Genomic DNA, 288,358 nt, shown 5'->3' on the forward strand with positions numbered 1-288,358 from the left:
TGTATTTGTGTCTGAAAAATCAGGGAGACACTATTTTTTTTTTTTTTTACAGCAAAAAATGCAAAAAGCAAGATAATAGAGATTTTTTACCGTGGAACAGCAAAAGCACACTTCTGTCTCTCTGGCCTACACCAGACTATTTTCAACAGATATATTTGTGTCTGAAAAATCAGGGAGACACTATTATTTTTATACAGCAAAAAATGCTAAAAACAGGATAATAGAGATGTTTTACCGTGGAACATCAAAACCACAGTAATAATTTACTGGTGTATACCAGGCTTTTTAAAATATATATATATTTGCGGCTGAGCACACTCAAACTGTTTTTTTTTAGATACAAATGGCCCATAGAACTGCAAAACCACACTTCTATTTCTCTGGCCTACACCAGACTATTTTCAACAGATATATTTGTGTCTGAAAAATCAGAGGCACACTTTTTTTTTTAGGGGGGGGGGGGCACCAAAAGGTTAATAAGATGGGTATTTGTACATTGTGAAGGAGGAAAAAAAAAAGAGGATTTAGATTAAAAAAAAAGGATTTTTCCTGGCCCCCGGGACCTGGAGCTAAGTCCAGCAATTTCAGCAACAGGAGCAGCACACAGGACTGTAATGCAGCGTTTGCTGGTATAACCACTACGTCTCCTATACAGCCTGCCTGCCTGCCTGCCTGATATACCTGGGATGGATATTAGTCCTGAGAAGGACTGTTTGTTTGATCTGGCAGCCTTTACAGACCCTACACTAACTATTTTGCAGGACATATCTCTCCCTAAATCAGCAGCGCTGTCCCTACACTGTCTGATCCGGAGCGACTGTGTCCAAGATGGCGGCGCCCGGTTTTAAATACTCGAGGTCACGCTGTGCGGCCAGCCAATCACTGTAATGTCCACAAACAACATGGCTGCGGCATTACAGTGACTGGCTGGCAATCCCTGCATGTTCATTGGCTCTATAAAGAGCGCCAAACATGCAGGGCGGAGACCCGAGCTCCCGCCCGAGTAACCCGGAAATGCTCGGTGCTCACAGAACATCCCGAGTAGCGTGATGCTCGGGCGAGTACCGAACAGTGTCGAGCATGTTCGCTCAACACTACTTGGGACGTTTTTCTTTCAGACACCCACACTCCCTGGTCACGTACTTCTCAATATCTCTCTACATGTATGGCCAGAAGAAACGTTCATGGATAAAATTTGTTGTCCTTTCCACTTCCAGGTGTCCCATGTTTTCATGGAGCTCTTTGAAGACCAACCTACGGAATACTCTGGGTAGTACGAACTGCTGGTTTTGTCCTCCTTTACGATACAGGATACCGTCTTCACTGAGGTAGAGCTTCGTCCATTTTTAAATTAAAACAGATACTGCTGGTGACTCATTGTCTCTCTTCCGTTCAGAGGTTTTGGTTGATTCCTGCAGGGCTGTTGTTAGGGCTTTGAATTGTTCTTTCAATTCCTGTAGTTCAGTCTGTGGACGGAGATTCCCGCTTTTGGTAATTGATGCTGCCCCTCCTCCTCCAACTTCAACCTGGTTAGAAACTGTTAATTCCTGGAGGAATGTCCCTATGACGTCTTCAGCTTCTTTCTCCCCCAGCTCATCCATTTTTGCATTAATGGCAGCTAACAGTTGCCTGCGGTTGTGTGCTTTGGAAATCTGTTCTACTGACATCTTTATATGTTCTGCTACTGTTCTCAATTCTTCACAGGTTAACTGAAGAAGCAGCTCACTAATTCTGTCCATTTGTATTTCCGCATCCATTGCTGCTAGTGAGTTTTTCTTTAGGGCTGTTCCCTTCTAATTGGTGTAGCAGAGTTGAGTTGAGGTGCTGTGCTGCTGTGTTTTTCCAGACACTTCTCTCTCCTCTTCTCTCTCTACACTCTAATTTCCGCTCAGTATTCCCCGTACGGGCCACCAATGTTACATGCACGCCGCCTAAGTTCAGATAGGGGCGAGACCAGTTACATGAATTCATTGGCATCCTGGGAGAACCGTTACTCAGGGTGACCATAGGCTGCTGCTTCTCTCAGGCACACAATAGATTCAGTTGCTGACCAGACACATCTGACAAGAGTCTTCATAAATGGTAGAACAGTAACATTTAATAAGGCATGGCCAGTGCACTGCAAGTGTCTCTTTGAGCAACAGGCTCCAGTAATAACAGTACAGTCTTCTTTTCAGCACAGCAGTACACAGTCTATTATGCGGTAGCACAGTACAGCACAGTTGTAATGCATATGTGTCACCCTGGCCTGGATGCCACAAGTATATTAAAGCTGTGTCTGAGAGCAAGGGGGAGGTTCTCTAGTCAGGGGAACATTAGCATGCAATGCCTCCTGTCTCAGGCCAGTAGGGGGAGCAGGCTGCCCCTATAAAAGCTGGTACTGGGGGCAGGGTTAGAGAGAGCTGGACGACCTGTCTCAGGATTCAGGTCCCAGAGCAGAGAGGGACAGTTGCATTGCACCTAAGAGGAAGTGTGGCAGGAGGAGAGCCACAAGCCAGAGACAAGAGGCGAAGAGAGCCTGTCTTGGCAGATAACGGACTTAATTTACCAGACTTTGGTCTCTGAGGCTGGGAGGATTCCACATCCCCCAGCAGATAACCAGTCCGCAGGGGACTATATATTCCTTGGCCTAAGAAGCCTGGAGGCCCTGCCACAACAGAAGGGACCAGCAAAGCCGTACAAGGCTGGGAGCAGAAAGGAACCCACGTCGCAGGCCATACAGGCGAGAATACACGGAAAGCTCAGAAACGTGGGCTGTTACCCTATAACGAGGAGATAGCCAGAAGGAGCACAGAAAGCACGGTAGGCCTACACCCTCACCCTGACCAGGGCCAATTTCCCCGTTGCTCTCAGACATCCAGGTCCCCTCCTAGCTGGGACTGTTTGTGGGTCAGTTTACCTGTTCTAGTAAAGACCCTGGACTGCAACCTGTTGTCTGCGTGCTCCTTGCTCCTCCAGCACTATCAGCACTGGGACTCTCACTACCATCACTCCCAACATCCATTATACTGCCCTGGGGCCGCACTCTTCCCGTGGGGAGTCAAACTACCCTAGCTGCACACCTCATCAGCCCCAGCGGTCTGCATACAGCGGCGGTTCCTAATAACCGCAATCCACGGGTGGCGTAGTCGGACATAATCATCAGCACATAACGGACTACCACTGGCCTGACCACCCTGAGCCACGGAACCGGGTTGCCACTGCTACTCCCATCGTTCCCCTACTGCCCGGATCCGAGTGCCCCACGGCCTAGGGGGCGAGTCAGCTTTGGCGTAGTCGGCAGGATTGAAACCAACTCGCCACAAACGGGTATTGCGTGCCTGAAAGAGACTGTACATGTACCTGAAAAGAGGTTTCCCGCCATCCGGAGCCGTTTCCCGCCATTTCCAGCCGTCTCCCGCCATCTTCCATCGGTTCCCGCCATCTTCAGCCGTTTTCCCGCCATCGGACGCCATCTTCAGGACGCCTCGAGGGAAGAAGAGGGGCGTGGACATCCAAACTGCGCGAGATCCGAAGCTCCGCCCCACGCACCGACGCTGCGCAAGGTCCTGGAAGGGAGAGAGAGCGACGCTGACGTCATCAGGACGCGACGCAACGTCCTCGTCCAGAGCAGCAGCAGCGGAGCCGCGGCCTACAGAAGAGGATCGTCGGAAGGTAGGCCACGCTTAACTAGGGGGGAGGAAGATGTCAGATACAGAGGCGCCCACTACCACCAACGCAGCTGCAGCAGCGGTGATGCCATTTTCCCTGCCCTACATCCCTGGAGCGGCCTGGCTGCCCAAGTACTCAGGGGAGCCCCATGCCCTAACTGACTTTAAGGAAAGGCTGTACAGTTTGTTCCAAGTCTACCCCCTGACAGAGGAACAGCAGGTCAGCATATTAACAGGGCAGTTAACTGGCGCAGCCCAAAGGGAGGTAAAATCATGGCCCACTGAGGAGAAAAGGACCGTGAAGGGTATTCTGGCCCGGCTGCGGGGTACCTTTGACACACGTACCTCCGCTGAAATTAAAATGAGGTTCTATGGATGTAAGCAGCTGGCACAGGACAGCATCAGAGACTATGCCCTGAATCTGCAGGAAGCCCTAAGGGCCATCCAACAAACTGACCCTGGCAGCGTGCAGGAAATGGATAAGTTACTAACAGAACAATTCATAGAAGGACTGCTGTCCAGCGCCCACAGGGCCCAGCTGCGCCTCATGTTCTTTCAGAACCCTGATCTGACCTTTGCCCAATTTAAGGACAGGGCCATAAGGGTGCTCCGTGAATCCACAACCAGTGGCGCTATAAACCCCCGGCGCCCTGCTATCACCTACCATCAGGAGGCGGCGCCCTCCTCTATGGACCCCGTGGGGGCTGATGCACAGGCCCTGAACCAAGCCCCGTCGAAAGACCTGCACCACCAAGTCTAGGAGCTGACCAAGAGCGTCGCGGCGTTGACCAGGACCGTCCAGGCGTTGCAACTGGACCCGTCAAGACCCATCGAGCTGGCTTCAAGTCCGGAGGATGTCTCGTGGCGTCGACAGAGGAGGATCCCGTCGTTCTGAGGGAGGCCCACAGACCGCTACGCAGAGGATGGACAGCCCATTTGCAGTCAATGCAACCAGCCCGGACACATTTCCAGGTACTGTAATTTAAACGGGTCCAACCTGGGGCAGAGGGCCAACCCCCAGGCATAAGATCACCAGGCCCTTATAATTGGCGTGATAAGTATGTTGGGGGGCGCCCGGTTTTACCCGTGGTGCTGGACGGTATCCCCATGAGCGCCTTGCTGGATACTGGGTCACAAGTAACCACTATCCCTTATGTACTTTTTAAGCAGTATTGGACTGATGCTGATATCACACGGTATCCAGACAGTAACTTGAGCATCATCGCCAGTAATGGCTTACCCGTGCCGCAAATGGGGTTCAAGGAGATGACCATTAAAATTGGTAAAGTTGAACTGCCGGCACAGGGAGTGATTATTGTGGACATTGACCGTCGTGAAAGTCACCCTAAAATAACTGTGGGTACTAACGTGATTGAAAATTGTCTTTCAGAGGTAATTGTAATCTTACAACAGGTGGCGGTGAATGCTAGTTCCAGCCAACAGAGAGTCCTCAACAAGGAGATAAAAGCCCTGATGAGACGGCAGCAGGTAGAACTGTCTGGTGGTGAGATCGGCAGCGTAAGACTGAGTGACCCATTCCCCATTTCCATGCCTCCCAAAAGTGAAATGATGATCTGGTGTCGGACTGCAATCGGGTTGAGAGGTAGAGACTACCAAGCCATGGTAGAACCCGTGTACTCAGACAGCAGGCCCACCATTTTGACAGCCCGGGGGGTGGTTGATGTCCGTCATGGGAGGGTGCCCGTCCGCATCCTCAACATTGGGGAGAGGGAGGTACACTTACCCAGGTACGCTACACTCGCCAAGCTGTTTGTGGTCGAACACAAAGCTATCAGGGCCGTGGAACCCTTGCCTCCATCTCCTCAGGCGGAGGGTAATGGCTCCCAGAAACAAAAGGAGGACTGGTGCCAGAAACTCCATGTGGGTGCTGACTCCACTCCCCTGCACCAAAAACAAGGAGTCTACCGGGTGGTACAGGAGTATGAGAGAGTCTTTAGCAAGCAACCGCTAGACTTCAGCAGAGTAAAGGGGATAGAACACCACATCCCTACAGGGAGCCACCCACCAATAAAAGAGAGACACAGGCCTGTACCCCCTGCACATTATCAGAATGCCAAGGGCATGCTAAGAGAAATTAAAGAAGCTGGGGTCATTAGAGACAGCTGTAGCCCCTGGGCAGCCCCCTTGGTTCTGGTGAAAAAGAAAGATGGCACCATGAGAATGTGCGTCGACTATAGACAAATCAACCGTATCACCCACAAAGACGCATATCCGCTGCCTAGAATAGAGGAGTCTTTAGTCGCACTAAAATCAGCTAACTTCTTTTCTACTTTGGACCTTACTAGCGGGTACTGGCAGGTTCCTGTGGCAGAGGCTGACAAGGAGAAGACAGCCTTCACCACCCCGATGGGACTGAGCGAATTCAACTGTATGACTTTCGGGCTCTGCAACGCACCAGGGACCTTCCAGCGGCTGATGGAATGCTGTCTAGGGCACCGAAACTTCGAGACGGTCTTCCTTTACCTGGACGTGATCGTCTATTCAAAGACCTACGAGGACCATCTAAAGCACCTGGCCGAGGTGTTCGAAGCCCTGGCAGGCTATGGCCTGAAGGTGAAACCATTGAAGTGTCACCTGCTGAAACCAAAGGTCCAGTACCTAGGGCACGTGGTAAGCGCGGAAGGAGTGGCCCCCGACCCTGACAAGGTCACGGCAATCAAGAGCTGACCAAGCCCCACGAACATCAAGGAAGTGAGGCAATTCCTCGGGTTGGTAGGCTACTACCGAAGGTTCATCCCCGGGTTCACTAAGATGGCAGCTCCTATGCAGGACCTCCTGATTGGACAGTCTAAGTCCAGAAGTCAAAAGCCACCCTTCAAGTGGGATAAACCGGAAGAGGAGTCCTTCCGCCAGTTGAAGATGGCCCTCACGGGGGATGAGATCCTGGCCTACCCTGATCATGGTCAGCCGTTTATTCTCCACACGGACACCAGTAATGTGGGACTGGGAGCAGTACTGTCCCAAAACCAACAGGGCAGAGAAAGGGTGATCGCGTACGCCAGCCGGAAGCTGAGGCCCACCGAGAGGAACCCGGAGAATTACAGCTCCTTCAAGCTAGAATTGTTGGCGGTGGTGTGGGCCGTGACAGAACGCTTCAAGCATTACCTGGCCTCCGCAAAGTTCACCGTGTACACGGACAACAACCCGTTGACACACCTGGACAATGCAAGACTGGGTGCCCTGGAACAGCGGTGGATGGCCCGTCTCTCCAACTATGACTTCGTGATCAAGTACCGGGCAGGCAAAACCAATGCCAACGCGGACGCCCCATCAAGAATGCCTCACTTACCTGAAGGTGACGAAGACCCAGAAGAGCTGGAGGAGGTAGAACTCCCCGCGTATCACCGGTATGGAGCCGCTCAATACTCCCACCGCGTGAAGGAGGAGGATCTAACAACCGTGATGATCAATCCCCTACCTCACCACAGCTGGGCTGAGACCCAAGATAGTGACCCTGCAATCCGCCTGGTGAAAGATCTGCTGACCCGGGAAGACGCCCGCTTAGATCCAGATGCCCCAGAGGAAGCCAAGCTGCTATGGAAAGAGAAGAGCAAGCTGTTCCTCTACGAAGGCAAGTTGTGCAGAAGGATTGTCAACCACCGGACGCACGAGCTGACCTGGCAAGTCGTGGTTCCAAGGCGGGATGCAGCTATGGTCCTGGGGGTTTACCATGACACAGCGGGGCACTTCGGTTGGAAGAAACTGAAGTTCCTGCTAAGAGGAAGGTTCTTTTGGGTCGGCATGAGAGGAGCTGTAGAAAAGTGGTGCAGAGACTGTGGTCCTTGTCACCTGAGGAGGAAGGACCGCACCAGCCAGAAGACACCCTTGAGGCCCATCGTCACCACGCAGCCTCTTGAGCTGGTAGCTCTGGACCACGTCAAATTAGCTCCAAGCCGGTCTGGATACATCTATGCCCTGACAATCGTGGACCACTATTTCCGTTTTCTAGTGGTGGTCCCAGTAAAGGACTTGACAGCCCAAACAGCGGCCAGAGCCTTCCAGCAATATTTCTGCCGTCCACACGGGTATCCGGAACAGGTCCTGACAGACCAGGGTCCAGCGTTCGAGGCTGAAATCTTCCAGGAGTTCTGCAACCTCTATGGCTGTAAGAAGATTCGTACAACACCTTACCACCCCCAAACCAACGGGATGTGTGAGAAGATGAACAATATAGTCATTGATCTCCTGAAGACGTTGCCCCTGGAGGAACGCAGCCTGTGGCCAGAAAAACTGCCGGACCTGATAGACTTTTACAATCATATCCCGGTGAATGCTACCTACTGCACCCCGGCTTACCTGATGCGAGCCAGACCACGTAAGCTGCCCGTAGACCTGGAGATGGGAGTCCTAACACCTGAGGACACCTCCCCGAATGCAGACTGGGATACGGAAAGGCAACTGCAGTACAAGAAGGTACAGGAGAGTGTGGAGAAGAGCCTGGCCCAGGTGAGAGAGAGGCAAGAAAAACTCTTCAATCAACACGCCCCTGCTGGTCCCCTGGAACCTGGTGAGCAAGTCCTAAAGTGAAAAAGAAGGCTACATAAGTTAGACGACCAGTGGGAAAGGGAACCCTACACCGTACTGCAGTCTGACCACGACAACCCAAAGGTGTGCGTAATCACCAAGGACGGAGGAGAAACCACTAGTGTCGTCTCCAGAGACCACCTCAAAAGGTGCCCCGAGCAACTCCGTAGTGCAGAAGAGGATCACAGTGACCTTGAACCCGCAAAGGACAAGGAAGAAATGATCAGCACCGTTCTCGGAGAGTTCCCTCAGTCCTGGACTCGCATAAATGATGCCATAGTGGTACCCGTCCTGCATTTCCTGCAACCGGCACAGCAACAACCAACACCAGAGCCGGAAGGTGAAGAGGAGCAAGCAGTTCCAGAGGCAGAAGAGCCTGTACCAGCAGCCCAGGAGAGTCAACCCTCTGCTGACAGTGAGCCTGCCATGCCTGCGGTAAGCCAAAGGACCCGCAGACAGCTGCCTGCCCTACCTGTACACCCAGCTGGTAGCTGTACCCCTAACGCTAGTGGGGAAAGCCAGGTTGGTCCACCACCAGACAGTGGGTTAAGGAGGTCAACCAGGAGCACAAAGGTGCAGATACCCGCTCGCTGGAAATTATAGAGCGCGCTAAAATTGTAAATTACCCTGTTGCCAAATGTTGAATTGTTTGCAAAGTTACATGCATGTTTGGTAATTCTGTGTTTCAGTTTCTTGCAGCTACCGTAAGGACTCAAAGGTTATGGACTTTTTATAACCGGGACCTTGTATGGACTGCGTTCGGAGCCTGACCAAGGAATGAACTAAGACTGTAAAGGACTTGGGGTAGGACAGACCCCCACCTGGTTAAGGCTCCCCGTTGTGTTGGTGATATGGACACCCGGTCACAGGCCACACTGTGACCTTAAGAACTCAATTTGTGCGTCACTTGTATACTAATGTTTTATGGTCATGCATATTGTTCTTGTTACTGTTTAGTCCCGGAGTACTAAATTTTACTAGGGGGGAATGTGTCACCCTGGCCTGGATGCCACAAGTATATTAAAGCTGTGTCTGAGAGCAAGGGGGAGGTTCTCTAGTCAGGGGAACATTAGCATGCAATGCCTCCTGTCTCAGGCCAGTAGGGGGAGCAGGCTGCCCCTATAAAAGCGGGTACTGGGGGCAGGGTTAGAGAGAGCTGGACGACCTGTCTCAGGATTCAGGTCCCAGAGCAGAGAGGGACAGTTGTATTGCACCTAAGAGGAAGTGTGGCAGGAGGAGAGCCACAAGCCAGAGACAAGAGGCGAAGAGAGCCTGTCTTGACAGATAACGGACTTAATTTACCAGACTTTGGTGTCTGAGGCTGGGAGGATTCCACATCCCCCAGCAGATAACCAGTTCGCAGGGGACTGTATATTCCTTGGCCTAAGAAGCCTGGAGGCCCTGCCACAACAGAAGGGACCAGCAAAGCCGTACAAGGCTGGGAGCAGAAAGGAACCCACGTCGCAGGCCATACAGGCGAGAATACACGGAAAGCTCAGAAACGTGGGCTGTTACCCTATAACGAGGAGATAGCCAGAAGGAGCACAGAAAGCACGGTAGGCCTACACCCTCACCCTGACCAGGGCCAATTTCCCCGTTGCTCTCAGACATCCAGGTCCCCTCCTAGCTGGGACTGTTTGTGGGTCAGTTTACCTGTTCTAGTAAAGACCCTGGACTGCAACCTGTTGTCTGCGTGCTCCTTGCTCCTCCAGCACTATCAGCACTGGGACTCTCACTACCATCACTCCCAACATCCATTATACTGCCCTGGGGCCGCACTCTTCCCGTAGGGAGTCACACTACCCTAGCTGCACACCTCATCAGCCCCAGCTGTCTGCATGCAGCGGCGGTTCCTAATAACCGCAATCCATGGGTGGCGTAGTCGGACATAATCATCAGCACATAACGGACTTCCACTGGCCTGACCACCCTGAGCCACGGAACCGGGTTGCCACTACTACTCCCATCGTTCCCCTACTGCCCGGATCCGAGTGCCCCACGGCCCAGGGGGCGAGTCACATACACAACCACAGGCTTTTCCTTCACAAGGACTCGATAGTACACAGCATCCTCCATGGAGATGGAGAGGGGGAAGGGTGTGATGAGGGAGATGATCTCTATGACAGTCCTCCTTCCAGTTTTTATCTTCCTGGCCGATAACACTCCACATTATTAGCTCAGGGAATCGATCTGATCTTTGTTTGGCTTTCCCCCTGACCTGAATTCTGCTCCCTTGCCTTCTGTGAGATATAGATCATAAGCCACCTTTCACTTTGGCTCCAGCCAGACAGTAAACAACTTCCTCACAATCCCCCTTGGGCTCTGCTAAAACACTCCCCTTCTGCTGTGACTGTGTTAACCCCTCTAGTTGCTGGATGCTTCTGGAGCACAACACTTCCTGTCTCCTGTGCTTGTGTTACTTCTAATCATTGCTGAATGCTTTTAAAGCAACAGCACTACTTCTGCATGTCATATATATACTGTTTGGGTGGGGGTGTATATACTGTTTGTTTGGGAGGTATATACTCTGAGTGTGTGTGGGTATTTACTGTGTGAGGCCTGGGGATTTAGTATAATGGATCTACTGTGTGGGGGAGATTTAGTTTAATGGGTGTGGGGGAGATTTACTGTGTAGGCGAGATTTAGTGTAACGGGTGTGGGGGAGATTTACTGTGTAGGCGAGATTTAGTGTAACGGGTGTGGGGGAGATTTAGTATAAAGGATCTGGGGAGATTTACTGTGGGGGGGGATTTAGTATAACAGGTCTGGGGAGATTTACTGTGTGGGGGAGATTTAGTGTAATGGGAGGAAGATTTGAGGACACAAGTTTGGGGAGCAAGGAGACACAGTAGGTGCAGACACAGTATGGTGAGTGGGGGGATGGGTGCAGACACAGTATGGTGAGTGGGGGGATGGGTGCGGACACAGTATGTGAGTGGGGGGATGGGTGCAGACATAGTATGGGGAGTTGGAGGGGATGTGTGAGGTGGCAGTGTGGAAAGTGAGAGGTTAAATGTATTAGGAGGGAGTAGGAAACGTGTGGGGAGACTATTGAGGGGAATAGCTAGGAGACAGTATGGGGAGAAAAGTGTGAGTGAGCACAGAATAGAGACTGAGTAGTGTGGGGGGAGGTATGGGGAGACAGTGTAAGGGCACAGCCAGCAATGGATATTAAGCCAAGGAGGGGAAGTGTGATGAAGGGGCCAAGTGTGGAAAGGAGAGGGCAGTGCGGAGGGCATGTACCATAAGAGGTACAGAGTGGGGGTCATATTTTGTGCAGGGAATATAGTGAGGGGCAATTATTTATTCAGGGGCTCATTGTAGGGCAGATATTATTATTCAGGAGCATTATAATGACAGTGCTATATTTAAGGGCATCGTGTGGGGATGTGCTGCAGAAGACAGGAGAAGATGGAAGTCTGCAGAGACGAGCTGTGCATGAGAAAAGTCACCATGGAGTTTGGACAAGATGAAGAAGAAAGGAAAGAGAATGACTCCAGAGACAACATCATCTATCAGGTACCTGGATGTAACTGTTTTTTGTGATACTGACTAATTCTCATATTTTTATTTATGTTAGAAGCATTAAAGGGGTTGTCCAAGTTTGTGAGGAGTCTGCAGTAATTCTATGTGTCTGCAGACGTCTGAATTCTCACAGTGCGCACTGCACGCTTTCAGAACTCTGGTGCCGGAGATTTGCATACATGCGGTCACATGCCGACTAGACATGCGTGGCCTCAAAGAAAATGAATTGAGCGAGCCTGGACACATCTAGTCGGAATGTGGCCAGAAGTATACAAATCTCATACTTGTGCAAGGGAGAATCCTAAAAGTGTGCAGTGCATGCACTGTGAGAATTCAGAAGCCCGAATACACAGAGTGACCGCAGACTTTCATCTCAAGCCTGGACAAGCCCTTTAGTTGTAAAATGAAGCCGTATAGCCAATCCTAACAAGGAGTAATATACTCACTGTCATGATGTAGCTCTGCTTGCTGTTTCCATCAGTCATCACACGGCCACTTCACTCATACGCAATTTTCATACTGACTGTCACCTGACAACGAGCTTCTCTTCCTGCTTCTCTCAATTTTCCACTGAACATTGAGAGAATTAGGGAGAGCAGCTCGTCGGCACGTGACTAAGTGTGCAAATCACATATGTGCTGGGACAAAGATGGGGGCGCCAAACTGAATTCTTGCCCCGGGTGCCAGAAGACCTAGATACACCTCTGGGTTGAGGGCTTATGTTGTGTGTGCCAAGATTACGTTTTTTATTGATTCCATTTTGAGCAACATACAGTTTTGATCTCTTGTTATTGCATTTTATTGCACTGTTGTGGTGACCAAAAAAAAATGGAATTCTGGCTTTTTGAATTATTTTCTAGTGACACTGTTTACCAATCGGATTAATTATTTTTATATTTTGAAAGATCGGGCGTTTCTGGACACAGCGATTCCAAATATGTGTATTTTTTTTTCTGTTATTATTTTATTTTGAATGGAGCAAAAGGGGGGTGATGTAAACTTATATTTTTTGCTTCAATAGTCTCCTTAGGAGACTTTAAGCTGTGATCTTCTGATCGCTTGTGCTATGCATAGCAGTGCTTCAGCACTGCTTTATGTGTAGCAGAAATGATCATCTGCTATGAACGCCGGAGATGACAGAGACAGGGGATTCGCTTCAATACCTTTACTGGTGCGAATGTCAGGTACGGTCCAGGGTACTCGGTAGGAAGGGTGCACTTCAGGACTTCTCCCCAGTGAGCGGGTATAGGGCCTCCTGGTCCGTGTCTCCCTCTCTCTAAGCTCCTGGCCAGCCTGCAACTGGGCCTAGATTATGTGTTGTGCCGTTCCTTCACCTGTCGCTTGGTAGTAGGACCTTCCGCTGGCAACCACTATCCCTGGGCGCCGGGGCCTTCGTGGTTCCTAGTCCTGTAATGGGTCTAGATTCAGGTCGGCCAGGGACTTGTAGTCCTCCTGGTATGCCAGTGATCCCTACTGGGTATAAAGGGACCCTGTAGGCGCGGACCCGGTTTCCGGTTTGTATACTCGGGGGTGAGCCTATGATGCTCCTCTGTCCCCTCAACTCCTCTCTCCTCTCCTCTTTTCCTTCGGCCACACTCGGGGCCCTCAATATGGCAGCAGACATGCTGCGTCTTCACTGCTCTCCTCAGACTAACTAACTTCTGACTCACCTCACTGCCTGGCTCCACCCTCCATATATATATCCCTATCCGGACTCCCTCTGGTGGTATGAGGTGGAAGGGTGGAGGTGTTTGTATTGTAAGGCAGCGCTCATCATCATACTGGGGGTAACTCGCTTCGCTGCGTCAATCAATGCACACGTGCAATGTCTTTACGTTTTTCACACAGTGTTGCAGTTTATTATGGCACTTCATAAACCGCTGTTCACACACAGTTCATCTTAGTCCGCCACCGGCAGGTTTACACACAAACAATTCATGAGCCAAGTGGCACACCGGCCCACTTGCTCCAGGGTACAGTTTACGGCAAGGTAATAAAGTAGCAATGTTCATATCACAATGTCCATATAGCACCGGGTATTACCTTTGCCGGGTATAGCTGTCTCAGTCCGTTACTCTGCCACCACTGTGGCTCTGCGGCTTCCCAGGTAGGGGTCTCCAGCCGTCGTTCCGTCTAAGGCTACTGGTATGTCTCCACTCACATCCAGCCTGCGCCTTTCAGGACTCTTCCACAAGCCGGCTTTCCCTCAAAGGCCACTGACATCCATGCATCGGATCCAGGCTTGGCCTTTCAGGCTGCCAGGCTTCACTCTCGGCCTCACTAGGCCTCTCACAAACGGTATCACGGTATCCCACACACATGGGGAACAGGCCTCACGCCTCACACCGAACACACCTGTCTCAAATTAAGCAGGTTTATATATGCTGTGCACAGACAGCCACATACTGACAGGACCTTGCTGATGTCACAGTCATGTGATCAGTCAGCTGTGTTTATAGGTCCTGTGTGCTGTCCCAGTCATGTATACAGAGCTTTACTGTGCATGCAGGACCTGGGTGATGTCACAGTCATGTGACCAGTCAGATAAAGGGGAAGGTACATGGTCCGGTAAGCACATCCTGGACCATTTACAGTAATGCTAGCAACCTGCTGCATTACATATCCCCCCCCTCTGTTCAAACTTGTGGGGTTGAACACATAATATACACAATAACATTATAACCCCCAGCTCACATATAGACCATGAACTTTACAATTGTGCTACTCAGTCCCTGGAACCTTAGTCAATGACATTAGCCCATTCCTTAGGGACCTACCATTTGTCACTGTCACTGACTTCGTCAGGTCACCTTTCCGGGTCGTAACTTTGTCAGGTCTCCCCCGCTCCCAGCGGTCAGTTGTAACCTTGTCAGGTCTCCCCCGCTCCCAGCGGTCAATCAAAACCCTGTCAGGTCTTCCCCGCTCCCAGCGGTCAATACAGCAGTGCGACTCACATGCCCTGGTATCTAAGGTCCGGTTCGACTCCGTACTGTCCTGTCCTCTATTGGGTCGTTTGTACGGACTGCTCAAACCTGAGTTACTGGAGGTCTCACTACCTCTAAACCCAGGCCCACTACTCTCAGGACATCTTGAAAGGTCCCTAACTTCAGCTGTAGCTGTTCTGTTATTTAGGGGGCCCTTTCTCTGTCGGGTCTCACCATTTCTAGACGGCTCCCATCTTCTGCTGCTCAGATGATGCTGTCTATCTACTCGCAGTCTAGCGAGATTCAATTGTTCTACCTCCTGCAGGTAGGTCACTCGGTACTCAATCAGCATGCGTATATATTCTAGGCTTTCTTCTGTTCCTACAGTGGAGAAGGACACCATGCCGTCTTCGTCTGGTATCCAGTCCTGATGATCACGTGGACTGCTTACTTTCACCACACCAGACTTCTTGACCATCATCTGCATGGCTCGACCGCTTCTCCCAATGAGCTTTCTCACCAGAACATGAGGCACCCGGATGACCTCTTCACGCATACTGTGAGCTTTTCTCCTAAGCTCCAGTTGCCTAACGGCTTGTTCCGTCTTCAACCGGAGAAACCGCTTCGTACGAATACATCGCCAGTGCATGTCACTTAGGATAGCCACCCTCTTCACTGTGACTTCGGTCGTGGACAGGACCACCAGCTGTTTAGCTTTCGAGGTCAGGTACACCTTACAGGCTCCCACGGCTTTCTTAAACTCCTCATGCACGAACTCACGGGTGCATTCTTCCCTCAAGTCCTCGGGTACATCTACGAGGCACTTGTACCGAGACGTTTCGGTCTCACCAGTGGTTTCCAGACGATCAACCAGCTCAGGTTTCAGGGACAACTGACTTCCAGCTTCTTCACCCTGGATGCTTCCCCTGAGCTGACTCACAACTACCACTTCACAACTTTTCGTCTTGACCACCTCCACTTCACCTTTATCTTCCAACACCATACTCTTAGCTCTCCTCAGGTCTACCTTCTCATGGTCTAAGGGAGTAAGTGCAACTTGTTTGCCTTTTCCCTTCTCCAAGGAGACCTCGTTCACCATGGTGACACTTTGCTAGGCGACCTTTGAGCTCCAAAACTTCTCCTTCCAGCTCAATTACTCGCCTCTCAGCGGCCCGTCTCTGAAGCTCTTCCTGCTTCAACTGCTCTTCCAGCAGCAGAGTTCTCTCAGACCTCTCCGTCTCCAATGTGCCCACTCGGCTCTCAATAGCCAGTCTCTCACGCTTCTCTTGCGTCCACTGGGTTTGTAGCAACTCCTTGAGCTCCCTGATCTCGGCTCTTACTTCCACCGAATCATCCAAGCTCGCATCACTCGAGGAGGTATCTGCTTCACACCTCCCCTCACCAGCGGCCAACTCCTGGCCCTGGTCTGTGGATTCTCCAACAGACTCCTCCATCTTTTTCCGCTCAGCTTCCATCTTGCTGACTGTTTCTTTAAGGTACGTCTCCGCCTTCTGGAGAGCATCACAGGACATCTGTAGCTCCTTCACCTGAGCTTCCAGATCTAGGGTCTTTCCCCGGAGACCATCATTCTCCTCACGGGTGTCTTGCAGAGTGGTCTCAACCGCTTGGCGCACTTGCTCTGCACCCACCTTATCCTCCTCTAGTTTTTCCTTCACCTTGAGGAGATCCTCATAATCTCTCTTACTCTGTTGCAGTTCCCTACTGCGTTCACCACACTCCTTCTTGGAGTCACACAGCTCCTGGTTGAGCTGTTTGCGCAGTCGTTCTAGGATTTGTTCGCGTCCAGAAACACCATTCTGCCGCGCCTCCTTCTCAAGCTTCAACTGCAAAACCTCTTCCTGGATTTTGCGGCGGTCCTCCTTAATTGCGTAGAACATTTCCTTCCACTGGTTAATTTCCTCGTTGCTTCCCTTTAGATCTCGCTGTAAGTCCTTCACAAGCTGGTGTATTTTCTGCTGTTCAGACTCCAGGATCAACTGGATTGAGGACACGTTCCCCAGGTTTCCACATAATTGCTGCCCGTCACTCTGACCCTGCTGGCCGATAGGTTCCAGCTCTTGGTCACGACTGGCCGCCTCCCCTTCCAGGGCTGTCAGATCTTTCTGACTCGGTACCGTACCGGAGGTTGCTACTGGCAACGTCACCTCCTCTTCTACCTCTAATGGAGGATCCACACTTGAAGCAAAGGCACACAGTACTACCCTCTCTTTATTTTTATTTTCAGCCAAGTCTACAGGAGCAACCTTTTTGTGGCCCTTGCGCCGTCTACGAGATGGGGACTCTCTCACCTCGTCTAGCCCCTCCTGACTGAACTCACTTTTTACTTTCATAGTGTCACAGTCAGCTACGGGGTCTGTGTCACTACCCATGGTGTTGTGGACTAACAGGTCACCTCCCACTTTGACGTCACCCCCTTCTACTGGAGTTACCACGTTATCAACGGTCACATTGTCATTTTTAGGAGGCACCAACCCACCACCAGTAACAATTTTCAGTTTTCTACACTCCATACTCTTGTGAAAATCCGCCCCTTTTTTAGACCCCGCCCCCTTTTTAACAACCACACCGGCAGGGTAATTTTTACACAAAAAATCAGCAGTAGTCTTAAGACTCAGTTCACAACATCTCTTACCACCTCCCCGGGCACTCTGGGACAACACTGGCGCCCCCGGAGAGTCCATGGAATGGTCCACTGCCGCCATTCCATATGGTGCCCACAGCTCCTGCGGTTCCTGCACCATGTCCAGTAAAAGTTTCCCAAATACCTGCTCCGGTCCCAACCGGCCCTTCAACCGCTCAATAGCTCCAGACAGATCTGCTGCTTTGCTCACAGCCATCGCGGTACACTGTTCACACTAGCACTTCATCGCTCTCCCGGAAAAATTTTCGTGGCCCCACCAAGCCACCGCAAAACCGGATTTGAGTGCGATGAGAATCATCGCAACCCCGCCGAGTTGCCGCAAGATGCTTTATACTTCGTGAGCCCCGCCGAGCCACAGCAAACCAGGTTTGAGTGCGACGCCAATCTTCGCAACCCCGCCGAGTTGCCGCAAGATGCTTTATCCACACTCGTCGTCCTGTGCTGTTGCCCCTAGCAACCAGGGTTGTCGTTGCCACTAGCAACCGGGCTGCTGTTGCCCGCACTCTCGAACCATATGTAAGGCAGCGCTCGTCATCATACTGGGGGTAACTCGCTTCGCTGCGTCAATCAATGCACACATGCAATGTCTTTACGTTTTTCACACAGTGTTGCAGTTTATTATGGCACTTCATAAACCGCTGTTCACACACAGTTCATCTTAGTCCGCCACCGGCAGGTTTACACACAAACAATTCATGAGCCAAGTGGCACACCGGCCCACTTGCTCCAGGGTACAGCTTACGGCAAGGTAATAAAGTAGCAATGTTCATATCACAATGTCCATATAGCACCGGGTATTACCTTTGCCGGGTATAGCTGTCTCAGTCCGTTACTCTGCCACCACTGTGGCTCTGCGGCTTCCCAGGTAGGGGTCTCCAGCCATCGTTCCGTCTAAGGCTACTGGTATGTCTCCACTCACATCCAGCCTGCGCCTTTCAGGACTCTTCCACAAGCCGGCTTTCCCTCAAAGGCCACTGACATCCATGCATCGGATCCAGGCTTGGCCTTTCAGGCTGCCAGGCTTCACTCTCGGCCTCACTAGGCCTCTCACAAACGGTATCACGGTATCCCACACACATGGGGAACAGGCCTCACACCAAACACACCTGTCTCAAATTAAGCAGGTTTATATATGCTGTGCACAGACAGCCACATACTGACAGGACCTTGCTGATGTCACAGTCATGTGATCAGTCAGCTGTGTGTATAGGTCCTGTGTGCTGTCCCAGTCATGTATACAGAGCTTTACTGTGCATGCAGGACCTGGGTGATGTCACAGTCATGTGACCAGTCAGATAAAGGGGAAGGTACATGGTCCGGTAAGCACATCCTGGACCATTTACAGTAATGCTAGCAACCTGCTGCATTACAGTATGTAATGAGGGCCTCTTGTGGAGAAGTCCGTCCATGCACCCTTTTGGGTCCTGTGGCACCTGTGAACAGCAGGATGCCACATTCCCCCCTAGTACAATTCAGTACTCCTGGACTGAAGCATTTTATAACAGGTTACAACAATAACAATAATAATAATAATAATAATAAAGTTACAGTATGTCCCGTAACCAGGTGTCCATTTCACCGAAGAAAGTGTAACAAGGGTAACATGAGGGACCCGCCTGAAAACCCTCAACGTAGGCCCTGGGCGTGGCTACAGGGCATAAGTGATCCAGGTCCTGGACCACGTCTTCGGTCACGCCAAACGGGTTTTTGTTCTGTGGTCTTATAAGGGGGCACTTTTGATGAGTGCAACTATTTACAAGATCAGTTCTTGGCTGCTCACAGTCCTCAGCCTACAAGTCTCTGTACCCTGATGGGTAACTAAACGCACATATTCATAGGTGGATTATAATGAGGACGATCTGGGCTATCGCACAGGGCCCGAGACTCCAGCAGAGCCCACGGCCAGATCGCCCTCATTATAAATTTTCTGGAGAGGCAGGGGGACCGCACATTACCATTAGATGCCAGCCGGCCGCATCAGGGAGACAGACATGCCCCCTGCACGCTGTGGCTGTGTCTCCAGGACTGACATCACACAGCAGCGCCTGGAGATTCTTCACTTCATCCTGCCGGAGAGGAGCTCATGCATCAGTGGATGGCGGTAAATACGAGGTCGAGGTCGGGCCCTGGGCAGGATGTCTGGAGAGAGGAGGGGGCTGCAGGACGCTGCTCCACTCCTGATGAGTTCACACGGATCCCTTAGTGTCAGGTCGGCGGCCGCTCTGCTGGGGCCCTGTGTGACTTATGGCCGGAGTCTGACCTTTGCTGCAGATCAGGTCACTCTGGGTCATCGGCTCCAGAGTCACCAGATCTGCAGGAAAATTCAGAGTCCTGCAATAAATCACCCTGAGCCCCTGCAGAGCGACCACAGACATCAGCAGAGCGGATCCTGCACTGACTGATCAACCCTGAACCTACAGGACGTCACATACTATACTGCTCCATATATAATATGTGAGGTCCTGTAGGCTGGTCCAAGTGTGATCAGTACAGTGTATACCCGTGTACAAAAAATGTCATCCAGTATATAGATTACTGTATGGTTTACTGTGGTACAGACATCAGATGGGATATAACAATGTGTATAGCATATAACATCTAATGTCTGTATCACAGTATATCATACTAGCTATTAAACCTGTTCTACGCCCGGGTGGCGAGCTTTTTTATTGATATATGCTCTCCCATCCTGGCCCCGTATCCTGGTATATGCTCCCCCATCCTGGTATATGCTCCCCCATCCTGGTCCCCCATCATGGTATATGCTTCCCCATCCTGCTCCCCCATCCTGGTATATGCTCCCCCATCCTAGTATATGCTCCCCCATCCTGGTATATGCTTCCCCGTCCTGGTATATGCTCCCCCCATCCTGGTATATGCTCCCCCATCCTGGTATATGCTTCCCCATTGTAAAATACCTGGCGGCGTCCTTGTGTGACACCCCAGGGGTCTGGTTGCCACAGTGATAGAGATATTATGTCTGAGAGCAGGTGGGAGGTCCTTTGGTCAGGGATCCTGTGCATGCCACACCTCCTGCCCAGTCTTGGGAGGGGAAGAACTTCCCCTGTATAAACCCGGGGCTGAGGCAGGGTGAGTGAGACAAGGAGAGTGGAGAAGAGAAGCAGCATAGGAAACAGCAGAGTTACAAGGAGTCAGGGGCTGGCAGCTACAGAGCTCGCCCTGACTAAGAAGATTCTTTACCGGACCCGGAGTCCGAGGCTGTGGGGACTAACTCCTACCCAGCAGCAGAATCCGTCGGGCAGGGGATTTCAAGTCCTCTGGCCCAGAAGCCCGAAGGCACGGTCACACGCGTGGGACCAGCACTGCCATCGTGGAGCGGAAGCCATTAGAAGGCCCCGAGTCACCGGCCATACGGGTGAGCACCACACGGTACACTCAGGGACGTGGGCTACTTACATCAGCTTCTAGCAAGGTAGCCAGAAGAGTACAGTCAGTTTGGGAGGCCTACAACTACGCCTGGCCAGGGGAGATCCCATCTGCTCAAAGACTGACCAGGCCCCGTTTGCTAGCAAGTACTCCGGGAGGGTCTGTCGTTGTTACCAGTAAAGACCCTGAACTACACCGTACCGTCTCTGAGTGGTTCCTGCTACCCCCATCATCCACGTCGGCTGCCCTGAGGCCATACCCCTCCCGTTGGGGGTTATACTATCACGCTGCACAATCCTACCACCGGCCTCAGCGGTCTGCCCTGCAGCAGCAGCTTCCTGGCTGCACTCAACGGGTGGCGTAGTCATCAACTATTTACTACTAATAGACTGCCGTCTAGTTTGACTCCCTGGGCACGGACCGGGTCACCGCCACGAGATTACAACCCTCCACGGATCCGGCTCCGGGTAAGCTCCCGCGTGCGCACCGCAGCGCGACACAGGCCCAGGGGCGCGTCAACTTTGGCGTAGTCGGCAGGATTTCGTGCCCGCAACCACCGGGTACTGCGTGCCTGAAAAGCAAAGACTGTTCAAACTTACCAGTGGTGAAGGTTTCCCGCCATCCGGCGCCATCTTCTACCTTCTTCCCGCCATCCGCGAAGTTTTCCCGCCATCCGGCGCCATCTTCGACCTTCTTCCCGCCATCCGTGGAGTTTTCCCGCCATTGGACGCCATCTTGAGGACGCCGCGCGGGAAGAAGAGGGGCGTGGACTCCGAAAGCGCGCGAGAACTGAAGCCCCGCCTCACGTCCGGACGTTGCGTAAGGTCCTGGAAGGAGCCCAGCAGACGCCGACGTCACAGGAGCGCGACGGAAGGTCCTCAACCCTGACGATCCACTGCGGAGCCGCGGCCTACGGAAGAGGATCATCGCAAGGTAGGCCACGGTCCACTAGGGGGGAGGAAGATGTCGGATACGGAGGAGAGCTTCACTGCCTCAACCCCCGCCAGCGCTACCGCTGCTGCAGTTATGCCCTTCACCATGCCCTATATCCCGGGAGCAGCTTGGCTACCCCAGTACTCAGGGGAGTCACATACCCTGCATGACTTTAGAGAAAAGCTGGATAGCCTCTTCCAGGTGTACCCCCTCACAGAAGAGCAAAAAGTGAGCATCCTGGTGGCCCAACTAACCGGGGCAGCCAAAAGGGAAGTAAAATCCTGGCCACCTGGGAGGAAGACTGTCGCAGGGATACTAACCCGGCTGAAGGACACCTTTGATACCCGCACCTCAGCCGAGATTAAGCTTAGATTCTACGGGTGCAAGCAGCGAGCGCATGAGAGTATAAGGGACTATGCACTAAACCTACAAGAGGCCCTGAGGGCCATAAAGCAGACCGACCCTGATGGGGTGGGAAACGAGGACAGGCTGTTGACTGAACAATTTATAGAGGGTTTATATTGCAATGCCCACCGAACCCAGTTGCGGGCAATGGCCTTACAGGATCCCCATCTGGACTTTGCACAGTTCAAGGACAGAGCCATCCGGGTGCTCCGAGAACCGGCACCAGGTGGCGTTGTGACCCACAGACGCCCCACTACCACTTACTACCAGGAGGCGGCGCCCTTGTCAGCAGGGCCTGTGGGAGCTGATGCGCAGGCTTTGGACAATGACCCGGCTCCAGACCTACACCATCAGGTCCAAGAGCTAGCTAAGAGCGTTGCTGCGCTAACCCGAACTGTGCAGTCTTTACAGGTTTCCACCCCAGGGAAGATCCAGCTGGCATCCGGACCGGAGGACATCCCGTGGCGTCGACCAAGGAGGACCCCACCGGCCAGAGGAAGACCCAGTGACCGATACAGTGAGGACGGACGACCCATCTGCCGCCGCTGCAATCAACCCGGACATATGGCAAGGTACTGTTCTTTAAACGGGCACAACCTGGGGTAGAGGGCCAACCCCCAGGAAAAAGATCACCAGGCCCATCGAACTGGCGCGACAGATATGTGGGAGGACGTCCAGTCTTGCCTGTGGTACTGGATGGCATTCCCATGAGTGCCCTACTGGACACCGGGTCACAGGTCACCACCATCCCGTACGTGCTCTTCAAGCAGTACTGGAATGACTCGGATATTACCCGCTACCCCGACGACGACTTGAGTATCATCGCCAGCAATGGTCAGCCCGTGCCACAGATCGGATTTAAAGAGGTGACCATCAAAATTGGTAGAGTCGAACTGGCCGCACAGGGACTGATCATTGTAGATATCGATAAACATGAGAGTCACCCAAAAATAACTCTAGGAACTAATGTAATTGAAAATTGTCTTGCAGAGGTGATTTTCCTTTTACAGCAGGTTGCCAAGAATGCCAGCTCCGGCGAGCAGCGGGTGCTCCAGAAAGAGATCCGGGCACTGATGCAACGGCAACAAGTGGAACTCTCCGGCGGTGAGATTGGTAGCGTAAGAATGTGTGACCCTTTTCCTATTGCCATGCCCCCAAAAAGTGAAATGATGATTTGGTGCCGGGCAGCTATTGGTCTGAGAGGTAGAGATTACCAGGCAATGGTAGAACCAGTTTACTCAGACAGTAGGCCCACCATTTTGACAGCACGGGGGGTGGTCAATGTACGCCATGGGAGGGTGCCCATTCGCATAATAAATATCGGGGAGAGGGAAGTGTACCTGCCCCGGTATGCCACGCTAGCCAAATTATATACCACTAATCAAAGTTCTATACAATCTGTGGAACCCTTGCCTCCATCTCACCCGGAGGAAGGTAACGGCTCTAAGAAAGACATGGAGGACTGGTGTCAGCAACTACATTTGGGTACTGACTCCACTCCCTCACATCAGAAACAAGGAGTCTATCGGGTGGTTCAAGAGTATGAGAGAGTGTTTAGTAAACACCCGTTAGACTTCGGGCGAGTCAAGGGGGTAGAACATCGCATCCCCACGGGAGATCATCCTCCCATAAAAGAGAGGTATCGACCCGTACCCCCTGCACATTACCAACACGCCAAGGGGATGCTTAGAGATATGAAGGAGGCTGGGGTAATCCGGGATAGTTGTAGCCCCTGGGCAGCCCCATTAGTTTTAGTCAAAAAGAAAGACAACACCATGAGGATGTGTGTAGATTACCGGAAAATCAACCGTATCACACACAAGGATGCGTACCCCTTACCAAGGATAGAGGAGTCATTGGCTGCTTTAAGATCTGCTAACTTCTTCTCTACCTTGGATCTCACTAGCGGGTACTGGCAGGTTCCTGTAGCAGAGGCGGACCGGGAGAAGACCGCATTCACCACCCCGATGGGACTTAGCGAGTTCACCTGCATGCCGTTCGGACTCTGCAACGCACCAGGAACCTTCCAACGCCTAATGGAGTGTTGTCTGGGCCACAGAAACTTCGAGACGGTCCTGTTGTACCTGGACGATGTCATCGTATATTCCAAGACGTATGAGGACCACCTGAAACACCTGGCGGAAGTGTTCGAGGCTCTGGCGAGTTACGGCCTAAAGGTGAAACCCTCCAAGTGTCACCTCCTGAAACCAAAGGTGCAGTACCTGGGACACGTGGTGAGCGCTGACGGAGTGGCTCCCGACCCCGATAAGATCACCGCAATTAAGGGATGGCCAAGCCCCTCCAGCGTAAAAGAAGTGCGGCAGTTCCTCGGGTTGGTAGGCTACTACCGAAGGTTTATTCCCGGTTTCACCAAAAAGGCAGCACCTATGCAGGACCTCCTGATAGGCCAGTCCCGGAAGGCCAAGAACCAGAAGCCGCCCTTCAAATGGGAAGAGCTGGAAGAAGAGTCCTTCCGCCAGCTGAAGATGGCCCTCACGGGGGACGAAATCCTGGCGTACCCGGATTATAGCCAGCCCTTTATCCTCTACACCGACGCCAGTAACATCGGGCTAGGAGCCGTACTGTCCCAGATCCAGCAGGGGAAGGAACGAGTAATCGCCTACGCCAGCCGAAAACTGCGACCCACCGAAAGGAACCCCGAGAATTACAGCTCATTTAAGTTAGAGTTCCTGGCCGTAGTATGGGCAATCACTGAGCGCTTTAAGCATTACCTCGCTTCTTCCCGGTTCACCGTGTACACGGATAACAACCCGCTGACACACCTGGACACGGCAAGACTCGGTGCCCTGGAGCAGAGGTGGATGGCCCGTCTGTCCAACTACGAGTTCACAATTAAATACCGGGCAGGACGCTCCAATACCAACGCGGACGCCCTGTCCAGGATGCCCAACCTGCCGGACGGAGGAGAAGATCCGGAGGGACTGGAAGAAGTTGAACTCCCTGCGTTCCACCGTCATGGGACTATTCAGTATTCCCACCGGGTAAGGAGTAAGCAGGCTGCTACGTTGAACCCCTTACCCCACTACAACTGGGCGGAAACGCAAGACAGCGACCCTGCCGTCCGACTGGTGAAGGAGATGCTGACTCGGCCGGAGGCTCGCCTTGAACCAGACGCTCCGGAGGAAGCCAAACAACTATGGGCAGAGAAGAGTCGACTGTTCCTTTACAAAGGGAAGTTGTGCCGCAGAATGGTTAACTCCCGGACGCATGAATTACTCTGGCAAGTAGTGGTGCCACGAAGAGACGCAGCCATGGTGATGGAGGCATACCACGACGGAGCTGGACACTTTGGGTGGAAAAAGCTGGAGTTCCTGCTGCGCGAGCGGTTCCACTGGGTAGGCATGAGGGGAACCATCGAGAAGTGGTGCAGAGATTGTGGCCCGTGCAACCTGAGAAGGAAGGACCGAGCCAGCCAGAAGACTCCCCTGCAGTCCATCGTCACCCGGCAACCGTTGGAACTGGTAGCCTTGGATCATGTAAAACTGACCCCAAGCAGAAGTGGCTACGTCTACGCGTTAACCATCGTGGATCATTACTCCCGGTTCTTGGTTGTCGTCCCCGTCAAGGACTTAACGGCTCAAACAGCAGCTAGAGCCTTCCAGCAGCACTTCTGCCGTCCACACGGGTACCCGGACCAAGTGCTGACGGACCAGGGACCTGCCTTTGAAGCGGAGGTCTTTCAGGAATTCTGCAATCTGTATGGCTGCCGGAAGATAAGGACGACACCCTACCATCCGCAGACTAATGGACTTTGTGAAAAAATGAACCAGGTGGTAATGGATCTTCTAAAAACGTTGCCCCTGGAAGAACGCAGTCTGTGGCCTGAAAAGTTGCCCGATCTGGTGGACCTATACAACCACATCCCGGTAGGTTCCACCAACTGTACCCCGGCTTACCTAATGAGGGCAAGACCTGGTAAGTTACCTGTTGACCTGGAAATGGGAGTCCTGACCCCCGAGGACACTTCACCAGAAACAGACTGGGACACAGAGAGGCAGCAGCAGTATCGGAGAGTACAGGAGAGCGTGGAGCGAAGTCTCTGTCAGGCTAGGGAAAGACAAGAGAAAACTTACAACCAGTATGCTCCCGCTGTTCCCCTGGTACCCGGAGAGCAGGTCTTGAAGAGGAAGAGACGGCTCCACAAGTTGGACGACCAGTGGGAGAAGGACCCGTACACCGTACTGCCCTCAAGCCACGAGAACCCGAAGGTCTGTACCATCAGTAAAGACGGAGGGGAAACCACAGCCATTGTATCCCGGGACCACCTGAAGAAGTGTCCCGAACAACTGAGGAACCCTGAAGAGGAACAAGAAGACCATCGACCCGTGGAAGAAAGGGAAGATATGGTTAGTACCGTGCTCGGGGACTTTCCTCAGTCTTGGACTCAAGTCAATGGTGCAGTTGTGGTACCCGTACTCACCTTCCTCCAACCATCATCCCAAGAACCTATGGAGCAACGGGTAGAGCTGGAAGAACAGCCGGTCCAGGAGGCAGAAGACTCCACACAAGCAGAACAGGAGAATCAACCCTCTGCTTATAGTGAGCCTGCCGTACCCCTAGTGAGACAAAGAGCCGGTAGACAGCTGCCCAGTTTACCCTTGACAGCTCCTACACCCTGTAGTTCAGGGCCAGACAGTCAGCTCCGTAGGTCCACTCGGGCCACTAAAGGCCAGTTACCCGCACGCTGGAGAATTTAAAGTGTATAAATTGTTTTATTTATGTTTTTCTGTGTCTTGTTGCTTGTGTATAATTTTGTGTTTCTAGTTATTTTTAGGAAACCTTGGTGGATTTACCGGGAATCCTTGTATATAGTTGGAGCGTAACCCAGGATGGACTAGAGACTGTTAAGGACTCGGGGTAGGACAGACCCCTACCTGGTTACGTCTCCCTGTGTTGGTGAAATGGACACCTTTGCTTTTCTTCAAAGACTGCATCCGGTTGCGGACATGCCGTAACCATCTTATGTGTTTTTCTTATAGTATTGTTATTGTTATACTTTGTTATGTTTTTCTAAATGTGTTTAGTCCCGGAGTACTAAATTTCACTAGGGGGGAATGTGACACCCCAGGGGTCTGGTTGCCACAGTGATAGAGATATTATGTCTGAGAGCAGGTGGGAGGTCCTTTGGTCAGGGATCCTGTGCATGCCACACCTCCTGCCCAGTCTTGGGAGGGGAAGAACTTCCCCTGTATAAACCCGGGGCTGAGGCAGGGTGAGTGAGACAAGGAGAGTGGAGAAGAGAAGCAGCATAGGAAACAGCAGAGTTACAAGGAGTCAGGGGCTGGCAGCTACAGAGCTCGCCCTGACTAAGAAGATTCTTTACCGGACCCGGAGTCCGAGGCTGTGGGGACTAACTCCTACCCAGCAGCAGAATCCGTCGGGCAGGGGATTTCAAGTCCTCTGGCCCAGAAGCCCGAAGGCACGGTCACACGCGTGGGACCAGCACCGCCATCGTGGAGCGGAAGCCATTAGAAGGCCCCGAGTCACCGGCCATACGGGTGAGCACCACACGGTACACTCAGGGACGTGGGCTACTTACATCAGCTTCTAGCAAGGTAGCCAGAAGAGTACAGTCAGTTTGGGAGGCCTACAACTACGCCTGGCCAGGGGAGATCCCATCTGCTCAAAGACTGACCAGGCCCCGTTTGCTAGCAAGTACTCCGGGAGGGTCTGTCGTTGTTACCAGTAAAGACCCTGAACTACACCGTACCGTCTCTGAGTGGTTCCTGCTACCCCCATCATCCACGTCGGCTGCCCTGAGGCCATACCCCTCCCGTTGGGGGTTATACTATCACGCTGCACAATCCTACCACCGGCCTCAGCGGTCTGCCCTGCAGCAGCAGCTTCCTGGCTGCACTCAACGGGTGGCGTAGTCATCAACTATTTACTACTAATAGACTGCCGTCTAGTTTGACTCCCTGGGCACGGACCGGGTCACCGCCACGAGATTACAACCCTCCACGGATCCGGCTCCGGGTAAGCTCCCGCGTGCGCACCGCAGCGCGACACAGGCCCAGGGGCGCGTCACTTGCATAGTGGTCCATCTCCCACTGTGCAAGAGCGCGCACTTGATTTCCAGTCCAGACTATCACTTTGGCTTCTTTCCATATGGTCTGCTTTGCTCTGCTCTGTCTGCTTAGGGCGACGCCCGCTGAACTTCCTGTTTCTTATAGCTACTGCAGACACACCCCTGATGCTTCCTCAGCCTATTGCTGTCTGTCACCTGGTATTTAACCCAGCTCCTCCCTGTAATCCTTGCCTGATCATCTTGTTCTGTCAGTTGGCGTCTTGTCACTGATGTGCCAGGTCCTGTCTTTGTTTCCTGCCTTGCGGTATCAGTTCCCATGTCTGAACTGAGTCCTGTCTGTGTTCTCTAGCCAGCTGCCTTTCCTGGAGGCTGTATTTCCAGGCCCGTGTGAACACGCTCTTAGCCTGTTCCTTCTGCCCTCTAGGGGCCGTATACCTAGATCTGTTGTCTGCATCTTTTCCTGCCCTAACCTTCTTCCAGCCTGTTTCCCGTTTCTCTCTACGCCCATATCTTCCCTTTTTCTGCAGAGTCTGAACTCGTACCTAACTCCTGCTCGTTGTCACTGGACTTCCGTTTGTGAGTTTGTGGTCCACTCGCTACTTCACTGCAAGTACCCTGTGGGTATCTGGTTCTGCCTTTCCCTTCCTGTCTGTTCCGTGTGAACAGAGCCCTGTCCCCTCTTCCCTGCCTTACTCGCCGCTCCGGCGGTTTCTGCCTGCTCTGCCTTGTTCACCGCTCCGGCGGTTCTTGTCTGCCCTGACCCTTTGCTCGCTGCTCCGGCAGTCTCGCTCCGCTCTGACCCTTTGCTCGCTGCTCCGGCAGTCTCGCTCCGCTCTGACCTTTTGCTCGCTGCTCCGGCACTCTCGCTCTGCTCTGACCCTTTGCTCGCTGCTCCGGCAGTCTCGCTCTGCTCTGACCCTTTGCTCACCGCTCCAGGCGGTCTCGTCTTACTCTGCTCTTGCTCGCCGCTCCGGGCGGCCTCACTCTGCTGTGTTTGTCCACCACATCTGCGGTTCTGTTCCTGAGTCCCAGTCTGTACTGGGTCCTATCCACTCTGTGCTCCAACCTGTCATACCTGCCAGTAACTCCCTGCCTGCATACCAGTCGTGCTTACCAACATCCACCTGCCTGCATACCGGTCGTACCTGCCAGTACCTCCCTGTTTGCATACCAGTCGTGCTTGCCAGCATCCACCCGTCTGCATACCTGCCGTGTCTGCCTGCACCCACCAGTCTGTGTGCCAGCCTAACCTGCCTATTCCTGTATTCCCCGGTGTGGGTCAACAGCCGTGTCCGGGGTCTGACCTGGAGTAGCACCTGGTCCCTCTGCTTGGTCCCTCCTTGGTGCACTGGCGTCGTATGCCGTCGTGTGACCTTGGTCGGATCGGGTGGATACTTAGTTACGCCCCTCCAGGCATTCACTCTCCGGTACGGTCCAATGGAATCACTACATATACACGCACACGCCAGTCAGTCCGGGCGTGTGCATTACACCCATCCTGGTCCCCCATCCTGGTATATGCTCCCCCCATCCTGGTATATGCTCCCCCATCCTGGTCCCCCATCCTGGTATATGCTTCCCCATCCTGGTCCCCCATCTTGGTATATTCTTCCCCATCCTGGTATATGCTCCCCCATCCTGGTCTCCCATCCTGGTGTATGCTTCCCCATCCTGGTCTCCCATCCTGGTATATGTTCCCCCATCCTGGTGTATACTTCCCCATCCTGGTATATGCTCCCCCATCCTGGTATTTGCTTCCCCATCCTGGTCCCCCATCCTGGTATATGCTCCCCCATGCTGGTGTATGCTTCCCCATCCTGGTGTATGCTCCTTCATCCTGGTCCATGCTTCCCCCCATCCTGGTATATGCTCCCCCATCCTGGTACATGCTTCCCCCCATTCTGGTATATGCTCCCCCCTCACTCTGGTCCATGCTCCACATGTCCGCATAGTGCGATATCTGGTTTCATTTTAATGAATACAAATGTGCAGAGTGTATTTAACAAAATGGTTCCAAAGTACGCGCATGCGCATACCACGCTGTCCATTTTGTCGAAGACACTGTTCATATTTGTCTTCACTAAAATAGCGCCGGAAATCGGCGCCAGCGCCGCACTCCTCACCTGGCCTCTCCAGAGATGACAGGACCGAACACGTATGTGTTTATGGTGCCGGAGATCGCGGTATGCGCTCAGTGCTTATGCATACCGCGATCTCCGGCGCCACACTCCTCATCCCTGTCTGGGATGTGGATGTGTCTTTCTGTCTGTGGCCAGACTGCGCAGGTATTGCGCTTGCACAATCTATAGAGGCTTCTGGCAGAAGGATACATCCCTGATTATACTATAGATACCAGTCATGTATTGTCATATAAACTATACAGGGCCATACCTAGGGGAATCAGGGGGGGCATGTGACCTGGGTACAGCCGTCAGGGGGGTGCCTTCGAGCCACCTCATGCGGTGGTCAGAGGTGTCTCCCAGGTAGCTGCATTTTGCATTAGACCATTCTCTGAGCTGGCTGTGGAACCGACAATCGATCAGAGAAGGGAGATATGTACGGGCTCATATTGTATATAGGGAGCTATGTGGGTGCTCATACTGTATATAAGAAGCTATGTGGGGCTCATACTATATATAGGAGGCTATGTGAGGGCTCATATTGTATATAGGGGCTATGCGGGATCTCATACTGTATCTAGGGAGCTATGTGGGGGCTCATACTGTATCTAGGGAGCTATGTGCGGGCTCATACTGTATCTAGGGAGCTATGTTCGGGCTCATACTGTATCTAGGGAGCTATGTTCGGGCTCATACTGTATCTAGGGAGCAATGTACGGGCTCATACTGTATCTAGGGAGCTATGTGAGGGCTCATACTGTATCTAGAGTGCTATGTGCGGACTCATACTGTATCTAGGGAGTTATGTGGGGGCTCAAACTGTATATAGGGGGATGTCAGCATACTTAATTCTGCTCAATATTAAGGCTTTGTGCCCATGATGTGTTTACGCGTTTCCGCAGCGGCAAAAACGCTGCAGAAACGCTTAAAAAACGCGTGGTTGCTGTGCACATGCTGCGGAAATTTCCGCTGCGGATTATCATTGAGGAAAAATTTGCAGCACTACCAATTATTTGTGCGTTTTCGCCGCCATTTACTTGCATTGGAATGCATGGATTACGCATCACTGCATATGTAGATGCGGAATCCACGCGTTTCAATGTGCGGATGGTGCCCAGGTCTAGAGGACAGGAGACTCTCCTCCGGATCCGGGTACCATAGAAACTGTGAAAAAAAGAATAAAATAAAAAATAAATGTTATATTTACCTTCTGGCGGCCCCTGGGGCGCATTCCTCTCATGCCGGCAGATCGCGATGGACTGAAGGACCTGCGCTGATGTCATAGTCATGTGACGGGTCACTCAACGCTGACGTCGGCAGGTCCATCAGTGTACCGCAATCTCCCGACAAGGGAGAATGGAGAGAAGCAAGACTCCAGGGGCCATCAGAAGGTAAGTATAGATTTATTTTTTATTTTTAAACATTCTTTTCATCACAGTATATAAATCCATGCCGGTTGCATGGATTTATATAGTGTGACCAAGTTGATAAGCACTTTCTAAGTGATGCTAAAATCGCTTGGAAAGTGCTTGTCAACTCGCATGCGGAAATGCATGTGAAGAACGCTTCACATCCACATGTCCCTGGCAGGAAAACGCATGTACAATCCGCATGTACAATCCGCATGTACAATCCGCATGCGTTTTTTCTGCCAGGAAGATGCAGAAACACTCAGGAAAAATCCGGAGCATTTCTGCATCGTGGGCACATAGCCTGAGTCATACAATTAATATATTTTTTTATTATTTTGTTAATATTATTAATATTGAGCAGAATTAATTTCAGCCTATTGATTCACCTTCCACAACAGTCATGGTTTCTCATGTGGCCCCTCAAGGAAATTAATCTCCCACCGCTGCTCTACTATATATAGCGCTATGTTATGTATAGGGCTGTGTACATAATGGAAAAATGTTTCCATAATTTTCCGTCTACAGATGTCACCAAAGCATCTGTGTTAGTCACATGACCTATCACATGATCTATCAAAGGGGATCATGTGACATGTCACGTGATACATCGGGTACCTGTGGGGGGGCCCACACCTTCTAAACTGCCCGGGGCCCTGGCTACTCTTAATCCACCCCTGCACATATTATTTCAGTTCATACAATAAACAATAGGCAATACCCAACTGGGTAACTATTTATACTTTAGGCACTTTGTATTTTAATCCCTAAACCTGGCAGGGATTTGGCCTTGTGTGCTGCGTGTGGACCTTCGTAGCACTGGGGTGTTACTAGTGTCTGTGCATGCACGTTCTGTTAATCTAGCAGGTATACGTGCTGGTAGATTATAAAACTGCCTTAATCTCTCTATGGGACTGGCAAGTGCACTATCCACTGGGCCTGCAGGCTCTGCTTCAACGGGTGATCCTCCTCTGACTGGGGACTCTTCCTGTTCTTGAGCAGGTTCCTCTAGAGCGCTCACAGGTTCTTCTTGTGGTTGATAGAAGTGTATTACTGGTATAATAACTGCTCCATCAAGTTGGGCTCAGTCCACAGGGAAATCTCCTAGAACTGTGTGAAGCACATCTTCCTTGGGTTCTTCCGATGCTATAAGAGGTACTTCTTCCTCCGTTGTCTTCAGTAGACCTGGGCACACTTTCAAATGGTCTCTTGAGACTGTTGCGGTTGTCTTACCTCCATCCTTACTAATCAGGCAGGTTTTACTGTTGTCAAATCTGGAGTTTAGCACAGTGTAGGGCTCTCTTTCCCACTGGGGTACAATTAGTAGAACTCACAGTTATGTGATTGCACAGATCTACCAGGTCAGGTAGTTTGTCTGGCCACTGGTTCCTTTCTTCCAAGGGTAAGGTTTTCAGCAGGTCTATGATGATGTTGTTCATTTTCTCACACAAACCATTGGTCTGAGGGTGATACGGCGTAGTCCGGATCTTCTTGCACCCATACAGATGACAGAATTCTTTAAACAGCTCGGCTTCAAAGGCAGGGCCTTGATCCGTCAGCACTTTGTGCGGGTATCCATGGGGCCTGCAGAAGTATGCTTGAAACGTTCTTGCTGCAGTTTCTGCTGTCAGATCCTTGACAGGGGCTACCACCAGGAACCGGGAATAATGATCCACCATGGTCAGTGCATAGCAATAGCTTGACATGCTGGGTGACAGCTTGACGTGATCCAGAGTGACAATCTCCAGGGGCTGGGTTGTTTTGATGGAGTGCAAGGGTGCTTTCTGGCTGTCGTAGTCTTTCCTTCTGAGGCTACAGGGCCCACAATTCCGGCACCACCTTTCTATGGAGCTCCGCATTCCAACCCAATAGAAATGGTCCTTCAGCTGGGTTTGCAGCTTCTTCCAGCCAAAGTGACCTGCTTGGTTGTTGTAGGCCTCCAACACCATCTGGATATCAGTCCTTGGTACAACAATCTGCCACACCATTTGATGAGTCTTGGGGTTGATATACCTTCTGCACAGCTTCTCTCTGTAGATGAACAGCCGGCTTCTCTCATTCCACAGGTTTTTGGCTTGTGGAGGAGCATCCTTCTCCAGGTGAGAACCTTCTTGGGTTGGGTTATCAGTCTTTTGATGAGGCTGACAACCGGGTCACTGTCCTGGGTCTCCTTCCAGCTGTGATGAGGTAGATGGTTTGGCGTCCTTCCATGACGTCCTCTGGTGGCGTGTTGCTCGTGGACCACTCCGCTTCGGTGGAAAGCAGGTAATTCAACTTCCTCTAAATCATCCACTTCATCCTCGGTGTCTGACTGGTGGGGCATCCTTGACAGGGCATCGGCATTGGTGTTCTTCTGACCTGCCGGATACTTGATGGTGAACTGATAATTCGACAGTCTGGCCACCCAACGCTGTTCCATGGCTCCCAACCTTGCTTTCTCCAGGTGTGTCAAGGGATTATTGTCAGTAAAGGCTGTGAATTTCGTTGAGGCTAGGTAATGCTTGAACCTTTCAGTGATAGCCCAGACTAAGGCCAGGAACTCCAGCTTGAAGCAATTGTAATTCTCCGGGTTCCTCTCAGTAGGGCGAAGCTTCCTACTGGCATACGCAATTACCTTTTCTCTGCCATTTTGCTTCTAGGACAACACAGCTCCCAGTCCCTCGTTGCTGGCGTCTGTGTACAGCAGAACTGGCTGGCTGTAGTCAGGGTAAGCCAGGATTTCTTCACCGTTTAGGACTTCCTTCATTGATGCAAAGGACTCAGTCTGCTCTTTGCCCCACTGGAATGGGGGACTCTTTCCTCTTTTGGACTGTCCTACCAGGAGGTCTTGTAGAGGTGCTACCTTTTTGGTATAGTCCTTTATGAACCTCCTGTAGTACCCGACCAGTCCCAGGAATTGCCGTACTCCCTTGATGTTTTTCGGTTCAGGCCACTTCTGGATGGCAGTGACCTTCTCCGGGTCTGGCGCTACTCCCTCTGAGCTGACTATGTGTCCCGGATACTGAACCTTCTGCTTAAGCAAGTGGCATTTAGAAGGTTTTAGTTTCATCCCATACTGGGACAATTCTTCAAATACCTCCGCCAGTTGCTTCAGATGGTCTTCATACGTCCTCGAGTACACGATAACTTCATCCAGATACAGCAGCACTGTCTCAAAGTTCCGGTGTCCCAAGCAACACTCCATCAATCTCTGGAACATTCCGGGTGCGTTGCAGAGTCCAAACGGCATGCTGTTGAATTCGCACAGTCCCATCGGGGTGGTGAAGGCTGTCTTCTCCCGGTCTTCCTCAGCAACAGAGACTTGCCAGTACCCGCTAGTGAGATCCAATGTAGAGAAGTAATTGGCAGATTTTAATGCAGCCAGGGATTCCTCTATACGGGGCAAAGGGTATGCATCTTTATGTGTTATTCGATTAATTTGTCTATAATCTACACACATCCTCATGCTACCGTCCTTCTTTCTGACCAGGACGAGGAGAGCTGCCCAGGGGCTACAGCTATCTCTTACTACCCCTGCCTTTTTCATGTCATGCAACATTTCCTTGGCTTTTTGGTAATTTGCTGGTGGTACCGGTCTGTAACGCTCCTTAATGGGTGGATGGTTACCGGTGGGTATGTGGTGTTGGACCCCTTTGACCCTTCCAAAATCAAGTTGGTGTTTACTAAACACTTGTTCATACTCCTGAACCACTCTGTAGACACCGTGTTTTTGATGGACAGGAGTGGCGTCAGTCCCAACATGGAGCTGTTGACACCAATCCTCCAGCTGAGCTTCGGAGTCATTGTCCTCCACTGTATCTGGTGGGGTCAAGGATACAGTGCCACTCTTATCTGTGCCACTTGTAGCTGCACCCATGTGTACAACCATACCTCATACTGCCCTAGCACTATTTTGTGAATCAGGTCTAAATGTGCATGTGCAAATTCTGCTACCCATACAGTAAGAAATATCTTTTTTTATATACATCTCACCCTTGAAACTTCAACAAAATGTATATTCTTATCTATGGGCATTGTCTGGTATTGCACATTACCCACATTCAAGTAAATGGAGCGAGGCTTGATTATGAGACCTAACCAATGGACGGTAGTAGGAATAAAAAATTTTTACATTTCAAATACAAGTTTAAAGGGAACATGTTAGCTGATAAATGCTGCCCAAACTGTGAGCAGAAGGTATCAACCACTGGCTGTATTATCCAGCTAGGTATGTTTGTCATATAATCATAGACTGTTGAAGTTGGAAGGGACCACCAGGGTCCTCGTGTCCAGACCCCTGCTCAATGCAGGATTCACTAAACCATATCAGACAGATGTCTGTCCAGACTCTGTTTGAAGACTTCCATTGAGAGAGAACTCAGCACCTCTCGTGGCCGCCTGCTCCACTCATTAATCACCTCACTGTCAAAAAGTTTTTTCCAATATCTAATCTGTATCTTCTCCCATTGAGTTTCATCCCATTGCTTCTAGTCTTTCTTTATACAAATGAGAAAAAAAGCTGCCTCTACAGTGTGACATCCCTGCAGATATTTGTAGAAAGTTATTAAGTCTTCTCTCAGTCTTCTCTTTTGCAATCTAAACATTCCCAAATCCTCTAACTGTTCCTCATAGGACATTGTTTGTAGACCGGTCACCATCCTGGTAGCTCTTCTCTGAACTTGCTCCAGTTTTTCAATGTCTTTTTAAAAATGTGCCCCGAACTAGACACAGTATTCCAGATGAGGTCTGACCAAAGAGGAGTAGAGGGGGATAATTACTTCACGTAATCTAGACACTATGCTTTTGTTAATGAAACCAAGAATTGTGTTTGCCTTTTTTGCTGTTGCCTCACACTGTTGACTCATGTGCAGTCTGTGATCTATTAGTATACCCAAGTCTTTTTCACCTGTGCTGTTGCTTAGCCCTATTTCTCCCATTCTGTATATGCTTTTTTCATTTTTCTTGCCCAGATGTAGAACTGTTCATTTCTCCCTGTTAAAAACCATTCTGTTGCTGACCATTCCATGGTCATTTTTTCAATAAGGATGGTATGAGATACTTTGTCAAATGCTTTGTTGAAGTCAATATATATTCTATCTACTGTGCTTCCCTGATCCACCTGGTCAGTTATTCTGTCATAGAAGGAAATTAAGTTAGTGTCACGCACACAGTGGGAAAGACTAAGTGCAACACAAAGGGATGAGGGGAAGGAAGCCCAAATACTAGGGTAAGGTGGAGTAGCGACCCCTATGCAGATCTAATAACATCCTGCCTGCCCTACCATCCCTATATTGGTTCCACACCAATCGCTAAGCAGGAAACCTATGCCCTGTATATCCCTAGAGCTAGGCCCTAGATAGGGAGGGGGTGGGTGAGCACTGGTCAGTCCCTACTATAAACTAAAGGCAACAAGGGAGACAAAGGGGGAAAACATAGCTTGAGCAGACATCAGAGAGATAACGCCAAGCGTCCTCCAAGTGCACCAAAGAGTAAGTTAGGCGACTGACACCAGAGGGATAACGCCAAACGTCCTCCAAGGGCACCAAAGAGAAAGCTAGCCGACTGCTATAGCGCCAAGCCTTCACAAGCGAAAATGAGAATACCACCGTCGACTCCCTGAAGCAGACCGAGAGCTTACAAACACCCAGACCAGGGTGTGTCAATCAGAGCTGGAAGGAGGTCGCTGCTGGATCCAAAAGTCAGAAGGAAGAAGAAGGTCTCTGCAATGCCAAACGCAGTGACCTTCTGCAGCCAGATGCAAAGCGACTGTCTGTTACATCTGACACACCAGTGGCAGTCTGACACGACTTATTAGTTACAAACCCATTCTGGCTTTGGTTAATCACTTCATTCTCATAATGGTACTTGCATACATGTTCTTTAATCATGCTGCAGCATTTCAGAGAAAAACATACTTTTAATAGCCGCTGGGGACCGAGCCGCTCTATTGACAAGTCGTACAGTCGAGTCCCCTGCGGCTTTTTCCTGTCCGATGACAGTGACTAGTGTCTGCCTATATGCGCATGTGGAGAAAATCTGGGCAGTAAGAAAGATAAAAAAAACTGGGAGAAGAAAGGAGTGCTATCTGAGCGCAGTAAATAACATCACATATAGAATTTTGATAAGGTAACGGGAGAGGCTCACCTTTGTGGGTTGTGCAGATCCAGGCACAACTCTAGTAGAGATTTAATAAAATGTTTTACAGGGTCTCCACCAACGGTCTGCCGCTCATCCGAAAGCCGTGTTTGCACACCTTGTCCTGGCCCGACAGGTTGCCTCCACGTGGGTTTGTGAAAGAGATTACCGGACGCACTCCCGTGGATAATGATAGAGACTCCACTGTAAGTTTAGTGGAAACGTGCCAATAGGCTCGCAGGTGACTGCTCAAAAGCGCATAGGTTCAAGATATAAAAAATTATTTGGAATTAAAAACCTCTCAAGAGATGAGTGGTTGACATATAACAGCATACAATGGTACAACGCGTTTCTGCTCTCAAGGAGCCTTCATCAGGTGCACCCCCACATCAGGTGCACCTGATGAAGGCTCCTTGAGAGCAGAAACGCGTAGTGTCATTATATGCTATTATATGTCAAACACTCATCTCTTGAGAGGGTTTTAATTCCAAATAAATTTTTATATCTTGAACCTATGCGCTTTTGAGCAGTCACCTGCGAGCCTATTGGCACGTTTCCACTAAACTTACAGTGGACTCTCTATCATTATCCACGGGAGCGCCTCCGGTAATCTCTTCTATATGCGCATGTGGGCAGAGACTGGCTGGGATAATACAGCCACTGGCTGATGCATGCTGCGGTTTGGGCAGCAACTATCAGCTGACAGGTTCCCTTTAAGCACAATATGGCAGCAATCTAAGTAAGATTTCCATGTGCTAGTGGGGCACAAACCTTGAGGGTAATTTTCTATAATTGTCTTTAATAAACAGGATCCATTTGTGATCATTTTATTAAATTACATCAGACACTTTTTTATTCTCAGATGGGAGTATTTATTATATGTGATTTGGTGATGAATGGCAACTCCATCTGAAAATAGATTTTCCATCCTGTCTCGTGAAATATACCAGACACTGGAGGATTATTGTGATGTCCTTCACTTCGTCACATGGCATGCATTCTGCTATCATCTTGTTTAGGTATTGTGGGTCTTTACAGCAGGATAAATCTTCACGTATTGCATTTCTATCCTTCGTGATCCCATAGGTGTTGATTAAGTGCTCTGCAAAGTGAGGGTGCACTGCAGGATTATAGCCCATCGTCTTCAGCTGATCCATGGTGTGGTGGTAGCGCTGGAACAGCTCGGATCTTGAGTTCTCCTCTACTTTACCGGTTAATGGATTCGTGGTCACCTGTAATCATAAAATGGACATTTAATTTTCTGGGGTAATCACAATATGGCTAGTCTTTGGAAACTGTTGGCGAGCATGCTGACAGACATTTGTGTCTAGATAAATGTTTATAATGCAAAGGGATAGCTTGTTTTTCTTCATCAATTTGATGGAAAGACTACACTTCCAAAAATGCAATCCATCGCAAGATCTGTACAGAAACTGAATAAGAAAGGAATGATGGGAGATTTCAGCTCTGTGAGTTGCAAAATTAATACATCTCTAAATTATTGGACAGGCTCTGACTCTGGACCAATACAATCAAATCATGAGATTTCATTGCAAAATTATCTTTTTGTAGAATAATTCTATAACTTGTAAAATGTGCTCCCTTGTGAACTTGGACTTTAAATATCTATTTTAATAATAATTTTAGGTTTCTCACCTGTAAAATCTTCTCTTTTATATCAGCTACTCTGTATCCGTACAGTCGTTGTTGTTCTAGGAAGATGGCACAGAGTATATGGCGGTCCAGCTGAAAGGCGATCTCGCCAACAATACGCTGACATGTCTTAACTTTTTCAGGGTCTGTAAAAGTTCAATAGTAATAATTAGGCTTATATCAAATCCCTACATTGGTTTATATTGAGACTAATGGTATAGGATTTGTCACCTGGAAGTGGGAGTGAATTGACCACTCCTTCTTCTTTGGGGTCTAGAAGATATAAATAATAAAATTAGTTGTCTGTAATAAACATAAATGATAAAATCCCCATGATTGTAACCATACACCCGGGATAAGATAAACAGGTAAAAGTCCTACTCAGGGCTTGAAGCCTGAGGGTGCCCGACAGGTTCACCTGCCACAAAATTAGACCCCCAAATCATGTATGTTACATTGTAGATGGGAACCCCGTTACAGTTACTTCATGATAAACCCTGAATTATAAGATCTACCTAAAAAAGTCAGGTTCTACCTAAACAATGTAGGGTCATTGTAATAATGATCCTGGCCAGATGCAATTTTCAAAAATTGTATCTTAACTATAGAGTAATATACAAAATATCAGGTATCAAGAAAACAATTTATATATTACTCACATCGATGTTGCAACATGTCTGTTTTTTTCTTGTCTTTCATGTCTAGAATACAAAAATTGGGCTTCCTATGACTAATACAAGATAACCTTAGAAATTCACATTTACTGATGAGAATGAATAAAAGGTGAAAGTGTCCACTAATCTAAACCATTCTAAACATTATTGACCAAGATTCCACCAATCACTTTAGGAAACTTCAAACATCCGCCCATTGCAATTTTTGATTTGGGGGAAATCCGCTTTGTGTTATCCCAGTCTTACCCTTGTGGTATTTCTTATGTTTTCCTGGCGGTGTCAGGATTTGAGCTTTTCTCTCATGTTCTTTTAAAGTACAGCGCAGCTCCACGTTTTCCTGCATTAACCCCATCAGTTGTCGCAGTTGAGCATTCTCTGATAATAGACGCCTGCTCTCGGTGTTGAAGGCTTCTTCATCACAAGAATTTATACTAGTATTGTCCATGTTGTAATATGCAGAAGCTCCTGAAGACGTCTTCACAGATTTTCTTCACCAGGCTAATGTATGTGATGGAACACTCGGGAAGCTAATATTATAAGTTCTGTGATGTCATCAGCCATGCCATTGGAACCTGGTTATGAGCTCATCGTTCATTGCAGCCAATAGGAATTCACAACATTGGAACACTAAGTCTATGACTTGTATTATGTGTGACCACAGGAATATCATCTTAACAGTATTAATTGTAGAAAGTTTAGAATCCAATGCAATTATATATTTTTGTTTTGTAACTTCTAATGTTTTCTTTTCTTTTTTTTTACATCCGCCATATTTTAAAGAAATGGGACTTTTTATTTAGTGTGCACTGGTATGCTTTATTTTTTGATTTTCACCAAAAGGGTGTTTCTAACCGTAATTCCAGGGATTCCTATGAGCAATGCCCCCTTGATTAAGACTATAAAAATTAGCATAATGAACACACCAAATAAAAAGGCCGATATCTCTGGAACCGTATGTCAGATTAAAAAATAAAAATCAACAAAATACTCACGAGAGCAGCAAGCCGGCAGGGGGGTGCAGTCGGGCCGCCTAATGTGGTGGTCCGAGGTGTCTCCCCCAGCGGCTGGGTTCTGCCGCCCCCCGAACCGGGATTCGGACGTTCTCTGACCAGGGTGTCAAGCTGACACCCAGCTCAGAGAAGCTGCAGTGCGCCGGCGCTCAGTGATTGCCATTGCATCTCTCAGACCAAGTACAATTGAAGCTCTGACCCCTGCGGGTCAGAGCGACGCCAGCAGCGTGATCAGGTCATGTTATCACGCTACTGACGTCACTCACCGGCACCCAGCGCGAAGAGCATCGGTGGTGGTAGGTGCTTCACACTGGAGCTGAAGACACCGAAGATTACATGGAGGGGGGGAGAGAGATTTACTATGTGTGTGTGTATGTGTATATATTTACTGTGGGGGTATATACTGTGTGTGTATATATTTACTGTGGGGGAATATACTGTGTGTGTGTATATGTATTGTGGGCGTATATTCTGTGTGTGTATATTTACTGTGGGGGTATATATACTCTGTGTGTGGGGGGTATATACCGTGTGTGTGTGGATTTACTGTGGTGGTGTATATTTATATATTCTCTGTGTGTGAGGGGTAAATACTGTGTGTGTATTTACTGTGGGGGTATATATACTTTGTGTGTGGGGGGTATATACTGTGGGTGGGTGTGGGGAGGATTTAATGTGGCAGTGTATATAATCTGTGTGGGGGATATTTACTGTGGGGGTGTATATAGTGTGTGTAGGTGGGGGGTATATACTCTGGGGGTATTTACTTTGGGGGTGTATATACTCTGTGTGTGTACGTGGGGGGTATATACTTTGGGGGTATTTACTGTGAGGATGTATATACTCAGTGTGTGTGGGGGAATTTACTTTGAGGGGTATATACTGTTTGTGTGGGGGTGTATATACTGTTTCGGAGGTACAGTGGGTACGGAAAATATTCAGACCCCTTTAAATTTTTCACTCTTTGTTTCATTGCAGCCATTTAGTAAATTCTAAAAAGTTCATTTTTTTTTCTCATTAACGTACACTCTGCACCCCAATCTCGACTGAGAAAAAAACAGAAATGTAGATATTTTTGCAAATTTATTAAAAAGGAAAACTGAAATATCACATGGTCATAAGTATTCAGACCCTTTGCTCAGTATTGAGTGGAAGCATCCTTTTGAGCTAGTACAGCCATGAGTCTTCTTGGGAATGATGCAACAAGTTTTTCATACCTGGATTTGGGGATCGTCTTCCATTCTTCCCTGCAGATCCTCTTCAGTTCCATCAGGTTGGATGGTGAATGTTGGTGTACAGCCATTTTCAGGTCTATCTAGAGATGCTCAATTGGGTTTAGGTCAGGGCTCTGGCTGGGCCAGTCAAGAATGGTCACAGATTGTCATTTTAGCTATGTGCTTAGGGTCATTGTCTTGTTGGAAGAGGTTTTCATCCAGGATATCTCTGTACTTGGCCACATTCATGTTTCCTTCAATTGCAACCAGTCGTCCTGTCCCTGCAGCTGAAAAACAAGGGGCGCTTAGAATTATCACAAAAAAGTTCTATCTTCGTCTCATCAGACCAGAGAATCTTATTTCTCATAGTCTGGGAGTCCTTCATGTGTTTTTGAGCAAACTCTATGCGGGCTTTCATATGTCTTGCACTGAGGAGAGGCTTCCGTCGGGCCACTCTGCCATAAAGGCCCGACTGGTGGAGGGCTGCAGTGATAGTTGACTTGGTGGAACTTTCTCCCATCTCTCTACTGCATCTCTGCAGCTCAGCCACAGTGATCTTGGGATTCTTCTTTACCTCTCTCCCACGATTGCTCAGTTTGGCTGGATGGCCAGGTCTAGGAAGACTTATGGTGGTCCCAAACTTCTTCCATTTAAGGATTATGGAGGCCACTGTACTCTTAGAAACCTTGAGTACTGCAGAAATTCTTTTTTAACCTTGGCCAGATCTGTGCCTTGCCACAATTCTGTCTCTGAGCTCCTTGGGCAGTTCCTTTGAGCTCATAATTCTCATTTGGTCTGACATGCACTGTGAACTGTGAGGTCTTATATAGACAGGTGTGTGCCTTTACAAAGCAATTTCTATCAGTTTAATTAAGCACAGCTGGACTCCAGTGAAGGAGTAGAACCATCTCAAGGAGGATCACAAGGAAATGGACAGCATGTGAGTTAAATATGAGTGTCTGAGCAAAGGGTCTGAATACTTATGACCATGTGATATTTCAGTTTTTCTTTTATAATAAATTTACAAAAATGTCTACATTTCAGTTTTTTTCAGTCAAGATGGGGTGCAGAGTGTACATTAATGAGAAAAAAAATAACTTTTTAGAATTTACCAAATGGCTGCAATGAAATTAAGAGTGAAAAATTTAAAGGGGTCTGAATACTTTCCGTACCCACTGTATATACTCAGGGTATGGGGCGCTATTCACTGTGGGGGTGTATATACGCTGTGTGTGGGGGGGTTATTTACTGTGTGAGGCTGGGCGGAATTTAGTGTAACGGGGCTGGGGGAGATTTACTGTGTGGGGGAGATTTAGTGTAACGGGGCTCAGGGAGATTTATTGTGGGGGGTATATGTTACACGCACGCTGCCTAAGTTCAGATAGGGGCAAGACCGGTTACATGAATTCGTTGGAATCCTGGGGGAACCGTTACTCAGGGCGACCATAGACTGCAGCTTCGCTCAGGCACACAATAGATTCAGTTGCTGACCAAACACATCTGACAAGAATCTTCATAAACAGTAGAACAGTAACATTTAATGAGGCATGGCCAGTGCAATGCAAATGTCTCTTTGAGCAACAGGTTCCAGTAATAACAGTACAGTCTCCTTTGCAGCACAGCAGTACACAGTCTACAGGGTGGGCCATTTATATGGATACACCTAAATTAATGGGAATGGTTGGTGATATCAACTTCCTGTTTGTGGCACATTAGTATATGGGAGGGGGAAAACTTTTCCAGATGGGTGGTGAGTGACCATGGCGGCCATTTTGAAGTCGGCCATTTTGGATCCAGCATCTGAAACAACGGATACTGGAAGCCTGTGCTAGCATTTCTTCTGCGGTGTTGCTATCAGTGTTAAGAGTGGGAGAAGAGGGTTGCATTGACAATCCAACACAATGGACAGCACTTTGAACACATTTTATAAGTGGTCATAAACTTGTAAAAAACTCATGAAAGAATAAAGTTACGTTAAAACCAAGCACACCATTGTTTTTCTTATGAAATTCTCAATAAGTTTGATGTGTCACATGACCCTCTTCCCATTGAAAAAAATAAAGTTGGATCCAAAATGGCCGACTTCAAAATGGTTGCCATGGTCACCACCCATCTGGAAAACTTTTCCCCTCCCATATACTAATGTGCCACAAACAGAAAGTTGATATCACCAACCATTACCATTTAATTTAGGTGTATCCATATAAATTGCCCACGCTGTATTATCCATTAGCACAGTACAGCACAGCTTTAATGCATACACAACCACAGGCTTTTCCTTCACAAGGACTCGATAGTACACAGCATTCTTTATCCTGCATGGAGATGGAGGGGGGGGGGGTGATGAGAGAGATGATCTCTATGACAGGCTTGCTTCCAGTGTCTATCTTCCTGGCCGATAATACTCCACACTATTAGCTCAGGGAGTCTAACTGACCTTTGTTTAGCTTCCCTCCTGACCTGAATTCTGTTCCCTTGCCTTCTGTAAGATACAGATCATATGCTACCTTTCTTTTCAGCTCCAGCCAGACAGTAAACAACTTCCCCACAATCCCCTTTGGGCTCTGCTAAAACACTCCCCTTCTCCTGTGACTGTGTTAACCCCTCTAGTTGCTGGATGCTTCTGAAGCACTACACTTCCTGTCTCCTGTGCTTGTGTACTTCTAATCCTTGCTGAATGCTTTTAAAGCAACAGCACTACTTCTGCATGTCACACTCTGCAACAGCACTACTTCTGCATGTCAAACTCTTCCCTCCTTTTTGAATGTCGTCCTCGACATTCGTCTTAATTGGTCAATCTGACCAATTCTGAGACAGTGGTGAAAGTTGGATAACTTTATATACAAATTGCCATTGTGAAATTGGTATAACGGTCATAAACATTGATAACAACCTAATCTTACGACCTTTTTTTTGTAGGATGCCTGTAAGAAATAAACAATTAACACAATTAAAACAATCAGCATCTCTTCAGCTGGAGCTTTTCGTACGTCTTCAACCAGCTCTCTCTCTCTATGCTTTAACAGTTCTTTGTTTCAACCAAGTCTTTTAAGGAAAATCAAAGCAGGAAAACAAGTCTTTCCACGTGGCAACATCTTCCATACTGCCTCTCGGTGGTGAATACCACTCAAGGGCGCTTACCTGGTCTGCAGGCAGAGATACCTGTTTCCGGTCGACAGTCCTTGGCACTTGACTTCGTTCACTAAGTGTCTTATACGTCAGCATCACGGGCTTCCTCACTTCTCGAGTCGACATACTCCTGGTGGGTTGTTCCTCAGAGACCACAGGTTCTTTGGTCACAGAAGTTTCTTCCTCCGCACTCATTTCCCGTGTTTCCTCAGATGCTCTTGGCGCTGCCTCTGTAAGTTCCTGTATTTCTCCTGAGTCGCTTGTTTCCGGACATTCTGGTAATTCCGCTCCTCCTGAGTGTCAGCCGGTCTTTTCAGGGGCCGGTGTTCGAACATCAGATCTAAATTGGACTTCATCTGTACTCCTTGGTACGAACTCTTGAGCCTCAGGACTTAGTTCACTCTCCTGAGGATGGTACATCCCTCTCCTTGCCGGTCCGAGAAATACAACGGTGTGTTCTTCTCCATCGGAATTTTCAAGGTCACTATCCACCTCCGGAGCGTCAGTCTGAGGTGGTCCCTTAGTTGATCTTGGATGATGTCGGTCTACTTCTGGGAAGTCTTGTTGTGGTGGGAGATAATCACAGGGTAGTAGTAAATTCCGATGGACCATTCTGGTTTTCTTGTCTCCTGTTTCCAATCAGATTTCATACACTGGGCTGTCATCAGCTTTCCTCCTTACGACCACATACACCTTGTCTTGCCAGTATGAACAAAGTTTTCCTGGACCACTTTTCTCACGTACGTTCTTGACTAGCACCCGGCTTCCCGGTGGCAATTCTGCTCCATAACATTTTCAATCATAGTACTCCTTACTCTTGCTCTGTCCTTGCGTAACCGCTTTGGACGCTATGTTGTATGCCTCTGCCATCCATTCCTTCCTTCCGGATACGTTCCGTAAGTCTCTGACACCAGAGTATCAAACATGATGTCAATTGGCAGTCTTGGCTATCGTCCATCCTATAGGAAAAATGGTGAGTAACCTGTTGCATCGCTCATTGTACAGTTATAGTGTCACGGGTGTGTCGCCACGAAGATCGTCACGATTACACAGCCTGACTTCTCGCAGCTGAGTTTTTGGTGCTTTGTGTTTTTCGGCAGTGAGGGAGTTAACTCTCTCTCTCTCTGTGCTAGACGAGGTCCAGCCTCGCCCAACTGCAATCAGTGCTGCTGTAGTGGGACTCCTTCAAATGCCTGCCGGTCTGTTAGGGAAGTGTCGGTGAAAGCATTTCATGCAGACTAACAGAGCGGATCGTGGTATTTGGAGTTTCAGAGCTAAGTGTATTTGGAGTGTTTTTTTCCCTTCCTCACTTTATCATTTATCTCCTTTCCCGTTGGTGTTCCCTCTGTTGTAGTTGTGTAGTTTTTGTATGCAAGGTGGTTTTGGTTTTACCCTTGTACTGTCTCGTTCGTCTAAGTACTGAGTGTGGGCATATTATTACCTGTCCCCTTTTGTTGTGATCAGGGGTCCTTCTCAGGACTAGATTACTTAGGTGCAGGGATCGTCAGGAGGTAGGGGTTACGCTGGCGGCCTGGTCACGTACCTCTCAATATCTCTCTGCATGTATGGCCAGAAGAAACGTTCATGGATAAAATTTGTTGTCCTTTCCACTCCCAGGTGTCCCAAGTTTTCATTGAGTTCTTTGAAGACCAATCTACGGAATACTCTGGGTAGTACGAACTGCTGGTTTTGTCCTCCTTTACGATACAGGATACCGTCTTCACTGAGGTAGAGCTTTGTCCATTTTTTAATAAAAACAGATACTGCTGGTGACTCATTGTCTCTCTTCCGTTCAGAGGTTTTGGTTGATTCCTGCAGGGCTGTTTTAGGACTTTGAATTGTTCTTTCAATTCCTGTAGTTCAGTCTGTGGACGGAGATTCCCGCTTTTGGTAATTGATGCTGCCCCTCCTCCTTCAACTTCAACCTGGTTAGAAACTGTGTTAGTTCCTGGAGGAATGTTCCTATGACGTCTTCAGCTTCTCCCCCCCCCCCAGCTCATCCATTTTTGCATTAATGGCAGCTAACAGTTGCCTGCGGTTGTGTGCTTTGGAAATCTGTTCTACTGACATCTTTATATGTTCTGCTACTGTTCTCAATTCTTCACAGGTTTACTGAAGAAGCAGCTCACTAATTCTATCCATTTGTATTTCCACATCCATTGCTGCTAGTGAGTTTTTCTTTAGGGCTGTTCCCTTCTAATTGGTGTAGCAGAGTTGAGTTGAGGTGCTGTGCTGCTGTGTTTTTCCAGACACTTTTCCTCTTCTCTCTCTACACTCTAATTCCCGCTCAGTATTCCCCGTACGGGCCACCAATGTTACATGCATGCCGCCTAATTTCAGATAGAGGCGAGACCAGTTACATGAATTCATTGGCATTGGGAGAACCGTTACTCAGGGCGACCATAGGCTGCTGCTTCTCTCAGGCACACAATAGATTCAGTTGCTGACCAGACACATCTGACAAGAGTCTTCATAAATGGTAGAACAGTAACATTTAATGAGGCATGGCCAGTGCACTGCAAATGTCTCTTTGAGCAACAGGCTCCAGTAATAACCGTACAGTCTTCTTTTCAGCATAGCAGTACACAGTCTATTATGCGGTAGCACAGTACAGCACAGTTTTAATGCATACACAACCACAGGCTTTTCCTTCACAAGGACTCGATAGTACACAGCATCCTTCATGGAGATGGAGATGGAGATGGAGAGGGGGAAGGGTGTGATGAGGGAGATGATCTCTGACAAGCCTCCTTCCAGTTTTTATCTTCCTGGCCGATAACACTCCACACTATAAGCTCAGGGAATGGAACTGATCTTTGTTTGGCTTCCCCCCTGACCTGAATTCTGCTCCCTTGCCTTCTGTGAGATATAGATCATAAGCCACCTTTCACTTTGGCTCCAGCCAGACAGTAAACAACTTCTCCACAATCCCCCTTGGGCTCTGCTAAAACACTCCCCTTCTGCTGTGACTGTGTTAACCCCTCTAGTTGCTGGATGCTTCAGGAGCACAACACTTCCTGTCTTCTGTGCTTGTGTTACTTCTAATCATTGCTAAATGCTTTTAAAGCAACAGCACTACTTCTGCATGTCACACTTTGCAACAGCACTACTTCTGCATGTCACATATATACTGTTTGTGTGGGGGTGTATATACTGTTTGTTTGGGAGGTATATACTCTGAGTGTGTGGGGGTATTTACTGTGTGAGGCCTGGGGATTTAGTATAATGGATCTACTGTGTGGGGGAGATTTAGTTTAATGGGTGTGGGGGAGATTTAGTATAAAGGATCTGGGGGGGATTTAATGTGGGGGAGACTTAGTGCAACGGGTCTCGGAGGATTTACTGTGTGTGGGAGATTTAGTGTAATGGGTGTGGGGGAGATTTAGTATAAAGGATCTGGGGAGATTTACTGTGGGGGGGATTTAGTATAACAGGTCTGGGGAGATTTACTGTGTGGGGGAGATTTAGTGTAATGGGAGGAAGATTTGAGGACACAAGTTTGGGGAGCAAGGAGACACAGTAGGTGCAGACACAGTATGGTGAGTGGGGGGATGGGTGCGGACACAGTATGGTGAGCAGGGGGATGGGTGCAGACATAGTTTGGGGAGTTGGAGGGGATGTGTGAGGAGGCAGTGTGGAAAGTGAGAGGTTAAATGTATTAGGAGGGAGTAGGAAACGTGTGGGGAGACTATTGAGGGGAATAGCTAGGTGACAGTTTGGGGAGAAAAGTGTGAGTGAGCACAGAATAGAGACTGAGTAGTGTGGGGGGAGGTATGGGGAGACAGTGTAAGGGCACAGCCAGGAATGGATATTAAGCCAAGGAGGGGGAGTGTGATGAAGGGGCCAAGTGTGGAAAGGAGAGGGCAGTGCGGAGGACATGTACCATAAGAGGTACAGAGTGGGGGTCATATTTTGTGCAGGGAATATAGTGAGGGGCAATTATTTATTCAGGGGCTCATTGTAGGGCAGATATTATTATTCAGGAGCATTATAATGACAGTGCTATATTTAAGGGCATCGTGTGGGGATGTGCTGCAGAAGACAGGAGAAGATGGAAGTCTGCAGAGACGAGCTGTGGATGAGAAAAGTCACCATGGAGTTTGGACAAGATGAAGAAGAAAAGAAAGAGAATGACTCCAGAGACAACATCATCTATCAGGTACCTGGATGTAACTGTTTTTTGTGATACTGACTAATTCTCATATTTTTATTTATGTTAGAAGCATTAAAGGGGTTGTCCAAGTTTGTGAGGAGTCTGCAGTAATTCTATGTGTCTGCAGACTTCTGAATTCTCACAGTGCGCACTGCACGCTTTCAGAATTCTCTGGTGCCGGAGATTTGCATACATGCGGTCACATGCCGACTAGACATGCGTGGCCTCAGTGAAAATGAATTGAGCGAGCCTGGACACATCTAGTCGGAATGTGGCCAGAAGTATACAAATCTCATACTTGTGCAAGGGAGAATCCTAAAAGTGTGCAGTGCATGCACTGTGAGAATTCAGAAGCCCGAATACACAGAGTGACCGCAGACTTTCATCTCAAGCCTGGACAAGCCCTTTAGTTGTAAAATGAAGCCCTATAGCCAATCCTAACAAGGAGTAATATACTTACTGTCATGATGTAGCTCTTTCGATCAGTCATCACATGGCCACTTCACTCATACGCAATTTTCATACTGACGGTCACCTGACAACGAGCTTCTCTTCTTGCTTCTCTCAATTTTCCACTGAACATTGAGAGAATTAGGGAGAGCAGCTCGTCGACATGTGACTAAGTGTGCAAATCACATATGTGCTGGGACAAAGATGGGGGCGCCAAACTGACTACTTGCCCCGGGTGCCAGAAGACCTAGATACACCTCTGGGTTGAGGCCTTATGTTGTGTGTGCCAAGCTTACGTTTTTTATTAATTCCATTTTGAGCAACATACAATTTTGATCTCTTGTTATTGCATTTTATTGCACTGTTGTGGTGACCAAAAAAATGGAATTCTGGCTTTTTGAATTATTTTCTAGTTACACTGTTTACCGATCGGATTAATTATTTTTATATTTTGAAAGATCGGGTGTTTCTGGACACAGCGATACCAAATATGTGTATTTTTTTTTCTGCTATTATTTTATTTTGAATGGAGCAAAAGTGGGATGATGTAAACTTATATTTTTTGATTCAATAGTCTCCTTAGGAGACTTTAAGCTGTGATCTTCTGATCGCTTGTAGCAGAAATGATCATCTGCTACGAACCCCGGCCACAGGGCGGCGCTCATAGCAGATCTACAACGACAAGCACAGGAATCTCCTGCAGACCCCCAGCTGTCATGCCAGTCCATCGACGCCCCACGATCATGTGATAGGGGTGCCGATGTAGATGGTTTGTGATGTGCTTCCGGTGCGCTCAGAGATTCACAGTGGCATTTAACATGTTAACAGCAGCGGGTGGATCGCAATTCTACCCGCGGCTATTAGTGACGCGCCCCCAGGGCAGTGGGGTACTCGGTGTCCGGGCCTATGGATGCTGGGGGGGAATATCTCACAGTGGCCGGCCCGGTCCGTGGCCCAGGGCTGTCAACAAAAAGGGGATAGTTTATATGGGATTTGTAGTTTGATCGTGATGCCACGTGTGGTTTCTGGTAATTTGTACCAGCGCTGCTGCAGACCTCTAAGGCAGTTGATAGGCAGTTAGGAAGGAACAGCTTCCCACAGGTGAAGCAGGCCTCAGGGCAGTGTAGAGTTTGATGGTGGGTGGTGATGCTGGGGCTTGTAGTGCAGGCGGATGGCGCAGCAGGAGTAACTGACAGAGACAGGGGATTCGCTTCAATACCTTTATTGGTGCGGATGTCAGGTACGGTCCAGGGTACTCGGTAGGAAGGGTGCACTTCAGGACTTCTCCCCAGTGAGCGGGTATAGGGCCTCCTGGTCCGTGTCTCCCTCTCTCTAAGCTCCTGGCCAGCCTGCAACTGGGCCTAGCTTATGTGTCGTGCTGTTCCTTCACCTGTCGCTTGGTAGTAGGACCTTCCGAAGGCAACCACTATCCCTGGGCGCCGGGGCCTTCGTGGTTCCTGGTCCTGTACTGGGTCTAGCTTCAGGTCGGCCAGGGACTTGTAGTCCTCCTGGTATGCCGGTGATCCCTACTGGGTATAAAGGGACCCTGTAGGCGCAGACCGGGTGTCCGGTTTGTATACTCGGAGGTGAGCCTAAGATGCTCCTCTGCCCCCTCAACTCCTCTCTCCTCTCCTCTTTTCCTTCGGCCACACTCGGGGCCCTCAATTCGGCAGCAGACATGCTGCGTCTTCACTGCTCTCCTCAGACTAACTAACTTCTGACTCGCCTCACTGCCTGGCTCCACCCTCCATATATATATCCCTATCTGGGCTCCCTCTGGTGGTATGAGGGGAAGGGTGGAGGTGTTTGTATGTAATGAGGGCCTCTTGTGGAGAAGTCCATCCATGCACCATTTTGGGTCCTGTGGTACCTGTGAACAGCAGGGTGCCACATTCCCCCCTAGTACAATTCAGTACTCCTGGACTGAAGCATTTTATAACAGGTTACAACAATAACAATAGTAATAATAGTAATAATAATAATAATAAAGTTACAATATGTCCCGTAACCAGGTGTCCGTTTCACTGAAGAAAGTGTAACAAGGGTAACATGAGGGACCCGCCTGAAAACCCCCAACATTGGCCATGGGGGGGGCTACAGGGCATAAGTGATCCAGGACCTGGACCACATCTTCGGCCACGCCAAACGGGTTTTTGTTCTGTGGTCTTATAAGGGGGCACTTTTGATGAGTGCAACTATTTACAAGATCAGTTCTTGGCTGCTCACAGTCCTCAGCCTACAAGTCTCTGTACCCTGACGGGTAACTAAATGCACATATTCAAAGGCGGATTATAATGAGGACGATCTGGGCTACCGCCCGGGGCCCGAGACTCCAGCAGAGCCCACGGCCAGATCGCCCTCATTATAATGTTTTCTGAAGAGGAAGGGGCAGTGGGACCGCACATTACTATTAGATGCCGGCCGGCCGCATCAGGGAGAAAGACAAGACCCCTGCACGTTGTGGCTGTGTCTCCAGGACTGACGTCACACAGCAGCGCCTGGAGCTTCTTCACTTCATCCTGCCTGAGAGGAGCTCGTGCATCAGTGGATGGCGGTAAATACGAGGTCGAGGTCGGGCCCTGGGCAGGATGTCTGGAGTGAGGAGGGGGCTGCAGGACGCTGCTCCCCTCCTGATGAGTTCACACGGATCCCTTAGTGTCAGGTCGGCGGCCGCTCTGCTGGGGCCCTGTGTGACTTATGGCCGGAGTCTGACCTTTGCTGCAGATCAGGTCACTCTGGGTCATCGGCTCCAGAGTCACCAGATCTGCAGGAAAATTTAGAGTCCTGCAATAAATCACACTGAGCCCCTGCAGAGCGACCACAGACATCAGCAGAGCAGATCCTGCAATAACTGATCAACCCTGAACCTACAGGACGTCACATACTATACTGCTCCATATATAATATGTGAGGTCCTGTAGGCAGGTCCAAGTGTGATCGGTACAGTGTATACCCATGTACAAAAAATGTCATCCAGTATATCGATTACTGTATGGTATACTGTGGTACAGACATCAGATGGGATATAACAATGTGTATAGCATATAACATCTAATGTCTGTATCACAGTATATCATACTAGCTATTGAACCTGTTCTACGCCCGGGTGGCGAGCTTTTTTATTGGTATATGCTCTCCCATCCTGGCCCCGTATCCTGGTATATGCTCCCCCATCCTGGTATATGCTCCCCCATCCTGGTCCCCCATCATGGTATATGCTTCCCCATCCTGCTCCCCCATCCTGGTATATGCTCCCCCATCCTGGTATATGCTCCCCCATCCTGGTCCCCCATCCTGGTATATGCTCCCCCTATCCTGGAATATGCTCCCCCATCCTGGTATATGCTTCCCCATTCTGATCCCCCATCCTGGTATATGCTCCCCCATCCTGGTGTATGCTTCCCCATCCTGGTGTTTGCTCCTTCATCCTGGTCCATGCTTCCCCCCATTATGGTATATGCTCCCCCATCCTGGTCCATGCTTCTCCCCATCCTGGTATATGCTCCCCCATCCTGGTATATGCTCCCCCATCCTGGTATATGCTCCCCCATCCTGGTCCATGCTTCCCCCCATCCTGGTATATGCTCCCCCCCTCACTCTGGTCCATGCTCCACATGTCCGCATAGCGCGATATCTGGTTTCATTTGAATGAATACAAATGTGTAGAGTGTATTCAACAAAATGGCGCCAAAGTACGCGCATGCGCATACCACGCTGTCCATTTTGTCAAAAACACTGTTCATATTTGTCTTCACTAAAATAGCGCCGGAAATCGGCGCCTGCGCCACATTCCTCCCCTGGCCTCTCCAGAGATAACAGGACCGAACACGTATGTGTTTATGGTGCTGGAGATCTCGGTATGCGCTCAGTGCTTATGCATACCGTGATCTCCGGCGCCACACTCCTCATCCCTGTCTGGGATGTGGATGTGTCTTTCTGTCTGTGGCCAGACTGCGCAGGTATTGCGCTTGCACAATCTATAGAGGCTTCTGGCAGAAGGACACATCCCTGATTATACTATAGATACCAGTCATGTATTGTTATATAAACTATACAGGGCCATACCTAGGGGAATCAGGGGGGGGCATGTGACCTGGGTACAGCCGTCAGGGCGGTGCCTTCGAGCCACCTCATGCGGTGGTCAGAGGTGTCTCCCAGGTAGCTGCATTTAGCATTCGACCATTCTCTGAGCTGGCTGTGGAACCGACAATCGATCAGAGAAGGGAGCTATGTACGGGCTCATATTGTATGTAGGGAGCTATGTGGGTGCTCATACTGTATATAGGGAGCTATGTGGGGCTCATACTGTATATAGGGAGCTATGTACGGGCTCATACTGTATATAGGGAGCTATGTGGGGGCTCATACTATATATAGGAGGCTATGTGTGGGCTCATATTGTATATAAGGGCTATGCGGGATCTCATACTGTATCTAGGGAGCTATGTGCGGTCTCATACTGTATCTAGGGAGCTATGTACGGGCTCATACTGTATCTAGGGAGCTATGTACGGGCTCATACTGTATCTAGGGAGCTATGTGGGGGCTCATACTGTATCTAGGGAGCTATGTGAGGGCTCATACTGTATCTAGGGAGTTATGTGGGGGCTCAAACTGTATATAGGGGGATGTCAGCATACTTAATTCTGCTCAATATTAAGGCTTTGTGCCCATGATGCGTTTAAGCGTTTCTGCAGCGGCAAAAACGCTGCAGAAACGCTTAAAAAACGCTTGGTAGAAGGTCTGCCATGTTCCCCAATGATAATCCGCATGTGCTGTGCACATGCTGCGGAAATTTCCGCTGCGGATTATCATTGAGGAAAAATCTGCAGCACTACCAATTATTTTGCGGAAGTGCTGCGTTTTCGCTGCCATTGACTTGCATTGGAACGCATGGATTACACATCACTGTATATGTACATGCGGAATCCACGCGTTTCAATGTGCGGATGGTACCCAGGTCTAGAGGACAGGAGACTCTCCTCCGGACCCGGGTAACATAGAAACTGTGAAAAAAAGAATAAAATAAAAAATAAATGTTATATTTACTTTCTGGCGGCCCCTGGTGCACATTCCTCTCATGCCGGCAGATCGCGATGGACTGAAGGACCTGCGCTTACGTCATAATCATGTGACTGGTCATGCAACGCTGACGTCGGCAGGTCCTTCAGTGTACCACGATCTCCCGACAAGGGAGAATGGAGAGAAGCAAGACTCCAGGGGCCATCAGAAGGTAAGTATAGATTTATTTTTTATTTTTAAACATTCTTTTCGTCACAGTATATAAATCCATGCCGGTTGCATGGATTTATATAGTGTGACCAAGTTGCTAAGCATTTTCTAAGTGATGCTAAAATCGCTTGGAAAGCGCTTGTCAAGCCGCATGCGGAAATGCATGTGAAGAACGCTTCACATCCGCTTGTCCCTGGCAGGAAAACGCATGTACAATCCGCATGTACAATCCGCATGTACAATCCGTATGCTTTTCTTCTGCCAGGAACATCCAGAAACACTCAGGAAAAATCCGGAGCATTTCTGCATCGTGGGCACATAGCCTGAGTCATACAATTAATATATTTTTTTATTATTTTGTTAATATTATTAATATTGAGCAGAATTAATTTCAGCCTATTGATTCACCTTCCACAACAGTCATGGTCTCTCATGTGGCCCCTCAAGGAAATTAATCTCCCACCGCTGCTCTACTATATATAGCGCTATGTTATGTATAGGGCTGTGTACATAATGGAAAAAAAAATTTCCATAATTTTCCGTCTACAGATGTCACCAAAGCATCTGTGTTAGTCACATGACCTATCACATGATCTATCAAAGGGGATCATGTGACATGTCACGTGATACATCGGGTACCAGTGGGGGGCCCCACACCTTCTAAACTGCCCGGGGCCCTGGCTACTCTTAATCCACCCCTGCACATATTATTTCAGTTCATACAATAAACAATAGGCAATACCCAACTGGGTAACTATTTATACTTTAGGCACTTTGTATTTTAATCCCTAAACCTGGCAGGGATTTGGCCTTGTGTGCTGCGTGTGGACCTTCGTAGCACTGGGGTGTTACTAGTGTCTGTGCATGCACTTTCTGTTAATCTAGCAGGTGTACGTGCTGGTAGATTATAAAACTGCCTTAATCTCTCTATGGGACTGGCAATTGCACTGTCCACTGGGCCTGCAGGCTCTGCTTCAACGGGTGATCCTCCTCTGACTGGGGACTCTTCCTGTTCTTGAGCATGTTCGTCTAGGGCGCTCACAGGTTCTTCTTGTGGTTGATAGAAGTGTATTACTGGTATAATAACTGCTCCATCAAGTTGGGCTCAGTCCGCAGGGAAATCTCCTAGAACTGTGTGAAGCACATCTTCCTTGGGTTCTTCCGGTGCTATAGGAGGTACTTCTTCCTCCGTTGTCTTCAGTAGACCTGGGCACACTTTCAAATGGTCTCTTGAGACTGTTGCGGTTGTCTTACCTCCATCCTTACTAATCAGACAGGTTTTACTGTTGTCAAATCTGGAGTTTAGCGCAGTGTAGGGCTCTCTTTCCCACTGGGGTACAATTAGTCGAACTCACAGGTATGTGATTGTACAGATTTACCAGGTCAGGTAGTTTGTCTGGCCACTGGTTCCTTTCTTCCAAGGGTAAGGTTTTCAGCAGGTCTATGATGATGTTGTTCATTTTCTCACACAAACCATTGGTCTGAGGGTGATACGGCGTAGTCCGGATCTTCTTGCACCCATACAGATGGCAGAATTCTTTAAACAGCTCGGCTTCAAAGGCAGGGCCTTGATCCGTCAGCACTGTGTCCGGGTATCCATGGGGCCTGCAGAAGTATGCTTGGAACTTTCTTGCTGCAGTTTCTGCTGTCAGATCCTTGACAGGGGCTACCACCAAGAACTGGGAATAATGATCCACCATGGTCAGTGCATAGAAATAGCCTGACCTGCTGGGTGACAGCTTGACGTGATCCAGAGCGACAATCTCCAGGGGCTGGGTTGTTTTGATGGACTGCAAGGGTGGTTTCTGGCTGCCGTAGTCTTTCCTTCTGAGGCTACAGGGCCCACAATTCCGGCACCACCTTTCTATGGAGCTCCGCATTCCAACCCAATAGAAGTGGTCCTTCAGTAGGGTTTCCAGCTTTTTCCAGCCAAAGTGACCTGCTTGGTTGTGGTAGGCCTCTGTAGCGTCGGCGTCCCTGCCTCCTGCTAGGCAGGGACGCCGTTCCCCTCACCTCTCCGCTCCGTGCCCGGCGGCTTCCTCCCACTCTGCTGGCAGCGCACGCTGCTTCCCGGCCTCTGTGCTTAGGGCGCGCGCACGCTCCCTCTCTCTTAAAGGGGCCGCGCGCGCCGTCCTAAGGAGTCCCCGGCCAATGGCCGGAGGACTTCACCATATATAAGGCACCTCCTCCAAAATGGAGGTGCCCGAGCAATGCTGTTGCAAGGCCTTTCAACTCTGCTTCAGTCCTCAGGTCCCGTTACCAGATACCTGCCAGTTACCTGCCAGATTCCTGCTTGATACCTGCCTGATACTTGTCTATCTGCTTGCATTCCTGCGGTCCGACAGTCTGCCTACCAGCCCTGCCAGTCTGTCTATGGATCAGTCAGCCCGCTCACCTGGGAGCGCTCACCTGCTACCTGCCTGCTAGCCTACCTGGAGGCTCTGCCGTCACGTGCCGTGACCACCTGCCTGTCCAGAGACTCTTGCCTGCTCACCTGGGAGCGCTCATCTGCTACCTGCCTGCTAGCCTACCTGGAGACTTAGCCGTCACTTGCTGTGACCACCTGCCTGTCCAGAGACTCTTGCCCGCTCACCTGGGAGCGTCCACCTGCTACCTGCCTGCTAGCCTACCTGGAGCCTTAGCCGTCACTTGCTGTGACCACCTGCCTGTCCAGAGACTCTTGCCCGCACACCTGGGAGCGCCCACCTGCTACCTGCCTGCTAGCCTACCTGGAGGCTCTGCCGTCACTTGCCGTGACCACCCGCCTGTCAAGAGACTGTCCCCGTTACTTGTTGTGACCTCCTGCCCTTCTACCCAGAGACTGTCCCCGTCACTTGCCGTGACCTCCTGCCCTTCTACCCAGAGACTGTCCCCGTCACCTGCCGTGACCTCCTGCCCTTCTACCCAGAGACTGTCCCCGTCACTAGCCGTGACTACCTGTCCGCCTTCCCTGGGAGCCAACCGCTTCCTTACAAGGACTGCCCCTTTGTATAGTTGCTCAGAGGTTCCACCTCCCAGACCCGTTACAGTCTCCAACACCATCTGGATATCAGTCCTTGGTACAACAATCTGCCACACCATTTCATGAGTCTTGGGGTTGACATACCTTCTGCACAGCTTCTCTCTGTAGATGAACAGCTGGCTTCTCTCATTTCACAGGTTTTTGGCTTGTGGAGGAGCATCCTTCTCCAGGTGAGAACCTTCTTGGGTTGGGTTATCAATAGTGTTGAGCGATATCTTCCAATATCGGGAAATATCGGATCGGATTGGATCGGACCGATACCCAAAAAATATCGGATATCGCCGATTCCGATACCGGAAACCAATGCAAATCAATGGGACACAAATATAGGAATAAAAATAAACCCTTTCTTTTCTTGTAGGTTAATTCTACATGAAGGAAAACAACTAAGAATAATGTAGAATGTATTGGGGGAGGTGGGGGAGACTCCCAAGGTCCAACTGGGTCCCGGCTTCCACTATGTTAACCCAGTGTGCCATCAGCGAGATGTACCATCCCTGCCCATAAGCACTTGTCCACGGTTATGTGGACTTTCCCGGTAACTGCATTGTTGAGGGCACGGCTAATGTTGTGGGACATGTGCTTGTGTAATGCGGGGACGGCACACCGGGAGAAATAGTGGCGGCTGGTGACCGAGTACCGAGGGACAGCCGCTGCCATCAGGTTGCGGAAAGCTTTCGTCTCCATGAGCCTAAAAGACAACATTTCGTGCGCAAACAGTCGCGAAATGTGGGAATTTAGTAATGTGGCCTGTGGGGCGTTGGCTGCGTATTTGCACTTGTGTTCCAATGACTGGGGTATGAATAACTGAACTCTGCACTGGGACAAGGACGTGCTTGCTGATGGTGCTAGTTGAGAGGCATAGAGGTTTAGCCCAATCAAATGGAATAGCAGGAATTAATATTTTTTTTAAGACGTTCTGAGTTACAGAAATATTGACTATGTTAATTTTTTTTTATATTTTGTCATATATTTATGTTTCACTCCTTCCATGCTCTTCACCTTCTTTTTTACTTCTCCCATACTTTCTCCTTCATCATCCTCAGCATCAGCATCTTTTTCATCAATTTCTTCTTCACCTTCTTCATCTTCTTCTTCTTCACCTTCTTCGTATTATTCTTTTTTTTTACATTCTTCATATTCTTCTTATTCAACTATTCTTCTTCTTCATATTCTACTTCTTCATCTTCTTCATATTCTTCTTCTCCATCATATTCTTATTTGTGACAGGCATTCCTGTAGTTGTTTTCTATAAAAGTTTGAACATTACACCTTTCGTTCTGCCCGTCACAAAAGATTTACAACAGGATTTGTCCGCGTTCAGTTTGGCCTGCAGCAACAGGTCTTTTCCAGGGGCACCACGAGGAGGAACGGACTCACCCCCATGCACTGCTTAGTCTTCTTCTGCTTATAATTTAGATAACATCTTTTGCTCTGATTTTTAGTCTTATGCTTAATGTTCTTCTGCTTTTTGTTCTGCAGCTTCTTGTACTTCTTCTTCTTGGTTTTCTGTCTCTTGTTCTTCTGTATCTTGGTGGTTGTCTTCTTGTTCTTTGTCCTCTTGGTCATCTTCTTCAGGGTCATCTTCTTGGTCTTCTTCGGGGTGGTCTTCAGGGTCGTCGTCTTCATTGTCGTCGTCTTCAGGGTCCTCGTCTTCTTCGGGGTGGTCTTCAGGGTCGTCGTCTTCATTGTCGTCGTCTTCAGGGTCCTCGTCTTCTTCGGGGTGGTCTTCTGGGTCCTCGTCTTCAGGGTCGTCGTCTTCTGGGTCCTCGTCTTCTTCGGGGTGGTCTTCAGGGTCGTCGTCTTCAGGGTCATCATCTTCGGGGTCCTCGTCTTCTTTGGGGTGGTCTTTAGGGTCCAATCTTCAGGGTCGTCGTCTTCGGGGTCCTCGTCTTCTTTGGGGTGGTCTTCAGGGTCCTCGTCTTCAGGGTCGTCTTCTTCAGGGTGGTCTTCAGGGTCGTTGTCTTCAGGGTCCTCGTCTTCGGGTTGCTCGTCTTCTTCGGGGTGGTCTTCAGGGTCCTCGTCTTCGGGGTATTCGGGGAGATCCAGAGTGATTACCAAGAACCATTTCAAAAAGCTTGAACTTGGAAATGTAGCAGAAGGTACAAGAGCCAATGGAACTACTGAGGACCAGCTGATGGTACTGGAACTCGGTTACTAAGCAGGAGGTACCTGTGCCAGAAAGCACTACCAAGGACCAGCAGACGTTGGTGGAACTTGTATACCGAGAAGGAGGCACCTAAGCCAAAGGCACTGCCGAGAACCAGCTGACGGTACTGGAACCCGGATGGGTAGCAGAAGGTACAAGAGTCAATGGAACCACCGAGGACCAACTGACGGTACTGGAACCCGGTTACTAAGCAGGAGGTACCTGTGCCAAAAAGCACTACCAAGGACCAGCAGACTTTGGTGGTACTTGGATACCGAGAAGGAGGCACCTAAGCCAAAGGCACTGCCGAGAACCAGCTGGCGGTACTGTAACCCGGATGGGTAGCAGAAGGTACAAGAGCCAATGGAACTACCGAGAACCAGCTGACGGTACTGGAACCCGGTTACTAAGCAGGAGGTACCTGTGCCAGAAAGCACTACCAAGGACCAGCAGACGTTGGTGGAACTTGGATACCGAGAAGGAGGCACCTAAGCCAAAGGCACTGCCGAGAACAAGCTGATGGTACTGGAACTCGGATGGGTAGCAGAAGGTACCCATGAAAAAAAAAGTTGCAAGGCCGCGAGCCGGCAGCAGCTACCGAAACCCACAGTCCTACAGGGGGTGCTTGTCCTATTGGCACTATGGAACCAGCCTTCATTGCCAGATCCCGCAGTCCACATAGGAGTCACCTAAACTGCAGGCACCATAGAGTCGGCTAACCCGACCGCAACACGACAGGACAACGCATTGGAGGCAAAGCGACGTTGACACTACCCGGAAACAGCTGGCGTGCTGGAAACAGGCTGGGCAGGAGGGAGTACCCGTGCCAAAGACACTGCCGAGAACCAGCTGACGGTACTGGAAATCGGATGGGTAGCAGAAGGTACAAGAGCCAATGGAACTACCGAGGACCAGCTGACGGTACTGGAACCCGGTAACTAAGCAGGAGGTACCTGTGCCAGAAAGCACTACCAAGGACCAGCAGATGTTGGTGGAACTTGGATACCGAGAAGGAGGCACCTAAGCCAAGGGCACTGCCGAGAACCAGCTGACGGTACTGGAACCCGGATGGGTAGCAGAAGGTACAAGAGCCAATGGAACTACCGAGGACCAGCTGACGGTACTGGAACCCAGTTACTAAGCAGGAGGTACCTGTGCCAGAAAGCACTACCAAGGACCAGCAGACGTTGGTGGAACTTGGATACCGAGAAGGAGGCACCTAAGCAAAAGGCACTGCCGAGAACCAGCTGACGGTACTGGAACTCGGATGGGTAGCAGAAGGTACCCATGAAAAAAAAAGTTGCAAGGCCGCAAGCCGGCCGCTGTTACCGGAACCCACAGTCCTACAGGGGGTGCTTGTCCTATTGGCACTATGGAACCAGCCTTCATTGCCAGATCCCGCAGCCCACATAGGAGTCACCTAAACTGCAGGCACCATAGAGTCGGCTAACCTGACCGCAACACGACAGGACAACGCATTGGAGGCAAAGTGACGTTGACACTACCCGGAAACAGCTGGCGTGCTGGAACCAGGCTGAGCAGGAGGGAGTACCCGTGCCAAAGACACTGCCGAGAACCAGCTGACGGTACTGGAACTCGGATGGGTAGCAGAAGGTACCCATGAAAAAAAAAGTTGCAAGGCCGCGAGCCGGCAGCAGTTACCGAAACCCACAGTCCTACAGGGGGTGCTTGTCCTATTGGCACTATGGAACCAGCCTTCATTGCCAGATCAATCAGCCCACATAGGAGTCACCTAAACTGCAGGCACCATAGAGTCGGCTAACCCGACCGCAGCACGACAAGACAACGTATTGGAGGCAAAGTGACGTTGACACTACCCAGAAACAGCTGGCGTGCTGGAATCAGGCTGGGCAGGAGCGAGTACCCGTGTCAAAGACACTGCTGGGAAACAGCTGGCGGTGCTGGAACCCAGGGTAAATACTAAAAACAGAGTGGAGCCAGAGGCCTAATTGGAGCAACTTTAAAATCAGTAGTAGACTAGAAGTGTGAATGTGGACAGAGCAGGAGAAATTGCCGTACACACAGCAGGGGAACAGCTGACGTTACTGAACCCCAATAACATGGAAGCAAGTGTTGACTGTGCAGACGGCACTTCTGAGGACCAACTGGCGGTGTTGGAGCTCAGGGATAATACTGGAAACAGAGGAGCCAGAGGTGTAATTGGAGCAACTTTAAAATCTGTAGTAGTGTGAATGTGGACAGAGCAGGAGAAATTGCCGTACACACAGCAGGGGAACAGCTGACGTTACTGAACCCCAATAACACGGCAGCAAATGTTGATTGTGCAGACGGCACTTCTGAGCAACTGGTGGTGTTGGAGCTCAGGGATTACAGTTCAGGTGGTAGAAACATGAACACAACAGGAGACCTAGATACTGTTGCCAACCAATTATTTATTCTGGAACAGGACTGGCAAATTCATGAGAGATCCAGGCCTTGTTCATTTTCAGAAAAGTAAGCCGGTCAACGTTATCGGAGGATAGGCGCATGCGACGGTCTGTTAGTACACCACCTGCGGCACTAAAGACGCGTTCCGATATTACACTATCAGCAGGGCAAGCCAGCACCTCCAATGTATACTTGCTAAGCTCTGGCCATGTATCCAGCTTAGAGACCCAAAACTTGAAGGGGGAAGAGCCGTCTGAAGGTACACTGAGAGGGCAAGACATGTAGTCTGTCACCATCTGACGGAAACGTTGCGTCCTGCTGACTGGAGCCGTCTGTGATGGTGTAGACATTTGTGGCGGCGGGGACACAAAACTTTGCCACATTTGGGCCATACTGGTCTTGCCTTGTGATGAGGCGCTGCTTCTGCTCCCTCTTTGTGCAGAGCTTCCTCCACTGCCTCGACGCACTGAGCTGCTTTGTAAAGCACTAGCAGCACTGCTCTCGGATGGAATGGAGAACATGATGGAATGCACCAGTGCGTCTTGGTACTCCCGCATTTTACGCTCCCGGTTCAACGGTGTTATGAGGCTTTGTAAGTTGTCCCGGTAGCGAGGATCTAGGAGGGTGGACACCCAATAATCAGCCGTGTTGAGAATGTGGGCAATGCGGCGGTCGTTTCTCAGGCACTGCAGCATGAAATCAACCATGTGCTGCAGACTGCCAACTGGCCAAGAAACGCTGTCCCCTGCTTGAGGCGTGATCTCTGCCTGCTCTGCATCACCCCACCCTTGCTCTAGATACTGACTACTAGAGCATTGTGTACCTCCCTCCTCTGGACAGATGTCTTCCTCATCCATTGACTCCTCCTCATCCTCCTCACAAAGTGTCCCCAGCCTAGGCCTTTGTGAGGAATCACGTTGCGCTCACTGTACAGAAGCAGATGGCATTTGTGACTCCTCATCCTCCACCTCTTCCAAAACCTCCTCCCTTAGTGCTTGCAGTGTTTTTTCAAGCAGGCAGATAAGGGGAATAGTTATGCTGACTAGTGCATCATCTGCACTCGCCATCCGTGTGGAATAATCGAAGGCACGAAAAACGTGGCAAATGTCCTTCTTAGAGGCCCACTCAGTGGTGGTGAAGTGTGAACTGCGACTTGTTTGCGCCTGCTGCAGCTGGTACTCCATTACTGCTGCCTGCTGCTCACACAACCTCTCCAACATATGTAACATTGAATTCCACCTGGTGGGTAGGTCACATATGATGCGATGTTCCGGAAGACGTAATCGGCTCTGCAGAGCTGCAATGCGCGATCTTGCGTTGCTGGAACGCCGCAAGTGAGCGCACTCTATGCGGACCTTGTGCAGCAGTGCATCAAGATCCGGATAGTCCCTCAAAAAACTCTGCACGACCAAGTTGAGCACATGTGCCAGACATGGGATGTGAGTGAGGTTGCCTAGGTCCAGAGCTGCCACCAGATTTCGGCCATTGTCACACACTACCATGCCTGGCTGGAGATTCGCTGGCACAAACCACACGTCACTCTGCTGCTTGATGGCATTCCAGAGCTCCTGCGCTGTGTGGCTTCAATTCCCCAAAGACATTAATTTTAATACGGCCTGTTGATGTTTGGCCACGGCTGCGCTCATATCGGTCATCATAACAGGTAACCGTTCATGGGTCGATGTGGAGGTAGACCGTGATGGCTCCTGCAGCGCTGATTCAGAGGAACTGGAGTATGGGGAGGAGTCAATGTGTACAGACTGGATTCCTGCAATCCTTGGAGTTGGCAGAACACGTACAGCGCCACTCTCAAGATCTGTACCCGGCTCCACAACATTTACCCAATGGGCAGTGAGGGAAAGGTATCGTCCCTGTCCATGCTTACTGGTCCACGCATCGGTGGTCAGGTGGACCTTGCTACTGACGGCGTTTTGTAGCGCATGTTTAATTTTTCCCTCCACATGCTGTTGCAGGGCAGGGACGGCTTGCCTGCTGAAATAAAAGCGGCTGGGCACGTTGTATTGTGGGACTGCCAATGCCATAAAGTTACGGAAGGTGTCAGTCTCCACCAGCCTGAATGATAGCATTTCAAGGGCCAGTAGTTTTGCAATGCCAGCATTCAGAGCCTGTGCTCGGGGGTGGTTTGCCGAGTATGGGCGCCTTTTCTCCCATGCCTGTGCTAACGACAGCTGTAGACTGGCCTGGGAGTGTGAGGATGTCAGGGAAAGTGGTGCTGTGGGTGGAATTACACTGTGTCTCTGTACAACAGTGCCAGAGGTTCTTCCATGGCGATCCTGTGAGGAAGCCGAACCAGCTGTGTATGAGCTGGAGGAAGAGGCTACAACACAAGCTGAAGAGGTGGTAGGTGGCACTGTAGGTTGGCCTAGGTCTTCAGTGTTTTTTTGTAACTCCACAACGTGCTTGGTCCGCACATGTTTCCACATATTTGTGGTATTGAGGTTGCTGACACTTTTCCCTCTTTTCACCTTCTGATTACACAGCTTGCATTTGACAAAGCAAATGTCATCTGCAACTGTGTCAAAAAAGGACCAGGCACTGCAAGTCTTGGGAGCGCCAGCTTTGGATTTTGGAAGAGCCATGCTCCTAATGGGTGCCGAAGTGGAGGCTACAGGCAACCAAGTCTGCCCCCTCCCTCTCCCTCCTTTTTGGGCCGTTCGGGGAATCTCTTCCTCAGAGCTGCTCCCACCACCTTCCTGTCCCTCATGCCATGATGGGTCAAGGGCCTCATCATCTACACCACCCTCTTCAAACAACTGCTTCTCCTGGGTAGTCTCGACAGCACAGTACGCACCAGAAAGTGGCACCTGAGTCTCATCATCAGATGCGTACTGAGGTGTGCTGCTGACCATAGGCACTGGCCCACCTGCCTTCAGATTCAGAGAGACAAAACGGTTGCGCATCACTGCATACTACCTCTTCTTCAAATTCTCGAATTCTGCTTGGCTGGCCCCCTCTTTCCAAGCCAAGAGATTCAGAGAACAGAAGTAGAGATGGCTCCTATCCAGGGCTCTCTGACTGCCTGGGCAATTTGGCAGGTGGTGAAGAGACAGATGGGTGCTCTTCAGTGCTCAGGACCTGAGAGGATCTGGAACTAATTGAAGTTGATGCGTTAGCTGCCATCCATCCGACAACGGCTTCAATTTGATCCTCCCGCAGCAGTGGGGTACGGCTAGCTCCTACAAAGCTGCGCATAAAGGACTGTTCCCTGGTAAAACTGGGGGATGCTGAGTCACTGGTGCCCGCAGCAGGCACAGAATCCCCACGTCCTCTCCCTGCAGGCACAGAATCCTCACGTCCTCTCCCTGCAGAAACTCCACGCCCACGACAACATGCCTTACTCCCTGCCTACTTCATCTTGGTAGACTGATAAAGATAGGCAGAAAAATAGTAAGGGCTTAGTGTGCTTATTCCTGAACAGCTGCTAACAGGTATAAGAAACACTAATTTTATAAAGTGTGGACTAGACTTTAATATGAGCTAATGTGGCCTACACAACTGTAAAGTGGAGTGTTTGGTGAACTTTATTTATGTTTTTTTTGTCACAAAAAGACTCTGGATGTGCCCAAAGATGTAATACCGATAGTATCACAAACTTTTTGTAGCTATTACAATGCAGGAAGGTAACCTACAATGCAATAAATGAGGCTACAAAAAATAGGCTAATGCTAATCTGGCTGGGGCTGCAGGGCACAAGGCTGCAGAAAGGCTCCTCTATCTACTCCTATATAGTGTGTTTGGAACCAATGTAGCTGAATACGGATGGAACCACCACACTAATAGGAGAAATCAGGAAAAATGATCAATTAGCAAAAAAGGACAATGTATGAGGCAGTGACGCACGCTGAGCGCACTACAACCATACGTGGCTGAAGCACACACTACAGCATGAGCTGCACTCACACACAGAGACCTTGCAGACAGGCGTGAACAGTGCAGATGCAGAGCACTGTGCACTAGCGCTGCAAGGCAAAAAAAAAAATCTCTATCTACTCCTATATAGTGTGTTTGGAACCAATTTAGCTGAATATGGATGGAACCACCACACTAATAGGAGAAATCAGGAAAAATTATCAATTAGCAAAAAAGGACAATGTATGAGGCAGTGACGCACGCTGAGCGCACTACAACCAGACGTGGCTGAAGCACACACTACAGCGTGAGTTGCACTCACACACAGAGACCTTGCAGACAGCGGTGAACAGCACAGAGAATTGAGCACTAGCGCTGCAAGGCGCAGCGGTTTATAAAGTAGCTTGGGTAAAGCAGAATAGAGCAAATAGGTAGCTAAAACTGTCCCTCAGAACAACAACGTCCTATCCCTAACTGAATACAGAGAAGAGTGAGCTCAAAATGGCGGCGGCGGCTTTTATAGTGCATCATGACATCATTTCAGCAGCCAATCACAGCCATGCCATTAGTTAACATGCCTACATGCCTAACAGGATGTGCCCACACTTCTTAGGATCCTCATTGGCTGAATAAAATCAAACTGGCTCATTGCATTATGGGAACTTCCGATTCCGGTATACGATATTCTAAAAGTATCGGAATTAAGTATCGGAATTCCGATACCGCGAATATCGGCCGATACCCGATATTTCAGTATCAGAATGCTCAACACTAGTTATTAGTCTTTTGATGAGGCTGACAACCGGGTCACTGTCCTGGGTCTCCTTCCAACTGTGATGAGGTAGAGGGTTTTGCTTCCTTCCATGACGTCCTCTGGTGGCGTGTTGCTCGTGGACCACTCCGCTTCGGTGGAAAGCAGGTAATTCAACTTCCTCTAAATCATCCACTTCATCCTCGGTGTCTGACTGGTGGGGCATCCTTGACAGGGCATCGGCATTGGTGTTCTTGTGACCTGCCGGATACTTGATGGTGGACTGATAAGTGTTAGAACCTTGCTGTTAGGTTTTTTTTTCCTTTGCTGGTCACATGACCTTGTTGGCCTATTTAATCCTGCTCCGCCCTTCTGGCTTTGCTGGACTTCATTGTATATCTACTTTCTAGCTAGCCTGTGCTCTGTATCTAACTCTGTTAGTTTGCTTGGTCTACGGACCTCTAGGTTCTATCTATTTTGTTTGTTCGTCTGTCTGCTGCTATTTCTGTTAGGAGGTGTCCCATATTCCTCCCAGTCCTTAGTACTTGTAGGGATTCCCTCCCCAAATCTATAGGTCTCCGTACAGACTAGATTAGGACTTTAGCAGGTCTGATCGCAGGATCAGGTTCCCTGTTACATCGTAGGGATTCAGCTGAGTCTTATAGTAGGGACAGATCTCCTCTCTTTCCTTAGCTTTGGTAGCAGAACATAACAGTAAGTCGACAGTCTGGCCACCCAACGCTGTTCCATGGCTCCCAACCGGGCTGTCTCCAGGTGTGTCAAGGGATTATTGTCAGTAAAGCTGTGAATTTCGTTGAGGCTAGGTGTAGCATCGGCGTCTCTGCCCCTTGCTAGGCAGAGACGGTGTCCCTCTCACCTTCCCGCTCCTGGCGCGGCGTCCACCAGCGCTTCTCCCCCCACTGCTGCCGGCGCGCGCTCCTTCCCCGGCAATGTGCTTAGGGCACGCGCGTGCTCCCCCTCTCTTAAAGGGACCGCGCGCGTCGTCCTAAGGAGTCCCTGGCCAATTGCCGGAGGACCTCCCATATATAAGGCACCTCCTCCAAAATGGAGGTGCCCGATCAAAGTTGTTGCACAATTTCTGATCTCTGCTTCAGCCCTCAGGTCCCACTGCTAGGCTGACTCCTCATCCTGCCTGCCAGCCTGTTATCTGCCCGTTACCTGCCGAGCCTGCCAGCCTGCTCACCTGGAGCGCTCACCTGTTACCTGCCTGTTACCTGCCCTGTCTGCCAGTCCGCTCACCTGGGAGCATCCGCCTGTTACCAGCCCTGTCTGCCAGTCCGCTCACCTGGGAGCATCCGTCTATTTCCTGCAGAGTCCGTCAGCCCGCTCACCTGGGAGCGCTCACCTGTTACCTGCCTGTTTCCTGCCTTGTCGGTCTGCACGCTCACCTGGGTGCGCCCGCCTGTTTCCTGCCAGCCTACCTGGAGGTTCTGCCGTCACCTGCTGTGACCACCTGGCTGGTAAATCTAGAGACTACTACCTGCTCTGCCGTCACGTATCGTGACCACCTGTCAGCCACCAGAGACTTCTGCCTGCTTGCCGTGTCCATCCGCCATACCGGTCAGTCCCAGCCATCTCACCCGTGGGAGCCACCTCCTTGTTATGATCTGCTACAAGCACTAAGGAAAGAAGGGAGATCTGTCCCTACAATAGAACTAAGCTAGATCCCTACGATGTAACGGGGAGCCTGATCCTGCGATCAGACCCGCTAAAGTCCTCGGCTAGTCTGTACGAAGACCTATAGATGCAAGGGAGGGATCCCTACAAGAACTAGGGACTGGGACAAAGTTGGGCACCTCCTAGCAGAAATTGTAGCAGTAAAAGACAAACACACAACATAGAACATAAAGGTCCAAAGACTACGCTGACTAAGAAAGGTAACTAAGCACCAGGCTAACTTAAGAGTAGAAATTACAATGAAGTCCAGCAAGGCCAGGAGGGCGGAGCAGGACTAAATAGGCAAACAAGGTCATGTGACCAGCAAGATAGAAAAAACCTAACAGGAGAGTTCTAACAGTACCCCCTCTTCTATGAGGATCCTCCGGATCCCCTAGGCCCAGGCTTATCAGGAAACCTCTTGTGAAACGCTCTGACAAGTCTGGAAGCAGAAACATCATCCGCCCTCACCCATGAGTTATCCTCGGGTCCGAAACCTTTCCAAGCGACGAGATACTGCAAACTCCCTCTATACCGTCTAGAATTTAGGATGCGGGAAATTTCGTATTCCCCGTCCTCCACCACCGGAGGAACAGTGGCAGAGACGTCTCCATCCGACACATAAGCTCTTTTCAACAGAGAAACATGAAACACCGGATTAATCTTCCAGGAGGTAGGAACCTCCAACTTAACAGCAGATTGGTTAACTACCTGAAGCACCTTAAAGGGCCCTACAAACTTGGGACCCAATTTTTTAGAAGGAATCCTCAACCGCAGATTCTTAGAGGACAACCAAACCATGTCACCAATAGCAAACAAAACCTCTTGCCATGCAGTCTGACAATTTCCTTGAAAAGGCCTTAGCGAGTGTCTTAGCGCAGGGCAGTTTAATGAAAGGAACCAAGTGACACATCTTGCTAAAACGGTCCACGACCACCCAGATGACTGTGAAACCCTCAGAGGGGGGAAGGTCAGTAATAAAGTCCATAGCCAGATGTGTCCAAGGTGCACTAGGAACCTCCAGAGGGCAAAGCAACCCCGCTGCAGGAGTATGTGAAGACTTAGATCTAGCACACACCGTACATTGACGCACCCACTTAATGACTTCCTTCTGCCATCCAGGCCACCAAAAACGGCGACCCACAAGTCTCTTGGTGTCAGAAATTCCTGGATGACCTGCCAACCGAGACTCATGACACTCAACAAACAAATCTCTCCTAAAGGTCCTAGGCACAAACAACCTCCCATGGGGAGTGTTAGATGGGGCATTCTCCTGTGCTTTAAGAATCTCATCTTCCAAAACGGAGTCCAATGCAGCAATCACAACACCTTCTTGTAAAATGCTCCCCTCCTCCTCAGCACCGACCATGGGCGAAAAGCTGCGAGACAAAGCATCAGCTTTAACATTCTTGGTACCCGGGATGTAAGTAACGGAAAAATTAAACCGCGAGAAAAAAAGTGCCCACCTAGCCTGACAGGCATTCAAGCGCTTGGCAGCATCAAGATAGATCAGATTTTTATGATCAGTGAAAACCTGAATGGGAAATTCAGCACCTTCCAAGAAATGACGCCAGTGTTCAAATGCGAGTTTAATAGCCAGCATTTCCCGATTACCAATATCGTAATCAAGTTCAGGCTCAGAAATTTTTTGGGAAAAAAAAGCACAGGGATGTACTCCATCCTTGTTTTTCTGAGACAACACCGCACCGACCCCCACCGAAGAAGCATCAACCTCAACCAAAAACGGCTTAGTCACATCAGGCTGCATAAGGATGGGAGCAGAGCTGAACCTCTCCTTTAGAAACACAAAAGCTTCAATGGCCTCAGTAGTCCACTGAACCGCATTAGCACCTTTCCTGGTGAGATCGGTCAGTGGTTTGACAATAATAGAAACATTTTTAATGAATTTTCTGTAATAATTGGCGAAACCCAAAAACCTCTGTATCGATTTCAAACCAATAGGCCTAGGCCATTCCTGAACCGCCTGAACCTTCACAGGGTCCATCTCAAAGCCCTCGCTGGAGATAATGTAGCCCAAAAAACTAATTCTCTGTACAGCAAACTCACATTTCTCCAGCTTAGCAAAAAGCGAATTGTCAATTAATAACTGTAATACCTCACATACGCTCCGCCAATGAGACTCCAGATCTGGCGAATAAATCAAAATGTCATCCAAATACACAACCACATTTTTGCCGATCAAAGGTCTAAGGATGTCATTAATAAGATTCTGAAAAAATGCTGGAGCATTGGTAAGACCAAAAGGCATAACCAGGTTCTCATAATGACCCACAGGAGTGTTAAAAGCAGTCTTCCATTCATCACCCTCCTTCATGCGCAACAAATTGTATGCCCCCCGGAGATCAATTTTAGAGAACCACTTGGCCCCCACTAACTGGTTAAACAAATCAGGAATCAATGACAGTGGGTAAGGATTGCGTACAGTAATTTTATTAATCTCACGAAAATCCAGACAAGGACGTAAACCGCCGTCCTTTTTTTTAACAAAAAAACAGCCACAGGAGACTTGGAAGGCCTAATGTGACCGGCGGCCAAGCTTGTCTGTATGTATTCCTCCAAAGCCTTTCTCTCAGGAATAGTAAGATTAAATAAACGACTTTTAGGAAGAGTCGCTCCAGGGACAAATTCAATGGTACAATCATAGTCTCTATGGGGAGGCAATATTTTTGACTCCTCCTCAGAAAAAACTCTCCAAAAATCCTGAATAGGTACAGGTAATTCCCCTTTTTTCACCGCAGCAATACGTCCGTTACAACACTTGTCATAACACTTAGGACTCCAGGACTTAATTTCATTGGTAGACCAATCCAGTACAGGATTGTGCAATTTTAACCAGGGTAACCCCAAAATTACTGGAGAAGGCAAATTTATTTAATACCACCAAATCCAAATTTTCTTGGTGAATAACATTAATAGTGAGGGGAAATTCACAGACCTTGTGAGTAACACTCTTCAAGGGGGAGCCATCGACAGAAACCACAGCAATAGGGGATGACAAAGGTTTGGGTTTTAATTTAAGTTTTTCCAAGAATCCCCCATCAATCACATTCAGAGTAGAACCACAATCCACAAATATCCGAAATTCAATAAATTCTTCCTGAGCAGCAGTAGTAGCAGAAAGACATACCCCCTTAGAATTTAAACAGGCAATACGGGCGTAACTGACCTTTTTTTTTTCTTTGTTCATACGAAGCACACAGTTCTTAATAAAATGGTCAGATTTCCCGCAATAAAAGCACAAACCTTCAGAAGATCTGCGGTCTTTTTCCTGAGAGCGGGGTGCCATCGCCCCAATCTCCATCGGCTCTCCAATGTCAGTACAGACCCTCTCAAGACTCGGAGCTGACATGGCAGAGGATTTACTTTCATTAACCCTTGCACGCAGTCTCCTGTCTACCCGTATAGCTAATTGCATAGCCTCCTGCAAGTTTCCAGGTGTGGGATAAGCAATCAGCAAATCCTTAACCCTTTCACCTAGCCCTGCAAGAAACAAACTTTTCAAAGCTGAATCGTTCCACCCCACCTGGGCAGACCACCGACGGAAGTGAGAACAATATTTTTCCACATTACCTGATCCCTGCCTCAAATGTCTTAATTCAGTCTCAGCTGATGAGACACGATCAGGATCATCATACAACAAACCCAAAGCAGAAAAAAAAACTATCCACTGATCTAAAGCATGGATCACTAGGTTGGAGAGAAAAGGCCCATCCCTGAGGTTCTTTGCGCAAAAGTGACATTATGAACCCTATGTGCTGTGATTCATCACCAGAGGATCTGGGTCTCAAACGAAAATACAATAAACAAGCATTTTTAAAGGAAAAAAATTCCTGTTGATCACCAAAGAATAAATCAGGCAAACGTACCTTAGGCTCCACAAAATGTGCTCCAGAACAGCTACTCACGTGTTGTTGGAGCTCAGCCACCTCCAGAGAGAGTCCCTGCAGGCGTTGAGCCAAATCCTGAACCGACACCATGATGGAAACTGGAAGTCTTTCCTTAGAGATATTTTTGGGCTGGACTTACTGTTATGATCTGCTAAAAGCACTAAGGAAAGAAAGGAGATCTGTCCATACAATAGAACTAAGCTAGATCCCTACGATGTAACGGGGAACCTGATCCTGCGATCAGACCCGCTAAAGTCCTCGGCTAGTCTGTACGAAGACCTATAGATGCAAGGGAGGGATCCCTACAAGAACTAGGGACTGGGACAAAGTTGGACACCTCCTAGCAGAAATTATAGCAGTAAAATACAAACACACAACATAGAACATAAAGGTCCGAAGACCTAGCTAAACTGACTAAGAAAGGTAACTAAGCACCAGGATAACTTAAGAGTAGAAATTACAATGAAGTCCAGCAAGGCCAGGAGGGCGGAGCAGGACTAAATAGGCAAACAAGGTCATGTGACCAGCAAGATAGAAAAAACCTAACAGGAGAGTTCTAACACTGCTCTCTTACAAGGTCGTCCCCAGAGTAGCACTTGGTCCCTCAGCCCGGATCATCCCTGGTCACGGTGTCGTTTGCTGCTGTCCGACCAGGGTCGGTTCGGGTTGATACTTAGTCACGCCCCTCTGGGTCCCTCCTTGCACCTCGGCACAGAGGTTCCACCACCCGGACCCGTAACAGTAGGTAATGGTTGAACCTTTCAGTGATAGCCCCGACCAAGACCAGGAACTCCAGCTTGAAGCAACTGTAATTCTCCGGGTTCCTCTCAGTAGGGCGAAGCTTCCTACTGGCATACGCAATTACCTTTTCTCTGCAATTTTGCTTCTAGGACAACACCGCTCCCAGTCCCTCGTTGCTGGCGTTGGTGTACAGCAGAATAGGCTGGCTGTAGTCAGGGTAAGCCAGGATTTCTTCACCGGTTAGGACTTCCTTCATTGATGCAAAGGACTCAGTCTGCTCTTTTCCCCACTGGAATGGGGGACTCTTTCCTCTTTTGGACTGTCCTACCAGGAGACCTTGTAGAGGTGCTACCTTTTTGGTATAGTCCTTTATGAACCTCCTGTAGTACCCGACCAGTCCCAGGAATTGCCGTACTTCCTTGATGTTTTTCGGTTCAGGCCACTTCTGGATGGCAGTGACCTTCTCCGGGTCTGGCGCTACTCCCTCTGAGCTGACTATGTGTCCCAGGTACTGAACCTTCTGCTTGAGCAAGTGGCATTTAGAAGGTTTTAGTTTCATCCCATACTGGGACAATTCTTCAAATACCTCCGCCAGGTGCTTCAGATGGTCTTCATACGTCCTCGAGTACAAGATAACGTCATCCAGATACAGCAGCACTGTCTCAAAGTTCCGGTGTCCCAAGCAACACTCCATCAACCTCTGGAACGTTCCGGGTGCGTTGCAGAGTCCAAACGGCATGCTGTTGAATTCGCACAGTCCCATCGGGGTGGTGAAGGCTGTCTTCTCCCGGTCTTCCTCAGCAACAGAGACTTGCCAGTACCCGCTAGTGAGATCCAATGTAGAGAAGTAATTGGCAGATTTTAATGCAGCCAGGGATTCCTCTATACGGGGCAAAGGGTATGCATCTTTATGTGTTATTCGATTAATTTGTCTATAATCTACACACATCCTCATGCTACCGTCCTTCTTTCTGACCAGGACCAGGGGAGCTGCCTAGGGACTACAGTTATCCCTTACTACCCCTGCCTTTTTCATGTCATGCAACATTTCCTTGGCTTTTTGGTAATTTGCGGGTGGTACAGGTCTGTAACGCTCCTTAATGGGTGGATGGTTACCGGTGGGTATGTGGTATTGTACCCCTTTGACCCTTCCAAAATCAAGTGGGTGTTTACTAAACACTTGTTCATACTCCTGAACCACTCTGTAGACACCGTGTTTTTGATGGACAGGAGTGGCGTCAGTCCCAACATGGAGCTGTTGACACCAATCCTCCAGCTGAGCTTCGGAGTCATTGTCCTCCACTGTATCTGGTGGGGTCAAGGATACAGTGCCACTCTTATCTGTGCCACTTGTAGCTGCACCCATGTGTACAACTGACGCGCCCCCTGGGCCTGTGTTGTGCAGGGGATACCCGGAGCCGGATCGCTGGTGGGATGCTGGGGGTGGTAGTCTCAGTGTGGCGGCGACCCGGTCCGTGGCTCAGGGTGGTCAAACCAGTGGCAGTCTTAGTGTAATAACAAATGTCCGACTACGCGACCCGTGGATTGCGGTCAGTGGGGACCGCCGCTGCGCTGCAGACCGCTGAGGCTGATGTTGTAAGCGCAGCCAAGTATGGGATAACTCCCCATGGGAGAAGTATTGCCTTAGGGCAGCTAGTGTGGATGATGGGAGTGATGGTGTGAGCGTCCCAGTACTAATGGTGCTGGTGCGGCGATGAAACACAGAGACGTGTGGTGCAGTTCAGGGTCTTTACTGATGGTATAAAGCAGACCCTCCTGGGAGTACTGGTTAGCAGTAGAGGCCTGGTCAGTCTGTGAGCAAGCAGGATCTCCCCTGGCCAGGCGGAGTTGTAGGCCTCCCCGTCTATCTGCACTCTTTCCTGGCTACCTTGCTGTAAGCGGTTACAAGTAGCCCACGTCACTGAGTATACCGTGTGGTGCTCACCCGTATGGCTGGTGACTTGGGGCCTTCTGTTAGCCTCCGCTCCTGGATGGCGGCGCTGGTCCCTTTCTTGTGACTGAGCCTCCGGGCTTCTATGGCCAGAGGACCTGGAATCCCCTGCCGGCTGGTTTTTGCTGCTGGGTGTATATCAGTCCCCACAGCCTCGGACTCCGGTGTCCGGTTGTAGTGTCCTCAGCCAGGGCGAGCTCTGCTCAGCTCCAGCCCCTGGTCTTCAGCTACTGTTCCTACAGAGCTCCTGCTGTATCTTTCCCTCTCCAAGCTCTAACTCTCAGACTCTGTCTGACCTAATCCCGCCCCAGACCCAGTTTATAAGGGCAGATTCCTCCCCTCCCAGGTCTGGGCGGGCAGTGTTGCATGCTTAGGGCTCCTGACCAGAGAAACCTCCCACTTGCTCTCAGACATAATATTTCTATTACTGTGGCAACCAGACCCCTGGGGTGCCACACAACCATACCTCATACTGCCCTAGCACTATTTTGTGCATCAGGTCTAACTGTGCATGTGCAAATTCTGCTACCCATACAGTAAGAAATATCGTTTTTTTATATACATCTCACCCTTGAAACTTCAGCAAAATGTATATTCTTATCTATGGGCATTGTCTGGTATTGCACCTTACCCACATTCAAGTAAATGGAGCGAGGCTTGATTATGAGACCTAACCAATGGACGGTAGTAGGAATAAAAAATTTTTACATTTCAAATACAAGTTTAAAGGGAACATGTTAGCTGATAAATGCTGCCCAAACTGTGAGCAGAAGGTGTCAACCACTGGCTGTATTATCCAGCTAGGTATGTTTGTCATATAATCATAGAATGTTAAAGTTGGAAGGGACCACCAGGGACCTCGTGTCCAGACCCCTGCTCAATGCAGGATTCACTAAACCATCTCAGACGGATGTCTGTCCAGCCTCTGTTTGAAGACTTCCATTGAGAGAGAACTCACCACCTCTCGTGGCCGCCTGCTCCACTCATTAATCACCTCACTGTCAAAAAGTTTTTTCTAATATCTAATCTGTATCTTCTCCCATTGAGTTTCATCCCATTGCTTCTAGTCTTTCTTTATACAAATGAGAAAAAAAGCTGCCTCTACAGTGTGACATCCCTGCAGATATTTGTAGAAAGTCATTAAGTCTTCTCTCAGTCTTCTCTTTTGCAATCTAAACATTCCCAAATCCTCTAACTGTTCCTCATAGGACATTGTTTGTAGACCGGTCACCATCCTGGTAGCTCTTCTCTGAACTTGCTCCAGTTTTTCAATGTCTTTTTAAAAATGTGCCCCGAACTAGACACAGTATTCCAGATGAGGTCTGACCAAAGAGGAGTAGAGGGGGATAATTACTTCACGTAATCTAGACACTATGCTTTTGTTAATTAAACCAAGAATTGTGTTTGCCTTTTTTGCTGTTGCCTCACACTGTTGACTCATGTGCAGTCTGTGATCTATTAGTATACCCAAGTATTTTTCACCTGTGCTGTTGCTTAGCCCTATTCCTCCCATTCTGTATATGCTTTTTTCATTTTTGTTGCCCAGATGTAGAACTGTTCATTTCTCCCTGTTAAAAACCATTCTGTTGCTGACCATTCCATGGTCATTTTTTCAATAAGGATGGTATGAGATACTTTGTCAAATGCTTTGTTGAAGTCAATATATACTCTATCTACTGTGCTTCCCTGATCCACCCGGTCAGTTATTCTGTCATAGAAGGAAATGAAGTTAGTGTCACGCACACAGTGGGAAAGACTAAGTGCAACACAAAGGGATGAGGGAAAGGAAGCCCAAATACTAGGGTAAGGTGGAGTAGAGACCCCTATGCAGATCTAATAACATCCTGCCTGCCCTACCATCCCTATATTGGTTCCACACCAATCGCTAAGCAGGAAACCTATGCCCTGTATATCCCTAAAGCTAGGCCCTAGATAGGGAGAGGGTGGGTGAGCATTGGTCAGTCCAAACTATAAACTAAAGGCAACAAGGGAGACAAACAAAGGGGGAAAACTTAGCTTGAGCAGACATCAGAGGGTTAATGCCAAGCGTCCTCCAAGGGCACCAAAGAGTAAGTTAGCCGACTGACACCAGAGGGATAACGCCAAACGTCCTCCAAGGGCACCAAAGAGAAAGCTAGCCGACTGCTATAGCGCCAAGCCTTCACAAGGGAAAATGAGAATACCACCGGCGACTCCCTGAAGCAGACCGAGAGCTTACAAACACCCAGAACAGGGTGTGTCAATCAGAGCTGGAAGGAGGTCGCTGCTGGATCCAAAAGTCAGAAGGAAGAAGAAGGCCTCTGCAATGCCAAACACAGTGACCTTCTGCAGCCAGATGCAAAGCGACTGTCTGTTACATCTGACACACCAGTGGCAGTCTGACACGACTTATTAGTTACAAACCCATTCTGGCTCTGGTTAATCACTTCACTCTCATAAAGGTACTTGCATACATGTTCTTTAATCATGCTGCAGCATTTCAGAGAAAAACATACTTTTAATAGCCGCTGGGGACCGAGCCGCTCTATTGACAAGTCGTACACTCGAGTCCCCTGCGGCTTCTTCCTGTCCGATGACAGTGACTAGTGTCGGCCTATATGCGCATGTGGAGAAAATCTGGGCAGTAAGAAAGATAAAAAAAACTGGCAGAAGAAAGGAGCGCTATCTGAGCGCAGTAAATAACATCACATATAGAATTATGATAAGGTAATGGGAGAGGCTCACCTTTCTGGGTTGTGCAGATCCAGGCACAACTCTAGTAGAGATTTAATAAATTGTTTTACAGGGTCTCCACCAACGGTGTTCCGCTCATCCGAAAGCCGTGTTTGCACACCTTGTCCTGGACCGACAGGTTGCCTCCCTGTGGGTTTGTGAAAAAGATTACCGGAGGCGCTCCCGTGGATAATGATAGAGACTCCACTGTAAGTTTAGTGGAAACGTGCCAATAGGCTCGTAGGTTCAAGATATAAAAATTTATTTGGAATTAAAACCCTCTCAAGAGATGAGTGTTTGACATATAATAACATATAATGGCTCTCAAGGAGCCTTCATCAGGTACACGTTAAAGAAATGGGACTTTTTATTTAGTGTGCACTGGTATGCTTTATTCTTGGATTTTCACCAAAAGGGTGCTTCTAACTGCAATTCCAGGGATTACTATGAGCAATGCCCCCTTGATTAAGACTATAAAAATTAGCATAATGAACACATCAAATAAAAAGGCTATCTCTGGAACCGTATGTCAGATTAAAAAATAAAAATCAACAAAATACTCACGAGAGCAGCAAGCCGGCAGGGGGGTGCAGTCGGGCAGCCTAAAGTGGCGGTCCAAGGTGTCTCCCCCAGCAGCAGGGTTCTGCCGCCCCCCGAACCGGGATTCGGCCGTTCTATGACCAGGGTGTCATGCTGACACCCTGCTGAGAGAAGCTGCAGTGCGCCGGCGCTCAGTGATTGCAATTGCATCTCTCAGACCAAGTACAATTGAAGCTCTGACCCCTGCGGGTCAGAGCGACGCCAGCAGCGTGATCAGGTCATGTTATCACGCTATTGACGTCACTCAACGGCACCCAGCGCGAAGAGCATCGGTGGTGGTAAGTGCTTCACACTGGAGCTGAAGACACCGAAGATTACATGGAGAGGGGGGAGAGAGATTTACTATGTGTGTGTGTGTATGTGTATATATTTACTGTGGGGGTATATACTGTGTGTGTATATATTTACTGTGGGGGAATATACTGTGTGTGTGTATATGTATTGTGGGCGTATATACTGTGTGTGTATATTTACTGTGGGGGTATATATACTCTGTGTGTGTGGGGTAATTTACTTTGAGGGGTATATACTGTTTGTGTGGGGGTGTATATACTGTTTGGGAGGTACAGTGGGTACGGAAAATATTCAGACCCCTTTAAATTTTTCACTCTTTGTTTCATTGCAGCCATTTAGTAAATTCTAAAAAGTTCATTTTTTTCTCATTAACGTACACTCTGCACCACAATCTCGACTGAGAAAAAAACATAAATGTAGATATTTTTGCAAATTTATTAAAAAGAAAAACTGAAATATCACATGGTCATAAGTATTCAGACCCTTTGCTCAGTATTGAGTGGAAGCATCCTTTTGAGCTAGTACAGCCATGAGTCTTCTTGGGAATGATGCAAAAAGTTTTTCATACCTGGATTTGGGGATCGTCTGCCATTCTTCCCTGCAGATCCTCTTCAGTTCCATCAGGTTGGATGGTGAACGTTGGTGGACAGCCATTTTCAGGTCTATCCAGAGATGCTCAATTGGGTTTAGGTCAGGGCTCTGGCTGGGCCAGTCAAGAATGGTCACAGATTGTCATTTTAGCAGTGTGCTTAGGGTCATTGTCTTGTTGGAAGGTGAACCTTCAGCCAAGTCTGAGGTTCAGAGCACTCTGGAAGAGGTTTTCATCCAGGATATCTCTGTACTTGGCCACATTCATGTTTCCTTCAATTGCAACCAGTCGTCCTGTCCCTGCAGCTGAAAAACAAGGGGCGCTTAGAATTATCACAAAAAAGTTCTATCTTCGTCTCATCAGACCAGAGAATCTTATTTCTCATAGTCTGGGAGTCCTTCATGTGTTTTTGAGCAAACTCTATGCGGGCTTTCATATGTCTTGCACTGAGGAGAGGCTTCCGTCGGGCCACTCTGCCATAAAGGCCCGACTGGTGGAGGGCTGCAGTGATATTTGACTTTGTGGAACTTTCTCCCATCTCTCTACTGCATCTCTGCAGCTCAGCCACAGTGATCTTGGGGTTCTTCTTTACCTCTCTCCCACGATTGCTCAGTTTGGCTGGATGGCCAGGTCTAGGAAGACTTATGGTGGTCCCAAACTTCTTCCATTTAAGGATTATGGAGGCCACTGTACTCTTAGAAACCTTGAGTACTGCAGAAATTCTTTTTTAACCTTGGCCAGATCTGTGCCTTGCCACAATTTGGTCTCTGAGCTCCTTGGGCAGTTCCTTTGAGCTCATGATTCTCATTTGGTCTGACATGCACTGTGAGCTGTGAGGTCTTATATAGACAGGTGTGTGCCTTTACAAAGCAAGTTCTATCAGTTTAATTAAACACAGCTGGACTCCAATGAAGGAGTAGAACCATCTCAAGGAGGATCACAAGGAAATGGACAGCATGTGAGTTAAATATGAGTGTCTGAGCAAAGGGTCTGAATACTTATGACCATGTGATATTTCAGTTTTTCTTTTTTAATAAATTTGCAAAAATTTCTACATTTCTGTTTTTTTTCAGTCAAGATGGGGTGCAGAGTGTACATTAATGAGAAAAAAATAACTTTTTAGAATTTACCAAATGGCTGCAATGAAATTAAGAGTGAAAAATTTAAAGAGGTCTGAATACTTTCAGTACCCACTGTATATACTCAGGGTGTGGGGCGCTAATCACTTTGGGGGTGTATATACGCTGTGTGTGTGGGGGGGTATTTACTGTGTGAGGCTGGGCGGAATTTAGTGTAACGGGGCTCGGGGAGATTTGCTGTGTGGGGGAGATTTAGTGTAATGGGGCTCAGGGAGATTTATTGTGGGGGGTATATGTTACACGCACGCTGCCTAAGTTCAGATAGGGGCAAGACCGGTTACATGAATCCTGGGGCAACCGTTACTCAGGGCGACCATAGACTGCAGCTTCGCTCAGGCACACAATAGATTCAGTTGCTGACCAGACACATCTGACAAGAATCTTCATAAACAGTAGAACAGTAACATTTAATGAGGCATGGCCAGTGAAATCGAATAACACTTGCCAGTCCCATAGAGAGATTAAGGCAGTTTTATAATCTACCAGCACGTACACCTGCTAGATTAACAGAAAGTGCATGCACAGACACTAGTAACACCCCAGTGCTACGAAGGTCCACACGCAACACACAAGGCCAAATCCCTGCCAGGTTTAGGGATTAAAATACAAAGTGCCTAAATAGTTACCCAGTTGGGTATTGCCTATTGTTTATTGTATGAACTGAAATAATATGTGCAGGGGTGGATTAAGAGTAGCCAGGGCCCGGGCAGTTTAGAAGGTGTGGGCCCCCCCCACAGGTACCCGATGTATCACGTGACATGTCACATGATCCCCTTTGATAGATCATGTGATAGGTCATGTGACTAACACAGATGCTTTGGTGACATCTGTAGACGGAAAATTATGGAAATTTTTTTGCATTATGTACACAGCCCTATACATAACATAGCGCTATATATAGTAGAGCAGCGGTGGGAGATTAAATTCCTTGAGGGGCCACATGAGAGACCATGACTGTTGTGGAAGGTGAATCAATAGGCTGAAATTAATTCTGCTCAATATTAATAATATTAACAAAATAATAAAAAAAATATATTAATTGTATGACTCAGGCTATGTGCCCTCGATGCAGAAATGCTCCGGATTTTTCCTGAGTGTTTCTGCATCTTCCTGGCAGATAAAAAAGCATGCGGATTGTACATGCGGATTGTACATGCGTTCTCCTGCCAGGGACATGCGGATGTGAAGCGTTCTTCACTTGCATTTCCGCATACAGGTTGACAAGCACTTTCCAAGCGATTTTAGCATCACTTAGAAAGTGCTTATCAACTTGGTCACATTATATAAATCCATGCAACCGGCATGGATTTATATACTGTGACGAAAAGAATTTTTAAAAATAAAAAATAAATCTATACTTACCTTCTGATGGCCCCCGGAGTCTTGCTTCTCTCCATTCTACCTTGTCGGGAGATCGCGGTACACTGAAAGACCTGCCAACGTCAGCGTTGCGTGACCCGTCACATGACTATGACGTCAGCGCAGGTCCTTCAGTCCATCGCGATCTGCCGGCATGAGAGGAAGAGCGCACCGGGTGCCGCCAGAAGGTAAATATAACATTTATTTTTTATTTTATTTTTTTTTTCACAGTTTCTATGGTACCCGGGTCCGGAGGAGAGTCTCCTGTCCTCTAGACCTGGGTACCATCCGCACATTGAAACGCGTGGATTCCGCATCTACATATGCAGTGATGCGTAATCCATGCGTTCCAATGCAAGTCAATGGCGGCGAAAACGCAGCACTTCCGCAAAATAATTGGTAGTGCTGCAGATTTTTCCTCAATGATAATCCGCAGCGGAAATTTCAGCAGCATGTGCACAGCACATGCGGATTATCTTTGGGGAACATGGCAGACCTTCTACCAAGCGTTTTTTAAGCATTTCTGCAGCGTTTTTGCCGCTGCGGAAACGCTTAAATGCATCATGGGCACAAAGTCTTAACATTGAGCAGAATTAAGTATGCTGACATCCCCCTATATACAGTTTGAGCCCCCACATAACTCCCTAGATACAGTATGAGTCCGCACATAGCTCTCTAGATACAGTATGAGCCCTCACATAGCTCCCTAGATACAGTATGAGCCCCCACATAGCTCCCTAGATACAGTATGAGTCCGTACATAGCTCCCTAGATACAGTATGATCCCGCACATAGCTTCCTAGATACAGTATGAGCCCCCACATAGCTCCCTATGTACAGTATGAGATCCCGCATAGCCCTATATACAATATGAGCCAGCACATAGCCTCCTATATATAGTATGAGCCCGTACATAGCTCCCTATATACAGTATGAGCCCCACATAGCTCCCTACATACAGTATGAACACCCACATAGCTCCCTACATACAATACGAGCCCGTACATATAGCTCCCTTCTCTGATCGATTGTAGGTTCCACAGCCAGCTCAGAGAATGGTCGAATGCAAAATGCAGCTACCTGGGAGACACCTCTGACCACCGCATGAGGTGGCCCGAAGGCACCCCCCTGACGGCTGTACCCAGGTCACATGCCCCCCCTGATTCCCCTAGGTATGGCCCTGTATAGTTTATATGACAATACATGACTGGTATCTATAGTATAATAAGGGATGTGTCCTTCTGCCAGAAGCCTCTATATGTTGTGCAAGTGCAATACCTGCGCAGTCTGGCCACAGACAGAAAGACACATCCACATCCCAGACAGGGATGAGGAGTGTGGCGCCGGAGATCGCGGTATGCATAAGCACTGAGCGCATACCGCGATCTCCGGCACCATAAACACATACGTGTTCGGTCCTGTCATCTCTGGAGAGGCCAGGGGAGGAGGGTGGCGCAGGCGCCGATTTCCGGCGCTATTTTAGTGAAGACAAATATGAACAGTGTCTTTGACAAAATGGACAGCGTGGTATGCGCATGCGCGTACTTTGGCGCCATTTTGTTGAATACACTCTGCACATTTGTATTCATTCAAATGAAACCAGATATCGCGCTATGCGGACATGTGGAGCATGGACCTGAGTGAGGGGGGAGCATATACCAGGATGGGGGGAAGCATGGACCAGGATGGGGGAGCATATACCAGGATGGGGAGCAGCATGGACCAGGATGGGGGAGCATATACCATAATGGGGGGGGAGCATGGATCAGGATGAAGGAGCATACACCAGGATGGGGGAGCATACACCAGGATGGGGAAGCATACACCAGGATGGGGGACCAGGATGGGGAGCATATACCAGGATGGGGAAGCATATACCAGGATGGGGGAACAAATACCAGGACGGGGGACCAGGATGGGAGAGCATATACCAGGATGGGGAGAATCATGGACCAGGATGGGGGAGCATATACCATAATGGGGGGGAAGCATGGACCAGGATGAAGGAGCATACACCAGGATGGGGGAGCATACACCAGGATGGGGGACCAGGATGGGGGAGCATATACCAGGATGGGGAAGCATACACCAGGATGGGGGAACAAATACCAGGATGGGGGACCAGGATGGGAGAGCATATACCAGGATGGGAGACCAGGATGGCAGACCAAGATGGGGGAGAATATGCCAAGATGGGGGAGAATATGCCAAGATGGGGGACCAGAATGGGGAAGCATATACCAGGATGGGGGAGCATATATCAGGATGGGGGGAGCATATACCAGGATGGGGGACCAGGATGGGGAAGCATATACCAGGATGGGGGAGCATATACCAGGATGGGGAAGCATATACCAGGATGAGGGACCAGGATGGGGGAGCACATACCAGGATGGGGGAGCATATACCAGGATACGAGCCCAGGATGGGAGAGCATATACCAATAAAAAAGCTCGCCACCCGGGCGTAGAACAGGTTCAATAGCTAGTATGATATACTGTGATACAGACATTAGATGTTATATGCTATACACATTGTTTTATCCCATCTGATGTCTGTACCACAGTATACCATACAGTAATCGATATACTGGATGATATTTTTTGTACATGGGTATACACTATATTGATCACACTTGGACCTGCCTACAGGACCTCACATATTATATATGGAGCAGTATAGTATGTGACGTCCTGTAGGTTCAGGGTTGATCAGTCAGTGCAGGATCCACTCTGCTGATGTCTGTGGTCACTCTGCAGGAGCTCAGTGTGATTTATTGCAGGACTCTGAATTTTCCTGCAGATCTGGTGACTCTGGAGCCGATGACCCAGAGTGACCTGATCTGCAGCAAAGGTCAGACTCCGGCCATAAGTCATACAGGGCCCCAGCAGAGCGGCTGCCGTCCTGACACTAAGGGATCCGTGTGAACTCATCAGGAGGGGAGCAGCGTCCTGCAGCCCCCTCCTCACTCCAGACATCTTGCCCAGGGCCCGACCTTGACCTTGTATTTACCACCATCCACTGATGCAAGAGCTTAACTCCGGCAGGATGAAGTGAAGAAGCTCCAGGCGCTGCTGTGTCACGTCAGTCCTGGAGACACAGACACGCCCCCTGCACGCTGTGGCTGTCTCCCTGATGCGGCCAGCCGGCTTCTAATGGTAATGTGCGGTCCCCCTGCCCCTGCCTCTCCAGAAAACATTATAATGAGGGCGATCTGGCTGTGGGCCTTGCCGGAGCCTCGGGCGCCGGGCGGTAGCCCAGATCATCCTCATTATAATCCGCCTATGGATGTATATTATGTCTCATTGTAAATATGATACAATGTACAAATTCTGGTACAATTTGCTGTCATGTATTGACATTAACCTTCTAAGCCCAAGGGAAGGGCAGTCCACCAGCCATGGTTCCCTAGAGGTTTCCTCAACAGGGGGTTTTCCTCTCCTGAGTGCTGAAGGATGATTCTTCATCAGTCGGAGGTTTGCTATTTTCAGTGTCTTTTTCATAGCAATTGGCTGATTCTAAATTTCAGACACTGAATGAAATAATAAAGTGATCTGTAATAAAATTCTGTCAATTTAACATCCAATAAAAGTGTTTTGTGCATTTCTTTCACAACTTGGGTTGGTGGGATTTTCTTCGGAATCAGGATCCAGCATCTATGATCAAGCCATGAAGCCAGATATGGAGTCGGAGCATTTTTAACCCTGTGCTGGAAAACAAGACGGAGCAGAGATGACAGAGTGTTAATGCACAATTAGCACAAGTTCACACTCTTCCTTGCATTCAGACAATGGGGCCTGTATCAGCCACAAATATCTTCACAGTACGACAATCACACTTAAGTTTTGTTGAAATATCTAATGTTTTCATACATTGATCAAGGCATTGAACTATTTGATGCTTTTTGGCAGAGAGATCCTTTTTCTTTCCCATATTGCTTGAAACCTGTACCTGCTTAATAATGTGGAACATCCTTCTTAAGTAATTTTCCTTTAATTAGACTCACCTGGCAAATAAATTATCATAGGTGTTTGAGATTTATTTCAGTGATCCAAAAAGTCGTGAAACATTAATACCATACATGAGTTGATTTGAAAAGCCAAAAATTATATCTTTACGACACTTAAATACAATTTGCATAATAATTTGGAATGTGGTGTATCTTTTGTAGCGTTTTTGTGGCGTTTTTACGGCTGCGAAAACGCTTGTAAAACAGTCTGCCATGCAAAGCAATGTGAATTCGGATGTGCTGTGCACATGATGCGCTAATTTGCGCGCCGAATTCACATTGCGTTGTAAAACGCAGCATGACCATTTCTACCGTGATTACGCTGAAAATTCGCGGCCATCGAGGAACATTGAAACGCAGCAAACCCGCAGGTATATGAGCATTTTCTGCGTTTCAATTAAATTCAATGGCCGCGAATTTGCAGCGTAATCGCGGTGCATGTGGTACCCGGGATGAAGAGGAGACTACAACTTCTCTTCATCCCGGCTACCACGCGGTGAAAAAAATAAATAAAAAAGTTAAAAATAAACAAAACCTGTATATTCACCTCTCCGGTCAGCTCCCGGTGGCGTCCTCTCTCCTTGGCGTCGCGCGATGTATTGCAGGACCTGCCGTGACGTCATTTAGTCACCTGATGGTCACGCGACCGCTGACGTCGGCGGTCAGGTGATGGTCGCGTGACCATCAGCTGACTAAATGATGTCACCGCAGGTCCTGACAGTACACTGCGGGACGCCGAAGAGAGAGGACGCGGCCGGGAGCAGACTGGAGGAGACCGGAGAGGTGAGTATACAGGTTTTTTTTTATTTTTAACATTTTAATTCTCTTTTTTTTTTTTTACTATAGATGCTGCATTTAAAGCATCTAAGTTGTTCACACATTATAAATCCAAGCCGGTTGCATGGATTTATATTGTGTGACTAACTTGTCAAGTACTTTTCCAAGTGATGCTCAAAATCGCTTGGAAAACTGCTTGAAAAAACCCATGTGAAAACGCATGTAAAAACGCTGATAAAACGCTTCTCTTTGGCAGAAAAAGCGCATGTAAATCTGCACCACTACTAAGGGTTCTTATCTGTCACTGGGTACATTTCCTGTTCATTGTCTGTAATACATTTCTTCCCATTAGTGAAGGTAGTAGAGTCTTGAATGGTTATTTGCATGTTTTACTCAGTGGCAAATATCTTAAAATATCTCAATGAAATAGTCATTGAATGCAAGAAAAAGTAATTTTAGATTTGTCTGATGCATTTTAGGATTCTTGCGGCTGCAACTCAAAAATCCAAATTAGAAAAGAAGAGTCATCCAGACTCACAGGCAGTTCCATGATTCTGATACAAAAATAGAAAGCTAAGTGGTTTCATCACCGCGCATACATTTTTATACTTGTTGAGCTAGCAAAAATAAGAATAAAATAAAAATGTGTCAGAGATCAGTAAAAAAAATCCCTGATATCTCTGTGCTCAAGCAGATTAATTAAGAACTTGTTTAATATTCTCTTATTACAACAAATTAATGCTTATCTCACATGACCAGTGCATAGATCATATATTTCATTGCTACTAAGTATTGTTAGCAAATATATAATAAATGATCTGGGACCAAGTATGTGAACAGAGGATCTTATATTCAGAAAAATTCAGGTATAATATTCCCTCTGGACATAAATTGGTAAGTGTCCCAATAATACATCATTTCATTTATGCATTTTGTGAACAAAGAAAAACAGGTTATTCAAATATAGTAAATATCTGCAACTGCAAAAAAGAAAATGTATAATAAGGCGCCACAGCAGGTACTGGTGCCAGAATGTGATGGGGGTTCAACCCCTTACTGACTTGATAACATCATAATGGGTGCTGTCGGTGCAGGTGTCCCCTTTAAATGGGTTGTCCAGTCATTTAGTAGTGGCCTTAAAGGGGTTGTCTGGTCTTGGGCTACAAGTCTGCAGTCACTCTATGTGTCAATATGATCTATAAGTATGATGATTAGAAATGCAAATATTTACTAAAACATCTGGTAGAGCAGATGATGTGTCCTCTTTATTTCACCACACACCTCCGGTAGCTGTCAGAAGCTCATTGCAGTGTATGTAACCTGGTTGACACATTAAATAGAAATTTACCTCAGTTTCCAGTTTCACTCCCTACCTGCCCTCCATGTGTAGTGTGGGGTCTATCACTATCTACCTGCTCTCCATGTGTAGTGTGGGGTCTGTCACTCCCTACCTACCCATCCTCTATGTGTAGTGTGGGGTCTGTCACTCTCTACCTGTCCTCCATGTGTAGTGTGGGGTCTGTCACTATCTACCTGCCCTCCATGTGTAGTGTGGGGTCTGTCACTCCCTACCTTCCCTCCATGTGTAGTATGGGATCTGTCACTCCCTACCTACCCATCCTCTATGTGTAGTGTGGGGTCTATCACTATCTACCTGCCCTCCATGTGTAGTGCGGGGTCTGTCATCGGAGACTCCACCAGTCCTGACCCCAGCACCGGAGATGATCTCAGTCCTGACCCCGGCACCGGAGACTCCACCAGTGCTGAGCCTGTGCCCTGGGACCCATGATCGGAGGCACCAGGAGATCTGACCTCCATGTCGTCCCCTCCAGTGACTGTACAGGCCCCGGGCCCCCCTGAGCTCCCGGAGACCCGCTTCATCGGGCCCCTGGTGACCCCCAGTGAGCCCTCCATGTGTAGTGTTGGGTCTGTCACTATCTACCTGCTCTCCATGTGTAGTGCGGGGTCTATCACATCACTATCTTCCTGCCCTTCATGTGTAGTGTGGGGTTTGTCACTATCTACCTGCTCTCCATGTGTAGTGCGGGGTCTATCACTATCTACCTGCCCTTCATGTGTCGTGTGTGGTCTGTCACTCTCTACCTGCCCTCCATGTGTAGCGCTGGGTCTGTCACTATCTACCTGCTCTCCATGTGTAGTGTGGGGTCTGTCACTCTCTACCTGCCCTCCATGTGTAGTGTGGGGTCTGTCACTCTCTACCTGCCCTCCATGTGTAGTGCGGGGTCTGTCACTCTCTACCTGCCCTCCATGTGTAGTGTGGGGTCTGTCACTCTCTACCTGCCCTCCATGTGTAGTGTGGGGTCTGTCACTCCCTACCTGCCCTCCATGTGTAGTGTGGGGTCTGTCACTCTCTACCTGCCCTCCATGTGTAGTGCGGGGTCTGTCACTCCCTACCTGTCCTCCATGTGTAGTGTGGGGTCTGTCACTATCTACCTGCCCTACATGTGTAGTGCAGGGTCTGTCACTATCTACCTGTCCTCCATGTGTAGTGTGGAGTCTGTCACTATCTACCTGCCCTCCATGTGTAGTGTGGGGTCTGTCACTCTCTACCTGCCCTCCATGTGTAGTGTGGGGTCTGTCACTCCCTACCTGCCCTTTATGTGTAGTGTGGGGTTTGTCACTATCTACCTGCCCTCCATGTGTAGTGTGGGGGTCTGTCACTCCCTACCTGCCCTCCATGTGTAGTGCGGGGTCTGTCACTCCCTACCTGCCCTCCATGTGTAGTGCTGGGTCTGTCACTATCTACCTGCCCTCCATGTATAGTGTGGCGTCTGTCACTCTCTACCTGCCCTCTATGTGTAGTGTGGGGTCTGTCACTCTCTACCTGCCCTCCATGTATAGTGTGGCATCTGTCACTCTCTACCTGCCCTCTATGTGTAGTGTGGGGTCTGCCACTCTCTACTTGCCCTCTATGTGTAGTGTGGGGTCTGTCACTCTCTACCTGCCCTCCATGTGTAGTGTGGGGGTCTGTCACTCCCTACCTTCCCTCCATGTGTAGTGTGGGGTCTGTCACTCCCTACCTACCCATCCTCTATGTGTAGTGTGGGGTGTGTCACTCTCTACCTGTCCTCTATGTGTTGTGTGGGTCTGTCACTTCCTACCTTCCCTCCATGTGTAGTGTGGGGTCTGTCACTCCCTACCTACCCATCCTCTATGTGTAGTGTGGGGTCTGTCACTCCCTACCTGTCCTCTATGTGTAGTGTGAGGTCTGTCACTCCCTACTCATCCTCTATGTGTAGTGTGAGGTCTGTCACTCTCTACCTGTCCTCCATGTGTAGTGTGGGGTCTGTCACTATCTACCTGCTCTCCATGTGTAGTGTGGGGGTCCGTCACTCTCTACCTGCCCTCCATGTGTAGTGTGGGGTCCGTCACTCTCTACCTGTCCTCTATGTGTAGTGTGAGGTCTGTCACTATTCTACCTGCCAATAATGGGTGAGGGGACCTATACCTGACACTATAAGATGGGGTATTTGTGATCAGTAAAACAGAAGGATTTTATTGTTCCTCCTGTTAGTAATTATCTCAGGGAAGTGGAGGCTGCCACAGGATGGCGCTGCACATTGCAGTAGGAGTCCTGGACTTTCTCGGTTTACTCTCTATCTTGCTCTTACAGACTACTCTCCTGAGGAGCAGGAAGGATTTTACCGTCACTTCCTGGAGCCGGGCAGGAGCGTTGTTGTTTATAACAACGCGGCACAGGTCTCCGACATGGCTGTATGTCAGCGCTGTGTGCTGGGGCTGCTAGTGGCTGCGGTGTGCGGGGCGGCGGCGGCCTCTGCCACTGATCATCCGGCTGCTGAGTATTCACCTGCCGACAATGGAACCGAGCTCGGCGATCTGCTGGGCAGTGACACTACGGAGGGGGCTCCCACCTCTCACCCCGGCACAGGAGATTATCTCAGTCCTGACCCCGGCACCGGAGACTCCACCAGTCCTGACCCCGGCACCGGAGAGCATACCTGTCCTGACCCCGGCACAGGAGATTATCTCAGTCCTGACCCCGGCACCGGAGACTCCACCAGTCCTGACCCCGGCACCGGAGAGCATACCTGTCCTGACCCCGGCACCGGAGACTCCACCAGTCCTGACCGCGGCACCGGAGAGCATACCAGTCCTGACGCCGGCACCGGAGACTCCACCAGTGCTGAGCCTGTGCCTTGGGACCCGCGATCGGAGGCACCAGGAGATCTGACCTCCATGTCGTCCCCTCCAGTGACTGTACAGGCCCCGGGCCCCCCTGAGCTCCCGGAGCCCCGCTCCATCCGGCCCCTGGTGACCCCCGGTGAGCAGCCCTGCCCTGTACACGGGCACCCGTGTGCTGGGTGATAGAAATGACTTCAGGGTTCTGGTGCTTAATGGGTGCAGCAATCTCCACTGTGGATTTAGTCCTTGTCACAGATTTTCAGTCCCTTACTGCTTTCTGCTTTCTGTTTGCAGGATTTCACCACTAGGGGGAGATCACCATTTCTGGGGTACCAGGATGGGGCAGATTTACATTGTGGTTTTTATCATCAGATCCTTCCAGTGTCACAGCTGAGATTTACGGATCTTCACAGGATATGTCAGAATTGGCTCCTAAGTCTGGGACCCATATTTATGTCCAGTATGAGGGTCTCCTGATCCAGCGTGCTTACTGGTTCCCCCAGGGGCAGTGACCGGAGAGGTGGACGCCTAGGTGCTGCGCTTTTAACTTTGATGTGGGACTCCCATCTATCAAACATTTCTGTCATTTCCTGGGAATTTGCTGTACATGTCAGTTGTGAGATCGCCCCTTGAATCTGGACTAATTACCCTTTTCCCCCAAACTTGTTGTGTAAATTATAGAATTTCCTACAATTTAACAATTCAAGATTAACTTTTTTTTTTTTTTTTAATAGAAATCTGCACAGTGCTGTCCCTCTGTTATTCCTCCTACAAATGTATGAATAAACTGGGTGTTACCAGCCGGTGGTGGGGTGTCCTTGGTCAGTGTCACTTTATACACCCAATGCTTCCAGTGTTAGCCTGGCTGTAACGAACATGTGTCTTTAACAAGAATTATTGTTTGTTTATTCAGACATTTCCAGGAGGAATAACAGAGGACCAGCACAATGCAGTATTCTAAGTAAATATGATCTAGAAGTATGATGATGAAAAATGCAAATATTTCCTAAAACATCTGGTAGAGCAGGTGATGTGTCCTCTTTATCTCACCACACACCTCCGTAGCTGTCAGAAGCTCCTTGAAGTCTATGCAGCCTGGCTCACACATTTATTACAAATTGACCTCAGTTTCCATACCTTTTCCAGTCCGTTACCAGATAACATCAATCAGTCCTTATCATCAGTATAAATCACAAAAGTAAAAAGGATCTGTCATCATAATAGGGCAAAACTCTAAGTCTCTGTGCTGATCATGGACTCTTGTTCTCCTTAGTCTCCAGCCTGTGTGTTTGTGACCTGCTGTTGGATGAGTGCAATGCCAACTGCTGCTGCGATCCTGACTGCAGCGCCGCTGACTTCAGTGTCTTCTCCGAATGCTCCGTCCCTGTCGTAACGTAAGTAAGACAGTGATGGGTTCATTTTTATTTTACAGTCCTGAGTGCTGAACTGTATGGAGCAGTACAGACATTACTCTGGATTGTTATTGTAATTGGATAAATGTCAGACTCCAGGCTGCCTGTCATACTGAATGGTGTTTGTGTATGTATAATTGTACACTCCCGAACATGAGGTTATGTAAATCGAGGAAGTATCGGGTGTCACAAAGATATGGAAACGATTTCATTTTCAAGCATCTAGCCCAGATCTGCAGCATGTAGGAGGGACATAAAATCCAGATTGAAAGCACATTTTTTTTTTTAGCCACATGAAACCTCAATAATTGGATCAAGTGCTGTGGGATGATTGTATGATGCCTCCTGTGTAACAGTTATCGCCACTTGTCATAAACTGAGCGGGACAGAATCCTTGAACGAAGAGACCTTGGTATATCACTCCAGCAGATCGCATCCCGTGTAGGTCAAGATGTCAGCGCAGATCCTTGTTGTACGCCCCAAAAGTTGGGAGAGCAACGATGAACTGGCATGGCAGCACAGAGGCGATCCTCTGCACGGACGGATTGTCAGATTAGAAGAATGGTGCATATTGATCCGTTCTGTACTGCAAGTGAAATTAGACATCACTTACCAAGCCTAAGGCGGCAAACAGTGTCTACACAAACCATCAGAAGGCGTTTGTTTGCATGACGTTGGACTTCAAGCCAAGCGTACTCCAGTAGATGTGTATTGCTCTGTCCGTACTCCAGTAGATGTGTATTGCTCTGTCCGTACTCCAGTAGATGTGTATTGCTCTCTTCTGTCCGTACTCCAGTAGATGTGTATTGCTCTGTTCTGTCCGTACTCCAGTAGATGTGTATTGCTCTGTACTGTCCGTACTCCAGTAAATGTGTATTGCTCTGTACTGTCCGTACTCCAGTAGATGTGTATTGCTCTGTACTGTCCGTACTCCAGTAGATGTGTATTGCTCTGTACTGTCCGTACTCCAGTAGATGTGTATTGCTCTGTTCTGTCCGTACTCCTGTAGATGTGTATTGCTCTGCTCTATCCGTACTCCAGTAGATGTGTGTTGCTCTATTCTGTCTGTACTGTCCGTACTCCATTAGATGTGTATTGCTCTGTTCTATCCGTACTCCAGTAGATGTGTATTGCTCTGTTCTGTCCGTACTCCAGTAGATGTGTATTGCTCTGCACTGTCCTTACTCCAGTAGATGTATATTGCTCTGCTCTATCCGTACTCCAGTAGATGTATATTGCTCTGCTCTATCCGTACTCCAGTAGATGTGTATTGCTCTGTTCTATCCGTACTCCATTAGATCTGTATTGCTCCGCACTGAACGTACTTCATTAGATGTGTATTGCTCTGCTCTATCCGTACTCCAGTAGATGTGTGTTGCTCTATTCTGTCTGTACTGTCCGTACTCCATTAGATGTGTATTGCTCTGTTCTATCCGTACTCCAGTAGATGTGTATTGCTCTGTACTGTCCGTACTCCAGTAGATGTGTATTGCTCTGTACTGTCCGTACTCCAGTAGATGTGTATTGCTCTGTACTGTCCGTACTCCAGTAGATGTGTATTGCTCTGCTCTATCCGTACTCCAGTAGATGTGTATTGCTCTGTACTATCCGTACTCCAGTAGATGTGTATTGCTCTGTACTATCCGTACTCCAGTAGATGTGTATTGCTCTGTTCTATCCGTACTCCAGTAGATGTGTATTGCTCTTCTCTATCCGTACTCCAGTAGATGTGTATTGCTCTTCTCTATCCGTACTCCAGTAGATGTGTATTGCTCTGTTCTGTCCGTACTCCAGTAGATGTGTATTGCTCTGTTCTGTCTGCACTCCAGTAGATGTGTATTCCTCTGTTCTGTCCGTACTCCCGTAGATGTGCATTGCTCTGCACTATCCGTACTCCATTAGATGTGTATTGCTCTGCACTATCCGTACTCCAGTAGATGTGTATTGCTCTGTTCTATCCGTACTCCAGTAGATGTGTATTGCTCTGCTCTATCCGTACTCCAGTAGATGTGTATTGCTCTGTTCTGTCCGTATGCCATTAGATGTGTATTGCGCTGTACTATCCGTACTCCTGTAGATGTGTATTGCTCTGTTCTGTCCGTACTCCAGTAGATGTGTATTGCTCTGCACTGTCCGTACTCCAGTAGATGTGTATTGCTCTTCTCTGTCCGTACTCCAGTAGATGTGTATTGCTCTTCTCTGTCCGTACTCCAGTAGATGTGTATTCCTCTGTTCTGTCCGTACTCCAGTAGATGTGTGTTGCTCTGTTCTGTCCGTACTCCAGTAGATGTGTATTCCTCTGTTCTGTCCGTACTCCAGTAGATGTGTATTGCTCTGCACTGTCCATACTCCAGTAGATGTGTATTGCTTTGCACTGTCCATACTCCAGTAGATATGTATGGTGCTGTACTGTCCTTACTCCAGTAGATGTGTATTGCTCAGTTCTGTCCGTACTCCAGTAGATGTGCATTGCTCTGTTCTGTCCGTACTCCAGTAGATGTGTATTGCTCTGCTCTATACATACTCCAGTAGATGTGTATTGCTCTGCACTATCCGTACTCCATTAGATGTGTATTGCTCTGCACTATCCGTATGCCATTAGATGTGTATTACTCTGTACTATCCGTACTCCAGTAGATGTGTATTGCTCTGTTCTGTCTGTACTCCAGTAGATGTGTATTGCTCTGTTCTATCCGTACTCCAGTAGATGTGTATTGCTCTGTTCTATCCGTACTCCAGTAGATGTGTATTGCTCTGCTCTATTCGTACTCCAGTAGATGTGTATTGCTCTGCTCTGTCCGTACTCCAGTAGATGTGTATTGCTCTGCTCTGTCCGTACTCCAGTAGATGTGTATTGCTCTGCTCTGTACGTACTCCAGTAGATGTGTATTGCTCTGCTCTATCCGTACTCCAGTAGATGTGTGTTGCTCTATTCTGTCTGTACTGTCCGTACTCCATTAGATGTGTATTGCTCTGTTCTATCCGTACTCCAGTAGATGTGTATTGTGCTGTACTGTCCTTACTCCAGTAGATTTGTATTGCTCTGTACTGTCCGTACTCCAGTAGATTTGTATTGCTCTGTACTATCCGTACTCCAGTAGATGTGTATTGCTCTGTTCTATCCGTACTCCAGTAGATGTGTATTGCTCTGCTTTATCCATACTCCAGTAGATGTGTATTGCTCTGTTCTTTCCGTACTCCAGTAGATGTGTATTGCTCTGCTCTATCCATACTCCAGTAGATGTGTATTGCTCTGTTCTTTCCGTACTGTCCGTACTCCATTAGATGTGTATTGCTCTGTTCTATCCGTACTCCAGTAGATGTGTATTGCTCTGCTCTATCCGTATTCCAGTAGATGTGTGTTGCTCTTTTCTGTTCGTACTCCAGTAGATGTGTATTGCTCTGCTCTGTACGTACTCCAGTAATGTGTATTGCTCTGCTCTATCCGTACTCCAGTAGATGTGTGTTGCTCTGTTCTGTCTGCACTCCATTAGATGTGTATTGCTCTGTTCTGTCCGTACTCCAGTAGATGTGTATTGCTCTGCTCTGTCCGTACTCCAGTAGATGTGTATTGCTCTGCTCTGTCCGTATTCCAGTAGATGTGTATTGCTCTGCTCTGTCCGTACTCCAGTAGATGTGTATTGCTCTGCTCTGTACGTACTCCAGTAGATGTGTATTGCTCTGCTCTATCCGTACTCCAGTAGATGTGTATTGCTCTGTACTGTCAGTACTCCAGTAGATGTGTATTGCTCTGCACTGAATGTACTCCATTAGATGTGTATTGCTCTGCTCTATCCGTACTCCAGTAGATGTGTATTGCTCTGTTCTGTCCGTACTCCAGTAGATGTGTATTGCTCTGTTCTGTCCGTACTCCAGTAGATGTGTATTGCTCTGTTCTGTCCGTACTCCAGTAGATGTGTATTGCTCTGTTCTGTCCGTACTCCAGTAGATGTGTATTGCTCTGTTCTGTCCGTACTCCAGTAGATGTGTATTGCTCTGTACTGTCCGTACTCCAGTAGATGTGTATTGCTCTGTACTGTCCGTACTCCAGTAGATGTGTATTGCTCTGCTCTATCCGTACTCCAGTAGATGTGTATTGCTCTGTACTGTCAGTACTCCAGTAGATGTGTATTGCTCTGCACTGAATGTACTCCATTAGATGTGTATTGCTCTGCTCTATCCGTACTCCAGTAGATGTGTATTGCTCTGTTCTGTCCGTACTCCAGTAGATGTGTATTGCTCTGTTCTGTCCGTACTCCAGTAGATGTGTATTGCTCTGTTCTGTCCGTACTCCAGTAGATGTGTATTGCTCTGTTCTGTCCGTACTCCAGTAGATGTGTATTGCTCTGTTCTGTCCGTACTCCAGTAGATGTGTATTGCTCTGTACTGTCCGTACTCCAGTAGATGTGTATTGCTCTGCACTGTCCTTACTCCAGTAGATGTGTATTGCTCTGCACTGTCCTTACTCCAGTAGATGTGTATTGCTCTGCTCTATCCGTATTCCAGTAGATGTGTGTTGCTCTGTTCTGTCCGTACTCCAGTAGATGTGTATTGCTCTGTTCTGTCCGTACTCCAGTAGATGTGTATTGCTCCGCACTGAACGTACTCCATTAGATGTGTATTGCTCTGCTCTGTACGTACTCCAGTAGATGTGTATTGCTCTGCTCTATCCGTACTCCAGTAGATGTGTATTGCTCTGCACTGAACGTACTCCATTAGATGTGTATTGCTCTGCTCTATCCGTACTCCTGTAGATGTGTATTGCTCTGCTCTATCCGTACTCCTGTAGATGTGTATTGCTCTGTACTATCCGTACTCCAGTAGATGTGTATTGCTCTGTACTATCCGTACTCCAGTAGATGTGTATTGCTCTGTTCTATCCGTACTCCAGTAGATGTGTATTGCTCTGCTCTATCCGTACTCCAGTAGATGTGTATTGCTCTGTTCTTTCCGTACTCCAGTAGATGTGTATTGCTCTGTTCTGTCTGTACTGTCCGTACTCCATTAGATGTGTATTGCTCTGTTCTATCCGTACTCCAGTAGATGTGTATTGCTCTGCTCTATCCGTATTCCAGTAGATGTGTGTTGCTCTTTTCTGTCCGTACTCCAGTAGATGTGTATTGCTCTACTCTGTACGTACTCCAGTAATGTGTATTGCTCTGCACTGTCCATACTCCAGTAGATGTGTGTTGCTCTGTTCTGTCCGTATTCCAGTAGATGTGTATTGCTCTGCTCTGTCCGTACTCCAGTAGATGTGTATTGCTCTGCTCTGTCCGTATTCCAGTAGATGTGTATTGCTCTGCTCTGTCCGTATTCCAGTAGATGTGTATTGCTCTGCTCTGTCCGTACTCCAGTAGATGTGTATTGCTCTGCTCTGTACGTACTCCAGTAGATGTGTATTGCTCTGCTCTATCCGTACTCCAGTAGATGTGTATTGCTCTGTACTGTCAGTACTCCAGTAGATGTGTATTGTGCTGTACTGTCCTTACTCCAGTAGATGTGTATTGCTCTGTACTGTCCGTACTCCAGTAGATGTGTATTGCTCTGTACTATCCGTACTCCAGTAGATGTGTATTGTTCTGTCCGTACTCCATTAGATGTGTATTGCTCTGTTCTGTCCGTACTCCAGTAGATGTGTATTGCTCTGTACTATCCGTACTCCAGTAGATGTGTATTGCTCTGTTCTGTCTGTACTCCATTAGATGTGTATTGCTCTGTTCTGTCCGTACTCCAGTAGATGTGTATTGCTCTGTACTGTCCGTACTCCAGTAGATTTGTATTGCTCTGTTCTATCCGTACTCCAGTAGATGTGTATTGCTCTGTTCTATCCGTACTCCAGTAGATGTGTATTGCTCTGCTCTATCCATACTCCAGTAGATGTGTATTGCTCTGTTCTTTCCGTACTCCATTAGATGTGTATTGCTCTGTTCTTTCCGTACTCCAGTAGATGTGTATTGCTCTGTTCTTTCCGTACTCCAGTAGATGTGTATTGCTCTGTTCTGTCTGTACTATCCGTACTCCAGTAGATGTGTATTGCTCTGCTCTATCCGTATTCCAGTAGATGTGTATTGCTCTGCTCTGTACGTACTCCAGTAGATGTGTATTGCTCTGTTCTGTCCGTACTCCAGTAGGTGTATTGCTCTGCTCTATCCGTACTCCAGTAGATGTGTGTTGCTCTGTTCTGTCTGCACTCCATTAGATGTGTATTGCTCTTCTCTGTCTGTACTCCAGTAATGTGTATTGCTCTGTACTGTCCGTACTCCAGTAGATGTGTATTGCTCTGTACTATCCGTACTCCAGTAGATGTGTATTGTTCTGTCCGTACTCCATTAGATGTGTATTGCTCTGTTCTGTCCGTACTCCAGTAGATGTGTATTGCTCTGTACTATCCGTACTCCAGTAGATGTGTATTGCTCTGTTCTGTCTGTACTCCATTAGATGTGTATTGCTCTGTTCTGTCCGTACTCCAGTAGATGTGTATTGCTCTGCACTGTCCATACTCCATTAGATGTGTATTGCTCTGTTCTGTCCGTAATCCAGTAGATGTGTATTGCTCTTCTCTGTCCCTACTCTAGTAGATGTGTATTCCTCTGTTCTGTCCGTACTCCAGTAGATGTGTATTGCTCTGCTCTGTACGTACTCCAGTAATGTGTATTGCTCTGCACTGTCCATACTCCAGTAGATGTGTATTGCTCTGTTCTGTCTGTACTCCAGTAGATATGTATGGTGCTGTACTGTCCTTACTCCAGTAGATGTGTATTCCTCTGTTCTGTCTGAACTCCAGTAGATGTGTATTCCTCTGTTCTGTCTGTACTCCAGTAGATGTGTATTGCTCTGTTCTGTCCGTACTCCAGTAGATGTGTATTGCTCTGTACTATCCGTACTCCAGTAGATGTGTATTGCTCTGTTCTGTCCGTACTCCAGTAGATGTGTATTGCTCTGCACTATCCGTACTCCAGTAGATGTGTATTGCTCTGCACTGTCCATACTCCAGTAGATGTGTATTGCTCTTCTCTGTCCGTACTCCATTAGATGTGTATTGCTCTGCACTATCCGTACTCCAGTAGATGTGTATTGCTCTGCTCTATCCGTACTCCAGTAGATGTGTATTGCTCTGCACTATCCGTACTCCAGTAGATGTGTATTCCTCTGTTCTGTCCGTACTCCAGTAGATGTGTATTGCTCTGTACTGTCCGTACTCCATTAGATGTGTATTGCTCTGCACTGTCCGTACTCCAGTAGATGTGTATTGCTCTTCTCTGTCCATACTCCAGTAATGTGTATTGCTCTGCACTGTTCATACTCCAGTAGATGTGTATTGCTCTGCACTGTTCATACTCCAGTAGATGTGTATTGCTCTGCACTGTTCATACTCCAGTAGATGTGTATTGCTCTTCTCTGTCCATACTCCAGTAGATGTGTATTGCTCTGCTCTGTACGTACTCCAGTAGATGTGTATTGCTCTGTTCTGTCCGTACTCCAGTAGATGTGTATTGCTCTGTACTATCCGTACTCCAGTAGATGTGTATTGCTCTGTACTATCCGTACTCCAGTAGATGTGTATTGCTCTGCACTATCCGTACTCCAGTAGATGTGTATTGCTCTGCACTATCCGTACTCTAGTAGATGTGTATTGCTCTGCTCTATCCGTACTCTGCTCAGTCCAGGCTGCGAGCGGATGTATGATTTGGGGAGGTCCCCTCTGCAGTGCCCCCGCTCTACAGTGTCTGTGTCTCTGTGGGCAGTGCTGCAGTATGGGCACGGATGGAATCCAGCATGAGACAGGGCTGCTGGAGAACATCACAGGAGACTGTGGTCCCTCCCAATATATTCGTTCCACCGTGTTTCAGTGAAGGAGGAACAGACTTTTACTAAGACAGAAGAAGTTGTAATTTTCACAGAACAAAAAGGTTTAGATTACTGGGCTCCATAAAGATTATATGAAGAGTTCTATGTTTTTTTGTGACTTGCCAGTTATATTTTATATCTGTCATACGGTTCCAGAGATATGGGCACTTTTTGTTTAGTGCTAATTTTTATGGTCTTTAACAAGAAGACGTTGACAATTTTGACACAGTGATAAGTGCTTTCCAAAGGTGGGGTCGTGGTCTCCAGAAGTAGTTTTAAAGGGATTGCCCACTACTGTGCAACCCCACCTTAAACTCTTCTCGGACCCATAGAAAATAAAGAGAATGAATACTCACCTCCTGCATTGGTGCAGTTTGAGATGTTATCGTTGCTGTTCCCAGTGGGTGACTGACTTTTTGTCACAAGGGTCTGCTGCAGGCAATCAGCAGCTGCTGACTAGCTGCAGCCTTTTCTGTCATCCTCTCTGACTGTTGATGAGCTGCAACGGTCATGTGACACACCCCCTGGGCCTGTGTTGTGGATGCACGTGTGCGGGAGTACCCGGAGCCGGATCGCTGGGGGTTGTAGTCTTCCGTGGCGGTGACCCGGTCCGTGCCCAGGGTGGTCAAACCAGTGGCAGTCTTAGTGTTATAATAAGTGTCTGACTACTCCACCCGTGGATTGCGGTCAGTGGGGACCGCCGCTGCGCTGCAGACCGCTGAGGCTGGTGTTGTATGCGCAGCCAAGTATGTGATAACTCCCCACGGGAGAAGTATTGCCTCAGGGCAGCTAGTGTGGATGATGGGAGTGATGGTGTGAGCGTCCCAGTACTAATGGTGCTGGTGCGGCGATGAAACACAGAGACGTGTGGTTGCAGTTTCCAATGCTTTACTCACAGTTCTTTACTGGTCCTAGTCACCTCGGTACCGGCGGTGACTGCCCAAGCCGTGCTGCGTCCACCAGGCAAGGGGCTCGACCAACTCCCAGGCAATTCCAGAGCTTGGCACAGGGCTCCCTTCTCTTCCTTTCTCTGGCCGTCCCCACCAGTGACCCACCTTTGTCCAGCTTCCTCGGGCCTTCTCTTGGCGAAACCTATCTCCGGTTTCCCTGACCCTATGTGGTATGCTTTCCTGGTGGATGTAGTGAGGGGTCGCACCAAGATTTGGTCACAACCTCCGGTCTTTGGCTGAGGAATTTGTTGCCTCCACCAATTTGGGTTCCAGTACCCTGCTCTGCCAACCCTTCACCCGCAATCTCCTGGGCCTATGGGGTTCCTTCTTCTCTCGTGTCCCTGAGCCTCTCTTAATGTGCTGTTCCTTGTTTCCTTTCTGTTCCAGTTCCTTGCTGTTTCTGTTCCTCTCCTCTGGCTCTGGCCTCCTTTTCAGGCCTGCCTTGTGGAGCTGGGCCCAGACTGAGCCACAGCTCCCTGTCAGCCCTCCTGGCTGAACTCTCCTTCTCTCTTCTCCTCCTGACTGGACTGACTACTGTCCTAAGATGGTGCCCACCTTATATACCTCTTTCTAACACCCGAGCCCAGGTGACTAGCAACCAATGGGCTCCTACCTATGCCCAGAGACCCACCCCTATCTGCTCCTACACCACTAGGTTTTCCTCCCCCTCCCCACTCCAGCCAGGGACAGAAGCTGTTGTGCCTGCACTTCTGTGGGAGCACCGTTGAGCTGTCCCTCGGAAATGGGGTGTGTGTGGTGCATGCAGCCTAACGAGCCCTAGTCCACACTCCATCCTTACCCGGGAGTGGAATATCACACCTCTGGTTCGAGGTGCAATACCCCTGTAGCAGCCGAGCCCTCGGGGTGCTACACATGTTATACAACAATGTCACATTACCCGACATTGCTGGAATGGTGCTGTTGTAGGAGGCTAGTGTACATTTTTTTTTTTCTATTTACTATGAGGCCCCTGATTGATTAACCAGTTCCAGACCAACCATACACTTTAAATGTCTGGCTGGTCCTCTCTTTACTCTGCACTGACATTCTAAAACAGCAATGTAGAGTAAGGTGCTTGTATAAGATCCTGCAGGGGCAAACGGTCAGCTGTCAGACATACAGCCATACTTCCTGTAGAGAAGGCAGAGATGGTTTATTACCTCCTCTGCCTTCCTGATCACTGTATAGGCAGCACTGAACAAGCGCTGGGTGCTCAGATTAGGAAGCACTGACACCTCTTCATTCTTCAAACCCAATGATTATGTGATTGCTGGGTGTATGGAGGGAGTAGGAACTGCCAGGTCCTATAACACCCACCCTGGTGTACTATTCTGACAGGAGGGTGGATTTCCCCTGTAACCGGGGCTGGAATGTTAGCAATAAAAAAATAAAAAAAATTTAATTTGCCCCCCAACCCTCTTCCTGCCTCCCTCTCAAAGGCCTTTTAAGATCTTATTGGGAGCACAGTGTGGGAAATAAAAGAAAAAAATAAATAAAGTAAAATAAAACAAAACTAAAAAAAAAGACATACCACTATTCTGAATCATTGTTTCTAGCTCCCGCGCCTATAAAAAAAAAATATATGTCCAATGAATAAAAATAATTTCTACAGAAACGGTAAAGCAATTTTACATTTTTTTTTCAACTGTCCTTTACTCCTAAAAATGTAAATAATAGCCTTGTATTTCCTATTCTTCTTTACATTTTCCCCCGATCTATGCAAAAAAAGGAATATAAAATATTAATAAAAACTAACTTCATAGAATGTGAAGAAAAAAGGCTAAAATTCTTTGAATTTCTGAACAAGAAATAATGTTAGAGTCTTTAAAAGTGGATGTACATAAAGAAATCCTGAAAATGTGCCCAGTCAGGATCGGCAAAGATGGCCCTGTCCTGAACTGGTTAAACAGAGGAGGCTAGTAGTGGACACCCCATTTAATAATTTTATGTCTTTCCTATATTACACTTTTACTTAACAATAGAAAAAATATTAAAATATTCCCTTGAATCCCACATGTAAACAAGCCTCTGCTGGTGGATGAAAAATCTGCAGTGTACAACTGGAGGGGCCAGGAATCATTGTGTTATTAATAAAAAAGCAAAAAACAAAACTGTCTAAGGAATCTGTCGACTCAATAGTGGGCTTCCATGAACAGATGTTGTGCAAGCAACCTAGTTTTCACCTTTAGGCCAGGGCCCCACTATCAGTATTTGTTCAGCATTCGGTCAGTATTTTTTCTCAGGAGTGGGAGCCAAAACCAGGTGAAAGAGAAAGGCTGTGTGCCCACGATGTGGATTTTAAAGGGTTATTCCCATCTCCAAGATCCTATCCCAATATGTAATAGGTGTAATAATAATAACATTAGCAAATACTTCCAATTAGAAATGTAGTATAGTTTTTCTGATTCGCTATCTCTCTTACCTCATGTGCAGGCAATGCAGGACCTTAGGTATCCATGGTTACGTCCACTGATATAGTGACAGCTAGTTGCTAGTGGTCGTAACCATGGATACCCAAGGTCCTGCAATGCCTGCACATGAGGAAAGAAACATAGCGAATCAGAAAAACTATACTACATTTCTAATTGGAGGTATTTGCTAATATGATTATTATACCGACTACATATTAGGATAGAAACTTGGAGATGGGAATACCCCTTTTAAGGTTTTTCCGCTGCAGCATTTCTGCCACAGAAGCGCATTAAAATCGCTTGGTAAGAGGTCTGGGATGTATCCCAATGATAATCTGCATGTGCTGTGCACATGCTGCGGAAATTTCCGCTGCGGATTATCATTGTGAAAAAATCCGCAGCACAACCATTTATTGTGCGATTTTGTGGCAAAATCACGCCCATTGACTTGCATTGAACCGTATACATGCAGATGTTATGCGGTTCAATGCGCGGATGGTACCTGGGTCTGGAGAAGGAGATTTTCCTCCAGACCTGGGTACCATAGTACCTGTAGTTAAAAAAAAAAGAATTATAAAGTAAAAAATAAAAAAAAATATTCATATTCAGCCTGCTCCCGGCGGCGTCCTCTCTCCTCGACGGCCCGCGGTGTTCTGCCAGGACCTGCGGTGACATCATTTAGTCAGCTGATGGTCACGCGACCACTGACATCAGCGATCAGGTGATGGTCGCGTGACCATCAGCTGACTAAATGACGTCACCGCAGGTCCTTCCAGTACACCGCGCAAACGCCATGGAGAGGACGCTGCTAGGAGGAGACTGGGGGCCGCCGGAGAGGTGAATATAAGATTTTTTTTTTTTTTTTTTTACTTTAGATGCAGCATTTGAAGTAGAAATTTCCTCTAAGTTGGTCACACAATATAAATCCATGCCAGTTGAATGGATTTATAATGTGTGACTAACTTGTCAAGCCCTTTTCCAAGTGATGCTCAAAATCGCTTGGAAAAACGCTTGTAGAAACGCTGAAAAAACGCAGAAAAAATGCATGTGAGATCCGCATGCTTTTTTTTCTGACAGGGAGATTCAGAAATGCTCAGGAAATTTCTGCTTTAAATCTGCATCGTGGGCACATAGCCAAAGAGTATAATAGAAACAAGTGCACCAATTCTGCATTTATCACCCACTCCTGGTTTTGGCTCCCACTCCTGAGAAAAAATACTGACCAAATACTGATAGTGGGGCCGTGGCCTTATACAGGAATCTGGCCTTCACGAGGATGCTGAGCTGCGCCCATAGAGTAGTTGCTGACCAGTGGAGCAAGTGGAAGAAAATCTAAACGAGCCGGGTCAGAACCAGAGAGACAGGGACAAAGACAAAATAGGAACCAATTACGCAATAAAACAAAACTGGGTGGAATCCAGGAGTTCTGTCAATGACTAGTGGCAGAGCTATCAGGCAGTTCATGGTCAAGCCAAACAGGCATTGACAGAAATTGTCAGGAACACAGCTGGAACACCGGTCACTACAATCTATCAGCAGAGCTCACCCAGTAATTAATGCCTCTATGATATATGTGTAACATGTAATCAGTCTTTTTTGATTGAACGCTTCTTCTAGGCCACAAGGTGGCAGTCAAATCAGCTACTTTTTTTTTATAGGCTTCTGCTGGATATAATATATCTATCTCCAATAAACTTGTTTAAATCCATCAATGAAAACCGACATGTTCTGGATCATCAAAATATGTTGGATCATTGAACATTCATAGAAACTTATATTAAGTCCAATAAACAAAAACTGTTAAATGGACAGTAAAAACTGGCGCTCCCACCCAGGTGTATGCACCACTCCTGTAACAAGTGTCAAGGGACCACCAAACCTATGCCAATAGGGATAGGAGAATCAATAAACAAAAATTGTAATGTGCGCTGTGGTTCCACCTCTATATCTCTGACTATAACAGCTGAGTATACTGGTTATTACATGTCCTACTTACTAGCTTAGTAGTCTGGAGTTAAAATTGTCCAAAAAGTGAGTGAATGAATCCGAACTGCAGAGTATCTCAACACACTCACTGACAATCCTGCTGTTTGACAATCCTGAAAGTTTCCCATTCACTTATGAAACTAATTAGCTAGTTTCTTAGAGGGGATGTGCTATGAACAAAAGTATATTTTAATCAATAGATCTTGGAATAAAAATAAGTTTCACAATTGGATGTGTTTAAACAAAATGTTCCTGCTGCTGGTATCCGTGCAAATGGTCTGGAACGGATAGGGCAATTGAAATAAAGCGTATCCGATACTCTTTGTACAACACTTTCAGTGTTTTCAGTTTTCTTTTTCCCCCTTCATGGCTCCTCTTGCTTATGATTGGTCAATGTCATGCAGGGGAAAAAGGTAACCGCCCCTAGACAAGAATCCTATGGTGACGCGACATTGGGCTTATCATAAATTCTAACCTAAATGTTACAAGCTAATATCTCCTTAATGAAGCGGAGAAATAAAAAAAAAAAAAAAAAAAAATGAAAGCTACTTTTTACTCAGCTTTGCAGCCACTATTCCATGATGTGACCAGACTGACCCGCTCAAACTGGAGAAAGGTCCTCTATATAAATACTGCTACACTTAAGTAACATACAGATATTTCGCTGGAAATCTGCTTATCTTTACAATGAACTGATGAGCTCAGATTGTTCATTCTTACATTGAATCTGGTTATTTGCTAATTTTTCCACCAGCCGAGATCAGTGTGACAGTTTATTATCCATGTACATGGTACTCAAAAAATAAAAGGTGTGCTTCAAGGCAAAAAAAGGAAAAAACTGACAATAGAATATTAAAAAAAGACTCAATACTAACTTGTTAATCCCCCACCGGTCCAATACCGATGATTCTGTGGCCTCTTGCCTCTTTTTATTTACATGCCAGGGTTGATGACTGCTTTTATGCCAACAGCAGTGGTATGTCATACCAGACACAGGTAGAGAACCAAGGAACATCAGCGCAGGAGTGGCACTTTTTTATTTATTTATTTATTTTTTTTATAGAGTATTGTTCATCAGGCTGTTGCTTTGTCTTACTACAGCCTCCGCGAGGAAAGTTTGCAAGTCATGCCAGCTATTTAATAGCCAATCATATACTGCATAGACTGGCCATAAATGCCAAATCCGGAGCCACTTTTACATGCTGGGTCTTGGTACTGGCTCATGCAGAGCCTTTTCTTTGTCATGAATATATTTTAAAAAGGCTTACAGACAAGTTTTGTCTTTGACACAATTTCTGTAATAAAATATTTGAAGACACCGAAGTGTTCATATATATTTTTTTCCTCATTGTAATGTTTTATGTATTTTTATTTTTACAGTGGAGACAGCGAGTTGTGCAAACGTGAAGCCGTTCTGTATTCAATCAGTTCTTCAAAAGTTCCTCAAAGAGTAATGGAAACTGTGGAAATAGTCAACCCAAATATTTTCTGCATCCATTCCACAAACTGTGAGTGTTGCTGGAATCAGAAAGATTGCAAATATAAAGGTTATAAAACTGTATCCATTCACAGAGCAAGTAGCATCTGACAGTTCAAAACCAGGGAGCAGAACTGAATTATTTGGAGTACATGCATGGCCACCGCTATGTTACGGTGGGGTATTTTTGGTGATAAGAATAGGTGATAATTTGCAATATTGGGAATGACTGTAGTTTCGCATTCACTTGACTATGAAACTAATTAGCTAGTTACTTAAAGTTCATTTTCATCAATTTGTAATAAAAATAAGTTCCACAATTGGATGTGTTTAAATAAAATGTCCCTGTGCTGAGATAATCTTATAAATGTGCCCCTGCTGTGTACTGTGTAATGGCTGTGTCTGACCATACAGGAACATGGTCTGATCATATCACATCTCCTGGGCAGGGGAGGAGGCAAAAGAGTATACAGACAGGACAACATAGAATCAGCTGTGATCCTTTCTGTGAGGTAAAACATTTCACTGGTAAGCAATGTTTTACCTCAAAAAAAGAATCGTCTGTGATCCCGTGCTGTCCTGTCTGTATACTCTTTTGCTTCCTCCCCTGCCCAGGAGATGTGGTATGATCCGACCGTGTTCCGTATGCGGTCAGACACAGCCATTACACAGTACACAGCAGGGGCACATTTATAAGATTATCTCAGCACAGGAACATTTTTTTAAACACATCCAATTGTGAAACTTATTATTATTCCAAGATTTTTTGATTAAAATGTACTTTTGTTCGTGGCTCAACCCCTTTAAGACCTCTTTCTAATAACAGCTTACTCTTAAAATGATTTCTATATATTTTAATAATTGTTGTTCTAGACCAGCCAGCATTATCATTCATAACCCCAGATGATCCAACAGAGGCAAACTTTGACAGTCTTTTTGAAGAATTTGGTGGAATAGACTTCAATATTGAAAGTGATGTACAAACTACTGTTGGCTCAGCTGAAGCCCGCAAATCATCGAAGTACGAGGTAAATATTGTTTTGGTCTCATCTAAAGGGCTATATACGTATTACAGGTGAATGGCCGCCGGCCGGTTAGCGCAGTCTTCCTCACAGACTGCAAGAGCTCTCCTGTTTTCAGAATTGCTGTGAACCCATGTAAGGTGTATTTTTGGACAGATCTGGTAACCTGTCTCTACATGAGCTGCCATTTTGAAAACAAGAGAGCCGTTCAGTTTGTGAGGCCGGTTTTACTTACAAGTGAGCTGCACTTCACAGTGGAGGAGATCCTGTAATACTTCTATTAGGAAGCAACAAAAATCATGACCTGACTCATTAAGTTAAATAAAGTTACATCGAACTATTGTTATATCTATGTCTGTGCTCGCTCTCCCTTTACTTCTGTTGATGGCCGCCGCCACATTGCAGGCAGCAATGCATTAGCTCTGTTTTTTATTCTAGGTCTTGTGATGACATCCAGGCAGGAAGCTTGAGGGTTAATTTCTGAATATGGTCATCCCATTAATTTACGTTCTGTGAGCCTTGCTCCCATTATTTAAACCCCTGAATCCCTTCTTCCATTTGCCAGTTATAGGTTACAGATACTCAGGTTCACTCCTGAATCAAAGCTCTGACTTAGCCTGTATATAACAGTCCTTGACCTCAGCCTGTGTCTGCTTCTCTACTTTGTCCTGTTTTTGGCTTCCTGGTTCTGACCCGACTTTTCTGACCATTCTCTGCCAACCTGCTACACCAGCCAGTACCACCTCGATGAACGTAATCCAGAGGGTCCTTTATAAATCCAGATTCCTGTATAGGAATTAAAGGGTGAAGGTGAGGATTAATTGGAAATCTTATAAAAAGAATGGCTAGTGCAAAGCCTGTCCATGAAAGCCCTTTTAAGAGCTACCAGCCTTATGCATCCCCTTACTACTAATCTAATGCAATATGCACCCATAGACTTAAGGCTATGTGCCCACGATGCAGAAATGCTCCGGATTTTTCCTGAGCGTTTCTGCATCTCCCTGGCAGAAAAAACGCATGCGGATTGTACATGTGGTTTTCCTGCCAGGGACAAGCGGAAGTGAAGCATTTTTCACATGCTATTTCTCATGCGGGTTGTCAAGCGCTTTCCAGGCGATTTTAGCATCACTTGGAAAGTGCTTGACAACTTGGTCACACAATATAAATCCATGCAACCGGCATGGATTTATATAGTGTGACCAAGTTAATAGTAAAAGAATGGTAAAAAATAAACATTATACTCCTCTTCCGATTGCCCTCGGTCTCCTCCGGTGCGTCCGGTGTGTTGGGTGGCTCGCGGTGGTCTAAAAGGACCTTCCATGACGTCATTTAGTCATGTGACAGGTCACTCGACCGCCGATGCCAGCGGGCGCGTGACCTGTCACATGACTAAATGACGTAATGGAAGGTCCTTTTAGACCATCGCGAGCTGCCGGGGAGCCAGGACGCATCGCTAAGGAGACCGGGGGCCTTCGGAAGGTAAGTATAATGTTTATTTTAAAATCTTTTTTTTACAGGTACTATGGTACCCGGGTCTGGAGGAGAGTCTCATCTTCTCCAGACCCGGGTACCATCCGCACATTGAACCGCTTAATATCCGCATGTGCACATGTATTCATGCGGATATTAAGCGATTCAATGCAAGTCAATGGCGGCAAAAACTCCGCGCTTACGCAAAATAATTGGTAGTGCTGCTGATTTCTCCGCAATGATAATCTGCAGTGGAAATTTCCGCAGCATGTGCTCAGCACATACGGATTATCATTGGGGAACATGGCAGACCTTCTACCAAGCGTTTAAGCGTTTCCGCGGCAGAATTGTTGCTGTGGAAACGCTTAAATAACGCATAGTGGACACGCAGCCTTAAGAGGACTTGTCACCAAATCAAAAGTGGCCTGTTTGTACTCCTATATTATCCTGCTGTTCCTCTGAATATGCTGTTTTTATTGTTGTGTTTTTTTATATTCGGGGTCTTTTTACTCTGCTATTTTTTTATGGTGCAGCTTAATGTCATGCCCCCAGAGAATCCTGTGAGCAATGATCCCTTGACTAAAGACTGCATAAAAAGATCCATATCTCCAGAGCTGTATGGCGGAGTTAAAAAAAAAACAAAAAAACGTAATATTCAGAGGAGCAGCAGGAATAAAACAAGAGCATAAAGTGGCCAATTTTGACCTGCTGACAGGGTCTCTTCAATGCAGTTTTCAAACTTTCCCATTTTTTTTTTTCTTGCCTGCTGTCCCATTTTAGTGATGTTAATCTATACTGTGATTGATATTGTGGCATATGAAATAATAAAACTAATGCCAGCTATACTAGAACAAGATACAGCTAGGAAAAAGCACTTATGTCAGTGAGGATGAGGAGTGCCCCTTCACGACATATTGCTTATATATACGTGATATATCACCTCCCTCCCCTTGATGTGGGTTTCGGCGCTGAGCCTGCATCGTTTCAGGCACATGACAGCTGATCTGATCAGCTGTCATGTGCCACTAACAGCCTCGGATGGAATCGCGATCCACCTGTGGCTGTTAACATGTTAAATGCCACTGTCAATCTCTGACAGCAGCATTTAATATGGCCGTGCCGGAAGCACGTCATAAGACCCGCCCATCAGTGCGCCCGTCACATTATCACGGGGCGCCGATGGGTTGGCATGACAAACCCCTGTGGTTGTCATAGCTGATCTGCAATGAGCGCCACCCAGCGGTCGACGTTCATAACAGATGGGCATTTCTGCAATACATAGATGGGCTTCAGCCCTTCTATGTCTAACACAAGCGATCAGAAGATCGCAGCTTTCAGTCTCCCATGGAGACTATTGAAGCATGCATGTGAAAAAAATATAAAAGTTCACGTCGCCCAATTGAAAATAAAACAATAAAAAAAAATCAAAAATAAACATATTTGGTATCGCAGCTTTCATAATTGCCTGATCTATCAATATTATCCATTAATTAATTAATCCAATCGGTAAGTGGCGTAACAAGAAAAAAAATCAAAACGCCAGAATTACGTTTTTAGTCGCCGCAACATAAAATGCAATAACAGGTGATTAAAACATCGTATTTACCCCAAAATAATATCAATAAAAACGTCCGCTTAGCGCGCAAAGCAAAAAATAAGCCCTCGCCCCGCCCCAGATGACAGAAAATGGAGACGCTACAGGTTTCGGAAAATGGCGCCATTTTCTTAGTTTACTAACTTTAGATTTTTTTTCACCACTCAGCGACTGCCGTAACTCATTTTTACGGAGGTCATTAAGGGTACTTATTCCACAGCACCATTAAAATGCGTTGCTGTGGAATAAGTAAATAGCGCCACCCAGCGGCGGCAATTCCTGCGAGTGTCATCTGTGCGTGTGACAGCTGACACCCTGCAGTATCCCGATTAACCCCTTAAATACCACTGTCAATCGGTAAATAAAGTTACAGCTCTCAGAATATAACTTTTTACTTAAAAAAAAAAAAAAAAAAGCATTTTTACCGTGTGATGGCAACAAAACCTAAAAAAAAACATATAAATCTGGTATCGCTGTAATCGCACCAACCCGAAGAATAAATCCGCCTAATCACTTATACCACACGGTGAACCGTGAAAAAATGAAAATAAGAACTATTCTGGTAGTGCTGTCTATTTATCCATTCTGCCTCCGAAAAAATCGGAATAAGGCTTTGTTCACGTTTATCCTGCGCTCTCCGCTGAGCGCTTACGTTGGGGTTTCCATGTAAATTCATGAAAACCACAATTCAGACAAAAAACCCAGATGGAGCCACTCACTTGTGAGGCCCATGGAGTCCCTTTGGACTGGTCTCTGTTCCAGCGGCGTACCATAATTTTAGGTTTGTTTTTTTTTTAGCGCACAAGTGTGGATGACCACAGATCTGTGTGCGCCTAAAAAGATGGAAACCACCTGAGCAGATGTCAAACGGACTCCAAAGTGTCTTCATCTACCTCTTTGTGGTGGGTGGTTCCGTTGAGGGTTTAATCTGAATCACATTTTTGTGGGATTTACACAGAAACTCCGACATAAGTGCTCAGCTTAGAACACAAGAATGTGATCCAGCCTTATTCTGGAAGCAATCGAAAATTATGTACCCCAAAATGTTACCAATAAAACCCCTAATTTATCCCAGATAAAACCAGCCCCCTCTCAGGTCCGTCATCTATCACCGGGACTATATGGGGTCACACATTACTGGTAGAACAAAGACTCAAGAAAAGCGATGACTCCCACCCCCTCAAATAAAATCCATTGAATTCTGCGCTCCCAAATCCAAATGCCCCCTCCTTCTGAGCCCCACTGTGCGAAAACCGCAGTAAGTTATTGTAGCGGGGAAGGCACTTAATTTACGGGGTGACTGTCACCAGAGGAAATGTATGGGGGCACTACACTTTATGGGGACACATTATATGGGCACTAAACTGGCATAAGAATAAAACCTGGCATTGATGTTACATAATAGTCACTGCAGCAGTAGATGAATTCATTGAGATGTGTAATTTCTACAATGGGGTCACTTGTTTTTTTTCTGCTGTTCTGACACATTAGGGGTTCCGCAAATGTCGCCCACAAACTAATAGTGCTCCTTTCTTCTCAGCCTTGACGTGTGGCCTAACAGTAATTTGATGACATATGGGGCATCATCGCATTCGGGAGAAATAGCATAACAAATTATGAGGTCCGTTTTCTTTTATTATCCATTGCAAAAGTTACAAATTTGGGGCTAAAACTACATTTTCTTGAAAAAAATGAAAATTTTAGTATGACGACCTAATGTTATCAAATTCTGTGTCCGTACCTCTAGGTTCAAAATGCTCACAATACCCCTGGATAAATTCCTTGAGGGGTGTAGTTTCCAAAATGGGGTAACTTGTCGGGGTTTTCCACTGTTTAGGCACATCAGGGGCTCTCAAAAGTGACATGACACCTGCAGACCATTACTTCAAGGTCTGCGTTCCAAACGTCACTCCTTCCTTTCCAAGCCCTGCCGTGCGCCCAAACAATAGTTTTCCCCTACATATAGGGTATATCCGTACTTGGGAGCAACTGCACAACCAATTTTGGGGTTTCAAATTTTTCTCCTGTTACCCTTGTGAAAATAAATAATTGGGGGTAAAAGTACATTTTTGTGGAAAAAAAATAGATTTCTTAATTTCACGGCTCCACGTTATAAAGTTCTGTGAAACACTTGGCGGTTCAAGGTGCTCACCACACACCTAGATAAGTTCCCTGAGGGGTCTAGTTTCCAAAATGGTGTCACTTGTGCGGGGTTTCCACTGTTTAGGCACATCAGGGGCTCCCCAAACGCAACATGGTGTCCACTAATTATTCAAGCGAATTTTACATTCAAAAAGTCAAATTGTGATCCTTCCTTTCTGAACCCTGTCATGCGCCCAAACAGTGTTTTTTTCCCCATATGGATTATTGGCTTACTCAGGAGGAATTGCACAACAAATGGTATGGTGCAATTTCTCCTGTTAGGCTGAGTTCACACGATGCGTATTTCATGCGTTTCCGCGGCGTTTTTGCAGTTGCGTAAACGCCGCGGAAACGCATGAAAAACGCATGGTAGAAGGGAAGCAATGTTCCCCAATGGAAATCCGCATGTGCTGTGCCCATGATGCGGATTTTTCCGCAGCGTTAACGCTGCGGTCAAAAATCCGCAGCATGTCAATTAGGGTATGTGCACACGATGCAGAAATGCTCAGGATTTTTTCCTGAGCGTTTCTGCATCTCTCTGGCAGGAAAAAACGCATGCGGATTGTACATGCGGTTTCCTGCCAGGGACATGCGGAAATGAAGCGGTCTTCACTTTCATTTCCGCATGCGGGTTGACAAGCGCTTCCCAAGCGATTTTAGCATCACTTGGAAAGTGCTTGTCAACTTCACACTATATAAATCCATGCAGCCGGCATGGATTTATATAGTGTGTGATGTCAAAAAATAAATCTATACTTTACCCTCTGATGGCCCCCGGTGTCCTGCTTCATCGGTCCCGGCTGCCGGCAGTGAAGACTTTAGGACCTTCCGACGTCGGCGTCACGTGACCCGTCACATGACTCTGACGTCAGCGAAGGTCCTTCTTCATTCAAACGCGAAGTGCCCGGGAAGCCGGCAGGACGCAGCGCGGGCCGTCAGAAGGTGAGAATATATATATTTTTTATTTTATTCTTTTGGTACCTGGGTCTGGATGAGAGTCCTCTCATCCACACCCGGGTACCATCCGCACATTAGACCGCATGAAAAGCGCATCAACATATACAGTGATGCGGATTCCATGCGGTCTAATGCAAGTCAATGGCGGCAAAAGAGCAGCGTTTCCGCAAAATTAATTGACATGCTGCGGATTTTTGACCGCAGCGTTTACGCTGCGGAAAAATCCGCATCATGGGCACAGCACATGCGGATTTCCATTGGGGAACATTGCTGCCCTTCTACCATGCGTTTTTCATGCGTTTCCGTGGCGTTTACGCAACTGCAAAAACGCCGCAGAAACGCATGAAAAACGCATCGTGTGAACTCAGCCTTAATTTTGTGGAAACGCGGCGATTTCGCCGCCATTGACTTGCATTAGAACGCGCCAATTCCGCAAGACAGCATTTGTACTTGCGTTATTGGCGCGTTCTAATATGCGGATGGTACCCGGGTGTGGAGGAGAGGAGAGTCTCATCCACACCCAGGTACCATTAAAAAAGCTGTAAAAAAAGAATAAAATAAAAAATAAATGTATTCTTACCTTCTGTCGGCCCGCGCAGCGCTCCCGCTTGGTTCCCGGCACTTGCAGTGAGTTGTAGGACCTGCGGTGACGTCAGAGTCATGTGACGGGTCACGTGACGCTGACGTCGGCAGGTCTTTCAATTCAAAGTTGCCGGCAGCCGGGAACTTTGTAAAGCAGGACAGCGCGGGCCATCAGAGGTAAGTATATACACTCTCTCGGGTCACACTATATAAATCCATGCTGTTTGCATGGATTTATATAGTGTGACCTAGTTGTCAAGCACTTTCCAGGTGATGCTAAAATCGCCTGGAAAGCGCTTGTCAATCTGCATGCGGAAACGCATGTCAATCTGCATGTGGATCCGCATGTATTCTGCAGGAAAAACGCATGCACAATCTGCATGCGTTTTTTCTGCCAGGGAGATGCAGAAATGATGCAGAAATTTTCTGCTTCATTTCTGCATCGTGTGCACATACCCTTACTCTTATGAAAATGCAAAATTGGGGGCTGAAAAACATTTTTGTAGGAATAATGTGAAAATTTTATTTTTACCGCTCAATGTTATAAACTTCTGTGAAGCACCTGGGGGTTCAAGGTGTTCACCACACATCTAGATAAGTTCCCCAAGGGATCTAGTTTCCAAAATGGTGTCACTTGTCGGGGGTTTCCACTATTTAGGCACATCGGGGGCTCCCCAAACACGACATGGCATCCGCTAATTATTGAAGCAAATTTTACATTACAGTAACTATTCTTTGTAATGTAATTAATGGATTTTTAATATTCTGTTTTTATTGCATTTTCTTAAAAGTCCAAAGCGAAATCCATGTATGCCAAGTATCATCAAATGCATAAAATAATAAAACTGGGAAAATTCAGTGGGATAAACATTTTAATCATTTAGTACAATGGTACAAACTGTAGGTGAGCACTACTTATCCCTGCTCTTAAAAATTATTTATAACCAGCCTCCTAGATCCTACACCCAAGAATAAAGGTATTTTTACTCGCTGTAAAGTCTTTCTCATAGCCTCTATTGGAGGACACAGAAACCGTGGGATAGGTTTCTGCCTCTTGTAGGCTGACACTTACTATTACATCATGAAGGGGTGGGTGCTGTCTCCTCCAATAAAGGCTGCGAGAAAGAGATTTTACAGCGAGTAAAAAAAATCTTTATTTCTCGGTCGCCTTATTGGGGGACACCGAAACCATGGATGTCCTAAAGCTGTCCCTGGGGTGGGAAAGGAACTTAACAGTATTTTTTTTCCACTGTAGCTAAATCTGCCGCTTGAGCAATCACTGCCTATAGTATCTTCCTGTCCAGACTTGCATCTGCCGAAGCAAAGTGTGAACCCTTTAGAACTTTGTAAAGGTATGCAGAGATGACCATATGGCTGCTTTACACAGGGCTGTGGAGTCTGAGTCGGTGTCCATTTTGGTGGAGTCGGAATCGAAGTCTGTATAAAATGGACCGACTCCAACTCCTAAAATATATAATGAATTGGGTACAGTAGTTCAATGCAGTTTGTGGGGAATATTTTTTTCAGAAGAATTTGGGAAAGTTATGAAATGTCCTATTCCTGATCTAAAGGTCTAGACTTTTAGCTGAGATGAATTTGTGCTACAGTAAATTTATCACTTAAACATGAGCCGTGTATGAGGGAGTTGAAGTTGGTGTCATGGAAATTGAGGAGTCGGAGGTTTTGCTTACCGACTCCACAGCCCTGGCTTTACAGAATTGTAGAACCGATGCCTGGTGACAAACCACCCAGGAAGCTCCTACCGCCTACAATTTGTTCCAGAAAATGAAGTATTTCTCCCAGAAAATTATTGCAATTACACGTTTTGTTATACACATGTTTATTTCCTTTGTGTGTATTGGAACAGCACAAAAAAACAGAGAAAAAAGGCAAATGGGACATACAGTGCTGCTCACCATTATTGACACCCCTTCATTTTTTTCATAGACTGTACAATATCTTCAGAAATAAATGGAAATGTACCAAAGTTATATCCTCAGGATTTTTAATTAGTCATCCAAAGTAATACAACAGTAAAACATTGTTTTTCAACTTCGATGTTGCAATTTCAAAGAAAAAAACAGAATAAACAGCATGTGCAGCAATAAAGGCACCTCTAATTAATACTTCAACATACAAAACAAGGAGGAAATAATCATCACATACTATGTGTCTGCTCAATTATCTTATATACCTACAAATGTGACACACAGTCCAAAATTACTAAAATATAATATTTATTTCATCATTTAAAATGTACAAATAAAAATGGAAAGAGAATGCCTAAATGAAAGGGCGCTAAGGGGTCAGCACCTGCTATATAATCCTAATCAATGGTTACAACAACATGCTCCACCAGAGAGCTGGTGTATAAGAACACCAAAAAGATATATAATTGTATAGCTCACACTACATGCCACATATATTACATATAAAGTGTCCAGTGCAAAAACATAGCATATTAATACAGCATAATGCAATAACAAATGGGTAGTATATTACTAAATAGTGAGTAGCACCGAGTACCAGTATACAGATGGCAACCATAGATCACCAGATGATGTATGACCAAAGGAGAAAGTGACCTAGCTGTAAGATAGGATCAAGGTAGAAGATGTATGTAGACAAAATATCACATACACTGTGTGCAGAATTATTAGGCAAGTTGTATTTTAGAGGATTATTTTTATTATTGATCAACAACTATGTTCTCAATCAACCCAAAAGACTCATAGATATCCAAGCTTAATATTTTTGGAAGTTGGAGTGGGCTTTTTTTCGATTTGGTTATCTTAGGAGGATATCTGTTTGTGCAGGTAACTATTACTGTGCAGAATTATTAGGCAACTTAATAAAAACCAAATATAATCCCATTTTACTTGTTTATTTTCACCAGGTAAACCAATATCAGTGCACAAAATTTAGAAATAAACATTTCTGACATGCAAAAACAAAAACAAAAAAAATTAGTGATGAATATAGCCACCTTTCTTTACGATGACACTCAACTGCCTTCCATCCATAGATTCTGTCAGTTGCTTGATCTGTTTTCGATCAACATTGCGTGCAGCAGCCACCACAGCCTCCCAGACACTGTTCCGAGAGGTGTACTGTTTTCCCTCCCTGTAGATCTCACATTTTATGATGGACCACAGGTTCTCTATGGGGTTCAGATCAGGTGAACAAGGGGGCCATGTCATTATTTTTTCTTCTTTTAGACCTTTACTGGCCAGCCACGCTATGGAGTAGTTGGATGCATGTGATGGAGCATTGTCCTGTATGAAAATCATGTTTTTCTTGAACGATACCGACTTGTTCCTGTACCACTGCTTGAAGAAGTTGTCTTCCAGAAACTGGCAGTAGGTCTGGGAGTTGAGCTTCACTCCATCCTCAACCCGAAAAGGTCCCACAAGTTCATCTTTGATGATACCAGCCCATACCAGTACCCCACCTCCACCTTGCTGGCGTCTGAGTCGGAGTGGAGCTCTCTGCCCTTTACTGATCCAGCCTCTGGCCCATCAAGAGTTACTCTCATTTCATCAGTCCATAAAACCTTTGAAAAATCAGTCTTAAGATATTTCTTGTCCCATTCTTGACGTTTTATCTTATGTTTCTTATTCAAAGGTGGTCGTTTTTCAGCCTTCCTTACCTTGGCCATGTCCCTGAGTATCGCACACCTTGTGCTTTTTGATACTCCAGTAATGTTGCAGCTCTGAAATATGGCAAAACTGGTGGCAAATGGCATCTTGGCAGCTTCACGCTTGATTTTCCTCAATTCATGGGCAGTTATTTTGCACCTTTTTTGGCCAACACGCTTCTTGCGACCCTGTTGGCTATTTGCCATGAAACGCTTGATTGTTCGGTGATCACGCTTCAAAAGTTTGGAAATTTCAAGACTGCTGCATCCCTCTGCAAGACATCTCACAATTTTGGACTTTTCAGAGCCCGTCAAATCTCTCTTCTGACCCATTTTGCCAAAGGAAAGGAAGTTGCCTAATAATTAAGCACACCTTATATAGGGTGTTGATGTCATTAGTCAACACCCCTCCTCATTACAGAGATGCACATCACCAGATTTACTTAATTGGTAGTTGGCTCTCAAGCCTATGCAGCTTGGAGTAGGACAACATGTATAAAAAGTATCATGTGATCAAAATACTCATTTGCCTAATAATTCTGCACGCGGTGTATTTGCCTCTCTGGAATACAGGGGACCAACATAGAGACAAATAGAGCACATACTGACCCCATGGCGTCCGCAAGGATCCAACGCACGTTTCGCCATACATCCTCGTAAAAGCTGTTGGCAAAACGCTCGTTGGATCCTTGCAGACGCAAGTAGGATTGCTACTTCCTGTAGGTGGCACTAGAGTTAATAATCTTTATAATAATCTTTTTATTTATATCGCGCCAACATATTCCGCAGCGCTTTACAATTCAGACAATTTACAGCCATTATTGGCACTGTCCTTATTGGGGGAGGAAACCGGAGAACCCGGCGGAAACCCACGCAAACACGGGAAGGACCTACAAACTCCTTGCAGATGTTGTCCTTGGTGAGATTTGAACCCAGGACCCCAGTACTGCAAGGCTGCAGTGCTAACCACTGAGCCACCGTGCTGTCCTGTTCTGGTTCTGGTCCTCTTCCTCTCTGAAGATGAAGAGACAATTTGCATATTTCCCAGAGGAGCATTGCGGCTTTAAAAGTCTCCTCACCGTGACATGCTTACATTTCTCCTTGCGGAGAGAGACATGTTTACCCCTTAGATACCGGTCTGACGCCTCTCACCCAGCCAAACCAGAACTCACACTTTGCACTGATGAGGGGCAGTACCCCGAAACACAGTGTCTGCAAATCAAGTTTCTGGTTCTGGCTTATATCCTAAGTCATGTGATAAGGCTCGTTAAAGGGTCACTATTGACTTTTAGGATTGCTACTTCCTGTAGGTGGCATTAGAGTTCTGGTCCTCTTCCTCTCTGAAGAGACAATTTGCATAAAACTAACAAAGAACAGAACACTCGAGCAGTGTGAATGAGGTCAAGCACTGACCACTTTGTCCTGGTCCCTTATAATTGATGGGTTACGGTTAATTGTATCACAGTTAACCTAATATATGCGTGAGTGTATATATAAATATATATATATACCCACTCTATGAAATTCATGTTCAAATCTGCATGTATGTATTTTGTTCATGACTTATTTATTTATTTATTTAAAGTACGGTTCCCCCCTCCTGACTCGGGACTCTTACCTAAAACTCCCTGCTCCTATGGGAACAAGTGAATGTACAGACAGTAACCCAGTTGGTAAGAAAGCTTTTAGCTGGTTAATTTATCTTCTTTTTTTATTATTTGTGCTTTTTTTTCATGTTTCACAAACCCATTTGAATCGTTAATATTATTTCAGATGTTTGAGATGGAGATAAGTGTTCTGCCATATAACCTGGGTTGAAAATGAAGACCACTCGCCATGTGCACTAGGTGGATGTGGTCTGTATGATGTACTAATCAACTTATTTTTTCAATAGGATTCTTGGAGAGCCAAGATTTTGCGTGTAGTCAGAATATAAAGATAGAGAATTGCTCAATCCCTGTCCTGACTCTTGGAACCTACAAAAACTTTGAAGTCTTAACTGTAAGTAATTAAAGATTATCATCATGCGTTATTTATAAAGATCCAACATATTCCATAGCCCTGTACACATGAAATGTATAATGCTTCTGCTCAAAGGCCTTTACAATATAAGTGGAGAAGAGACAATAGAATATGATTGGGTTAGGAAAGAGTGAAAAATAAAAGGGGGGAATTGTACAGCACAAGCAAGCCGTGGACAATGGCAGGGGTAAATCATGCTGGGAAGCGATGGAAAAGGGAGTCCTTGCACCTATAATGCTGGCATTATATGGATGAAAAGGATCTGCCCAAAAAGAGTGAATGGCAAGTTATAGAGCATGAGAATTGGGACAGTTTTAAGACATATTAGACTGATATGTGCAGGGATGTAACGATAGTAGGTGCAGAGGTTGGAGTCAAACCCAACAGGTCCCTTTAGAATAGAAAAACAATACTATTATAAAGTCTTGTGATATTTGGAGTTTCTGATGGAGATTTTGCATTGGGGCCCACAAGCTTCTAGTTACTCCACTGATAGCCAGTGCGCCAAAAGCAGCATTACCTTGTATGGGGCTGGAGACAGCAGACTCCACTCTTCTACAGTTTGTGTGAAAGGACTGATAAACTATTATGTACGGCTTTTACAGTGTACATGTTATTCAAATTATTATTTGTGTCTTCATCTTTGGAATGCATTTAGTTTATGTTTTTGTAATATCATTACTGATTTTTTTTTTTTTTTATTATTATTTTTTATTGCCAGGTGCCCAACCTACAGAATACGGTAAGAATGTTTTGCTTCATTCTGTCTGTGTTAGTTTCTTTTACCACTTAGGGTGTGTGCAGAACACATCTTTTAAACTCTAGTGCAGTGTTCCCCAACTCCAGTCCTCAAGGCCCACCAACAGATCATGTTTTCAGGATTCCCTTAGTATTGCTCAGGGGATGGAATTGTTGCTTGTGCAGGTGATGGAATTATCACCTGTGCAATACTAAGGAAATCCTGAAAACATGATCTGCTGGTGGGCCTTGAGGACTGGAGATTGGGAACACTGCTGTAGTGAACCTGACAGGTTTTCTCGGAGGAAGGCACTTCATGTTGGCGATTTTTGTCCTAAAGCACATGTCAAAGTCCGGCCCGTGGGCCAAATCTCTGGCCCGCAGGGTGGTTTTATTTGGCCCCCGAAACCAGAATTGCCACCCCTATGTGGGCCCATTATTCTGTATGGAGGACTATGGGGGGCCCATTATACTGTATGGAGGACTATGGGGGGCCCATTATACTGTATGGAGGACTATGGGGGGCCCATTATACTGTATGGAGGACTATGGGGGGCCCATTATACTGTATGGAGGACTATGGGGGGCCCATTATACTGTATGGGGGGCCCATTATTCTGTATGGAGGACTATGGGGGGGCCCATTATTCTGTATGGAGGACTATGGGGGGCCCATTATTCTGTATGGAGGACTATGGGGGGCCCATTATTCTGTATGGAGGACTATGGGGGGCCCATTATTCTGTATGGAGGACTATGGGGGGCCCATTATTCTGTATGGAGGACTATGGGGGGCCCATTATTCTGTATGGAGGACTATGGGGGGCCCATTATTCTGTATGGAGGACTATGGGGGGGCCCATTATTCTGTATGGAGGACTATGGGGGGCCCATTATTCTGTATGGAGGACTATGGGGGGCCCATTATTCTGTATGGAGGACTATGGGGGGCCCATTATTCTGTATGGAGGACTATGGGGGGCCCATTATTCTGTATGGAGGACTATGGGGGGCCCATTATTCTGTATGGAGGACTATGGGGGGCCCATTATTCTGTATGGAGGACTATGGGGGGGCCCATTATTCTGTATGGAGGACTATGGGGGGGCCCATTATTCTGTATGGAGGACTATGGGGGGGCCCATTATTCTGTATGGAGGACTATGGGGGGGCCCATTATTCTGTATGGAGGACTATGGGGGGCCCATTATTCTGTATGGAGGACTATGGGGGGCCCATTATTCTGTATGGAGGACTATGGGGGGCCCATTATTCTGTATGGAGGACTATGGGGGGCCCATTATTCTGTATGGAGGACTATGGGGGGGCCCATTATTCTGTATGGAGGACTATGGGGGGCCCATTATTCTGTATGGAGGACTATGGGGGGCCCATTATTCTGTATGGAGGACTATGGGGGGCCCATTATTCTGTATGGAGGACTATGGGGGGCCCATTATTCTGTATGGAGGACTATGGGGGGCCCATTATTCTGTATGGAGGACTATGGGGGGCCCATGACTTTGTCAAAGTTTCTCATTTTGGCCCTCTACGTGTTTTAAGTTTGACATCCCTGTCGTAAAGTGTATTTTTTTTGATAATTTCTTAGCCATTTTTTGAGCATTTTTAGTTCCTTTTGGGGGGTGTTATGTTGACTTGCAATTTCCGGTGTGTTTTTTTTCTTTTCTCTCCATTCAACATAAAAAAAAACCACTAGTGGACTCTGAAGTGATAAATCTGCAACAGCACTCAAACTAACACCTAGGAGTCTTCCAGACTTCTTTTGAGCCCTCCTATTGACTTACATTGTAAAGTATAGGGCATCTTCTGAGCAGAAAGCACCTGAAGAATGGTCAGGTCATCTCTTTTGGCCACTTGGCTTTTTTTTGAAACATGAAGCAGTTAAAAGACGCTCAGAGGCCTGAACATATGCACAGCATGTCGTCTCTACATGAAAATGTATATGTTCATTCTTTTGAGTGTCTTCTAAGCACTTTCAGGCAGAATCCTTCTGAAAATGACACCGTGTGCACATAGCCTTACATTTTTTTTAGAGATTGAAATTATGGCAAAGTATTTATGCACAAAGCACAAATATTTCAGTTTGTACAATATTCTTACATAGTCATAATATTTAAAGCATCACTCCGGCGTTTTTTTTTTAGCCGGTGTGATATCACTAATGTCTGTTCTGTAGTAGAATACTTACCAGCTGCTGTCTTCTGCTTATCCCAGTGCTTCTCCAGTCCCTCTCCACCATCTTGTGAACGCAGCTCCTGAATGTCTGGAAGTCAGAGGCAACGGTCACAAGCTCTCAGTGTAAATCTATGAGAGCCTCATTCTGGCCTCGTTCTGGCTCCTATAGAGTTCCATTGAGTCCGCCCAGCAAACACTGGAGCGATCCGGCAGGTCACAACTACCAGAGCGGTGCTGAGCACAGCAGAAGACAGCAGCTGAAAAGCTATTGTACCAAGGGAACTTACATTAACGATACCACTCCGATGGTGAAATAAAATAAAAAATGCCGTGTGGACTGGTGCTTTGAATAACTGCATTTCAGCCAGCATCGTATTGCAATGTACATACTGCGGTTTTGGTAAATGTCTTTTCTGATTTATTGCAGATTAATGTGAGTCTTCAGGCTATTACAATAAAATCAATAGATGGTGCTGTCTTTCGTGGAAATCTTAGTGACTATATACCTTCCTATGACAACGCAACAGGAGTATGTAATCATGTTGTTCTTGGGGTGAGTACTTTTATACTTATGCTATGTTGTATAAGTTTTAGGCAAAGATTTATTTATATATTATTTCAAAATACAAACTGCATACATTATTAGATAGATTTCTTAGATCTGATGAGGCTAGTGTACTTGCTTTGAAAAATCATTGTCATAATGGCTGTATAATAGAGTCCCTAAACCGATATTAAAATGAGGATTGTCCCTAAACCGATATTAAAATGAGGATTGTAAGGCTAGATTAATAAAATCTGTATTTTAATACCAGGCAATAAAGTGTTCAAAAATTTATTATATAGCCATTCTGACAGGGATTTTCAAAGTTAGTACTCCAGCCTCATCAGATCTCTGACAATCTCATTTACAATGACATGTTTCCAGGGTGCCAATGGGTTTATACAGCAGGTGGGGGTCTGCTGAAGACCACAGTGCCTGCCATTACTGTACTTCTGTGAAGACCACTGTGATTTTCACTATATACTGCAATACTATGTTTATACTATATGCTGCAATAATAATCAGATGATCACAGGTTGAAGTCCCCTAAGGGGACTAACAAATAAAGTAAAAAAAAAAAGTTTTTAAAAATAGAGAAATAAATGAAATTTTAATCTTTCTTCCCATATTGCCCTCATTCAAAATAAAGAAAAAAAGAAGCATCCGTAAAAGTCTAATCTGTCGAAATATAAAATTAATAAAACCGATCGGCAAATGCCATTAAAGAGAAAAAAAAAATTTTTTAGGTTGCTGCAATACCATGAAAATATGTAATTTAAATTCTGCATCTCCTTCAAAATTGTATTCATTAAAACATCAGCTCGCCACACAAAAAATCCCCCACACAGCTTCATCAACGAAAAAATGAAAACATTACAGGTTCCAGAAAATTGTGACTCAAATAATATTATTTATTTATTTTTTACAAACCTCCAAATGTTAATTCACTAGTTAAATAAATAAACAAAAACTATACATATGGTATTGCTGGTAATTGTAGTGACCTGGAACATCTTGTTGCCAGGTCACTTTTATTGCAGAATAAATGCCATTTAAAAAAAAAAAAAAAATTGCATTTTTTGTGTCATTTGACTGCACTTGGATTTTTTTTCCCATTTTCCAATACATTGAATGGTAAAATAAATGGTGTCATTCAGAACTTGGAAAAAAAACAAGCCCTGATGAAACAAAATAAAAGAAAGTTATGGCTCTTGTAAGTTTGGAAGGAAAAAAACTAACGTGCAAAAAAAGAAAATTGTAATTTTGGGAAGGGGAAGATATTGGTGTCTACAGTGTCTAAAAAAGAAATTCCACCTTTCACCAACGTGTTTTATTGTGTAATAATGTTCTACCACAAACTGGCATCAACGTGACGAGATGTCCTGAAAACAGATCAGGTCCAAAGATAAAAAGCAACAGACGTGTGCGGCCGGCACATTTGTTCTTTCTATCATCATAGCAGTAACATACCTCTAAGGTGGATATGTTAATGGCAGAGCCAGCTAAGGCTGCGTGCACACGGCGTCTTTTTCAGGCAGATTCTGGAAGGCCACAGAAGCGACCCCTAAAATGAGCAAAATGCACAGCAATGTCAAAAGAATATTGCTGTTCATATTTTACGTCTTGAGTCACATCTTTTAACCGCTTCATGGTTCACAAACCCTCATTTTTTTGGCCGTACAAAGTAAAAGACGCTGGTGGCGAAGCTGCTGTAAGAGCTACAACAAAGCTGCTTCAGGAAAACGACAGTCTGAGTATTCTTGAAGTTGTTTTCCCTGAGAAGACTCGGCGGCTGCACCGGCATCTAAAATATGCCATGTACACTTAGCTTAAGATAGCTGTCCACCAAACCGTGACATGGCCAACAGTTGTCTTGGGCCAGCTTTAACCCTTTCCCACTGAAACCTTTCTCACCTTCCTGACCAGGCCAAAATGTTCAAATCTGACGTGTCACTTTGTGGTAACGACTGTGGAATGCTTAGTGATTCTGAGTGTTTTTTTTTATACTTAGTACTTCACGATAGCAGGAAATTTAGGTCGATATGTTTATTTATGACAATATTGGGAATTTAAATAAAAAAATCCGCAATTTTTGAACTTTTTATGCCTTTTTAAAATGGTGCAGAATAATTGATAAATAACATTTACCATGTCTACTTTGTCAGCATATTTTTTAAAAAACTGCATCTCTCAATCATCTCAAGTTTGTTAATCCTTCAGGTGTTACAATAGTGGATTTAATTTATTTTTTTTTTCTTAACAAATTCTTTTTTAAGCCCCACATTTTTCATTTTCTTAAGGGGTAATAAAAGAAAAAAAGCCAGACAATTTGTAACACAGTCTCTCATGAGTACGCCAATTCCCCTTATGTGATCAGAAACTACTGTTCAGGCACCGCAGAGCTCACGAGCGAAGGAGCGCTATTTTGGAGCGCACATTTTGCTGTAATGGTTTGTGGATGCCATGTCTCATTGGCAGAGCCCCTGAAGTGCTAGAACAGCAGATGCCCCCACATGTGACCCTTTTTACAAGCTACCCCCTCATGGAATTGGTTAAGGGTGAAATAGATAGTAGTCTTATTTGGAGTTTTTCCGGTATTTGACTTTTTTTTTATGTCATATGTAAGATGTGCTGAGCACATGGGGGTGTAGGGGTATGTACACACTATCCTTTTTGGCAGCGCTTTGAAAACAGCATACTTGTGCTGGGTCCAAAGCGCTGCACCGCATCCTATACATTGCACTGATAGAATTTCTCTTTGTTGCACAGAGACGCATAGTGGGCATGGGATTTCTTGAAATCCCATCCACTATGCTCTGTCATCTGGCCGCTGCAGACTGCGCGTAGCGCAAGTGTGCTGCGTCCAATGAGCTTTGGCCAATTCGCAGCGTTTACTGACCGTGTGCATGCACCCTAATTACTAATTCATAGATGTGTGTTACACTGTGAAACACACTTTCATGCATTGGCCAGTTGTCCCAGTGATAAATGGTGTCCTTTCTTATTCCCCTTCTGAAACATATTTTCTTTTTCTGCACTCTTTTTACGAACTTCCTCTCCTTGAAGTTTGTGGCATCTCACTGATAAAATGTTGCACTGGTACAATATGTGCATCTTCAGGTCCAGAATTTCCTTCCTGATTTCCAAAGATTAAGGCCTTGATTACTACTTCCTGAAACTGAAGGCCGGTCTGGCCTGAACATTGTGATAGCACTGCATAATGCTTACCTGCTATCTGTACGATGTGCATGGCCAGCTTTTTGCACCACACCTTTGTTTTCCACATGGCACAATAAGGCCACGTTCACACATTCAGTATTTGGTCAGTATTTTACCTCCGTATTTGTAAGTCAAAACCAGGAGTGGGTGATGAATACAGAAGAGGTGACGTGTTTTTATTATTCTTATCCTCTGATTGTCCCACTCCTGGATTTGGCTTACAAATACTGATGTAAAATACTGACCAAATACTGAACGTGTGAACGTGGCCTAAGGTTTAATGACTTGAGAGAGCAACTCCTCCTATGTTCTTTTTGTATCCTGGGAAGCAGGATGGGTTGGGGAGGGGGTTGTGTAGGTAAATAAAAACAGGGTGTTCACAATTATTGACCATGTCGTCGTCATCTTTATGCAGATTTTCCAACTCCGCACTGTATAAACTTGAATGCTTATTGGATGAAACAGATCAGGTGATGTGTATTTGTGTAATGAGGGAGGGTGAGACTTAAAGGGGTTTTCCCATGAACAAAAGTTCATTTTAAAAATTGCCTGTGTCTGACCGTGTACGGAACATACCACATCTCCTGGGCAGGGGAGGAAGCAAAAGACAATACAGACAATACAGCAGGGGATCGCAGTGGATTCATTTTGTGAGGTAAAATATTGTTTAAAAACAGGCAGTGAAATGTTTTACCTCACAAAATGAATCCTCTGTGATCCCCTGCTGTAATGTCTGTATTGTCTTTTGCTCCCCCCCCCCCCCCCCCCCTGCCCAGGAGATGTGGTATGTTCCATACACGGTCAGACACAGGCAATTTTTAAAATGAACTTTTGTTCGTGGGAAAACCCCTTTAAGGATACAACATCCCTTATCAACGTGTGCAGAATTATTAGGCAGCTTGTTTTCCTCAGCGAAAATGGGCCAAAAAAGAAAATCTATATTAAAATGGTGGAAACCCTCCTTCAATTGTTACACCAAAATACAAGGTTCCATGCAGTGCCTACTTTTTATAGTATACTTTCTTGGTCACTGCTATCTGCATAACATTCAGTATTTATGGTAAATACCAATAATGTTTTTTGTTTTTCTATAGGATTTGTGAAATTGTGTATAAAGTTGTGCCTGTATTCATGGGGGATTTTCAGTTGATAACCTATTTTTAAAATAGATCACCAATGTATGATGGCAGGGGTCCAGCTCCCAGGACCACCACAATTATTTATTTATCTAGGCACAGCAATGTTAATATTAGGCTACAGTCACATCAGTATATGGTCAGTATTTTACATCAGTATTTGTAAGCCAAAACCAGGAGCGGGTGATAAATACAGAAGTGGTGACGTGTTTCTATTATACTTTTCCTCTGATTGTTCCACTCCTGATTTTGGCTTACAAATACTGAGGTAAAATACTGACCAAATACTGATAATGTGACCGAAGCCTTATTGCATTGCTGTTCTTGGTCCTGCAGCACAGACCTATTCACCTAAATGGGCTGAGCTGCATTACCAGGCACAGCTACACCTGTATGGGCATTGTGCTTGAAAGAACAATAAAGGGAATACAGCACTCCATTGAGCACCACATCCTATTTGTTCTACTCATCAGTAAAGGTTTGGCTATCATTGGGAAAGCCCCTATAATGCTTGGCAGAGTAGACATTTATTAATTAAAAGTCACCTTCTATCTCAAGTGCACTATTTTTGTTTTGTTTTTTCCCTTTTTTTTTTTGGTTTACAAAAGTTGGGGCTGGTACTAAAACCTTAGAAAGATGATAGATCTGAAAAGCTTTTTGTTTCAGGAAAATTGCAACAGACGGCAACTTTTACAAGGCAGTTGTACAATCTAGTATGATAAAGAGGTTACACAAACATCCTGTGCTTTGTGGCCTGTTAGGAGGAATAAATCGAGTAAGTAATTGTACATTTATAACGTGAACTTTTTTCTTTCTAGGCAGTTACGAATATTTCTTATTATAGTTTGATTTCCTGTATTTTTCACCTTTAGGGAAGCTATACATTTACATATACAGATAAAGGTGAGATCACAAGCATTGCGGCATCTTTTCTTCTTGGAGCGATCGATAAGAACACAGTCCAACAGAACTTCCAGATACGTTTCATTGAGGTACAAACTGCTGGATTTTTATTTAAAAGTAGTATTTCGTCAGCAAATGACCTATTGTTTACATCAAGTTTTTAGGTTACACGTTTTTTTAATTTTTTTTAGAGATTTTTGGGACTAATTTTTAAATTTTCCTTGTCACTATTTATAAAAAAAAAAATCCTGAAAAGCCCCATATTAAACTAATATTTCCAGTTGTAACAATAGGTGGGATTACAGTGACACATCGCCTCTATATACGAGTATAAGGTAACAAAGGATCATACTATTCACAATAAGCGATGGTCACAGCTTACTTCCTTTTTCATGGACAATGACTGTTGCACTGGTCACAGATCATGCCTAGAGTACTGCCCCGTGAAGGCCAAAAGTCAGATTCTGACTATTGCTGTTTGAGCTTCTTGTGGCTGGACAAAATGCTGTTAACCATAGCTCAGACAAAATGACAGCCCTCATAATTATGTACAGAAAATAGAATAAAGAAGTCTACCACTAAAAATTTAAATCGCAAAAGAAAAATATATAGGAGGTAGGTAAGAATATAGGAATTTAAGGCACACGCTACTTCTGGTCTGCTCATAGGGTACAAGCTTCTGGGCAGTCCACACTTTACTTTGCATTGACTTTATAAAATGTCAGTTCAGTATAAGCAGCATGCACAAGACCCTGCCGCTGTGGGGGCAGGTAGCCAACTGTCGGACACCCCACAGAGAAGATAAACATTACATAGAACTGTATACATAGAACTGAAACAGCGCTTGTATATATAGATTAGGAAGTACTAACTGTTCTTCCTCCTCCAGGCCCAGTGAACATGTGATCACTGGATGTAGGGAGGGAGCAAGAGATTCTGTATCATAGGACACCCAGTTAGTTCTGCAAATCATGCAGGAGCCTGAAATTCCCCTGCAACTGGGACTAATACACCATCTCCAGTTACAAAGGAAATCGGCAATAAACAGAATGTATTAGTATGTTAAAATGCCCCTCCAAAGGTCTTTTAAGACCTTATGGGGGACACTGTGTGTAAAAAAATAGAAAAAAAAGCATAAATAAAACTAAAAAGAGACTCTGAAAAAAGTTTTTAGCTGTACTGTCTCATAAAAAAAAAAATTAAAGTTTTTTGTTTACGTTTTCTCCCAATATCAGCAAAAACAAAAAAATAAGGAAAGTAAAAATTAAGTCCCATATATCGTGAAAAAAAGGAGCAAACATTATTTGCATATTCGAATGATAACATTTTTTGGAGACATTAAAAGCACATATGAGATGAAACCTGAAAATCTGCCTGGTCAGGAAGAAGGGAAAAATGCATTGATCATGAATTGGTAAAAGAAGCACTGCAGCATTGTATCCCCGAGGCCATAATTATTATGTGCACAGTGCATGTACTAAAACCTGATCACCATTTTCTTCCCTTCACAGCACACAATCCATTTATGCTTCACGTGCCTGCAGTTGTGACCGACCGCCTCACACAATGTGTCCTGTGTGGACCTGAAGTCACTTTCTCAATGTAATCCTATTAGACTCACATCAAGGCTGTCATAGACTAACATTGAGAAAGCAACTTTCAATCTAATCAAACGATGTTGTGTGAGCTGGATAGTCAGAACTGCAGTCAGATGATGCAGAAGAGGTCCGGAATGGCACTGGGAAAGGGAGAAGATGGTGATCAGAATGTGTTTTGGTGTAAAATGTATATTAAATCTGACAGATTCTGGCATGCCGCATTTCCTTTTACAAAACCTTTTTTCTCTGCTCTTTTCAAAAGTGTCGAGAATGGTCAAAATTGAGCAGAATTGTTCTACTTGTTTGTGGACAGATTTTTATACATGAAACCTCATATCTTCTACATTGTCAATTCCCAGCTAGCTACAGATGAGATTTTATTGTACAAAAAAATATTATGAACTGAGTGGACCACTTGATCATCTTGGTACGTTATTGGTGTGGACATAACGCATTTTTCACACTTATTTTGTGTTGTACTTCAGTGATAAGTTCCTTTACTATAACATAACTAGCTCACTGACGGTTGCTTCACCACCCACAGCAAAGGACACATTCACGACATGGCAGGCAGGAATAATCTGTGTACACTCTGCCTGTCACTTCCAAACTCCAGCGCATAACCTCGTCCCCTCCATAAAATTTTTATTGTGGAAGTACACCATATTTCATGTGTAGTCATGCGTGCCTATTTTAGTTTGTTTGCAGGCAGGTGCGTGCAAGAAGACTAATGAACATGAAGTAGGAAGAATTCAGGAGCTGGGGGGGCGATATGTGTCAGAATACTAGTTTAGGATGGTATGGGGGCATAGTGCTTGTGGGATGTAGTGTATGTGCTTTATATAGCACATTTGATCAGCTCACTTGGATGATTAAATACAGTACTGTGCAAAAGTTTTAGGCAGGGGTGGGAAAAAAATTGCTGCAAAGTAGAATTCTTAAAAAAATAGAAGTGTCACTAGTTTACTTTTATCAATTAACAAAGCAAAGTGAATGAACTAAACAGAATTCTAAATCAAATCAATATTTGGTGTGACCACCCTTTGACTTTGTGCAAGTGTAAATAGAAGAGTTGATGCTGTTTTGAGTGCAAAATTTGTAGGATTATACTCGGATGTATGTGTAACCAATTATAACAAAGTGGTGATAATGATCAGCATTTTTATTTATTGGTTGAAACACAGTAATTAATTGAAAAAGAAATCGCACCCTAAGAGGCTTAAAATTTGGTGAAGAACAGCCAAACTCGGCTACAAAGGTGAGGTTGTGTGTAGCGCTATTGCCAACGCCCCTGCATGGTGTCCCCTTCTCCCTCCATGCAGGGACGCTGGCTTACTCACTGCCTCAGTCCTCGGTACGGCCCCCAGTGTGCTCCTGCTTCCTGTAACTTCCTGGTCTGTGTGTGCGCTGCAGTCCCTGGTCTTAAAGGGGCAGCATGCGCATATAGTAAGTGCCCTCAGCTTGTTGCTGTAGGGCATTTAGTGTAATGTGCAGCACCTGCAAGATGGCTCCCAGCCAGCCAATTGCTGGGAGTCCTCCTATAAAAGACTCCCTCTCCCTTAGGGAGTCGCCAAGCAACTAGTTGAATTATTAGTGAGTTGTGAGTCCCCCGGTCCCAGTGCCTGAGCATTGTCCACTGGTCCCAGTGCGGCCAGTGCCTGAGCATTGTCCACTGGTCCCAGTGCGGCCAGTGCCTGAGCATTGTCCACTGGTCCCAGTGCGGCCAGTGCCTGAGCATTGTCCACTGGTCCCAGTGCGGCCAGGGCCTGAGCATTGTCCACTGGTCCCAGTGCGGCCAGTGCCTGAGCATTGTCCACTGGTCCCAGTGCGGCCAGTGCCTGAGCATTTTCCACTGGTCCCAGTGCGGCCAGTGCCTGAGCATTGTCTACTGGTCCCAGTGCGGCCAGTGCCTGAGCATTGTCTACTGGTCCCAGTGCGGCCAGTGCCTGAGCCTTGCCCACTGGTCCCAGTGCGACCAGTGCCTGAGCATTGTCCACTGGTCCCAGTGCGGCCAGTGCCTGAGCATTGTCCACTGGTCCCAGTACGGACAGTGCCTGAGCATTGTCCTCTGGTCCTGGTGCAGCCAGTCCTGTTCCTGAAGTCGACTGGTCCTGGTGCGGCCAGTATCTGAACGTTTCCCTGATCCAATATCCTAGACCTGTGTGTCTGAACATAGCCCTTATCAGTGTCAGCTAACCTGACCCCTGGGGTCAGCAGCTGCAGTACCAGGTTCTGCCTAGAAGCGGTACCTGGCTGCTACATGCAGTTCAGTCTGTCTCCACCCTCAGGAGCTCCAGTGAACACCTGGTAGCCACTTAGCTAGGCCCCTACCTAGGTAGACCAGGCCCTGTGGCACAGTGGGTCCACAAATCCACTTGCGCCACTGGGTGGCGTAACATTGTGGAAGACAGTTTCATGTCAAGGTCATACAATATGGCAAGACTGAGCACAGCAACAAGAAACAAGGTAGTTATACTTCATCAACAAGGTCTCTCCCAGGCAAAAATTTCAAAGCAGACTAGTGTTTCAAGATGTGCTGTTCAAGCTATTTTGAAGAAGCACTAAGAAATGGACAACATTGAGGATCACAGACATGTTCACTTTGCGGTCAAAAAGCTATACTTTCTTCATGGAAACAAGGTCAATTGACACAACTATGTATGAAAACAAAGGAACTGGGGTGTAGAAAATGGCAGCAAGTAAGCTGGACTGTTGAGTCAAAATGTAAAATATCTGGCTGTATCAGAAGGCATTTTGTCCACTGAAGGGCTGGATAACAGTACAATAACGATTTTTTACAGGCAACAGTGACACATGGTGGAGGATCTTTGCAATTTTTGGGCTTTATTTCAGCCAATGGAGTTGGGGCTTTGGTCAAAATTAATGATGTCCTCAGTGCAGAGAAAGAGAAGCAGACACTTATCCATCATGCAATGCCATCAGCGAGGCGTCCAATTAGCAGCAGGTAACAACCCCAGACATACATCCCATGTCAATAAAAACTATCTTCAGATCAAGGAGTCCTGGAAGTGATGACATGACTGCCACAGAGCCCTGATCTCAACATCATTGAGTGTGTCTGTGGTTATTTTTCCAAGATGTTTGCAACAACCTCCCTGCTGAGTTCCTTCAAAAACTTTGTGCTAGTGTACCTAGAACAATTGATGTGTTCGGAAGGCAAAGGGTTGTACCCATATATTTATCTATACTTATTATTCATTGGTGATATATATTTATGTATATAGTTTATCCACCAGTAATATATTTTTGTATATAAAGAAACCATCACAAGTTAACCTCTCACCAGTCCTATTCCTGGGATTATGGTGTGGAGTGGCATAGTGTACGGTAGCCGGACCCTTCTAGTCTTCATTCCAGGTACACAAACATCTCTGTTCTAAGAACAAAAAAATGATACAAAAATATATCCCCATGTTATACCAAGATAAAAACCTTAAAACGGTTGTTACTAACCCTATACGATACACTGCTAAAAAAAACTCCCACATTTGGTAGCATACTATCTTCCAAGCCTATATATTAATTAAAGGGATAAACCGAAAAACACTTGATTACACACATCCATTTTTTTAAAATGTGGACATAACATCTGTACATGCTGCAAACACATAGTCAATGCTACTCAAGTCACATCTTCAACTACAAATAAAATCAACAACTTTTATTAATTGCAATTCTACACATATATTTACTTACCTTCAATATTCAGTATGTCTGCTGCACCACAGGTCCTCTAAAGATAAGAATCAGATGCCACCTATCAGATGCCGCTAACAAATTAATTTTCAAATGCTCAGCAGCATCGAAATATTTTTCGGTATCACGATGGTGACAGCTCGGTATTTAGAGTTAAGGGTATAGAGCAAGTCACCAAGCCGCAGAGCGGAGTTGATCACCATAGGAAACTTCTGAACTGAGTGTCCTGGTGCTCAAAGCTGTATTTTTTCACAATTAACTAAAATGTCGGTGTTACATAAATTTTTTCCAATGTGTCATTTTTTTAAGACAACAATACCAGGCCACATGCTACTGGGAGCAGCCTAAACATGCTACCATGGACTGCAGTATCTCCAGACTTGTCTTCCATCTAGCAAATTTGGGTCGTCATTGGTAAGACATTGCAAAGGTTGCTGCCAGCAGCAGATCTTAATGATTTGCGTGCCCAAGTGGCATTCCGCGTGGCAGAAGATTCCTCAGACAACTATTAGTAACCTCATTAATAGCATGCCGATGTGTGTGTATTTCAGCTGCACGTAGTGCTCATGTTTGATACTCAATAAATTGAGATGTTTTGAAAATTTTGTTTCCATGTTTTCATCATTTGTTTATCAGCAACATGTCTATCCATCCTAAGATTTCCATAATTCCACGACTTTCCTCTATTGGTGTTGCAATTTCACTGTTGAGGAGTGTGTGTATAAATAAGTATTAAAAACATCACCAATTTTCTAAGTAAATATATTTCTAAAGGTGCTATTGACATGAAATTCTCACCAGATGTCAGTAACAACCTATCACGCTGAGTATGGGGGAAACCCAGGGTATAACGACAGAAAACCTGGCCCTAGCTGACCCTAAAGCTAGGCCCTAGGTAGGGAGGGGGAGAGGTGAGGACTAGTGAGCCCAACTGCAAACTAAAGTACACACAAGGGAAACAAACAAGGGAATACACTTAGCTTCAAGATGACACCGGATGAAACACTGCAACAATCAACGAAAGGAACGCCAAGAAAATTCTAGCCGACTGCTAGAATTCCAGGCCTGAATAGATCAGAACATTCTATCACCAGCCACTCTCTGGACAAACAGTGAATTTAAGGATACAGCAAGGTCGTGCTAATTAGCAGCAGAAGGTGAAAGGTGAGGATCACCGCTGGGTCCTAAAGGTAGAATACCCAAGCAAGATGAGGATCACCGCTGAGTCCTAAAGGGAGAGGAATCATGAAGATGTTTGCAAGGCCAAACGCAGCGACCTTCTACAGCCGGACCCCGTATGACTGTCTGTCAAACCTGACACACCCGTGACACAACCCATCCAATCCACACAGGTAAAGAAATCAAACCATAGATGCCCATAAATTAAGTTATGTGTAATAATGACACAGAGAAAAAATATAGAACAAACTTAGTGAAATTTAATTAATACTTCATACAAAAGCCTTTGTTGGTGATGACAGCTTCATGGAGAAACTAGTCACATGCATTGCTCAGGTGTGATTTTGGCAACTTCATCCACACAAACACTCTTGAAATCCTGAAAGTTCCATGGGCTCCTTCTATGAACTCTGTGCTTTAGTTCCTTTCATAAATTTTCTATTGGATTCAGGTCAGGTGATTGGCTGGGCCATTCTAGCAGATTTATTTTCTTTCTCTGAAACCAAATGAGTTTCCTTGGCTGTGTGTTTGGGATCACTATTTTGCTTAAATGTCCACCCTTATTTCATCTTCATCATCCTGGTAGATAGCAGCAGATTTTTATCATGAATGTCTCTGTACATTTGTTCATTCATCCGTCCTTCAATTATATGACTTTTGCCAGTGCCGTATGCTGAAAAACAGCCCCACGTCATGATGTTTCCACCTCCAAACTTCACTGTTGGTATGGTGTTTTTGGGGTGATATGCAGTGCCTTTTGGCCTCCAAACGTGTTTATTATGGCTTCCAAAGAGTTCAATATTGTCTCATCTGACCAGATTGTTTTCTCCCAGTATTTCACAGGCTTGTCTAAATGTTTTTGAGCAAACTTTAAATGCGCTTGAATATGCTTTTTGTTTAGCAGTGGAGTCCTGCGTGGTGAGCCGTGGAGGTTGAGTGCATTACTTATTGTTTTCTTTGAAACAATTGTACCTTCTGATTCCAGGTCTTTCTGTAGCTCTCCACACGTGGCCCTTGGCTCTTGGACAACTCTGCTGATATTTTTTTTTTTTTCTAGTGAGGAGTGGAAGGTGTTGTGTTCACGAGCTCCACTCTTCTGACCTCGCATCTTTCTTGCAGAAGAAAATGTATTTGTTTACATACTGCTATACCAAACCTATACAGTATGGTCACATTGTAGGAATCAAATATTGCATTATATTGACCATACGAAAATATCACTTAACCCTTTAAAATTCCTTGCATATATGTTGCGCACAATACAATAGTAATTTGGTATATTGTATACATTGAGTTAGTAAATATGACGATAGATCTGAAATATTAGAACTGGGTGGAGAATCCTAATGTCTTTTATATCGGTAAATGTAGCGCTTATGGCTTAATAGCTTCAACTTTGTGCTTCTGTCTGGATGCTGTACAGCTAAACATTTATGCAAGAGATCTAAGTAGTATAGTGTACAGGAGAATGGCTGATCCAGTGCTTGTCCGGTCACCTGAGATAACCAGTGATTAATAGAAAGGATTAGTATTTATATAGTTTCTCCTTTGAAATCATTAACCCGACATAGAAACAGTTGCTGATTGCTCAAAGTCGTCGGTACAGATTGTCTGTGATGTAAATACCGTTTTCTGAGATGAAAGGAATGGGAACATGAATGCAACATGGTCAACATTGTCTTATTGACCTACATTTTTGCTTTGCATTAATCAAATACAGCACTAACCCTCTGTTCTGTTACAGAATGGCACGGCACCCGCCCCTATCAGTGGAAATCCAGGCTACGTATTTGGGCTACCCCTGGTTGCTGGCTTTAAATTGCCACAATATCCTTTTTGAATTTTGAATATAGTTTTATAGGTCACATAGCCAGGGATTTGCATCCAACACTATTTTGTACTGTTATTTATACATGGAGGGGGATACCAAGCAGGTTACTTTCCAGTCTGATTTATGTATGTCTTAATAAGGATCATAGACAGTTGTTGACTATAACAAATGTAAGTATAAATGATAAAACTATTTAACTGTGCTGTCCACTCCAACTAGGCTGTTTCCTTCTTTGTGATCCTATTTCCACCAGCACGTTTGGTGTTGATGGCCATGGTGCTTTTAGTGCACACACCTATGCCGTTTATATACTATATCAACCCTAAGAAGCCTAGTTCCAAAAATAAAATAGGAACAGAGAGGAAAGATATTTAGGAATACACCAATATCAAGTTTACACAATTTGAGACCAAAACATAGTTTCGAACTGAGGCCATGATGGGTATTATTTTGTTGGAAATTTTCTGTAGTTTTCACTCTCTGAATTGCAAAGGGTGAGATGTACAGTGAAAGTCTGCAAAAGAAATTTGCTTATAAAAAATTATTTATAGATCATGCATGAGATTTTAAATATTTTTTTCCCAAATATGGATGGAGAATCTGCAATGTGTAGAAAATCCACTGCTTATGCACTCCACATAACCTAATATTTTTTTAAGAAATATACCAATAACTTGGAAAACAAACTCTCTTACCTACTTAGGGGTCACACTCACTAGATTTCCCCTACAGTTATATTCAGCTAATATCCATACATTCAGTCATTAGAATCCACCCTAAGGGTATGGCGCCATTGTACCCGTTCTTATTTAGGTAGAGCAAATTTACTTAAAATGGAAACATTTCCCAAATTGCTTTATCTACTTCAATCCCTACCCATATACAGTACAGACCAAAAGTTTGGACACACCTTCTTTCTCATTTAAAGATTTTTCTATATTTTCATAACTATGAAAATTGTACATTCACACTGAAGGCATCAAAACTATGAATTAACACATGTGGAATTATATACTTAACAAAAAAGTGTGAAACAACTGAAAATATGTCTTATATTGTAGGTTCTTCAAAGTAGCCACCTTTTGCTTTGATGACTGCTTTGCACATTCTTGGCATTCTCTTGATGAGCTTCAAGAGGTAGTCACCGGAAATGGTTTTCACTTCACAGGTGTGCCCTGTCAGGTTTAATAAGTGGGATTTCTTGCTTATAAATGGGGTTGGGACCATCAGTTGTGTTGTGCAGAAGTCTGCTGGATACACAACTGATAGTCCTACTGAATAGACTGTTAGAATTTGTATTATGGCAAGAAAAAAGCAGCTAAGTAAAGAAAAACGAGTGGCCATCATTACTTTAAGAAATGAAGCTCAGTCAGTGCAAAAAATTGGGAAAACTTTGAAAGTGTCCCCAAGTGCAGTTGCAAAAACCATCAAGCGCTACAAAGAAACTGGCTCACATGAGGACCGCCCCAGGAAAGGAAGACCAAGAGTCACCTCTGCTTCTGAGGATAAGTTTATCCAAGTCACCAGCCTCAGAAATCGCAGGATAACAGCAGCTCAGATTAGAGACCAGGTCAATGCCACACAGAGCTCTAGCAGCAGACACATCTCTACAACAACTGTTAAGAGGAGACTTTGTGCAGCAGGCCTTCATGGTAAAATAGCTGTTAGGAAAACACTGCTAAGGACAGGCAACAATCAGAAGAGACTTGTTTGGACTAAAGAACACAAGGAATGGACATTAGACCAGTGGAAATCTGTGCTTTGGTCTGATGAGTCCAAATTTGAGATCTTTGGTTCCAACCACCGTGTCTTTGTGCGACGCAGAAAAGGTGAACAGATGGAGTCTACATGCCTGGTTCCCATCGTGAAGCATGGAGGAGGAGGTGTGATGGTGTGGGGGTGGTTTGCTGGTGACACTGTTTGGGATTTATTCAAAATTGAAGGCATACTGAACCATCATGGCTACCACACCATCTTACAGCGGCATGCTATTCCATCCTTTTTGCGTTTAGTTGGACCATCATTTATTTTTCAACAGGACTATGACCCCAAACACACCTCCAGGCTGTGTAAGGGCTATTTGACCAAGAAGCAGAGTGATTGGGTGCCACACCAGATGACCTGGCCTCAACAGTCACCAGGACTGAACCCAATCGAGATGGTTTGGGGTGAGCTGGACCGCAGAGTGAAGGCAAAAGGGCCAACAAGTGCTAAGCATCTCTGGGAACTCCTTCAAGATTGTTGGAAGACCATTTCCGGTGACTACCTCTTGAAGCTCATCAAGAGAATGCCAAGAGTGTGCAAAGCAGTCATCAAAGCAAAAGGTGGCTACTTTGAAGAACCTAGAATATAAGACATATTTTCAGTTGTTTCACACTTTTTTGTTAAGTATATAATTCCACATGTGTTAAGTCATAGTTTTGATGCCTTCAGTATGAATGTACAATTTTCATAGTTATGAAAATACAGAAAAATCTTTAAATGAGAAGGTGTGTCCAAATTTTTGGTCTGTACTGTACCTAAAGCCAAAAGAAGTAAAACAAATCAATTATTTGTATTGATCCTTTATTTGGGGGGTGGGGGATGGATGTCCTCTAATCCCTTTTCATATGCTATCTCAACCTAGGCTAAATGGTGGCATAAATTTCCCCAACATAAAATTATGCAATTTGGCCTCTCTCCTTAGAGCAGGGATGTCCAGCTCAAAGACACAGAGGGCCGAAATGAAAAACGTGGACAAAGTCGCAGGCCAACCAGTATACAGTATAATGGGCCCCACATAGTCCTCCATACAGAATAATGGGCCCCACATAGTCCTCCGAACAGAATAATGGGCCCCACCTAGTCCTCCATACAGAATAATGGGCCCCACCTAGTCCTCCATACAGAATAATGGGCCCCACCTAGTCCTCCATACAGAATAATGGGCCCCACACAGTCCTCCATACAGAATAATGGGCCCCACACAGTCCTCCATACAGAATAATGGGCCCCACATAGTCCTCCATACAGAATAATGGGCCCCACATAGTCCTCCATACAGAATAATGGGCCCCACATAGTCCTCCGAACAGAATAATGGGCCCCACATAGTCCTCCGAACAGAATAATGGGCCCCACATAGTCCTCCATACAGAATAATGGGCCCCACATAGTCCTCCGTACAGAATAATGGGCCCCACATAGTCCTCCGTACAGAATAATGGGCCCCACATAGTCCTCCGTACAGAATAATGAGCCCCACCTAGTCCTCCGTACAGAATAATGGGCCCCACCTAGTCCTCCGTACAGAATAATGGGCCCCACCTAGTCCTCCGTACAGAATAATGGGCCCCACCTAGTCCTCCGTACAGAATAATGGGCCCCACCTAGTCCTCCGTACAGAATAATGGGCCCCACCTAGTCCTCCGTACAGAATAATGGGCCCCACCTAGTCCTCCGTACAGAATAATGGGCCCCACCTAGTCCTCCGTACAGAATAATGGGCCCCACCTAGTCCTCCGTACAGAATAATGGGCCCCACCTAGTCCTCCGTACAGAATAATGGGCCCCACCTAGTCCTCCGTACAGAATAATGGGCCCCACCTAGTCCTCCGTACAGAATAATGGGCCCCACCTAGTCCTCCGTACAGAATAATGGGCCCCACCTAGTCCTCCGTACAGAATAATGGGCCCCACCTAGTCCTCCGTACAGAATAATGGGCCCCACCTAGTCCTCCGTACAGAATAATGGGCCCCACCTAGTCCTCCGTACAGAATAATGGACCCCACCTAGTCCTCCGTACAGAATAATGGACCCCACATAGGGGTGGGTGGTTCTGGTGTCATGGGCCAAATAAAACCACCCTGTGGGAGCCACGGGCCATAGTTTAGCATGTATGCCTTAGAGTAATTGGAGACTGGCTGCATGTTACATCTATATTCACAGATCATTCTATTGATCAATAGTTTGTCTCTCATATCTCTCACAACTGCACTTCACCTGCAATTTTCCCAACTGCCTGCTAACTTCCAGTATTAATCCTTTATTAATATCAACCTGGAGAGCATGACAGAAGACCAGACAATTGTTGTCATTACACCCTAATTATTCCATCCACCTCCCCCTAATTCAAAACCCTACCTTCCACCATGGACCAATCTCTCTTCATACTTTTTACCTTTGGTATAATGTGGGACTTGGATCTATTGATGTGTTAGATCATTCACATCAACGTATATTATTTCAGAGCTTAATTCTAAATACCCAAAAATCTCTATTGCATTCTTCCCCTATCTAAAAGCTAAAACATATATATCAACTATTCTGCCTCACCTTACCGACAGAGTACAATCCACAATTAAAGAAGTTGTCCACTACTTTTACATTGATGCCCCATCCGTAGGATAGGGCATCAATGTCTGATCGGCCAGGGTCCCGTACCGGCACACCCGCCGATCAGCTGTTTATCTTTGCCAGCGGCGGCCGGAAATGCTTACTTGCGGACCTTGGCCATCTAGCTGTAGTGGCCACCGAGGGGTACTACACAACCGCCTACTATTAAATTCAATGGGAGGCGGATGTGTAGTGCCCTGCTGTGGCCACTACAGCTAGACGGCCAAGGTCCGCAAGTAAGCATTTCCGGCTGCCGGCACAGATAGCAGCTGATCGGCGGGAGTGCAGGACCCCGGCCGATCAGACATTGATGCCCTTTCCTACGGATGGGGCATCAATGTAAAATTAGTGGACAATTTCTTTAAGGATATTCTTTTCACAATCTCAGCCCTCAAAAAATCAAATATTATAAGCTCCTTAATAAAGTAATAGACCATGTCGCCCAGTCAACATCACTAACCAAATGGTCGAGGGATATACCAGAACTCACTACACCTACCATACTTACAGCGATTGATTATAGCTATGAGTTTCTTCCTTCAGCGCAATTTATAGAAATGCTTCTCAATCTGTCATTGGGCCTATATTACCCCCATTAGAGGACATAGGATGGGTATTTTCCCTACATCAAATTGTTTCAAGTTTAATGCCCCTTGAGGCTGTCCTGTACTGCGGCATGTAGTCTTGCTCAGAAATGCAGTCTTTTTGGACAAAGATCCATGCTTTTGTATCTAATCACCAGACCAATTTCGCCCCCTTTGGTCCTATGGGGGCCACTTTCGGATATCAGGATGCTGAAACATATCGATGCAATGCAACAAATTCATAAGTGATATGTGATATAGTATCTTAAGCCTCAATACATTTCAGTTGTTCCATATGAAATCACATTAGGAGTTTAGACAATACACCTAATTTCTAAGGTCCAATAGGGGTGAAGAAGTCTAGTGAACAGACACTGCAGTAAGGTCTATAGTGGAGTTTGATATTAACCAACTATCTGTAGCTTCAAAGAACTATATGTGATTACTGCTCTAGGTGACACGGCCAATTACAGCACAGGATCGCAAATAATTCTTTTTTTTAAGTAAAACATTGTTTAAAAACAGACAAAGAAATGTTTTACTTTACAGCACAGGATCACAGAGTATTCTGTGATGTCTGTATACTCTTTTTTGCTTCCTCCCCTACCCAGGAGATGTGGTATGATCAGACCATGTTCCTGCATGGTCAGCCACAGCCATTACACAGTACACAGTAGGGGCACATTTAGAAGATTATCTCAGCACAGGAACATTTTATTTAAACACATCCAGTTGTGGAAGTTATTGATTAAAATCAACTTTTGTTCGTGAAAAAAACCCTTCAATCTATTGGTTTCCAAATGTTTTTTTATTCCAGATAGGTTTTTTTTTTATAAATAAATTCAAACCATATTAATCTGAAATTACAACTAATGTACATCCCGGTGTCATGAAAAATACCTCAGAACCACAGGGATATGTAAACGAGTTCCAAAGTTATTGCTACTTAATGTGACACGTGCCAGATTTGAATTTTCAGCATGAAAGCAGATTTTTGATCTTTCCAGTTTTGATGATTTTATTTAGATCTACAAAGGGTAGACATAGGCCTGTGTGGTATGTATGAACTCTGCACACGTTAAATTTTTTATTTTAAAGAGGTGCAGTATATCCAATTTTTTATTTGGGTCATACTTTTAGTCACTAATATAAATTTATTTGCATCTTTTAGAAAAAAAAATCACTTTGCTTCAAAGTTGCATGAAAGTGCCTGAGTGTGTAAAGTGCTGAATGGCATTTTTACATTGTGCCAGGTGTCTACTTTTAGAAAATATATGTATACAACCCCTGGCAAAAATTATGGAATCACCGGTCTCGGAGGATGTTCATTCAGTTGTTTAATGTTGTTGAAAAAAAGCAGATCACAGACATGGCACAAAACTAAAGTCATTTCAAATGGCAACTTTAGGGCTTTAAGAAACACTAAAATAAATCAAGATAAAAAATGTGTTTTTTTTTCAAACCAAGCAGAGGGAAAAAATTATTGAATACTCAATTCTGAGGAAAAAATGATGGAATCACCCTGTAAATTTTCATTTCCAAAACTAACACCTGCATCAAATTAGATCAGTTCGTTAGTCTGCATCTAAAAAGGAGTGATCACGCCTTGGAGAGCTGTTGCACCAAGTGGACTGACATGAATCATGGCTCCAACAGGAGAGATGTCAATTGAAACAAAGGAGAGGATTATCAAACTCTTAAAAGAAGGTAAATCATCACGCAATGTTGCAAAAGGTGTTGGTTGTTCACAGTCAGCTGTGTCTAAAATCTGGACCAAATACAAACAACATGGGAAGGTTGTTAAAGGCAAACATACTGGTAGACCAAGGAAGACATCAAAGCGTCAAGACCGGAAGCTTAAAGCAATATGTCTCCAAAACAGGAAATGCACAACAAAACAAATGAGGAACAAATGGGAGGAAACTGGAGTCTGTCTGTGACCGAACTGTAAGAAACCGCCTAAAGGAAATGGGATTTACATACAGAAAAGCTAAACATAAGCCATCATTAACATCTAAACAGAAAAAAACAAGGTTACAATGGGCTAAGGAAAAGCAATCGTGGACTGTGGATGACTGGATGAAAGTCATATTCAGTGATGAATCGCGAATCTGCATTGGGCAAGGTGATGATGCTGGAACTTTTGTTTGGTGCTGTTCCAATGAGATTTATAAAGATGACTGCATTAAGAGAACATGCAAATTTCCACAGTCATTGATGATATGGAGCTGCATGTCAGGTAAAGGCACTGGGGAGATGGCTGTCATTACATCTTCAATAAATGCGCAAGTTTACATTGATATTTTGGACAGTTTTCTTATCCCATCAATTGAAAGGATGTTTGGGGATGATGACATAATTTTTCAAAATGATAATGCATCCTGCCATAGAGCGAAAACCGTGAAAACATTCCTTGAAAGAAGACACATAAGGTCAATGTCATGGCCTGCAAATAGTCCGGATCTCGATCCAATTGAAAATCTTTGGTGGAAGTTGAAGAAAATGGTCCATGACCAGGCTCCAACCTGCAAAGCTGATCTGGCAACAGCAATCAGAGAAAGTTGGAGCCAGATTGATGAAGAGTACGGTTTGTCACTCATTAAGTCCATGCCTCAGAGACTGCAAGCTGTTATTAAAGCCAGAGGTGGTGCAACAAAATACTAGTGATGTATTGGAGTGTTCTTTTGTGTGTGTGTTTTTCATAATTCCATAATTTTTTCCTCAGAATTGAGTGATTCCATAATTTTCTCCCTGTGCTTGGTCTGAAAAAAATTACCCTTACTGAGTACCACATTTTTAATCTTGATTTCTTTTAGTGTTTCTTAAAGCCCTAAAGTTGCCATTTCAAATTACTTTAGCCATGTCTGTGATCTGCTTTTTATCAACAACATTAAACAACTGAATGAACTTCCTCCCGAGCCCGGTGATTCCATAATTTTTTCCAGGGGTTGTATATAAAGTATGGGGGTTTAGTAATATATATTTTTTATTTTGTAATTTAGGTTTTATCTGTAAACATCAAAAGTGCAAAATAGTTTTGGCTACCAGAGGCACAAATTGTTGAAAAGGCCGTGGCAGTGAAAGAGTCAATTTACCTTTTAAGATTATTTTGGAGTGCACTAAATCCTGAGTGAGAGAAAAGTCAGGAGACAGGGGTCTGCATTGAACCTCCATTTACTTATTCACTAAATAAAAAAAATCTAAACTAAAATCCAAAAATCTAAATTAGAAAAAATCCCAATACATATTCGGTACTTACGTGTCCGTAATTAGCAGCCCATCCAGAACAAGTGTTGTCACATGTCAGTGTTTATTATATAGTCTGCATTAGGAATAAAAAGGTTCCTAGAAACGTATTGGTTCCTGAGGGCACCCTCACCGATTTTATCTGATTAATTGATCTCATACGTTACAATAATCTATACATAATCAATTTGATACCAATAAATCATTATGATCTAGACTTGTAGATGGAGATATCTCCAACGGAAAGACTGATTCGCTGCTAGGTCACTTTGTGACTGCAGACTTCTGATTCTTAATGCCTGTGCATCGCAGAGTGACAGGATTCTCCAGTGAGAGCTGGTGGTCGCGTGACTGCAGGTATGCAATTTGGATACAAGCGGACATTCCGACTAGACATGCTTGCTCAATACAAGTGAATTGAGTGAGGCTGAGCATGTATAGATGGGATTTATACAGAAGTATGCAAATCACTTTTTTTTTTTTTTGTGTGACCACCTGCTCTCATCGGCGACACCAGAGAACCCTAATATCATGCGGTTCATATGCTGTAAGAATTCAGAAGTCTGCGGTCACATAGAGTTATTGCATACTTTCATCAGAAGACGGGACAACGCCTTCAGATGAAGATCGATTTAGATGGGCAGTTTTCTGCCCCCAAAAAATGAGAGCTGAGACTATGTAAAAATCAATCAATGCTCGTTTACAGGCCTGTTCACTCAGGCCAATACAAACCATCATACACCATGCATACAGTGATGACCAAAAGTTTTGCATTTTTTTAAAAAAGTGTGATTACATCTGTCTGGTTGTTGTGATGCCATTTTCCTGGTGATGAATTGAAAATGCATGAAGTTGTCATCATGCAAAACCTTAATTTTAACCAAAATGCTTTTGAATATAGGTATGGTAATTTAAAGAAAACTGACTGCCAAAGGTTTTGCATATACTATTTATTGGTCACAACATAGAGAGTAATTCATTGTTTACAATGCCATAAACTTAGTATTTTGTAGCATAACCTCTTGCTTTAATTACTGCACGACACAGACGGGGCATTGAAGCCACTAGGGTATTCAAGACACCTTGAGGGATCTTGCTCCATTCCATTTGCAAATCTGCAAACAATTCATCTTTATTGCTATGGGTACGGGGCCCAACTCATCGCCCTAACTCATCCCAAAGGTGCTCTATAGGGTGTAAATCAGGTGATTGGCCATTGCAACAGGCGAACATTTTTCTTAGCTAACCAATTTTTTACTAAATTGGATGTGTGCTTAGGATCATTGTCTTGCTGGAATTTCCATCCCCTGCGTACTTTGTTTTTACCATGTGGCAGCATTACATTCTCCAGTATATCCTTGTACATGGTAGCATTCATATTTCCATCAATTCTATGTAAAGGGCCAATGGCAGATGCAGAAAAGCAGCCCCAAACCATGACATTGCCACCACGCTTTCCTATTGGGTGGTATATATAGTGCTTGCCATCACTACCAAACAGATTGAACTTAGATTCGTCCGACCACAACACCTTAGACCAATCTGTCTCTTTCCATTGGCTGTGTTCTTTGGCAAACTCAAGTCGGACCTTCTGGTTCTTTGCGGAGATGAAAGGCTTCTTGACTGGAACTCGTGCATTTAACCCTACTGCTCTTAGCTGTCGCACCACAGTTTGCTAAATCAATTTGACCCCATATTCTTCTTTCATTTCATGTGAAATCTGTACAGCACTTTTATGGACATCAGATACTGACTTTTTCTTAATAATATGATCAACTCTGGAGGAAGTTTTCTGCGGTCGTCCACTTCTAGTTTTGCCAGCTGTTCCAGAACCTTCTTCGTCTTTCTTTAACCCCTTAACCCCCGAGGGTGGTTTGCACGTTAATGACCAGGCCAATTTTTACAATTCTGACTACTGTCAATTTATGAGGTAATTACTCTGGAACGCTTCAACGGATCCCCCTGATTCTGAGATTATTTTTTCGTGACATATTGTACTTCATGATTGTGGTAAAATTTCTTCGATATCACTTGCGTTTATTTGTGCAAAAAACGGAAATTTGGCGAAAATTTAGCAATTTTCAAACTTTGAATTTTTATGCCCTTAAATCAGAGAGATATGTCACACAAAATAGTTAATAAATAACATTTCCCACATGTCTACTTTACATCAGCACAATTTTGGAACCAACATTTTTTTTTGTTAGGGAGCTATAAGGGTTAAAAGTTGACCAGCAATTTCTCATTTTTCCAACAAAATTTACAAAAACATTTTTTTTAGGGACCACATCACATTTGAAGTCACTTTGAGAGGTCTTTATGACAGAAAATACCCAAAAGTGACACCATTCTAAAAACTGCACCCCTCAAGGTGCTCAAAACCACATTCAAGAACTTTATTAACCCTTCAGGTGCTTCACAGGAATTTTTGGAATGTGGAAGAAAAAAATGAACATTTAACTTTTTTCACAAAAATGTTACTTTTAGACCCAATTTTTTTTTATTTTCACAGGGGTAACTAGAAAAAATGGACCCCAAAATTTGTTGTGCAATTTCCCCTGGGCACGCAGATACCCCATATGTGGGGAAAAAACACTGTTTGGGCGCACGGCAGGGCTTGGAAGGGAAGGAGCGCCATTTGACTTTTTGATTGTAAAATTTGCTTGAATAATTAGCGGACGCCATGTTGCGTTTGGAGAGCCCCTGATGTGCCTAAACATTGGAGCTCCCCCACAAGTGACCCCATTTTGGAAACTAGACCCCCCAAGGCACCTATCTAGATGCATAGTGAGCACTTGGAACCCCCAGGTGCTTCACAAATTGATTCGTAAAAATGAAAAAGTGTTTTTTTTTTCATTTTTACGAATCAATTTGTGATGCACCTAGGGGTTCCAAGTGCTCACTATGTATCTAGATAGGTGCCTTGGGGGGTCTAGTTTCCAAAATGGGGTCACTTGTGGGGGAGCTCCAATGTTTGGGCACACAGGGACTCTCCAAACGCAACATGGCATCCTCTAACAATTTGAGCCGATTTTCCATTCAATTTGTTAGCGGACACCATGTCGCGTTTGGAGAGCCCCTGATGTGCCTAAATAGTGGAGCTCCCCCACAAGTGACCCCATTTTGGAAACTATACCCCTCAAGGATTTTATTAAGGTGTATAGTGAACATTTTGAACCCAGAGGTACGACACAGAATTTGATAACATTAGGTCATCATATTGAATAAGTTGTCATTAGTCTTGAGCGCAAGTGCTCGCTAATCGAGTTTGCATCGGGTACTCAGGTATGCACCGTGTACTGCGTGTGCTCGAGTGACATGCTCGAGTCCCTGCCCCGCATGTTTCACGGTTATTAGACTCCCAAAAAAAAACATGCGGGGATCGCTCGTGCATGGCAGGCAATCCCCGCAAAGTTTTTTTGGCCGCGAAGCATATGGGGCGAAGACTCGAGAATGTCACTCAAATACCCACGATACTCAATGCATACCCGAGCACCCGATGCAAACTCAAGTAGCGAGCTCTTGCGCTCAACACTAGTCGCCATATCGTCATCTTTTTTTCTTACTTTTGAAAAAAATCCCAACCCCATCACAACCCTAACCCCAAACCCAGCCCTAACCCTAGCCCAACCCTAACCCGAGAGTTTATTTTTTACGCCGTTCCTCGTACGGTATAAGTGATTAGACGACTTTATTCTTCGGGTCGGTGCGATTACAGTGATACCAGAATCATATGGGGTTTTTATGACTGACAGCTGTCACACACTAAAAGACGCATTTTTTGTAAAATCTAGTTTTTGCATCGCCATATTTTGAGAGCTATAATTTTTTCCAGATTTTGGCAGACAGTCATGTGACGGCTTGTTTTTTGCGGGATGAGTTGACGTTGTTATTGGTGCCATTTTCAGGCACGTGACATTTTTTGATCGCTTTCTATTCCGATTTTTGGGAGGCAGAATAAACAAAAACCAACAATTCAGGAATTGTTTTTTTTGTTTTTTTTATTCTGTTCCGCGTGTGGTAAAATTGATAAGGCAGCTTTATTCTTCGGGTCAGTACGTTTACAGCGGTACCACATTTATATCGTTTTTCTATGTTTTGCACTTTTGCATAATAAAAGCAATTTTATAGAAAAAAATTTTTTTTAGCATAGCTTTATTCTGAGAGCTATAACTTTTTTATTTTTCGGCTGATGGAGCTGTATGGAGGCTTGTTTTTTGCGGGACGAGATGACGTTTTCAGCGGTACCATTTTTATTTATATTTGTCTTTTTGATCGCGTGTTATTCCATTTTTTGTTTGGTGGTATGGTGATAAACCATTGTTTTTTGCTTTGTTTTTTATTTATTTTTTTTACCGTGTTCACTGAAGGGGTTAACTAGTGGGACAGTTTTATAGGTCAGGTTGTTCCGGACGCGGCGATACCAAATATGTGTACTTTTATTGTTTCTTTGTTTTTTTTATAATAATATTTAGTGATGGGTACATTATATTTTTATTTTTGGTGGATTATTTTTTTTATATTTTTACAATTTTTTTTTTTTTTTTTTTTTTTTTTTTTTTTCACTTTCTGACAGTTTTTACTCTGTCCCACTCTGGGACTTTCACTTTTTTTTATTCGGATCGCCTGCATGGCACAGGAATGCAGCACCATCCCTGTGCCATGCAGGCTGTCAGCGCTGGACAGGGAGAAGATAGTTTGGAGATGCACTGCGCATGTCCAAACAATCTTCCTGTTGTCTGGTGACCCGGATGTTGTCATGACGACATCGGGTCGTCATGGCAACATCCTGGAAGCCACGGCAGACAGCGCTGGAGGCCGGAAGAGGAGGTGAGTATCTGCCATCACCTCCCCTTGCCACCGCAATGCTGCGATCGACTTCGATCACAGCATTGCAGGGGTTAATGTGCTGGGAGCGGTGCTGGATCGCTCCCTGCACATAGTACCGGGTGTCAGCTGTGACAGTCAGCTGACACCCGGCGGCGATCACGCCCGCACAGCCTGTGTGCGTGCGCGATCGCGATGACGTACTAATACGGGTCTGGCTCTTAAGTCCCAGGGCACAGACGCGTATTAGTACGTCTAATGTTGTTAAGGGGTTAATATACGTGACACGTGACTCTGAGAACAGTTGAATTCCATAGCTACCTGTTTTTGGCTTTTGAATGACTACACTCTCAGAATAATAAGCTTCCTGACATCTGGTGACTAATTTGTCTTTGTCTTTGCCATGTTTTAACCTAAAAACACATACACAAAAAAAACAATTGTAGGTAAAATTTAGACTACCCATGACTAAATATGCAAAACATTTGGCCCAGCAAATGTTGAAATGGCATCACAACAACCAGACAGAAGTAATCACACTTTTAAAAAACAAACTTTTGGTCGCCACTGTTCTTTTGGCAGTGTAGCCCGTTTGCACACGGCGATCTGCAGGTAACAGCAATTTTTTTTATTGGCATAAATAATCCAACAAGCTGAAGAACTAGAAATTTGCTTGTGTCCCTGATAAGTGACATGTTTACATAGGCTGAGTGTTCTTATGGACATTTATCAATTTGTGGCCAGTTTAGATGGACCGCAAAGGACTGAAACGCATTGAAATGTTTTTTTTTCTTTTTTTAAAACAAATACCTGCAATTTCAGATCAATGAGAAATCCTTTAAATCATGATACAAGAGAATATAGAAGAGAATGCAATTTTATTTTATTACTTTTTTATCTCTTATGAACAAAAATGGATCCTTAACAACTTTATATAAATCTGGGATTATTTGGAGCACCAATAGGTTTGGGCAACTGACTTTGCTTAAGAGCTCAAATGACCAAAACTGTTTAGCAGAAGAAGGAAACAGGACTCCGGTGTTATTTGGTTACAACATGATGTCTGGGTGCAAGCTCCGGTAAGCAGATTTCATCTTTATACTGGGAATTTTATTTACATTTTTTTCTCAGTGCTAGTTCAGACAAGACTGCTTTCCCCATTAGTAGGTCTGTATTATGCATTGTAGACTAACTAGATAACTAACAAATATGAGTTGGGTTTAAACGAGGGAAGAGAGTCTAAAGGATTGTGCGTTCTTCACTCTTAACATCAAGAAGGTGAGTGATTTCCCCATATGGTATCTTCAGATTGCTTCCTTGGGAATAGTCTGTTAGCAACAGCTGACACAGTACTGGAACAGTAGGCAAAATGCGCTAGTCAGATGGACAAAGGGTTAAAAGGGTTATCCGGGAAGTTCCCCGGGTCTTGGAGCTGTAAAAAAGAACAAAGTGATACTCATCTGCCAACACGTGCCTGGATCCCGTGAAAGCAACTATGTTGTCTGCGCTAACACCATTCCACCAGGAGCAGGACCGCAATGGCCTGTGTTTGGCTTAATTCACATGGTGCAACGGTCCTGCTGCTGCTGGAAGTCACTTCTCCCCTTTCTGAGACAGCGCCAATCATTGAGCGACCTGCACTAGATCCAGGTGGGTGCCAGTAGGTGTATTTCACTTAGTTTATTTACTACAACTAAAGACCCTGGGGGACTTTTCTTTTAGTCTACACAACCTTTTTAAGGCAGCCAGAGTTTGGTTGTAAGGCCACGGCCCCACTATCAGTAATTGGTCAGTATTTTTCTCAGGAGTGGGAGCCAAAACCAGGTGAGGAACAATCAGACAAAAGGTATAATAGCAACAAGTCACCAATTCTGCATTTATAACCCACTCCTGGTTTTGGCTCCCACTCCTGAGAAAAAATAGTGACCGAATATTGATAGTAGGGCCGTGGCCTTAGCAATATTATTGCGGTGGATTGAACCACCTGAATGTCCAACTGGTTTGAGTGAGTGCAAAATTGTGTGAAGTGATGCACCCACAGCTGACCCTCTAATCCAGGAACCAAGGCACCGGACAATCTCCTTCAAACAGTCAATTTATTGATAATCATACACACAAGAACTTACATGTGACGTTCGGCCATATGGGGCCTTTATCAAGCCATTAAAAAAGACTTAAAATCAATTTAAGTTTGGTATTGTTGTAATCATAATACATAGTAACGTAGGTTGAATAAAGACCTAAGTCCATCCAGTTCAACCTTTCTCCCCCCAATTGTACTCCCTACACTAACATACTAACTTACTGGGTCTGGGCCTCACAAGTGTATTATTACCATTTTTATTATTGCTGCACTATTAAAATTAAAAATGAACCCGTTTATAATTTTTTAATTAGTTTTATATTTTGTACTACTCTTGTAATAATGGTATTACTAAAATCCCTATGCCTAAATCAGTTGATCCAGAAGAAGGCAAAACCCCAGGACACATTCAGTCAATTTGCATCATGGGGAAAAATTCCTTCTTGACCCCGAGAAAAGGCGATCAGTCCTAGAACCCTGGATCAAACCTAATTATGATACTAGTTATGTAATTACTATTATCTTATTAAATGTACTACTATAGGTGTAATATTTTGACTAATTTAACTATAACCCACAATGTTATGTGTATCGAGGAAATCGTCCAGCCTTTTTTTGAAGGCTATGTGGTACAGTATCAAATGCCTTTCCAGATAAATCACTTCAACCAAATTACCAACATCCAGATTTGCACTTATCTCCTCATAGAACCTCAACATGTTGGTTAGACGGAACCTATTTTTCATGAATCCATGCTGATTATCATTTATTATATTATTATGATTCTCTGCGATATAACTCTGCAGGTCATCTTTTATGATGCCCTCAAAAACTTTGCACGCTACTGATGTCAGACTTACCGGACGGTAGTTACCTGGATCCACCTTTTTACCTTTCTTAAATATCGGTACCACATCGGCTATCCTCCAATCCTGTGGCACTACCCCAGTTACCAGAGAGTCTAAGAATATGAGATACAGAGGTTTATTAATTACTGAGCTCAATTACCTCAGTATCCGTGGATGAATGCCATCTGGGCCGGGGGATTTGTCAATGTTTAATTTGCTCAGACGCAGGCGTACTTCTTTTTGTCTTAAATTAGTTATATTAGGTGGTGAACTTTAATTTTTGCCCCGTTGAAAGATCCCTGGAACGGACAGTTTGTTGGTGAACATGGATGAAAAGTGCCTGTTTAATATTTCAGCCTTTCCTTTGTCCTCTATAATTAATAGTTGTTATTGTTTTTAAGGGGCCGAAACCATCTGATTTTTTCTTTTTGGCATTGATGTACTGTATATATAACATTTTTTGGGATTTATTTTAATGTCGCTGGCGATTTGTTGCTCTGTAGATAATTTTGCTAGCTTGATTTCTTTTTTACATTTCTTATTTAGGTCTTTATACTCCTGAAATGCTATTTCTGTATTCTCGGCCTTCAAGATTTTGAATGCCTTTTGTTTTTGTCTTATTAAACTTTGTACTGTCTTATTTATCCATAATGGTTTCTTTTTATTCCTGGACATTTCATTACCAGAGGGTATAAATTTTCTACAGGATTCTAGTAGTATTTCCTTAAACATGCCCCATTTACGTTCGGTATCCCCAGTTACCATGACATGGTCCCAGTCTACACGATTAAGCTCTTCCCTTAATTTGATGAAATCAGCTTTCCTAAAGTTCCAGGTTTTTGCATTTCTTTTTTGAAGTGTTTTATTGAATATTACATTGAAACTTACCATATTATGGACGCTGTTTCCCAAATTCTCCCGGACCTGTATATCTGAAACAGTATCTGGTCTATTTGACAGAACCAGATATAGATTACCTCCCCTGGTTTGTTCATCTACCAGCTGAGAGAGGTAATTGTCCTGAACTGTGGATAAGAACTTGCAACTTTTAGCACAACTGGGTGATTCTATGTCCCATTGGATATCTGGATAGTTAAAATCCCCCATAATCAGGGCCGGCGTCAGCACCCGGGCAAGTGCCGGGGCCCTGAGCAGGCAGAGGGGCCCACTCACTGTCGGGGATCCCTGCGCGCTATGAGACCCGTGAGCGGTGCGGTGCCAGCGCCCGGTTTCCCCTGCTTGCTCAGGGCCCCGGCAGCCGGCGGCACAATACTTACCTCTCCTCGTGCCTCTGCAGCAGCTCCTGTCTCTCCGCGGCTGCTGCACTGTGACGTCACAGGTCAGAGGGCGCAGTGACGTCTTTACACCGCGCTCTCTCCTGAGCAGTCACAGCGCAGAGCGGGAAGACACCGGCGCGGGTGAGGAGTCCGGATGAGCGGCAGCAGGTGAGAAGTGAGGTGAGTATTTGTTTTTTTGTTTTTTAATATATGGAGGCGTGGGGCATTATAAGGGGGGGGGGGGGAGATGACATCCTACATGGGGCATAAGAGGGGGTGACATCCTGCAAGGGGCATTATATGGGGGGGTTGACATCCTGCATGGGGAATTATATGGGGGGGGAGTTGACATCCTGCATGGGGAATTATATGGGGGGGGGGGGAGAGGTGACATCCTGCATGGGTCATTATATAGGGGGGGAGTTGACATCCTGCATGGGGAATTATATGGGGGGGGGGGGAGTTGACATCCTGCATGGGGAATTATATGGGGGGGGGGGGAGAGGTGACATCCTGCATGGGTCATTATATAGGGGGGGAGTTGACATCCTGCATGGGGAATTATATGGGGGGGGGGGGGAGTTGACATCCTGCATGGGGAATTATATGGGGGGGGGAGAGGTGACATCCTGCATGGGGCATTATATTGGGGGAGGGGTGACATCCTGTATGGGACATTATATAGGGGGAGAGGTGACATCCTGCATGGGGCATTATAAGGGGCGGGTGAAATACTGCATGGGGCATTATAAGAAGGGGTGACATCCTGCATGGGGCATTATAAAGAGGAGGGGTGACATCCTGCATAGGGCATTATATGGGGGGGGAACAGCCTGCATGGGGCATTATATGGGGGAACAGCCTGCATGGGGCATTATTTTGGGGCCAGTATTCTGTATGGAGCATTATAAGGGGGCCAGTATCCTGTACAGAGCGTAATATGGGGGCCAGTATCCTGCATGGAGAATTATTTGGGGGTCAGCATTCTGTATGGAGCATTATAAGGGGGCCAGTATCCTGTACAGAGTGTAATATGGTGGCCAGTATTTTATGGGGGCCAGTATTCTGTATGGAGCATTATATGGGGGCCAGGATCCTGTATGGAGCGTTATATGTGGGCCAGTATCCTGTATGGAGTGTTAATTGGGGCCAGTATTCTGTACAGAGCGTAATATGGGGGTCAGTATCCTGCATGGAGCATTATTTGGGGGCCAGTATTCTGTATGGAGCATTATAAGGGGGCCAGTATCCTGTATGGAGTGTTATATGGGGTCCAGTATTCTTTATGGAGCGATTCACCGGTTTCTGAACTGTTGTGGAATTTACAATAGATATCAGTCATGTAATATAATAAGTGAAATCTTTGGCCTTGTACTATATATATATTTATCTGCTGTATCTGTGCATCATCAAGCGTGGTATGTGTTAAAGGGGCCCACAGAGACTCTTTCGCCCGGGGCCCACAAAAACCTGGAGCCGGCCCTGCCGATAATAAGGACCCTATTATTATTTGCTGCATTTTTAATTTGTTGCAGCATGTCATCCTCTACCAATTCAGCTATATTAGGAGGCTTGTAACAAACTTCAATTAAAAGCTTTCCATTATGGCCATCCCCATGTACATTAACCCAGACTGACTCTACATTGTCGCAGCTTCCCCCAATGTTGTCAATGAGAACAGGTTTTAAGTTGGATCTTACGAAAATACACACCTCTCCACGTTTTTAGTCTTTCCTTTCCTTTCTAAATGTAGTGTATCCCTCCATGTTTGTCACCCAGTCATGGTTTTCATCCAGCCAGGTTTCCGTAATACGTACCACATCATATTCCATGACCGACAAGAGTCTCTAGTTCAGCCATTTTGTTTGAGAGACTACTTGCATTTGCCAGCAAACATTTAATACCATTAGCACATTTGTTACTCCTACTCAGCTCCCTACTTTACTTGCGTATCCCAGCCCCCCTAGATCCTGTAAAAACCATGCTGTCCCACCCTCTTTGTCTACTCTATCTATCCCCTTATTAGCACGAATACCCTCCCTCCCACCAGATCCTAGTTTAAAAGCTCCTCCATTCGTCTGACCATTTTTTCCCCCAACATAGCTGCATTCTCCCCATTGAGATGCAGCCCGTCCCTACTGTAGAGCCTGTAGCCGACAGCGAATTCGGCCCAGTTCTCCATGAACCCAAACCCTTCCTTCCTGCACCAATTTCTGAGCCACTTATTTATCTCCCTAAGCTCCTGCTATCTATCTAGTGATGCTCGTGGCACTGGCAGTATTTCTGAAAACACCACCTTGGAGGTCCTGGCCTTCAGCTTCTCTCCTGGTTCCCTGTAATCATTTTTAAGGACCTTCCACCTCCCTCTAACTTTGTCATTGGTACCGATAGGTACCATTACCGCTGAGTTTTCCCCTGCCCCACCCAGCAATCAGTCTATCCGATCCGCAATATGTCTAACTCGAGCACCCTGCAGACAACACACTGTTCGGCATTCACAGTCTCGGCGGCAGATGACCTTGTTTGTCCGCCTAATTATGGAGTCCCCTACCGCCAACATCTGTCTGACCTTTGCTGCACTCCTATTTCCCTCCTTCCTGCAGCAGTTGTCTTCCTGGTTGCTAGGAGCTGCGTCCTACTGTAGTGATCCCAGCCCTGGGCTTGCATTCCTAATATCAGCCAAACAAGCATATTTACTAGGTTGTGCCAGATCAAGACTGGGCTCCCTGGCACTTTTTCCCCTACCCCTTCTTCTAACTGTTACCCAGGTACCTACTTCTGGGTCCTGATCTTCCCCACCTCCACCCTCCATATCACTGGCCCCAGCCAACGCAAGCTCAGTAAGCTCTAAACGCCTCTCCAGGTTTGCAATGCTCCTGAGTGTTGCTAGCTGCACATTTAGATCCAGTATCTTGGCTTCCAAACATGTAACTCGCTGACATCGACGGCAGACATATTCACCCTCAAACGGCAGTTCAGCCAGGCTATCCCTACATGTGTCACAGCTAACAATCGTGACACTTGCAGGCGCGGCGACAATGAAAGAAACGCAGAGCACGCCAAAATACTCAGCGAGCACCCGAGCGTGTTCCCTGAAAGGGTTAATGAGGCATACTCACTCATCACTATTAGGCTGTGTGCCCACTATGCATTTTTTAAGCGTTTCCGTAGCGGCAGTTCCGCTGCAGAAACACTTAAAAAACGCTTGGTAGAAGGTCTGCCATGTTCCCCAATGATAATCTGTATGTGCTGTGCACATGCTGCGGAAATTTACGCTGCGGATTATCATTATCCACAGCACTACCAATTATTTTGCGGAATCGCGGCGTTTTCGCCGCCATTGACTTGCATTGAATCGCATGATATCCGCATCACTACATGTGCACATGCGGATATCATGTGGTTCAATGTGCGGATGTTACCCGGGTTTGGAGAAGAGGAGACTCTCCTCCAGACCCGGGTACCATAGTACCTGTAAAAAAAAAATAAAAAAAAAAAAGAATAAAATAAAAAATATACAGTACAGACCAAAAGTTTGGACACACCTTCTAATTTAAAGATTTTTCTGTATTTTCATGACTATGAAAATTGTACATTAACACTGAAGGCATCAAAACTATGAATTAACACATGTGGAATTATATACTTAACAAAAAAGTGTGAAACAACTGAAAATATATCTTATATTGTAGGTTATTCAAAGTAGCCACCTTTTGCTTTGACTGCTTTGCACACTCTTGGCATTCTCTTGATGAGCTTCAAGAGGTAGTCACCGGAAATGGTTTTCACTTCACAGGTGTGCCCTGTCAGGTTTAATAAGTGGGATTCCTTGCCTTATAAATGGGATTGGGACCATCAGTTGTGTTGTGCAGAAGTCTGGTGTATACACAGCTGATAGTCCTACTAAATAGACTGTTAGTATTTGTATTATGGCAAGAAAAAAGCAGCTAAGTAAAGAAAAACGAGTGGCCATTATTACTTTAAGAAATGAAGGTCAGTCAGTCCAAAAAATTGGGAAACTTTGAAAGTGTCCCCAAGTGCAGTTGCAAAAACCATCAAGCGCTACAAAGAAACTGGCTCACATGAGGACCCCCCCTGGAAAGGAAGACCAAGAGTCACCTCTGCTTTTGAGGATAAGTTTATCCGAGTCACCAGCCTCAGAAATCGCAGGTTAACAGCTGCTCAGATTAGAGACCAGGTCAATGCCACAGAGTTCTAGCAGCAGACACATCTCTACAACAACTGTTAAGAAGAGACTTTGTGCTGCAGGCCTTCATGGTAAAATAGCTGCTAGGAAACCACTGCTAAGGACAGGCAACAAGCAGAAGAGACTTGTTTGGGCTAAAGAACACAAGGAATGGACATTAGACCAGTGGAAATCTGTGCTTTGGTCTGAGGAGTCCAAATTTGAGATCTTTGGTTCCAACCACCGTGTCTTTGTGCGACGCAGAAAAGGTGAACGGATGGACTCTACATGCCTGGTTCCCACCGTGAAGCATGGAGGAGGAGTTGTGATGGTGTGGGGGTGCTTTGCTGGTGACACTGTTGGGGATTTATTCAAAATTAAAGGCATACTGAACCAGCATGGCTACCACAGCATCTTGCAGAGGCATGCTATTCCATCCGGTTTGCGTTTAGTTGGACCATCATTTATTTTTCAACAGGACAATGACCCCAAACACACCTCCAGGCTGTGTAAGGGCTATTTGACCAAGAAGGAGAATGATGGAGTGCTACGCCAGATGACTTGGCCTCCGCAGTCACCAGACCTGAACCCAATCGAGATGGTTTGGGGTGAGCTGGACCGCAGAGTGAAGACAAAAGGGCCAACAAGTGCTAAGCATCTCTGGGAACTCCTTCAAGATTGTTGGAAGACCATTTCTGGTGACTACCTCTTGAAACTCATCAAGAGAATGCCAAGAGTGTGCAAAGCAGTCATCAAAGCAAAAGGTGGCTACTTTGAAGAACCTAGAATATAAGACATATTTTCAGTTGTTTCACACTTTTTTGTTAAGTATATAATTCCACATGTGTTAATTCATAGTTTTGATGCCTTCAGTGTGAATGTACAATTTTCATAGACATGAAAATACAGAAAAATCTTTAAATGAGAAGGTGTGTCCAAACTTTTGGTCTTTACTGTACATTATACTTACCTTCTGATGGCCCCCGAGGTCCTTATCCGATCCGTCCTGGCTTCCCGGCAGCTCGCAATGGTCTAAAAGGACCTGCCATGACGTCCTTTATAAATAATAATATTTATTTTTTACCATTCTTTTACGGTCGGTTGCATGAATTTATATAGTGTGACCAAGTTGACAAGCACTTCCTCAAGGGGTCTAGTTTTCAAAATGGTGTCACTTGTGGGGGGTTTCCACTGTTTAGGCACATCAGGGGCTCCCCAAACGCGAGATGGTGTCCGCTAATTATTCAAGAAAATTTTACATTCAAAAAGTCAAATGGCGCTTCTTAAGGCCCTTCCGAACCCTGCCGTGCGCCCAAACAGTGCAAAAATAAAAAAAAAATGGGTCTAAAGTAAAATTTTTGTGAAAAATGTTAAATGTTAATTTTTTTCTTCCACATTCCAAAAATTCCTGTGAAGCACCTGAACTTCTTGAATGTGGTTTTGAGCACCTTGAGGGGTACAGTTTTAGAATGGTGTCACTTTTGGGTATTTTCTGTCATAAAGGCCCCTCAAAGTCACTTCAAATATGACGTGGTCCCTAAAAAAATGGTTTTGTAAATTTTGTTGGAAAAATGAGAAATCGCTGGTCAACTTTTAACCCTTATAACTTCCTAACAAAAAACCATTTTGGTTCTAAAATTGTGCTGAATCTCTGATGTAAAGTAGACATGTGGGAAATATTATTTATGAACTATTTTGTGTGACATCTCTCTGATTTTAGGTCAGGAAAATTCAAAGTTTGAAAATTGCGAAGTTTTCAAAATTTTTGCCAAATTTCCATTTTTTTCACAAATAAATGCAGATCATATCGAATAAACTTTACTACTATCATGAAGTACAATACATCATGAAAAAACAATCTAGAATCAGGGGGATCCGTTGAAGCATTCGAGTTATTACCTCATAAAGTGACAGTGGTCAGAATTGTAAAAATTGGCCTGGTGCACACCACTTTCAGGGGTAAAGGGGTTGCTCATTGATTACAATGGGAAAAATGACTACAGTGCACAGGATGCTTTCATTTTTCATGTGGAAAAACTTACATGTCAGTTCTTGAGGCTTTTCTGCTTTAAACAATGGTTCCAAATTTGACTGAAATGTTGTATTTGTTTCCTCCATAGAGTCAATTATACTAGTGATGGATTTTGTAAGTTTGCTGGGGCCGCCATTCTAAATGTACTACAAGGACATCAGTTTCCAAACTATGTGGCCCAATTTGGGAATTCTCAGCCAGAAAATATATTAGACTGGGTACCAATTAATGTCATTACTACGGATCAAGCTGAAGTTCAGGTAATTTCCCCTTCTGTATATCAAATTTTAAAGCACATGATGAAAATATGAAGTTTTTTTTACCTTCACGTTTTTGTTTTGTTTTTTTTTAAACCATCACTATTATATAAATCTAAGGCTATGTATACACTGCATCTTTTAGACGCCGGCACGACCGTCAAGTTTTCCCAGGTGTTTTCCTGAATCGGTTTTGCTGGTGGTATCGCCATCGTTCTTGCAGTGGCTCTGCCTCTATACTGTGAAGAATAAACGTGTCACTTCTTTTAACCGTTTCTGAATCTAGGAGACCTTTGAATGCAATACAAATCTTTTCAGGGCAATTGAAGTGCCTCCAATTTGTGGTGAATTTATTTGCAGCCAATGTTTTTTTTAAAGAATTCGATGGCAAATCGAATTTCATAGGATTCAATCATCTCTACTTAGAGCACGAAACAAAAAAAAAATCCACAAACTAGGGAAAATGTGTATTTTTATACACAAGTGTGTTCTCGTGGTACCAAGTCGTACATGTGGGCATCACTTTGCTGCCAAATGCCTCATCAGCAGCCTTCAAGCTCTTCAAAAGGAATATAAGCTGTGGGTGTCCCCACTCAGATAGACTAGGAACTACGGTACTCCATCAGCAGCACATGAAGTGACATCACCTGGTCATTTGGGCAAAGCCAGCCGTCCAGCAATCAGAGCAAGCCTCAAGTTGTCCACTCCCCTTCCTTCTCCACATGCTCATGTTTCTGTTAGCCGGCCTCACAGTCTAGTAGTACCTTGTCAGTGTCATCATCCCTATCATACAGCACTACTTCTTGTCGTTCTTCGAGTACACAACCTTCGTCTTCTCTAGTCCATCAGCAGATCTCTATCATGTGCCTAGAAAGCAGGTGAATGCTCCTAGTCATCTGATTGTGTGCCAACTAAACACTCACCTGATCATGTTGCTGGTGGTGCAGTCGCTGCCATACCACCTTGTGGATTCAGCTGCCTTTCAAGATATTATTTTGTGCGCTCAACCTCCCTGGAAGATACTGTACTTAATTGTCATTATTTTGGCAATGCGCACACTGTGCTCTCACATGCAGGGTAATGTAGGCTGCTCTTTCAAATTGTCTTCGCGCTCCAAAGTGCACGTCACTATAGACATTTGGAAAAGCAATTAAAGCAGGGCAAAAACATGCTTTTCAAGGCCCACTGGGTGAATGTGATGCACCATTGCAACCAGGACAGTTGGTTAAGCCTCTGTAACTAGGAGCTATGTCTGTTTCCTCCACTAAACCGCGGTCATCTTTCTCCTCTCTTATCTCCTACTTAATGGACATGACACTATCCACAAAAGCAACAGAGGACAGCATTAATGCCACAAACCACCCTAATTCTTTTTATTCATTCTAAGTAAACTGCTAAGCAGTTTTACAGCTTGAAAGCATGGGGGACAGAAGTCATACACACCCTTCTGGCTTTGTAAGAGCAGAACAGTCTGCCCTAGTGCTGCCTCATTTATGACATTGGAATTTGATGGATTACATCATGCAGAAGTGAAACTTGAGCGTGAGTTACTTTGAGATCGGCCATTAGCAACTGATGAGGGTCATAAGTTGCCCACTCAAGCACTTCCAAAAAGTAACTAAATTTGTCAGTAGCGACAACTGTGGAATCAACTATGTTATCCCTCTCATATTTATCATTTAAAAAGCCACCACCAGAATGCAACAGCGGATGATGGAAATAACAGTAGTTTGTATATATTCATCCCCAACCTGTGACTGTTGGGGCCCTCAAGGACCATGTTACATGCAGCAGGAAGTGGATGAAAAGAAGCATGTGGATATTGATTTGGCAGGGGACGAGGCTGAGTGTCAAAATGATGACAACACTGGCTATGAAAAACAGTCGTTACAGCCGGGTGATTAAATTGAACAAACGGCGCCCTCCGTTCTGCTGGCAAGCTGTATGCTGGAATGACTGTAACAATACGCCTGCCAGTCCACAATCAAGCAAAGGACTCACTATTGGATAACCAAGCTTTTAAACACATACTATAAAAGCAAAATGGGGGAAAATTTTTCTGTCTTCTGAAAGGGAGTTGAAGGTAGCCTATCATCAGGATACGCGGTGTTCCCTGTTTGGCAATGTTTGCGCAAAGCTGACACCTGCTGACCGCACAGCTGACCAGGAGACTCCTCCTCTGCCAGCATTAGGCCTACAATAAGCAGAGTCAGCAACAGCTATAGTATATTTCACATGATGAATCAGATGTTCTGACATTGCGCTAACCTGATGCACTTCAGCAAACAGACGCATCAGCTGAACCATGACGCTCAGCAATACCTAGACTGTCCTTTCTCTGGCAGATGCCCTGATACTATGGACTTTTGACTCAGCAGAATATGCCCAGTTTGCTATGGGCATACTGTCACGTCCAGTCTTCAGTGTACGGCTAGAGAGGGTATTCAGCTCTGCCAGTGGCTTAGTCACACCCAAGTGGACCAAGTTAACCTCTGCAAATGTGGAAAACTTTGTTTGTCAAAAAGAATCAGGCCTGGATCACGGCCGACTGATGCCAAAGACTAGATCAGCCATAGTATCTGTCACAAAAAAGAAGGGGTAAGTAAAAACCCACAGAGTGTATAGACTATTTAAATACTAGTCCCTTTCTTTCTGTTTACCTGGGAAGATTAACCCAGCATTACTATTGTATACTAGGGCTTGTATTTGAGTAACTTACTCAGATTTGTATTGATAACTGCTGCTTGTATATGGAAGAGTTTCCCTGCATCAGTGCTCAGCAGCCTCAGATTTTATTTAGATAATTAAAACAAATATTCAAATTAATCAATAAATCAATTTGTATGGGTCTATACACTTTGGGGGTTTTTCTTAACCCTTCTTTTTTGGGACAGTGAGTTTTGCCCTGAATTTGCTCCTTTTGATATGGGTTCTTTGGATATTGACAGCCATACTGTCTGTCTGTCGTCTTCCACACTGTTCTGCCACAAGTGCAGATGGGCTGTGATTGTGTTAGCGCTCTAAACACGTAGGCCTAATGCGATGTTTTTTCATTTTTAGAGCATTCAAATAAATATTTTTTCATTTTTCCTAAAAAAAAAAAAAAAAAAAAAAAAAAATTTTTTTGCACGGTAGCTGTACTGGTCTGTCTTTCTTTTCATGTGTACTTACTTGCCTGAAACCAGATGGGCTATGCCCAGCCAAACATCTACTCCTTATCGATCATGTCATTTATACTGTACCTGCTACTTCACTGCCAGAAATCTCCTTTCCTGATCTCATTCTACTGTGCTATTTCTGCCACACATCCGCTGCGCTTGTCCAGTGCGCTGTAGAGCTATACTGTACAGCTGCTGGTAAGCAGACCTTCTCCAGGGCTAACAAACATGAAATGTCTCCTAAAATAGCATTTTTTTTTTTTCTTTACAGGCCATTGCATTTCCATTTTGAAAATAGCTAACCTGTTCAATTAATAAAGGGACAATTTTTGGACAGCTTGTGAAAAAGTCATTGTAGTTGTTTTTAGTAATTTTGAGTTTAGTTAACCTGTTGCAGATCCCAAAAAAAGGATTTTGTTTCCACGCTTAGTTGAGAAGCCATTGTTTCGTCAGTTTCTAAGCACCACACCAGTTTCTGCTCTCCAAAATGATTTTTTTTTTTTGGCTTGTATCGCTTCCTCATTTAGCAAAGAACAAAAAAACAATAGCTCTTTATACTCCACGAAGCAAAAAAAAAAAAAAAAACCTCTTCCGGATGCGCTGCATCTGTATGAAACACCTGCAAAGCAGGCATCTGCCCCCTAAAAGGCTTTTTTTTTTTTTTTAACCATGTACAAGTGTAGTTGACACTATATAAATGACTTTATATATATGACAGACGCTGCACAGTGATTGGTGAAGGAAGGGGAGGCTCAATACCCAGAAACCCACCAGTCAAAATAATGTTCTGACGTCTGCAGCATCTGCGTGAGCTCCACGAACAGAGCGGTGTAGGGGCTCAAACAGTAAGTCTTTGGATCCATACATTCACTGTCAGAGAGCAGTCTACAGACCCATAGCAGTGCAAGCTCATGCAGCAAATGCAGACTTCAGTATTTTGACTGGTTCGGTCCTGAAACCTCCACTGATCAGCAAGAAGGACTGAGCAGCGCATGTCATACATAAAAACTTTTATATAGTGACAGTTAAACATTTGAGGCTGCTTAAAGGGACTTACCACAGTATTGTTAAATGGGCTGTTGGTTACCATCCATTATCTGCTAGCCAGATATCTGTTGGATGTCATTTGGACTTTAAAACACAACCTTGGCAAAAAGCTACAAAAAAAAAAAAAAAAAAGTGTCATAGACTGTGTATTACACATATCAAGGTTTTGTAACATTTAGGCTGTGTGCCCACAATCCGGAGCCGCTGCAGGGTTGACACTGCGGACTTATGCAGCGGCCAGATTTTACAGCATAGTGGACATGGGATTTCTACAAACCCCAGCCACTATGTGTCTGCGGCTCACCCACAGAAACGGACATGCGGCGCGTCTTTCCAGACCGCAGCATGTCAATAAACTCCGGCGGGTCCGCATGTGGGCTTTCCCCATAGACCTAACCTCTGAAGGAAGTCCACATGTGGAAACAAAAAAAAACAATTGTGCTGCTCATTAGCATATTGGGCTTCTCCGCAGCGTCGGGGCCACAGCAGGCTCTGGATCGTGGGAACGTAGCCTTCGATTTGCAGCCAATTTTTTTTTTTTTTCCATTTGTTGAAGCTGGAGAGTTAGAAATTTGCCCATCTCCAATTAGGATCAATCTTTGACACACAAGTGTGAATGAAACAGAATGGAAATTTGGAACCCCTGTTGTAGGTTCAACCAAAATCACCATTACATATAAACTATATAATTACCAGTGTGTCCACAATCCTAATGTGTCAGGTAAAAGTGTAGTAGAGATGCAGTTGAACTCTTCACCTAGTTACTAAATAGCATAATCAAACCAAGTACCAAAGAATTATTTATTTTTGGAAGGTTATGTGGAATAGCTTGCTTTAAGATTTTTTTTCTTCTATCATTTTGTTCTTGATATCAAGGGTTTATGCACAATCCCAGTTTCTTTAAAGTTGGAAGTTAGATGGACAAAATTTGGCTCTTTAGAGAACCCGCAGGCTCAGATTGTGAGTGTGGAGAAGAACATCGCCTTTGCTTCTTTCCCAGTAAGTAGTTAGATTTGTATGTATAGTAGGAATCTCCATAAAGATTAGCTAAACCTATAATTTGTGCTGCTTTTTTTTTTTTTTTTTTTTTTTACATATATAACATCTCAGACTGAGCATAACTGCTAAAATATTTTATGCTACATAGGTACAGTAAAATGGAGGAACAGCTAATCATGCAATGCATTTTGTTTACAGAATAATCTAGAAGGTACAAGATTTGTACAAATTGCTTCCTCAGTGACGTTCCTTGATTTGTCACAGTCGGCAAGTCCTGGCTACAAAGCACGACCTACCATTGATGCTAAATTGCCCTTTGATTTCTTCCACCCATTTCTATAAAAGCACAGGTAAAACATTACTTGGTTATCTGGCTTACTTAGTCAAATATTTATGAAGCTCTGTAAATGATTGGGCAGCTTGAGGCCTTCTGTTTGGTGTGTGTATTTAATAACTTAGGGAACCTGTCATGTCCCGATGCCCTCCAACCCAGCAGTATTCATATATGTATTACTAAATTCCCTGCCTAACCAGTCCTTTTATAATGTTAGTCACTTAAATCAGTGTTCAAAAAAGTATTGATAAGCTCAATTTTTATTATGCTAATTAGCCCTTTGACTAGTCAAAGGGGTGTTTGTTTCCCTAGACTAGTTGTGTCTCTCTGCATGTTATCACGAGGGCATCATAACGATTTGCAAGAGCTGGCGCGCAGCTTTCTAAAGGCATGTCATTGCGCTTCTGAAGCCAGGTGTATGCTTCCCTGCTTCAGAGGCGCATTGTATATGACCAGAAGGGCAGAAGACTGCTCACGTCCCATCTCCTGCACTTTCGGTCATGCGCAGTGCGCCTTTGAAGCCCGGAAGCATATACCTGGCTTCAGAGGCGCAATGATGCGGAAGAATAGTGCCACATGCATGAGCAAGATTTGCAGGAAGCTGGCGATGAAGTCGGCTCTTGCAAATCATGTTATCATGTCCAAAAGGGGCATGATAACATGCAGAGGGATGACTAGTCTGACTAGTTGATGGGGCGTTAGTTTCCCCAAAGGGCTAATTAGCATAAGAAAAACGGAGCTTATAAATACTTTTTTTTAAGCATGGATTTAAGTGACTAACATTATGAAGGGCTGATTAGGCAGGGATTTTAGTAATACATATATGAATGTTGCTGGGTTGGGGGCATGGGTGACATGACAGTTTCCCTTTAACATTTCTGAAGTAAAAAGCTTTCCACTTTTTTTTATATTACAAAAAAGATAATCTATAAGAACACTCCACCTTTATATTTTTCATTAACAGGGTTACACGTGCCACCACTATTTGTAGGATTTTATGTACATTTCTAAAACAGTCTTGTAGAAATCCTACTTAAATTAGAAAACTTATTGTATGGCAGTTTTTTGTGCTCTTCTCTAATTCACTTATTGAAGTTAATCTTTTTTAGACTGATCTGCTGTCTCAGCAATAAAGGAGAAATGAATATGGAAGATAAAGCAAAGAAACCAAAACACCCATCACGAATACATAAGCAGCTAGCATATGGACAATGTCTAGTCTGTGGCCAAGTTTCGAGGGTGGTGTTTAGGAGAAGGTGCTTGGACACCATTTTATGACACTTTGTCAAACTACACTAAATTTAAGTGTAAATCTATGCCAGCCCATACTAGGTCTAGATCTGACTTTCTGGCAAGTGTGCCTAGTTTAGAGGTACATCTCCGGCTGTCCATCTTACTCCTGCGCATTTTACCTAGTAACGGTAGTGGTTGTAGATTGATGCTTTTAAGTTATCGGCTGCTAAAAGCACAGATATCTGAATGGCCCCTATACACAACACCTCCACTTGGTCTCATCAAGAGGCACTTTATAGTCATCATCAGCATAAAATCTGACTGGGAAGTACAAGACTGTAGCAGATAGAAGAAAGCAAGAAAAATACTTGAAGCAATCCTTGCATCTGGTGGCTGGTCCATCAAACTTTATTTTGGTCCAATAAAACATTTTATACATACATTTTTAGTACTTTGTTTGGAGTGTGTACAAAAATCACATTAATTAAAAATGTACATGTTTTATACCGTAAGATTAAATATTTTGATAAATCAAACAGTTTTTTTTGCATTGGCTCATTACTCAACATTTATATAAACAGCTAAAATACAATTTCCAATATCCATCTGATATCTTCAAGCAATGTTTGTGTTGAAAGCTTCAGGAAATATGTTATTTTGCTGTAATAATGTCTGAAGTCTTGAAATCTCTTGCTCCTGTGAAGTGCAAGAACTTAAATTTAGATTAAACTTTCAGGCATGATCAGACAAAGCAAACATGCAGAAAATACAACCCCAGTTCTATTACCAAACCCCCAGATCTGGACACTGATTTAATTTTTTGCAAAATCAGCTTACCTACTTAAAGCCACTCTTCCATTGTATTTCACTACTTGATTGAAAGCTGAAGAGGCGGCACTTCAGAATCTCTGTAGTGGAATGGCGCGGAGCCTGCTCTCTTCTCAGCTGTGAGAGTTTTCTCTCTGGCTCTGGCTGACACACAAACTGTCCCCCTCAGTGTTTGGTGGCTCTGTAGCAATTTTTGATGTCTTTTCAATCAGCTGTTTAGGTGACTGGCTACATGAATAATTGCTTATAGTGTCAAAGTAAAACCTATAAACACTATAAGCAATTATACATGTAGGTAGTTGCATAAATATCTGATTGCAGGTGCTACAGAAAACTGCACTGCAGAAACTGCCATATACCTGAGCGCGGACATGACAATTCCACTCCTGAGCCTCAACCTGTCAAATCGCGCACAGCTTTACGCTAACAGCAGAGGGGAGCTGTATTAGACCTGCATAAGGAAGATGCGAGCAACACGATAAGCAGGACTTTAACCCCTTCATGACCGGAGCATTTTCCATTTTTGCATTTTCATTTTTTGCTCCCCTTTTTCCCCAGAGCCATAGCTTTTTTATTTTTCATTCAATATGGCCATGTGAGGGCTTATTTTTTGCAGGACAAGTTGTACTTTTAAACGCCATCACTGGTTTTATCATATCAATAGCCAGGGAAGGGGCCTTGGATGCTGGCCCCCTCCGAGGCTAATATCATCAGCCCTTAGAGGTCCCAGAACTGGCGCATCCATAAGATGCACCAAATCTGGCGCTTAGCCTCCACTCTTCCCACTTGACCTGGTGCAGTGGCAAGTGGGGTAATAGGGTTGGGGGTTCATGTCAGCCTTGTATTGGCGGCTGACATTAAGCCCAGGTTAGTAATGGAGGGAGTCTTCTAGACTCCCCCATTACTAACCCCGTAGTAAGGTTTTCGAAATAAAGACAAGGCCAGAATAAAGTCTTTTATTGCAATAAAATTCCACACGGTTTTAACCATTTATTTAGAAATAAAAAAAAACACTGTATACTCACTTAACGCCCAATCCCCAGAGCCCTCATCTCCTGTAAGAAACCAAAAATAAAAAAACAACAATATCCCTCACCTGTCCGCCGTTATGATGTAATCCACAGTGTCCCACGACGATCCGGGTCACTTTTACAACAGCCACATCAGCAATCACTGGTGTAACTGTTGTAGAAGACAGCACTCTATACACTGACAGGAGTGTAATTGTTCCCGACAGTGTATAGCACAGAGTTGCTGGTACTGAGGTTACTGGAGTTCAAACAGCTGAAGATCAGCTGAAAGCTTCGGTGCCCTCACTTACTGCATCAGTGTTGCATTGGAAAATTCTCATGCAGCACCGATGCTGTAAGTGAGGGCACCGGAGCTCTCAGCGGATCTTCGGCTGTTTGAGCTCTACTCAGCGCTATACACTGTCGGGAGCGATCGCGCTCCAGTCAGTGTAGCGCCGGCTGATTGTATCACTGTGGGACACTCTGGTGAATGTAAAAAGGTGTTTTGTATTTTATACTTTTTTTTTTTTTTTTTTCTCTTCTTCTTCTTCTACACAGTGCACAGACGCTGGCTGAGGAGACTACTTCTCCCCTCAGCAACGCCTGATCCTGCTGTTATCAGCGGGAGCGGCCGTCGGATGATGGGAGGAGTAGTCTCCCGCAGGCAATTCTTTGTGCATTTTTGCTGTGTTTTTGATTCATTGACTTGAATGGAGTCAAATACGCAGCAAACATCGGCAGCAGATATGCAAATATATTTATACCTGCGTTTTTTGCTGCGGATTTGACTGACTCAATTAAAGTCAATTGGTGAAAAACGCTGCATAAACGCATAAATGCACCCCGAGTCTGCAGGACAACTTGAATTTCTTTGGCACTTGATTGAGGCCACTTATTCACCATCTGGACTATCCTGCACTGCAACCTTTCATCAATTTTTCTCTGCTGTCCAGGGAGATTAGCTACAGTGGCATGGGTTGTAAACTTCTTGATTATGTTGTGCACCATGGATAAAGGAACATCAATATCTCTGGAGATGGACTTGAACTAAAATTGTTGAACTATACCAACAATCTCAAGGTTACAAGTTCTCTTCTCCATGCTTAGTGTGGCGCACACAGACACAAATGCAAAGATTGAGTAAACTTTTCCTTTTATCTGGTTTTCATACTGCCCACACCTGTTACTTGCCACAGGAGAGTTTGTTTCAAGCATGTGATGCTTGTGTGAAATTATGTCCAATTTGCCTTTTTCCTGTGTTTTTTTTTTTCGTGTTGTTGCAATACACACAAATGAAATGAACATGTGTATAACAGAACGTGTAATTGCAATCATTTTCTGGGAGGAATACTTCATTTTCTGGAACAAATTTCAAGGGTGCCAACACTTTCAGCCATGACTATGTGTGTTACTTACCAGCCCCTTGTGAAAATGAAAGTGTTTGAGGTAAGCAAAAGAAAACGGACCCCACAGTTTGCTGTGAAGTGTCTCCAGAGTATGCATATACTCCATAAGTGGGCAGAAACTTTTGGATACATGGCAATACTCAATAGGGAAGGAGTGCTATATGACTTTTGGAGCACAGTTTTGTGCTACGATTGTAACTGCCATGTTACATTAGGAAAACCCCAAAGGTGCCAAAACAGCAGAGATTCTCAAAGAATAACACTATTTTTGAAACAGAAAATAGGAGGAATGATCCAACGTATAGGCTATAAACTGGAATAAAACATAGCTTTTATTGAGCCATTAAAAAAATGCTGCTACCACCATAAGTCTTAGTGCACACAAGGATCACAGCTGTCTCGACTTTCTACACGTCAATGTTATTAACTTTAGAGGATGATGATAATGTGTGCCACGATCATTTTTATTTCACTTTTGTCTATGCTAATCATACTGACCTCAGAGACTAGTGAGCACATGATAACTATTATCTTTAATAATACCTTACCTTTACTTACCAACTTACCTTTATATGCTCACTAGTCCACAGTTCAGACAGACCATGATTAAGACTGCACATCGAAATGCGTAAAGGTCGAGACAGCTGTGATCCTTGTGTGCACTAAGACTTATTATGGTGGTAGCAGCATTTTTTAATGGCTCAATAAAAGCCATGTTTTATTCCAGTTTATAGCCTGATACGCTGGGTCATTCCTCCTATTTTCTGATTCATGAACCAGGCTGCTCTGGCTGGATCCGAGCGAGGCTGCGACTGCACCACACCCCAATGGTGAGCGGACTTTACTTACTTTTTTTTCTACCATTTTTTAAACCACTGCATTCCTACATGCATTCATTGAGGGGTGTAGTGAGCATTTTAAACACAGATGATTCACAGAATTTTATATTGTTGGGCTGTGAAAAAGGACTTTTTAAAAAAAAAAAAAAAAGTTGCTTATGCCCCAAATTTTCATTTGTACACAGGGCAACAGAATAAAAAGCACAAACAGTTTGTAAGGCAATTTCTCCTAAATATCCACTGTGTGTTCATAAACTACTGTTTAAGAACAGAAAGGATGGATCATCATTTTGGAGAGCAAATTTTGATGGAATGGTAGATGGGAGTCATGTCACATTAGCAAAGCCTGTGAGGTGTCCGAAGTTTGCAAAATGACCCCATTTTACATACTACAGCCATCCATGAATTCATCTAGCAGTGTAGTGAGCCTGTTGATACCACAGCTGTGTCTCAGAATTTTTGGCCATCAGGATGTGAAGATGTATGTATGTATGCATGCATGTACAGTACAGACCAAAAGGTTTCTGAGGTATTGTAGAATTTACAATAGATATCACTCATGTAATGTAAGAAGTGAAATCTTGGCCTTGTACTATATATACAGTACAGACCAAAAGTTTGGACACACCTCATTTAAAGATTTTTCTGTATTTTCATGACTTTGAAAATTGTACATTCACACTGAAGGCATCAAAACTATGAATTAACACATGTGGAATTATATACTTAACAAAAAAGTGTGAAACAACTGAACATATGTCTTATATTCTAGGTTCTTCAAAGTAGCCACCTTTTGCTTTGATGACTGCTTTGCACACTCTTGGCATTCTCTTGATGAGCTTCAAAAGGTAGTCACTGGAAATGGTTTTCAATTCACAGGTGTGCCCTGTCAGGTTTAAGAAGTGGGATTTCTTGCCTTATAAATGGGGTTGGGACCATCAGTTGTGTTGTGCAGAAGTCTGGTGGATACACAGCTGTTGGTCCTACTAAATAGACTGTTAGAATTTGTATTATGGCAAGAAAAAAATAGCTAAGTAAAGGAAAACGAGTGGACATCATTACTTTAAGAAATGAAGGTCAGTCAGTCTGAAAAATTGGGAACACTTTCAAAGTTTGCCCAAGTGTAGTTGCGAAAACCATCAAGCGCTACAAAGAAACTAGCTCATATGAGGACTGCCCCAGGAAAGGAAGACCAAGAGTCACCTCTGCTTCTGAGGATAAGTTTATCCGAGTCACCAGCCTCAGAAATCGCAGGTTAACAGCAGCTCAGATTAGAGACCAGGTCAATGCCACACAGAGTTCTAGCAGCAGACACATCTCTACAACAACTGTTAAGAGGAGACTTTGTGCAGCAGGCCTTCATGGTAAAATAGCTGCTAGGAAACCACTGCTAAGGACAGGCAACAAGCAGAAGAGACAAGTTTGGGCTAAAGAACACAAGGAATGGACATTAGACCAGTGGAAATCTGTGCTTTGGTCTGAGGAGTCCAAATTTGAGATCTTTGGTTTCAACCACCGTGTCTTTGTGCGATGCAGAAAAGGTGAACGGATGGACTCTACATGCCTGGTTCCCACCGTGAAGCATGGAGGAGGAGGTGTGATGGTGTGGGGGTGCTTTGCTGGTGACCCTGTTAGGGATTTATTCAAAATTGAAGGCATACTGAACCAGCATGGCTACCACAGCATCTTGCAGCAGCATGCTATTCCATCCGGTTTGCGTTTAGTTGGACCATCATTTATTTTTCAACAGGACAATGACCCCAAACACACCTCCAGGCTGTGTAAGGGCTATTTGACCAAGAAGGAGAATGATGGAGTGCTACGCCAGATGACCTGGCCTCCACAGTCACCAGACCTGAACCCAATCAAGATGGTTTGGGGTGAGCTGGACCGCAGAGTGAAGGCAAAAGGGCCAACAAGTGCTAAGCATCTCTGGGAACTCCTTCAAGATTGTTGGAAGACCATTTCTGGTGACTACCTCTCGAAACTCATCAAGAGAATGCCAAGAGTGTGCAAAGCAGTCATCAAAGCAAAAGGTGGCTACTTTGAAGAACCTAGAATATAAGACATATTTTCAGTTGTTTCACACTTTTTTGTTAAGTATATAATTCCACATGTGTTAATTCATAGTTTTGATGCCTTCAGTGTGAATGTACAATTTTCATAGACATGAAAATACAGAAAAATCTTTAAATGAGAAGGTGTGTCCAAACTTTTGGTCTGTACTGTAATATATATATATATATATATAAATAAAAACTATGGGGCTAAAATATTTTAGTACAAGACATTAATTTTTTTTTAAGGGTTAAAAAGGGAGAAATCAAACCACATAATTTATTATTACACAATTTTTCCTGAAAGCAGCAATACCCCATATATGAAGCTGGAAATTATCTGGCAACACATCAAGGCTTAGAAAAAAAAGGAGAACTCACACTTCTCTTCCTATGCGGAGACAGTTATACAAGAGTTACACTAAAATGTGCCAGTATGTTCAAATGAATATATAAATCTGAGCTATTATTCTGGTTACTAATAGTAACTTTCATACTACTATTTTTTCAGTGTGAAATATCTCAGAAGACTATTCACTTTCTTTTTTTCCCCTTCAGTTTTCCATTTTTTTTTTCTTCTTCTTTCCTTAATCTTCCATTCTGTTTCCTTCCTTTATTCCCACCTCCTCGATTCCAAGTTTTTTTCAGAGTCCGAAATTATCCTAATTTTAATATTTCTTTTTCCCTTTAACCCCTTAATAACATCTGACGTACTAATACGCGTCTGTGCCCTGGGACTTAAGACCCAGACCCGTATTAGTACGTCATCGCGATCGCGCGCGCACACAGGCTGTGCGGGCGCGATCGCCGCCGGGTGTCAGCTGATTGTCACAGCTGACACCCGGTACTATGTGCAGGGAGCGGTCCTGCACCGCTCCCAGCACATTAACCACCGCTATGCTGCGATCGAAGTCGATCGAAATCGATCGCGGCATTGCGGGGGCAAGGGGAGGTGATCGGCGATACTCACCTCCTCTTCCGGCTTCCAGCGCAGTCTGCAGCGGCTTCCTGGGTGTTGCCATGACGACCCGATGTTGTCATGACAACATCCGGGTCACCAGAGAGCAGGAAGATTGCTTGGACATGCGCAGTGCATCTCCAAGCAATCTTCACACTGTGCACTTCTGACAGCCTTCATGGCATAGGGATGGTGCTCCATTCCTGTGCCATGCAGGCGATCAGAAAAAAAAAAGTGAAAGTCCCAGAGTGGGACAAAGTAATAAAGTGTACAAACTGTCTGAAAGTGGAAAAAAAAAAAAATGTGCAAAAATATTATAAAAAAATTAAAAAAATAATACACCAAAAATAAAAATATAATGTACCCATCAATAAATATTATTATAAAAAAAATGAAAAAAAAACAATAAAAGTACACATATTTGGTATCGCCGCGTCCGGAACAACCTGACCTATAAAACTGTCCCACTAGTTAACCCCTTCAGTGAACACGGTAAAAAAAAAAAAAAAAAATGAAGCAAAAAACAATGCTTTATCACCATACCGCCAAACAAAAAGTGGAATAACACGCGATCAAAAAGATGCATATAAATAAAAATGATACCGCTGAAAACGTCATCTCGTCCCGCAAAAAACAAGCCACCATACAGCTCCATCAGCTGAAAAATAAAAAAGTTATAGCTCTCAGAATAAAGCAATGCTAAAAAATATTTTTTTCTATAAAATAGCTTTTATTGTGTATAAGCGCCAAAACATAGAAAAATGATACAAATGTGGTACCACTGTAAACGTACTGACCCGAAGAATAAAGCTACCTCATCAATTTTACCACACGCGGAACAGAATAAAAAAAAAAAAAAACAATTCCTGAATTGTTGGTTTTTGTTTATTCTGCCTCCCAAAAATCGGAATAGAAAGCGATCAAAAAATGTCACGTGCCTGAAAATGGCACCAATAACAACGTCAAGTCATCCCGCAAAAAACGAGCCATCACATGACTGTCTGCCAAAATCTGGAAAAATTATAGCTCTCAAAATATGGCGATGCAAAAACTAGATTTTACAAAAAATGCGTCTTTTAGTGTGTGACAGCTGTCAGTCATAAAAACCCCATATGATTCTGGCATTGCTGTAATCACACCAACCCGAAGAATAAAGTCGTCTAATCACTTATACCGCACAAGGAACGGCGTCAAAAATAAACTCTTGGGTTAGGATTAGGCTAGGGTTAGGGCTGGGTTTGGGGCTAGGGTTGTGCTGGGGCTAGGGTTGTGCTGGGGCTAGGGTTGTGCTAGGGCTAGGGCTGGGGTTGGGATTTTTTTCAAAAGTAAGAAAAAAAGATGACGATATGGTGACTAGTGTTGAGAGCAAGTGCTCGCTACTTGAGTTTGCATCGGGTGCTCTGGTATGCATTGAGTATCGTGGGTATTTGAGTGACATGCTCGAGTCTCTGCCCCATATGCTTCGCGGCCAAAAAAACTTTACGGGGATTGCCTGCCATGCACAAGCGATCCCCGCATGTTTTTTTTTGGGTGTCTAATAACCGTGAAACATGCGGAGCAGGGACTCGAGCAGGTCACTCAAGCACACGCTGTACAGGGTGCATACCTGAGTACCCGATGCAAACTCAAGTAGCGAGCACTTGCGCTCAAGAATAATGACAACTTATTCAATATGATGACCTAATGTAAACAAATTCTGTGCCGTACCTCTGGGTTCAAAATGTTCACTATACACCTTAATAAAATCCTTGAGGGGTATAGTTTCCAAAATGGGGACACTTGTGGGGGAGCTCCACTGTTTAGGCACATCACGGACTCTCCAAACGCGATATGGTGTCCGCTAACAAATTGAATGGAAAATCGGCTCAAATTGTTAGCGGACGCCATGTTGCGTTTGGAGAGCCCCTGTGTGCCCAAACATTGGAGCTCCCCCACAAGTGACCCCATTTTGGAAACTAGACCCCCCAAGGCACCTATCTAGATTCATAGTAAGCACTTGGAACCCCCAGGTGCTTCACAAATTGATTCGTAAAAATGAAAAAGTGAAAAAAAAAAAAAAAATTTTAATTTTATGAATCAATTTGTGAAGCACCTGGTGTTCCAAGTGCTCACTATGCATCTAGAAAGGTGCCTTGGGGGGTCTAGTTTCCAAAATGGGGTCACTTGTGGGGGAGCTCCAATGTTTGGGCACACAGGGACTCCCTAAATGCAACATGGTATCCGCTAACAAATTGAATGGAAAATCGGCTCAAATTGTTAGCGGACACCACATTGCGTTTGGAGAGCTCCTCTGTGCCCAAACTTTGGAGCTCCCCCACAAGTGACCCCATTTTGGAAACTAGACCCCCCATGGCACCTTTCTAGATGCATAGTCAGCACTTGGAACCCCCAGGGGCTTCACAAATTGATTCGTAATAATGAAAAAGTGAAAAAAAAAACACTTTTTCATTATTACGAATCAATTTGTGAAGCACCTGGGGTTCCAAGTGCTCACTATGCATCTAGATAGGTGCCTTGGGGGGTCTAGTTTCCAAAATGGGGTCACTTGTGGGGGAGCTCCAATGTTTGGGCACACAGGGACTCTCCAAATGCAACATGATATCCGCTAACAAATTGTCGGCTCAAATTGTTAGCGGATATCATGTTGCGTTTGGAGAGCCCCTCTGTGCCCAAACTTTGGAGCTCCCCCACAAGTGACCCCATTTTGGAAACTAGACCCCCCAAGGCACCTATCTAGATGCATAGTGAGCACTTGGAACCCCAGGTGCTTCACAAATTGATTCATAAAAATGAAAAAGTGTTTTTTTTTTCACTTTTTCATTATTACGAATCAATTTGTGAAGCACCTGGGGGTTCCAAGTGCTCACTATGCATCTAGAAAGGTGCCTTGGGGGGTCTAGTTTCCAAAATGGGGTCACTTGTGTGGGAGCTCCAATGTTTGGGCACACAGGGACTCTCTAAATGCAACATGGTATCCGCTAACAAATTGAATGGAAAATCGGCTCAAATTGTTAGCGGACACCACATTGCGTTTGGAGAGCCCCTCTGTGCCCAAACTTTGGAGCTCCCCCACAAGTGACCCCATTTTGGAAATTAGACCCCCCAAGGCACCTTTCTAGATGCATAGTGAGCACTTGGAACCCCCAGGTGCTTCACAAATTGATTCGTAAAAATAAAAAAGTGTTTTTTTTTCACTTTTTCATTTTTACGAATCAATTTGTGAAGCACCTGGGGGTTCCAAGTGCTCACTATGCATCTAGAAAGGTGCCTTGGGGGGTCTAGTTTCCAAAATGGGGTCACTTGTGGGGGAGCTCCAAAGTTTGGGCACAGAGGGGCTCTCCAAACGCAATGTGGTGTCCGCTAACAATTTGAGCCGATTTTCCATTCAATTTGTTAGCGGATACCATGTTGCATTTAGAGAGTCCCTGTGTGCCCAAACATTGGAGCTCCCCCACAAGTGACCCCATTTTGGAAACTAGACCCCCCAAGGCACCTATCTAGATGCATAGTGAGCACTTGGAACCCCTAAGTGCTTCACAAATTGATTCGTAAAAATAAAAAAGTGTTTTTTTTTCACTTTTTCATTTTTACGAATCAATTTGTGAAGCACCTGGGGGTTCCAAGTGCTCACTATGCATCTAGAAAGGTGCCTTGGGGGGTCTAGTTTCCAAAATGGGGTCACATGTGGGGGAGCTCCAAAGTTTGGGCACACAGGGGCTCTCCAAACAGAACATGGCGTCCGCTAATTATTCAAGCAAATTTTACAATCAAAAAGTCAAATGGCGCTCCTTCCCTTCCGAGCCCTGCCGTACGCCCAAACAGTGTTTCTTCCCCAAATATTGGGTATCTGCGCGCCCAGGGGAAATTGCACAACAAATTTTGGGGTCCATTTTTTCTTGTTACCCCTGTGAAAATAAAAAAAAATGGGTCTAAAGTAACATTTTTGTGAAAAAAGTTAAATGTTCATTTTTTTCTTCCACATTCAAAAAATTCCTGTGAAGCACCTGAAGGGTTAATAAAGTTCTTGAATGTGGTTTTGAGCACCTTGAGGGGTGCAGTTTTTAGAATGGTGTCACTTTTGGGTATTTTCTGTCATAAAGACCTCTCCAAGTGACTTCAAATGTGATGTGGTCCCTAAAAAAATGGTTTTATAAATTTTGTTGGAAAAATGAGAAATCGCTGGTCAACTTTTAACCCTTATAGCTCCCTAACAAAAAAAAATTTTGGTTCCAAAATTGTGCTGATGTAAAGTAGACATGTGGGAAATGTTATTTATTAACTCTTTTGTGTGACATATCGCTCTGATTTCAGGGCTTAAAAATTCAAATTTTGAAAATCGCAAAATTTTCAAAATTTTCGCCAAATTTCCGTTTTTTTCACAAATAAACGCAAGTGATATCGAAGAAATTTTTCCACAATCATGAAGTACAATATGTCACGAAAATACAATCTCAGAATCAGGGGGATCCGTTGAAGCGTTCCAGAGTAATTACCTCATAAAATGACAGTGGTCAGAATTGTAAAAATTGGCCCGGTCATTAACGTGCAAACCACCCGCGGGGCTTAAGGGGTTAATATTGGAGTTGAACCATAAGTAATGTATGATATTTCTAATGATCTATTTCCTATAAAACTCCATTGTTTGTAATCAAACTTTATATACAAATTTGTATACCATATTGCTGTTTTAACGAGGATTGGGATGGTCGTTTTCTCTCACCCTATAAAATTGCAAATACGTCAGTTTGGTGCACAGTAGATTGTGTCAAGCTTGTGCTTATTGAGACACGTACCAAATAAATTGTTAAGTGGGCTCTACATGCTACAGTAACGCCAAACATGGGTGCAAAGTGCCGTTTTAGCATATAGCGAGGCATAAAAAGGGAGGGTCATTTGTGTGCACAAATTTTGCTGGATTTTTTTTTTTTTTTTTTTTTTTGCAGTTTGACAGCTGTTTTTTTGCACTGCAATACTAGATGCCTGTTAGACCCCACTTATGGCAGGGCTTAATAGGCCACAGTACCTGGCAAACTTGGACGTCATTGTATGACCTTCAGTAGCCATGACAAGCGTCAGCACCTCACCATCGCGGGGATGGGGGCAATGGGACAATATAGGGAGCCCCTTCCCTCTCACAACCTTCTAAATGCTGCAGCCGCTATTAACTGTGGCATTTAGAGGGTTAAACAGAAAAGGACAGCATCAGCGGTGGCCCTGGCTGTTGCTGCAGAAGCTCAGCCATAATCATGAGTTGACAATGCCTGTATGATCACATGACGCATTTGGACATCATGTGTGTCACGTACGTGGTTGTGGAACCACTGTGCCACGGTCTTGAGAGAGACTGGAGGGGGTGTAAACAAGCGCCCCTGATTGTGTGGTTAGACTTGAACCCAGGTGGACGCCAGGTACCACTCCAGAACAAACCCCAAAGCCGTAGCAGCTGACCCTCCAAAGTGGTGTAGGGAAGCAGGGATGTCCAGGAAATGGATTGCTGCAGGACTGATACTGCACGTCTGGTTAACAGAACGGTACTGGAACACAGGAACAGCGAGCAAATATCAGGAACACAGGATGGACAGGTGCAGGATCACAGGAGCAGGTTCAGACTGGACGGGTGAGGGGTGTTGTGAGTGTGGACAAGGTCGATCGGGACTTGAAATACGCAGGACATAATCAGGAACATGCTCAGACAGGAAGGATAGACTAAGGAGAAAGGACGTACTGAAGCAGGATCAGGGAGCATGGATACAGGGACCTTACAACTAAGCACACTTGTAACAAAGTAGAGGCTAAAGTTGCTAAGGCACCTCCTTGTAGAGGAGTGTGCCTTAAATACTTGATGTCTCTCAGTCATTGACTAAAGACATTTTCAGAAGCCCACTGCCGCATAAAGAGGCGGGCGCACCCCAACACTCCCAGGAGACCTGTGAGCAGGCCCTGGGAGGAAGTAGTCCCTGTGGGACCGGAGCAGCATGAACAGGTGAGGGAGCACGCCGGTGCCCCTGCGGAGAAGAGGCAGAGAAATCATGCAGGGGGGTGCTGCTCTAACAATATGTCAGGAAGATATTTCCCATTATGACTTAAATGTACATCAAATGTTGAGAAGGTTCTAAAGAGTCACCTTTTTTCGTTGCAAGATTTTATAATCTCTATTGTCCAAGCATTATACAGAAATCGTATACAAACATGTATTTTGTGTGTGGGGGAAAAAGTTTGACCTGCTTTACTAAATGATGGTTGTAGAATATTGAGGTCTTCAATAATGCACTGCCCAATCAAAGGTCATATGGCGGACTGCTGCATATAGTTTACTTAGAATGTGGTATAAAGCTTTACTATAGGGTAGACTCACACATTGCCTTCGTTTTATGAACAAAAAAAATTGTAACCAGATTCACAGAGGGTTCAGACTCCAATACTAGGTATGATATACAATAAAAATATCACATTATTCAACTATAAGACAAAAATATATGGTGTAGCAGCCTTTCTGAAGCTGACACTGTAGTATAAAAGCAAATTTGATGTGTGCCACAATCTGCTTGTTGTACTTTGTTGTGGAATTTCAGTGCGGACTACAATACAAAAACCCACCGCGGATGGTCTATGGTTCGGTTACAGAAATGCCATGGATTTTATTCCTGACTATGAGTATGTGTATACTAGCACGGCACTCTGCATAGTCTGATTTTCATCACTTTTGCCTTTTGGTTAGAGACGGCCTTTCCGCCTGACAAATTTACCACAGGGGCAAAAGGGAACTTGTCGGGTGATTTATGCTGCCCCAACCACGAGGAGCATGAATCAGGGACGGGCTTCCCTCAATACGGCATCTTTGTAGGACTCGACCTGTTGTTCCAGTGCTGCCAATTTGAAAAAAAAAATCTTTTGGAGATATTTTGAAGATGAATAGTACCTGCTGGGTGCACTGCTGCTCCAGTTGTGACACTCTGGCAAGTAGGGTCTCCTGTTTTTCTTTTAACTTGTTAATCTTTTCTTCTGCTCTGCTCTTCACAGACAAAATGACACCTATAAAAAGAAAAAAATAAATAAATTTGGACACAAGACAGAAAAATGGGAGATCAAACGCGCCTTATACACAAGAGCAGCCTCCAGGCATCATGGTGCTTGACCACTTGATAGACTTCAAGCAAAGACAAAACTGTAGACGATAATTGCCACTCATCATCTGTAAAAATGTAATATTTATTAAAAGTCCATTAAAATAGGTCAGCAAGGGAGCTCGCAGGCTGTCAGATGGTTGTTTTGCATAACATTGTGTCCACAAGTCTGAATATGGCATGATCTTGGCACTCTTCTTTTGAGCTCTCCAAGACTGAGCTTGTTCACTGGTTATCATTGGCAATCACATGATTAAAAACAAGATGACGAATATATTTAGCTTGCGTTTTTTTTTTGTTTTTTTTTGCCATTTAATCCCAATATATTCGTCATCTTGCATTTAACCATGTGACTGACCTGGTTTACTACTTATCATGACACCGCTAATGATGGAGACCTCAAGATTAGTGTGCCGACATCATGCTGTACTTGGACCCGTGAAGCATATAGTTACGTGAAACAGACTTCGTCTGGTCGCACCCTGCAAGTTCCCTTGCTGCCCATTTTAACGGATTTCCACTAAATATATTTTTTTTTACAGATGGTGAATAGTGATGAGAGTACGTGCTCGGTGATACTCAACTATCACACAAGTATCTGGGTGCTCAAATCCCCGCTCCACATATTTGGCGCCTGCTACCCAGCCAATAAGCATGCAGGGACTGCCTTCGAGTCACTATAATGCCATAGCCATCTTGGTAGTGGCATTTCTGTGATTGGCTAGCCGCATTACCTCATCAGGGGTTATAAAAGGACAGGCGCCGCCACGCACAGCACACTGATGCTATTGCACAGCTCTGGGACACTTCTTATTGGAGGGAGAGAGTGCTTGTCCAGGGCTATGTTTGCACAGTTGAATGAATCAGAGTCCTCTAGTGTTGGTATGCAGATTCTGAACCATCATACGAACAGTCCTTCGAGCTAAATCTGTGCTTTGCTGTTTGTATCAGATACATTCTGCATTTGGCCTAGGGACAGATGTAGGAGCAGGGAGAGTGACAGAATAAAGCCTTTAGGCAGGCTTTAGCAGTCCGTTGCTAAATATATACCGTAATTTTAGGACTATAAGACGCACTTTTTTCCTCCAAAATTTTGGAGGAAAGTGGGGGGAGCGTCTTATAGTCAGACATACATAAATACTGTGGGTGGTGGTGGGGGATGTTGGGGGAAGCGACAATGACAGTGGCGGAGTAGCGGTACACAGGAGGCAGCAGCAGTCCGCTGCAGCCTACACTGTGGCCGCTACTAAAGAAAATTAATATTCACTGAAGCAGTGAATATTAATTTTCCTTAATAACCGGCACACTGTGCCCGCAGCGCGGCTCCTGGTATGTATGCCCCCCCTCATCCAGGTATGCTTGGCACCTCCTGATCTCAATCACGCTGCACAGAAAAAAAAAAAAAAAATTAAGACTTTCATACTCACCTCCTCTCTCCCATGGGTGTGGTGAATATTCATGGCCTTTAATAGCGGGCACGTTCACCACCGAGAGCATCAGGAATTGCGCTGCGGCTATAGCGTGCGTTCTTTTAGGGAGAATGAATGGTCACTGCTCCCCACGCACTCAGTCCCGGCGTGGAGAGCAGTGACTATTCTGACACAGAGCTGGACACCGTGCTGGAGGAGACAGAAGGAGAGTATGAAAGTTTATTTTTTTTCTATGCAGCGTGACGGGGACCAGGTGGTGCCAAGCATATCAGGATGGGGATGAGGGCCACGTATAACAGGAAGGAGGGGGCCATATATACCAGGATGGGGGATATTAACAGAATTGGGGGAAATTACCCCCTATAACAGTGTCAGCAGCAGACTCCCTCCTTCCCCCTTAACAGGGCATCATGACCACAGTTTTTGCTTAAACTTTTTTTTTTCAAATTTTGCTCCTCAAAAAAACAGGTGCGTCTTATAGTCCGAAAAACACGGTAACTGCTGCACGCGACCACTTTTTTTTGGGAGGGGGGGTGGTGAAACAATTGACTATATGGTCATCCATAGAATATTAAGTGCTCTGTGGTACTTTTCGGTGGTATAGAACACTACAAAAAAAAGCGTTGAAATTTTTTTCTGGATTGAATTTGTCATTCATACACTTACATGCTGTGTGTTACATTACAGTGGTATTAAACTCCAAAAATATACTGACTGCTGCAGGTGACAGCTGTTTTTTTTCATTAAAAATAAACTTAGTTTCAAGAGACCTACCAATCAGAAAATGCATAAGAACATAAGAAAAGGGGAAGTTGCAGTGCTGATGGTGCACGTAGATGCCGAGGAAATGGGGCAGGTGCGACTACGCCTGTTGCTGGAGCACAACAAACACGCCCATCCATGACACATAGGTTCCTGTCCCCCTTTGTTGGGAGGCACAGTACACCACTTCTGAAGCCAGAGCAGTGCGCAAAGGTGGTCTGTTGGACAGCAGATAATGCTTCCAGCATGCTTGGCAGCACCACCCACTCTTCAACACAGTCCAGTCTCACCAACTAACAGTCTGGATCACTTAATCCTCACCCTGATCCCCCCCCCCCCACAATATTGAATCCCAGGAGACTTGTGATCCCACACTAGGACACTCCTAGGGGCTCTTTACAACATAATTTCTTGATTGAGGCCTCTCAACCCACATGTTCCAAGAGGGACAGGAGGAGATGCGGTTTAGTGATGCACAAAACTTAGAGAATACCGCGGCCACAAAAAAAAAATAGATGACTGTGGGGGAACGGCAAATTTTGTCTAAGGAGGAAGATGATGATTATGAGACAGTTGCTGTTGGTTGTTGTTAAGTCACCAAGTCAGGAGGACCAGGGTATGGTGGTGGATGAAGAAGTCACTGACCCAATCTGGGAAGCTGGCATGCAGAGCGAGGCCTGCAGCGCTGAGGGATGGAATCGGCAGCACCGAAAAAGGCAGGAAGAATAGGCAGTGGGGTGAGCAAAGGGAGAAGGTGGGCAACTGTTCCGCAGAGTACAGACAGTCGTGAATTTCTCCATCAAAGAGTTAGTGATTCCCCAGTATGGGACTTTTTGAAAGAGTTCGGAGACGAAAAAAAAAAAAAAAAAAGGGTCATTTGCAACCTGTGCCATCAAGGTCAGCAAGGTCCTGACCACTAAGAGCCTAACCACCAGCATGATCAGGCACATGTAAACTAAGTACCCCAACTCGGTGGGCCGAACAACTGGGTCCACGATTGGTGCCAGCGGGTGACACCACTGCCTCTTCCCCCGTGCTAGGTGCTTCCCAATCCCCTGTCAATGACACTGGCACAGATGTCTCCCGCACCATCATCAGGCACTTCCAAATCCTTATCCCAGCACAGCATTCAGCTGTTCCTATCCCAGGCCTTGGAACGAAAAAGGGGAGAGAGAAGAAAAAAAAAAAAAAAAAAAAAAAAAAAAAAAAAAAGGTTTACGTTTCCAGCCATCCACCCACAGGCCCAAACGCTAAAACGGGCACAATTCCAGGTTGCTTGCCGTGGAAATGCTGCAGTTTGGGCTTGTTGACACGGAGGATTTCTCAGCCGCCACCGACTCATGGCAGCAACCGTCCCTTAATACTCTGTCCCCAGCCGCCACTTTCTTATGGTATGGCATCCCCACCTTGTACCAGCACGTGTCCAGGAACATCACCTATGCCATTACCAACGCAGTTACTGGGATTGTCCACTTAACGACCAACACGTGGACAAGTGCTTGTGGGCAGGGACACTACACTGGGTGAACATTGTGGAGGCTGGGGCAGAGTCCCATCCTAGCACGTCACATGTGCTCCCGACGCCAAGGATTGCTGGCCCTACTTTTATCAGGGTTTCCTCCACCAACTCAATCAGCTCCTGCTCCTCCTCATCCTCCATCTCCAATGTGGACGACATGCTCTGAGAACACGTCGTCCACATCAGCTGGAAGCTCTGCAGCACTGCCAAGTGGCAACAGGCTCTGCTGAAACTAATTTGCCTAGGTGACAAACCGCACAGAGTTACTTATAGGAATAGCAGAGCAGACAGATCTGTGGCCTTTGGCTGCGGAATCTCCAACCAGCCATGGTCGCATGTGATAAAGGACGTAACCTGGTGGTGGCTGTGAAGCTTGGCAAGCTCACACACGTACCATTCTTGGCACACGTCCTCAACTTGGTAGTTCAGCGGTTTCTGAAAACATACCCAGATTTGCCAGAGCGTCTGGGTAAGGTACGCCACATCAGCGCCCATTTCTGAAAGTCGGCTACAGCTGCCGCCGCTCTGGCGGTGCTGTAGCAGTGCATACAATTGCCAGCTCACCAACTGGTGTGCAACGTGCCCACGTTCTGGAATTCCACACTGCACATGCTGGCAAGGCTTTGTGAGCAATAGAGGCCAGTTGTTGAGTACTAGCTCCAACATGCCTATTGGTATTCTGGTCAGCCCCCGCATATAACAACTGAAGAGTGGGCATGGATGTCTTGCATTTGTGAGGTTCACAAGACTTTGAGGACCCCACAAAGATGGTGAGAGGTGAATGCCACCGATGACACCATAGTCAGCGCAAAGATTGCTGCTCACAATTAAACAGGAGGCAGAAGGAGGATGACGAGGTGGCTAGCACAACAGAGGCTAGTACCCACAAAACCTTTGTTCCGTCTCTCAGATGTGGATGGGCTGTGGAGAGGAATGAGGAGATGGAGAATAGTCATCATGGTGGAGACAGGAAAGTGTTGGCTGTGGGGAGCTTGGCACATATAGCCTACTTTATGTACTGCTGCCTTTCCCGTGACCCTCGCGTTAGATTTATTTATCTTGGCCCAAAAAAAAAAAAAAGAAGAAGAATTAGAGTACTGGTTGTTCACCCTGCTAGACCCATGCTACAAGGAGAACTTTGCATCTCTCCTCCCTGAGGCAGAGAGGTCTTCTAAAATGGTGCTATACCAGAAGGCCATTGTGGAAAATATGTTGAAAAAAATTCCCATCAGACAATGCTAGCGACAGGGGCAAGCTTCCTTGCCCAACCAAGGAGGAGAGGCGAGGGAGACACACAGCAGAGGCAGGGGGTACACTGTCAAAGGCCTGGGCCAATTTCAAGACACCCTACCATGGTCCATGCATTGATGACCGGGTATTTTTGACAAGGAGGGAAAAGTTTTTAAAGATGGTCAAGCAATACCTAGCCAAGAAAACCAGCATACTCCCCAATTCCTCTGCAACCTTCAGCTATTGGGTCTCAAAGCTGGACACCTGGCATGAGCTGTCCACTCTATGGAGGGGTTGTGCTGCCCTGGAGGGGTTGTGCTGCCCTGCTGCTAGTGTCTTGTCTGAGCAGGTTTTTAGTGCCATCGGAGGTGGGGGCAAGTCATAACAGACGGGGGCTTTCGACTGTCAACAGAAAGTGCTGACAGGCTCACTCAGATAAAAATAAACAGAGCCTGGATTAGCCCTGTCTTTTCCAAACCACCAGATAACAGCAGCACAGTGTGTTTTTAATCTTCATATTTGTTATTGTTGGAGTGCTCCACGCTGATGCCTCCTGAATTCAGCGTAATCCCTTAAGGACTGGGTGATATTTTTTTTTTGCAGTGTAATTTTCCCCTCCCCTTCTACCAAGAGTCATAACTTTTATATTTTGCCGTCAACATAGCCATGTGAGGGCTTGTTTTTTGAGGAACGAGTTGTACTTTTGATTGACACCATCCATTTTACCATATGATGGCAGATTAAATCAGCCATCATCTGCCAGGAAAGAAAGCCAGGAGACGACTTATGATGGACATGGTACATCATAAATCACTAAGGGGTTAAATTAAAGAAGTTTTCCGGGCTCAAAATACATTTCTGCAACAACTAAGTGACTGCATATTGGCCAATCAGGAATGTGCAACATGCACACTGTCAGGATTCTCATTTGTTCAGCTCGAGTGGGTGATCACAAGCCGAATAGCTTAATCAGTTTCTCTCAATAGAATATTCATGTGACTGCCTGCTTGAAAATAGAGGGGAATCAGGATAGTGTTGTGCATATATTTTGTACATTGCCAAATGCATAGAATAGCTGCAGAAATTTATGTTGAGACCAGAAAAGCCTTTAAACCATGACAATTATGTTAAACGAGATCCATTGTCTCACAACTCTTACGATACAGACTCTCTCAGTTGTCACTTTTTTGCTGTGACATTCGTAATCTTGTGAAAACCAGCGTTTTTGTATTGACTGAAAACCGTAAATAAAAAAAAAATTAAAAAAAATGATAACGCGAGATTATACATATATGTATATTTATTCTAGATAGATAGTGAAAAGGTCTTCTAGATGCAGTGGCCCCTTGTCATGCTTACAGGCGTAGGCATGTTCGGATACTACAGATTGGGATTATACAACACATATATATGTATATCTCAGTCATTCAAAAATTAGACACTAGATCAGAGGTCTCAAACACGTGGCCCGCAGGCCCTGAAGCTGCTTTATGCGGTCCACAGGCACAGAGCCCTTGACGATGCCGATCTGGTCCAGGAGGAGCCGCCGACAGCAGCGCTGCATTGCCACGCAGAGACAGTCTCCCAGCACAGCATTTCCAATGCCAGCCGCCGGCCAATCAGGGGCCAGCAGCTGACATTTGCGTCCCAGCGCAGCGGTATACGACATCACTGCCATGCGCAGATGTCAGCAGCTGGCCTCTGATTGGCCAGCGGCTGGCATTGGAAATTCGGTCGGCGGCTCCTCCTGGACCAGGTCGGGATCGTCAAGGGGTCTGTGGCGCTTGCGCGCTGCATGTGCACAAAGGACACCGAGGGAACGGAGGACAGGTGAGAAGAATTTTTTTTTTTTCCTCTTTTATGTGTGTGTGAAGAACAGCATGGGACAATTCTACAAGATGGGGACCTGGATGGGGCATTACTACCGGATGGGGGACATTACTCCAAGACGAGGACCAGGATGGGGCACATTACTGCAAGATGTGCCCCATCCTAGTGGTGCCCATTACTGCACGATGGGGCACATTACTAGATGTTTGCCAGAATTACTATATGGCGCTAATTGTAAAAATATTACTGTATGTAGCCAATGGGAGGAAACCAAAAATGGTAAAAAATTAAAAATAAAGCATGAAAAAATATTTTGGCACTAAAAATGCTGATATATATATATAAATGTGCATTTGTATTCAGCCCTCTGTAGTCAGACAACCCCTAAATAAAATCCTGAGTCACCAATTGCCTCCAGAAGTCAAAAAATTTAGTCTACCGGTGTGTAATTTATTCTCAGTATTACTACAGCTGTTCTGGGAAGACCTCAGAGATTTAAGTACATTAGGGATCAAACAGCATAATGAAAAACCAAGAAACACACCATACAGGTCAGGGGTAGAGTTTGGAGAAGAATAAACGGAGTTAGGTTACAGAAAAAAATAGCCTGAACAGCCTCTGAACATTTCATGGAGCACTGTTCAATCATAAAAAAAAAAAAAAAAAAAAACGAAGGAATGTGGCAATACATCAAACCTACCAAGACATGGCTGTCCACCTAAACTTACATCCCAAGCAAGGAGGGCACTAATTAGAGAAGCAGCCAAGAGGCCCATGGTCACTCTTGAGGACCTGCAGAAATCCACAGCTCAGGTGGGAGAATCGGTCCATAGGAAAACTATTAGGTCAGGGTGACCCGACAGTAGATTTTCTCATCTGAGAGAATTGGGTCGATTAGGCTAAGGACACTCTGCTGACACTTTGGGCAAACTCTGATCCGTTTTTTTCAGATGAGAGAACTGGAGAACACTGGAGGAACAAATGGAAAAATGTTGTTCTCCATAGTGCTAGTCCGCGGAAATCGGACTGCACTCCAATGTTTTCCACGCACCAATAGACTTGAATTGGTGAGTGGCATCCGATTTCAAATTGCAGCATGTAGAAATTTTTCTTTACAAATTGTCATGGGAAAAAAAAAAGAATAAAAATCGGATAGCACTTGTTCGAATTATAGGGTAGTATGACCCAGGCCTTAGTCGTATATTCCACAAAGACTGGCAAGAAAAAAAAAAAAGCTATAAGTAGTCCTGTTTGTAGTTTGCAAAAAGCCATGTAGGGGACACAGCTAGCATGTGGAAGAAGGTGCTCTGGTCAGAAGAGACCACAGTAGAATTTTTTGGGCTAAATGCAAAACACGATCTGAAAACGAACACTGCACATCACCCTGAACACACCATCCACACCGTCAAATGTGGTGGTAGCATGCTGTGGGGAAGTTTTTACCTTCAACAGGGATAGGAAAGCTGGTCAGAATTGATCGTAAGAGGGATGGAGCCAAGTATAGGGTATTCCTGGAGGAAAACCTGCTAGAGGTTGCCAAAAACTTGAGACTGGGGCATAGGTTCACCTTCCAGCAGAACAAGGACCCTAAACATACTGTCAGCTACAAAGGAATGGTTCAAATCAAAAATTCATTTTTGCTTGAATGGTCCAGTCAATGTCCAGACCTAAATCCCAAAGAGGATCTGTGGCAAGACAAAATTGCTATTCACAGATGTTCTCAATCCAATCTTACTGAGCTAGTTTGTAAAAAAGAATGGGCAAAATCATAATCATCCTTTAGATGTGCAAAGCTGGTAAAGAGACCCCAAAAGACCTGAAGCAGTAATTGCAGCGAAAGGTGGTCTTACAAAAGTATTGACTCAGGGGGGCTAAATACAAATGCATGTAAAATATTTAGAAAGTCATGTATTATTTCCTTTACACTTCACAAATACTTGCTACTTTGTATTTTGTGTGATATACCAACACAATTAAAATACATTTAAATTTGTGGGTATAACGTGAAAAAAACAAAATGTGGAAAAGTTCATGGGTCTTTAATACTTTTTCGAGGTATTGTACATTCGGTAAAGACTGCATACTGAAAATGATATATTTACCATTCACAATTCTGGCGACTCTCCAAAGTCTGAGTAAGATTAACAGGCCCACTGCACTGAAAAAGTCTTCCCGGGTTATATAGACCACATCGATGATAAATGAGATTATAACAATAACGGCGTCAAAAACCTCAAACTTGTGGTGGAAGAATTCCAGTCGAAAGGCATACAGTTTACCAACAATTTCCAACAGAAAGAAGGACAATACAGAAACGCTCAAATAATGGAAAATCTGGAGGAAAAAAAAAGAGGAAAAACAAACAAACAGTTTATGCAGAGCCAAATCACAAATATAACATATACACACACCAGATACAAAACTCCGTGCCCAACATTGCGTAGGCCCTTCCCATGCCAGCAGAATAGCTGACCCATCATAGCATGGAGCCCACAAGACCTTGGTAGATGTCCTGTGGTATCTGACACCAAGATGTCTGCAGCAAATCCTATAAATTTCGAAGTGGTGCCTCCATGGATCATCAGTTTTGTTTTTCTAGCATATCCCATATATGCTCAATCATACGGATAGAAAATATCGTAACAAAAAAAAAAACCCAAAAACTTTTTTTTCTTCCATTGCAATAAAAACAGCAGAAAGCAGAATAGTAGGATCTGGAGGCTAGAGGCAATGGCAGTTTTGCTTTACAAACTTCAACGGGCATCTTGCCTTCTTCATAGCACAAGGATGAAGAACTTGTACTACAATGGCTCTTCTGTGGGATCAGTTGCATCAGTGAGCCTTAGACACCCATGATCTATCCCTTGATCCACTTTTCGTAGGTAATAACCACTGCATAACAGGAGTACCTGCCGTTTTGGAGATGCTCTTGCCAAGTAATCCATCTATTACAATTAAGACCTTTATCAAAGTTGCTCACCTCCTTAAGTTTGCGAATATATTTTTTTTGCTTCAACACAAACTTGAAGAATGGACTGTTCACTTTCTGACTTAGAGACCCAGCCTTTGACAGATGCCACTGTTGCAAGATGATCATTGTGGTCCATTTTACTTGATAAAGGTTTTAAGGTTATGGCCGAATTACTCATACAAGAGTTATGTATTCTACATGGATTTTAGGAATAAGTCATTTTTTTCCCCACCCAGCACGAGTGTAGTCTGTAATACACACAATCATGCACATGAAGCTTTAGGTACTCACAATTCGGTCATATATAGGTAACATCTATGGCAGGCATATCAAACTCAAATACACAGAGGGCCAAAATTAAAAACTTGGGACAAAGTCCGGAGCGAGCTAGAGCGAGCTAGAGCGAGCTAGAGCGAGCTAGAGCGAGCTAGAGCGAGCTAGAGCGAGATAGAGCGAGATAGAGCGAGATAGAGCGAGATAGAGCGAGATAGAGCGAGATAGAGCGAGATAGAGCGAGATAGAGCGAGATAGAGCGAGATAGAGCGAGATAGAGCGAGATAGAGCGAGATAGAGCGAGATAGAGCGAGATAGAGCGAGATAGAGCGAGATAGATATATATCTCTTAAAAGGGGTTGTCCCATGAACAAAGTACATTTTAATTAATGGCTAGATCTTAAAACAAAATTTTGGAACATAATATGTTATGCAAGAGCAGTGAAAAGCATATGGCCCAATTTAAATATGTAACATCAGATACAGAAAAAGTATGATGCAAGGTTTTTCTTTTTTAATTATTCAAACAAATGTGCCCCCCCAAACACAGCAAGATACCCCCACAGTGAATTCCTCCACACGCACGGTTTGATGTCCCTACTGTACCCCCCCCCTCCACCAATCCTCCCGACAAAGAATAGGGACCCTATCACAGTATGATTCTCCAACAGTGCTCCATATCGTATACAGGGCCCACATAGCGCTCCTTACCGTATACTGGGCCCCACATTAAAATAAATACTTACCTCTGCCTGTTCCTCCGCTGCACTGGTCTCTACATGGTGTCTTCAAATCCTCTGCACAGCCCGCTGCACTGAGACGTCAGATGCAGAGGGGGAATGATGGGAGAGGGAGCGTCAGCTGACGCTTCCCCCTCAGTGATTTCAAGTGTATCGGCAGCTAGGATGTCGATATAATTGAAAGAACGATGCCGGGCGGGAGGGCTGTGACGAAGCAGCTTATCTTAACCAACCAGACGTCTAGATTTGTTAAGCCAAGAGAAATGCAATATTGTGTTTGTGTTGACCTTAGAACTTGCGTGTGTTTCTTTGGTGGGTCAAGAAGGACAGACAAGTATTTGTATAACCCTGAATGTTGTCTTCTCTTGGTTCTGAAACAACGATGTTTGTTACTTTGCTAATTGCACATTGTACTAAAGCCAGCTAGATGTTTATTTACAAGAGCATCCTGCTATACCAACTATGTAAATTGATTAAATGCACAAACAATGAGACCTGAGCCCTGTGGAATAATACTCTCCCTAACCCTTGCCCTGTGGATGTGTACTTTAAAAGAACAAATGTGAACTATTTAAGGAACATATGCCTCTGTAGCAGGCAGAATTGAAAAAGACTGATTCTCCTTGTAAAGATCAGACTCTTCAGACCATCAACTTGGCTTTATCCAAAGAGCCACAGATTTGGATTCTACATGTTTCCAGCCTAAGGGTATATGGCCCTTTCTGGAAAGATACGGATCTGCTCCATTGACCAGAGAGCCCATGGATACATTTGGGGAGACCAGGTTGAGGTGATGAAGTCACCTGGCCCCATGGAGATGTTGTTTGGGGTTGCCAGGTGGGACCCACCGGTCGCCTAGAACCCATGGAGATATTCGGAGAAACCATTTTGGGACCAGTCGGTCATCTGGCCTCATGAAAACTCTTGGAGAGGCCAGGGTGGGACCCTCTGGTCTCCTGGCCTTGTACCTCGATGGACTGTCAGCTTTCTTAGCTTGCCGCTACCTCCTCTCTATGGGGGCCCGCCAAAAGCGGGGGGGCTACTGGTTGAGTTAGTTGGCCCTGGAAGTCCCAAAGTTGCAGCTGTTCTATCCCAGGCGGGTCAGCGGAAGGGTGAGACTCTGCAATGTTGTACCATCTTGGGTATTTGCTGGGACTGTTTTATGTGTTTATTGTCCGTTTGGTGGTTCAATAAAGTATTGCCACACTGTTTTACCCTCACCCTGTGATGACCGAGTAGTGTTCTGCCCACGGAAGAACCCGTGTCTTCTCAGGGGCCAAATATACTCACCTTGCGGGCCAGAGTTTGACATATGTGCTCTATGGGGAGAATAAAAGATGAGACCACCAAGAAAATTAATGGCCTTTTATAAAAATGTGCAAATGCATTTATTTATTTATTTTTTAAATATAATCTCTTGAAATTTCAGGCCATTAATCTGAGGTTGCACTATTGAGACATTTTGACTTAAACCACCATCTGTATCAATGTCCCTCACACGTGCACTTAATGCATGTACCTTGATTCATCATAAACACATGACCGGGAAACTTCTGAATCTTCACAGTCTGATGCATATTGAAAGACCTTGTTTAAGAGACTTCCCAGAATTTTTTATGACATGCTAATAACAAATTACAGATACGTGGTGTGCACCTAAACTATCCAGACAACTCAGATCTGGCATCCTCCTTGGTTAACCAAATATGTTACAGAACATAACTTCATTCAGGCGTCCAGCATGTTTGTATAAGGCACCAGCGCAGTGGACAGAATATCAAATAGGACTATTTCTATTCAATTAATCTGTACATTTATTCCAATACTGACTTTTGTGTTGGTGCAACGACCAACATGCCTGTCACTGGAGGAGAACTGGGCTCTCAGCCTTTCAAGTATAAAGTGTAAATGTTTGGGAAGCTGCTGTCGAGTAAGGAAGGTCCTTACCTCTGGTACAATGTGGTCAACCTTCTCTTCTAATAGTTCCAGGTCCAAAAGAACCTCAATAAGAACAAACAAAGCATCCAAGATAACCAGGCATACAATAAGAATCTGTAAAAAAAAACTGAAATATCAGTCGGCGACCAGGTTCTGTTCACATTATCTCAGCATCTGTCAAGATAGTACATTTTTAACAAAAAAAAAATAAAAAATCAAATCCCCTTCTTAATCAGCAAGTTTTCCCCATGTGAAATAACAGCTACACTCACCTCCTTCCAGCAGTATTGGCACTGGCTATCCCAGGGCTCAAGTAACATTAAGTCACGCGATCCCTTTGGCCACTTCACTCTCCCCTCCTGATGAAATCAGACATCTGAAGGAAGTGAAATCAGTCACTCCATAGGAGGGGACAGTGAAGAGAGGGAGACCCAGTTCAGACACCGCTGAAATGGCGCCAGCACCAGAAGCAGAGTATAGCTGTTATTTTAAAGGGTGAAACATACTGATTGAGAATGGGTTGTCCTAGTAGTGGACAACCTCTTTAAATTAATGTATACCATGGTTACATTAATTGAATATTACAGCAGAAGTTATGTTTTATATCCTGAAAGCAAAAGTAAAAATGCTGGAAAAAGCCTCATGACTTTCAAAGTTGTTAAAGGAAATTTTTTTTTCTTTCTTTACACATAGATACTATATATACAGTATAGAAAATATTCTAACTTACATGAAACTTGTGGCAACCGAAGAGCCATTTTAAAGCATCTCTGAATGTGTACGAAGAGGTAAATGGATGGGGAGTCTTCTGAGGCTCTTCTACTGGCTGCTTCTCTTCATCTTCTTTCCACTGACTTTCATTCTGATTGTCACCAACAGAAGTGAAATGCTTCAGATACTTGGACATGACGGGAGCTAATTGTTCATCACTCTGAGCAGAAGGACTGAAGTGGTGTAATGCTACACCTATCTACAAGATCTGGGAGAGAAGCAGTTTCACGTTTACAAAACACAGGGACCAGTGAAATAAGTGGGGAGGTTATGAAGAATAACATCTCGAGAGCTGACCAATTGCAAACTTTTCTGTATCAATAAGCTCTATATATGCCAACTGTGTGGTTTTAAAAAAAGAACAAAAACACTCTCTGCTTACCCTTTATCATAATGCCTGCTTTTTGCAAAGTTATTTTGTACTCGGAAAGCCCCTGGCACCGTTTCCATTCAAGAAATTTTCTAGTCATAATCCATGATAAAAGACTATGGCCAATTTGTCACACTTCTCATTGTACTGGGTGTAGAGCCATATGCACAAGGCAGAACAGTGCATAGAGAGTGTGCCTATAGTTTCATATTGGCACACATTGTGCCACCACATGGTGCCTATGCAGCATTTATAGAATCCTAGAAGTAACGACATATGTCATTCATTTATCTCCTAACAGATTCATTCAAACACTCATGAACAATTCTGAAACTAATGAGGTCCTAAGAATTTATGGTTATTATCTACTGATAAATATTGTGTATTTTGTAATAAATTATAATATAGTTCCTGTGTTGGCAGCACGGTGGCTCAGTGATTAGCACTGTTGCTTTGCAACGCTGGGGCCCTGGGTTCATATCCCACCAGTGACAACATCTATAAAGCATTTGCATGAGTTTCCGACTACACTCCAAAATCAAGGAAAATTTGATCGTAAGACCCAATGGGGACAGTGATGTTGATGTCTAAAGCTCTGTGGAATATGATGGCGCTATATAAGCCAGTAAAATAAGTTCCCACAATGATGAATATTGTGCCAGAGTCAGTTCCTGTTTATTTCCTTTCTCAACACTTTCTGCAATCACTCAAAAGCTGAGGTTTCACTGCGCACAATTCTTTTATTTCCTTTGTATCAACAGTTTAGAATATATTTTTTATAACTATAATAGAATATGAAGGAAAACAGAAATGACCTAAATATAGAAAACGGAAAAAAAAAAAAAAAATTATATATAATACATATACAACAAAACAGGCAAACACTGACTGTCTATATCAATTGGCGAAAGCAGGTTCACAGAACCGTGCACTATTACTATTATAAACTTATTACATTCTCCAGAGTCTAAAAGTATCGTGTACTTGGGCCATATTACAGCTTTATTGCAGTAGACATTTTTAGCGACAAAGTGTTTGGAAAAGGCTTTCCTAACCTTGCAAGAGGGGACTCATTTTCGTCCTTGGCACAAAATGTAAAACATAATGTGATTGTGTGAGCGCACAAAGCTGTTCACACAGTTGGGGAAAGAAAAAAAAAAAAAAACACAACACACACACACACACACTGCATGTTACATACAATGATGCGGGTGTGTGGAATTACATTTCTGCATTCTATGATATGCATTCTGCATCCTCTGTATAGGATCAGCAAGAAGACTACAAATAATGCCTTTGTATTTGCAGCTGGGTTCATTAAGGGTTTATGGCGGCACATTAAGATTCTGAACTGAAAATCCATACAAATTTTAGAGCATGATAATTTCATATCTACACGTACCAAAAATATCAGCACAATTCAGATTCTGTAAAATTTCTCAGCAACCATATGCCAATCATGCTGTATATAGGTGGGACTTCAATGGGGATCTTCCCCTTTTGAAGGCATAAGTGGGGAAATCCACATCACAAATGTAGATCCGCAGCATGTGGTTCAGATGAGTAGCTAAATTATAATTTTTTTTGTTTTCTCCTTCTGAATGAAAAACTGCACTCGGCCGTGTGTTATATGCAAGTGTGAACGTACCCTTAAGCAAAGTTTTTTTGAAATGCGGCTGTAGTCGCGACCCTGAAATATCATGGGTTAAAGTAAGTCAGCAGTGACAGCTGTAGACAAAAGCAGCTTTCATTTTAAAAGAAGCACACCACCCATCAAAGTTTTTATCCTCTTAACCCCTTTACCCCCGAGAGTGGTTTGCACGTTAATGACCAGGCCAATTTTTACAATTCTGACCACTGTCACTTTATGAGGTAATTACTCTGGAACGCTTCAACGGATCCCCCCCGATTCGGAGATGGTTTTTTCGTGACATATTGTACTTCATGATTGTGGTAAAATTTCTTCGATATCACTTGCGTTTGTTAAAAAAATGGAAATTTGGCGAAAATTTAGAAAATTTAGCAATTTTCAAAATTGGAATTTTTATGCCCTTAAATCACAGAGATATGTCACACAAAAGAGTTAATAACTAACATTTCCCACATGTCTACTTTACATCAGCACAATTTTGGAACCAAAATTTTTTTTTGTTAGGGAGCTATAAGGGTTAAAAGTTGACCAGCGATTTCTCATTTTTCCAACAAAATTTACAAAACCATTTTTTTTAGGGACCACATCACATTTGAAGTCACTTTGAGAGGTCTTTATGACAGAAAATACCCAAAAGTGACACCATTCTAAAAACTGCACCCCTCAAGGTGCTCAAAACCACATTCAAGAACTTTATTAACCCTTCAGGTGCTTCACAGGAATTTTTGGAATGTGGAAGAAAAAAATGAACATTTAACTTTTTTCACAAAAATGTTACTTTAGACCCAATTTTTTTTTATTTTCGCAGGGGTAACAGGAAAAAATGGACCCCAAAATTTGTTGTGCAATTTCCCCTGGGCACGCAGATGCCCCATATTTGGGGAAAAACCACTGTTTGGGCGCACGGCAGGGCTCGGAAGGGAAGGAGCGCCATTTGACTTTTTGATTGTAAAATTTGCTTGAATAATTAGCGGACGCCATGTTGCGTTTGGAGAGCCCCTGATGTGCCTAAACAGTGGAAACCCCCCACAAGTGACCCCATTCTGGAAACTAGACCCCCCAAGGCACCTATCTAGATGCATAGTGAGAACTTGGAACCCCTAGGTGCTTCACAAATTGATTCGTAAAAATGAAAAAGTATTTTTTTTTTTCACTTTTTGATTTTTCGGCCGATGGAGCTGTATGGCGGCTTGTTTTTTGCGGGACGAGATGACGCTTTCAGCGGTACCATTTGTTTATATTAGTCTTTTTGATCGCGTGTTATTCCATTTTTTGTTTGGCGGTATGATGATAAAGCATTGTTTTTTGCTTTGTTTTTTATACCGTATTCACTGAAGGGGTTAACTAGTGGAACAGTTTTATAGGCCAGGTCGTTACGGACGCGGCAATACCAAATATGTGTACTTGTGTTTGTTTTTTGTTTTTTTATAATAATATTTATTGATGGGTACATTATATTTTTATTTTTAGTGGATTATTTTTTTTATTTATTTTTTTTCACTTTTTGGGAGTTTTTTTTACTTTTTTACTTTGTCCCACTATGGGACATCCCTGTGCCATGCAGGCAGTCAGCGCTGGACAGGGAGAAGATGCACTGCGCATGTCCAAACAATGTTCCTGCTGTCTGGTGACCCGGATGTTGTCAGGACGACATCGGGTCGTCATGGCAACACCCGGGAAGCCGCGGCACACAGCGCTGGAGGCCGAAAGAGGAGGTGAGTATCTGCGATCACCTCCCCTTGCCTCCGCAATGCTGCGATCGACTTCGATCGCAGTATTGCGGGGGTTAATGTGCTGGGAGCGGTGAGGGACCGCTCCCTGCACATAGTACCGGGTGTCAGCTGTGACAATCAGCTGACACCCGGCGGCGATCGCGCCCGCACAGCCTGTGTGCGCGCGCGCGATCGCGATGATGTACTAATACGGGTCAGGCTCTTAAAGCCCAGGGCACTGACGCGTATTAGTACGTCATGGGCTTTAAAGGGGTTAATAGACTGCTCAAAAAAACAAAGGGAACACTTAAACAACACAATGTAACTCGAAGTCCATAGCACTTCTGTGAGAACTACCTGTCCAATTATGAAGCAATACTAATTGTGAATCAATTTCTCCTGCTGTTATGCAAGTTGAACAGACAACTGGTAGAAATGATAGGCAATTAGCAAGACACCCCCTATAAAAGGAGTGGTTCTGCAGGTGGTGACCACAGACCATTTCTCTGTTCTCATCCTTTTTGGCTGATGTATTGGTCACTTTTTCATTTTGCCATTGCTCTCACCCCTAGAGGTACAGTAGCATGAGGCGGTGTCTACAGTACAACCCACAGAAGTTGCTCAGGTAGTGCAGTTCATCCAGGATGGCACATCAGTGCGAGCTGTGGCAAGAAGGGTAGCAGTGTGTCAGCACAGTGTCAAGAGCATGGAGCAGATACCAGGGGATGTGGAGGAGGCCATAGGAGGGCAACAACCCAGCAGCAGGACCATTACCTCCTCCTTTGTGCAAGGAGGAACAGGAGGAGCACTGCCAGAGCCCTGCAAAATGACCTCCAGCAGGCCACAAATGTGCATGTGTCTGCACAAATGGTTAGAAACCGACTCCATGAGGGTGGTATGAGGGCCAGACGTCCACAGATGGGGGTTGTGCTCACAGCCCAACACCGTGCAGGACACTTTGCATTTGCCACAGAATACCAGGATTGCCAAAGTCTCCACTGGCGCCCTGTGCTCTTCACAGATGAAAGCAGGTTCACACTGAGCACATGTGACAGACGTGAGAGTCTGGAGACGCCGTGGAGAGTGATCTGCTGCCTGCAACATCCTTCAGCATGACCAGTTTGGCAGTGGGTCAGTAATGGTGTGGGGTGGCATTTCTTTGAAGGGCCGCACAGCCCTCCATGTGCTCGCCAGAGGTAGCCTGACTGCCATTAGGTACCGAGATGAGATCCTCAGACCCCTTGTGAGACCATATGCTGGTGCGGTTGGCCCTGGGTTCTTCCTAATTCAGGACAATTCCAGACCTCATGTGGCTGGAGTGTGTCAGCAGTCCCTGCAAGATGAAGGCATTCAAGCTATGGACTGGCCCGCCCATTCCCCAGACCTGAATCCGATTGAGCACATCTGGGGCATCATGTCTCGCTCCATCCACTAACGTCAAGTTGCACCAAGACTGTCCAGGAGTTGGCGGATGCTTTAGTTCAGGTCTGGGAGGAGATCCCACAGGAGACCATCCGCAACCTCATCAGGAGCATGCCCAGGCGTTGTAGGGAGGTCATACAGGCACGTGGAGGCCACACACAATATGGAGCCTCATTTTGACTTGTTTTAAAGGACATTACATCAAAGTTGGATCAGCCTGGAGTGTGTTTTTCCACTTTAATTTTGGGGGTGACTCCAAATCCAGTCCTCCATTGGTTAATAAATTTGATTTCCATTGATGATTTTTGTGTGATTTTGTTGTCAGCACATTCAACTTTGTACAGAACAAAGTATTCAATGAGAATATTTCATTCATTCAGATGAATGCCTTCACCCATATCCCACTGCCGGCCTCAATTACTCTCCCCTCTTTTGAAGTGCACTCTGTGCGCATCTACTCCCCCTCCAACCTCCAACTGGCTGTCATTTACCACCCCCCAGGATCAACCACCACGGTCTTTGACCACTTCACCACTTGGCTACTTAATTTCCTCTCCGTTGACATCCCCACTATCCTCATGGGCGACTTTAACATCCCCATTGACACTTCCCTCTCAGCTGCCTCTAAGCTTCTATCCCTCACTTCCTCCTTCGGTCTTACCCAGTGGTCTTCCACACCCACCCACAAAGACGGCCACACGCTGGACCTCATCTTCACCCGCCTCTGTTCCCTATCTAACCTCTCTAACTCACCTCTCCCTGACCACAACCTACTTACATTCTCTTCCCTCTCCTCTCCAGGTCAACAATCCCCACTCCACAAACTTGCACACCCTTGCAGAAATCTCAGACACCTTGACCTACACTCACTCTCTGAGTCCCTTCTCCCTCTTACAGACATTAGTTCCTTACATGATGCAGATGTTGCTGCCACTTTATACAACACCACAACAGCTGCAGCTCTCGATTTGGTCGCCCCCCTCACACATACCAAAGCTCGCACAATCAACAGACAACCCTGGCACACCAGCCTAACTAAAGAACTGCGACGGGCCTCCAGGGTTGCCAAGCGTAGATGGAAAAAGTCCCACTCCAATGAGCACTTCATTGCATTCAAACAATCCCTCACTACCTTCAAGTCCACACTCACTGCAGCAAAACAAACATACTTCGCATCCCTCATATCCTCCCTGTCTCACAACCCCAAACAACTATTCAACACCTTAAATTCTCTCCTCCGTCCCCCAGTGCCTCCTCCCTCTCCTCTTATTTCAGCCGAAGACTTTGCCTCATTCTTCAAGCAGAAGATTGACACCATCAGACAAAGCTTTTGCCTAAAGCCCCCACAGCCCCTCCCCACACCTACTCAACCCTCTTCCTCCAAAACCACCTTCTCCACCATTTCAGAAGATCAACTTTCCTCCTTGCTCTCCAAATCACACCTCACCACCTGTAAACTTGACCCAATCCCGTCCCACCTCATCCCAAACCTTACCACTATCTTCATCCCAGCCCTAGCCCACCTCTTCAACCTGTCACTAACAACTGGTGTCTTCCCCTCATGCTTCAAACATGCCTCAATCACACCCATCCTCAAAGCCCTCCCTTGACCCTCTCTTGACTAGCCATCACCCCATATCACTTCTCCCCTATGCCTCAAAACTACTGGAACAACATGTCCATTCTGAACTGTCCTCTCACCTCTCCTCCTGCTCCCTCTTCGACCACCTACAATCTGGTTTCCGACCGCACCATTCTACTGAAACTGCCCTGACTAAAGTCACCAACGACCTACTAACCACCAAATCCAAGCGACACTACTCTGTCCTCCTCCTCCTAGACCTGTCATCTGCCTTCGACACAGTGGACCATTCCCTCTTACTACAAACTCATCTCTCGGCATCACAGACTTTGCCCTATCCTGGATCTCCTCATACCTAACAGACAGGACATTCAGTGTCTCCCACTCACGCACCACCTCCTCATCTCGCCCCCTATCTGTCGGTGTGCCCCAAGGTTCAGTCCTAGGACCTCTGCTCTTCTCCATCTACACCTTAGGCCTGGGACAGCTCATAGAGTACCATGGCTTTCATTATCACCTCTATGCTGATGACACACAGATCTACCTCTCTGGACCAGATATCTCCTCCCTACTAACCAAAATCCCACAATGTCTGTCCGCCATTTCATCCTTCTTCTCTGCTAGATTTCTAAAACTTAACATGGACAAAACAGAATTCATCATCTTTCCGCCATCCCATTCACCCCCCCCAACTGACCTATCTATCAATGTCAATGGCTGTCCACTCTCCCCAGTCCCCCAAGCTCGCTGCCTTGGAGTAACCCTGGACTCGGAACTCTCCTTCAAACCACATATCCAAGCCCTTTCCACTTCCTGCCGACTCCAATTCAAAAATATCTCCCGGATCCGTGCATTCCTCAACCATGAATCTGCAAAAACACTAGTGCATGCCCTCATCATCTCCCGCCTCGACTACTGCAACCTCCTGCTCTGTGGCCTCCCTTCTACCACTCTTGCACCCCTCCAATCTATCCTAAACTCTGCTGCCCGACTAATCCACCTGTCCCCCCGCTATTCCCCGGCCTCTCCTCTCTGTCAATCTCTTCACTGGCTCCCCATTGCTCAGAGACTCCAGTTCAAAACCCTAACCATGGCATACAAAGCCATTCACAACCTGTCTCCTCCATATATCTCTGACCTAGTCTCCTGTTACATACCTGCACGCAACCTCCGATCCTCACAAGATCTCCTTCTCTACTCCCCTCTTATCTCCTCCTCCCACAATCGCATACAAGATTTCTCCCGTGCTTCCCCCCCCTACTCTGGAACTCTCTACCCCAACACATCAGACTCTCGTCGACCGTGGAAACCTTCAAAAGGAGCCTGAAGACCCACCTCTTCCGACAAGCCTACAACCTGCAGTAACCACCGCTGCATGACCAGCTCTACCCTCACCTAATGTATCCTCACCCATCCCTAATAGATTGTGAGCCCTCACGGGCAGGGTCCTCGCTCCTCCTGTACCAGTCGTGGTCACATTGTGTTCAAGATTATTGTACTTGTTTTTGCTATGTATACCCCTTTTCACATGTAAAGCGCCATGGAATAAATGGCGCTATAACAAATAATAATCTAGGATGTGTTATTTGAGTGTTCCCTTTATTTTTTTGAGCAGTGTATAATTGCAGTCATCATATTATATAGCACAGTGTACTTACAATTGCTCATTTTGCCAAATTCCCATGCTTAACGGTAAGCACCACACATGTATATAGTGTCCATTTTAGGACATGATCAGATATATCAAAAGTCAGAATGATGTCAGTTTGAGCCTAAATACCCCGTCTGAGAACTGATCCTGACAAGTGACTTTTGCAACTGTAATAATAATAATAAAAAAAAGTAACTGTTCGCTGATGGGACTAGAACCCAAAATTCTGTGTCCCAAAGCCAGTACATTAACCACTGAGCTATAAACTCAGTTGCAACAACCTGAGAGTTCTATTTGGTTATATGATTTTCAGTGCAAACCCCATTGAAACTCATTGGGACTTATGCACAGACTGCAAGCAATCCAAATTTAAATGATGTTTGATTTTGATGTGCGACTTTCTTCAAACATCAGAATCACAATGACTTTTAGTCACCCTGAGTATTTTCATGGTTGATCTCAAGAAAAGCTGCTAATTGCTATCTGCTATTGGCTGGATAGCGTAATGGTAAGGCATCAGCCTCTGAAACTACAGTATCAGAGTTCAAATCCCGATAGGAATGTGTTTTTGTTTTTTTTAAATAATTATGCCTATTTAGCACACAAACTACAGGGGTGTTTTACTTTTTAATATCTGACATTCTGATTGTCATCCTGACGTGTTAAGAGTTTCAGACACGCTGTCTATTTCCATGGTAAATTACATAGCCAAAGTAAGTTGGGAGTTTGCAGCCCGTACTTGGGTGAATGGAAATAAAAATTTACAATAAAATAAATTTTATCATTAGACCCCTTTAAGAAATTATGCAAATATAAAGTCACTTTTAAATAGATATGTAGTAAATTATTGCCTCCCAATTACTTTGGCTATGTAATTTACCATGCAAATAAATGGCGTGTCTGAAACTCTTAACACATCAGGATGACAATAAGAATGTCAGATATTAAAAGTAAAACATCCCTGTAGTTTGTGTGCTAAAATAGGCATTATAAAAAACAAAAAAAAATAAATAAACACATTCTTATTCCTATCGGTATTTGAACTCTGACACTGTAGTTTCAGAGGCTGATGCCTTACCATTGCGCTATCCAGTCAAGTGATAACAATAAGAAGCTTTTCTTGTCTTATGAGATCAACCATGAAAATACTCAGGATGACTAAAAGTCATTGTGATTCTGATGTTTGAAGAAAGTCACACATCAGACGCACACATCAAAATCAAACATCATTTGAATTTGGCTTGCTTGCAGTCTGTGCATAAGTCCCAATGAGTTTCAATGGGGTTTGCACTGAAAATCATATAACCAAATAGAACTCTCAGGTTGTTCAAACTGAGTAAATAGCTCAGTGGTTAGTACACTGGCTTCTGGACATAGAATTTTGGGTTCAAGTCCCATCAGCGAACAGTGACATTTTATTATTATTAGTATTACAGTTGTACAAGTCACTTGTCAGACAGGGTATTTAGCCTCAAACTGACATCATTCTGATGTTTGATTTTGATATCTGATCATGTCGAGACCATCACCTCACCCATTCTGCTTTTCACAAACACATGGTGTTTGGTACAAAAATCTCAAATCTAGATTTATCAGACCACAGTACAGATCTCCACTGGTCTAATGTTTATTTCTTGTGGTTCTTGGCAACCCCCGCAAAAAAATAAGAAACGGTCTTATCATCTGCAGTCCTCAGTAATGGCCGCTTTGCAGCAATTCAACCATAAAGGCCTGCATCTCAAAGTCTCATCTAGACAGCTAATATTGAGAGGTGTCTGGCTACCTGATGTCTGTACAGCATTTATGAGGTCTTGTCTTGAGGTGCTGTCAATTTGCAGTTTGAGGCTGGCAACTCTGTTGAACATATCTGCTGCAGAGGCAATTGGTCTTCCTTTCTTGGATGTCCTAATGAGAGCGAATTTCATTATAGTCATTGATGGTATTCATAAATGCACAAGAATACCTTCAAGGTTCTAGCAATTTAGGGATGAACTGGCCTTCAGGACTTAAAGTAATCGATTTTTCTTCATTACTCAGATGAGTGGTTCTTGCCATAGTCGGCCTTAAAATAGTTGTGGAATAAAGTTCAGCATTGTATGAAACTGTGTACCAATACTAACCCTGCAAAACACACCTGATAGTCATGAACACCTTCTGAAGGCAGGCAATTCTACAAACTCTGAGGCATATCTGTTCATTGGAAGCAATTCCAAGACTGCCTGAAAGAACGGCATGAGTGTGTAAAAGTGAAGCAAGATCCTAATGTTTAACACACATTTTCTGGTTTTCTTCACACTTCGCTTATGTGTTACCAAGTGGCTTTGCTGCCTTCAGTCTGAATCTACAATGTGCACATTACAACAAGGAAACCACTGCATAAAACAAGTGTCCAAACTTTGTAGTAAAGAATGTATGGTATACAATACCTGTCAGAGCTGCCATTGTACAGGTAGAGAGTTAATAAATGAAATGTTACCCCACACTTTGTAAAAGGATAATATAGAATTAGAGTAACGTTTATTATTAATAAAACCTGTTCTAACAGTTGTTGTTACCCATGACTTCCTAATCAGCACTAATATTAATTGTATCCTACCAGAAAGTAGGCAAGATGGCAGATTTTCAAGAATACAGGTTCTTAAAATGTAGCTGGGGGAACCACGTAATAAATAAAATTAAAAAAAAAAAAAAAAAAAAAAGTCATACTTTAGCAGAACCGTAAAACATGGTCATGTTGTTTATATTCCAAACCAATATAGTAAAATAGATTGCGGTGTTGTGGACACAAGGCTGATGTGTACAAAGCCAGGCTCTCAATTATCTTGTTTATACCCTAAATCCATGTAGGACAATTAGACGTTTAACTGTTCCATAAAGCTAAACATCACATAATGTGCTATACATAAAATATGACAAAAAAATGCCAATGAAGGGATCTCAAGTGACCTTTCATGTGGTCATCTTTACATAGGCTCGCAGCGGAACAGGATTGGAATTCGGCAGTAAAGTCTATGTGTACATATAACCCATTTACAATCTCACTTAACTGCAGGTCAATCCTTTAGTAAAAGTGAAAAATATTTATAATTCAGATGAAACACTGCAGAAGGTATGTTAATCTTCAGAACACCCAAAACACAGGGGAATAAAGAACTGCTATAAAAACCACATAGCGTCACAAACTAAGCACATGTTTTATTGTCTACACTGGAACAGACAGGATGTAAACAATGTGACCAAGCTAAAAATAGAATGGAACTTTTCAACAAAAAAAAATAAAATAATTAATATAGATACCATACAAAATGTCCATATCATCTAAGATGAACAGATACCCATTATATTTTAAGCTTCTTCACACTTTCATCTGGTTCAGACAAAATGTGAATGCTGCAGTGGTCAAGCAATTCCCCCAAAGACACCTTTAAAACAAACAATGTCGGACACATGCTGCCCGATACACGGTCAGCATGTATCAGCTGTCAGGTTCACTTTAAGATTTCTCACAGGGAGCTGCACTTGGCTGTTATCATTTATAGAGCCTGATTCATTAAGGCTGCGAGCCCACTATGAATTTCCGCAGCAAAAACGCTTGGTAATACGTGCCCCATGGTCCCGAATGATAATCAGCTGCGGATTATCATCGCGAAAAAATACGCAGCATGTCCATTAATTTTGCGGACACGCAGCATAATTGCCGCCATTGTCTTGCGGATATTATGCGATTCAATGCAAGAGCACTTGTGCACACGCGGATATTATGCGATTCTATATACGGATGGTACCCGGTTCTGGAGAAGAAGAGACTCTCCTCCAGACCTGGGTACCATAGAACCTGCTAAAAAAAAAAAGAATTTAAAATAAAAGATTATACTCGCCTTCCGATGGCCCTGGTGTTTTCTCTGCTACGTCCGGTCTCTTGTACTGCTCGCTATGGTCTAAAAAGGACCTGCGGTGACGTCGTGTGACAGGCCACGCAACTGCTGACGTCGGCAGACCCATCACATGACTAAATGACGTCACCGCAGGTCCTTTTAGACCATAGCGAGCAGTACAAGAGACCGAAAGTAGCAGAGAAAACACCGGGGGCCATCGGAAGGTAAATATGTTTATTTTTTTACCATTTTTATTCTTTATTTTTTTTATTTTATTTTTTTTAACTATTAACTTGGTCACACTATATAAATCCATGCCGTTTGCATGGATTTATATAGTGTGACCAAGTTGTCAAGCACCTTTCCAAGTGATGCTAAATAACCCGCATGCAGAAATGCATGCAAAAACGCTTGACAAACGCTTCTACCTGGCGGGAAAAACGCATGTAAAATCCGCATGCGTTTTTTCCTGCCAGGGAGAAGCGGAAAAAACAAGCAGCATTTCTGCATCGTGGGCACTTAGCCTTAGACTAGCATTGTGCAAACCAGTCTTTATGCACGGGAACGCTGGAGTAAGCGGTGCTTAATTCATTAAGAGGACTTCACTACTTAATGAACTAGGTGCCTCTTACAAGTGCAATGCGAATCCGGCAGAAAATGTACTCCATTTCTGAAGTTATGCCACTAAAGTGGTGTAACTTCATGACTGACTGTCTGGCTTAGAGTGCTTTCACATTGCGTTCTGTGTCCCAATCGGGGCATACAGTTAATATTCTAATTTTGTGAGAAGCATCAAAAAGTTAAATTTATTTCAGTTCTAAAATACAAAAAAGTGAAACTCATTATATAGAGTCTTTACAGAGTGATCTATTTCAAGTGTTTATTTCTGTTAATGTTGATTAAGGCTTACAGTCAATACAGAAAACACAAAAGTCATTATCTCAGTAAATTAGAATACTTTATAACAACAGCTTGAAAAATGTTTTTAAAATCCAAAATGTACAGTACAGACCAAAAGTTTGGACACACCTTCTCATTTAAAGATTTTTCTGTATTTTCATGACTATGCAAATTGTACACTCACACTGAAGGCATCAAAATGATGAATTAACACATGTGGAATTATATACTTAACAAAAAAAGTGTGAAACAACTGAAAATATGTCTTATATTCTAGGTTCTTCAAAGTAGCCACCTTTTGCTTTGATGACTGCTTTGCACACTCTTGGCATTCTCTTGATGAGCTTCAAGAGGTAATCACCGTAAATGGTCTTCCAACAATCTTGAAGGAGTTCCCAGAGATGCTTAGCACTTGTTGGCCCTTTTGCCTTCACTCTGCGGTCCAGCTCACCCCAAACCATCTCGATTGGGTTCAGGTCTGGTTACTGTGGAGGCCAGGTCATCAGGCGTAGCACCCCATCACTCTCCTTCTTGGTCAAATAGCCCTTACACAGCCTGGAGGTGTGTTTGGGGTCATTGTCCTGTTGAAAAATAAATGATGGTCCAACTAAACGCAAACCGGATGGAATAGCATGCCACTGCAAGATGCTGTGGTAGCCATGCTGGTGCAGTAGGCCTTCAATTTTCAATAAATCCCCAACAGTGTCACCAGCAAACCACCCCCACACCATCACACCTCCTCCTCCATGCTTCATGGTGGGAACCAGGCATGTAGAGTCCATCCGTTCACCTTTTCTGCGTCGCACAAAGACACGGTGGTTGGAACCAAAGATCTCAAATTTGGACTCCTCAGACCAAAGCACAGATTTCCACTGGTCTGACATCCATTCCTTGTGTTCTTTAGCCCAAACAAGTCTCCTCTGCTTGTAGCCTGTCCTTAGCAGTGGTTTCCTAGCAGCTATTTTACCATGAAGGCCTGCTGCACAAAGTCTCCGCTTAACAGTTGTTGTAGAGATGTGTCTGCTGCTAGAACTCTGTGTGGCATTGACCTGGTCTCTAATCTGAGCTGCAGTTAACCTGCGATTTCTGAGGCTGGTGACTCGGATAAACTTATCCTCAGAAGCAGAGGTGACTCTTGGTCTTCCTTTCCTGGGTGGGTCCTCATATGAGCCAGTTTCTTTGTAGCGCTTGATGGTTTTTGCAACTGCACTTGGGGACACATTCAAAGTTTGCCCAATTTTTCAGACTGACTGACCTTCATTTCTTAAAGTAATGATGGCCACTCGTCTTTCTTTACTTAGGATTTGTATTATAGCAAGAAAACAGCAGCTAACAGTATATTCAGTAGGACTATCAGCTGTGTATCCACCTGACTTCTGCACAACACACCTGATGGTCCCAACCCCATTTATAAGGCAATAAATCCCATTTATTAAACCTGACAGGGCAGACCTGTGAAGTGAAAACCATTTCTGGTGACTACATCTTGAAGCTCATCAAAAGAGAATGCCAAGAGTGTGCAAATCAGTCATCAAAGCAAAAGGTGGCTACTTTGAAGAACCTAGAATATAAGACATATTTTCAGTTGTTTCACACTTTTTTGTTAAGTATATAATTCCACATGTGTTAATTCATAGTTTTGATGCCTTCAGTGTGAATGTACAATTTTCATAGACATGAAAATACAGAAAAATCTTTAAATGAGGTGTGTCCAAACTTTTGGTCTGCACTGTATGTTCAGTAAATACACTCAATACTTGGTCGGGGCTTCTTTTGCATCAATGCGGCATGGCAGCATGGCATGGAGGTGATCAGCCTGTGGCACTGCTGAGGTGTTATGGAAGCCCAGGTTGCTTTGATAGCAGCCTTCAGCTCGTCTGCATTGTTGGGTCTGGTGTCTCTCATCTTCCTCTTGACAATACCCCATAGCTTCTCTATGGGGTTAAGGTCAGGCGAGTTTGCTGGCCAATCAAGCACAGTGATACGGTTGTTTTTAAACCAGGTATTGGTACTTTTGGCAGTGTGGACAGGTGCCAAGTCCTGCTGGAGAATGAAATTTCCATCTCCAAAAAGCTTGTCGGCAGAGGGAAGCATGAAGTGCTCTAAAATTTCCTGGTAGACGGCTGCGCTGACTCTGGTCTTGATAAAGCACAGTGGACCTAAACCAGCAGATGACATGGCTCCCCAAGCCATCACTGATTGTGGAAACTTCACACTAGACCTCAAGCAGCTTGGATTGTGTGCCTCTCCACTCTTCCTCCAGACTCTGGGACCTTGATTTCCAAAAGAAATGCAAAATTTACTTCCATCTGAAAACACTTTGGACCACTGAGCAACAGTCCAGGTCTTGTTCTCCTTGGCCCAAGTAAGATGCTTCTGGCGTTGTCTATTGGTCATGAGTGGCTTGACACAAGGAATGCGACACTTGTAGCCCATGTTCTGGATACGTCTGTGTGTGGTGGCTCTTGAAGCAATGACTCCAGCAGCAGTCCACTCCTTGTGAATCTCCCACAAATTTTTGGATGGTCTTTTCTTAATCCTTTCAAGGCTGCGGTTATCCCGGTTGCTTGGGCACCTTTTTCTACCACACTGTTTCCTTCCACTCAACTTTCCATTAATATGCTTGGATACATCACTATGAACAGCCAGCTTCTTTAGCAATGACCTTTTTTAGCTTAACCTCCTTGTGGAGTGTGTCAATGACTGCCTTCTGGACATCTGTCAAGTCAGCAGTCTTCCCCATGAGTGTGGAGCCATCTGAAACATCGGAAGCCTTTTCAGGTGTTTCTTAATTATTCTAATTTACTGAGATAATGACTTTAGTGTTTTCATTGGCTGTAAGCCATAATCATCAACAGTAACAGAAATAAACACTTGAAATAGATCACTCTGTTTGTAATGACTATATAATATCGTTTCACTTTTTGCATTGAAGAACTGAAATAAAATTACCTATTTGATGATATTCTAATTTTGTGAGAAGTACCTGTACATCCTAAAATTCCCTGCAAAACGGGGTCTGGACGTATGCGGTGACGGGGGCCATTGACCGCAATGGTGACGGCAGAGCGAACATGAGCTCTGCCGTGCACTTTTTTCGGGAGTGTATGCCCACAGGAGGCGGACACTCAGACGTAGGCTGCTGCGTCTCAGTGTCCGCCTCCTGTGGGCGTACATTCCCAAAAACAGTGCACGACAGAGCTCATGTTCGCTCTGCCGTCACTATTGCGGTCTATGGCCCCTGTCACAACAGACGTCCAGACCCCGTTTTGCGGGGAATTTTAGTACTTATGCCCTGACAGGGACACAGAACGCAATTTGAAAGCACCCTTAGCCACACTGCTTCCCCATTGGCGTAACTAGCTGGGACTGGTTTAAAAACACAAAAACTTGAAATATTTTTGTGCCACTTCCAAACTGCGCAAAAATTTACTACAACTTAAAAAGGTGTGTTTACATCAAAATTCTAGCAGAAAACACCTCGGCCCCTAAATTTTTAATGAATCAGGACATTTTGTATACCACCTAAAGGCTCATTCATTAAAACAGGAGGTTTCTGCTTTTTTGTTTCATTTTTTGGGGTGTGCGGATTTATAGATATTTAAACGAAGGAAAAATAAATAAAGTAAGTAAGCTCAGCGTCACAATCTGGAGCGAAACCCAAATAGGTTTGGCTGTGTTTTTTATGCGTTTATCTTCACTGTCCTGTATGCATGTACATAAAGTTCTGTAAAAAAAAAAAGTTATATCTCATTCTGGTTTTGGCATAGTGGGGAGGTGAATTGTTCAGGAATAGTTCAGACTCTAGCAGTACATTGATTTCGTATGACATTATTTACTTTCACACTATGGGGTCTGCCATTCAGTTGCACAAACATTGTTCAATCTCACATGTAGCTCAGCCAATGTTTACAATGTACACATCACTAATTTAATTACACTGTACTAATATAAGCCACCATCTCAGTGACCAAGACAAGATGGTAAAATCACAAAAATAAAGGATTTTTCACATACTGCTGTACTTGTTTATTTTCACTAAAAATGCAGTAAAACCTGATAGCTATGTTCACACATCATCTTTTTAATTTATTTCTTTCAGCTTTTTTTCACTACCCATTACTTCGGATGAGTGAAAAACGCTGAAAGAAGTGACATGCTCTATTTTCCTAGGACCCAACCAAGACACAAGACACGCAACAAATAAAAAACCATGTGTGAACAGAGAATTCTGGTTTCTCATAGACTTTGCTGGCACTGCAAAACACATCTGAAAATTTGCAGCAAAAAATGCTGAAAAACCCAACATGTGTGAACATTGTCTAGTGAACCTGCAGCAGAATCACTTAGGCTAATTAATTATATATTTTTCAATGCATCAGTAAAAATCAGACGTTATGCATAAGATGTAATCTGTTTGGTGCACATATAGACTTGAATATAGCGAGTCTTATCGAAAATCTGGAAGATACTAGTACATCTTGAGATTTTCTTTTCACAAATCCGTGTGAAAAAAAAGCAAATCGGTCATCTGAACAACTTTATTGAGTGCTGTTGGTACGAGGTCTGATTTTATTAAATGACGGCACTTGAACTGAAAATACGCTCGTGTGAACATACCCCAATACTGCCATTTTACTCACAGACTTATGACTCTTACCCAAGAGTGTTCTACTAAACATCTTTCAACACAGTGTGGTTACCATATTTCATTAGCACTCTTGCCTAAAGCAAATTAGGAAGTAAAAATTCCCTTTCCACATTCATCAAGTGATTTTACAACACCCAACTTCTCCCTATTTGTAACTATTTGTTAACATAAATTAAAAATGCACCAAATTTATAAGACTGTCAGAGGAGGAATGCTACATTCGGTGTAACTCATTGGGAACATTAGTCTCATAATTCTCTTCCGTACACCTGATATAGCTATAGGATTTTCAGGGTTACACCCTTTTATCCCTTATCCACAGGCGAGATTATAAAAGGTATTATCGCTGGAAGTCTGCTGGGATCCCAAGAATCGCTAGAAACTTAACAGGGACAAAATAGAATTCATCATCTCCCCCCCCCCCCCTCCCCATCTCACTCAACCCCCCATCTGACCTATCAATTAAAGTAAGTGGCTGCTCACTCCCCAGTCTCACAAGCTCACTGCCTCGGGGATCTCTGGACTCTGATCTCTCCTTCAAACCACATATCCAAGCCCTTTCCACTTCCTGCCGACTCCAACTCAAAAATATCTACCGGATCCGTACATTCCTTAAATCAAGAATCTGCAAAAACACCAGTGCATGCCCTCATCATCTCCCGCCTTGACTACTGCAACCTCCTGCTCTGTGGCCTCCCTTCTAACACTCTTGCACCCCTCCAATCTATCCTAAACTCTGCTGCCCATCTAATCCACCTGTCACCCCGCTATTACCTGGCCTCTCCCCTACCACTCCAAACCCACCCAACAAAAAAAAAAAAAAAAAAACCCACACACACACAGACACATCTGGCAACCATGAACCAGACTTGTATTGGAGGATCCAGCCCAAGCCAATTACTTTGTTATATGCCCATAAAACAGTTAGCTCAGGTCGATAGACCTCCTGACACAAGAACGGTCGTGTTTCACAAATGGGAGAAACTGGTCTAAAGCTTCATTCACATCTTCATATCGCATGTATGTGGTCTATCTATTATTTCTCGAGGCTAAAATACCCATTATAATCTATGGTGCTGTTCATACGTCCGTGTTTTTTTTTTTTTTTTTTTTTTTTTTTTACACAGACAGTGTGTCCGTGCAAAACACGTGGAGACATGTCCATTTTTTTAATTTTATTTTTTTTCTGCCAGCATGGATGACAAGAGCTAATACAAGTCTATGGATCCGTAAAAAAAAAACACTTAGATTATCTTGATGGCGCTCCAAATCGATGCAGCACAATCAAGAGTAAAATAAATAAATAAAAAAATAAATATTTTACTCTATATTTATAAAGTTCACTTATATGTATGGTTGGTGGCAAAGGTGCAAAGTTGCCGTTTTGTCACTCCAAAAGAGCATTGACTGGATATTTAACCAACTCACCACTTAGTTCAATCTACCAGTTTAATGACTTCAATCTCAAAATACTTATTGGGTATAATGGCTCCACCCACTTAATTTCTAATGTGTCCATTTTCCAACTTCAACCAGGATACACTGGTCTTGGAATATTTTCATCAGATCCAGTATAAATCGTGTCTGTTGTGCAACTCAAATTAGGAAGATATACTGGTATATTGATGGTTTATCAGCCCCATACCCGCGAGCCCAGCTCGAACCTCCACTAAAACAGGTATAGTGCCGCCCAACTTGGCACAATCAACTTCATCTTACCGCTCCATACCAGTAGGGTAGATTGGGGCATTGAGAGTTTAATCACTTAGCGTCCACAACGCCATCTTGTGACTTCAATCCATCTTATGACACTAGACTAGAAGGATAAACTGGACTTACACTGCTGAGATCAGAATTCAGGATCACAAGACAGGCGTCCCAACCAATGAAGACACAGCGCAACCCAAACACGATACACATGGCCACAAGAAGGTACTGAAGCATTAAATCTAGTCTCCAAAACTGATGTTAGCATTTCAGCGCCCAAGTGGGCCCCTGTACTCACTGCCATTCTTACTAGAGGCCGCTATAGAAAACTATGGTGTTCTATGATTCACAGTTGCCCCAGGCTCCTACATCCAAAAGGACAGTAGTAGGATTAGCCTTTTTATTTTGTGCTCTTGGCTTCATTTCTAGTGATAGGTGCTGTCATGGTGAGGGGAAAAAAATAAATTTAGAGATCAGGTAGATAGGGAAAAGTTTAGGATACTGTGTAATAAAGTAGTAACAAGCTATCGGGGTAACCACCAGATCAGTCAAATCATAAGCAAGGTAGTTAAAATATAACGTTTATTAGATATATATTAAAATTTCTTTATATAAAAAAACCCAAAGAGCCATATAATGAACCCTGGGTCTTCTGAATTACCATCAACAGCTTTTAGCTGTATATACATGCAAACCACACCTCAAAATGCCAAGTACATAGGGTTTAGAAGAGTCAGCCTCAGTTCATCCAGAACATAGAGGATCATATAATTAAATATTACCCTTACTAGTGTTGGTTGACATTTTTAGTAACAATCATATAGAGATACCATGAATGTGCTCAAAAAAAAATTGTATAATAGGTCAAGATAATATTCACCAACCTAGCACATATATTAATCCTGCGACTCATCTCACAGGAGTGTGCAATACATTATCAATAACCTTAGGTATACAGTGAAATCCCACATGCCCTTTATACAAAAAAAAAAAAAAAAAAAAAAAAAAAAAAAGTGTATCGTGGACCATGTCAGAGAAAATCAACAAAGCCTCACTAAAAAAAAAAAAATCCTTCGGGTTATTGTTGTACAAAGCATAACGAAACAATCTCACCCAATCCTATAGTGCATCATGGCTTGATTCTATCCTCCTCTCAGAAGACCCAGGGTTCCACCTCTCACTTCCTACACGATGTCTCCTTTAAACGGCCGCGCTAACAACACGCCACTACATCACATCCGGTCACGGGGGCTGATATATCAGGTATTTGGAACGCATCCACCATCCAGGTGGAACGCATACAGCATCTCACTGACATCACATCCGGTGACGTCCTCCCTATTTCCGGTTACTGGAACGCATGTATGCATTAATGAAGCGCATCCTGAACACTACACTGGCGCTTCATAGACACCAAAACCGCCGATCCTAAATCTGGATTTTATAGAGCGGTGGTTGGGGAGGGAGGAGGAAAAAAGCAATCCACTACCAAAGTCAAAAAACTGGGGGATATAGTACACCTCCTCACCTCCATTCAGATATATTCGCCACTCTTCTCACGTAGCAAAATATCAAATAATGGGACCAACTTATTTATAGCAAAATTGACTTAAGAAAAAGGAAACATCCGTCGTCCCACCCCTTAAGGGTTAAGCATGGCCTCCCACCATAGGGCTATCTTCACCAGACAGCTAAGCAGGCATAAATAGAAGGCTAAAACCCAAACATATTTGTCCACAACAAACAATTTGGAACATTACCCAAAAGGTTAAACCAAAGGGCAGCATCTGAAGTACGGGGTAGAGAAAACACACCACACAATAGGGCAGGCAAATAAATGGTATATTTCTAAAAAATTAAGGAAACCCTGGCGAAATGGAAACCCTATATAAAGAGGCCAAGAGGATAAAGAATGGCACACCAGATCTTTTCTACACTGACCCTAGGTCCTCATCCCTAACAACGGAGGTTGGCACCCTAGACCTGCGCAGTGGCGCCCCCACACTCCTTTCCCTATATTGTCCCTTAACCTATAGGAAACATTTATATGAGATTTGTTCATTAAGTCCACTAGGTGCCAGCATACGTAGATAATGTATCCATTTGGCCTCTCTTTGAAGTAGAGCTTTATCCCAATCCCCACCTCTGTGGAAACTTGACCTCATCAATACCTATGAACCTGACCGAATCAACTTTGCCCTCATGCATGGTGTTAACATGTTTAGCTAAGGGTGTGCCCTTTTTATTAACAATATCACGCAAATGTTCACCTATACGTCTCCCGAGTTCTCTTTTCGACATGTGGCTTTGTAAATAATCCCTTTAAATCTGCAATTTATGAAGGAATTAATATAGTGTATTTCTCCAGTCACCTTCCTCTCAAAAGTTTTACTCTGTGTGATCACCTTACATGCTACACATCCACTACATTTAAAGCACCCCCCCTTGCCAGTTGATCTAAGCCATCCAGTACCCGCTCTACCAACATAGTGGCTGTGTACAAGCCTATCTCGAAGGGATCTACCCCTACGGTATACAATCTGTGGGGTGGACTTGACATAGCTCCCTATATCTTCATCCATCTGAAGGATCTTCCAGTGTTTCTGGAGAATTTTTCTGGCCTCATGTACCTTATTTGAATAGGTAGTAATTACTCTACATGTGTCATTCACTTTCTGATCCTGTGAGGATGGATAAAGAAGAATCGCACGATCCTTCGCCAGGGTTACCTCATAGGCCTTAGCTAGAACTTTTTTGGGGTATCCTCTTTCAATGAATCTATCCCGTAATTCAGAGGCCTGCTGAACAAAAATAGCATTATCTGAACAATTTCTACGGACCCTCAGATACTGTCCCTTTGGGATCCCTTTCTTCAAGGGCAAGGGGTGATTGCTCTCCCATTTCAACAGTGAATCTGTAGCCGTTTCTTTACAGTATGTACAGGTAGAGATACTACTGTCCTCCTTACACAGCAAAATGTCCAGAAAAGGTAAGGTATTGATGCCCATTTCACATGTAAACCGCAAATTAAGACTATTTTTGTTGAGCGCCCTCACAAAAGTATCAAATTCTACGGAGTCCCCCTTCCAAAAAATTAGGATATCATCGATATACCATATCCATAGGGATATCCTCTCCCTACCTTCCACAGGACATTCCCCAAACACAATTGTTTCCTCCCACCAGCCCAGGTAAAGATTGGCATACGATGGGGCGCAGGGACTCCCCATCGCCGTCCCCCTGAGCTGGTGGAAGTACTGGTTGTCAAATAGAAAAACATTTCTGTTCAGGCAAAACTCGATAAGACTTTTTTAATAAACTCATTGTGGTCGGCAAATTGACATCCTCTGCTACGCAAGAAGTATTCCACCGCCTCCAGGCCCTTTTCATGGGGAATTGATGAATATAGGGATTCCACGTCAATACTAGCCAGTATTATATCAGGATCCACAAATATGCCATCCTATTTTCTCAATAGGTCACTGGTATCTCTAATGTGTGAATTAAGGCCAATAACAAATTGTCTCAAGATTTTATCAAGATACACACCCAAATTTTGGGTAAAACTGTCCACCCCTGCCACTATAGGACGTCCTTTCAAAGGACTCGTGCCCTTATGCACCTTGGGGAGGCTATAAAAAGTGGCCATTATAGGGAATTTAGGGCAGATAAAAATCAAATTCTTTCTTACTGATAACCCTACTTGTCAGGCCCTCAGATGCCAACAATTTCAGATCATCCATATACTCACCAGTAGGATTACCCTTCAGGACCCTATAGCAATCTTTATCACGCAAAATATTCAGGCACATCTGATGGCAATTCTTGGAATCCATAACCACAACATTGCCCCCTTTATCTGAGGGCTTAATAGTAATTGACTGATCCCCTTCCAGATTACATAAAGCCAGCATCTCGAGTTTTGTCAAATTATATTTGTATCTAGTTTTTTTCTTTTCCAAGGCGGTCAGGTCTTCTGTTTCAAGGTCCAGAAACACATCGATGGGGCCAACATCAACCTGTGGTGGCGGCATATTGGTACTTTTCAAATGTAGATCAGTGAAGGGACCCCTGCCCTCCAAATTAGGATCTGGTAAACCCAAATCAAAAAGAGTCCTAATGTCAACCAGTAAATCATCTGATACCCCCAGATCGGAACAAGTGAGTTTGTTCATCCGAACAAAAGGCTTCCTCCATTTAACCTTACGAACAAATCGGTTCACATCTTTCACCGCATCAAATGATTTAAAGTCAGTTGTTGGTACAAAAGTAAGCCCCTTACTCAGATCCATTAAGGGTCCTGGAGGAGAGATTAATAAACTGGAAATTATTTACAGACCCTGTGGGTTGGACAAATTGAAACGACTCCTGAGTGGATACCCCTCTTCTAAAAAATGCCCTCTAACTGGGGACCTCCTGCTATTATTCTTATCCCTATTGCCTCTGCCCCTTTGTCTTCCCCTCTGTGATTTATACCTAGTCTCGGGGTCGGAGGCTTCTGTGTCTGTAGACTGAAATATCAGTCTCTTGATATCTAGAACCCCTATACGTCGGAAAGTTATAAGCCTTGTTCTCTTTAAATTCTTGAAGATCTCTCACAAAGCAATTATGTTTACGTTCTTTTAAGTGGTACTAAAATTTCTCCAGAGTATTCTATAGGGTAGTCTCCTTAGATACAAAGTCTGGTTCAGAGGCAATTTTTTTTGTAATCTCTACTTGTGTTTTAAGAGTCGTTCAGGGCTATAAGTGTCTGCTTCTCTTCTTCCAAAATCAACCTCATAAATCTCAAAGAGCTTTCCGTTGCCTTCTTCTCCCACCTGTTTAAAAGGTTAGGGTTCTTATATCTAAAGGGGGGTTGGAGCGAAATTCTCAGATGTCTGGGAACAATCCTTGCCTTCAGATAACTTTCTAAAGTTTGTACCTCCCACCATGACGTGGTTTGATCTTTAAATGATTTAGTAAGATCTTTAAAAGCCGCAGTGAAAGACGGAGTATCTCTCTTTTGGACAAATATATGATCGGAAAAAACCTCCTTAGCCTCTGTAGCTCAGCTGCTAGTATCCACACCCGTGGTTAGGAAACCTGCCATCCCCAAAATCAATTAGTAACAAGCTATCGGGGTAACCACCAGATCAGTCAAATCATAAGCAAGGTAGTTAAAATACAAACGTTTATTAAATATATTAAAATTTCTTTATATAAAAAAACCCCAAGAGAGCCATATAATGAACCCTGGGTCTTCTGAATTTACCATCAACAGCTTTTAGTTGCCCCAGGCTCCTACATCCAAAAGGACAGTAGTAGGATTAGCCTTTTTATTTTGAGCTCTTTTCTAGTGATAGGTGCTGTCATGGTGAGGGGAAAAAATACATTTAGAGATCAGGTAGATAGGGAAAAGTGTAGGATACTGTGTAATAAAGAAAATTAAAGAGGTGGTTAGGGTGTAAAGATGGTTAGAAAATACATTTTAGGTTTGAAACCACCCCATTAACAGGAATGTTCTCATCTTTTCTTCAGGAGCACCTCTCCACAGCCTTAAGACTGACAGTTCTGAATAATTGCGCAGCTGCACCGAACTGAGGGATTTCCCATACGGCTAGCAGAAGTAATTTTGGTGAAGCATCGGGACACTGAAGTTGGCAGGATCCAGTCTGCTTTAAAGTGCCATTTGCAGAATCTAAACAAAACCGCACTGCCCAGGTAAGCAGCCGCTCTGGTTCTGCAGTAAACAATATAATTGCAGTTTTAATAATTGCAAAGTGGTTTGCGCTTTCAAGCACTTTAGAATTGCAACCATATAAGGTTAAAATATTATTCCCATCTCAGCCTTTCATGGTCGAGATGGGAGTAACTTATTGGTGATGGTCACCAGATGTAAGGGGGGGTCCTGTCACTGTGCAGGGCGGCACTGTTGCTTTTTTTTTTTTTTCATCTAATGCAGTGTATAAGTCGGGAGAAAAAAAGTGGGGAACGTGCTCTAGAAGCGATCAGCTATTGATAACTTATTTTCTGCAGAGGAAGAGTTCTGGCAGTCAGTGCTGGAAGAAGAAGAAAAGAGCAGATGAAGGACTTCAACTATAGACGTCACCGGTGAGTCAGTGTGTTACATGTACACTAACTATACACTATAAAGTGTATACAGAGCTCCTGTGTATAATGTCACCAGTGGTAATATTAGTATTGTGGTTTTTACTAATGATCAGTATTGTAGTATTTGGTCACTACGTGGTGGTAATATGCACTGCTCAAAAAAATAAAAGGGAACACTCAAATAACACATCCTAGATCTGAATAAATGAAATATTCTCATTGAATACTTTGTTCTGTACAAAGTTGAATGTGCTGACAACAAAATCACACAAAAATCATCAATGGAAATCAAATTTATTAACCAATGGAGGACTGGATTTGGAGTCACCCCCAAAATTAAAGTGGAAAAACACACTACAGGCTGATCCAACTTTGATGTAATGTCCTAAAAGCAAGTCAAAATGAGGCTCAGTATTGTGTGTGGCATCCACGTGCCTGTATGACCTCCCTACAACGCCTGGGCATGCTCCTGATGAGGTTGCGGATGGGCCCCTGTGGGATCTCCTCCCAGACCTGGACTAAAGCATCTGCCAACTCCTGGACAGTCTGTGGTGCAATGCGACGTTGGTGGATGGAGCGAGACATGATGTCCCAGATGTGCTCAATCGGATTCAGATCTGGGGAACGGGCTGGCCAGTCCATAGCTTCAATGCCTTCATCTTGCAAGAACTGCTGACACTCCAGCCACATGAGGTCTGGCATTGTCCTGCATTAGGAGGAACTCCGGGCCAACCGCACCAGCATATGGTCTCACAAGGGGTCTGAGGATCTCATCTCGGTACCTAATGGTAGTCAGCCTACCTCTGGTGAGCACATGGAGGGCTGTGCTGCCCTCCAAAGAAATGCCACCCCACACCATTACTAACCCACTGCCAAACTGGTCATGCTGAAGGATGTTGCAGGCAGCAGATCGCTCTCCACGGCATCTCCAGACTCTGTCACATGTGCTCAGTATGAACCTGCTTTCATCTGTGACGAGCACAGGGCGCAAGTGGCGACTTTGCCAATCCTGGTGTTCTGTGGCAAATGCCAAGCGTCCTACACGGTGTTGGGCTGTGAGCACAACCCCCATCTGTGGACGTCAGCCCATCATACCACCCTCATGGAGTCGGTTTCTATCCGTTTGTGCAGACACATGCACATTTGTGGCCTGCTGGAGGTGATTTTGCAGGGCTCTGGCAGTGCTCCTCCTGTTCCTCCTTGCACAAAGGCAGAGGTAGCAGTCCTGCTGCTGGGTTGTTGCCCTCCTACGGCCCCCTCCACGTCTCCTGGTGTACTGGCCTGTCTCCTGGTAGCGCCTCCAGCCTCTGGACACTATGCTGACCGACACAGCAAACCTTCTCGCCACAGCTCGCATTGATGTGCCATCCTGGATGAGCTGCACTACCTGAGCAACTTCTGTGGGTTGTAGAGTCTGTCTCATGCTACCACGAGTGTGAAAGCACAACCAACATTCAAAAGTGACCAAAACATCAGCCCAGAAAGCATTGGTACTGAGATGTGGTCTGTGGTCCCCACCTGCAGAACCACTACTTTATTGAGGGTGTCTTGATAATTGCCAATAATTTCCATCTATTGTCTATTACATTTGGACAACATCATGTGAAATTGATTGTCAATCAGTGTTGCTTCCTAAGTGGACAGTTTGATTTCACAGAAGTTTGATTTACTTGGAGTTATATTCTGTTTAAGTGTTCCCTTTCTTTTTTTGAGCAGTGTATGATCTGGTCATGGTGTGGCAGTATTTGTTCCTTGTATGTGGTATTACTAGTCTTGGTATAGTGGATTGTGTTGAGTATGGAGGTCATTTGTTCTCTGATATCAATAAGGCGAAAATTCTTGATTTCCAATAGAGAACTCCTTCCTGTCCTGAAGCTATTACACAGTAGCAAATATGCACTTACAGGGGTTCTATGGTGAAAACAAGTTATCACCTACCCTAAGGCCATGTTAACATGTTCAGTATTTGGTCAGGATTTTGCACCAGTATTAGTAAGCCAAAACCAGGAGTGGGTGAAAAATACAAAAGTGGTGACGTGTTTCTATTACAGTTTTCCTCTGATTGTTCCATTCCTGATTTTGGCTTACAAATACGGATGTAAAATAAATATAAAAGTGATAAGTTATTTATTGGTGGGGGTCCGACTGCTGGGACCTGCACCAATCTGCAGAATGTGCAACTTTTATCCCCATTAGTATGGAGCGGCATGTGCAACTTGACCACTGATCCATTCATTCCCTAAGTGGCTGCACTTGGCTTTTTCTGGAAACCCCCAAAGCGGATGCATGGAGCTGCGGTCAGACATCCCACCTGCCGCTCCACTTTAAAATGGGGATAAAAGTGCCCTGTCAGGGATAAACGTTCCCCGTTGTTCCGATCAGTGGGGTTTCCAATGGTTGGATTCCACCGATCAATAAGTTATCACCTATCTAACCTGTGGATCGGTGATAACTTTTTTCATCAAAGAACCCTTTAATGCCATACAGTAATTGTACATCCCAGTTATAGTGGCGCACAGATGAGCAGGAGCCGCCTATGTTTTACAGTCGATGCTCTACCATAGCAGGGATAACAGCTAAAGGGTATTTGCATATAGCTGTAGGGTGGGCCACAGACACCCCAGTCCGACTATGTATAGAACTCAGTGAGAGGTCCGCAGTATATACACAGTACATCAGAGAGCAGACAGTGGGGCTGGTGCATGCACATCAAAGGAGACACTAGTCTGCTGGTTTCATCACAGGGTCGGGAGCGTAGAGACGCTGGCCAGCGACAGGACGCAAGCTTTCATTGCATTGCGTGCAGTGTTCAGTAGTGAACGCTGCATGCTCATAGTGCAAGAAGAAATTAAAGGGCCAGCAAAACTGGGCCGCCGGCCCAAACACTACGGTCCCCGGGAATCTATCAAGGGGCCAGAGAAAATTACGTGGGCATGAGGATCCTCACCCATGTTTTAGGATAAATTTAACAACTGCAACTTTTTACTCAAAAAAAAAATCACTCCTGTAGGAGTGATGCAAAAACTAGTTGCAGACAGTGGAAGTTTGTTTCAAGATGAGGCAAATTTAACAAATATTATGTGAGTGCAGTCGGATTGGATCATGAGCACCCATACAAGTCTATGGGTGCGTGTGACACATCAGACTGCGCTCGGATGACATCCAAGGATAGAAACAATGGAGAAATTAAGTTCTCTGTCGTTTCTACACCTGGGATAAGATTCTCTCAAGCGAGAAAATCGGACCACACTAAGATGACACTCAGCTCAAACTGACAGTCATTAGCATAGTCTGCCCACTTCTTTTGCATGAGAGAATCGACGGCCGTGTGACTCCGGCCTTAGGCCACGACCCCACTAGCAGTATGTGGTCAGTATTTATTCTCAGGCGTGGGAGCCAAAACCAGGAGTGGGTGATAAATGCAGAATTGGTGACTTGTTTCTATTATACCTTTTCTCTGATTGATGGAGCCAAAACCAGGTGAGGAACAATCAGAGAAAAGGTATAATAGAAACAAGTCACCAATTCTGCATTTATCACCCACTCCTGGTTTTGGCTCCCACGCCTGAGAATAAATACTGACCAAATACTGATAGTGGGGCCATGGCCTTAGACTCAAATACATGACCCCTTTTTTTTTTTTTTGAGAAAAAAAAAAAAAAAAAAACACACACACAAACACTGCCATGTGGGAGCCACTGTATAGCATTCAATTTTAATGGATACATTGACGTTCTGTAACATAGAAAACGCTAAATGGCCCTTTTACAAGACTATTTTATTCATTTATACAGTATAGCGCCATTAATTCTACTGCACTTTACAGATAATATCGGCACTGTCCCCATTGGGGCTCACAATCTAAATTCCCTATCAGTATGTGTCTTTGGAGTGTGAGAGGAAAGCCACACAAACATGGGGAGAACATACAAACTCCTTGCAGATGTTGCCCTTGGTGGGCTTTGAACCCAGGACCCCAATGCTGCAAAGCAACAATACTAACCACTGAGCCACCGTGCTGTTGCTGTATAAAATAAATACATAATATTGCATATGGATGGGCACGTGAGAAAAAAATATATAGTTACTTTTCTGGATGAAACTCTGAATAATTTTTTATACGCTCGCGTGAAGCAACCCTGATAGTCACTTTATCTCTAGTTCACAAGCATGGTGTGACTGGTTACTGTGCCAGGGAATCCTCTGGTGGAGCCTGACTTGTCACAATAAGGCTATGTGCACACAAAGTTTTCCTTCTCATGGAGATCAAAAAATACAATTTTTTTTATTGGAAACAGCTTCAGGAAATGCTCCTTCTTTGGGAGGTGGGGAATCTCCCAAAGTTTGTTTCCTAAATGGGCGCACAACATCTTTTTTTTTTTTTTTTTTGACGGATACGGCCTGAAAAAGCTGAACATAATGCACAGCAATACAAAAAGCCACTATTGTGCATATGTTGTGTCTTTTGCCTCTTCTTTTAACCCTAGAACGCATGACCATAAAAATGGGTATTTTCAAATAAGTTGTTATACCGAAAATGCCTGTAACATAAAAATAAATGAACAACTGGAAATGACAAACAACTATATACCTGAGGAATACCTAGAGTTTCAAAATTCTAACTAAAGTAATCTTGCAGAAAATAGAAAACAATTAACAGGGTGGGCCTGCGAGGCCCCAGGTATGCGTTCTAGGGTTAATCACTTTGGGTTTGGGAACCTTGAAGCTGCTAAAAAAAGTAACATGTTCATTCCTTCGGAGGCTTCATTTGTAAACAGCCCGTTTTATATACCGTATTTTTCCGACTATAAGACGCACTTTTTTCCTCCAAAATTTTGGAGGAAAGTGGGGGGAGCGTCTTATAGTCCGAATACTATATTATTGTATGGCCGCATGGTAGTGGGTGTGGGGGAGCGGCAGCGGGGGATCAGCAGGGCACAGGAGGCAGCAGCCGCCAGCTGCAGCCTGCGCTGTGCCCGCTACTAAAGAAAATGAATATTCCCTGCTCCCCACACCCATGGGCATGGAGAGCAATGAATATTCATTTCTCTTAATAGCCAGCACATTGGAGCCACAGCGCAGATCATGCTGCCGCTCTGCGGTCAGTGTGCCCGCTATTAAAGCTCATGAATATTCGCTACAACCCACTCCCATGGAGTGTGTCAATGACTGCCTTCTGGACACCTGTCAAGTCAGCAGTCTTCCCCATGATTGTGGAGCCTAATGAAGCAGACTGAGGGACCTTTTTAAACACGTAGGAAGCCTTTGCAGGCGTTTTTTTATTAATTATTGTAATTTACTGAGATAATGACTTTTGTGTTTTCATTGGCTGTAAGCCATAATCATCAACATTAACAGAAATAAACACTTGAAATAGATCACTCTGTTTTTAATGACTATAATAAGAGCTTCACTTTTTGTACTGAAATTAACTTTTTGATGATATTCTAATTTTGTGAGAAGCAGCTGTACCACATTAAGGCCTCTTTCACACGTCAGTATCTCCGGTACAAGTGGTGACAGTTTCCACATGTACTGGAGGAGACACTGACACAGGCAGACCTATTCAAATGAATGGGTCTGTGCACATCTCAGTGTATTTTCACAGACAGTGTGTCAGTGTGCGCCACACGCTGACATGTCAGTTTTTTTGCGGATACACGGTCCGCAAAAGTGCTTCACGCTGAACACACACGGATGACATCCGTGTGTCATCAGTGTGACAAAGAGCGGCACCTGGGAATCAGTGCTACAGGTAGTGCTGTTCCCAAGTGCCGGTGCTGAACACTGCCCTCATCATGGTTCCCTCACGGCACTACGATCAGCACCAGCAGGGACAACGATGAGGGTAGTGGTAGTCTGCTCCCAGTGTCCCCACCTGTAAAAATAAGAATAAAATAATAAAATCCTTATACTCGCCTCTCCTAGATGTCCCCCGCTGTAATCCATGCAACCGCTCAGCAGAGGAGTCGGGGGGAATGAGCCACGCTCAGTGAGTGACAGGACACCGCTCCTGAGCTGCAGCTCCGGAGCGGCTCATTCCCCCCGGCTCCTCTGCAACAGCGGTCACAAGGATTACAGCGGGGGACACCTAGGAGAGGTGAGTATATGGATTTTATTCCTATTTTTACAGGTAGGGACACTGTGGGATCACACTACCACTACTCTCATCATGGTCCCTGCTGGTGCTGCCATCAGCACCAATGATGAGGGCAGCGTTCAGCACCGGCGCTTGTTAACAGCGCTAACTGTAGAGCTGATTCCCAGACACCGTCCGTGTGATCCTGATGCGGCACACGTGTGACACACACATCTCTAGTACCGTTTTTTCTGGTACTGGAAATATCCGGACGTGTGAAACTGGCCTAAGGGTATGTGCACAGTGACTTTTTTTGCAGTGTTTTAGGACCAAACCCAGAACACAAAATATATTTAAAAAAGCGTCTTCTGGTTTAACCCCTTAACAGCCTTTTAACGGTGGTCATTAAGGTGGCTTATTCCTCAACGACGCTTTTTAATGGCGCTGAGGAATAAGTTAATAGCGCCGACCCACAGCCAAAATTTACTGTGGGTGACAACTGTACATGGCCAGTTTTGGAGCCAATTAACCCCTTAAATACTGCTGTCAATCGCGAGGGGTTAAAAAGGCTCCATATGACAGTTTCAACCCCCCCCCCCCCCCCCCCCCATGATTGTAATCGCAGGTGCCGATTGTTGCCATCGTACCCTGCGGTCATCTCACGCCAGGGTATGGTGGCTTGTGAGAGCCAGCTATAAGCAAGGTCTCACAGGCAGTCAGTGACTCACTGACATGTCTCATGCACTGCAGTACACGAGTACTGCAGTGTATGAGACCAGTGAGCTAAGTAAAAAATATACATGTCCCACAATGGGACTGTGTACAAAAATCAGGAAAAGCCGTCTCACCACTAAAAACGCAGTGTTTGTGATAAAACTAAAAGGTAAACAAAAAAATAAATAAATTTACACAATCGGTATCGCCACGTCCAAAACGACCTGATCTATCAAACTGGCAAGTTACTTATTCTATAAGGTGAAAACCGTAAAAAAAAAAAAAAAGCCAAAACCATCCAGCAAAAAACAAGCCCTAATTTGGCTCTGAGAAAAAAAAAAGTAAAAAAAGTTACAGCTCTCTGAATTTAGTGATGCAAAAACAAATTCATTTTATGTAAAATATTGTTTCTAGTCAGTAAAAGCAACAAGCATAAAAAAGGATATAAATCTGGCATTGCTGTAATCGTACCGACGGTCTTATCAATTTTACTGCGCCATGAACAGCGCAAAAAAAAAAGAAAAAACAATCACTGAACTGCTGGTTTTTGTTCTGTGTCTGAAAAATCTGAATAAAAAGTGATCAAAACCCATTATGTGCTCCAAAATGGTACCAAAAGACTGCAACTTGTCGCGCAAAAAATTAAGCCCTTATACTGCTTTGCTCGCCACAAAAAAAACGACATTTTTACTGTGTGATAGCAGCAAAACATTAAAAAAAAAAAAAACAACAATATAATCTGGTATTGCTGTAATCGCACCGCCCTGAAGAATAAAGTCATCTAATCACTTATACCGTATGGTGAACCGTGCAGAAATAAAGATGAGAACTATTCATGTACTGCTGACTATATGTTCATTCCACCCCTCAAAAAAAATAATAATTCAGAACACGGCTCACCTCACATTCAGGTCTCGTTCACACTGAGGTTGTGTGCCCACTATGCGTTTTTCATGCAGAATTTCCGCAGCGTAAAGGCTGTGTGCCCACGTAGCGTTTTTCAAGCGTTTTTGATGCGGAATTTCCGCAGCGGAAACGCTTGTAAAACGCTTGGTAACCCGCACCCCATGGTCCCCAATGGGATTCCGCAAGTTCTATGCACATGCTGCGGATTTTTCCGCAGCGTTTATGCTGCGTTCAAAAATCCACAGCATGTCAATTAATTTTGCGTTTCCGCAAGCGGAATTGCCTTTGTCCAATGCATAAAAAACGCAAGGCAATTCCGCATGTGGAAAACGCGTGATAAACGCGCGAAAAACGCGCGATAAACGCGTGCGGAATTCCGCATGCGTTTTTCCGGGAGAGGACTTGCATTTATGCAGCAGAAATTTTCTGCTTCATAAATGCAACGTGGGCACATAGCCAAACACTTGCAAAACGCTTGGTAATCCGGGATTTGAGGTCACAATGCATTTGAAAAAAGCAAATCAAATCCGCGTGTAAAATCCACAAGCGTTTTGGACTGCCAAGAACAAGCAGAAACGCTGCAGAAATTTTCTGCATCGTGGGCACATAGCCTGACGTATAATACAGAGGAGTACAACGCTACTGCACATACCTCACAACTATAAACACAAAAATACGACCCTGGGAACATAAGAGCCATCATATACATGCACGGCGCTTCTATCCGAGCACAGAGATGCCATGTACAGAGCACAGGACGACAGGTCACCAGCAGCGCCCTGCTCTGACGTCCCATGCACAGGCATGTTCACACCAGTGCGGCTTGCCATGGAGAGAGCAGTAAGTGCACAGCTGGCTAATACCCACCACAGGCTTCTGCGCACTACAGGTACCATAACGGCTCCTACTCACCAGCAGAGGTGGCCCCAGGTCTCCGCAGTCCGCGCTGTCTGACTTCTCCCTCACAAACTTCATCACAGTCATTTAAATCGCGGCGGATTGATCCCAGTTGTTTCCTTCCTCCGCTGTAATGTGGCGCCCTGGTACAGATAACAAGTAGTTCCCTCAGAGCCTCCCTGATTCCTGAGTCGGCTGATTTTCCGCAGCACATGATGCTTTTTGGCTTCCTGCTGCACAGTGCTGTTCAGACTCAGTGTGGAGTTATATCACAGTGTGTCTCAGCATAAAAGCTGCGTTTCTCCCTACAGTCTGCAGTCCTGTGTAGCTGATGCTACAGATTCTGTGCGTTTAGCAGAAGTACTTTGTTGGGGATATTCACTGACGTTTCTGCCATTGTCCCATCTGTCTGAATGAGCCTTTCAGTAATCCGCCTGCTTACTGGAAAACTACCCCACTTAGATACCTACAGCAGTGTTAGTACTTCACAGAGTTATACTTTATGTGGTTCATCCACGTTGTTTGTACTGTTAAACGCAGCAGAAAAAAAAAGGATAAAAAAACCGCAGCATTTACGCTATGTGGGAATGGGGCCTTGGGGAACATTCTCACAAACTGATGTGTGCAGCAGTCAGTACTCGGACCACTATTAGCCTATGTGTTTGGGCTCGCACTCACCACCGTAGAAATCAGACGAGTGCGTTCTGATTTTTTATCGGATAGCAGTCAGACAAATGTTATTCAATGGGGGCAGCGCTGATGACCGATTCTTATCACTGACAGAATCTGAGAAAAAGAAACACAGCATGCTGCAAATTCACTCCGAAATCGGATGGGTGCGAGAAAAAACTTGGATGCCATAGGGAGTCACAGTATGGAATCTTTACAGATAGTGTAATTCTGTAATAGGAAATTGTAAACGGTCCTGTAAAGGATTAAAGGGGTGTCCAGTACTATTGATAATGCCCCAATGTGTTTTTATGTTGAAAAGAAGTTTCTTTGTAAATACCTTGCGTGCTTTCCCAAAGAATGAGGAGAGGGAGAGATGACGGGTGTGACGCACGGGGTAACCCAGCCCACAGCCCAGCGTCCACTGTGGAACGCAGAAGTAAGTCACGCCCAACTGCAGCTGGAACTTGACGTGACATCAGCGGATGTCAGAGCCGGGGGCCACGTGATGCCTGTGAGTGGCCAGTGATAGCGCCACTCACAGGCAGTAACAGCAGCGCAAGGTAATTACAAAGAAACTTCTTTTTAACATAAGAATACATTGGCCAATTATCAATAGTACTGGACAACCCCTTTAATAGCTGCTGAGTGAAAAACAGCACACAGATGACAAGTGACAAAGAATAGTGCCACTGACTGATTATTTTATACACTTGGGTGATTCTAGTCTTAATGGGTTATTTTTCACACAAAAATCAGGTCTGCATGAAAAAAATCGCAGTATGTGCTAGTCTGGTCCGGTTTACAGACTAGTCTACTGCATGTAAATAAGAGGCAGCTCTTGTACCGTTCCGGGTCGTCCGCTATGCAAAAAAACACATGGAGACAATCTTGTTCATAATTTGCAGATGTGACAGGCGTGAGAAGTTTTAGTGTGGCTGCAGACCAGCGTATGAGAAATTGTCTGAGTTTCATCCAGAAAACTCGGACAATTTTTTTTCTAATTTACATCCGATTTTCATCTGTCCATTTTTTACGTCCATGTAACATCCGTGTGTGATCCGTTTTCAGACAGCTACATTAAAAAATGTACATGATCAAATACAGTTTCCTAGGTTTATCATAGAAATGTATCCATACAAGTTGGATGCCACTCGGATGTTCTGTGAGATCTATCTTTTTCTTACACAACGCACCCATAGACATGAATGAGTGAGTCTCATCCAAGACTCAGTGGAAAGTAGTGCATGCTGCGATTTTTGTCTCACGAACAGTCGGACAGGTAAATAAATTATTAATCTGAACAGCCTTATTGAATAACATGGATCAGTGTGCTATCTGTGTGCTATCTGATGAAAAATTGAATAACACACATCTGATTTACACTTGCCTGAAGTTTTGCTCAATTTCTGCAGCTAATCTGCCGTGTGGAGGGTGGTGTTTGTTGGAACTTATTTGAGCCAAAGTTAGAAGTAGATCTAGCAGGAAGAAGTATAAGGCTATGTGCAGAAGTCCAGGATTTGAATGTAGAAATTTCCTTAAGGTTTCTGCATGCATCTGTTGGCAGGAAAAACGCTGCAGAAAAAAACGAGCGTTTTGCTGCAATTTTGATGCTGTTTTTTATGTGTTTTTTTGATGCGTTTTTGTACAGAAATGAATGCTTTTTGGAGCTAAATAAAGATGTTTGAAAAAAGAAACGTGGGACATCGGTTTACCCCTTGGATTACCGTCAGACCTGGGGTGAGTATATTGGTTAATTTAAATGATTAAAGAATGTGTCTGTTGTATTTCAAATAAAGTGTGTTTATTTAACTTTTTACTTAGGTTTAGTAATGAGAGGGTCTGATTGACACCTCTTCATCACTAAACAAAGGGCTAGGTGTCAACTAATCCCATAAACCTTAAAGAAGTTGTCCAGTACTTTTTTCAATTGCCCCAATGTATTTAGCATGTGCCCATAAGTGTTTTTGTAATTACCTTTGGTAATCTTTCTTGCCTGTGAGCGGCACTATAGCTGGCCGCTCACAGGCATCACGTGACCCCTGACGACAGCCGGCTTTTTCTTCCGTCAAGTGAGGCGTGACTCAGTTCCCGCGGTGGTGATGGGTTGTGGGCGGGGTTACCCTGCGCATTACACCCAGCATCCACCGCGCGCTTTGCCAGTGAATGAGAAGAGGGAAAGCATGCGGTAGATGCTGGGTATGACTCGCAGGGTAACCCCCGCCCACAGCCCATCACTCACCATGGAACACAGCACTGAGTCACGCCCGACGGCAGCTGGAACTTCACATGACATCAGCGGATGTCAGAGCCGGCTGCAGCCTGGGGTCACGTGATGCCTGTGAGCGGCCAGCTATAGTGCCACTTACAGACAATACTTACAACTAGAGGTAATTACAAAAACACTTATGGGCACATGCTAAATACATTGAGGCAATTGAAAAAAGTACTGGACAACTCCTTTAATCCCTTTAGCATTCCTATTCATGTCATTTCTGGGGCAGCTAAGAGCTGCTATTTTTAGCCTCGGAAGGTGCCATTAGGCAAACATGTTCCCTGGCTATTAATAACAGCTCATAACTGTTTAGCCGCTATGTCCCCACGATCAGCAACCAGCAGCGCTTTGGAAGTAGCGTATTTTAGCTGTGTCCAAAACGCTGTGTTCTACTGCCGCACTTTTATTGTCAGTACATACGGATCCACCGCATGTAATGACATTTCAATCGGTCAAAATCTGCAGAAATTGACATGCTGCGGGTGAGTTTGGGTGCGTGCCCATGATCAGGAGCCATTGCGAGTTTGACGCTGCATATAAAATCTAATCAGCAAAGGCTAAACAGACAGCTGTGAGCTGATATTAATAGCCAGGGAAGGGGCCATGGATACTAGACCCTCCGAGGCTAATAATATGAGCTCTCAGCAGCTCCTGAACTGGCACATCCATATGATGCTGTCACAGGTGTGTCAGAAGTGACTGACAGTCACCCTGCAGTGGGTTGCAGGAGATCTCTACGTTTGGCATTACAGACATCTTCTTAGAGGCTGTCTCTAGGACCCAGCGGCTACTTTCCTCTGGCTAGTTAACACACTGGCCTGGGTGTCTAAATACCTGCTGTGTTCCAGAGGGAGGTGCTGGCAATATTCGTTACTCCTTGTGAAGGCTTTAGCAAGAGCAGTACTTCTTCCTCTCTGGAGCTTGAGGATGTGCTTGCATTTCTCTGGCATCATCTAAAGCTAAGAAATTTCCCTCAGTTGTCCTCCCTTGTTGTCTTTAGCGTTCAGTGGGGATCGACTAGTGCTCCTCTCCTCCCTTCCCTAGCCGTAGCCATACACCAGGGAAAGACAGGGCGAGGCATGCATGCAGCAATGGTGAAGAGCCAATGTAGGATCGTTAGGGGAGACAGGGCGATACTAGACCAGCCTAGGAGGTCTCCACTACCCCCTTTCCCTAGAGTCTGGGTTCCATTTCCCTCTTCGCTTTGTGTTGCACTAAGTCTTTCCCACACCTTGCGTGACATTATCGCCGGCCGAGCACATTTTGAAAAGGAAAAAAAAAACTGACACTTTGCTTTTTTTTCTCTCTGTGTGTTTTTGGGCGTGGACTTTTTTTTTCCTTTCTCCCTTGGTATGGGTTCAGTTGCATAGCTTGCAGAGCAGTTCCGCTGTCTGTATCTGGAAGTGAATAACTTCTGCTGTGAAGTTCAGCAGCAGCATCAACGGTTTCAGGTCGCTAGTGTGGGGGTCTCTGCAGGTATTCCTGTCCAGCCAGAACCCAAGGTTGTCCTCCTGGACAGGTTTTCAGGAGGTAGGGACACGTTTTTTGTATTTAAGGAGGCATATAAACTGTATTTTAAACTTCGTCCTTGCTCCTCCGGGAATGAGGAGCAACGGGTGGGTATAGGGAGATCCTCAGTCGTGGGCGTTTTCCTTACCGCAGGACTCGGTTTGTCTCCAGTCTGTGGAGGGGTTATTCAGGGCTCTGGCACTCATCTATGATGACTCACACCAAGTCGCCTTGTCTGATTCTAGGCTACGTTGCCTTCAGCAGGGAAATCGGTCAGTGGAGACGTACAGTTCGGAATTCTGTAGATGGCCAACGGATTCCAAATGGAATGATTCAGCCCTTAGAAGTCAATTTTGTGAGGAGCTTACTGAAAGGTTGAAAGATGCCTTCGCAGAATATGAAACCCCTCAGTCCTTGGAGGCTGCCATGTCATTGGCCATACGTCTTGATAGACGCCTTCGGGATAGATGGGCGAGACCACCTTCTCCAGGGCCTTCTTGTTGGGGTTGGGTACCTCTGCCGAGGGATTGGTCTGGGGTTGAGCCAGTACTGGGGGGTGGAGGAATCCATGCAGTTAGGGTGTGTCTCTACATCATACATCTCCCCGGAGATTCGCAGGAAAAAAGCTGTATGGTTTTTTTTGTGGGAAAAAGGGACATTTTTTTGGGACCTGTCCTTCAATTCCTAAACAAAAGGAGACTCGATTAACTCTTGGTAGTCTGGAGTTGGATAAACAAGGGGTTAATTTGTTACCAACCTGCAGTTCCCGCTTTCTCCTGTCAGCAGAGGTGGTGCTAGACAGCAAAACCAAGACAATTTTTGTGTTTGTTGACAGTTGAGCCGGAGTCAGCATGGTTGATGCTGAGTTTGTGAAGACGCATGGTCATGCTTGCTGTGCATTAGCTGAACCTATTTCCATCTTTGCCATCGACTCGGCGCCACTTGCACAGAAAGCATTTACTCAGATTGTACATAATGTAAAACTGAGGGTGGGGTCAGTTCATTGTGAAATAATCCCTTGCTATGTCCTAGAAAATCTTCCCACACCTATTTTGGGTATTCCTTGGCTTGTTAAACATAATCCATTGGTGGATTGGCAAACTGGGGAGAGATTATTGAATGGGGAGATTACTGCCATGAGAACTGTTTAAATATTTCCCTTGCTACTGTCGCTATGGAAATATTTTTTCTGAGAGGAGGTGTCAGGATTTGCATCCTCATCGTGCTTATGATTGTCCTATTAACCTGACCCCTGGAGCTAAACTACCAAAGTCCAGACTGGATAATCTTCATGACTTCTCTCAGGTCTAGAAAGGATTTAATTGCGGAAAGTCTGGAGAAGGGACATATCAGACCCTCATCTTCGCCCATGGTGGCAGGGTTCTTCTTTGTGAAGAAAAAAGATGGCGGTCTACGTCCCTGTTTAGATTTCCGGGAATTAAATCAAATTTCCATCCGTGATCCATACCCTCTTCCTCTGATTCCTGATTTGTTAAGCCAGGTTGTAGGAGCTAAGGTATTCTCCAAGCTGGATTTAAGGGGAGCCTACAGTCTGGTTAGAATCAGAGAAGGGGACGAATGGAAAACACGTTCAATCCCCCAGAAGGACATTTCGAGAGTCTGGTTATGCCTTTTGGTTTGACCAACGCATCTGCGGTATTCCAGCATTTCATAAATTATATTTTCCATCATTTGGTGGGGAGGTTTGTGGTGGTCTATCTGGACGATATTTTGGTTTACTCACCTGATTTTGAGACTCATCGGGGGCATGTTAAGCAGGTGCTCCAGATATTAAGGGATAACAAACTTTATGCCAAACTGGAAAAATGTGTTTTCGCTGTTCAGAAGCTGCAGTTTTTGGGGTACTTGTTGTCATCTTCGGGTTTTCGGATGGATCCCGAGAAGATCCACGCAGTCCTTGATTGGGGACGTCCCGAGAACCTGAAGGCTCTACAACCTTTTCTGGGTTTTACAAATTTTTACTGGAAATTACTCTGTAATTGTGAAACTCCTTACTGACATGACTAAGAAGGGGTCTGATTTTTCCAAATGGTCGTATTCTTCCCTCCAGGCTTTTTCTTATTTAAAGAACCATTTTGCCACTGCACCTATACTCAGTCAACCCGATGTTTCCCAATCCTTTATTGTGGAGGTTGATGCGTCAGATGTCGGGGTTGGGGCTGTGTTATCTCAGGGTCCGTCCCCTGGTAAATGGCATCCATGCTCCTTCTTTTATAAAAAATTGTCTTTGGCTGAGAGAAATTATGACGTGGGTAATAGGGAACTTTTGGCGATCAAATTGGGGTTCGAAGAATGGCGACCCCTCTGCTCACCGGGCCCCATACGCCAGTAAGGGCAGTAATGACCTGATGGTGACCCTGACCACACGTACCCTGACGTGTGAAAGAGGCCTAATGCTGTGTGCTCAACCATAGGCAGGACAGCCTTCTCAGCTCGGCGGCATTGCTTGAGCATTTCGTGTACAGAAGAATAAAATGTATTTAACACACATAATACACTATGTCAGTGGAGGGTATAGCAGAGCCACGGAGATAGACTGCACTCATAGCACCTGCTCGACCTGTAGCTGTGGAACTACAGCAAGACAGATCCAATGTCAATGGAAGTGTAAATAGAGCCTGGAGGGGCATCTTTAGGGGGGACAGATTTAATAATGCATTATATTGCATCAAATTAATATCTATAGATGTACATAAAACCACACTGTGATTTTTGGGAATAACCCTTTGGAAGGTTTATCCTGTTTTAACTTTTATGACTCCCAGAGGGTAATAAAATAACAAACCTACAAGGACCCTCCAGAACCAAACATAATGTATCACCTCACATATAGGACTACATCAACAGCCCAATTACCAAAAACTACAGATACTAGACTTGCCCAAAATGGCAGAAAAAATAGGGATAAAATAAATCATTAGTATATTTATGATGTAATATATAAGTTACAATCATTACATAAATACTGAGTATAAATACTCATATAAGAGAGACCAGTCTAAAGAGGCATACATACCGGAAGGAACCCACATAATATAGTGGTCCACATCAAAGCTACCCCCTAATGCAGAGGCAGAAACAACCTGCTCCTGATAATACCAGTCATGAGAAATATTATATCCATATCACAACATTAAGGCTGCGTGCTCACTAAGCGTTTTTCAAGCATTTTTGCCACTGAATTTCCGCAACGAAAACATTTAAAAAACGCTTGGTAATACGTGCCCCATGGTCCCCAATGATAATCCGCATGTGCTGTGCACATGCTGCGAAAATTTCCGCTGCGGATTATCATTGCGGAAAAATCCGCAGCATGGCCATTAATTTTGCGGACACGCAGCGTAATTGCCGCCATTGACTTGCATTGAATCGCTTAATATCAGCATGACTACATGTACACATGCGGATATTAAGCGATTCAATGTGCGGATGGTACCCGGGTCTGGAGAAGAGGAGACTCTCATCCAGACCCGGGCACCATAGTACCTGTAAAAAAAAAGAATTTAAAATAAAAAATATACATTATACTCACCTTCCGATGGCCCCCGGTCCCTGTACGATGCGTCTTGGCTCACCGGCAGCTCGCGATGGTGTAAAAGGACCTTCCATGACGTGATTTAGTCATATGACAGGTCACACGACCGCTGACGTCGGCGGTCGCGTGACCTGTCACATGACTAAATGACGTCATGGAAGGTCCTTTTACACCACCGCAAGCTGTACAAGAGACCGTACGCACCGGAGAGAAGACCGCGGGCCATCAGAAGGTGAGTATAATGTTTTTATTTTTATTATTTTTTTTAACTATTAACTTGGTCACACTATATAAATCCATGACGGTTGCGTGGATTTATATAGTGTGACCAAGTTGTCAAGCATTTTTCCAAGTGATGCTAAAATCGCTTGGGAAAGCGCTTGATAACCCGCATGCAGAAATGCATGCAAAAACGCTTGACAAACGCTTCTACCTGGCAGGAAAAACGCATGTAAAATCCGCATGCGTTTTTCCTGCCAGGGAGATGCAGAAAAAATCTGCAGCATTTCTGCATCGTGGGCACTTAGCCTAAAGGAATATGCCTCAAAGGATTGCATTGATGGTCAACTGGTAATAGCATCTATATAAAATAACCAACAATAATTGGATATAGTGGTAAAAAATTACATGAAATAAAAAATATAATCCGATTTAAAAAGGAGCACCATGCAGTCATGGCATATCTAAAATGATGGACTATACTGGATCCATAATAGATCCAAACACAGGAATATTAGACAGAACCAAAGAGGCCAAAGTGATTACACCAATAATGAGGAAATAGGAAGCAATAAGTCCTACATGCTGTCTATACCTTACGACATATTAGTGCCAGTAAAGTGAATCAAGATGGAAACAGGAAGGGAGGACAAGCACCTCGATGCATATTTCACAAACATTTGGCTGACGAAGATAGAGGAACTCAGAAAAAGATGGAAAATGGAATTACAAACTTTTTTGAGCCGTTAATGTAAGTTCCCTGACCCTACCATTATACACTACTTACCAGCCGCCGTCTTCAGCTGCTCCCTGCTCCACTCTGGTCCTGAGCTGCCATCTTGTGAACGCAGCTTCTGAGTGACCGGAAGTCAGAGGCCCACTATGCGTTTTTCAAGCGTTTTTGCGAAAACGCTTAAAAACCGCTTGGTAATACGTGCCCCATGGTCCCCAATGATAATCCACATGTGCTGTGGAAATTTCCACTGTGGTTTATCATTGCGGAAAAATATGCAGCAGGTCCATTAATTTTGTGGACGCGCAGCGTAATTGCCGCCATTTACTTGCATTGAAATGCATATTATCCATGTCAGCACATTTGCTCACACGGATAATATGCGTTTCTATGTGCGGATGGTACCCGAGTTTGGAGAAGAGGAGACTCTCCTCCAGACCTGGGTACCATAGAACCTGTTAAAAAAACTAATTTAAAATAAAAAATAAAGATTATACTTACCTTCCGATGTCCCCCTGTCTCCTCAGCGATGCATCCGGTCTGTTGTATGGGTCGCGGTGGTGTGAGGACCTGCCATGATGTCATTTAGTCATGTGACAGGTCACGCGACCAATGACGTCATGGCAGGTCCTTTCACACCACCGCACCCCATACAACAGACCAGACGGAGCGGAGAAAATACCGGGGGCCATCGGAAGGTAAGTATAATCTTTATTTTTTACCATTTTTATTCTTTTTTTTAACTATTACTTGGGCACACTATATAAATCCATGCCAGTTGCATGGATTTATATAGTGTGACCAAGTTGTCAAGCACTTTTTCAAGTGATGCTAAAATCACTTGGAAAAGCGCTTGATAACCCGCATGCAGAAATGCATGCAAAAACACTTGACAAACGCTTCTACCTGGTGGGAAAAACGCATGTAAAATCCGCATGCGTTTTTCCTGCCAGGGAGAAGCGGAAAAAATCTGCAGCATTTCAGCATCTTGGGCACTTAGCCTAACGATCAAAAGCTCTCAATGGAAGTCTATGAGAGGCTCGTTCTGGCCTCATTCTTGCTGTCATAGACTTACATTGAGTAGTGACCTCTGATTTGCCCAGCAAACACTGGAGCGTTCTGGCAGGTCACAACCACCTGTGGAATAACGACCAGAGCGGCACCCATAAATTAAGGGATCGCTCACACTAACTTATAAATTGGACGATGTGCAATCTGATAAAAAAATGGGCAGTGCAGATCTGTGTTTTTTTCTCAGCTGTGAGAAAAAAATCACAGCATTCTGCAATTTAACTCTGAAATTGGTACAGTGTGAGAAAAAAAATCTGATGCCATATGGACCATCAATATAGCATTCCGATTTTTATGTATACATCACATTCCTGTAAGATGGGAAACTGTAAATGGTTCTGAAAAAGATTAATAGCTGCTGAGAGAAAAAAAAACTGATTCCATACGGATATCACACAGACGATAAGCGAGAAAAAATCGTCCCACTTTTCTGGATGAGAATGGGACCGATTTTTTTTATACGCTTATGTGTCCCCAGCCGAAGATGGCGGCTGGCAAGTAGAATACTAGGGGCCGGGAACTTGGATTAGTGACACTACTAAACTTTAAATGAACTCATTCTGCAGCCAGGCTACTGCAGGGACACTAAGAGCTTGTAAAAGCCAAATAATGCAACATTTTATCAAAACTCAATTACAAAAAAATATTTTTACCCCAAAATACATGCATTTAAAAGAAAAAAAAAGTTGTACAGAAATTCTTTAACATTTTTTTTTATATATGGAACTGCTATTGCTTACAAAAGATATGAAAATATTGCCTCTCTGGGGGTTTGGTTTCCTGTTTTCAATATGTTAGACGTTCTTGCTTCATAGTAATAGTGTTTTATAGTTGTAGAGGAATTGGAACAATGATCTGCTCTGCTGGCAGCAATGCAGATTACAGTTTTAATAGAAAGTACAATAGAAAAACAGCGTGAAGTTTCAATGATGCATTGCGTTGGCCTTGACTGTCTCAGCGGTGTGCACCTCTGGCTGGGAGTCAGTTTACATACTGTATTATTGAATGCATTATAAGAAATACTTTATAATTTTAAATGATGTCAAATCTCACCCTTTGCAAATGAAATCAATGCAATGACTGATGACATTTTCATGCCATTGGCTGCCAGTGCTGTGCAAGTCTGAAGATCTGAGCAGGTAAATACTGCTTATTTTGCTGTGTTTTTTACTTTAAATTTGGGGGATTTTTAATTCTTCTTATTGTGGCTTTGCTTTTTGTATTTAGTGTAGGGACTCTTAAGCATGCAACCGGAATGGATTTATAGTAGTGTGACCAAGTTAGTTAAAAAAAAAAAAAAGAATAAGAATGGTGAAAAATATAAAAAAAAGATTATACTTACCTTCCGATGTCCTCCCGGTGTTTTCTCCGCCGCGTCCGGTCTCTTGCACTGCTCGCGGTGGTGTGAAGGACCTGCGGTGACTTCATTGAGTCATGTGACAGGCCACATGACTCAATGACGTCATGGCAGGTCCTTCACAACACCGCGACCCATACAGCAGACCAGACGAAGGGAAGAAAACACCGGGAGGACATCGGAAGGTAAGTATAATCTTTTTTTTTTTTTTTTTTAATTCTTTTTTTTTACAGTTTCTATGGTACCCAGGTCTGGATGAGAGTCTCCTCTCCTCCAGACCTGGGTACCATCCGCACATTGAACCGTGTGACATCCGCATGTACAGATGCAGTGATGCGGATGTCACGTGGTCCAATGCAAGTCAATGGCGGCGATTACCCTGAGTGTCCGCAAAATTAATGGACATGCTGCGGATTTTTGAGCGCAGCATAAATGCTGCGGAAAAATCCGCAGCATGGGCATTGACATTGCGGCTTGTCATTGGGGATCATGGGGGACGGATTACCAAGCGTTTCCCAAGCGTTTACGCTGTGTAAATTCCGCAGCATAAACACTTGGGAAATGCTTCGTGGGCACGCAGCCTTAGGCCTCATTCAGATATACATTTTTGTGGGGGAAAAAATAGAACATTTTCCATTAGTGTGTTAGTTCTTGTCATCAGGGATTTATCAGTTTTTCTTGTATGCAAAAGAAAAAATAAAAAAACAGTCCCAAATATTGTGGGACAAACCTGCAAATCAGACTTAGAGTGCAGTCAGGTGGCCGTATTACTCGCGCAAGGATCGCGTTACAATCTTCGGACTGGCCATTGGCTCTCCTGACCTGAACATGACAGCATATATTTCTATGCAGCCATCATGTTCAGGTCAAGACAGCCAATGGCCAGTCTGAGGATTGTGATGCGATCCTCACACGAGTAATACGGCCGCCTGACTGCGCCCTTAGGTGCGGGGTTGGATGAGCATATGTAAAACCATGCTAGCTCATCCCGAAAACTTGGCTGATTTTCATCCATATTGTGATCTGTGTGACATCTGGAGGCCGTTTTTTACGTCCGTATGACATCTGTGTGGCATCTGATTTTATATAAAACCTACATTATCGAATAGAAATTACCTATGTTAATAATGTTAATGTGTTAGTAAAAATTGGATGCTACACAGATGATCTATGTAGAATACAATTTTTTGTACGCACCCAAGAATGGGTGACTCCCATCCGAAAAGAGGATAGTGCATGTTGCGATTTTTTTTTTTTTCTTGCTGACACTACTAACTTATATTGGTCAGTGTGCCTCTGATCTGTATTCGGACAGCGCACGTCTGAATTATACGCTCAAATGAACGAGCCCTAGGCAGCCCAAAAGCTGTAACCTGAATGTTAGTTTGGCTGATCCTTCGTCCAACAGCTATCGCTCCTAAATCCTCCATTCACAGTAGCTCATGATCGGCTGAGGTTCTATTTTTTCTTCGAGAGAGACGCTGCCAGGGTCCTCTGGCGGTGGCTTTTCTTGCCTTTTGAAGGAGTGTTGGGAGGCTCTCACACACAATAGACTGTCAGCCGAACCAGCTTATATTGGCTTCTTTGGCCAAATTTAATCTAAGGGGGCATTAATAGGGGCTGTGTTTATGGTAATTTGTATTAGGCTAAGTGCCCACGATGCAGAAATGCTGCGGATTTTTCCTGAGCGTTTCTGCATTTCCCTGGCAGAAAAAATTGCATGCAGATTTTACATGTGTTTTTTCTGCCAGGTAGAAGCGTTTGTGAAGCGTTTTGAACATGCGATTTGGCATGCGGGTTGTCAAGCGCTTTTCCAAGTGATTTTAGCACCACTTAGAAAAGTGCTTGACAACTTGGTCACACTATATAAATCCATGCAACCGGCATGGATTTATATAGTGTGACCAAGTTACGATGCTGCAAATGCTGCATCAATAGTAAAAACAAAGAATAAAAATAAAGAAAGCCATTTTACTCACCTTCCGATGGCCCACTGTCTCCTTCTCCGATGCGTCCGGTGTCTTTGGCGGCTCGCAGTGGTGTAAAAGGACCTTCCATGACGTCATTTAGTCATGTGACAGGTCACTCGACCGCGTGACCTGTCACATGACTAAATGACGTCAAGGGAGGTCCTTTTACCAACGCGAGCAGCCAAAAAGCCAGCAGCACCGCTGGGAGCAGACAGGGGGCCATCAGAAGTTAAGTATATGTTTATTTTAATTCTTTTTTAACTACAGGTACAATGTTACACGGTTCTGGAGGAGAGTCTCCTCTTCTCCAGACCCGGGTACCATCCGCGCATTGAATCGCATAATATCCGCATGTATACGTGTAGTCATGCAGATGTTATTCGGTCCAATGCAAGTCAATGGCAGCTAAAACGCCGCGATTCCTCAAAATTAATGGACGTGCTGCAGATTTTTCTGCAATGATAATCCGCAGCGGAAATTTCCGCAGCATGTGCACAGCACATGCGGATTATCATTGGGGACCATTGCAGACCTATTACCGAGCGTTTAAGCGTTTCCGCGTCGGAAATTACGCTGCAGAAACGCTTAAAAAACGCATAGTGGGCACACAGCCTTAAGATGGCAGTTTTGGGGATATTTGAGGGTGTTCTCTGATATAACAGCATGACTTAAAATGTCCTGTAATTTTAGATGGTGGTTTAGCAAAAATATGGAAAGAAAGAAAGAAAAACTAGATACAGTTATTGGTACTAGTATAATGTACAGAGCATCCGACAATGTAGTACAGCAGTGCCTTACAATTTTGTAATGTATAAGCAGGAAAGGAATTTTTTTTTTATTATTGCCTGTTGATATTAAAGTTCAAGCATGAATCAGCAGAGAAGCTTTTAATCCATTTCAATACACAGTAAACCCAAGTTCTCAACTTGTTTGTTTTGCGATGGCATATCTCTTTAGTTTATTTACATATAAGCACCGTTATCAAACCCACAATACTCTATTACAGGATTGTGGAATTTGAATGGCAGATTCAATGTTTAGTCATTGCCTGTCCGTGAACTTCGTCTTGCAAATAATCTTTCTCATGAAGCTTGTGGGGTTGCCCAGCCTTATGCCACTCACTTTTTTGAAGATTTCTGCTTGCTGTTATCAAATTCCACTGACGACAACCTATCCCGAATAGATCCTACAAAGCGTATATTTTGTTAAATTATGGACAAGACCAGACTCAGAGGCTCTGACACGGTGGCGCAGTGCGCAAAAATTTGGCGACTGCTGGTGTTTTCACGTCAGTTTCATGCAGCTTTAGCAAAATAGGCAGAGTCAGGGTGGGACGGGGCATGACCCATCAAATTCATGTAAAGTGGGAGCGTTTCTTATGCCAGTAACATTTCTGCCAAGGTGCACAAAAGCACATACCACTGAGTAGATGAGCCAAAGTCATTAGGCACATCCAAATTCAAAAGGCACCATTATTAATACTGTACGATGCCAATCTTAATTAATCAGGCCAATAGTGCCACTCTGTCTAGCCTCACTCTTATTCTCAATAAGCTAAAGACACCAGTTGACTTAAAGAAGTTGTCCACTGTTTGGACAACCCTTTCTCATACCCCACGCTTGGCCCCAATAAAATAAAAAAGTATACTCGCCTCCCGTGCCGGCACCGTTCCAGCAGTGTTTGCACTCACGTTCCCGGGGCTCTTGTGCAGTTGTTATGGCTTGTGAGCCGGGTGCCCAATCAGCGCTGGTGTCACTGGCCCCACCTTCTGATAAATCGAACATCCAGAGGAAGTCCAGGCTGCGACTGCTCTCTCAATTCCTCTTGATGTTCGATTTGTCCAAAGGTAAAGACAGTGACGCCTGCACTGATTGGGCACCAGGATCACGTGCCATAACAGCAGCATGAGAGCCCCAGGAGCACGAATGCTGACACCGCTGAAATGGCCCCGGCACGGGAAGTGACTATCAGGTTTATTATTTTATCGGCACCAAACGTTTAAGGTGCATTGACTTTTTATGATAACTCATTTAAGCATGCTGAAAACAAAAATTATACTTAAATTTGCTTCATTATTGTATCATCAGTATTACATCATCTGTAGTCTATTGAGCCATCAGCATTGCATCATCTCAGAGTGACCAATGGAATCCTGCCATCTCAGCTCCGGTGGTGCAACCCTAATTAATCCTAATTAAAATTATATCACTTGGCTTCATATATGCACCCTCTGTCAGTCACACAGCATTTTTCGTTAGCCTTTTCTATCAGAATACATTTTTGAGAGGCTTCGGACTTGTATTATTAAAGCATATCATTTCTAATATACATTGCTCAAAAAAATAAAGAGAACACTTAAACAACAGAATATAACTCCAAGTAAATCAAACTTCTGTGATATCAAACTGTCCACTTAGGAAGCAACACTGATTGACAATCAATTTCACATGCTGTTGTGCAAATGGAATAGACAATAGATGGAAATTATTGGCAATTATCAAGACACCCTCAATAAAGGAGTGGTTCTACAGGTGGGGACCACAGACCGCATCTCAGTACCAATGCTTTCTGGCTGATGTTTTGGCCACTTTTGAATGTTGGTTGTGCTTTCACACTCGCGGTAGCATAAGACGGACTCCACAACGAACAGAAATTGCTAAGGTAGTGCAGCTCATCCAGGATGGCACATCAATGCGAGCTGTGGCAAGAAGGTTTGCTGTGTCTATCAGTGTAGTGTCCAGAGGCTGGAGGCGCTACCAGGAGACAGGCCAGTACACCAGGAGACATGGAGGGAGCCGTATGAGGGCAACAACCCAGCAGCAGGACCGCTACCTCCGCCTTTGTGCAAGGAGGAACAGGAGGAGCACTGCCAGAGCCCTGCAAAATGACCTCCAGCAGGCCACAAATGTGCATGTATCTGCACAAATGGTTAGAAACCGACTCCATGAGGGTGGTATGAGGGCCCGATGTCCACAGATGGGGGTTGTGCTCACAGCCCAACACCGTGCAGGACACTTGGCATTTGCCACAGAACACCAGGATTGGCAAAGTCGCCACTGGTGCCCTGTGCTCTTCACAGATGAAAGCAGGTTCACACTGAGCACATGTGACAGACATCTGAGTCTGGAGACGCCGTGGAGAGCGATCTGCTGCCTGCAACATCCTTCAGCATGACCGGTTTGGCAGTGGGTTAGTAATGGTGTGGGGTGGCATTTCTTTGGAGGGCTGCACAGCCCTCCATGTGCTCGCCAGAGGTAGCCTGACTGCCATTAGGTACCGAGATGAGATCCTAAGACCCCTTTTGAGACCATATGCTGGTGCGGTTGGCCCTGAGTTCCTCCTAATGCAGGACAATGCCAGACCTCATGTGGCTGGAGTGTGTCAGCAGTTCCTGCAAGATGAAGGCATTGAAGCAATGGACTGGCCCGCCCGTTCCCAGACCTGAATCCGATTGAGCACATCTGGGACATCATGTCTCGCTCCATCCACCAACGTCACGTTGCACCACAGACTGCCCATGAGTTGGCGGATGCTTTAGTCCAGGTCTGGGAGGAGATCCCACAGGAGACCATCCGCAACCTCATCGGGAGCATGCCCAGGCGTTGTAGGGACATGCACGGGAGGCCACACACAATGCTGAGCCTCATTTTGACTTGTTTTAAGGACATTACATCAAAGTTGGATCAGCCTGTAGTGTGTTTTTCCACTTTAATTTTGGGGGTGACTCCAAATCCAGGCTTCCATTGGTTAATAAATTTGATTTCCATTGATGATTTTTGTGTGATTTTGTTGTCAGCTCATTCAACTTTGTACAGAACAAAGTATTCAATGAGAATATTTCATTCATTCAGATCTAAGATGTATTATTTGAGTGTTCCCTTTATTTTTTTGAGCAGTGTATATGTGGTGAAGTGACTTTTGCATCACAAAAGCGAAACTTTTATGATGAGGAAAGTCTGAATTTTGGCTTCAGAAAAGGAGCTCAGGACAATAGTTGGGCTCCACATATATGCTGTAATAGATGTGCACAAGATCTTACACAATGGTTGAATTGAAAAAGGCAATGCCTTTTGAAGTCCCAATAGTCGAGAGAAAGTGGACCGATCACACTGCAGATTGCTATTTCTGCATGATGCATTCCAGTTATAATTCTCAATAGTGTTTAGCTCTGTTGTAGTAAGTGTAATTACGGCTACGTTTCCTCTATGTGCATTTTTATGTTGGCAGAAATAATAATGCTTAAAAGTAATGTTTAAATTTCCATGCATTATCTACACAATTTACGTAGCAGTAAAACAAAATTTCTTAGATATAGAAACAAGAGTTAATTGATAGTCTTCATTGTGATATTTGAATTCAGCACATTAAAATCATTGAGAAATGGCACTTTTTATATCTGAACCAGACAACTTTTAAACAATTGTAGACTTGTGTAATTACAACCCCTGGCAAAAATTATGGAATCACCGGGCTCGGAGGATGTTCATTCAATTGTTTAATGTTGTTGAAAAAAATCAGATCACAGACATGGCACAAAACTAAAGTCATTTCAAATGCCAACTTTAGGGCTTTAAGAAACACTAAAAGAAATCAAGATTAAAAATGTGGTACTCAGTAAGGGTAATTTTTTTCAGACCAAGCAGAGGGAAAAATTTATGGAATCACTCAATTCTGAGGAAAAAAATATGGAATCACCCTGTAAATTTTCATTTCCAAAACTAACACCTGCATCAAATTAGATCTGCTCATTAGTCTGCATCTAAAAAGGAGTGATCACACCTTGGAGAGCTGTTGCACCAAGTGGACTGACATGAATCATGGCTCCAACAGGAGAGATGTCAATTGAAACAAAGGAGAGGATTATCAAACTCCTAAAAGAAGGTAAATCATCAGGCAATGTTGCAAAAGATGTTGGTTGTTCACAGTCAGCTGTGTCTAAAATCTGGACCAAATACAAACAACATGGGAAGGTTGTTAAAGGCAAACATACTGGTAGACCAAGGAAGACATCAAAGCGTCAAGACCGGAAACTTAAAGCAATATGTCTCCAAAACAGGAAATGCACAACAAAACAAATGAGGAACGAATGGGAGGAAACTGGAGTCAATGTCTGTGACCGAACTGTAAGAAACCGCCTAAAGGAAATGAGATTTACATACAGAAAAGCTAAACATAAGCCATCATTAACACCTAAACAGAAAAAAACAAGGTTACAATGGGCTAAGGAAAAGCAATCGTGGACTGTGGGTGACTGGATGAAAGTGATATTCAGTGATGAATCGCGAATCTGCATTGGGCAAGGTGATGATGCTGAAACTTTTGCTTGGTGCTGTTCCAATGAGATTTATAAAGATGACTGCATGAAGAGAACATGCAAATTTCCACAGTCATTGATTATATGGGGCTGCATGTCAGGTAAAGGCACTGGGGAGATGGCTATCATTACATCTTCAATAAATGTCCAAGTTTACATTGATATTTTGGACAGTTTTCTTATTCCATCAATTGAAAGGATGTTTGGGGATGATGACATCATTTTTCAAGATGATAATGCATCCTGCCATAGAGCAAAAACTGTGAAAACATTCACTGAAAGAAGACACATAAGGTCAATGTTACGGCCTGCAAATAGTCCGGATCTCAATCCAATTGAAAATCTTTGGTGGAATTGAAGAAAATGGTCCATGACAAGGCTCCAACCGGCAAAGCTGATCTGGCAACAGCAATCAGAGAAAGTTGGAGCCAGATTGATGAAGAGTACTGTTTGTCACTCATTAAGTCCATGCCTCAGAGACTGCAAGCTGTTATTAAAGCCAGAGGTGGTGCAACAAAATACTAGTGATGTAGTGGAGTGTTCTTTTGTGTGTTTGATTTTCATGATTCCATAATTTTTTCCTCAGAATTTAGTGATTCCATAATTTTTCCCTTTGCTTGGTCTGAAAAAATTACCCTTACTGAGTACCACATTTTTAATCTTGATTTCTTTTAGTGTTTCTTAAAGCCCTAAAGTTGCCATTTGAAATGACTTTAGTTTTGTGCCATGTCTGTGATCTGCTTTTTTTCACCAACATTAAACAACTGAATGAACATCCTCCAAGCCCGGTGATTCCATAATTTTTCCCTTTGCTTGGTCTGAAAAAAATTACCCTTACTGAATACCACATTTTTAATCTTGATTTCTTTTAGTGTTTCTTAAAGCCCTAAAGTTGCCATTTGAAATGACTTTAGTTTTGTGCCATGTCTGTGATCTGCTTTTTTTCACCAACATTAAACAACTGAATGAACATCCTCCGAGCCCGGTGATTCCATAATTTTTGCCAGGGGTTGTAGTAACGAGTATTCATAGGTACGCTTAGACAGGCCAACAATCAAACGACAAATGAGCAAAAAGTCAGGTGAAATGATTTTTAAATTTGCTTAAAGGAAACCTGTCATGTTCAAAAATGCTATTTAACTGTAGATATAGAGTTAATCTGCAGTCAAATAGCATTAAAATGCTACCTAGCGGGCTTACTGACAGCACGGCTACCGGCTGATAATTTATATCCTCCAGGTAGCCTCTTCACATTGACACGTACGGAGCATTTCAGCCATCGCTCACTAAACTGTGAGAAGCGGCTGTAATCATTCCCCCGCAGTTTGATTGACAGCTCGCTCTGAAATATGACTTCAAGCATGCAGCTCCTCGGATGATACATGTTAATTTTCTCACGATAGCTGCGTGGCGGCCAGGCAGCATTTTAAGTCTATTCACCTTCAAATTAACCCTATATCTGCACATAAAACTCAGCATACCAGCAAGAGAAATTGACATGTTGCAGATTTGAAACACGCACTGCAGATCAGTTTATACTGAGTTAAAAAAAGCACAGTGGGTATGAGATTTCTATAAATCACAAACACTTTGCTGGAACTGCGTTTTTGATGTACTGAAAATACGCAATGTCAAAAATGCACCAAAAACTCATCGTGGGAACACAGCCTAACAGGGCAGACAGACGATGGTATTTCTCGTGTGAGGATCGCATCGCAGTGCACGGACAGTCCGGCACTTCTGATGACCTGAACTTGATAGGATAATGTATTTATATGCAGCTGTTACGGTCAGGAGAGCCGACGGTCAGTCCGAGGATTGCAATGCGATCCTCGCATGAGAAATATGGCCGTCTGTCTGCCCCCTTAGGTTGGGGACACAAGCGTAAAAAAAAAATATTTTCATTTTCACCCAGAAAGGTAATTTATCATTTACAGGACCATTTACAGTTTCCTTTGCTACAGAATTGCAATGTATCCATAAATTCGGATTCCATACTATGTCATCTGATTTTTTTTTCCTGCACCCATCGACTTGAATCGGGTGAGTCTCATCCTATTTCAGAGTGAATTCGCAACATGCTGTGATTTTTTTCACAGACATTGTCAGTGTCAGTGAAAAATATTTGTCATCTGTCATCAGCACTGCTTCATTGAATAACATTGGTCCAGGTGCTATCCGATAAAAAATTGGATAGCATTCGTCCGATTATACAGTGGTGTGAGCGAGCCCTTAATAAAATAAGGTGCACAGGCTTATCTGAATTCTTTATTGTTAAAAGAATGAGCCAGGGGACAAACACTATTCATACTTCTAGAGAGCCAGCACAGGTGATAACTCTTTTACTTACTTTAAAAGTATGTGCACACCTGGAAAAATTGCTTAAAACAGTTGAAATAATATTTTTCTTCAGTTCTATTGTAAAAGCCACTTTGCTGTTCATATGTTCAGTCTTTTGTGTACTTTTTTTCCACTTCAGATTTTGAAAAGCGCTTGATGGGGAAAAAAAGAAAGTGTATGTCCCTTCTTTGAAGGCACTCCTGATGGAATCCAATTCCCTTTTTAGCACTGTTCAATTAAAAAACTACAAAAAAATACTGTAGGGGAAAAAAAATCTTCAAAAACCTTTCAATATCGTTTCAGGAAAAGCAAAACTTATTTAAAAACTCACAAAAATATGCGTTTCCTGAAGCGGTATCCACTGTAAAAATCATTTTTGATCATCTCAGAAACATTGTGCTCACTTCATTGCAAATAGAGGATCCAGATAAATTCAGAGTCAACACACATAATTTTATTTGATAGATGTTTCCAGTCTGACCAACTGTTTGATGTTGCTGCAAGTGGGACATTATATAGTGTAGCAAAGCCAGGTAGGCTAGGGTTAAATCTTAGCTCTACAGATTCTGATTAGGTGCCCCTGGATAGCTATGACTAGAACCAGGCCATGTGTTCACTGGTCAGTCAGCTGGGAAAGCTGAGCAGAGTGACTTGTGTTGGAGCTACAGAATGACAAGCAAAAAAGCAGTTGTCTACTGGGGTAGGCAGACCTGTGCAAACTCTATAGAATAGGTCAAATTAGCTTGCAAGGAGAGAACTATATACTAAAACATAACTTTTAATGATATGTATAAAATAAGTATACATATAGGCCACCAAGATAAACAGTTTAAAGTGCAAGTGCTCGAAACAACTAGTGCTCATAAAAAAGGTTTGGTCTCACTAATGTTGCATGATGAGCCTCAATCATCCACGCAGGAGAAATTGGAGCTGATTGTCTCAGGAACAGGGGTGGATTAAGAGTAGCCAGGGCCCCGGGCAGTTTAGAAGGTATGGGCCCCCCCACAGGTACCTGATGTATCATATGACATGTCACATGATCCCCTTTGATAGATCATGTGATAGGTCATGTGACTAACACAGATGCTTTGGTGACATCTGTAGACGGAAAATTATGGAAATTTTTTTCCATTATGTACACAGCCCTATACATAACATAGCGCTATATATAGTAGAGCAGCGGTGGGAGATTAATTTCCTTGAGGGGCCACATGAGAGACCATGACTGTTGTGGAAGGTGAATCAATAGGCTGAAATTAATTCTGCTCAATATTAATAATATTAACAAAATAATAAAAAAAATATATTAATTGTATGACTCAGGCTATGTGCCCACGATGCAGAAATGCTCTGGATTTTTCCTGAGTGTTTCTGCATCTTCTTGGCAGAAAAAACGCATGCGGATTGTACATGCGTTTTCCTGCCAGGGACATGCGGATGAGAAGCGTTCTTCACATGCATTTCCGCATGCGGGTTGACAAGCACTTTCCAAGCGATTTTAGCATCACTTGGAAAGTGCTTATCAACTTGGTCACACTATATAAATCCATGCAACCGGCATGGATTTATATACTGTGACGAAAAGAATGTTTAAAAATAAAAAATAAATCTATACTTACCTTCTGATGGCCCCCGGAGTCTTGCTTCTCTCCATTCTCCCTTGTCGGGAGATCGCGGTACACTGAAGGACCTGCCGATGTCAGTGTTGCGTGACCCGTCACATGACTATGACGTCAGCGCAGGTCCTTCAGTCCATTGCGATCTGTCGGCATGAGAGGAAGAGCGCACCGGGGGCCGCCAGAAGGTAAATATAACATTTATTTTTTATTTTATTCTTTTTTTCACAGTTTCTATGGTACACGGGTCCGGAGGAGAGTCTCCTGTCCTCTAGACCTGGGTACCATCCGCACATTGAAACGTGTGGATTCCGCATCTACATATGCAGTGATGCGTAATCCATGCGTTCCAATGCAAGTCAATGGCGGCGAAAACGCAGCACTTCCGCAAAATAATTGGTAGTGCTGCAGATTTTTCCTCAATGATAATCCGCAGCGGAAATTTCCGCAGCACGTGCACAGCACATGCGGATTATCATTGGGGAACATGGCAGACCTTCTACCAAGCGTTTTTTAAGCGTTTCTGCAGCGTTTTTGCCGCTGTGGAAACGCTTAAACACATCATGGGCACAAAGTCTTAATACTGAGCAGAATTAAGTATGCTGACATCCCCCTATATACAAATTGAGCCCCACATAACTCCCTAGATACAGTATGAGTCCGCACATAGCTCTCTAGATACAGTATGAGCCCTCACATAGCTCCCTAGATACAGTATGAGACCCCACATAGCTCCCTAGATACAGTATGAGCCCCCACATAGCTCCCTAGATACAGTATGAGCCCCCACATAGCTCCCTAGATACAGCATGAGCCCGAACATAGCTCCCTAAAACCAGTATGAGCCCGTACATAGCTCCCTAGATACAGTATGAGCCCCCACATAGCTCCATAGATACAGTATGAGATCCCGCATAGCCCCTATATACAATATGAGCCCGCACATAGCCTCCTATATATAGTATGAGCCCCCACATAGCTCCCTATATACAGTATGAGAACATACATGGCTCCCTATATACAGTATGAGCCCCACATAGCTCCCTATATACAGTATGAGCACCCACATAGCTCCTTACATACAATATGAGCCCGTACATAGCTCCCTTCTCTGATCGATTGTCAGTTCCACAGCCAGCTCAGAGAATGGTCGAATGCAAAATGCAGCTACCTGGGAGACACCTCTGACCACCGCATGAGGTGGCCCGAAGGCACCCCCCTGACGGCTGTACCCAGGTCACATGCCCCCCCTGATTCCCCTAGGTATGGCCCTGTATAGTTTATATGACAATACAAGACTGGTATCTATAGTATAATCAGGGATGTGTCCTTCTGGCAGAAGCCTCTATAGATTGTGCAAGCGCAATACCTGCGCAGTCTGGCGACAGACAGAAAGACACGTCCACATCCCAGACAGGGATGAGGAGTGTGGCGCCGGAGATCGTGGTATGCATAAGCACTGTGCGCATACTGCGATCTCCGGCACCATAAACACATACGTGTTCGGTCCTGTCATCTCTGGAGAGGCCAGGGGAGGAGTGTGCCGATTTCCGGCGCTATTTTAGTGAAGACAAATATGAACAGTGTCTTCAACAAAATGGACAGCGTGGTATGCGCCTGCGCGTACTTTGGCGCCATTTTGTTGAATACACTCTGCACATTTGTATTCATTCAAATGAAACCAGATATCACGCTATGCAGACATGTGGAGCATGGACCAGAGTGAGGGGGAGCATATACCAGGATGGGGGGAAGCATGGACCAGGATGGGGGAGCATATACCAGGATGGGGAGAAGCATGGACCAGGATGGAGGAGCATATACCATAATGGGGGGGAAGCATGGACCAGGATGGGGGAGCATACACCAGGATGGGGGAGCATACACCAGGATGGGGGAGCATATACCAGGATGGGGGAGCAGGATGGGGAAGCATATACCAGGATGGGGGACCAGGATGGGGGAGCATATACCAGGATACAGGGCCAGTATGGGAGAGCATATACCAATAAAAAAGCTCGCCACCCGGGCGCAGAACAGGTTCAATAGCTAGTATGATATACTGTGATATAGACATTAGATGTTATATGCTATACACATTTTTATATCCCATCTGATGTCTGTACCACAGTATACCATACAGTAATCGATATACTGGAAGACATTTTTTGTACATGGGTATACACTGAAATGATCACACTTGGACCTGCCTACAGGACCTCACATATTATATATGGAGCAGTATAGTATGTGACGTCCTGTAGGTTCAGGGTTGATCAGTCAGTGTAGGATCCGCTCTGCTGATGTCTGTGGTCGCTCTGCAGGGGCTCAGTGTGATTTATTGCAGGACTCTGAATTTTCCTGCAGATCTGGTGACTCTGGAGCTGATGACCCAGAGTGACCTGATCTGCAGCAAAGGTCAGACTCCGGCCATAAGTCATACAGGGCCCCAGCAGAGCGGCCGCTGACCTGACACTAAGGGATCCGTGTGAACTCCTCAGTAGGGGAGCAGAGTCCTGCAGCCCCCTCCTCACTCCAGACATCCTGCCCAGGTCCCGACCTCGACCTCGTATTTACCGCCATCCACTGATGCACGAGCTCCTTTCCGGCAGGATGAAGTGAAGAAGCTCCAGGCGCTGCTGTGTGACGTCAGTCCTGGAGACACAGCCACAGCGTGCAGGGGGCGTGTCTGTCTCCCTGATGCGGCCGGCGTCTAATGGTAATGTGCGGTCCCCCTGCCCCTGCCTCTCCAGAAAACATTATAATGAGGGCGATCTGGCTGTGGGCCCTGCCGGAGCCTCGGGCCCCGGGCGGTAGCCCAGATCGTCCTCATTATAATCCGCCTATGCTAAGGAACTTAATCTATCATACCCTGTCGTGCCCCATGTTTTGCTCCTGCCCTTACAAGGACAGTACCCAAGGGTGGTACTGCCTGAATAAACCCCCCAAAATAGTGTCCTTCCCTATGCATTTCCTCCCCTATCCAGAGGAATCATCAGGGGAGTGTGAACTGTAGGGGTACAAAAGGTGTAGATGAATCAGAGCTCTTGCAATGGCAAGTAACTGAAGATCTGAAGATGGGTCTAACCGGTCATGTCATGACCACAAAAAAAAAGAATGTGATGGCCAGGTATTAAACAGCAAATTATTTAGAGATCTTAAGAAAGTCTACAAAGAACATATTGCTTTTTGGTGGGAAATACAAAGCTTGGACAATTATATAAAGAATGGTATAGTCTCAAGGGGTTTACTCATCACCTTACTACCAGCACTCCGTTGCAGAAACCCTCAACTGATAAGCAACTGGGAAAAGGAGGCCACTAACAGCTTCCAGAGATTGATGTAACTTCTCCTAACAGAGGAGAAAGCTAACTTTGATTTATGAAATCACAAATTACAGGAATGGATAGAAGTCACTAAGAAATGTAAAAGTGAAAGTGACTTAAATATCAAAGAAAGTCAATTGCAAAACACCGTTGAAAAATTTCAATATCATCTCAAAGAAAGGAAGCATAAGCAATATCTCAGGGATCTTCAAGATTTTAAAGACAATAAAACATATCAGGAATTAAGGGACCGGTTTGAACGGGGGAACGAGACACAGACTTGTCATCTACAGAAACAGAACATTCTGATTCTGATACCCGACATCTCGGGGCATCTGAGGGGCAGACATAGGGGTTATTCCAGGGGTAGGAGACAGTAGGTGGGGGGTATTCCAGTAGAACTTCTACCTGATGTTTAATTGTTGGCCGGACTAGATCAACCAGTCTTTTCATCCACAGGTCAAGGTCTGTTCACAGCACTAAAAAAAACAGTTCTAAAATGCCCCCACGGACGGGTGATCTATCAGCTATAGATGTATTTTTGAAATTGGTTACCAGTGACATCAAGAATCTGGACACTAATGGGGAGAGATATAATCTGTCTAAAAAACAGATAGCAGCTCTTTGTACCCTTGAAAGAGATTCTACAATTGTGATCAAACTCTCTGACAAGGAGGACAATATTGTCGTTCTAGATACTGACCAATACAAAAAGATGTGTCTCTCCCTACTAGACGATCGTACTACGTATGCCCTCGTCACTGGGGACCCAATACCTGAGTCCATTGATAAGCTAAAGGGGATCCTTGAAAGAGATAAGAGTGAGGAATTGATTAACCAGGAAGAATTGTCCTTTATCCTCCCTCAGCACATGGTTATGGCCACCTTTTATGCTTTACCAAAACTACACAAGGGTCATATACCCCTCAGGGGGAGACCTATAGTATCTGGGATTTACAGCGTGGGCCATAATGTGGGGGTATATCTTGATAACATCTTGAGACCCTTTGTGAGTACTTTACCATCATATATCAGAGATTCAATGGATTTTCTGTGTAGAATTGAAGGTGTGTATGTTGACCACAATGTCTTGCTGGCTAGCATAGACATTGAGGCTTTGTACTCCTCCATCCCTCATGACTAAGGGATGAAAGTTGTGGAATACTTTTTAACTACCAGGGGTCATCAATTTATACCTCACAATACATTTTGTGTTAACCCTTCTTGATTTTGTCCTGGCCAACAATTAATTAATCTTTGACAACAGTGTACACCACCAGCTCAAGGGCACAGCCATGGATAGCCTGTGCTCATCCAGCTATGCCAACCTGTTCCTGGGCTGGTGGGAAGACACTAGGGTATTTATAGAAACTATGGCAGGCTTCACCAGACTCACAGAATTATGAGTAATATCTATCGATGACTTCTTTATTTTATGGAATGGCACAAAGAAAAATTTCATGCTTTTTGTCCAATCGCTCAATGAGAATGACATTGAACTCCGATTCATATATGAGATTGATAATATGAATTTACCATTCCTTGATGTCATGATTACTAAATCAGTAAAGGGGACACTAAATACCACCATATTTCGTAAACCCACATCTAACAACGCACTACTAAGGTGGGATAGTCATCACTCGCACCTCCAGAAAAAATGCATTTCTAAAGGAAATATCTCAGACAGACGTAATTGTAATGAGACAAAATACTTTCTGAATAATTCTGATGATCTAAGAGAAAGGTTACTTACAAGGGGCTACCCTGATCGGGTGCTGAGGGAGGTCTTTCGTTATTCACTGGGACAAAAGAGGGAAGGACACCTTATAATCCGCAATAGAATAAACCACAAAGACTGATGCATCCGCCTTATATCTACTTTTGATAACGGTGCTCCTTCGGTGAGAAAGATCCTTTAAAACCATTGGAGCATTCTTAAAATGGATGAGGACATTGCCGGAGTCATGGGAGCATCTCCTACCATCACATATTGCAAAAGTAGATTTATAGGCGACCAGGTTGTCCACAGACACTTTACACGACCACCGTTAGCCAATATGTGGTTACTAGTGATGAGCGAACGTGCTCGCCACTACTCGGTAATCGCCCGAGCATCACTGTGCTTGACAAGCTCAGCGCCTGGCAAGTATTTCCGGGTTGCTCAGGCAGGAGCTCGGGTCCCCGCCCTGCATGTTTGGTGCTCTTTAGAGAGCCAATGAACATGCAGTGATTGCTTGCCACAAACTGTAATGCCGTAGCCATGTTGATTGTGAGCATTACAGTGATTGGTGGGCTACACAGCGTTATCAGGTCGATATAAAACCTGGCGCCGCTATGCTCATCATAGTATACCACGGAAACAGGCAGAGTAGGGAGAGATGCTGCTGAGTCAGGGAGAGATTTGCTTGTTTACAGTTAGTATAGTATTCCAATATATATATAATATATATACAGTATATGTATATGTGTGTGTGTATATATATATATATATATATATATATGTATATATATATATATATATATATATATGTATACAGTACAGACCAAAAGTTTGGACGCACCTTCTAATTTTAAGATTTTTCTGTATTTTCATGACTATGAAAATTGTACATTCACACTGAAGGCATCAAAACTATGAATCAACACATGTGGAATTATATACTTAACAAAAAAGTGTGAAACAACTGAAAATATGTCTTATATTCTAGGTTCTTCAAAGTAGCCACATTTTGCTTTGATGACTGCTTTGCACACTCTTGGCATTCTCTCTTCAAGAGGTAGTCACCGGAAATGGTCTTCCAACAATCTTGAAGGAGTTCCCAGAGATGCTTAGCACTTGTTGGCCCTTTTGCCTTCACTCTGCGGTCCAGCTTACCCCAACCATCTCGATTGGGTTCAGGTCTGGTGACTGTGGAGGCCAGGTCATCTGGCGTAGCACCCCATCACTCTCCCTCTTGGTCAAATAGCCCTTACACAGCCTGGAGGTGTGTTTGGGGTCATTGTCCTGTTGAACAATAAATGATGGTCCAACTAAACGCAAACCGGATGGAATAGCATGCCGCTGCAAGATGCCGTGGTAGCCATGCTGGTTCAGTATGCCTTCAATTTTGAATAAATCCTCAACAGTGTCACCAGCAAAGCACCCCCACACCATCACACCTCCTCCTCCATGCTTCACGGTGGGAACCAGGCATGTAGAGTCCATCCATTCACTTTTTTCTGCTTCGCACAAAGACACGGTGGTTGTAACCAAAGATCTCAAATTTGGACTCATCAGACCAAAGTACAGATTTCCACTCGTCTAATGTCCATTCTTTGTGTTCTTTAGCCCAAACAAGTCTCTTCTGCTTGTTGCCTGTCCTTAGCAGTGGTTTCCTAGCAGATATTTTACCATGAAGGCCTGCTGCACAAAGTCTCCTCTTAACAGTTGTTGTAGAGATGGGTCTGCTGCTAGAACTCTGTGTGGGATTGACCTGGTCTCTAATCTGAGCTGCTGTTAACCTGCGATTTCTGAGGCTGGTGACTCGGATAAACTTTTCCTCAGAAGCAGAGGTGACTCTTGGTCTTCCTTTCCTGGGGCGGTCCTCATGTGAGACAGTTTCTTTGTAGCGCTTGATGGTTTTTGCAACTGCACTTGGAGACACATTCAAAGTTTGCCCAATTTTTCGGACTGACTGACCTTCATTTCTTAAAGTAATGATGGCCACTAGTTTTTCTTTACTTAGTGAAAACCATTTCCGGTGACAACCTCTTGAAGCTCATCAAGAGAATGCCAAGAGTGTGCAAAGCAGTCATCAAAGCAAAACTTTGAAGAACCTAGAATATAAGACATATTTTCAGTTGTTTCACACTTTTTTGTTAAGTATATAATTCCACATGTGTTAATTCATAGTTTTGATGCCTTCAGTGTGAATGTACAATTTTTATAGTCATGAAAATACAGAAAAATCTTAAAATGAGGTGTGTCCAAACTTTTGGTCTGTACTGTATGTATGTATGCGTGTGTGTGTGTATACATATATATATATATATATATATATATATATATAATATCCTGCTGTGACAAATATTTGTAGACATAGCCCCAGATATCAGGGGCCAGGGCTAATTTTTTTTTATCTTAATCCTGATTATTTGCTTAAAAAGCAATACAGAGTACACTTTTTAGTGCTCCATTTGCTTAACACTGCAGAATACAGCCAGATCTTTTCCATATTACAGCGATAAAATCCAGAAATTTGAACTGAACGTGGAAAATATTGGCCTCCATTTCCATTTTGTTGCAGTGTGTCAGGCAAGCTATTCACACGAGGTCTCTGTGAAGAATAGTATTAGTAAACTACAGGCCTGCTATTTAAAACCGTGGTTCTCTGTCAGACGTATCACATATAACTGCGTTCCAAAATCATCATTTCTAGTGAACGTGGAAAATATTGTCCTCCATTTAAAATGGGCAAGGTGCATGACAAGAGACGGGGAAGTGGACGTGATGGTGATGGTGCATGCAGAGGCCGAGACCATGGGCAAGCTGAAATTTTGCCACAACAAAAACCCACATCTTGTCGCTCAACCTTCCTGTCCCAATTACTAGGGGACCGCAGAACACCACTATTGAACACAAAGCAGTGTCAAAAGGTTATTGGTTGGATAGAAGATAATGCTTCCAGTCACTTTGCCACCACCACCACCACCACCACCCTGTCTTCCACACGGTCAAGTCTCAGTAGCCGTGAGTCTGGACCGCATATTCCTCATCCCTCCCACTATTCCGAGTGCCCGGAGACAACTGATCCCAAACTTGGACACTCAGAAGAGCTGTTCACTTTTCCATTTGTAGTTTCTGGCCTCTCGCCCGGCCAGCTTCAAGTGAGTCAAGAGGAGAACGTGTGTAGCAATGCCCGAATATTTGAGCAGCCACGGTCACACGAAGGCAATGGTAGGAAAGTGCAATTACTGTCGCAAGAGTTGGATGATGATGATAAGACACAATTGTCAGAAAGTCAGGAAGAGGACCAGGGTGCGAAAGTGGAAGACGAGGTGGTGGATGATATAGTAACTGACCCAACCTGGCAAGGGGACATGCAGAGCGAGGACAGCAGCACACAGGGAGAGGGAGGCGTAGCACCACAACTGGCAGGAAGAAGCAGTGTGGTGGCCACAGACATAAGGCGGGAAAGCGTTCCCCGTAACTTCAACACGACGGAAGTTGCCAGTACAACTGTTAGGTCTTACCGAGTCTGGTTGTTTTTTACAGACTCTGCAGATAACTCCAAAAAGGCCATTTGCACCGCCTGCCAGGCTAGCATCAGCAGGGGTAGCGAAACTAGCAGCCTGACCACCACCAGCATGATTAGGCACATGGCAGCAAAGCACCCGACTAAGTGAGCCGAACCCCAGGGTCCAGAAACAGTGTCTGCGGGTGACACCACTGCCTCTTCCACTGTTGTGCATGCACGCCAATCCCCTGTCCATGGCACATGCGAAGATGCCTCCCTCCCTGCACCTGTCGTTGCACACTCTCAACTAGCACCATCAGCAAGCACGTCCACGTCCTTGTCCCAGCGCACGGTTCAGTTGTCCCTACCCCAGTCCTTGGAACGCAAGCGCAAATACGCAGCCAACGCCCCTCAGGCCACACTACTAAATTCACACATTTTGTGAATGCTTGCACTCAAAATGTTGCCTATTAGGCTTGTGGAGACGGAAGCTTTCCACAACCTGATGGCGACGGCCGTCCCTCGGTACTCGGTCCCCAGCCGCCACTATTTCTCCCCCTGTGCCGTCCCCGCATTACACGAGCATGTGTCCCACAACATTAGCCATGCCCTCAACAACGCAGTTACTGGGAAAGTCCACCTAACCACGGACACGTGGACAAGTGCATGTGGGCAGGGACGGTACATGCCAGGATCCAGTTGGACCTTGGGACAGAACATGTCCTCCCGACTCTGAGGATTGCGGGCTCTGGGTCAATCAGGGTTGCCCCCACATCCTATAGCTCCTGCACCTCCTCCTCTTCAGACTCCATCTCCGAAATGACCACATCAGTCACAAGCTGGAAGCACTGCAGCACTGCCTCGGCAAAGCGGCAACAGGCTGTGCTGACGCTAATATGCTTAGGTGACAAACCGCACAATGCTGAAGAGTTGTGGACAGCTCTGAAAGAGCAGGCAGATCTGTGGCTGACACCGCTGACCCTACAGCCAGGCATGGTCGTGTGTGACAATGGCCGGAAACTGGTGGCAGCTCTGAGGCGAGGCGAGCTCACACACGTACCATGCCTGGCCCATGTGCTTAACCTCGTGGTTCAGTGGTTTTTCAAAACCTACCCGGATCTGTCGGATCTGCTTGTCAAAGTACGCCGCCTGTGTGCCCATTTTGGAAAGTCAGCTACAGCTTCCGCCTCCCTTGCCGTGCTTCAGCAACGTTTGCAGCTTCCAGCTCACTGACTGGTGTGCGATGGACCCACACGTTGGAAGTCTACATTGCAGTTGTTGGAATGGATTTGTGAGCAGAAGTTGTTGACTACCAGCATCAACAAGGCCATCGGTATTCAGGTCAGACTCCACACATAAGACTTCAGGAGTGGACATGGATGTCAGACATCTGTACCATCCTCCAAAACTTTGAGGACTCCACCAAGATGGTGAGCGGCGATGACTCCATAATTAGCATCACTATCCCGTCTTCTGAAGCGCTCTCTGCTCACAATTAGAGGATGCATTGCAGACGGAGCACGATGAGGTGGAGCAAGGAACCATACAGGGTGATTCCACACAGCCCAGCCTCATCTCATCCCAACCTGGCTTGGAAGAAGGAAGAACAGAAGCTAGTTTCCTGCGCTATAGACGGTACTACCTGCACAACTGTCATACCGTCTGTTCAGCATTGATGGCCCGAGGACAGGGAGGAGGAAGAGGAGGAGAGCATGGTCAGTCATCCTCTTGGTGAGGACACGGAAGTCTTGCCTCTTAGCAGTCTGGCACACATGGCTGAGTTTGTTACGCTGCCTTTCCCGTGACCCTCGCGTTGTCCAAATTTTGGATGACAGTCATTACTGGTTGGTGACACTTCTAGACCCACTCTACAAGGAGAACTTTCTGTCTCTTAAACCCTTGCCGGACAGGCCTAATAAAATGGGGCAGTACCAGAATGCCCTTGTTGCGGAATTATTAAAAAAATTCCCATCTGGAAACGCTGGCGGCAGAGGTCACAGTTCATCGGACAACCAAGGAGTACAGGCGAGAGAGACACAAATCCAATCCAGCAGACGCAGGGGAGCACTGTCAGTTTTCTCAGACCCTCCCATCGCACAGGCCCTGAGGCGCGGGGTACTCTCACAAGGAGGGAAAAGTTTCGGAAGATGCTGTGGGAGTACCTTGCCGACAGTACCAATGTCCTCCGTGATTCCTCTGTGCCTTATAATTATTGGGTATCCAAGCTGGACATGTGGCATGAACTGGCTCTCTATGCCTTGGAGGTCCTGGCCTGCCCTGCCGCTAGCGCTTTGTCAGAGCAGGTTTTTAGTGCCGCTGGTGGAATTATAACCGATAGGCGCATCTGCCTGTGAACTGAAAAGGCTGACAGGTTGACTCTTATAAAAATGAACAAGGGCTGTATTGGGCCAGACTTCTCAACACCACCGAATGATAGCAGCATAACATACAGTGGGTACAGAAAGTATTCAGACTCCTTTAAATTTTTTCACTCTTTGTTTCATTGCAGCCATTTGGTAAATTCTAAAAAGTTCATTTTTTTCTCATTAAAGTACTCTATGCACCCCAACTTGACTGAAAAAACCCCAGAAATGTAGAAATTTTTGCAGATTCATCAAAAAAGAAAAACTGAAATATTACATGGTCATAAGTATTCAGACCCTTTGCTCAGTATTGAGTAGAAGCACCCTTTTGAGCTAGTACAGCCATGAGTCTTCTTGGGAATGATGCAACAAGTTTTTCACACCTGGATTTGGGGATCCTCTGCCATTCTTCCTTGCAGATCCTCTCCAGTTCCGTCAGGTTGGATGGTGAACATTAGTGGACAGCCATTTTCAGGTCTCTCCAGAGATACTCAATTGGGTTTAGGTCAGGGCTCTGGCTGGGCCAGTCAAGAATGGTAACAGAGTTGTTCTGAACACACTCCTTTGTTATTTTAGCTGTGTGCTTAGGGTCATTGTCTTGTTGGAAGGTGAACCTTCGGCCAAGTCTGAGGTCCAGAGCACTTTGGAAGAGGTTTTCATCCAGGATATCTCTGTATTTGGCTGCATTCATGCTTCCTTCAATTGCAACCAGTCATCCTGTCCCTGCAGCAGAAAAACACCCCCATACCATGATGCTGCTACCACCATGTTTCGCTGTTGGGATTGTATTTGGCAGGTAATGAGCAGTGCCTGGTTTTCTCCACACATACTGCTTAGAATCATCACCAAAAAGTTCACCAAAAAGTTCTATCTTTGTGTCATCAGACCAGAGAATCTTATTTCTCATAGTCTGGGAGTACTTCATGTTTTTTTGAGAAAACTCTATGCGGGCTCTCACATGTCTTGCACTGAGGAGAGGCTTCCGTCGGCCCGACTGGTGGAGGGCTGCAGTGATAGTTGATTTTGTGGAACTTTCTCCCCTCTCCCTACTGCATCTCTGGAGCTCAGTCACAGTGATCTTGGGGCTCTTCTTTACCTCTCTCACCAAGGCTCTTCTCCCACAAATGCTCAGTTTGGCTGGACGGCCAGGTCTAGGAAGACTTCTGGTGGTCCCAAACTTCTTCCATTTAAGGATTATGGAGGCCACTGTGCTCTTAGGAACCTTGAGTAATGCAGAAATTCTTTTGTAACCTTGGCCAGATCTGTGCCATACCACAATTCTGTCTCTGAGCTCCTTGGGCAGTTCCTTTTGAGCTCATGATTCTAATTTGGTCTGACATGCACTGTGAGCTGTGAGGTCTTATATAGACAGGTGTGTGCCTTTCCAAATCAAGTCCTATCAGTTTAATTAAACACAGCTGGACTCCAATGAAGGAGTAGAACCATCTCAAGGAGAATCACAAGGAAATGGACAGCATGTGACTTAAATATGAGTGTCTGAGCAAAGGGTCTGAATACTTATGACCATGTGATATTTCAGTTTTTGTGTTTTAATAAATTTGCAAAAAAATTCTACATTTCTGGGTTTTTTTTCAGTTAAGATGGTGTGCAGAGTGTACTTTAATGAGAAAAAAAATAAACTTTTTAGAATTTACCAAATGGCTGCAATGAAACAAAGAGTGAAAAATTTAAAGGGGTCTGAATACTTTCCATACCCAATGTAAACTCAAATACGTTGACTTTTTTTTTTGGGAGGTCTAACTCTATTCCCATGCACCTCTGTCTTCACACCCAGACATGGGTATATGCTTCCTGATTTTGTCTATTTGCTCTTGTCCTCCTCCTTCTCCTCATCCTCATCCTCCACCACCATATCACCACCATATCTACCATATCACCATATCTACGTCTCTTGCAAGGGGCATTGGAGTTCCTCCAAATTTTTGGCAGCCATTGAATTCACTGCATGGGCAAACAGTATGGGAAACCCACTTTCTAATAATGGGAACATTGTTTTCAGGAGGCCTTCCGACCTCTACGTCTATTGCAAGGGCCATTTTTGTTCCTCCAAATCTTTGGCAGCCGTTGCATTCAATGCATGGGCAAACAGTATGGGAAACCCACTTCCTAATAATGGGAACATTGTTTGCAGGAGGCCCTCCGACCTCTACGTCTCTTGCAAGGGGCATTGGAGTTCCTCCAAATTCTTGGCAGCAGTTGCATTCCCTGCATGGGCAAACAGCATGGGAAACCCACTTCCTAATAATGGAAACATTGTTTTCAGGAGGCCCTCTGACCTCTACGTCTCTTGCAAGGGGCATTGGAGTTCCTCCAAACTTTTGGCAGCCGTTGCAGTCACTCAGTATGAGAGACACACTCCTTTCTAATGGAAACATGTTGTTACTGTGGCCCAGCTTTATGTGTCTTTAAATTGTTATTGGGGTTTTTCCTAAATTTTGGCAGCTGCTGTACTCACTGCATACCCTATATTTGTATTGCAGACCCGCTCCTTTCTAATGGGAACATGTCGTAACTGTGGCCCAGCTCTGTGTCTTTAAATTGTTATTGGGTTTTTTCCTAAATGTTGGCAGCCGTTGGACTCACTGCATACCCTATAACTATATAGCAGACCCGTTCCTTTCTAATGGGAATATGTCGTTACTGTGGCCCAGCTCTATGTGTCTTTAAATTGTTATTGGGGTTTTTCCCAAATTTTGGCAGCCCTTGCGGTCACTGCATGGGCATTACCACTATAGGAGACCCACTCCTTTATAATGGGAATTTTTTTTTTACTGAGACCCTCCTCTATGTCTCTTCAAAGGGGTATTGGGGTGCATCCAAATTTTTGGCAGCCCTTGCAGTCACTGCATACGCAATAACAGTATAGGAGAGCCACTCTTTAATAATGGGAACAACAAAGCATAGCCGACTGCTGGCCCTTTAAGAATAGTAAGGGCCACCTGATGGCCCTATAAAAATAGTGTTTGTGACTTTCAGAGTTCCTCCTTCATAAATGAAACAGGATGTGTCTGATGATGTCTCACATACTACATGGCAAGATAAGGTAGTAAAATGTTAAAATTACATTTACCGGTGAATGTATTTTTCACTCTTGAAAGCAATGAAAAAGTGCAAAAACGCATCAAAAACGCTATGTGTGAACATAGCCCAAGGTGTGTAGTAGCATTTTTGTTTTTGGTTATGTATTTTGCCTTATATACAAGTCCTTACCCTGGAAAGGATGTTCCTTTAAGTTTTCCCCAGGAAAATCCATTTTGGTTTCGTTTTTGTAAGTCCGTAAAAGTGGTGTAATACTCTGACAACATTGTTGACAGCAGTGACCTGGGAGGCAGAGATGCTTCCAGGCAGGGCCGGCGTCAGTACCCGGGCAAGTGCCGGGGCCCTGAGCAGGCGGGAGGGCCCACTCGCCGTTGGGCACCCCGCCGCGCTATGGGACCCGTGAGCGGAGGAGAGCGGTGTCAGCTCCCTCTCCCCCGCTTGCTCAGGGCCCTGGCAATCAGCACAATACTTACCTCTCTCCGTACCTCCGCAGCAGGTCCTGTCTCTTCCGCGGCTGCTGCACAGTGATGTCTCAGGTCAGAGGGCACGGTGACGTCTTTCCACCGCACTCTCCCCTGAGTCGTCACAGCGCAGGGCGGGAAGACGCCGATGCGCGTGAGGAGTCCGGAGCAGCGGCAGCAGGTGAGAAGTGAGGTGAGTATTTCATTTTTTTTTTTATTATTGTATGGAGGCATGGGGCATTATATGGTGGGGTAGGGGTGTGTGACATCCTGCATGGGGCATTATAAGCGAGGGGGGGTAACATCCTGCATGGGGCATTATATGGTGGGGTGGGGGGTGACATACTGCATGGGGCATTATAAGCGAGGGATGGTGTGACATCCTGCAAGGGGCATTATAAGGGAGGGGGGGTGACATCCTGCATGGGGAATTATATGGTGGGGTGGGGGTGTGTGACATCCTGCATGGGGCATTATAAGCGAGGGGGGGTATGACATCCTGAATGGGGCATTATATGGTGGGGTGGGGTGGGGGGTTGACATCCTGCATGGGGCATTATAAAGGAAGGGGGGGTTTAACATCCTGCATGGGGCATTATAAGGAAGGGGCGGGTGACATCCTGCATGGGGCATTATAAGGGAGGGGGGTGTGACATCCTGCATGGGGCATTATAAGCGAGGGGGGGTATGACATCCTGAATGGGGCATTATATGGTGGGGTGGGGTGGGGGGTTGACATCCTGCATGGGGCATTATAAAGGAAGGGGGGGTGTGACATCCTGCATGAGGCATTATAAGGGAAGGGGGGTGTGACATCCTGCATGGGGCATTATAAGGAAGGGGGGTGTGACATCCTGCATGGGGCATTATAAGGGAGGGGGGTGTGACATCCTGCATGGGGCATTATAAGGGAGGGCGGGGTGTGAGATCCTGCATGGGGCATTATAAGAGGGGGTGACATCCTGCATAGGGCATTATAAGGGAGGGGGGGTGTTTGACATCCTGCATGGGGCATTATAAGGGGGGGTGACATCCTGCATGGGGCATCATAAGGGAGGGGGGAGTGACATCCTGCATGGGGCATTAAAAGGGGGGGAAGTGACATCTTGCATAGGGCATTATATGGGGGGGTAAGTGACATCCCGCATGGGGCATTATATGGGGGGGGAGTGACACCCTGCATGGGGCATTATAAGGGAGGGGGTGTGACATCCTGCATGGGGCATTATAAAAGGGGGTGACATCCTGCATGGGGCATTATTAGGGGGGTGACATAATGCATGGGGCATTATAAGGGGGGGGTGACATCCTGCATGGGGCATTATGTGGGGGGAACAGCCTGCATAGGGCATTATGTGGGGGGAACAGCCTGTGTGGGGCATTATGTTGGGGGGTACAGCCTGTATGAGGCATTATGTGGGGGGAACAGCCTGCATGAGGCATTATGTGGGGGGAACAGCCTGCATGGAGCGTTATGCGGGGGAACAGCCTGCATGGAGCGTTATATGGGGGCCAGTATTCTGTATGGAGCGTTATATGGGGGCAAGTATCCTGTATGGAGCGTTATATGGGGGCCAGTATCCTGTATGGAGCGTTATATGGGGGCCAGTATCCTGTATGGAGCGTTATATGGGGGCCAGTATCCTGTATGGAGCGTTATTTGGGGGCCAGTATTCTGTATGGAGCGATTCGCCGGTTTCTGAGGTATTGTAGAATTTACAATAGATATCACTCATGTAATGTAAGAAGTGAAATCTTGGCCTTGTACTATATATACAGTACAGACCAAAAGTTTGGACACACCTTCTCATTTAAAGATTTTTCTGTATTTTCATGACTATGAAAATTGTACATTCACACTGAAGGCATCAAAACTGTGAAATAACACATGTGGAATTATATACTTACCAAAAAAGTGTGAAACAACTGAAAATATGTCTTATATTCTCGGTTATTCAAAGTAGCCACCTTTTGCTTTGATGACTGCTTTGCACACTCTTGGCATTCTCTTGATGAGCTTCAAGAGGTAGTCACCGGAAATGGTCTTCCAACAATCTTGAAGGAGTTCCCAGAGATGCTTAGCACTTGTTGGCTCTTTTGCCTTCACTCTGCAGTCCAGCTCACCCCAAACCATCTCTCGATTGGGTTCAGGTCTGGTGACTGTGGAGGCCAGGTCATCTGGCGTAGCACCCCATCACTCTCCTTCTTGGTCAAATAGCCCTTACACAGCCTGGAGGTGTGTTTGGGGTCATTGTCCTGTTGAAAAATAAATGATGGTCCAACTAAACGCAAACCGGATGGAATAGCATGCCGCTGCAAGATGCTGTGGTAGCCATGCTGGTTCAGTATGCCTTCAATTTGGAATAAATCCCCAACAGTGTCACCAGCAAAGCACCCCCACACCATCACACCTCCTCCTCCATGCTTCACGGTGGGAACCAGGCATGTAGAGTCCATCCGTTCACCTTTTCTGCGTCGCACAAAGACACGGTGGTTGGAACCAAAGATCTCAAATTCGGACTCATCAGACCAAAGCACAGATTTCCACTGGTCTAATGTCCATTCCTTGTGTTCTTTAGCCCAAACAAGTCTCTTCTGCTTGTTGCCTGTCCTTAGCGGTGGTTTCCTAGCAGCTATTTTACCATGAAGGCCTGCTGCACAAAGTCTCCTCTTAACAGTTGTTGAAGAGATGTGTCTGCTGCTAGAACTCTGTGTGGCATTGACCTGGTCTCTAATCTGAGCTGCTGTTAACCTGCGATTTCTGAGGCTGGTGACTCGGATAAACTTATCCTCAAAAGCAGAGGTGACTCTTGGTCTTCCTTTCCTGGGGTGGTCCTCATGTGAGCCAGTTTCTTTGTAGCACTTGATGGTTTTTGCAACTGCACTTGGGGACACTTTCAAAGTTTTCCCAATTTTTCGGACTGACTGACCTTCATTTCTTAAAGTAATGATGGCCACTAGTTTTTCTTTACTTAGCTGCTTTTTTCTTGCCATAATACAGTCTATTCAGTAGGACTATCAGCTGTGTATCCACCTGACTTCTGCACAACACAACTGATGGTCCCAACCCCATTTATAAGGCAATAAATCCCATTTAATAAACCTGACAGGGCACACCTGTGAAGTGGAAACCATTTTGGGTGACTACCTCTTGAAGCTCATCAAGAGAATGCCAAGAGTGTGCAAAGCAGTCATCAAAGCAAAAGGTGGCTACTTTGAAGAACCTAGAATATAAGACATATTTTCAGTTGTTTCACACTTTTTTTGTTAAGTATATAATTCCACATGTGTTAATTCATAGTTTTGATTCCTTCAGTGTGAATGTACAATTTTCATATTCATGAAAATACAGAAAAACCTTTAAATGAGAAGGTGTGTCCAAACTTTTGGTCTGTACTGTGTGTGTGTATATATATATATATATATATATATATAATTTTTCTGCGGTATCTGTGCATTATGAATCGTGGTATGTGTTAAAGGGGCCCACTGAGACTCTTTCGCCCGGGGCCCACTGAGACTCTTTCGCCCAGGGCCCACAAAAACCTGGAGCCGGCCCTGCTTCCAGGAGTCTTCCCCATGCTGTTCCCATGTCATTTGAACACAGTTCCCATCGATTTGGGCAATTTTTAGGCCCTCTGCAGACCGCTGGGGGGGGAGGGGGCACCGGAAAAATACTCGAGTTTCCCATAGGCGTACATTGGGCTCGTTGCTCGGACCGAGCACTTGAGCATTCCAATTTGCTCGACCCGAGCAACGAGTACCCGAGCGTTTTAGTGCTCGCTCATCTCTTGTGGTTACCTGTTAAACCAAATGGTTCCTTTAAATGTAACATACATAGTAACCTAGTTTTTAAGGTTGAAGGAAGACTAAGTCCATCTAGTTCAACCCTTAGCCTAACATGTTGATCCAGAGGAAGGCAAAAAAAAATCATATGGCAAACATTAAGCTCCTTAATTGGGGGAAAAAAATCCTTCCGGACTCCATACGACAATCAGACTAGCTCCCTGGATCAATGTCCTATCAAGGAATCTAGTATATATAACCTGTAACATTATTCTTTTCAAGAAAGGCATCCATGCCCTTCTTAAATTTTAGTAGTGAATCACTCATTACAACATCATGTGGCAGAGAATTCTATAGTCTCACTGCTCTTACAGTAAAGAATCCCCATCTGTGATTATGATTAAACCTTCCTTCCTCCAGACGTAGAAGATGCCCCCTTGTCCCCGTCTCAGGCCTCAGAGTAAAAAGATCAGTAGAAAGGTCTTTGTACTGTCCCCTCATATATTTGTACATAGTAATAAGATCACCCCTAAGCCTTCGTTTTTCCAAACTAAATGACCCCAAGTGTAATAACCTGTCTTGGTATTGCAGACCCCCCAGTCCTCTAATAACCTTGGTTGCTCTTCTCTGCATCCTCTCTAGTTCAGCTATGTCTTTCTTATACACTAGAGACCAGAACTGTACACAGTATTCTAAGTGTGGTCGCACTAGTGACTTGTATAGAGGTAAAATTATGTTCTCCTCAAGAGCATCTATGCCTTTTTTAATGCATCCCATTATTTTATTTGCCTTTGCAGCAGCTGCCTGACACTGGCCACCAAACGTGAGCTTGTCGTCCACCAATACACCTAGGTCTTTTTCAGTGACAGTTTTGCCCAGTGTTTTACAATTAAGCATATTAATTATACATTTTATTTCCTCTGCCCAAGAGCATTACCTTACATGTATCCCCGTTAAAGTTCATTTGCCATTTATGCCATGTGTAGCATGTGATTTCATTCAAACAGGTAAACAATTCCACAATGAGCACACTGGGGAGGAATTTCGGATAAAGGACGTTATTAATTGTAAAGCCAAAGGCATTGTATACAAGGCAACCTGTTCCTGCGGGAAGGCCTACGTGGGCAAAACAATCAGGGAGTTCAGGAGATGGGTGGGGTAACATTTAGGAGATATTAGGAACCAATGTGAAACACCCCTGGCCAGACATGTGAATGCTGAGCATCAGGGTAAGACCAAAGTGATTAAGTTCATGAGGATTGATAGGATAAGGTTATCTCTAAAAGGGGGGGAAATCTCGACAAATTGTTATTGCAGAGGGAATCCCGATGGATATTTAAACTTGATACCTGCCACCCTTTGGGATTGAATGAACAGTTAAACTATTGCTGTTTTTTTGTGAAGGCTCCCTAAATATATGTCTCAAAATAATACCCTAAAATATGTATATGGGTGTAGTCTGTTCCCTCTCTGTTCATATCCACATTCCAAACTAACCCCCCCTTCCTTCCTTCTCCTCCTGTTTGCAGGCTTTTTGATAATCACTGATTCTACTACACTTAGATGTGGATATATCAGTGTCCGGCAAGCTAGACAATTATATATATATCTTTGCACCTTCTGTTTCATGCCCGGGATTCTGTTTAATCTAAGCTGAGCCAATAAAAACAAGTGTACTGTAGGTCATCATGACATTCTTGTTTATTATCCTTAGACCATGTCATTGTTACAGCTGAGGTTTAGATCTCCTTCCCCTAAAACTGTAGACTTCCACCCATACATATGAGGTTGATACAAGTGTTTGTCTGAATTGTTGAGGTGATATCTCCTAGTTAGTATACACATGGTGGCGCTATAATGGGTGGTGCCCCTATTAATCACAATATGGGATGGTGATTTTTGATGCTCCTATCCCTCTGTGAGCGGCGTAGAGCTTGCGTTCCATTACCCGGAAGTGACATGGCCACAGGTCATTTGTGTGCTCCATGTGTTATACACCACGTCACTTCCGCTATCTGAAGGTCACGTGAGCGTTCCAGAGACAGGAAGCCAAGATGTTCTTGCAGTCCAATGCTGGCTAACACGTCAGACGCTGGGTGATGAAAGGTTTGGGTGCCCAGCTATACAGTGAAGAGCAAAAGGGTAACAATGTTTTGAGCTTTTTACTTCAGGCTCCATATCTCACCATCCACTACTGCTTCGAACGTGAGACTATCATCATTTTATAGACAATCATCTTGGCCATCTCATACATAAATTTGACTTGCAACTATTTAGAATATGATTAGTTATGCAGATTCATGTCATGTCACTGCATTGTTACTGTTTTGCTCCTAAAAATCTAAATTTAAATTTTTATTATTTTGCTGGTATTTTGAAAATCCATCTTTGGCTTTCAACACTGCCTGAATCCTTCTGGGAATGCTCTCGATCAGATTCAAGCATGTCTCGACCGACATCTGATCCCAGGTCTCTTCTACTCGTTCCCAAAGTTGGTGCATACTGGTTGACTCACTTGGATATGTATACAGTTTTTTCTTCAACCTTACCCACAAGTGTTCGATTTGGGTTGAGGTCTGGGGACTGGAGGCCAATCCAGCACCTCTGCTTCATTGTCATTGAACCATTTCTACGCCAATCTCGACATATGCTTCAGGTCATCGTCCTGCTGGAAGACTATATCGTCCTTTTCATACCCGTAGTACTCCAGTGTACGAAGTAACTCGTCTTGTAGGATATTCACATATAGCTCAGCATCGATCCCGGTCAAGTATCCAACGCCTTTCACTGTGAAACAGCCCCATATCATCAGGCACCTTTCACCGAACTTGACAGTTCCTTCAATTTCTCATTTCGTTAGTCCCTTTTTATCTTGTTTCTTCCAGATCTATTTGCACCCATCGGACACTAGTCTATTGACTTTCCTCTCCTCACTCCAAATCACCCGTTTCCAATCTTCTACTGTCCACTTTCCATATTTTTTTGGAAACTCGAGCCAGTGCTTCTTATTGAAATCAAGGCTTCTTCACCTTTTTTCGAGCCACCATTCCAGACTTGTGTAATGTGCATCGCACGGTACTTGCATGGACGTCTGTATTCTCACTATTATGAAACATGCGAGCCACTTCCACTACTGTGTATGTCGCGCCAGAACTGATAAACATTGCGATGAGCCAACTTGTTGACTCCAATATTTTGCCTGAACGTCCACCTCTTGGCTTTTGAATGGATGGATGGACTTCATTTCATATTTTTCCAACTGTCATGGCACTCACAGGATGCAATTCGGCAATTTTCTTGTCTGAGAGACCGCTATCGATTAGCTGGATGATGCTGTTTTTCTTTTCTTGGGAAATCTTCTTCATGGCTGCTTCTTGATTCGAACGAGTGACCTTTTGCTTGGAAATCAACCTCACGTTCACTGAGCTATTAGTGAACGTGAGAACAGGTTGTATTTTGTAGTATACAGGAAGAAAAAGATTTTTCCACCACCAGGAACAAAACAGTAACAATGCAGTCATGACAAGAATCTGTGTAACTAATCATACACTAAATAGTTGCAAGTCAAATTTATTTATGAGATAGCCAAGATGAAGGTCTATACAATGATGGTAGTCTCACGTTCAAAGCAGTAGTGGATGGTGAGATATGGAGCCTGAAAGTCAAAAGTTCAAAACATTGTTACCCTTTTGCTCATCACTGTATAGGCAGCTTAATTTGCTGTTTAATACCTGACCATCACATTCTTTTCTTTTTAGGTCATGACAGCGTTACTTGAGGTCTTCAGCGTTACTTGCCATTTATAAGAGCTCTGGTTCATCTACCCCTTTTGTACCCATACAGTTCACACTTCCCTGATGAATCCGCTGGATAGAGGAGGAAACACGTAGGGAAGGTCACTATTTTGGGGGGTTTATTCAGGCAGTACCACACTTGGGTACTACCCTTATCAGGGCAGATGAAACACATGGGGCACGACGGGGTATGATAGATTAAGTCCCTGAGACAATTGGCTCCTATTTATTCCGTGTGGATGATTGAGGTTCATCATACAACATTGGTGAGATCAAACCTTTTTTTATGAACATTGGTTGTTTTGAGCACTAGCACTTTAAACTACTTATCTTGGTGGTTGTATATTGATTTCATCGAAGTATTTTATACATAACATTAAAAGTTATGTTTTAGTACACTGCTCAAAAAAAAATAAGGAGAACACTTAAACAAAATATAACTCCAAGTAAACCAAACTTCTGTGAAATCAAACTGTCAATCAGTCTTGCTTCCTAAGTGGACAATCAATTTCACCTGCTGTTGTGCAAATGGAATAGACAATAGAAGGGAATTATTGGCAATTATCAAGACACCCTCAATAAAGGAGAGGTTCTGCAGGTGGGGACCACAGACCACATCTCAGTACCAATGCTTTCTGGCTGATGTTTTGGTCACTTTTGAATGTTGGTTGTGCTTCCACACTCGTGGTAGCATGAGATGGACTCTACAACCCACAGAAGTTGCTCAGTTAGTGCAGGGTGGCACATCAATGCGAGCTGTGGCAAGAAGGTTTGCTGTGTCTGTCAGCGTAGTGTCCAGAGGCTGGAGGCGCTACCAGGAGACAGGCCAGTACACTAGGAGACGTGGAGGGGGCTGTAGGAGGGCAACAGCCCAGCAGCAGGACCACTACCTCCGCCTTTGTGCAAGGAGGAACAGGAGGAGCACTGCCAGAGCCCTGCAAAATGACCTCCAGCAGGCCACAAATGTGCATGTGTCTGCACAAACAATTAGAAACCGACTCCATGAGGGTGGTATGAGGGCCCGACATCCACAGATGGGGGGTGTGCTCACAGCCCAACACTGTGCAGGACGCTTGGCATTTGCCACAGAACACCAGGATTGGCAAAGTCGCCACTGGTGCCCTGTGCTCTTCACAGATGAAAGCAGGTTCACACTGAGCACATGTGACAGACGTGACAGAGTCTGGAGACGCCGTGGAGAGCGATCTGCTGCCTGCAACATCCTTCAGCATGACCGGTTTGGCAGTGGGTCAGTAATGGTGTGGGGTGGAATTTCTGTGGAGGGCCGCACAGCCCTCCATGTGCTCACCAGAGGTAGCCTGACTGGCATTAGGTACCGAAATGAGATCCTCAGACACCTTGTGAGACCATATGCTGGTGCGGTTGGCCCTGGGTTCCTCCTAATGCAGGACAATGCCAGACCTCATGTGGCTTGAGTGTGTCAGCAGTTCCTGCAAGATGAAGGCATTGAAGCTATGGACTTGGAACATCTGGGACATCATGTCTCGCTCCATCCACCAAAGTCACGTTGCACCACAGACTGTCCAGGAGTTGGCAGATGCTTTAGTCCAGGTCTGGGAGGAGGTCCCACAGGAGAACATCCGCAACCTCATCAGGAGCATGCCCAGGCGTTGTAGGGAGGTCATACAGGCACGTGGAAGCCACACACAATACTGAGCCTCATTTTGACTTGTTTTAAGAACCTTACATCAAAGTTGGATCAGCCTGTAGTGTGTTTTTCCACTTTAATTTTGGGGGTGGCTCCAAATCCAGGCCTCCATTAGTTAATAAATTTGATTTCCATTGATGATTTTTATGTGATTTTGTTGTCAGCACATTCAACTTTGTACAGAACCAAGTATTCAATGAGAATATTTCATTAATTCAGATCTAGGATGTGTTATTTGAGTGTTCCCTTTATTTTTTTGAGCAGTGTGTAATCAAGCCATGAAGCCAGATATGGAGTTGGAGCATTTCTAACCCTGTGCTGGAAAACAGGACAGAGCAGAGATGACAAAGTCTTACTGCACAATTAGCACAAGTTCACACTCTTCATTGGATTCAGATAATGGGGCTGCATTCTTCACCATTTTTTTTACTCTGCATGATCCATCATTAATTTTCAGTTCTCTCTGAGCAATTCACTGAAAAGGACATCAAATCCTAATACATCACAGAAGGGTTAAGTTCCGGCTAGAGTATAAAAAAACATTCACATTTTCATCGATTAAAAAACAGACATGTTTTAATCTTTATTGGCACCCATATGCTATCCATATAATTTCCATTTTGATAAATCATAAGTGAATAAATTTTGCAAGACCAAAACCAGTTTCCTATGTTAATAACAGCAATGTATCTGTAAAAATCGAATGCTATACAGTTTATCTGTGTGGGATCTGATTTTTTTTTTGTGCATCCATGGACTTGAACAGTTGAGTCTAATCTGAAATACAAAGAGACTACTGCATGCGGCATTTATTTCACACTGACATTCAAATTGGTGACCTGAACAGCCCAATTGAATAACATATTTCAAGTACACAGCGTTTGTTGGGTAATTGCCAACTAAACTCCAAAACAGACCTGGCGCAAGGTGATTAAAAACTTCTTCATTAAAATCACAATACACAACACAATTCTGGGTTCAAGGGTCCCTTTTTCAAGTGGCAGAGATAACAAATACCTTTGTTCTTTGGCAAAATCAGCTGTGGATGTAAGACAGAGGCTGCATCGTGTTTTAACTTTTAGTGGAGTTGTGCTCACCTGGCACACCTTCTAAAGGTGAGCGCTCTTAATTTATGTGAATCTCCTTTGGTACCAGCAGTTCCTACTACCCTATGTGCGCTCCTTGATTTGTTTGTTTTTTTTGCCTATGTCTACTATGGTCAGTTATTTCCATGAGAAGCACATCGGTCTGAAAATGCCGTTGTGTAGATGTAGCCAAAGCAAGAGGCCATATACATGGTTACAATGCCAATACACTGCAGGATGCAGGAAGGCCCCAGTGATATAAGGCTGAGGTAGAACAACTGCAATATACTGATGAATATCCACTCACACACCTATCCTCTACGAGGAAGTGGTTGCTTAGTATTATAAATGCACACAGATAAGGCTTGTGTAAGGTGCCAGTCATACGGATACCAGCTGGCTAGTGGGTAGATTAGATGCTGCGATGTCTCCAATAAACAGTACTCATGGAAAAGGTGGATTCCTCTCTTCTTTGTAGCAGAATCATGGAAGACCTTATTCAGCAGTACAGATCTGTGTGGCTGTGAATCCAGAACTACAGTAAAACAAATTTGCTAGACGATGCAGCTGAATCTGCCTGGTCTATTATTGTGCTGAGTGCTCCTTACTTGCCCCCTTCTATCTGCATAGACTTAAATTTGCTCTGTATCTGACACCTTACTATGCTGGCAGTCTGTCTTGCTTTGACCAAGGCATATATGCGCTGTTTTTATATTTAGTGTGAATAATAAGTTCAGGAAGCCGGTGAAGGGTGGGAGTAGGAGGTTGCAATAAGTGGCCCGTAAGTAGAAGAAGCAGATTTCGCTGATAAGATCAATTACAAAGTTTTCTATATTCACCTGTAGTATTCATCTATGCGGGGTTTGTTTAAACAACAGTAACCTTTTAAAGTATATACACATATACAAAGTAGGCCATCTAGTGCTGCGGATCTGTGGAGTCCAGGCAATCAGGTTCCCACCGATCTCAAAGTAACAGCATATCTTTGTTATGCCACTAGTTATTATTGTGGAAAACCTACTCAAGAATGTCACTGTCCTTTGATTTTAGTTATGCCACATTCTTGATTTGGGAGATTTGTCATTTATTTGACTGTAATAGTATTTATTACAGCAGCATTGCACTTAAAATTGAGCTAGCATTACTAACATACTGCATTGTTCCTGAGAAGAAATCCTAGTGGAACAATCAATCCAATTGTATGATTTATTTTCTCCCAACTTGTATACCATTTGTTATATTTAGGAAGACAATCCATTTACAACAATTTTCTGAAATGGTTGCTTTGAGAGGATGGCTTACATTGGGGACTTGAAAAACTCTCCGAACTTACATGTGGTTTCAAAATATGACCTTCCACATCGGCACACGCACCCTGGTATACATTTTTATATGGCATACTTTTTCATATAGCCGAATACAGGTCTGCGGTGAAGAAGAAAAATAAACATTCAGCTGTTTGCCAATAGCCCAGTGTGAATAGCAGAAGTGTATACAGAAAGATGGAGAGAGTTACAAAGCTGGGTGATTCGTTCAAGTTCAGGTAGGTGAATTTATTGTCAAAATGTGATAAGTATATTATTTCTAGGTAGAAAATCCATCTCAGTAATAAGATATTACGCAATGGTAGTAACACTATCTCAATCTAGTGTTTAAAAATTAAATTTCATTCAGACTAGACCAGATTTTAGCTACTTCACTATACCCAATTAAAATATGAATGATAGCATCTTCTCCTTGTTTCATTCTAAGGATAAGCTTGTAATAAATGCTCCTGCCTCCTAAGACTTTACACTGAGCCTATGTATACAAACTTATGTATAATCTACATAATAGCCATTGAACAAGCTTTGTTTAGGCTGCCGAACACGAACAGTAACACAGACTTCTGTGTGCACGGATCCCGAACTTTACCGTTCGGGTTCGCACATCCCTATTCTTGACCTCTGGTATCTCACCCCTCCCCTTAGTGTTTTTCCATCATTTTTGGGGCATCTTTATAATTGGTGTTTTTTTGAACTTCATTCAACATTGAAGAAACCTCTAGCGGGTTTTTGAAGCAGAGTCGCTGGCAAACCTCTCAAAAAGATGCTGGGGTCTTTTGAGCTTTCTCATTAGCTTGCATTGTAAAGTATAGAGTCTCATTAGAGTAGAAATAACCTGAAAAATTGTCAAATCAATTCTTTTAACTATTTTGCATTTTTATAAACTTGAAGCAGTTAAAAAATGATCAGAAGCCTGAACTTATGACCAGCAAATTGTTTCTACATAGAAATGCATTTGTTCATTCTTATGAGCAGTTCTGGGCACTTCTTCAGGAGTGAGAACGGATCCAGCTGAAAAAGTCATTGTATATATCCTTAAAATGTACCAAATTTTGATAAATCAGGTACATATTTAGACTCTTTAGACCAGACTTGGGAAAACTGCAGCAAGCTTTTCACATCTGGCCCAGTGACTGATCCTATCCGGCCCGCTGACTGGTACAGAAAAAAGAATGGAAACTGGAAACCACACTGCCACTCCAGTTTTTGCTTGTACTTTGTGTTTCATGCACAGATAACTAGTCTCATTTTCTTCAGTATTTTTGCCTTATATTTTATTTGTATCCATTTCCTTTAAGATAGGACATTCATTTTAAGGAAGTCTGTTGCTCTCATATATTTACCTTACACTGACACCTTGTGGTCATATTGTATAAAAGCTTTGTCACTATGGAGCCATGCAGCCTTATTTATCTGTAAAGACACATTGTACTATAGATCCATAATTATGGAGTATGATTCCCACAATATGTAGATTATTAATATATCTTACTGTGAGCATCATTTGATACGTTGTGTGATAGCCATTTATGCTACATTCTCATTATGTACGTGATATTTATGCGAAACTATTAATAATGGGCTCTAACCCCCCCCCCCGCCCCCTACATCCTCCTCCAAAGGGGCCGCTGGAGAATTTTGTTTTTTGCATACACTAATGATATGATGGATGGGAAATTTCCCAACAAGTTTATACTTGGACTTTTTTTTATCTCCTCTTTTCCTTCTTCACTACAGATGATAGCTACCATTCAAGGACATGCGCCATTCTGAGCACATTGTGGATACCATGAATGTTTAATGTGGAGCCTTTTTTATAGAATGACATTACTGACTGTTAGTTTTTTTATGAATGGAGTCACTAGTGGGTTTGATTACTATATCCTTTTCACATATTGTCCTATATACAGTGGCATGTAAAAGTTTGGGCACCCCTCGTCAAAATTACTGTTATTGTGAACAGTTAAGCAAGTTGAAGATGAAATGATCGCTAAAAGGCCTAAAGTTAAAGATGACACATTTCATTTGTAATTTAGGCAAAAAACAAAAAAAATGTTCTACCCCTTTACTCCCGAGGGTGGTTTGCCCGTTAATGACCCGGCCAAATTTTACAATTCTGACCACTGTCACTTTATGAGGTAATTACTCTGGAACGCTTCAACAGATCCCCCTGATTCTGAGATTGTTTTTCATGACATATTGTACTTCATGATAGTGGTAAAATTTCTACGATATCACTTGCGTTTATTTGTGAACCAACATTTTTTTTTGTTAGGGAGTTATACGGGTTAAAAGTTGACCAGCGATTTCTCATTTTTACAACAAAATGTACAAAACCATTTTTTTTAAGGGACCACATCACACTTGAAGTGCCTTTGAGGGGTCTATATGACAGAAAATACCCAAAAGTGACACCATTCTAAAAACTGCACCCCTCAAGGTGCTCAAAACCACATTCAAGAAGTTTATTAACCCTTTACAGCAATTAATTGAACATGAAAGGAAAAAATTAACATTTAACTTTTTTTCACTAAAATTTTACTTTAGACCCCAATTTTTTTATTTTCACGAGGGTTCCAGGAGAAATTGGACCAAAAAAGTTGTTGTGCAATTCCTCCTGAGTACGCTGATACCCCATATGTGGGGGAAAGCCATTGTTTGGGTGCACGGCAGGGCTCGGAAGGGAAGGAGCGCCATTTGATGTTTTCAATGCAAAACTCGCTGGAATTGAGAGCAGACCCCATGTCGTGTTTGGAGAGCCCCCGATGTGCCTAAACAGTAGAAACCCTCCACAAGTGACCACCCCATTTTGGAAACTAGACCCCTTAAGGAACTTATTTAGATGTGTGGTGAGTAGTGTTGAGCGATACCTTCCGATATCGGGAAATATCGGATTGGATTAGATCGGACCAATACCCAAAAAATATCAGATATCGCCGATTCCGATACCGGAAACCAATGCAAGTCAATGGGACACAAATTTCGGAATGAAAATAAACCCTTTCTTTCCTTGTAGGTTAATTCTACATGAAGGAAAACAACTAATAATAATGTAGAATGTATTGGAGGAGGTGGAGGAGACATTAAAGGCATAGAGGTTTAGCCCAATCAAATGGAATAGCAGGAATTAATATTTTTTTTAAGACGTTCGGAGTTACAAAGATATTGACTATGTTAAGCTTTTTTATATTTGGTCAGATATTTATGTTTCACTACTTCCATGCTCTTCAGCTTCTTTATTTACTTCCCCCACACTTTCTCTATCATCCTCAGCAGCAGCATCTTTTTCATCAACTTCTTCTTCACCTTATTCATCTTCTTCACCTTCTTCGGCCTGCAACAGCAGGTCTTTTCCAGGGGCACCACGAGGAGGAACGGACTCACCACCAGACACTGCTTAGTCTTCTTCTGCTTTTAATTTAGATAATATCTTTTGCTCTGATTTTTAGTCTTATGCTTAATGTTCTGCAGCTTCTTGGTCTTCTGTCTCTTGGTCTTCTGTCTCTTGGTCTTCTGTCTCTTGGTAGTTGTCTTCTTGTTCTATGTCCTCTTGGTCATCTTCTTCAGGGTCATCTTCTTGGTCTTCTTTGGGGTGGTCTTCGGGGTCGTTGTCTTCAGGGGTCCTCGTCTTCTTCGGGGTGGTCTTCAGGGTCGTCGTCTTCAGGGTAGTCGTCAGGCAGATCCAGAGTGATTACCAAAAACCATTTCAAAGAGCTTGAACTTGGAAATGTAGCAGAAGGTACAAGAAGGCTGAGGAACTGCCGAGAACCAGCTGACGGTATTGGAACCCGGATGGGTAGGAGAAGGTACAAGAGTCAATGGAACTACCGAGGACCAGCTGACAGTACTGGAACCCGATTACTAAGCAGGCGGTACCTGTGCCATAAAGCACTACCAAGGACAAGCAGACGTTGGTGAAACTCGGATACCGAGAAGGAGGCACATAAGCCAAAGGCACTGTCGAGAACCAGCTGACGGTACTGGAACTCGGATGGGTAGCAGAAGGTACCCATGAAAAAAAAAGTTGCAAGGCCGCGAGCCAGCCGGAGTTACCGAAACCCACAGTCCTACAGGGGGTACTTGTCCTATTGGCACTATGGAACCAGCCTTCATTGCCAGATCCCGCAGCCCACATAGGAGTCACCTAAACTACAGGCATCATAGAGTCGGCTAACCCGACCGCAACACGACAGGACAACGTATTGGAGGCAAAGTGACGTTGACACTACCTGGAAACAGATGGTGTGCTGAAACCAGTTTGGGCAGGAGGGAGTACCCGTGCCAAAGACACTGCCGAGAACCAGCTGACGGTACTGGAACCCGGATGGGTGACAGAAGGTACAAGCGCCAATGGAACTACCGAGGACCAGCTGACGGTACTGGAACCCAGTTACTAAGCAGGAGGTACCTGTGCCATAAAGCACTACCAAGGACCAGCAGACGTTGGTGGAACTCGTATACCGAAAAGGAGGCACCTAAGCCAAAGGCACTGCCGAGAACCAGCAAACGGTACTGGAACTCGGATGGGTAGCAGAAGGTACCCATGAAAAAAAAAAGTTGCAAGGCCGCGAGCCTGCCGGAGTTACCGAAACCCTCAGTCCTACAGGGGGTGCTTGTCCTAGTGGCACTATGGAACCAGCCTTCATTGCCAGATCCCGCAGCCCACATAGGAGTCACCTAAACTGCAGGCACCAGAGTCGGCTAACCCGACTGCAACACGACAGGACAACGTATTGGAGGCAAAGTGACGTTGACACTACCTGGAAACAGATGGTGTGCTGGAACCAGTTTGGGCAGGAGGGAGTACCCGTGCCAAAGACACTGCGGAGAACCAGCTGACGGTACTGGAACCCGGATGGGTGACAGAAGGTACAAGCGCCAATGGAACTACCGAGGACCAGCTGACGGTACTGGAACTCAGTTACTAAGCAGGAGGTACCTGTGCCATAAAGCACTACCAAGGACCAGCAGACGTTGGTGGAATTCGTATACCGAGAAGGAGGCACCTAAGTCAAAGGCACTGCCGAGAACCAGCAAACGGTACTGGAACTCGGATGGGTAGCAGAAGGTACCCATGAAAAAAAAAAGTTGCAAGGCCGCGAGCCTGCCGGAGTTACCGAAACCCTCAGTCCTACAGGGGGTGCTTGTCCTATTGGCACTATGGAACCAGCCTTCATTGCCAGATCCCGCAGCCCACATAGGAGTCACCTAAACTGCAGGCACCATAGAGTCGGCTAACCCGACTGCAACACGACAGGACAACGTATTGGAGGCAAAGTGACGTTGACACTACCTGGAAACAGCTGGCATGCTGGAACCAGGCAGGGCAGGAGGGAGTACCCGTGCCAAAGACACTGCTGAGAAACAGCTGGCGGTGCTGGAACCCAGGGTAAATACTGAAAACAGAGGAGCCAGAGGCCTAATTGGAGCAAGTTTAAAATCTGTAGTAGTGTGGATGTGGACAGAGCAGGAGAATTTGCCGGACACAGAGCAGGGGATCAGCTGACGCTACTGAACCCCAATAACACTGGAGCAAGTGTTGACTGTGGAGATGGCACTTATGAGCAGCAACTGGCGGTGTTGGAGCTCAGGGATTACAGTTCAGGTGGTAGAAACATGAACACAACAGGAGACCGAGACCTGGATACTGTTGCCAACCAATTATTTATTCTGGAAGAGGACTGGCAAATTCATGCGAGGTCCAGGCCTTGTTCATTTTCAGAAAAGTAAGCCGGTCAACGTTATCGGAGGATAGGCGCATGCGACGGTCTGTTAGTACACCACCTGCGGCACTAAAGACGCGTTCTGATAATACACTAGCAGCAGGGCAAGCCAGCACCTCCAATGCATACTGGCTAAGCTCTGGCCATTTATCCAGCTTAGAGACCCAAAACTTGAAGGGGGAAGAGCCGTCTGGGAGTACACTGAGAGGGCAAGACATGTAGTCTGTCACCATCTGACGGAAACGTTGCCTACTGCTGACTGGAGCCGTCTGTGATGGTGTAGACATTTGTGGCGGTGGGGACACAAAACTTTGCCACATTTGGGCCATACTGGTCTTGCCTTGAGCTGAGGCGCTGCTTCTGCTCCCTCTTTGTGCAGAGCTTCCTCCACTGCCTCGACGCACTGAGCAGCTTTGTAAAGCACTAGCAGCACTGCTCTCGGTTGGAATGGAGAACATGATGGAATGCACCAGTGCGTCTTGGTACTCCCGCATTTTACGCTCCTGGTTCAACGGTGTTATGAGGCTTTGTAAGTTGTCCCGGTAGCGAGGATCTAGGAGGGTAGACACCCAATAATCAGCCGTGTTGAGAATGTGGGCGATGCGGCGGTAGTTTCTCAGGCACTGCAGCATGAAGTCAACCATGTGCTGCAGACTGCCAACTGGCCAAGAAACGCTGTCCCCTGCTTGAGGCGTGATCTCTGCCTGCTCTGCATCAACCCACCCTCGCTCTAGATACTGACTACTAGAGCATTGTGTACCTCCCTCCTCTGGACAGATGTCTTCCTCCTCCATTGACTCCTCCTCACAAAGTGTCCCCTGCCTAGACCTTTGTGAGGAACCACGTTGCGCAGACTGTACAGAAGCAGATGGCATTTGTGACTCCTCATCCTCCACCTCTTCCAAAACCTCCTCCCTTAGTGCTTGCAGTGTTTTTTCAAGCAGGCAGCTAAGGGGGATAGCCATGCTGACTAGTGCATCATCTGCACTCGCCATCCGCGTGGAATAATCGAAGGCACACAAACATGGCAAATGTCCTTCATAGAGGCCCACTCAGTGGTGGTGAAGTGTGAACGGCACGCACTGCGACTTGTTTGCGCCTGCTGCAACTGGTACTCCACTACTGCTGCCTGCTGCTCACACAACCTCTCCAACATATGCAACGTTGAATTTCACTTGGTGGGTAGGTCACATATGATGCGATGTTCCGGAAGGCATAATCGACGCTGCAGAGCTGCAATACGCGATCTTGCGTTGCTGAAACGCCGCAAGTGAGCGCACTCTATGCGGACCTTGTGCAGCAGTGCATCAAGATCCGGATAGTCCCTCAAAAAACTCTGCACGACCAAGTTGAGCACATGTGCCAGACATGGGATGTGAGTGAGGTTGCCTAGGCCCAGAGCTGCCACCAGATTTCGGCCATTGTCACACACTACCATGCCTGGCTGGAGATTCGCTGGCACAAACCACACGTCGCTCTGCTGCTTGATGGCATTCCAGAGCTCCTGCGCTGTGTGGCTTCAATTCCCCAAATAAATTAATTTCAATACGGCCTGTTGACGTTTGGCCACGGCTGTGCTCATATCGGTCATCATAACAGGTAACCAACCGTTCACGGGGCGATGTGGAGGTAGACCGTGACGGCTCCTGCAGCGCTGATTCAGAGGAACTGGAGTATGAGGAGGAGTCAATGTGTACAGACTGGATTCCTGCAATCCTTGGAGTTGGCAGAACACGTACAGCGCCACTCTCAAGCTCTGTACCCGGCTCCACAACATTTACCCAATGGGCAGTGAGTGAAAGGTATTGTCCCTGTCCATGCTTACTGGTCCACGCATCGGTGGTCAGGTGGACCTTGCTACTGACGGCGTTTTGTAGCGCATGTTTAATTTTTCCCTCCACATGCTGTTGCAGGGCAGGGACGGCTTGCCTGCTGAAATAAAAGCGGCTGTGCACGTTGTATTGTGGGACTGCCAATGCCATCAAGTTAAGGAAGGTGTCAGTCTCCACTAGCCTGAATGATAGCATTTCAAGGGCCAGTAGTTCTGCAATGCCAGCATTCAGAGCCTGTGCTCGGGGGTGGTTTGCCAAGTATGGGCGCCTTTTCTCCCATGCCTGTGCTAACGATGGCTGTAGACTGGCCTGGGAGTGTGAGGATGACAGGGAACGTGGTGCTGTGGGTGGAATTACACTGTGTCTCTGTACAACAGTGCCAGAGGTTCTTCCATGGCGATCCTGTGATGAAGCCGAACCAGCTGTGTGTGAGCTGGTGGAGGAAGAGGCTACAACACGAGCTGAAGAGGTGGTAGGTGGCGCTGTAGGTTGGCCTGGGTCTTCAGTGTGTCTTTGTAACTCCACCACGTGCTTGGTCCGCACATTTCCACATATTTGTGGTATTGAGGTTGCTGACACTTTTCCCTCTTTTCACCTTCTGATTACACAGCTTGCATTTGACAAAGCAAATGTCATCTGCAACTGTGTCAAAAAAGGACCAGGCACTGCAAGTCTTGGGAGCGCCCGTTTTGGATTTTGGAAGAGGCATGCTCCTAATGGGTGCCAAAGTGGAGGCTACAGGCAACCAAGTCTGCCCCCTCCCTCTCTCTCCTTTTTGGGCCGTTCGGGGAATCTCTTCCTCAGAGCTGCTCCCACCACCTTCCTTCCTGTCCCTCACGCCATGATGGGTCAAGGACCTCATCATCTACACCACCCTCTTCAAACAACTGCTTCTCATGGATAGTCTCGACAGCACAGTACGCACCAGAAAGTGGCACCTGAGTCTCATCATCAGATGCGTACGGAGGTGTGCTGCTGACCATAGGCACTGGCCCACCCGCCTCTTCAGATTGACAAAGCGGTTGCGCATCACTGCATACTACCTCTTCTTCAAATTCTCGAATTCTGCTTGGCTGGCCCCCTCTTTCCAAGCCAAGAGATTCAGAGAACAGAAGTAGAGATGGCTCCTGTCCAGGGCTCTCTGACTGCCTGGGCAATTTGGCAGGTGGTGAAGAGACAGATGGGTGCTCTTCAGTGCTCAGGACCTGAGAGGATCTGGAACTAATTAAAGTCGATGCGTTAGCTGCCATCCATCCGACAACGGCTTCAATTTGGTCCTCCCGCAGCAGTGGGGTAGAGCGACCTCCTACAAAGCTGCGCATAAAGGACTGTTGCCTGGTAAAACTGGGGGATGCTGAGTCACTGGTGCCCGCAGCAGGCACAGAATCCCCACGTCCTCTCCCTGCAGAAACTCCATGCCCACGCGCCTTACTCCCTGCCTTCTTCATCTTGGTAGACTGATAAAGAAAGGCAGAAAAGTACTAAGGGCTTAGTGTGCTTATTCCTGAACAGCTGCTAACAGGAATAAGAAACACTAATTTAATAAAGTGTGGACTAGACTTTAATATGAGCTAATGTGGCCTACACAACTGTAAAGTGGAGTCTTTGGTGAACTTTATTTAGGTTTTTTTTGTCACAAAAAGACACTGGATGTGCCCAAAGATGTAATACGGATAGTATCACAAACTTTTTGTAGCTATTACAATGCAGGAAGGTATCTTACAATGCAATAGATGAGGCTACAAAACATAGGTATTAGTATTAGCTAATCTGGCT

General features: G+C 44.9%; 3 protein-coding genes across 5 annotated transcripts; 1 reads left to right on the forward strand and 2 right to left on the reverse strand.

Moving 5' to 3' along the window:
• Nucleotides 1-38,081: 38,081 nt before the first annotated feature.
• On the reverse strand, nucleotides 38,082-40,635 carry LOC141265237 (speriolin-like). Its single transcript, XM_073678099.1, has 6 exons — nucleotides 40,297-40,635; nucleotides 40,036-40,077; nucleotides 39,608-39,649; nucleotides 39,380-39,522; nucleotides 38,671-38,955; nucleotides 38,082-38,135 (listed from the first exon to the last, which is right to left on the reverse strand). The coding sequence occupies exons 1-6, from the start codon at nucleotides 40,493-40,495 to the stop codon at nucleotides 38,082-38,084; spliced, it is 765 nt and encodes a 254-aa protein (XP_073534200.1). The 5' UTR covers nucleotides 40,496-40,635.
• Nucleotides 40,636-90,825: 50,190 nt separating this feature from the next.
• Nucleotides 90,826-168,954, forward strand: TCTN1 (tectonic family member 1). Of its 3 annotated transcripts, XM_073676312.1 has the most exons (15): nucleotides 90,826-91,498; nucleotides 92,633-92,753; nucleotides 107,347-107,474; nucleotides 108,317-108,471; nucleotides 120,433-120,520; nucleotides 120,742-120,848; nucleotides 121,591-121,611; nucleotides 124,231-124,356; nucleotides 129,575-129,694; nucleotides 137,844-137,925; nucleotides 151,900-152,041; nucleotides 161,477-161,648; nucleotides 166,727-166,849; nucleotides 167,048-167,199; nucleotides 168,293-168,954. In XM_073676312.1, exons 1-14 carry the CDS (start codon nucleotides 90,925-90,927, stop codon nucleotides 167,189-167,191), a joined length of 2,103 nt encoding a protein of 700 aa, XP_073532413.1. In that variant the 5' UTR covers nucleotides 90,826-90,924; the 3' UTR covers nucleotides 167,192-167,199; nucleotides 168,293-168,954. The 3 variants fall into 3 exon arrangements, with proteins under 3 accessions (XP_073532413.1, XP_073532414.1, XP_073532415.1); XM_073676313.1 differs by lacking the exon at nucleotides 166,727-166,849; XM_073676314.1 differs by lacking the exons at nucleotides 137,844-137,925; nucleotides 151,900-152,041; nucleotides 161,477-161,648; ... (1 more) ...; nucleotides 167,048-167,199; nucleotides 168,293-168,954 and adding exons at nucleotides 134,005-134,168; nucleotides 135,230-135,482.
• Nucleotides 168,694-230,476, reverse strand: HVCN1 (hydrogen voltage gated channel 1). The gene is made up of 6 exons (XM_073676315.1): nucleotides 230,325-230,476; nucleotides 196,062-196,310; nucleotides 195,341-195,445; nucleotides 191,512-191,743; nucleotides 182,434-182,546; nucleotides 168,694-169,112 (listed from the first exon to the last, which is right to left on the reverse strand). The coding sequence occupies exons 2-6, from the start codon at nucleotides 196,236-196,238 to the stop codon at nucleotides 169,032-169,034; spliced, it is 708 nt and encodes a 235-aa protein (XP_073532416.1). The 5' UTR covers nucleotides 196,239-196,310; nucleotides 230,325-230,476; the 3' UTR covers nucleotides 168,694-169,031.
• Nucleotides 230,477-288,358: the final 57,882 nt, after the last annotated feature.

The sequence above is a fragment of the Phyllobates terribilis genome, unplaced genomic scaffold (genome assembly GCF_046119375.1).
Source record: "Phyllobates terribilis strain yellow unplaced genomic scaffold, ASM4611937v1 Scaffold_1__5_contigs__length_1240528914, whole genome shotgun sequence".
Taxonomy (NCBI): Eukaryota; Metazoa; Chordata; class Amphibia; order Anura; family Dendrobatidae; genus Phyllobates; species Phyllobates terribilis.

What these genes read in the sequence shown, in the direction of transcription:
- LOC141265237 (XM_073678099.1), bottom strand. Translation starts at nt 40,495, where the DNA reads ATGGACAATACTAGTATAAATTCTTGTGATGAAGAAGCCTTCAACACC. An exon ending in TAAAAGAGAAGATTTTACAG is followed by an intron (nt 38,956 to 39,379) that starts GTGAGAAACCTA and finishes TTATGATTACAG; the next exon opens with GTGACCACGAATCCATTAAC. An exon ending in CAATAATCCTCCAGTGTCTG is followed by an intron (nt 38,136 to 38,670) that starts GTATATTTCACG and finishes TCTGCTCTCAAG; the next exon opens with GAGCCTTCATCAGGTGCACC.
- TCTN1 (XM_073676312.1), top strand. Translation starts at nt 90,925, where the DNA reads ATGGCTGTATGTCAGCGCTGTGTGCTGGGGCTGCTAGTGGCTGCGGTG. An exon ending in CTGCATCCATTCCACAAACT is followed by an intron (nt 107,475 to 108,316) that starts GTGAGTGTTGCT and finishes TTGTTGTTCTAG; the next exon opens with ACCAGCCAGCATTATCATTC. An exon ending in TACAGACAGTAACCCAGTTG is followed by an intron (nt 120,521 to 120,741) that starts GTAAGAAAGCTT and finishes TTTTTTCAATAG; the next exon opens with GATTCTTGGAGAGCCAAGAT.
- HVCN1 (XM_073676315.1), bottom strand. Translation starts at nt 196,238, where the DNA reads ATGTCCAAGTATCTGAAGCATTTCACTTCTGTTGGTGACAATCAGAAT. An exon ending in AGTCGCCAGAATTGTGAATG is followed by an intron (nt 182,547 to 191,511) that starts GTAAATATATCA and finishes TTCTTTTTATAG; the next exon opens with GTGTCATTTTGTCTGTGAAG. An exon ending in AGCAGCAGTGCACCCAGCAG is followed by an intron (nt 169,113 to 182,433) that starts GTACTATTCATC and finishes TGCACTTCACAG; the next exon opens with GAGCAAGAGATTTCAAGACT.